This window comes from Cynocephalus volans, chromosome 1, assembly GCF_027409185.1.
Source record: "Cynocephalus volans isolate mCynVol1 chromosome 1, mCynVol1.pri, whole genome shotgun sequence".
Classification (NCBI taxonomy): Eukaryota; Metazoa; Chordata; class Mammalia; order Dermoptera; family Cynocephalidae; genus Cynocephalus; species Cynocephalus volans.
The window spans coordinates 29571831-29819154 of NC_084460.1; the positions used below are offsets into that span (position 1 = coordinate 29571831).

The 247324-nt window shown below is 42.5% G+C and overlaps 6 protein-coding genes across 11 annotated transcripts in view; 3 read left to right on the plus strand and 3 right to left on the minus strand.

Annotated features, from left to right (window-relative positions):
- The window catches only part of SNTA1 (syntrophin alpha 1), a 24652-nt gene extending 7573 nt beyond the window's left edge, over nucleotides 1-17079 (minus strand). Inside the window, exons 1-3 of the mRNA XM_063109343.1 lie at nucleotides 16660-17079; nucleotides 13224-13409; nucleotides 283-487 (exon numbers count right to left, since the gene is read on the minus strand). Coding sequence (XP_062965413.1) covers nucleotides 283-487; nucleotides 13224-13409; nucleotides 16660-16969 — 701 coding nt within the window. The 5' untranslated portion in view covers nucleotides 16970-17079. The remainder of the gene's footprint in view (nucleotides 1-282; nucleotides 488-13223; nucleotides 13410-16659) is intronic.
- A 45431-nt stretch (nucleotides 17080-62510) lies between these two features.
- On the plus strand, nucleotides 62511-200379 carry CBFA2T2 (CBFA2/RUNX1 partner transcriptional co-repressor 2). Of its 6 annotated transcripts, none has more exons than XM_063090545.1 (13): nucleotides 62511-62655; nucleotides 71939-72004; nucleotides 122659-122713; nucleotides 157044-157187; nucleotides 162513-162754; nucleotides 172825-172914; nucleotides 176349-176530; nucleotides 177775-178028; nucleotides 181023-181108; nucleotides 182332-182527; nucleotides 190971-191039; nucleotides 194149-194339; nucleotides 199142-200379. In XM_063090545.1, exons 4-13 carry the CDS (start codon nucleotides 157070-157072, stop codon nucleotides 199439-199441), a joined length of 1728 nt encoding a protein of 575 aa, XP_062946615.1. In that variant the 5' UTR covers nucleotides 62511-62655; nucleotides 71939-72004; nucleotides 122659-122713; nucleotides 157044-157069; the 3' UTR covers nucleotides 199442-200379. The 6 variants fall into 6 exon arrangements, with proteins under 6 accessions (XP_062946615.1, XP_062946623.1, XP_062946605.1 ...); XM_063090553.1 differs by lacking the exon at nucleotides 71939-72004 and adding an exon at nucleotides 136105-136200; XM_063090535.1 differs by lacking the exon at nucleotides 122659-122713.
- Nucleotides 200380-210025: 9646 nt separating this feature from the next.
- On the minus strand, nucleotides 210026-226196 carry NECAB3 (N-terminal EF-hand calcium binding protein 3). Its single transcript, XM_063090572.1, has 13 exons — nucleotides 226080-226196; nucleotides 224090-224114; nucleotides 222431-222539; nucleotides 221424-221449; nucleotides 221136-221233; nucleotides 212983-213119; nucleotides 212644-212762; nucleotides 212406-212485; nucleotides 212248-212301; nucleotides 211645-211757; nucleotides 211431-211508; nucleotides 210881-210972; nucleotides 210026-210786 (listed from the first exon to the last, which is right to left on the minus strand). The coding sequence occupies exons 1-13, from the start codon at nucleotides 226194-226196 to the stop codon at nucleotides 210758-210760; spliced, it is 1077 nt and encodes a 358-aa protein (XP_062946642.1). The 3' UTR covers nucleotides 210026-210757.
- Nucleotides 214782-216025, plus strand: C1H20orf144 (chromosome 1 C20orf144 homolog). The gene is made up of 3 exons (XM_063106282.1): nucleotides 214782-214889; nucleotides 215549-215584; nucleotides 215651-216025. The coding sequence occupies exons 1-3, from the start codon at nucleotides 214782-214784 to the stop codon at nucleotides 216023-216025; spliced, it is 519 nt and encodes a 172-aa protein (XP_062962352.1).
- On the plus strand, nucleotides 216183-219892 carry ACTL10 (actin like 10). The gene is made up of 3 exons (XM_063106456.1): nucleotides 216183-216473; nucleotides 216861-217084; nucleotides 218710-219892. Exons 1-3 carry the CDS (start codon nucleotides 216183-216185, stop codon nucleotides 219890-219892), a joined length of 1698 nt encoding a protein of 565 aa, XP_062962526.1.
- Nucleotides 226197-228696: 2500 nt separating the features above from the next.
- Nucleotides 228697-237873, minus strand: E2F1 (E2F transcription factor 1). The gene is made up of 7 exons (XM_063076793.1): nucleotides 237604-237873; nucleotides 232791-232881; nucleotides 232187-232406; nucleotides 230354-230506; nucleotides 229389-229503; nucleotides 229075-229294; nucleotides 228697-228944 (listed from the first exon to the last, which is right to left on the minus strand). The coding sequence occupies exons 1-7, from the start codon at nucleotides 237856-237858 to the stop codon at nucleotides 228697-228699; spliced, it is 1302 nt and encodes a 433-aa protein (XP_062932863.1). The 5' UTR covers nucleotides 237859-237873.
- Nucleotides 237874-247324: the final 9451 nt, after the last annotated feature.

The window sequence follows — 247324 nt, forward strand, 5'->3', positions numbered from 1 at the left end:
AATGAGGAAAAGCAAATAGTTCAAGGAGAACCAGGACTGGAACCCAGGGCTCCTCCCCAGAGCAAGTCCTTCCTCAGATGTAAACCTCCCAGAGGAAAAAGTGAGAAGCAGAGGACACCACGTCCCCATAATGGTACTCATGCATCCACCCCACCTATTTCTTAAGCACCTACTATGTTCTGGCACTGTGCTTGTCACTTGTACATACAAATACAGTAGTATATTTGGTCCCACAACACCAGGGCATCCGTCTGTCTGAGTTGCCCCCCACCCCAGCCTTACCTGGGCTCTGGGTCAGTTGGGGTGCACCTCCTCGAGACATATGCCATCTTCAAGGACACATGTTTGGCCTCACTGAAGTTCCGGGGTGGAGGGCCAGGGGAGGAAGGCTGCCGCTGAAGGGGTGAGGCAGGAGGCGAGTCCCAGCCGACTGAGGTCCCACCAGCAGAGTTCTTGAAATACGGTGAGACCTCCTTCATGTACTTGACTGGTCAGGAGCGAAGTCAGCAGTTACTACTGTGACAGGCGCACCCACCCAGCATGCATCACAATTATCACTAATTCATTAAGAGTTTAATTTATGTCCAGTAGTGCTATCTTCTTCTAAGCTAAAGCCTCTGATAGGGCAGTGAAGTAAGAAATACTGGATGCCCGCCAATATCTCTTCTCTCACCTTCTCCTGGCTAATAGACACATTGCCACCTGGAAGAAAGACATTTCCCAGCCTCCTTTGTAGTGAGGTGAGGCCACATGACCAAGTTCTAATCAAGTAAGTGGAAGGATTTGGACCTTCGGGATGGCTGCTGAAAGGAACAGACAACAGCTGCAGCAAGGCAGTGAAAGAGCACTGAGAAGGGATTCAGGACATGTCACTGCTCTGCCACTGTCCCATGTTTGCCTCTATCTCTTCATTCTTCTCATCTGCAAAAAGGAGGAACTGATGAGTTCGTCCTGTGGCACAGACTAATTGTCCTCCAACATAGTGATAGCTTCTCAGCTAAAGACTTCATTTTCCAGGCTCCCTTCCAACAATAATTGCCCATGTGACCATGTCTGACCACTAGGATGAGAGCAGAAAGGATGTGTGCAGCTTCCAGGTTCTGCCTATCACAGAAAAGGAATTCCCCTCCCTCTCTTTTCCCCTTTTGCTGCCTAGAAACCAGACTGGGGGAGTGGGGGAGGGTACCATCCTAACCAAGATGACATGAGCCACACTCTAAGGAAGGCCAACAAACAAAACAGAAATAAACAGATGCTGACACTTTGGAGATGCCATGTCAGACTTGGACTGTTACCAAAGAAAGCATAAAACATCTATTATATTTAAGCCATAGTAGTTTAAATGTTTCTTTATTACAGCAGCATAGTTTGTCCCCTAATCAATATAGGTGCCCAGGGGACCTCTGAGCTCTGACCAGTTTTCACTGATTGAGTGTAGTGGACACCTTCTAGAATGGCATTGTCCAACAAAACCTGCTGAGATGATGGAAATCTTCTATATATGCACCATTCAATATAGCCACCGCTAGCCACATATAGCCATTGAGCACTTGAAATGGGGCTGGTACAAATGAACTGAATTTTTATTTTTATTTTTTAAAAATTTTTCTTGGCAGCTGGGCAGTACAGGGATCCAAAACCATGACCTTGGTGTCACAGGGCTGCGCTCTAATCAATTGAGCTAACTGGCCAGCCATTGAATTTTTATTTTTTTTATTTTAATTAACTTAAAATTAAATTCAAATAGTCACATGGAGCCAATGGCAACCAAATTGAACACTGCAGTCTAGAATAGCAGCCCAGACCTGCTTCTCTGCCCAACTGGCCCATAAAGTCATGTTCTTCCATTTGATCCTGCCCTCCTGGCCATGGGAGCTGGACCAGGGTGAACACCTGAGCCACATTAGGTTACCCAAATTGAAACTGGGAGAGATCTTAGACTGGTGGCTTGAATGCTATAGGGGCAACTACCTTCTGCTGTGTGGACAGAGAAGAGGAGAAAGCTGGTGTAGAGAGAGATTTGTGGAAATTCATGATGAGAGACAGAGGAAAGATCTGCCAGGAACCTAATAATGTTCCAGTTTCTGATATTCGTCCTTCAGAAAGTCAGCAATCCCAACTGGGGATCTGACATTTGCAACCAAAAGAGTCTTGACTGGGGACCCAGTGATGGGGGCCAGGATCCCACACCTTTCCAGAAAAGGAAGATCTCATTAGCAATGGCAGCTAGAAGCAAAAAGTAACATGATGACAGGGCTGATCTGAGAAGAGCCTGGTGGGTAGAGAGAGATTAAGGGACAAGTCAGCTTCTTGAGCACCTACTATGTGCCAGGTATTGGGCTGGCCCTAGGACTGGGATGGCAAGCACATACCATTTGTCCCACCATTTCTTCATCCCTTTCACATGGAAGACATCACTGATCAATCATTGTATTCTGTGGCAGCCATTATCAATCAGTTAAGGCTGATTGGTAATAACAAATTTTGGTCATTCTTGATATATCAATTCCGTGGGTTTAGCTGCAAATAATAAAATACATAATAACAGTGCTTTAAACAAGGTATTTATGATTTCACTTAAGAAGTCTGGAGGAAGGCAATTCAGGATAGGATCAGAGGCTCAATGACAGTGGCTTCTGGATAGGCCCCTTTGCCTTTCCCTTGCCCTTCCCCTCGTGACCACAAGGTGGCTGCCACAGCTCAACCCAATCATTCCTTACATGACAAAACCAAAGCAGGAAGGGAGGAGACAGGCAGAAAAAGGGCTGTCTCCTCACACCTCCCTCTTATCAAAGAGGTAAAGATTTCCATGAAGCCCCAGTAGATGTCTCCTTATATCTCACTGGCCAGAACATCAATGATGATTCAGCCTCTGGAGCTAAGTGTACTTCCACCCAATAAAATCAGGCTTCTGTTAGCAAAGAAGGGGAAATGGTTTCTAGGCAGGCAACCAACAGTGTCTGCCACACATGCCCTGGCATCTGGGCTGTTCCCAGTTCTGATGAGCAGCAGTCTCTTCATCTCAAAAGAGCTACTAGGGGAGAGTGTGTACATCAAGGTGGTTAAAAGACTTGCCCAAGCACTGGTCTCTCTTCCTCCAGCCAGGCTGTACCCTCTGCTGCTCTACTGGGGGGGTGCCTGATGCCTGCTAGCTCTTCCCTTCCTCTCCTCTCAACCACACCTGCTCCCATGGCCATCTGGCCTGCTAGCTATCTGACCTGTGCACTCAAGGCCCAGCCAGCATGCCCTGCGTGTGAGTGGACAGCCCAGGAAGGTGTTAGGAATCAGTTCTTGGCCCAGCTCCCTGGAAGAACCAGATAAGAAGCTATTTCTGTCGCATGAGATACCCCTGAGACTCAAATAGGATTCAGGCAAATGGGTGAAAGAGAGAGGGAATAGGGCCAGCCCGTGGCTCACTTGGGAGAGCGTGGTGCTGACAACACCAAGTCAAGGGTTAAGATCCCCTTACAGGTCATATTAAAAAAAAAAAGAAGAAGAAGAAAGAAAGAGAGAGGGAATTACAAACCCTGTTAGGGTTGGAAGAGAAGTTGAAAGCAAGAGCAGTTTTTTTGGAGGGAACTAAGCCTAAATCTGAAGTTTGGGGACTAGAACTAAAAGTTACTCATCCTCATCACTGCAGCAATAACTTACCTAGGACTGACTGTTGGATTATGTTTCAAGGGGTAACAGAGATGGGACATCACAGCCTACCTGACAGCCAAAAACCATCCCTCCTTCTTCTTGCTAACAAAACCCTGAGCACTAGAGCCTCAGCGCCCAACCTTGGGAGAGAATCTTGATTGGTCAGAGCTAATCATAACCACTCCATCCCTCTGGCATGTGATCGGTTCAGAAAGGGTCAGATGATACAATTATGGCCAATGGGATGTGAGGAAAGTAAATTCCTTTCCTTTCCCATCCTCTAGCCTTTCCAAGTTGCTGGGAGGGAACTTGGTCCTAGATCAATGATAGCCACTTTCAGACCACAGGGTTGGGGTCCATAATCGAGGGTGGTGAAGCCAAAAGATGAGATGGACAGACCTGAGCCTTCAATCATACCATGAGCCCCTAAACTGATCTACCCTGGACCCATGATGCCTCAAGATATTCTGGAAGATAACACATTTTCTTCAATGTTTAAAACTCTTTGAATTGGGTTCCTGTTGCTTGCAATTAAAAGCATCCTGCCTAATACAGCACCCAGCACTGCAACTGCTACATCTCCCTGCTATGACTGGCAACAACCCTCCCCTGCTCAGAGCCCTGCTCTGGCTCCCCTGTACTCTTTGACCAACTTCAAGACCCTGCAGGATCTGGGCTCTGCCTGCCTCACTGACTTTACTTTCTACCATATCCCTAATCTCACCCTCTAGTCCAATCACACCAACTACTCACAGCTCTGAGAAGCTATATGAGCTTCCAAACATCTGTACCTTTGAAAATGCAGTTCTCTCTGCACAGAATGTCCTTAGTATATGGTTTGGAGTCAGGTGCTCTTGGATATTCTAGAACTGTCTAGCTATGTGACCACAGACAAAGTAATTCACCTCTCTAGGCCTCAATCTGCTAGTCAATAAAAGAGAAATAACAATGTCTACCCCAGAGAGACATTAGGATTAAATGAGATGATATAAAACATGTAGCACATATTAGGGACTCAAGAAATAGGTTTTTCTTACCTATCAGCCTCCCTTGCCCACACTTCCTAGAGCTCTGTTGTGATTTTGTGTGTTGCAGCTATCTCCCCCACCAAACTGGGAGCTACTAGAGGATAGAACTTTGGCTTGATTCAAACCCAGAGTCAGCATTCTGTGAATGGAGAAATAAATGCGGCAGAAGAGTCTCATTCAGCAGGAGGAAGAAGGCACCACAGCCCAAAAAGTCAGGCTCAGCTCAGATGTCACCTCCTCTAGGAAGCCTTCCCTGATACCCCATCCAGATCTATCACACCCATCATCTCTGCAGACCCCAAGACCCCACTCCCCTGTGATTATCTGTGTGGGGTCTGTGTCCTCACCAGGCTGGAAACACTATGAAGGCAGGGACCTCATCTGATTTATCTCTGTGTCTCTAGAATCCAGCAGGGATATCATGTGCTACATGCTCAGAAAATGAACACTGATCAAATTTGAAGCCAGAGAAACTGCTAGAGGCCCTGCTTACCCAGCCATCCCAGAACTGGATCCTCCTTCCCCTTTCCCACAAGAACATGCTATAAATGGACAGCACACCAGCTGGAGCCAGAAACAGAGCTTGGATTTCACAAACCAAGTGCCCTGTCCCAGAGTGGGGGTGGGGTCTTTGGGGCCCCAGACTGTGGCCATAAATAGCCCAGTTCTGAGGCCTCCTCCCCCCTCTGATTTCTGCCTGAGTCACCCGACCAGGCAAGGCGGGGCTGCCCAAAGGCTGAAGGCACAACCATGGCCCTGTGGCCAGCATTCTTCAGACCCCAAGGATAGGCCCAGCAAGTGTCCACACGCTCCCCAGTCAAGCCTCAAGCCCAGGAGCCTGGTAAAACAGTGACATGTGGGGCCGAGCCCGTGGCGCACTCAGTAGAGTGCTGCGCTGGGAGCGTGGCGACGCTCCCGCCGCGGGTTCGGATCCTATATAGGGATGACCGGTGCACTCACTGGCTGAGTCCCGGTCACGAAAAAACGACAAAAAAAAAAAAAAAAAAAACAGTGACATGTGGGCCCTTCCTCCTGAGGGAAGCTGAGGCAGATACAAAGACCTCAATTCCCAGGGACCTCTAGCTCTGCCAAGGAGAACAGCCAGGACCTGACCTCAAGGATCCAGGAATAGATTCCACTAGAAACACAAGGAACAGAGACAGAGCAAGACCATTCACTCTGCTCAGTATAACCGGGGGGTGGGGGAGAATGGTACAGGGGTCACATATGTGTTGCTGACAGAAGGGGACACATCTGTTTTGGCTCAACACAGTATCCCCAGTACTTAGCCCAATGCTCAATAAATGTTTGTGACTGAATGTCCTGGCTTCGAGTCTTAGATGAAGGGAAGATATCCTCTAAGCTCAAGCTGTTCCTTGTCTGTTTAGTGAGTGGTCACTTACTTACCCCTATTTGAAATTACATGAGCGATCCATTTGTTTATTCATCTATGGCCTCTCTCTTCTAGCCAAATGTCAGTTCTGTGAGAGCAGGGACCTGTTTTCTTGTTCACTAGGGTAACTTCAGCCTCTAGAACAGTACCTGACATATACCAGGTAACTCAGTAAATAAGAAATTTGTGAAATGAATTAATATTGAAAGGCCTGGGCTTCTCAGCCTGGAGCAAGAACGCTGAATGTGGACTCTGGTGCGAGGCAGGCTTGGGTTTAACTTCCTTGCTCTGTGTCTTTGGACAAGTGATTTGACCTCTGTGAGTCTCTATTTCCTCATTTTAAAAATTGGAGTAAAATGCATCTACCTCACTGGGTGTTGAAAGATCTAATACCTGTAAAGCACTTTTTCCTGCCTGGCAGAGTATGGGTCTTCAACAGATAGTAGTGTGGTTATTATTTCTGCTGCTGTTCTTAGTGTGACAAAATAAATGATGGGCACAGGATGTGGTGACAGACAAGGATTTGAATCCAGGCCCTGTCACTTGCTATCTGGCTTTGTTGAGTCTCAAGGTCTCTCTGAGCCTCAGTTTCTTTGCCTGATATGCCATCTCTCTAAGAAGGGCATTGTGAGGATTCAAGTTCAAGCTACCCAACTGCCCCGCCCAGGATGGTATGGAGAGAACTCGGGATTCCAACAGGCTCTGGAAGGGATGACCTTTAAGGTCTTGCTGGTCCAGCAAGGCTGAACTATAAATAGTTCCTAGACCCTGGCAGACTCTGCAGCAGCCCTGGCTGACCAGCAGAGCCCAGCCTGCCACATTTTGAAGGATAAAATCTCACCATACCACACCCTTGAGCAGTGCAGGGGATACCACCTACCAAGATCCTAAAGGCACATGAACCTTTTTACCTAACAATACCTCTTCCGGGAACCACACTTGGATAAATGCTCACAAGTGCACAGAACAGTCAGAGCACCACTGTCAGTGGTCCAAGAGGCTAGGGACAACTTGAGTGCCAATTAGTAGGGGCTGCTAAAAACAAGGTGTGAGCTCCCTGACTGGCAGAGACCACTCAGTCTTGTTCATGGCTATATCCCTAGTGCCTACATCCAGTCCTGGCACAGAGAAGAAGCTTTGTAAATATATGTTAAATGAATGAATGAATCCCAAAAATGGGATATTATGCAACCATTAAAATGAATGAGAAAGAGTTACATGTTCTCGACTTGTTAAGGCATAAAAACAAATATGGTTAACTTCCTGGAAGGAAGTGTGCAAAAATATTAACAGTTGTTATCTCTATGAGATGATCACTTTATACTCTCCTGTTGTTAGTTTTTTTATGAATGAGCATATATTACTTTTTAAAAAACTATTCTGTGGGCTGGCCTGTTAGCTCACTTGGCTAGAGCATGGTGCTGATAACATCAAGGTTAAGGATTCGGATCCCCTTACCATGCAGCCACCGAAAAAATTTTAAAAATTGGGCCAGCCAGTTAGCTCAGTTGGTTAGAGCATGGTGTTATAACATTAAAGTCAAGCGTTCAGATCCCAGTACCAGCCAGCTGTCAAAAAAAATCTATTTTATTTTTCAAAAATATATCACCACATTCCAAACCATCCAAGACAGAATTCAGAAATAAGGCTCTATCAACTCAGGAAGCCTAGATTCAGGGTTCTAGGATCTTAGTAATGGGAGAAAGAAGCACTTACTTAGTGTCTACAATATACCAAGCACCAAGCTCAACTCTCTCAATCATACCTTCACCTAATTTCACCAATTCAATGACATGGATTGATATCCTTGTTTTCCAGATGAATAAACTGAGTCTTGGAGGGGTGATACACTTGCAGTGCAGTATAAATATTTAAGAACATGGGTTTTGGCTTCTGACAGATCTGAGCTCAAATTCCATCTCTGTCACTATGTGACCTTGGGAAAGTAACTATCTCTCTGAGTTTCAGTGTTCTCATCTGTACAATGGGATGAATAATATACCTAATTCATAGGAGTGGCATTGAGGATTCAATGAAATAACGTATGGAAGGCACTTAGCATAGTGTCTAGCAAACTATAGGTACTCAATAACCAGCAGACACTACCATAACAATTATTATTATTATTTCCTCCACGACCAGCAGCAGCCAGGGCTATACAGCTAATCAGAGCCAGACCGCCTCCAGAGGCCCTCAAGCATTTTAATCAAGGTCCGGGGAAAAGGCCAGGGCTGGATTAAGCCAAGTTTTGTCTGTGGGGAGTCACATGGTCCAAAGCTATGTGTGAGTGTAGCCAAATAAATGTTTCCTTGAGGACAATGATTAGAACAACAGGTCTTTGCAGCCACAGAACTGGACGGGGGCTCCGTTCACGCATCTGTTCCTGGGACAGGAGTCCTTCCGGTGCCTCAGGGGCATGGCATCTTTCAGCTAAGTTGAACAAATTAGCTGCATCCATTAATGACATCCCACTTTTGACAGTAGTGATGCATGGAGCCAAATTGTGGGCAGACACCTGGCGGCGTCCATCTCCCAGAGGAGGAGTCAGCAGGGGGCTGGGCTTGGAATTCTGTGGACTCATAACAGAAAAACTCAGGAGTCAGTCAAGCCCAGCATGAGACTTGAGCCCCATCTTAAATATTTTCAAAAGTAAACTGCAATTGAAAATGTTAAAGGTAAGGTAGAAAGTCAACTGCAATTGAAAAGGTAAGGTAGAAAGGGACAGAGGTATACTCTACTGATCAGGCCCCAAACACTCACCAAGATCTAATGTGTACTGGTCTTAGTGCCAGGCATAGGGGTTCAGAGACAAACTACACATGGTTCCTGCCCTCAAAGAGCTTCCAGTTTGCTAGAGAAAACAAAAATGATGATGACAATGATGATGGCGATATGGTGATAAAGGCTGACACTTATTGAATGCTTACCATGTAGAAGGCATTGTACTATGCACTTCAAATGCATTGTCTCATCCTAATAAATAGCAAATAAAATAAATGAGTACCTACTATGGGCACTGGCCTTGGCACTTTGGATGCATTATACTTTAATCTTGTAAACAACCATGCGAGGCAGGTATTATCCAAGGCTGAGGCAATAGTGGTCTCTGCAACCAAACAGAGCTCAGTTTGAATTCTGGGCCTGCCAATTTATTAGCTGTATGACTTGCTATTCTATGCCTGCATCTTCTTTAAATTTATTTTTTTATTTTTTATTTTTTTTGGTGGCTGGCTGGTACAGGGATACAAACCCTTAATGTTGGTGTGGCTGTAACTTTTAAAAGCCTGATCTCTCTGTGGGATGTACCTTTCCTACTTTGTACAAAGCACTAAAATTCACTTAATTAATTTTTACTGCCCTTTAGTATTATTTTTTAACACACAACAGACTTACTGTTGTCACTGTCTTGCCAGCCACACTGGAGATAGGAGAAGGGAAGGGCATTTTCCTTGTGGTTGTCCCTCTTTCTTCCCCAGGCCTGGTCTCCAAGGGCCCAGGCTGGCCCTGGCTTGAGGTCTGCACATACAATGGGCCTCTCTAAGTAGCAGACAGAGGCATGTTGGCTGCCATCTTGGGTCCAGACTCTGGTCACAAACACATCCCTGTGGCTGAGAACAGGCTCCAGCCATTTGTACAAACCCCTGACCTAGCAGAGAAAACAGGAGGTAGGCTGGGGTTACTGAGGCCCAGCTGAGCTTCCAACTTAGGCCAGGGAAGCAGTCTCTGATGGCACCTGGGGTTTTCTGGTGACACCTGTTCTTTCAGGACATTCTCAGGAGATTCTGTACCCACCAAGCCCCAGGCCCAAGGAAAGATGCCCAGCTGCCTTGCCAAGTTCACATCCAAAGGACAGGACATCCTTCTACAGCCCCTTGGAGGTGGACTCAGGAGTAAGATGGGGGTGGGGAAATTCAGAACAATGTGGCCAGTGATTGGCTCTGGGGGAAACCTAGGCCCACGGAGGCTCCCAGGAACCCTGGCTGCAGACTGGGGCAACTTCCAAGCCCTAACCTTCTCCACAAACCCCCGGGTCTCAAGGGCTAGCCACAACCCAGCATCTTCCTGTTCTCCAGGCTTCTCTGTTCACTCCTGCAATTCAGAGATTCTTGACTCTTGTGCCTCGCCACCACAGCCACCCCACCCCACCCCCACCCTTTGTGCTGCCTTGGGTGGAATCACCTCCTTCCCTAAGATAGTTGGGCCAGGAGAACAGATCAAAAGAGACTCCAACTAAGAAAAAGCTGGGAGGGCAGGCTGCTTAGCTGAGTTGGTTAGAGTGTGGTGCTGACAACACCAAAGTCCAGGATTCAATTCCTGTACTGGCCAACTGCCAAAAAAAAAAAAAGGAAAGAAAGAAAGAAAGAAAAAGCTGGGAAAAAAATAACAAGAAAGAAAGCCACAACTTCCTTCCTTTATCCAGGCATGGGGCAGGGTTTACCAAGGAATGATCTTGCCTTATAAAATGTCTCAGAAAATATAAGAGCTGGTGATCCTCGACCCTGGAATGTTACACACGTTACTTCTCTTTCCTACTGTGCCTGTGGTAGACATTGCTAATCAATTCCAGCTCCTTTCTGCTGAGCCTCACAATCCTTCCAGATATAGAACTCCCAGTAGCTACCAGTGGAGCTGACACTCTAAATAAAAGCTATTAGTTATCTCTGATCTAGTCTAATCCCAATCAGTAGGGAAACTGAGGCCCCGAGAAGGCCAGGGTCTTACTCAAGGCTAAACAGAGATTCCTCACAGAGCAGACAGGACTTTTTTTTTTTTTTAAAGATGACCGGTAAGAGGATCTTAACCCTCGGCTTGGTGTTGTCAGCACTACAGTTAGCCAGTGAGCGAACCGGCCATCCCTATATAGGATCCAAACCTGTGGCCTTGGTGTTATCAGCACCGCACTCTCCCGAGTGAGCCACAGGCCGGCCCCAGACAGGATTTTAGGAACTGGTTTTTAAATAGTTTGTATGGCTAGCCAGTTTGCTCAGTAGGTTAGAGTGTGGCACTGATAACACAAAGATCCAGAGTTTGATTCCTTTACTGGCCAGCAGACAAAATAAGTAAAAAATAAATAGTTTGTATGTAGGAGACAGTGTTTGTTTATGTTTTATCTCTCCATCAGATGGTAAGCTCCTTGAGGGGAGGGATTGGGTATGGTTTAGTTTCTGCCCCCTGTGTTTTTCTATGCACCAGGCACATAATAGGTGTCTATGAATGTTACTTGGCTTAGTGCGGAAGGAATGGAGTGCATGAGTTAGAGGCACAGCTTGGGTATTAGCTTCTAAAGTCAGGAGATGCTCCAACCATCAAAACTCAGAGATGCGCCCTTCTCGGAATGATGTACATGCTGAGAACCCAGACAGAGGAAGATGAGGGAACCTCAGTGTGGATTAGAAATGTGTCTAGAAGGGCCAGCCCGTGGCTCACTTAGGGTAGCGTGGTGCTGATAACACCAAGGCCATGGGTTTGGATCCCTATAGGGATGGCCGGTTAGCTCACTTGGAGAGCGTTGTACTGACAACTCCAAGGGTTAAGATCCCCTTACCGGTCATCTTTAAAAAAAAAAAGAAAAGAAATGTGACTATAGTAGAAATTTTACTGTCTATAAACTAAACTTTCAAACAGCAGAAACTAAAAGAACTTTCACGTCAACTAAAATGTGACATTTAAATGAATCTCAATTGTTTCAAACCACATTGCTGGATATAAAATATCAAAGCAATGAGGCATCTAGGGGAAAAAGACATATTTTTTTTTTTTGTGGTGGTGCCTGACCGGTGTAGGGATCCGAACCCTTTACTTTGGCATTATAATATTGTGCTCTACTCAACTGAGCTAACCAGCCAGCCCGAAAAGAGACTCATATCCATATTATTTATGTGTGATCCTGTTATTTAACTTTGCTCTTAAAATGTGACTGATATACTTAAACTTTCAGAGACCAACACTCTAGACTCAGTCTTTTATCTTTTTTTTTTTTTTTTTTTTTTTTTGGCAGCTGGCTTATATGAAGACCTGAACCCTTGACCTTGGTGTTACAAGGCTGTGCTCTAATCAACTGAGCCAACTGGCCAGCCCTCGGGCTTTCTTAAGTATTAAAAAAAAAATGCATCAGTAGCATTTAAATTGATACACTAAAATGTAAAATTAAATTGATACCTAAAATGTAAAAATAAAATAAAACAGAACTGAGTGGGAATTGAGATCTGGAGCCACAAGAATTGCCAAAGATCACCTAGGGACTCAGAACCTGTTCACTTCCTTGGTCTCTTAAAGATCCCTTTGGGGACACCAAAGCAACCTAGCGGGATCTGAGCCCAGGCCTCAGCTCAGCAGCTTCTCTGGCCATGGCATTTCCATCATCCCCCGCCACCTCCCTGTGCCTGTTCTGGGCCATGAGCCAAAGACACATTCTTCAGGCCCCCACGGGCTTCCGGAACTGACAGAGTGGAGTTTGAGGAAAAGGCTGAGCAAAGCAGAAACCTACTGAGGGAGAAGGCAAAAGGCAGATATTGGACAACCACAGCAGGAGGCCTATAACAACTGATGTGGAAACTGAGGCCTAAGAAGGCAAGGGTCTCACCCAAGACCACACTGTGAGGGAATAGGGGAGAAAGCCATTCAACCAAGTTTCCCCCAAAAACTCATGTCTGATCCTGCTACATAGTGGTCAAATCCTCTTCCCAAAGAGGATGGATCCCTGGTACTAGAAGAACCTGGAGTTGAGAGCCCCCCCCAGGTCCCCCAGAAGAGAATCTTAGCTGCCCCTTCCCCAGTTCCCACTCCTCTCTTTCCCTGAGTCACTCACTGGGTGGCACATCCTGCCATGAACCTTTTGTCCTGTTCACAACAACCCAGAAAGACAGGAATTGTATCCCCATTTTACAGATGAGGAAACCAAGGCTCAGGAAAATGAAGTGACTTGTCAAAGACCACACCACTAGCAAGTGGCATACAGAAAATGAAAACCAGGTCTCCTTTGCTCTGTGCCAACTCTCCCTCTACCAACCCTGTCTCCAGGCAGGTCCCCAAGTTCAGCTTCAACACTGTCCACCTCCCAGCCTCCAGTGCCAGGCTGGGGCCACTTGAGGCCTGGGGGAGTAGGGAAGAAGTTAAACACCCCCACCCAGCCCTCTGAGCCCTGGGCCCCCAGTGCTTACCCTCCAGCACCACCTCCTTGCCTGTCTTCTTGAGGGCCTGCACTGCCTCATCATGGGTGGCAGAGGACAAGTCTTCCCCATTCACAGACAAGATGGCATCTCCCACGAAGAGGGCCTCCGTCTGGTCAGCTGCTAGTCCCTTGAAGATCTTGGAAATGAGAATAGGCATCTTGTTCTCCCGGCCCCCTGCACAGGCACAGAAACAGGAAGAAACTGAGGCAGATCCAACACTTGGGAGTCATGTCAAGGCAAAATTATTTCTGAAGGCCTCCCTCAGTGCCCAGCCCAGTGCTGGGAAAGGGAGAATGGGAGAGCAAAGAGAATCTCAGAAAAGAATCTTAGAAGTTTGGGACATTAATAATACTAAGTCACTTTCTAAATCCATAATGCTATAGTTTGGTCTCTGAATCATTTGGTTAAATGTTTTTTTGGCAGCTGGCTGGTATGGGAATCCAAACCCATGACCTATGGTGTTATAAGGCTGGGCTCTAACCAACTGGCTACGCAATCAGCCCATTTTTGGTTAAATGTTTTGAGTGTTCACCAGTATTTGAGTAACTTACAAAGTGCTTCAACAGGTTTTTCTTAGATATTTTGGGTTTTAAGCAATTTTCCCACAATGTGGGAACCCATTTATAACCCCCAATCAGGAATTAAGATAGAAGTCAGCTATTACTATGGCTCTGAGAGGACCTCTTTAGCATTCATAAAGTTTTACAATCCAGGATCCAGGCTGGAAACCAAGGCCTTAAAGTCTAGAGATTTCAAAAGTCTATCTGAATTGCAACTCTGATACAAAAGAGGCTAATAATACATTTTACTGAATTGTTTTATTGCTAAACTCTTAAATGCTCTTTTAAAATAAGAAATAGGCTGACCGGTTAGCTCAGTTGGTTAGAGAGCGGTGTGGATAGCACCAAGGTACAGGGTTCAATCCCTGTACCAGCCAGCACCAAAAACAAAAAAAGCCTGGCCAGTTAGCTCAGTTGGTTAGAGTACAGCCTTATAACACCAAGGTCAAGGATTTGGATCCCTATACCAGCCAGCCACCAAGAAAAACAAAAAAATAAATAAATAAAATATAATAAGAAATAGTAATAGTTTATTAGTTCCAAGTATGCTGAGCACTGTGCTAAATGCTTTCAATGTTTTCTCACTGCATCTTCACAGCACCCCTTCATACCAGCATGCTCAATTTCCTATTAGGGAAACTAAAGTGTGGAGAGAAGCCCCTTGCCCAAGGGCACTTAGCTAGCAAGTAGCAAAGCCAGTATTTGAACCTAGGTCTCCTGGCTACAAAACCAACACTCTTAACCCTTGGTAGATTGCTAGTCAGGCCTTCAAATATCACACTCCTGGCCCATACCCAAAGTACTGAAGATGAGAAACTAGTGGCCCAGAGTGGGAGGTCACTGTTCCAAGGTCAAACAACAAGTTGGGACTGGAGCACCTCTCCTGACCCCCACACGGGCCCAACAGTTTGCTCATTACACTGCATAGAGTTTGAGTTCTAGGAGAGGAAAGGGTTTCTATTTACAGCTGCCCTCCCCCAAACTAGGGACTTCAGTTCAGTTTGGAGCTATGATCATTCATGGCTGTCTTAGACTAAGCAAAACTCTAGAGAGGAGGTTACCATGGCAACAAGAGCCCAGTCTCCATTGGATGGGATTGGTACTTCCTCTGAAGCCTCCTAAAACTACCCTCATCCCCGCCTGGAAGTATGGAGCTGGGGAATAACTTTGTGTGACCTTGGAAAGTCCCTGCTCCTTTCAGAGTCTCCATTTGTCCATCTGTGAAATGGAACTCTATATGAACTTCAAGTTTTTTCCTGCTCTGACACACTAAGTGTACAATTTTTGGGTCGGTCTGTTGCCCTATCCCATGCTGGAGTTTGGGGGTAAGATTGGTATCAACTCCTTGGTTTCTGCATTGGCTGCCTGGGGATTTGCCTTTCTGTGGGAAAGAACCAACTCCCCTAGGTACTCCTAGGAGGACTGTGGCCTGATAATTAAGGCTCAAATCCCAGCTCTGTCACTCTGTCACTCACGAACTGTGTGATCATGAGAAAATCATTTTACTTTTTTTTTTTTTTTTTTTTTTGCTGCTGGCACAAGGATCAAACCCAGGACCTTGGTGTTGTCAACTGAGCTAATCGGCCAGCCCCTGTTTTACCGTTGAGAGTTTCAGTTTCCTCACCTGCAAAATGGGTATTATACTCTATACTCCCTATCTTTCACCACACGTTGCTGGGATGAAATTGATCATGAGCCTAGTGTACTGGGCACAGCACCTGCCACACAGCGGTGGCATTTGCCACCATCCCTTCTCCCTCACCCAGGCCAAAGTATCTGGAGGCACCAGTGAATAGAGCCAGCACCAGGAAGAACCGGGAAGGGACAGTGCACATGCAAGATGATATAAGGGCTGACACCCTTTCCCAAAGTGCTCTACTGGGAGCTGGGACCCTGAGAGGCAGATGGGCAGAAACAGTGAACCCATCAGCTGGGGATGTGCAGGGATATCACGCTCTATGGTTAGTTGCTTTGGGACTCTCTCCTAGCCTCCCTTTTTCCTCTCATCTAACAGCAGTAATTAACCAGGCCCCTACTATGTGCTGGCAGGGTGAACCCCGCTCTCACAGAAACATCACAACTCTATCATCACCCTCACTATACAGTTGAAGAAACTGAGGCTCAGAGAAGGGAAGTGACTTGTCCAAATTCACACAGCTGATCCTGACTCAAATACAGTCTGGTTGCACCCTAAAGAAGGCTGTCAGTATCAGGGGCTGAGAGCTCTCAGAGAAGAGTGGTAACTCTGTCCAGCCTCCCCAGCCTGTGCAAGGTAGAAATGATCAGATCAGGAGATTCAAACCCAGCTGTCAGGGCTCCCTGCCCAGGTACACAGCCTTCCTGGGTCCTCAGATTTGTAGGTCCTTGCTGGACTCCTGTCTGTGTTCCCAGCCTGTGCCTCTACCATGTCTCCTATCCACCCCTGTGATTCCCAGACTCCGGGACTTCCTCTCACCTCTTTAGTTCTCAGGGACTTCCCCCTCTCTGCCCTAGTAGTGTCCCAGGCTTCACCCCTTTCTCCACCCTCTGCTTTCCTGAGGCCCCTCTTGTACTTGATGCCCATGTTAGTTGCCCCTCTCAAGCCCCTATGCACACAGAACTTCCACCCACGTGTCTTTGGTGCGCTTCCAACCCCCTCCACACCTGTGCCTTCCGTGAACCCTCAAGACCTCCAACTCCAGAAAACCCCTCCGACACTGGTGTCCCCCGTGCCCTCGGTTCCCTATCTTTTCAGACCCCTCCTTAACCCCAGACAGAGGGTCTCCAACTCCATGTTCTCGGTGCGCTGCCAGCCCCCGCGACCCCTGCGCCCTCGGCGGCCCCACAGACACCACGACCCTATGCCCTCGGTGTCCTGCGCCCACCTTTGATGCTGATGCCCAGGCCACCGGCATCGGCCTTGCGCACCGTCACGCGGCGCCGCTGGAGCAGCAGCGCCTCGGGCAGCTGCGGGGGCGCCGCGCCCGGCTCGGCAGCGCCGTTGAGCGGCGCGGACTCCGGCTCCCGGGGAGCACCAGGCTCAGGGCCGGGCTCGCCGTCGGCTGGGCTCACGGTCAGCGCGTCTTCTGCCACACTGAGCAGCACCCGCTGCCACCGCTCGCCATCGGCTCCCGAGCCCGCCCCAACGCGCAGTTCCAGCAGCCCGGTACGCGGGGCGCGCCTGCCTGACGCCATGTTCGCCTCCGAACCCCCGGGCCGCCGCGCTCGCCCTGTCCCGCCGCGCTCAGCCCGCTCCGACCAAGCGCCCAGGGCAGAGGGCAGCCGGGGCCGGCTGGGCCAGCCACCACCCTACCCCGGCCACTGGGGGTGGAGCTTCGAGGGGCGGGACTATCCCGGGGGTGTGGCCAATACTAGGGGTGGGGCCACAGCCGGAGCGGGAGGCTGGGGCGGGGCCCAGAACCAAAGGATGTGGTGTGGGACTACTTGGGGGGTGGGCCATAAGGGCGTCGAGGTGGGACCACCAAGTCATGATTGAAGCCGGTGAGAGAGTGCTGGGCGGGGTCATAAAGGGGGAGGGGCTTCATGTCGGGGGCGGAACCCCAGGATCTTGTGGAAGAGGCTCTTCTCTGGGATCTTAGCTCGCGAATCGTGGAGCACAAGAAAAAGAGACAGAAACATGGGTTCTGGTGCGAGGCTTTGGGAGTTGGGACGGGGCTACGTATGGCAGAGCGCTGGACTCCAGTGCTTGTAAACACCGAGCCGTGAGGGACTTTGCAGGCAGGGTTGCTAGTGGAGGAGCTCGTAAAGAAGCTGGTTTCCCACTTGTAGGTTGGAGCTTTGGTCTGTGGGCGTGGTTGAGTGTGGGGCGTGGCTTGTAAATAAGGCCGACCCCGCCCACTGGGAGGAGAGATCTGCAAGCTCCGCTTAGGGCTGGAGATGTGGTGGAAACGTTCCCCTAGTCAAAATGGGAGGGAGTTTTTTGTTTGTTTGTTTTTTGTTTCTTAATGACCGGTAAGGGTATCTTAACCCTTAACTTGGTGTTGTCAGCACCACGCTCTCCCAAGTGAGCTAACCGGCCATCCCTATATGGGGATCCGAACCCTTGGCCTTATCAGCACCACACTCTCCCAAGTGAGCCACGGGCCGGCCCAGGAGGGGACAGGCCGGTTAGTTCGGTTAGAACGTGGTGTTGGTAACACCAAGGTCAACACTCCGGATCCCGGCACCGCCCAGCCGCCAAAAAAAGAGAAAGAAAAAAAAGCCTTAAGTCTTACACTTTGAGGCATGGCCGGAGAACCCAGAACTCCTGTTGTGTGGGAAGAGAGCTGCAGGGTAAAACTCTGGATCTGGGCGTCTAGAGACCTGGTTTTCTGATCCCTGCTCAGGCACATTAGCTCCAAGTCGACCTTGCTCCCGTCACTTTACTTCTCTAGGCCTCAATTTCTTCATTTGTTAACACATTGTAAACTGTGAATCCCTGTGCTATTAATATAACTTTCATTTATTGAATGCTTACTATTAGCCAGCCCTAGCACTGAGCATTTTCCATGTGTCATCTCATCTTTCTTTTTTTCTTGGCAGCTGTCCGGTACTGGGATCCAAACCCATGACTTTGGTGTTATAAGGCTGTGCTCCAACCAATTGAGCTAACAGGCCAGCTCATCTGTTATCTCATCTTTAAAGTAGTTTGGTGGGGTAGCTACTGTTAAGAACGCTCCCATTATATAGAAGGGAAAACCTGGATTTAGGTATAATTGGCCTAGGACACACATTTATGAGTGAGACAGAACTGGGACTCAAACTCAGGCCTGTTTGACCTCAATGCCTGGGCACTGAACCACTCTGCTAGAAAGCTAGCAAATACAGAAGGAAGGACTGATTGTATCAGAGAAATCCCACCATATCACACACCTCAACTGGCCCTCATAACTGTCCCCTGTCTCCATCCTCCATTCTTAGCTGGGATGTGTTGGGCAATAAACAGGGCCACACCAGTGTGCAGAATTCTTTCACCTTCAGGCACCTTCCACATAAGATACCATCAAGGGAAAAAAAAGCTTAGAGGAAAACAGATACATACACAAGTTGTCCACAGCAAACTTACATTCAGAAATAACCAGAGACAAACCCAAGTATCCAACAGTAATGGAATGGCTCTATGAAAATCCACTAAGGCCACATACAAAATACATATGTATTATACGCACAGGTATACATAATACATAGATGTCATTTGTTCAGTGTTTGCTATATGTTGGCACATGAGCTGGCTAATTGATATACATTGTCATTTAAACCTCACATAAATCCCTCACAGCCTGCATATTATCCCTATATTATAGATGAAAAAATTGAGGCACATCACTAGTAAGAACAGATCTCTATTCTAACCTGGGTCTATCTGGCTTCCAAGCTCATTTGCCTCCTCCTTCTCCTTTCTGCAGCACACATAGTAGCAGGGGATGATCTTATAATGCATTCATTTATTCAACAAATATTTATTGAACATCCACTATGTGCCAGACATAGTGCTAAGTGTAGGGATTCAGTTGTAAACAAGACTGACAGGTTCTCACCTCACAGAGCATATAGTCCATTGGCAGGTATGATCCCATGGTGGTTAACAGCATGGGCTTTGGATTCTGATTTCCTGCATTCAAATTCTCACTGTGCCACTTTCTATCTGTATGGTCCTGGATGATTTTACTCAACCCCTAAGCTTTCATTTCATAATCTATAGAATGGGGATACTGACATTACTATTTCTGGGATTATTATAAGGAATAAATAAAATAATGCTGGTAAACTACTTAGCACAATTCCTATACGTAGTAAGCATTCAAAAAATATGAATTGTGCTGGAGATGATTTAACATATAAGGAAGGATATGCATGGGTTATATATATGCAAATACTACATCATTTTATATAAGGGACTTCAGGATCCCTGGATTTTGGTATCCGAGGGGGGTCCTGGAACTACCTCCACACGGATAGCGAAGGACAACTGTACTTCACAGCATTCAGAAACAATTGCCTTTTATTTCTAGGAGGCAGATTAAAGGATGTGGAAAAGACTTTCCCTGGGGCCTGATGAATGTTAGTCACAAGGGTGAATGTTTCAGGACAGCAGTGTCTATAATATTTTCGTCATTTTTTAAATGTGTTATGTATGAGAGTCCTTCATAAAGTCCATGGAAAGATTTAAAATAGCCTGTGTGGCAGGCTGACTGGTGAGCTCAGTTGGTTAGAGCATGATGCTGACAACACCAAGGTCCAGGGTTTGATCCCTGTACTGGCCAGCTGCAAAAAAAAAAGAAGAATATATATATATATATATGAATTGTAATTATCTTGGAACACAGTCATCAATCAAAGAACTTTAATTTAGAGTAAGTGTTAAAACAGGTGAGACACGGGTTAGAAGAACCCAAGTCTGGAAGATATATAACATAAATATGACACTCAGTAAATATATGGAAGAAAGAAAGGGATGGGAGGCAAGGAAAGGAGGAAGGAGAAAGGGAGTAAGGGTGGAAATACAGCATTGTATATATGACAGTCTGAGAAATTTGGGGGTAAGCACGTGTAATAAATGAGAACTACATCCTACTTGGCTTTTGGAAGCTTTACTTGGATATTAGAAAAGGGAGGGGAGGAGAGATCAGGCAGTAGGCAAGGGGTGGGGGTGGGGGAGTAAGGCTTCTTTCCCAGGACCAAAGCCTGGAACCAGATCCTTAAAAGTCCCCCCACGTACTGCCCTGCTTAAAGAACACTTAATGAGGCTCAGACAAACTTGATGAGAAAGAGCCCTGATAGACAGTTCCTCCCATGAGGGGCTGTTTTCTGTGGATATAGTGGGAGAAGAGGAAGGAGAGGGGTTGTATTAGTCTGTTTCTGCTGCTTATAACAGAAAAACCTAAAACTGGGTAATTTATAAAGAAACAATATTTATTTCTCGCAATTTCAGAGGCTGGGAAGCCCAAAGTCCAGAGAACACATCTGGTGAGATCCTTGTTGGTGGATAGTGACTCTTCACAGCAAAGCAGGGTCTCACTTGGTGGATGGAAGCAGAGAGAGAGAGCTCCTTAAGCATTCTGCTTTTAAGGCCCTCAGAACCATGCCTATGACCACCATTAAACCATGCATAGATTAATCCATTTACTTGGAAGTGGTCCTTACAATCTAATCACTTCTTCAAGGCCCCACCTTTCAATGATCATAATAGGATTTTCCAACCTCTTAACACTGTCACAGTGGGGATTAAGTTTCTAATACATGGACTTTGGGGGACATAATTCAATCCACAGCAGGGGCAATGTGTGCAAAGAGGCTAGCAGAGAAAGAAAAAAGATGTAGAGCCAGAGGAAACAGTGATGTGTGTGTGTGTATGTGTTTGTGTGCATGTATGCGTATATGTGAGTATGTGTGTGTGTGTGTTATGTATGTGAGTGTGTGTGTAAGTGTGTCTGTGATCACATAGTATGGGCAGTGCCAATCATCTGTGCCCTGCCAGCTACCCCCAGGAACTCTGTGTCTGGAGGAATGCTCACTGTGGTCAGCTGATGCCTCTTTGCTATGGCTCAGAAACTGGCCTCATACACACACACATAGGCCTGGCTCCCCACCAAACCAGCAGAGCTCCCACAGGAAACCAGTTCACTCCCAAGGGATGGGGGGGAGGAAAAAGAAGGAGACAGGGGAGGGCCAGCCCGTGGCTCACTTGGGAGAGTGTGGTGCTGATAACACCAAGGCCACGGGTTCGGATCCAGCATAGGGATGGCCGGTTGCTCACTGGGTGAGCGTGGTGCTGACAACACCAAGTCAAGGGTTAAGATCCCCTTACCGGTCATCTTTTTAAAAAAAAAAAAGAAGGAGACAGGGGAGCTGCCCAGGCCACTGAGGGCCACTGAGGGCCCTGCAAGCTCAAGCCCTTGAACCAAGGGTCTGGGGCCCTGGTCAGACAGGGAGGCCTCTCTGCATGGGATCCAGGGCAGGGATCAGAGATTCCTATACTCCTGGCCTTCCAGAACCAGTAATGGCAGTAATAATGAGAGTTAACACAACCGAGTGTTCAACATAATCAGTGCTTTCTGTGGATCATCTTGTTTAATCCTCAAGGAAGTAGGTCCTATTATTAACCCCATTAGACAGATGAGGAAACTGAGGCTCAGAGACATGAATAAGCCCAGGCAGTCTGGCACCACAGCTCACTGTGACTCTGTACTGTCCTCTGGGGGAGGTTTGGATCTTAGTCGAGGACGGGGAACTTCCAAAGTCTAAGACTCTGAGGTGCCCTGTGGGATGGAAACCAAACCAGGTCTTTCTCTTATATGTTGCCTTTTAACATTCATTGCAGCCTTGTGCGGCAGGCATTATCCTCTCCATTTTGCAGAGGAGGAAACCAAGGCTCAAAAGGGGAAAGTGATTTTTACCAGGTCACACAGTTAATAAATGACAGAGCCCAGACTTAAACCAGGTTATTTCTGATTCCAAAGCCTTGACCCCTTCTACTGGGCTCCTTAGGATACTAGTTTGAATTGGACTCAGAATGTTAGAAAATTCAAATCATAGACTTGTAGAATTTAGAGTTAAGGAGTGTTAGCATCCTAAAATCTTGGCATTTAGGAGGGGGACCTGTCAAATGTCATCAGGTCCAATTGCCCCACCCCACACCAAACAAGCCTGAGCTTGGTTGTCTCCAGGAACAGGGACCTCACCTTTCCACATGGCAGCCCATTCTGCCCAAGAGGCAACTCCCCACCAACAAAGCCAGTGCAGAGAGGAGGGAACCCACACTCATATGTTTCAATATTGCTGTTTCGGTGCTTAGAATTCGAGACTGCCTCTTCAAAATGCCTGTTCAAATTAAAGCTGAAAGTCTAATAATTCTCCCCCAATCATCCTATTATTTTCCTTCACAGCACTCATCCCAATTTGTACTTCATGCTTCCTGTGTTTGTCTACTTGATTATCTACTGTCTCCCCACTAGACTGGGCACTCCCTGAAGGCAAGAACTTTGTCTATCTCATTTATTACTGAAACCCCAGCAGCTAGCATTGTGCCTGGCACAAGGTAGATGCTCAATAAATATCTGTAGAACAAATGAATAATGCTTCCTGAGAGAGGGTAGTTGGAGCTTAGGCTCTTGAAGGCCCAAAGGGCAGAGGCTGGGAGGGGGGCAGGGCTCAATGAGTCCCTCTGTGAGGGCAGGCACTGTGTTGCCCACCATTAAAGCCCCAGCACAGGACCTGGTTAACAGTAAAAGCCCAGTCATGTTTGATGAGTGAATAATGAATAATAGAAAAAGGTTCTGGGTTCCACTTAAAAGGATATCATCCATAGCTAGAATTCTTTTCCTCTTACTTTCAATTATTCAACAAATTTTATTTAATTGGGATGGGGTGGGTATGGGAAATCACATCCTTTCTGATCAAACAAACCCTTCCTGGGCCTCCTCTCTCCCTCTACCTGACACCTTTTTATTTACTTATTCATTCATTCATTCATTCAAAAATGAATCCATTCTCTGAGGCAGGCCCAGTGCTAGGTGCTGGAGAAACACCATGAAAAGATTATACAGTCCCTGCCCTAATGGAATCTACAATCCAATAGGGGATTCTGTATTAAACAAGAAAAGAAGGGCTGGCCCGTGGCTCCCTCGGGAGAGTGAGGTGCTGATAATACCAAGGCCACGGGTTCGGATCCTATATAGGGATGGCTGGTTACCTCACTTGCTGAGCATGGTGCTGACAACACCAAGTCAAGGGTTAAGATCCCCTTACCGGTCATCTTTTAAAAAAAAAAAAGAGAGAAGTCTGCTGTTGTTCAGTCCTTCCTTTTTTTGTACATAATCTTTTTTTCTCTTTCTTTCTTTTTTTTTTTTTTTGGTGACTGGCAGGTTATGGGGACCTGAACCCTTGGCCTTGGTGTGTTATCAGCGCCATGCTCTAACCAAGTGAGCAACTGGCCAGCCGTCTTTGGCTTCTTTTAAGGTCTCTTTGCTTTCAGTGTTTTGAGGAGTCACTATAATGTAAGAGTATTCAGTGTAGATTTATTTGTATTTAGCTGCTTGGAATGTGTCAAGATTCCTGATCCTGAAGATGTATGTCTTTCTTCTGTTCTGTTGAAATGAAGGCGGCAGGGAAGGCTTTCTGCCAAGAGAGGCAAAATGTTGCCTCTTGCCCAATCTCTCAATTATCTTTTTTTTGGAGAGGGGGGAGGGGTGAGGGCGGGGCCGGCCAGCATGGGGATCTGAACCCTTGACTTTGGTGTTATAATGCGGCGCTCTAACCAACCAAGTCAATTATCTCTTACATTAGATCACCTCACTCAAATCGCCATGTCTCTTAACGTTCTTTCATATCTTCTGTATCTTTGCCTTTTTTCCTACGTACTGCATTCTGAGTAATTTCTTCAAAGATACCTTTCAGTTTATGAATTCTTTCTTCAGTGGGAACTAATCTGCTGTTTACTCTATCTTTCTGAATTTAAAATAGCAATTTTTTTTTCCCTAGAAATCCTATTTGGTTCTTGTCAAAATCTCTCTGGTTATTTGTAGAGTCTCTGTTCTTTACCCATGCTTTAGACACTCTCATTTATTTATTTCAACATATTAAGCATACTTATTTTATATTATTTGCTAAGTTTTAACAGTATTAATGTAACATTAATATTTATTAATATGATATTGGAAGTCTTGGTGGATCCTTTCTCTTCAGTGTGTTGTGTGTAACCTTGTATTCTATGAAACTTACCTGTGTGCATTCTTTCAGGCTTGCTATGAAGTGGATTCCTCCAAAGTGGATTTGCAGGTAGTCAGGCGCCCAGTGGCACAACCAACCTAGAAGTGTGTTAAAGTAAATTTTCAGCTTGAAATTTTGGGTTCACACAAGTAGTATAAATATAGGTTATAATTCCATGTGAGTTTACAAATTCTCAGAGATCATTTCTCCCTACAGACACCATCATGTTCAAGAGGGATAAATTTCCTTACAGGCACACTCTACAGGATTTTTCCAGTTCACTCTTTGAATGAGGGTGTAGGTCTTTGAGGTCCAGACTTTATGTGGGTGTCTCCTGTCAGCTTTTTCATCTGGGGTGGGCCCTGGGCTTGTCTCTTGCCTCATATATTTCAAGCACTCATCAAAATTTAAGCTTCTGGGCTGGCCTGTTAGCTCACTTGGGAGAGCATAGTGCTGATAATACCAAGGTCCAGAGTTTGATCCCCGTACCAGCCAGCCACCAAAACAAAGAAAACAAAAACAAAAAAACTGAAGCTTCTGGCATGATCATCCGTAGAATCTAAAAAGTTGATCTCATGGAAGTAGAGTAGAATGGTGGTTTCAGAGGCTGGGGAGGAGTAGAGGGAGGGAGGGATGGGGAGAGGTTGGTCAATGGGTATATAGTTACAGTTGAATAGGAAGAATAAGTTCTGGTGTTCTATTGCACAGTAGGGTGACTATAGTTAACAATCATGATTATATATTTTTAAATAGCTAGAAGAGAGGAAGGATTTTGAATGTTCTCACCACAAGGAAATGATAAATGTCTCAGGTGATTGATTTGCTAATCACCCTGATTTGATTATTATACAATGTATATACATATCAAAACATCGCATTGTTCCCCATAAATATGTACAATTATTATGCATCAATTAAAAATAAAATAAAACCTCAGGGCCAGCCTGTGGCTCACTTGGGAGAGCGTGGTGCTGACAACACCAAGTCAAGGGTTAAGATCCCCTTATCCGTCATCTTTAAAATAAAACAAAATAAAACTTTTTTAAAAAACTGAAGCTTCTGGTTGTCAGGTTTTGGTAGATGCTGTCAGAATGGCTGATTATTGCCTTTTTTTTTTTTTTTTTTTGCTTTTCAGCCTTTGGGTATTTGCCTTTTTTTTTTTTTTTTTTGTCTAATTAATTTGCAAATTGAGAAATATAAGGCCACTCAAAATAAGGCAATTCGTGGAATTTGACTAAATTCTGTGTATCAGATAAAATAATTTTATCAGTGTTAATGTCCTCATTTTGAAAATTATACTATATTGTAACACCAAGGTCAGGGGTTTGGATCCTGGTACCAGTTAGCTGCAAAAAAAAAAAAAAAAAAGAAAATTATACTACAGATATATAAAAGAATGTTCTTGTTCTTAGGACACACATACTGAAGTATTTCGAGACTAAAGAGGCATCATGTCTACAACTTACATTCAATTAAGGAAAAAAAAGGTGAGAGAGAGAGAGATAAAATATGTGATAAAATATTAACATTTAGGAAATCTAGGTGAAGGGTATACAGGATTCTTTAATTACTATTGGGCTGGCTGGTTAGCTGAGTTGGTTGCAGCTCAGCCAAGGTCATGGGTTTAGATCCCCAAACCAGCGAGCTGCCAAAAAAATAAAATTTAATTACTATTATTTCCTGTAAACCTCTAATTATGCAAAATAAAAAAGTTAAAACAATAACCATAATTAATATTTCTCTGACATTTTAAATAAATTTACCCAAAAATGTGATCATGCTAACTGGTAAAAAAACTTTTTTTTTAATTAAAAATAATTTTTAGTTTTGTTTAAAAATTATTTTATGTGAGGGAGAATAGACAAATATCCTCTACAAACAGATTTCAAAATAACTTGTGTAGACACTCCACCACAAATACATCTCAAGGAGGTGGAACCTAACTCTCCACTCCTTAAATGTGGGCTGCACATAGTGATTTCCTTTTGAAAAGTACAGTATGGAAAGGGGGGAAGAAGAGTAACTTTAGAGCAGAAAAACCTGCAGCACTGCCTCAGCCAGGTGACCAAAGCCAACATCCACAGTGATCAGTCATGTTTATAGAAATTCATAACACACAAATTGTTATTAGAAATACAAATATTATTTGAGAGTCAAAAAATCAGGCTGGCAGGGCTGGCCAGCTAGCTCAGTTGGTTAGAGTGTGGTGTTGTAACACCAATGTCAAGGTCTCAGATCCCTTTACTGACCAGCTGCCAAAAAAAAAAAAAAGGAAAAAACATCAGGCTGGCAGCACCGCACATATTTTACTCAGTCTGAGCAGGCATATACCCAAGAGAAATAAAACCATTGTCTTCTCAAAAACTTGTACATAAATGTTCCTAGTAGCATTACTATTATAGCAATACCCAAAAGGTGGGAACAACCCAAACAGGCAATAAAAAGGAATGAAGTACTGATGCACGATACAATATGAATGAACCTCAAGAACATTATGGCTTTGACTGAGGCCTGGAAGATCCACTTTCAGGATGCCTCACTCACGTGGCTGGCAGGTTTGTTGGACTCTTATCTGGGGCTAAGGGCTGGGAACTTATGTTTCTCTCTGTGAGCTACTTGGGCTTCCCCACAGCATGGTGGCAGGGTTGCAAGAGTAAGAGTCCTAAGAGAGCAAGGTAGAAAGACATGAGCTTTCAATGATCTGGCCTTATAAGTCACATAACCTCATTTCTGTTCTACGGGCCAAGGCAGTCACAAAGTTCTTCCCAGATTCAAGAAGAGGGGAATTCAAGTCCACCTGTTGATGGGAGAATCACAAGATTCTAGAAGAGCATATGGGATGGAAGATATTGTTGCAGCAGTCTTTGGAAAATACAATCTGCATAGAGGCTGTTGAAGTTGTCCAGATGGCAGATGGTACTGACTTGGACTAGGGAGATGGCTGCAGTGGAGATGAAGAGGGCTAAATATGATTAAGAGGTACTGAGGAGACAAGATTGCTAAGACTTACTGATGGCTTAAGTGAAGGAGATTAGGGAGAGTTGGTAGCATACAGAAGATGTTTAAAGTGTGTGACAGTCTATGATAATCTAGGAAGAGAGCATGAAGAAAGAAAAAAACTGGGCTGAGGGCTGAGCCCTGGAGCAGATATCAATCAGAAGAAGAGAGAGCAAGTGTAGACAACCAGATCAGGAAGCAGGACATTCACTGTTGGATGGGAGTGTGAAGGAGGCTGATTAAGAGAGGGTTTTTATCTTAAGCCAGATACTAATATTGGGCCTCTAATTCTAACCCCAGGGCAAGAAAATAAACCTTGTGGGGTGATAACGATGATGCTTGGGTAGGGAAGAGCAAGATGCTTTCAGAGAATAGAAGCAGAGGGGACATGAGCCAAGGCAAAGGGTTTTTGCTGGAGATAATGAGGAGCCAGGAAGGTGTTAACCTTTTTTTTTTTTTTTTTTTTTTGCAGTTGGCTGGTACAGGAAACCAAACCCTTGACCCTTGACCTTGTTACGAGGCTATACTCTAACCAACTGAGTTAACCAGACTGCCCTAAAAGTAAGGTGTTAACCTTGGTAAAGAGAGATTCAGTCATGGTCTGGGAGCTTTTAGCCCCAATCCGGCATTTCACGAAGGAGGAACCAGAGGCCCAAGAGGGGGCTTCACCAGCCCTGTCTAGTATTGGTTACTTCGCCAACCTTGTCCAGTATTGGTCACTAGCAAAAAAACACTGTTGATGGGCTGGCCGGTTAGTTCAATTGATTAGTGTGGTACTGATAGCAGGGTTCAGTCCCTGTGGATGGGCTAGAGACAGACTGATGCTGGAGGCCATTGACTCTGCATCCAGGCGCCACAACAGACAGGTACCAGTAGGGGGCAGCAGAGAGCCAGGGCTGCAGGGTCCTAGCAGGCAGGCCATCCCAGCCTGGGCAGAAGAAAGACATGGGAGTCAGAAATGGCATGGGAAACTGGCTCCTTGAGATTGTCACTTTTGAAACACTTTCTTCCCTTCTCCATAGGAGGATTACACACTCATATCACAGATGGTGATAATAATAATTATTACCATCATTATACCAGCCACCACTTACTGAGCCCATCCCATCTCTGTACCCACACCCCAGGGTCACAGACTGAGCCAATGGAAAGAGAATGAGGCTGGGGGGCAGGCAAACTTGGGCTCAAATCCTGCTCTTCCACTAACTCATCATGTGACCTCAAACAGGTCATTTCCCCTGAGTCTCACTTTCCTCATCTATAAAATGAGGATAATAAAACAAAAGGCCATAGGGCTCTGGGAGAATTATTATTATTATTTTTAAAGATGACCAGTAAGGGGATCTTAACCCTTGGCTTGGTGTTGTCAGCATCACACTCAGCCAGTGAGCGAACCGACCATCCCTATATAGGATCCAAACCCATGGCCTTGGTGTTATCAGCACCACACTCTACGGAGTGAGCCACGGGCCAGCCCTTTTTGGGGGGGGGGAGAGAATTAAATTGAGCCTGTGTAAAGTGCCTGGCACACAAGGGAGCCTCTACAAGCTTTTTTTTTTTTTTTGTCTTTTTCGTGACCGGTACTCAGCCAGTGAGTGCATCGGTCATTCCTATATAGGATCCAAACCTGTGGCGGGAGCGTCGCCGCGCTCCCAGCGCAGCACTCTACCGAGTGCGCCACGGGCTCAGCCCTATAAGCTTTTTTTTAAAGGAATTTTTAATTCCTTCCCTTGGCTTCTGAAGACTGTTTTTTTTTTTTTTTTTTTGTCGTTTTTTCGTGACCGGCACTCAGCCAGTGAGTGCATCGGTCAGTCCTATATAGGATCCGAACCCGCGGTGGGAGCGTCGCCGCGCTCCCAGCGCAGCACTCTACCGAGTGCGCCACAGGCTCGGCCCTGAAGACTGTTTTATTTAGACTCTGAACCCTTGACCTTGGTGTTATAGCACCACGCTCTAACCAACTGTTAACAGGCCAGCCCAAGGCAAATGTTATTAAATTAATGTCATTTAAAAGATATTCACTGTGGGCATACTCTGTGCTTGGTCCTATCATAGGTACTGGGCACACAGAATATCTTGGGTCAGCAGGAACCAGGAAAGCACCTGTGCGTGAGGGTGTGTCCCCACCAAGTCTACCTGGATGAAGAGCCAGGATTCCAAACTCCTACTGTCTTGCTTTAAATTTTTGTTGTCGGCTGGCCAGTTAGCTCAGTTGGTTAGAGTATAGTGTTGATAACATCAAGGCGCAGAGTTCGATAATTAATAACTTTTTTTTTTGGCAGTTGGCCGGTTTGGGGATCCAAACCCTGGCCTTGGTGTTATAACAACTTGCTCTAACCCATGGAGCTAACCGGCCAGACCATAAATAAATTTTTGTTGTGCCACTCACTATGTGATCTCTCTAAGCCTCAATGACATCATCCGTAAAATGGGGTAGTTACCATTATTATAACAGCCTAGACAATCAATGTGACATTTAAATGTGACAACGTAATGGCAAATGCTTTGCATCATGCTTAGCACATAGCAAGTGCTCAGTAAATTCAAAAACAAAACAGAGTTAGCTTCCCTTGAAGTTGCTTCTCCCCTGCTCAGTCCTTACTCCTCATTCAGGCCACCAACCACCACCCTCTTCAGATTACCAAAGCAGCCTGGTATCAGAAAGGAAGCAAAAACCCAGCATATGAAGACTGAAATTGCATCCTGGCTCCACACACCTACAGCTGTGTGGCTTTGGGCACTCAGCCTCTGTGTTCTTCAGTTTCTTATGTGAAAAATTGGGATCATGACAGTATCTATCTGTTAGTGTTGCTGTTACGATTAAGTAAGGTAATGCCTAGACGTCATTATTACTGTTATTATTATTGCTATAACTACTACTACCAAACTATCTTCCGCACCCACCCTGCACTAATTCCTATGGATTCAATCTCCTAAAAGCCTCTCAAGTCAGTCTCCATTCTCTCTTTCCCAGGCCTGGCCCTGTCTATCACTTCACACCTTTATTAAGGGCTTGTTAAAACAGGTTGCCAGTCCCCACCCTAGAATTTCTGATTCGGTGGGTGGGTCTGCAGCAGCCTAAGAATTTGCATTTTTACCAAGTTCCCAGGTAATGACCCTGCTGCCTGTCCACAATCACACTTTGACAAGCTCTGCTTCTGAGCTCTTCCCAGCCTCTCTGATACAGGGGTCTTTCATCTAACCCTTCTCCAGGCTGGTGGCCTCAGGGCTGGGGTGACTCTGTGAGTGAAGTCAAGGACAGTCACAGGCTGCAGGCTGGGGTTTGAAAGGCGGCTTGACTCTGGCTCCAAGGTGTGTCCTCGGCCCTGAAATACGCTACTTTGCACCAGCCAAAGTCAGGGTGTCCCTAGGGCCTGAAAATCCTTCTGGTTACATACACACACACACGCACACGCACACGCACACGCACACACACGCACGCACTCACACGCACACACACACACACACGCTCACGCAAGTGCGCGTGATGCTCTCCCCCTCCGATAGTCACTCCAAAAGTCCCATGCACATGCGCAGTTCTGTGGCGGTCCCCTTTCCTCCTCCACCCTGCGGCATGCCCAAAGTTCACCCACTCTCATCCATAACAACCCTGCATTCTTTCCTCACAGATGTTTCACTCACCCTCCTTTCTGCTCTGAAATTCCCCAAAAGCATTTGCTAGTAATTTTTCCGAATCACAGTAATTACCTCATTACTTTGGTATTAATAGACGTTGCTTGGCACCAAGGAGCCAGCTGAAAGGTGCTGGCACCCTGTGCGGGAAGGGATTCCTGGAGGCAGCCCGGCTGCAGCCCTGCGGCCCACCCCCGCTTGCCCTCCCCCCCCCCCCCCCCCCCCCCCCCCCCCCCCCCCCCCGCTACCCCCACGTTCCGTCCACATGCTCTGGCCCAGGCCAGAGAGAATCCTCTAACCAAACCACAGGATCCTGAGTCATTGTGGCCAAGCCACTGGCTCTCCAGAGGCCTAGAGTCACACAGCAAAACAGAGGAGGCAGCACCCAGAAGGGAACTCAGGGCTCCTGGCCGCCTGGGCAGCCCCAGACAGCCTTTCCCCCTTCCATCCCTAGGCTGTGCCCCAAGGCACCTCTGACGTGGAGACCCTCCAAAGCCCAGCCTGGAGGAGGAGAGTCAGAAATCATGGCAGTCAGCCACCTACCAGCCCCTCCCCAATGACTCACCCAGTCCAGAACCACCCCCAGGCAACTCCCCTTACCTCCCAATGACAGCTAATACTTATTAAGTATGGCCCATAAACTTTCCGGGTGATAACTTCCTTAATCCTCACAGCAACCCTGTGAGGTAACTGCTATCATTTAACCCATTTTACAGAGGAGGAAACTGAGTCAGAGCAACAAGAAGATTACACAGTTGTAACTGGGGGAGTCGTTGGGGTGAACTCCAGGCCTGAACCAGTCCTCTACTGAAGCCCCGGGATCCTCCTGTCCCAACCCTGAGGCTTCTTTGTCTTTAACTCCTACAACTTTTTTCTAGATTTTAGAATAATAACAAGATTTAGCTCTCACGTATTGAGTGCTTACTATGTACCAGATGCCTTCCTTGCATTATCTTTCCTCGGCCTCAGAACTATTCTCAGTGATAAGGATTTAATTAGCACCATTTCAGATGGGGAAACTGAGAGCTTAGGTGATCTACCCAAAGACCTCTCAGTAGCAGATCTGGATTAACTCAGGTAGGCCTAACTCCCAAACCTATTCTCCTTACCATGAGACTCTTCTGCAAACATCCTCCTTTCTAGGCCTCAGTTTCCCCATCCATTGCAATCTCAGGGACCTTTGATAAGGGTTCACTGAGTGCTAGGCACCAGTTTGCAGCAATCCCTTCCTGGCCTATTGCATTTGAGCCTATTACTAAATTTGAATCTCTGGCCAGTTATAACCATGGGCTACACTACTGTGGTCATACCTGCCCACACTCAGGTTGATGATAAGTGGGGTTTCCAAGTCCAAGGCTCTCCAGGAACATTGCCTGGGAAACTTCCTCCAAAATAGGAAAGAGGAAAGGACAATCTCAGCAGAATGGCTGCCCAGGGCAGGACAGGACAGGGCTGAGAGTGATTGGGCAGCTGGAGACTAGACTAGCCAAGCTGGTCAGGGTCAGAGTGGCCAGTGGGGGGTTGCAGTATAGAGGATCCTTTGTCAGGCCAGAAGCTGTAAGGCTGCCCCATCCCCACCATCTGGCTCCAGCTCCAACCCAGTGATGCATGATGCGGGGAATGGGGGGAGTGCTGGGGGCTGCCCACCTGCTCTGCCTCCTGGGATAAGCCAACCCAAGACCTCCCAGGCCCATCTGGCTAACACATCCCCAGGCCCTGACCACCCCTGGGACTCCTTTCGACAGGCTGAAATTGGCCGGGAGTGTGGCCAGACTGTCAGGGTCACAGGTTACTGTTAATCTGCCAGAACAAGGGACGGTGGGCGGGTGGGCAGGCAGCCGGTGTGGGCAAAGCCCTGGCAGTTCCTGCCGTCTGCTCTGGTGGCCGTGGAAGGAGATTTTCCTCTTCTGGGAGGTAGCGAGGTGGATTACAAAGAATACAGGACCCTAGGAAAATTGCAGATGCTCACATCTTACTGCCTAGCAATTCCACTTCTAGGTGGAGACCCCAAAGAAACTCTCACCCATATATATGCTCAAAGTGTCATTGCATCACTACATGTGATAGCAAAATACCAGAAAAAAATTTAAGTGCCCCAAAATAGGCGACTGGAAAAATATAAGAACTGAGACTCTTGTACCCAACTATTTGGTGTGAGAACTGAGGCCCCCTATGTCCACATGACTTAACTGTTCCAGGAAATTTTTGCCCGGAAAGATTGAGACTGTAAACCAATAAATAAGCTTACTGTTTGCCTCAGGAAATTCTTGCAAACTAATTTGTTTGGGCAAACAGTTTGCTCACCTTGGCAAATACCTCTCTTTTCAGACAACAGTTTACTAATCAATGTTTCAAGAGCTTCTTCTCAGATGTCTACCATGCTAAACTAGATGACAAACTTTACCCAATCCCAATCAGGTTTCTGCCTTAAAAGACTCACGTGAAACCACTTGAGCCCAGACCCCTGCCCCAACCCTATAGTCTTCCCTGTCCACACCCTTTTCTGGTACCACTAAGATTCCCTCAAGATACTGTTCTCCCTTGCTGAAGCTAATTTAATAAACTCAGCTTTGATTACTCAATGGTTTTGCTTGGTGGTCTTTTTAAAGGAGGTAACAGTAGACAAATAAAATGTGGTCTATTTATACCATGGAAAGCTCTACAGCAGGCAAAGGGAATGAACTAAAAATGAACAGATCTTGAAGATACAAAGTTGAGTGAAAAAAAAAATAGCAAGTTGCGGTCCGAGCCCGTGGCGCACTCGGTAGAGTGCTGCGCTGGGAGCGCGGCGACACTCCCGCCACGGGTTCGGATCCTATATAGGAATGACCGGTGCACTCACTGGCTGAGTGCTGGTCACGAAAAAACGACGAAAATAAAAATAACTTTAAAAAAAAAAAAATAGCAAGTTGCAAAACGATATGAAAAAATGTGACAACTATGTAAATTTTTAAAATACACAAGTAATACTGAGTCTAATTTTAGGACAGACTCATATGTAGTGCAAACATTAAAAACATGCATGGGATTTGTGGAAACCCAAACTCCCCTATGGGAAGGTGAGAAGGGCAGGGGATAGAGGAGGAATAGACAGGGCTGCAGTTGAAGCTATAATGTTTTACCACTTTTGTTGAAAAGGAATGTAAAAAGATTTGAAGTGTAGGGCCGACCCATGGCTCACTCGGGAGAGTGTGGTGCTGATAACACCAAGGCCACGGGTTCGGATCCCTATATAGGGATGGCCGGTTAGCTCACTTGGAGAGTGTGGTGCTGACAACACCAAGTCAAGGGTTAAGATCCCCTTACCAATCATCTTTTCAAAAAAAAAACATTTGAAGTGATATGATTAAAGTGGTAGTATTTGATTATTTGGGGGGAAATAGGTATCCATGTAATTTCTTATCAAACTTCAGGACTATACCAGTTGTCGGGGTAGGGCTCAGACCCTTGAAACCCATTGTACAGACTGGGTCACCAGACCCCTCACGTGCCAGGCTGGGTCACAAGACCCCTCACACGCAGGTCCACGCTAGGCAATTGGGAAAGATCCCGGGAGCCATTGGCTGATGACATAAGCTCAGTCCTCAGCAGCGGCAGCAGCAGCTTACAGATCCAACAGCTTATAGGTCCAGCAGTGGCAGCCTCACAGAGAATCCCAGGGACACTGTCAGCAATAGCTTGCAGCAACAGTCTTCAGCAGAAGTAGCGGCCTCCCCATGGCCTCCCCAGGGGCATCCCAGGAGTGGGGCGGCAGCATGGATCAGAGCCACTCATCTTGTCTATAACCCAGGACACCTGGGTGCACATACACAATTATATTAGAAAATAATCAAGGAACAGCTGGGTGCACGTGCATATTTACATCAAGTGCTCGGCAAGATTCTGAACATCCGAGGGGCCTTGACCAACATTTATTTTAATTTATTTAAATTGCATTATTTTATGCTTATTGGTCACAAGCTTTTTTTAATTATTATTTAATTTTTTAAAAAATTCCATATAAAGATTACCGGTAAAGGGATCCCAACCCTCGATTTGGTGTTGTCAGCACCACACTCACCCAATGAGCCAACCAGCCATCCCTATATGGGATCCGAACCCATGGCCTTGGCACCATCAGCACCACACTCTCCCAAGTGAGCCATGGGCCGGCCCTAATTATTATTTAATTTTGGTAACCTATACATAATATAAAATTTACTATTTATTTATTTTTTGGAGACTGGCTGGTTCAGGGATCCAAACCCTTGACCTTGGTGTTATAACCAGTGCTCTAACCAACTGAGCTAACCAGCCAACCACTATTTGTTTTTTTTAATTAAATTTTTTGTGGGTGGGGTGGTTGGCCAGTACAGGGATTGGACCTTGGTTTTATCAGCATCATGCTCTAACCAGCTAGTCAAAATTTACCATTTTCATCATATTTTAAGTGTACAGTTCTGTGACATTAAGTACACTCACATTGCTGTGCGTGTCATTACCATTATCTATTTCCAGAATTTTTTCATCTTCCCAAATGGATACTCTTCCCATTAAACATTAACTTCCCATTCCCTTCTACCCCCAATCCCTAATAACCACCCTTCTATCTTCTATCAATGAATTTGACTACTCTAGGTACCTCATATAAGAGGAATCGTACTATATTGTGGAATATACTATAAAGCATATGTACCTCACATGGCCTGGTTTTCCAAAGTCTTTTAGTTTCAAATATTGACCTTGCGGAGGACTGGAAACTTTCCTCAGGCTATAAGTCTCTGGTGTAAGATAAAGATTTGTGGCACAGCAGTTTGCTGGCTCAAGGACAGACTAGGTACTGATTGTTATGTAAAGATACTGAGAAATTGCTGTAAGAAGGAATGTTTGCTAAGATCAAGCTTTTGTTGATAGCTTACTGATGTCATCTGGCTTGTTTTCACTGAAAGTTACCAGCCTATATTGTTAAACTATAACCCCACCTATGTTCTCTTCTTGTAACTTCCTGGTCTGGAAAGTAAACACAGGAAGAGAACCCCAATTTGGCATTAATTTCCCAAGGAAAGGTTGCCTCTCACTGGAGGGTCCCAGGGAAGTTAACCACTTCGGGGCTTCTCACTTGCTCAGAAGAGATGGGCTTTGAGTAATCCTTTTCATCTCTGTCACCCAGGGGAAGTGGGATGACAAATCCGTGGGGGGCAAAGCAACACAAAGCAACACTGTATTTGTCATTTTGTCACTTGGGGTTTTTTTGGCAGCTGGCTGGTATGGGGATCCAAACCCTTGACCTTGATGCACCATGCTCTAACCAACTGTGCTAACTGGCCAGCCCTGCCTTATTCCATTTAACATAATGTCTTCAAGATTCATCCATGTTATAGCATATGTCAGAATTTTTTTTTTTATGGCTGAAGAATATTCCATTGTATGTATATACCACATTTTCTTTATCCATTCATTCATCATGAACATTTGGGTTGCTTCCACCTTTTGACTATTGCAAATCTGCTATGAAGATGGGTGTGCAAATTTCTATTTGAGTTCCTGCTCTCACTTCTTTGTAATGAAATTGCTGAATCATATGGTAATTCTATGTTTAATTTTTTGAAGAATTGCCATACCATTTTCTACAGTGGCTGCACCAATTTATACTCCCACCTGCAGTACACAAGTGTTTCGATTAGTCTACATCCCCTCCATCACTTGTTACCTTCTGCTTTGTTTTGTTTTGTTTTAATAATAGCCATCCTAATGGGTGTATGAAGTGGGCTTTTTAAAATGCAAGTAATAAACAGCTATAATCTTTTATACTTTTCTGTATTAAAAAGGAAAGGAAGGAAGGAAGGAAGGAAGGAAACATTCCTCTGCTGGCCAGTTAGCTTAGCTGGTTAGAGCACGATGTTGTAATGCCAACATCAAGGGTTCGGATCCCCTCACTGGCCAGCTGAAAAAAAAAAAAAATTCCCAAAGCTACAGGAAGGAGGGTCGGCGAGACTCACATACATGATGCAGGAGTTAGGTTGGTGTGGCACTGAACAAATCGCTTCACCTTCCTGAGCCTCAATTTTACCACCCAGGAAAAGCGTGGAGTTGAAATCCAGAATTAAGGAAGTAACAATTGTGCAGATGTTTGTGTATAGAAAGGAACAGGCCAGAACATTAGCCTGCAAATGCCAGGGAGCGGAATTGGTGTGAAGGAAATGAAGGTCCACTAACCCTCTAGTGAGGAGGCACTTTGCAGACTTTAAATTTCTCTCCATTGTACAGAAAAGAAAGTAGAGGCTCAGAAGGTCCAGGGAGGTACCCACAGTCACACAAGGAAGAGGTGGGAATCTGACCCCAAAGCTGAAACTCTTATGCTGTACAAATTCACTGCCTTCCATGTAAGCTTAACCTGACCTCAGGAGTTCAGTAGACTTGTTGGAGTGAGCAGGACTGAAGCCATGTTGTGACCTAAAACCACATGGGCTACAGGTAAAGTTTAAAAGGACATGGTTTTTTCTTGGCATGCATTTCTCCCTCTTTTCCCATGATTATTTGATATTGTGAACCTTGGTTATGGAGCAAGATGACGTTATTTACATGAATGTAAAGTCGTTTTCCAGCCAGCCTAAAGCTGAAAACTTGCAGACCCTCAGAAACCAAGGAAGACATCAATGTAGCTATGCTGATTTCACCCCTCCAGCAGAACCATGAGATAAGAGCAAGGACAGGAGCAGGAGCCAGACGGACTCTTGACAAGACTTTGTTGTACCTGAGACCTCGCGTGAAGCCTGCGTGTCTTATGTTTCCCCTACCTTCTGCTTCTCATTTCCCACATTCCATTGCCTCAGCCACCTCTTTAAAAACCCCTAAGTAAATCTGAATCTTTGAGATGGCTTTAGTGTGGCCATTCTCCCTCATGTATACCAGAGAGATGGGTTAGCCTAATATCTCTCCTCAGGTCGCTGGTATTCCTGAATAAGAGCTGACTTCCATTTTCACCAACATTTGGCTTTTGAGAGGTTTGTTTGTTTGTTTGTTTTTAAAGATGACTGGTGAGGGGATCTTAACCCTTGACTTGGTGTTATCAACACCACTCTCCCAAGTGAGCCACAGGCCTGCCCGAGTGGTTTGTTTTTGAAAGGGGGCAGGCAGCCAGACCTTTGTGCCCAGTAACAGATTAGGGCCCTGCAGATCAGAAAATTTAAGGAACTCAATGACAATAATACTTAATATTTAATGAGTACTTGCTATGTTCCAGTCACCATGTAAGCTCTGAATCCTTACAACCCCAGTGTATATTTTCTGCTCACTGATGTGGAAACAAAGTCACAGAGAAGTCAAGGGATTTGCCCAAAATCACCCAGCTAATAATGGTATCAGTCTATGTGGCTGCAGAGCCATAACTGCCCCATATAAGTGTGGGAGATTCAGAATTGGAACCCAAAACATGCCAGGACTCTAAGCCAATGCACATTCCTTGGTACCCTCTGCTTCCAGGGAATGAAAGAGTTCCTAAGACCATCTTTCCTGGTGTGCCCTCTTCTGTCTCCTCCTCCCTCCCAGCACTGGGAAGACACCAAGGAGCGGCTTCTCATTTGATTTGGCAGCTGATAGGCCATGCTGGAAGGTCCTTGGATGCCTTGTGGGGCACCTGCAAAGCTATGACTTCCAGGCCATCTCTGAGCTTCATCAGTGGTTCCTTCCCAGGTTGCAGGTGCTATGTGATCTTCAACTTGGTTTCCTGGACCCCCAAAACCTCCTCTCAGGCCCAGCCAGCTCCAAGCCAGGTAGGCTCTTACTCAGGTGCCAGAAGTCTAGCTGGGTCCCAGAAAGAGCCAAGTCTGCCTTTCACTCTCCCATCCATACACTAGGAGGCGGCAAAGAGGGCAGCATGGTGCATCCCCACCCCCCAGACTCCTAGCATCTGCTCCTGTCCCCTGCCCCAGTTCATCACCTCCTCCTTCCTATAATCAGCTCAGACTCCATGTCCTGAGAGAGGGAAATAGGGGCCTGTTTGGGTATTAGAATCAGGCCTCAGGCCACAAACAGTTCTTTAAGGCAAGTGAAAGAGCCCTAAGGCTGGAATAATTATGAATAATAATTATTGTACAGCAGTTAAATAATCACAATAAGAGAAAAATAATAATAGCAAGCCTTGAGAGTTTATCAGTATGCTAAACACACATTGTCTCATTTAATTATTTAACTCTCTCAACAATGCTGTGAGGTAAGAATTATCTCTTTCCATTTTGAAGAACTGAAAACCAAGCTCTGAGAGGTTAGGGAACTTGCCCAAGTTCTTGCAGCTGATTGGTATGTGATGGAACCTGGAGAGTAGAGACCTGGGACCTAGACCTTACCCAGCCTGATGCTTCCTGGGGAACTTTGGGAAAGTAAAATTCTAGGGCTGGCCCGTGTCTCACTTGGGAGAGTGTGGTGCTGATAATAACACCAAGGCCATGGGTTCGGATATATATATAGGGATGGCTGGTTAGCTCACTTAGAGACTGTGGTGCTGACAACACCAAGGCAAGTGTTAAGATCCCCTTATCGGTCATCTTTATTAAAAAAAAAAAAAAATGGGGGGTGGGTAAAATTCTGTCAGAACCTCCGTTTGCTCACATGAATAAGAGAGGAAAAGGCAGGGCTGAGCCCGTGGCGCACTCGGTAGCGTGCTGCGCTAGCAGCGCGGCGACGCTCCCGCCGCCGCGGGTTCAGATCCTATATAAGGATGAGCGGTGCACTCCCTGGCTGAGCGCCGGTCACGGAAAAAAAAAATAAAAATAAAAATAAAAAAAAAAAAAAAAAAGAGAGGAAAAGGCAAAGGGTAAGAGCAGGAGCAAAGAAGCATGGAGGGCTGGCCAGTTAGCTCAGATGATCAGAGGGTGGTGCTGAAAATACCAAGGTCAAAGGTTTGGATCCCTGTACCGGCCAGCTGACAAATAAAAGAAGACACATGGAGCAGCATAGTTTGATGGGGACCTGTGATCAGAAAGGATGATGTTGGGGGAAGAAGCAATATCCCAAGAACTTTGTAAGTGGAATCTAACTAAGCCAATGAGGTAAGGACTCTTCTCAGTCCCATTTCAGAGAAGAGGACTTGGAGGCATAGAGAGGTAAGTAATCTGCACATTGCCACACAACTGGTGAACACATATTTGAATCCAGATCTATCAGACTCCAAAGCCCTCACTCTGTAACTGTTATGCCAGAGGTCAGTCAGCCAGTTCCTGATCCAAAAACAAAGGCCTTGAATGCTGTGTGAGGTTTGGACTTTTTCTCTCTAGATCTGCACTATCCAACAAAATAACCATTAGCCACATGTGATATTTATAATTAAATAAAATTGGGGGCCGGCCCGTGGCTCACTCGGGAGAGTGCGGTGCTAATAACACCAAGGCCCCAGGTTCGGATCCCATATACGGATGGCCGGTTCGCTCACTGGGTGAGCGTGGTGCTGACAACACCAAGTCAAGGGTTAAGATCCCCTTACCGGTCATCTTTAAAAAAAATATATATATATATATAATTAAATAAAATTAATTCAGTTTCTCTGTTGCATTAGCCACATTTCAAGTGCTCAGTAGCCAGGTGGTTGATGACTACCATAGTGGACAAGTGCAGACATAGAGCATTTCCATCATTTTTGATGATGAGACTTCTTTGGAGAGTGCTGATCTAGATGCTGGGGAGGCATTAAAAGGGTAGAAGCTGCAGAGTGTGAAAAGGGCAAGTCTTGGGCTGGCCAGTTAGCTCACTTGGGAGAGTGTGGTGCTGATAACATCAAGGTCAACAGTTGGGATCCCCATACTGGCCAGCCACAAAAAAAAGGGGGTGGGGGGTAAGTATTTGTTCTGGAACCCTGGAGTTAGAGAAGGAGAGAGGTGGATACCCAGCAAGGGAATTGTGAAAAGACTGGACCCAGATGCTGGGTGGGAGCAAAGAGCTGGACGGAGTAATGGAGCAAGAAGGTATTCACATGAGTTCAGCCTCTGGCTTCTTACAGACCTGGAATCCCCTCCCGGTCACTTGCTGTGGGGCTTTGGGCAAGGTGTGCACGTAACTTCCCTGAGTGTCAGTTTCTTCAGCTATAAAAGGGAGCTAATAAAAGGTACAAACTGCATGAGGGTTGTTATGAGTTTGGTTTTTGGCAGGTTGCTTGTATGGGGGTCTGAAAGTTGTGAGTTTTATTTATTTTTCTTTAAAAGATGACCGGTAAGGGGATCTTAACCCTTGGCTTGGTGTTGTTAGTACCGCACTTTCCCGAGTGAACCATGGGCCAGCCCTTGAAAGTTGTGAGTTTTAAAAGGATAATGTGAGTACAGCAGAGCTTCTCCCATTATCTGTGATAAGGGACCAGTTTATTGTTTCCAATCCACATCGACTGATACTTCTCTAAAATACAATTAAAGGAATTATCATCAGAGACTGGCCAGTTAATTCAGCTGGTTAACATGCAGCCTTATAACACCAAGGTCACTGGTTCAGATCCCCATACTGGCCAGCCAACAAAAAACACACAAAAAAACAATTAAATTAATTATCAGAAAAATAATCACGTGCTTAGATGTCATAGCTATATCAAATTACCATAAAAGTTTCCAAATACTCTAATTTCTTACTTATTTTCTGTTAACAGTCTTAGGACTAACACTATACATGGACCAAACTTTGAGTAGCAATGATTGTACTGTGTTTGCTTTTATGGCCAACACAGAGCAGAGTCAGTGGCAGCTACTTCTATTATTAATAATAATTTTGGATGGAGAAATGAATAATAAAAGTGGGGATGAGAAGGGTGAATGTAGGACAATACCATTTTTATAGCTAATACTCGTAAGGGGCAAAGTTAGAACCAAGGACCATACGCTGTCACTTCAGAGTCCTCTGACTCAATGCAATGAGGAGAGGGTTCCACAGGCTACAGGCCTGGCTGGAGGAAGACCTGAAACTGGAGGCCTGGCTCAGCCCAAGTGTGCATCTGTTATTTTTACAAGTTCCCCTCCTAACAAAACTCTGAAACTCTGGTGTTATCAAAGGTAGAGAAATAGGGGGCTGGCCTGTGCCTCACTTGGGAGAATGTGGTGCTAATAACACCAAGGCCATGATTCGGATCCCTACATAGGGATGGTTGGTTCGCTCACTTGGGAGAGCGAAGAGTTAAGATCCCCTTACCAGTCATCTTTTTTAAAAAAAAAAAAAAAAAAAAGGTAGATGGGCCGAGCCCGTGGCGCTGGGAGCGCAGCGACGCTCCCGCCGCGGGTTCAGATCCTATATAGGGATGGCTGGTGCACTCACTGGCTGAGTGCCGGTCACGAAAAAGACTGGAGGGAAAAAAAAAAAAAAAAAAGGTAGAGACAGGGCTGGCCTGTGGCTCACTTGGGAGAGTGTGGTGCTGATAGCACCAGGGCAAAGGGTTAAGATCCCCTTACCGGTTATCTTTTTTTAAAAAAAAAAGGTAGAAAAACAGACTATTTCAATAGGTGGTCTTTCCTACTGAATGGCTGGGTGAGGGTCAGGTTCCAGCTCCCAGCCTTTTCACCCTCCTGCCATAAGACCCTTGTACCTGCTATTTGTTCCCTCTGCCTCCCCCCGGACATTCTTCCTCCCTTGATTCACCTGGTTAACTCCTATTGATCACTGAGATTTTTGCTCCCTAGCCAATTTTCTTTGTAGGGAAGTTTCTTGATTGATTAGAATTTCAAGGCTTCTGAGTTCTATTAGAATTTTACAACCAGAGAATTCTATTGATTAGAATTTTATGGCACAGAGAAATATTGATTAGCATTCCATGGCCACAGAATTCTATCAGTATTTCATGACTTGAGAGTCCTATTGATTTGAATTTCATGGCATCTTAGTGTTCCAACAAGGCAGGCTTGCCCCAGACACCCACATAGATCACTAAGATCTCTGCTCAAACTGTCACTCTCCCAGGGAGGCCTTCCTTGAAATAGGGAGGTCCGTCTGCCACCTGCTTTATTTTTCTCCATGGTGTTTTTCACCGCTTAACAATATATCAAATACATCTAGTACTGCCTCCTGTACTAGAATATAGGAAGCTCTGCCAGGGCAGGGATATATATATATATATATAAATATATATATTTTTTATATATAAATTTATATATAAAATATATATTTTTTACATATTAAAACATATTTTATATATATATATATTTGGATCCCCATACCAGCCAGCTGCCATGTTTTATATATATATATATATATATATATGTTTTATATATAAACATATTTTATATATATACATAAAAATATTTTATATATATGTTTATATAAGTGGCCAGCCTGTGGCTCACTTGGGAGAGTGTGGTGCTGACAACACTAAATCAAGGGTTACGATCCTCTTACTGGTCATCTTTAAAAAAATTTTTTTTAATTAAAAATAAATAAATTTATATATAAAATATATATTTTTATATATTAAAATATATTATATATTTTTATATATATATATATATATATTTGGAACCCATACCAGCCAGCTGCCAAAAATATACATATATTATATTTATATATATTTATATTTTCTTATATATATAATTTATATATAAAATATATTTTTAATATATATTAATTTTTTATATATATTATTATATATTTTTTTTTTGGCAGCTGGCTGGTATGGGGATCCAAACCCTTGACCTTGGTGTTATCAGCATCATGCTCTTACCCAGTGAGCTAACCAGCCAGCCCAAGGGTAGGTTATCTGTCTTGTTCACTTCTGTATCCCCAGGACCTAGAACAGTGCCTGGCCATACAGTAGGTGTTCAATATTTATTGGAAGAGTGTTTATAAATGAATAAACTGTGGAAAGAACATGCTGTTATAATTTTTTTTTTTTTTTTTTTTGGCAGCTAGCTGGTTTAGGGATCAAACCCTGGACCTTGGTGTTATCAGCACCACACTCTAACCAACTAAGCTAACTGGTCAGACCCATTGTTTAAATAGTGACTGCTAATTTGTCCACTTGCCTTCTTCAGCATACTCTGTCCCCACTTGGTGCTTCAACTCAGTGATGGAGAGGAAATTCACAGTGCCTCTCTCCCTAAAATATGGGTCCCACCTGAAATGAGATCTGGACTCCTAGGAGAGGAAAATATATTGAAATGAGGGGTAGGATAAATGAGGCTGGAAGGGATGTCTCAGGACCTGAAACCTATTCATTTTCCAGATCTCAAATATTAGGGCTGGCCGGTTAGCTCAGTTGGTTAGAGCACAGTGTTGCAACATCAAGGTCAAGGGTTCAGATCCCCATGCAAGCCAGGTGCAAAAAAAGAAAAGAAAATTTTCAAATGTTACCATCACCTCCTCCAGGAAGTTCTCCCTGATAGCCACATTAACTTGGCTCCCCTGTCAAATGCTCTTCAAGCTCCTGGCAGGACTCCATGCTGTTTGTGTTAGAGAGGTGCTGGGTGACTGATTGATATCTGCAGACAAAGACCATGTCTACTTTGTACCTCATGTCTAGTGCATGCTCCTAATATGTTTGTGGAATAAATGTATGAATATGGTATCACGGTCCTGTCGTAGGACAGAAAAAAACCTGTTGGGGGTAAGTGCTGCCAAGGATCAGGGGATGCCAGAGGCAGGAGGACCCTCAGGGACTGAGAGTTTGGATTCCCAGTCCCCATCCTGAGCCAGCTCCTGGGTAAAGAGCCAAGTAGAGCAGGGTGTGTAAACTTTCTTTATAGAGGCCAAAATATAGGCTGTGCCAGCCCTGTGATCTGGGGTCCCTCTGCCTGCTGTCATAGCAATTAGCCATGCACAATATGAACAGACAATATATACATTATAAGTGTGGCTATGTTAAAGTTAGAATTTCACAGAACATTCACTGAGTGGGAGAAAAGCGTCCCAATCCAAGAGATAAAGCTTTATGTAGAAAGTAAGGGTGGGGGCCTCAGGTAGAGAATAGAAACTTTTTTTCTACTTCTGTAATGCGAGACAAGTCCCTTAACCGCTCTGAGCCTGGGGCTTCTCATTCGGAAAAGTCCTTGGATCCCAAGGTGGTCATGAGGATTAACAGAGATAAAGCCTTTAGCTCCAGCCAGGCGGGCTCAGCATGAGCCATTGGATTGCTATTGTTGGTCATAATGATTATTACTACTACCAGAGGGACTTTGGGAGGAGCAAACGGAAGGACATATGCAAGTCCTCCAGCGCAATGTCTGTCTGGTACCAAGGAGCCCTTCATAAAAGCTCCGAACCTGCAGTGTTCCCCAGCCCCATCCACCGTAGGTCATTCCAGACAGACCTCCCCGGCATTCTCCACTGCCGCCCCTCCCCCATGCTCTCCTGCTCCCCACAAGTCTCGGCTGAGACGGGACAAGGTGCCAGGGCAGCTGGCCGGGGTGCGGGGAGAGGGCTGGGCGCGGAGAGAGGAGGATTCCGACCAGGCTACCGCCCATTGTCTGAGCGGGTCCGCCCGCCAGCCAGCTGATGTCCTGGGTCGCCGACACCAGCTGGCCGGCCCCACCCCCACCCCAGCACCCCTCCTCTCGAGTCCCTCCCTGTCGCTCAGCTTCTACTCCCATCCGCCTGCAGTTCAGAAAGACTCGATGTGACCAGAGGGTCTGAGCTTTTGTCTCCCAAATCGGCCGCCGATTTGCATTCCTTTAGCAATTTGCACACTCCATTCATTTGCAGAAGGCTAGACTGCCGCGAAGTCTGCCGAGTCCTTTGCGTTTGAGTGTGGTTTTTAAAGGTGATTTTGGATGTTCCCTTTTCAGCCTTCTCACTTCCTTATTCTGGAACTTTGGCCATGTGATTTCACAATGTGGATCTTCGGTTTCCTCATCTGTAAAATGGAGACAACACTTTCCCTACAGAGTGGTTGTGAGGAGTAAAGGAGATATGCAATATACGTGGCATAAAGTGTGTGCTCAAAAAAAATGAAAGGAGGCTGGCCGGTTAGCCCAGTGGGTTAGAACAGGGTGCTGGTAATGCTAAGGTCCAGGGTTCCATCCCGTTACTGGCCAGCCACCAAAAAAAAAAAAAAAAAGAGAGAGGGAGGGAGGGAGGGAGGGAGGGAGGGAGGGAGGGAGGGAGGGAGGGAGGGAGGGAGGGAGGGAGGGAGGGAGGGAGGAAGGAAGGAAGGAAGGAAGGAAGGAAGGAAGGAAGGAAGGAAGGAAGCTGTTATTACTTCAGCATATTATGATTATCATCCAAACATCCTCCAGAGCCAACTGCTAAAACTTGTGCTGTCCGATAAGGTAGCCACAAGGCTATTAAAATTAAAATTAAATAAAATTGGAACTTCAGTTCCTCAGTTGCACCAGCTGTATTTTAAGTGCTCAAAAGCCACATAGTGGCTATCATATTGAACAGCACAGGTATAGATCATTGCAGAACATTCTATTGGATGGTGGGGATTTAACCCTCTGATTCCCCTGAATTTTTCACCCTTTCCAGAATAGGGCTCTCCCTTCTACAGCCTTTCCCCCCAACCCCCATCAAGATAGAGTAGACCCCCCTTATCTGTGGGGGATACGTTCTAAGACCCCCATAGATGCCCGAAACTGCAGATAGAACTGAACACTAAGTATACTGTAATGACCTTGGTGAGTGGGTGTCCTTTTGTTCTCTGTGGGCCTGCACCTGGGCAGGAGGGTGGAAAACAGGTGTGGAGCTATGCCCTGGAGCACAGAGGGGGTGGGCTCAATTGTCCCTGTTGTAAAGCAAACAACTGCACCCAACTCTGTCCCGGGCACCAGCAGGATCCTCCACCAGCCGGAGGTGGATGAGGGAGGGAAGGCACTGGGAATTGTGGGCCTTGTCCGCACCACCACCCAGAGGCAGTTTAAAGTCACACAAGTCTGGGCCTGGGACAAGCTGTTTCCAGTACAGCTGACACCTGGGGCAGGTGTGCCAGATGGGAGGCCCAGAGTAGGGGGAAAGGGGAAGTTGGCAACCTCTCAACGGCCAAGGCTCAGCTGCAACAGAGGCTGTGGAACATATGAGTAGGTCACATTCAGACTAGTTCAAACTATACACATCCCACATCCGCTGTGGCCCCACCTCACTTCTGGGGAGAGGCAGGAGTTTAACAACAACAATAATATCTACATCTCCATGTGACTATCTATTGGCATTCCAAAGTTATCCCCAAACCTGAAATCTTGCTTTTAAACCCCAGGATGTGTTTGTTATCCCACAGCTGTCCCCATCTCAGCAGATGGCTGCTCCATGCATTCAGTTGCTCAGGCTCAAAACTTTGGAGTCACCTTTCTCTTTCTAGTACCCCACAAACAAGCCATCAGCAAACCCTATTAGCTCTACCTTCAAGATATATCTTAAATCCACCCCCTTCTCACCATCTGCACTGCAATCACCCTGGTCCGATCCACTGTGGTCTCCCTCCAGGATTACCCCAGCAGCTTCCCAGCTCTGCCTCCTCCTGCAAGGATGAGATCATGTCACTCCTTTGCTCAAAACTGTTTAGTGGCTTCGAAATTCACTAAAAATAAGGTCAAATTCCTTATGAAGGCCTTCTAGGCCCCACATTATCTGGCCTCAGTCTTCTTGCTGTCTCCAGCCATATACTGATGTCCTTTCTGTGCCCTGCATGCTCCTGCCTCAGGGACTTTGCTCCTGCTGCCCTCTGCCAGGACGCACCTGTCCCCTCACTCAGCCACTGGCCCGGAGGCTCATTTACCCTCTTCAGGCTTCAGGAGTGTAAGTACCACATCCTTAGAGAAGACTTTCTTTGCTACCTTATATAAGATAGTACCCACGCTACCTCCTTGTCTTTCTCCTGCCTCGTTTTTCCTCCGAGTATCTTCAGAGTGTATATTTATTTCCTTGCTCACTGTTGGTTCATTGCCAGTGCCCCCTCACAAGAATGCCAGCTCCACAGGGCAGAGATTCTGTCTGTCCTGTTCACTGTTGTATCCCCAGTCCTCAGGACAGTGCCTGGCACATGGCGGATGCTCAGCAAAGGAAGGAAGGCAGGACAGTGCCTGGCACATGGCGGATGCTCAGCAAAGGAAGGAAGGAAACACAAGCCATGCGCTAGGCACCATGCTCAGCCCCCAATTTGGTTTCTTCATCTCTTCCACACAGCCCCACATGGGAAAATGAGGCTCAGAGACCGACTTGCCCCAAATTAGGAACAGACTTATCCAAAGTATGTCTCCTGTACCACTCCCCCACGGATAATCAGAATTGATAGCCAAGGAGCTGGAGGAGAGCAGATTCTGAGTGCTCCAGGGGGATTTGGTTGCATAGGAATGAGGTCTGAGACCCTCTTCTATAAGGGTGTGCAGCTCTGAATAGACGAGCCTTTTACATTCTCAGAGGAAGCTCCAAATCTCTGGATTTCTCTTCTTGTCTTCTCATCTTCTCTGTCTTGTGGTCATTTATTTAAAAGGGGGAAAAAATAAAAAGCTAACGAGAGTCCTCAAGGGTGTACTTGAAACCTTTTATATGCTTCCTTTGCCTGAGGCTTCAACATCTTTTCCCTGGTCTCCAAGTTCACCAGGCCCAGGTCTCTGTCTTTCCCTTAGGCCTGAACCAGCTGAACAGGGAGCAAGATGGAGAGAATAAAAAGTGCTGAGGTGGGGAAGGTGGAGAAGAGGCGACAGGGAATAGGGAGGCCTGAGAGACAGGCAGGGGACTTTGTAGATCATGGTGAGCAGTTCAGCTTTTATTTTAAGGACACTAAAGAGTCTTTGAGGTGTTTGTTTGTTTAACTTTTTTTTTCAGCAGCTGGCCAGTAAAGGGATCTGAACCCTTGATATTTTTATGTTTGTTTAACTTTTTATTGAGGAAAAACATAAAGAGTACAAATATAAGTGTGAATTTTCTCAAGCTGAGCACACCCATGTGACAAGCACCAAGATCAAGAGTCAGGACATCACCAGCCCCCAGAAGACCTCCTATTGTCCCAGCCCGATCACTGACCATCCCCTATCCCAAGAGTCTCCACAATCCTGACTTCCAACAGCATAGCTTGGTTCTATTTAATCTTAGAATTTTATATATAAATGAAATCACACAGTATATACTCTTCGTGTCTGGCTTTGTTTTTGGTTGCTGGCCAGTACTAGGATCCAAACCAACTCTAACCAACTGAGCTAACCAGCCAGCCATGTCTGGCTTCTTTCACTCAACATTATATGAGATTCAGGGCTGGCCAGTTTGTCCAATTGGTTAGAGCATGGTACTGATAACACCACGGTCCAGGGTTTGATCCCTGTGCCAGCCGGCCGCCAAAACAACACCAACAACAAAGAAACATGCAAGGTTCATCTCTATTGTCTCTATAGCAATAGTTTATTCGTTGTCATTGCTATGCAGTGCTCTGTTGTGTGAATATATCAGAATTTATTGATCCTTCTGTTGACAGACACTTGGTAAATTTCTGATTTGGGCTTTTTTTTTTTTTTTTTTTTTTTTTTAAAGATGACCGGTAATGGGATCTCAACCCTTGGCTTGGTGTTGTCAGCACCATGCTCAGCCAGTGAGCCAACCGGCCATCCTTATATAGGATCCAAACCTGTGGCGTTGGTGTTATCAGCACTGCACTCTCCCAAGCGAGCCACGGGCTGGCCCTGATTTGGGCTTTTATAAATAGCGGTCGTATAAACAACTGTGTAAGTGTCTTTTCATGCACCCATGTAAGTGTTTCTATCCAGTATGTGCCTAGGAGTAGAAATGCTGGACTGCAGATACTGTCTTCCTAGTGGTCATACCAGTTATACTTTCACCACCAGATTATGAGAGCTCATGAGGGTTTTAGTCAGCGAATGGCACAGTCCATGTCCTTGTCCACCATCTATGCTATCAAACGTTTGTAGAGCAACTGACTGGGTGAATACACAAGCACGTGCTGAAAAGGAGACAGTTCTGACTGAGGCTGGCTGAACCCTCCTGAGCAACACCCTCCCATCAGACACCATCATGAGTCCAAAGACCAGCCATAAACAAAAAAAAAGATCCCTGCCCCTAAGGAACACACAACCTATATAGAGGGCTTAAAACCGTGTTCCAACAGGGTTTATGGGGTTTGTGTTCAGTATATGGGAACTCGTATTGTCTGGAGGGACCACGATGCCTGGAGAAATGGAGGTGGAAGAACATAACAACATTTATCCAGTATTTTAAGGTTTATTCATTTTCTAGACTAAAGAAAGCCCAGAGACCAGTTTGCTCAAAGGCCTGGAGGACAGAGTGTTGTCTGGAAAAGACCAAATATGGTGACCTGGAGTAAAAACACAGGCTCTGGAACCAGCCACTTACCATCTGTGTATACTGGGACACTTAATCTCAACAAGTCTCAGTGAGCCTCAGTCTTCTGATCTGTTAAAAGGGATAATATGATAGCACTCAACCCAGCAAGGCTGTGAGCTACAATTTGAGCTTTGAATGTGATACTTAACACATAGGAAACAGTCAGTATAGCTCTCGTGAAGTATTTCTGTGTGGCTGGAAAGAAAGGCAGGGCAGACAAATGGTGGGGGTAAGTGAGATTAGAGTGTGTGCAGCCTTGAACACCTTAAGGAGTTTAAATAGTCTCTATCAGGCAATGGGAAGCCCATTAGGATTTTATTTTTGTTTTTATTTATTTAGTTTGTTATCTTGGACGGCAGCTGGCCAGTACGGGGTCAGTTAGGATTTTAAAAGGATGCTACAGAGTGGGCAAGGAAACTAAATCCAAGGTGAGCTGTGATCAGATCCTTCTGGCTGCAGAGTAGTTATTGAGGGGAGAGCCTAGAGGTAGGGAAGCCAATTAGGAGACTGTTGCAATAGTGCAATGTACCTTTCTGCAAATATGACATTTCATAATAAAGTGTTTAAAGGGAGACCAAAAAGATAAAGAAGTCATGAGAACCTTACCCTGGATGGTGGAAGTGAGTATGAGGAGGAGGATATGGATTTCAGTGGCATTTAACAGTGAAGTCAATAGGATGATGACTGGGTATGGGAGATGAGGGGAGCAAGCCTCTGTATCGTTGCCTGCAGGGGCAAGACGTATTGTGCTTTGGGGTGGCATCCTTTTCTCTTTTTGTGTATTTCTGAGTCTCATGAATCTACTAACCCACAGGGGAACAATAGTGGCCAGTAGAAATAGACCATATTTTCACCTATAAAATTGGAAATTTTTGAAACAATAATACCCATTGTTACGGTGTTGTAAGAGGAGCATGCTCAAACATTACTGGTAAAACTGAAAATGTTGCTATGATTTAACCCAGTAATACTGTTTTACAAAATCTATTCTAGGAATCAAAAAAAAAAAGGAAAGACTGATGCATAGTAATGTTCAATAGGGCATTTATAATAGTGAAAAAAGAAAAGAAAAAAAGAAAAGGAAGCAGCCCTGATAACCATTTATATTGAATTTTACCAAAAGTAGAATATAGGGACTGGCCGGTTAGTTCAGTTGGTTAGAACATGGTGTTGTAACACAAGGCCAAGGGTTCAGATCCCCATACCAACCAGTCGACCCCCAACAAAAAAGTAGACTATTATGTTATCATCCATTGAAGAGATGTTCATGAATAATTTTTAGTGACATGGAAAAATACTGATGTGCATAATAGTTTTTGCAGTTTTTTAAAAAAAATTTATTGGTGGCTGGCCAGTATAGGGATCCTAACCTTTGGATCTGAACCTTTGATCTTGGTGTTATAACACTGCACTCTAACCAACTGAGCTAACTGGCCAGTCCTAATAGTTTTTTTAATAGGCAGTCCTCATGTGGCCATTAAAAAAAAAAGGCAGGACACAGAAATGCATTAATAACAATTAATGCACATCTCTATTATGTAACTATGTTCATGCCTGAAAGTTTTTTAGTTTTTTTTCCTGGTGGCTGGCCAGTGCAGTAAATACGTTCATGAATAGAAAAAAATTGGGAAGAATATACAGTAAAATGGTGACAATGATTTATTTCTCAGTGTTAAGAATTGAATGTTTTGGGGCCAGCCCATGGCTTACTTGGGAGAGCATGGTGCTGACACCACCAAGTCAAGGGTTAAGATCCCCTTACCAGTCATCTTTAAAAAAAAAAAAAAAAAGAATTGAGTGTTTTTAATTTTCTTCATAATCTTCACGTGTTGTATACAAATTCTTCACCATGAGCATGCTCACATTTGTCTCACAATCATAAATAATAATGAATTTTAATAATATAACCAGTAGCCGAGAAACTCAACTTGTTCATCTCTCCCTCTGGGAGCTCTTGGGTCTTTAGCCCCCTTTGCAAAAAAAGTCTCACTTATTAGAAAAGTCCCAACCATGTCAAATATTTCTCCAGCGCAAAGATAGTCTTTCTAAAGTGCCATGGGTGTTTCAGGCTCCTGTTTATCCAACAAGGACAATACACCTTTAAGTTACTTTCCTTCACTGACTGTCATCTGGCCTAGCCTTGTGTTTATCCTTCATTAGCTCATTAGCGGAAGGGGCACGGCCAGGGCAGATGGCAAGCAGCATGCACTTTTCTGTGCCACCCATCTTTCTCCTTCTCATTATTAGCTAAAGAAAAACAATCACTTGGTTTGGATAAGAAATGGCCAGGGCCCAAAACAATTTCCTTAGGTCTATCTGAGCCTACCATTCTTTTTTTTTTTTTTTTTGTCTTTTTTTTTTTTCGTGACCGAGTGCCCCGGCCATTCCTATATAGGATCCAAACCTGCGGCGGGAGCGTCGCCGCGCTTCCAGCACCGCACTCTCCCAAGTGCGCCACAGGCTCGGCCCCCTTGCCATTCTTTTATTTATCTATTTATTTATTTATTTGTGGTTGGTCGGTAAGGGGATCCAAACCAAATGGGCTAACCAGCCAACCCCGACAATTCTTTTTTGGGGTGTCTGGCTGGCTCAAGGATCTGAACACATGACCTTGGTATTATAAGGCTGTGGTCTAACCAACTGAGCTAACCAACCATCCCCTGAGCCTCAGTTTCTTTGGCTGGAAAATGAAGCTGTTGCGAAGCTGAAGTCAGATTCAGTTTTTAAGGCACTCAGCCCTATCCTTGACTCTTACATGTTAGTGTCTCTGACCCTCTAGTCCCTAGATAACCAAAGAATACTGGCTGATGCTTTGTGGCTCTAATCTGTTCCCAGACAGCTCATCCTCCTACCCCCAAAAAACTCCACCATGAACTAAGCAAGAATGATACATAGAAAAAGTGGTGAGCTGGCTGGTTAGCTCAGTTGCTCAGAGCATGGTTCTGATAACACCAAGGTACAGGGTTTGATCCCTGTACTGGCCAACTGCCAAAAGCAAAAACAAACAAACTTAAAAAAAAAAATTAAATCTGCTAGAAAAGGTAGTAACTTGTGGAGACTAATTTATTATCTCTATATTTGAAGCCCAACAGAACTTGAGAAATCTATATCTTTGAAGCCAGGCCTGTTCAGGTCCTTGGCAACAAAGTTTTCTTTCAAAAATGGTAGAATGTGGTATGTCCATGGCACGAAATACTTCCCAGCAATAAAAAAGGAAGGTAGGGCCGAGCCTGTGGCGCACTTGGTAGAGTGCTGCATTGGTAGCGTGGCGACGCTCCCGCCCCGGGTTCGGATCCCATATAGGAATGGCCAGTGCGCTCACTGGCTGAGTGCTGGTCACGAAAAAGACAAAAAAAAAAAAAAAAAAAAAGGAAGGTAAACTACTGATATACACAACAACATAGATGAATCTCAAAATCATTTAAGTTGGATGAAAGAAGCCGGACACCAGAGTATGTTATGTGAGTCTATTTACGTGCAACTCTGGAAAGTGCAAACATGTATGGTGGGTGACAGAAAGCAAATCAGTGGTTCTTTGGATCAAGGTGCAGATGCAAGGATGGATTGCAAAGAGCAGGAAGAATCTTACGAGGATGATGGACATGTTCTGTATCTCTGCTTTTTTTTTTTTTTTTTTTGGAGCTGGCCAGACCTTGGTGTTATAAGGCTGTGCTCTAACCAAGTGAACTGAGTAGCCCAAATGTTCTGTATCTTGACAGTGCTGGTTATTTTACAGGTATACACAACTGTCAAAACTCAGCAAGTTGTACTCTTTAAATTGATGTCGTTCATTGTACATAAAGTATACCTCAATAAAGTTGTTTTTTAAAAAAGCAATCATAATAGCTGAGGGAGGGCAGGATGGGGGGTGATTGCTGAGTATGGGGTTTTTTTTGCGGGGGCATGATGAAATGTTCTAAAATTTTTCTTTTTCTTTTTTGTTTTTTTGGCGGCTGGCCAGTATGGAGATCCAAACCCTTGACCTTGATGTTACAAGGCCGTGCTCTAACCAATTGAGCTAACTGGAAATCTAACTGGAAATGTTCTAAAATTAGATCGTAGTGACGTTTGTACAACTCTGTGAGTATACTAAAGACCACTGAATTGTACCCATTTAAAGGTGAATATACAGAATATGAATTATATCTTAATAAAGCTGTTAAACTACAATCAATCACAGGACTGGTCAGTTAGTTCAGTTGGTTAGAGTGCAGCCTTATAACCCCAAGGTCATGGATTCAAATCCCCATAGCGGTCAGCCAACAAAAGAAAAAAGCAGTCACATAGCTGTGGCGATAGAAGTCAGAATAGTGGTGACCTATGGGTGGAGTGTTGACTGGAAAGGGATACACTTTGATATGAATGCTGGTTAAAAGGCGTTAAGCTTGAAATAATTCACTGAGCTGTATGTTTGAGATTTGTACACTTTTCCATATATGTATGGAATTTTTTCACTTTTAAATTCACTTTTGTTGTTTTTGCTGCTGGCTGGTAAGGAAATCCGAACTCTTGACCTTGGTGTTACTAGCCATGCTCTCCAAAGTGAGCTAACAGGAGAGCCCTAAATTCACTTTTTAAAAAAATTTCATAAAGCGATTGGTCCCAGTGCAGTGGTGTTTACAACTAATTGATCACAACCTCTTATAGATTTCTTCATTCCTTCTCTACTCCCACTGCTTTGCTTGATTAGCCTTAAAAAAAAAATTTTTTTTTTAAGATGACTGGTAAGGGGATCCTAACCCTTGACTTGGTGTTGTCAGCACCACACTCTCCGAAGTGAGCAAACCGGCCATCCCTATATGGGATCCAAACCCATGGCATTGGTGTTATTAGCACCACACTCTCCTGAGTGAGCCACAAGCTGACCCCTAAAAAAATTTTTTTTACATAAAGTAAATTTAACTTTTTTAAGTGTTCAATTCTATGAGTTTTGATAAATGCATACCATCATGTAACCATCATGCTAATAAAGATGTAGAACAGTTTCATCAGCTCCAGAATTTCCTTGTGCCCTTTTATAGTGGTATTTTGCCCCTACCATAAGCATCAGGCAACCAAGATCTGTTTTGCTATTCCTGTAATATTGACTTTTCAAAACTATCCTATATTGGGCTGGGTGGTTGGCTCTGTTGGTTACAGTGCAGTGTTGTAACAGCAAGGTCAAGTGTTTGGATCCCCATACAGGCCAGCTGCTAAAAAATACATAAATAAATAAATGTCCTATAAATGGAATCATGTAATATGTAGCCATTTGAGTCTGGCTTCTTTGAAATTCTTGAAATTCATCAGTGTCGTTGTGGGTATCACATGTTTGTTCCTTTTTATTGCTGAATAGGGCTTATATGATGAATGTGCCACAGTTTGTTTCTCCATTCACTAGCTGAACGACATTTAGATTGTTTCCAGTTTTTGATAATTTTGAATAAGACTGCTATAAATACGTGTGTATAAGTTTTTGTGTAAATGTAAATTTTTGAACCAGCCTTGCTTTCCCAGGATAATCTTAATTTTATTATTCTTTTTATATACTGTTGGATTCAATTTATCAATATTTTACTGAGGACTTTTCTTTTGTCTCTCTCTTCATGAGAAATACTGGTTTATAGTTTGCTTTTCTTGTAACATCTTTGGGTGGTTTTGGTATAATAATGCTGGCCTTATAAAATGAGTTGAAAATATTTTCTCCTCTATTTACGGGAAGAGGTTGTGTGGAATTCGTATTATTTATTCTTAAATATTTGGTATACTTAGCCGGGGAAGGCTTCTAGTTCTGAAGTCTTCTTTATTGGAAAACTTATAATCACAAATTTTTTTTGGCTGCTGGCAGGTGTGGGGATCCAAACCCTTGCTCTTGGTGTTACAAAGTGATGTGCTAACCAACTGAGCTAACTGGCCAGCACATACCTATGAATTTCATTGTGCTAGTAAGTATAGGACTATTCAGATTATCAACTTCTTGAGTGAGTTTTAGTAGTGTGTATCTTTCAAGATAATGATCAATTTCATCTAAATTGTCAAATTTACAGGGCTAAAATTGTTCATAATAGTTCTTTATTGTCGTTTCATTATCTGTAAGGATCTGTAGTGATGTTCCCTCCTCTTTCATTCATAATATTGATCATTGTGTCTTCTCTCTTTTTTCACAGTCAGTCTTGTGAGAGCCTTATCAATTTTATTTATCTATTTTTTTGGCGACTGGCCAATAATAGGGTTTGAGCCCTGGACCTTGGTGGTATGAACACCATGTTCTAACCAACTGAACTAACTGGCCAGCCTGATTTATCAATTTTATTAATCTTTTCAAAGAACCAGCTTATGGTTTCATTGATTTTCTCTATTCTTTTCTCACTTTGATTGATTTCTGCTTTTATCCTTATTATTTCTTTCCAACATTTGCCTTGGGTTTAATTTGCTTTTCTTTTTCTAGCTTCATTAAGTAGCAGGTCAGGTCATTGATTTGAGATCTTTCCTCTTTTGTACTATAGCATGTAATCCTGTTCATTTCCCTCTAAGCACTGATTTAGCTGTATCCCACAAGTTTTGATATACTATATTTTCTTTTTCTTTTTTTTTTTTGGTGGTTGGGCGGTTGGCCACTATGAGGATCCGAACCCTTGACCTTGGTGTTACAAGGCTGCACTCTAACCAACCGAGCAAACTGGCCGACCCCTTTTATTTTCATTTTTATCCAATTCAAAATACTTACTAATTTTCTTGTGACTTCATTTTGGCCCATGGGGATGTAGAAGTATGTTGTTTAATTTCCAAGTAATTGGGGATTTTCCAGATATCTTCTGTTATTGATTTCTACTTTGATTCCATTATATCAGAAAACATGTTTTGTGTGATTCCAATTTTTTAAATTTTGCTAATGTTTGGCTTTTGACACAATATAGTCTATCTTGGTGAATGTTCTTTGTGCATTTGAAAAAAATGTGTATTCTGTTATTGTGAGGAGTGGTCTACAAATGTTAATTAAGTCAAATTGGTTGATAGTTATACTGCTGTTGTGTTGCTGTTATAACAAATCATCATAAACCTAGCAGTTTAAACAACACATATTATCTTACAGTTTTCAAGGTGAGAAGTCCAAAATGAGTCTTATCGGATTAAAATCCAAGTGTTGACAGAGCTGTATTTCTTCTGGGGGCTCTAGGAGAGAATCCGTTTCCTTGCCTTTTCTAGAGGCCACCTGCATTCCTTGGCTGTGGCCCTTTCCAACATGTTCAAGCCAGAAGCATAACATCTTTAAATCTCTCTCTCTCTCAATCACCTCTGCTTCCATCCTCACATCTCCTTCTCTCGTTCTTTTAAAGATCCTTTTGGGCCTGGCTGGTTAGCTCAGTGGGATTGAGTGTGGTGCTGATAACATCAAGGTCCAGTGGTTTGATCCCTGTCCTCGCTAGCCGCCAAAAAAATTTTTTTTAAATAAATAAATAGAGACTCTTGTGATCATACTGGGCCTATGTGGATAATCCAGGTTAATTTGCCCATTTCAAGGTCCTTAACTAAGTCACATCTGCAAAGTCCCCTTTGCTATGTAAAGTAACATATTCATAAATTCCAAGAATTAAGATGTATGCATTATACTGCTTACAGATTATGGCATAGTGTTGTTTTGATCTTCTATATATTTACTGATATTCTGTCTACTTGTTTCACTAATTACTGAGAGAGGAGTGTTGAAATCTTCAAGTATAATTGTAGATTTGTCTATTTTTTCTTTGTCTTAGTTTTTCTTTATGTATTTTGAAGATCTATTGTCAGGTACATACAACTTTAGGTTTGTTATATCTTCTTGGTAAACTGATCCTTTTATTTTTATGTAATGTCCCTGTCTGTTCCCAGTAATATTCCTTGTTCTTACTTCAATCTTAAAAAATTTGAGATGACACCAAGGTCCAGAGTTCGATCCCTATACCAGCCAGCTGCAAAAAAAAAAAGTTTAAAAAAAGCATTTTGGTAACAAAATGGAAAAATGAGCAAAACCTATGAAGAAAATAATCTTGAAATAGCCAGTGTGTATACACTATGAGGTGATGTGCATTTTAAAGAGGTTGCTACTTCAAAAAAAAGGGAGCAGTGAGAGCACAGCCTTATAACACCAAGGTCATGGGTTCGGATCCCCTACCAGCCAGCTGCCAAAAAAAAAAAAAAAATGGTGGAGGTGGCAGGGAGGGAGGCAGTAGGAGAGGCTGGACCGGAAGGGACTTTTGAAGACATTATGATAATTGGCTGTTTCTTTTTTCTCATTTCTCATATCCAAACATCTGGCAAAATCTGCTGGCTCCACCTTCGAGATATACCCTGAATCTGACCTCCCACTCTTCCACTGGACATCTTGGTTCACCACCTCTCACCTATAATGTCCTCCTAACCTTTATAATCCATTCTCCCCACAGTGGGTCGAGGCAGATTTTGGTGAAAATGGAAGTCAGCTTTTATTTAGGAACACCAGTGACCTGGGGAGAGATGTTGGGCTAACTCATCTCTCTGGTAAACCTGAAGAATGGTCAGGCTAAAGCCACCTCAAAGACTCAGGTTTATGGAGGGGTTTTCAAAGAGGGGGATGAGGGAATGGAACATGGGAAAATTGAAAGCAGGAGGGAGGGACATGTGAGCAGGGAGGACTTTATGCAAGGTCTTAGGTGCAAGGTCTCACCAACTTTGTCTGGTTTCTGAATCAGTCCTTATCTCAGGGTCTGTGTAGTACATGCAAGTCTGCAGCTTCAGGCTGGCTGGAAAATAACTACATTCACGTAAATAATGTCATCTTGCCCCATAATCAAGGTTCAAAAATCAAATAACCATGGGAAAAGAGGGAACTCAGAGAAATGCATGCCAAGAAAAAAAACTGTGTCTTTTAAAAATCTGTTAGAGCCCGGCGGAGCCCATGGCTCACTAGGGAGAGTGTGGCGCTGGGAGCACCGCGACGCTCCCGCTGCGGGTTCGGATTCTATATAGGAATGGCCGGTGCACTCACTGGCTGAGTGCCAGTCACGAAAAAGACAAAAAAAAAAAAATCTGTTAGAGCCCATGTGGTTTTAGGTCCCAGCATTGCTTCAGTACTGCTCTCTCCAACACTACCATTTCTCCTCCCACCCACATAGTTTTAGTCACACTGCAGTCCTTGTGCCTTAAGTACTGAAAGTTTCTTTCTTCCTCAGTGCCTTCACTCTGCCTAGAACACAATTCCTCCAGATATACCCATGTCCTGGTCTCTCACTTCATTATGGTCTCAGCTCCCGTATCATTTCCTCAGAGAGGCTTTCCCTGACTACCCACGGTGAGATGACCATCACCACACCTCTTGTACCATCGTTCTCTCTCGCTTACCTTGTTTTGTTTCATTTTTACATTAAATTATCCTTTTGTGTAATATCAAGATTGAGGGATCAGATCCCCATACTGGACAGCTGCTGAAATAAATAAATAAATAATGCTTTTGCTTTTTGGTTTGTCATCTATTTCCATAGACTATGCTGCATGTGGGTAGAAATATTATGTTATTGACCAGTGTATCCTAGCACAAGGCTTGGCACTTGATACATATTTGTTCAATTAATTATTTAATTCTCTCTTTTCCTCAAGGTCCTTCTATGACTCCCAAGCAGTTGAGGGTCAAATGATGGGATGAGGTTTCAAAGGGGAGGTAGCTAGAAAACTCACTTGTATTCCCACAGCCCCCTGTTTATACCCCTTTACTTATTGATTTTTTTGGTGGCTGGCCAGTACAGGGATCTGAACCCGTGACTTTGGTGTTATAATACCATGCTGTAACCAACTGAGTAACCAGCCAGCCCCCAATCTTTCTGTCAGTTTCCCTTGTTAACAAATAAGTTGAGCAAAATCTTTGATAGGTGTTCAATATATTACACATAAGAATCGTGTTGTTTTTAGGTATTTTGAAAATTATTATTATTATCATTTTTTGGTGGCTGGCTGGTACAGGGATCTCAACCCTTTGACCCTGGTGCTGTAACACCGTGTTCTAACCAACTGAGCCACTGGCCAGCTGTCAAAAACTATTTTTTGATAGGAGCATTGTAGAGATTTTCATAAAGGAAGTGACATTTCAGCTGGGTTGTTTCCCGTATCTCAATTCCTCCTAGCCTTTCAGACTTAGCTCAGGGCACCTTCCTGGGACCCCCTGAGTAGTTCAAATCTCCATACAGGCCAGCCACCAAAACAAAATACAAAAAAACAAGAAACTTGTTTTCAGTTATACAATATACCAATACATTCTATATTTTTGGTATGATATATTTAAAATAGTACTGAGTCTACAGCTCTACCACCTGATCCTGTCTGATCTTGGAAACTAAGCAGGGTCAGGCCCAGTTAATACTTGGATGGGAGACCACCTGGAAACACTGGGTGCTTTTTAGGCTTAAAAAAACCCCCAAAAACTGAAAACAAATTTCTTCTTCCTTCTGTTTCAATACTTTTCTCCTCCCTGTACGTAACTACTATTATTTTCAAAACATTTTTCTGTGCATTTATATACACACATGTATAAATACATGTGCTTTTTGTTGTTGTTGGACGTAAATGGGATGATACTAAAGGAATGGAACTCCAAATTGCTTCCTCCGTTTGTGATATGTCTGGGCAATCTTTTCTTTTTCTTTTTTTTTTCTTTTTCGTGACCGGCACTCAGCCAGTGAGTGCACTGGCCATTCCTATATAGGATCCGAACCCGCGGCCGCTGGGAGCGTCGCCGCGCTCCCAGCGCCGCACCCTCCTGAGTGCGCCACAGGATTGGCCCTGGGCAATCTTTTCTTACCAGCACAAGTAGACCTACTTTTTAAATATTGCATATTATTGTCTATAGTTTATTTCACTGTTCTCCACAGAAAGACATTCAAACTGATTCCAATTTTTGCTCTTATAAATAATTCTGACATACACTCCCTGCCAATGCAGCTTTTTGTACACATGAGCAAGTATTTCTTTGGGATGGAGACCCATAAGTGTAATTTCCAATCTAATGTATGAAATATGGTCACTTATTTGATTGTTTCCCTGATGATCTGAGAGGTTGAGCATCTTTTTTCAGTGTTTATTAGTCATTCAGATTTTCTTTTCTATGCGTTGTCTATTCATTCTCTTTGCCCAGTTTTTTTTTTTTTTTTTTTTTTTTTTTTTTTTTTTTTAAAGATGACCGGTAAGGGGATCTCAACCCTTGGCTTGGTGTTGTCAGCACCACACTCAGCCAGTGAGCCAACCGTCTCTTTGCCCATTTTTAAATTAGCTTTTTTTCTTGTTGGTTTGTAGTTTTTTATTTATTCTGAATACCGATTCTTTGTTGAATATGTTGCAAATATTTTATCCCAGTCTTTTGCTTGGAAAATATAAGCAAAGTTAAAAGAACTTTGGGGTGTTTTTTATACATAAAAGAGTTTGGAATTTTTAATTTCCTGTTTTAATTTCAATCCGTTCCTGACTCTTTGGGAGACAGAATAGTTCAGAGTAGCTCAAAGTACTGGGTCTGAAGTCGGAAGTACTTCGGCTCCTGTTTTATCTCTGCTTTCTCTTTGTTAGCAGTAACGGGTTGGCAAGCTGGCGCACAAGCCCTTTCCTCATGTATAGAAAAGGGAAAATAATAATACCTCTGTTCCTCATAGTGAAGATTAACTGCATAGAGTCTATAAAAATAGCACCCTAACCTGATAAAGAGCTCAATAATAATGACAGCTAACACTTATTAATATTATGATGATTACATTTCAGACATTTAGAACACTGTAGAACAAAAGGGAAAGGAACTTGACTACAGGCATGCTCAAAGGAGATATGGCTTCTCCCTGGAGAATTCAGGTGAGACACTGTCCCCTCCCCCTAGGGCCCCGCCTCCTAGGACTCCACCCCGGGCCTGGTCCGCTGCCCTGACCACACCAGTAAGCTCAGTGTTAGATGGGCCATGCACGTGACGGGCGCGCATGATGCACGGGGGCGGATCTGAGAAACAGAATGCACCAGGATAGGGCGGTAGGTTCGTGCGGAAGGGGCGGGTCAGGTCAGGGGGCGGGGCCTAGTGTGGGCTGGTCTTGAGGCCGGGATTCCGCGTGCGTTTGTCTGGCGGGCGAGAGCGCGGCGGGGGCGTGGCCAGCGAGCGGGCCGTGGCCAGCCAGGGGGCGGGGCGGCGCGCGGCCTAACGGCGGCGGCGGCGGCATTGGCGGCCACGGCGCTGGTGTTGGCGATCTCTGCGGCTGCAGCTTCCGCGGCGGCGCCTGCTAGGGACCCGGGTTGCGGGCCAAGGCGGGCGGCACGCGGCGGGCAGCGCTGGGAGATGGTAGGCGTCCCTGGAGCGACCGCCTTCCAGCGTAAGCATGACGGGAAGGCGGGCGGCTGAGGGGGCGTGTGAGGGGCCTGCAGATCCACAGGCGCGAGGATGGGATGGGGAAACTGAGGCCCGAAGCAGGGCGGCAGACCCAAGGTCACGCGGCGGGCCGGGCCTTCCCGGGCTCTCGAGGCCACCCTGGCGCTTCCTGCGCCGCCCGAAGGGCTCGGGGCTCACGGTGTGAGTACAGCTGTGGGGACCGCGGCCTCAGAGCCCAGTCCGGCCGGCGTCCATCAGACTTGCCCGCGGACAAGTATTGTTTGTTCTTCTGGCGCTGAAGCCACAAAGTCCGGCTTCTGGAGAAATAGTATACACGCCCTATTTTAAGGGGTTTGTGGTCGATTTTGGAGGAGGCGAGGATGGCCCCTCCGAGGGGCCTTTTGAACGCAGGCTCAGGGGTCTGCTGCCTGGGTTCACATTCCTGGCTCCCCCATTTATGGGCTGTGATCTCGGCTCTCCCTGAGCCTCAGTTCCCCCATCTGAAAAATGGGGGTGTGCAGAACATTCCGTCTTTCCCCTAGGGTTCTTGGGTTTAGTGAGGCTTGGCACAGACCCTGGGACACACAAGCGTGGAAACTCATTATTGTAATCGCGGTTTATTAATTTCATCCAGTGTGACCCTCATTCTGAAAAGTCCGAAATTGGGCCCTGGTTGTGTAATGAAGATTTTATTTTGTCGTCGGTTAGTCCTATTCGGTGATCCGATTGTTTTTCTTACCTCCATTTTGCCATTCCAGCATTTATCTAGTGTTCACCTAGAATTGTGAGATCCTTGGGGGAGGGGTGGCATCTCTTAATAAGAACAATAAAATTTTATTGTTTCTCGTTGTAGTAGCAATAGTAGCCAATATTTTTTGAGCACCAGGCATTTCGCATTCATTTAATATTTATTAAATCATCTATCAAGTAAAAAGTACCATTCTAGGCCCTGGGAATATAGCAGCAGACAAAATAGACCAAACTCGGGCTTTGAGTTTAGTTGGGAGAGTGGAGAGATAAAATAAATGAGGAAATATAAATCTGTTTTGTGTGTTTTCTCTTGTTTAATAATAGTGACAACCTAAATAAGAGTCAGATATTTGACTATGCCCATTTTGCAGAGAATAAAACCGAGGAACAGAAGGAACTCTTAGTTCTAGCCTCAGAGAGGATGTTCTTCAATACATAAAAGAGAGGTTGGAACTTACAGCTAAAGGGAGGCATGCAGAGATGACCCTTTAGGTCTGACAAAGGTGCACCAGCTCAGTAAAGTGAAGGACCATAAATATTTTATGTCTAAATTTCTTTTATGTAGTTTTTAGTTTAAAGTATTCCCGGAAGTACAACGACTTTTGGTTCTGTTATATAACTAAGTTTTTCTTTCTTTTTTTTTTTTTTAAGTGTTCCTGAGGGAATTCTATATTACATTCCTAGTCAGTGTGCTTACTATACTTTTTCTTTTAATCTGGAAGTGTGTAGTAAGTTGTGTTAGAATGGAGTGGTATTGAGTTTTTCAGTGAGGTCCTCATCACACACATACTTTCAGCATTGACCATCTGCTAAGCACCAGGCCCTGTGCTGACATAGGGCTTTCAAAGATTAATAAGAACAGACACCTTCAGAAGCTTACGTATAGTCTTGATTGGCTAATGTTTTTAAGCAAAGTGCTGGGGAGAGAGAATGTAGGAGCTCCTAAGACCAGTGCTTCAGCCCCTGAACTGGAGTCCCTGGGGAAGTTGGGCTGCAAATGTTTTCATTGTTCATTCCATCAGTAAATAGGGTTGAGTGTGCATACATTATATGAATGTTTGTTTTAAATTACAATTATAGTATGACTGTATTCTGTACATTTTGTAACATGTGCAAAAATAGACATTTTACAGAAGGATGAGCTAAGATAAATAGAAGTTCCAGTATGGTCTCTCTCCACACCCCAGTATATGAATATAACTGTGGTTTAGATTGAGATTCTAAACTTTCGAAATTAATTTCTGGAGTTGTGCCTAGGTTGAAATCCTGGTGCCCAGTTCTTACAGGCTTTGAGACTTTGGGCATGTTACTAAACCTTTCTGTGCACTTCATTTTCCTTATCTGTAAAATTGAGATGATGAAAGTTCCTACTCATTTGCAGTTTTATTGTGATGATTAGTATATGTATATGTTAATAGGACATATATGTTAGTATATGTAAAGTACTTAGTGTGCTTAGTCTGTTTTGGGTGCTGTTAGTGGCTGAGGATACAAAGATGACTTAGGATCTCATAATCTGTTAGGGGCCCTCCATAGGTAAATGGGAAATGATAAAGTGCTTTAAAAAAAAAAAAAAAAAACTTTTTTTGCTGGTAAGGGGATCTCTGTGAGTTCTAGAGTTGTGAGTACTAGAGTTGTGCCTGACAGGGACTAAATGGTGAGGAAGCTGGTTCCAGAACTTTTCATAGCACTGTAAAGAATATAGGCTTCTTGCTAGACTATAAACCCCATGAGGGTTATGATCCTGTCCACATTTTTGTAATTTTTTTGTGTGTGTGCTGGTACAGGGATCCAAACCTGTGACCTTGATGTTATAAGGCCATTTTGTAATTTTATTTTGCCTTGCAAGGTAAGTGGGAAATCTGTAAGTTTGGGAAAAGATATATGATTCATTGGACTGTCTAGGAAGTCTAAATAGTAACAAGTAGAATGGTAAATGACTATATATATATATATATATATATATATTTTTTTTTTTTTTTTTTTGTCTTTTTCGTGACCGGCACTCAGCCAGTGAGTGCACCAGCCATTCTTATATAGGATCCGAACCCGCGGCGGGAGCGTCGCCGCGCTCCCAGCGCCGCACTCTCCCGAGTGCGCCACGGGCTCGGCCCAGTAAATGACTATATTTACCAGTGAAAAACTCAGTTACAAATATTTGATAGTAGATAGGCCCTGCGCATTATTTTTCAAAAGGGGTGAGAATTGTCATGTTCAGTAACCTTTCCTTATCTGGCATGTACCCATTAAGATTACAGAGGAGGCTGGCTGGTTAGTTCAGTTGGTTAGACCACCATCAAGGTCAAGGGTTCAGTACCAGCCAGTTTCCAAAAAAAGAAAAAGAAAAAGTGACCCAAGATTACAGAAGATATAGGAAAGTGCACCAGAAAGACTTCTCTGAGGTTAAGTACCTACCATTTACTCCTCTAGGTCCACTCTCCTTCTTTTCTCACCTTATTCTCTGCCCTGGGAAGCTGACTAATTTACATGGACTACATCAATGCGTTACTTTTCCTCTGGGGTTACAGAATTTATTTCCCTGCTCCCTTCCTATGGATGATGTCCCTTGATTGAAGGTCACTGGTCCTCTATATGAACTTCCCCCTTCTAGGTTTGGAAACCCCTTTGTTCCTTGGGCCTAGAGGTGCTCTCATTAGTTGCAGGGTATTACAACTCTCCTTTGTAATTATCTTTTACCGTGCTCATACCTTTCTCTATAGTTCTCTTATTAAACTCTCCTTGAATTATCCTTTCTGGAGTATGCTGTCTTTCCTGCTGGGACCATGACTATGATTGAAGCTTGTATACTTGTTAATAGGATAACTCCTCAGATTTTCACTCAAAACTTACTCATATTCCACAGATACTTCAAACAAAGATATTTGTATGAGTCCCCAGTTCATAACATATTTAAAAGCAACAAATCAGATGAAGAGGAGAGTAGTTACCCTGGGTAAGCATACTGACAGTGAGAGATAGAGTCTCATCCTCTCCTGTGGTCCTTACCTATTATGTCACATTGATGTATTTAATCATCCTCCCCCCCCTGCCCCATTATTGGATAAGAAAAAAATGGAGTAAAATTAAAAGCATAGTAATCTGGCATCAGTCATCCTTGAAACAGATGGGCTTACGTGCTTCCAGTTGCTCTAGAGTTCATCACTGGGAAGTCAGGATGGTCACAAAATCAGGACAAGTTAAATTGCAATAGTAGCCTAGTTTAGTTTAAAAAGACAGGTATATATAGTACATGAGGAAGGTTGCTTGACATAGTGGAAAAAGCAGAACTTGGAGGCAGTCTTTGGGTTTGAGGCCTAGTTTTATTGGGAAGTTGTTTAACCTCAGACTCAGTTTTTTGTTTGTTTAATCTGTAAATGGGGATATTTACCACCTAATAACAAAAATGACTAATATCGAATTTTTATTTTGGCCCAGATACCAGGCCAGCCATTATACTTACCTTTTGCCTTTTAATCCTCTATTCTTTTAGTAGACATTATATCCTCATTTTTACAAAGTAGAAAATAGGCTCAGGTCATACAGCTCATAAATGAACAATTCCAGATTTAAAAATCTAGATCTGACTGCAGAGCCTGAGCTCTTAATATTAAGGTAGCTATTATTTTATGTTTAAAATCTGTTGGCCATCAATGAGTAGGAAAAATGAACCCTTGTTTATTTATTTATTTATTTTTCGAGGCTGGCAGGTGTGGGGATCCAAACGCTTGAGCTTGCTTTTATAACACCATGCTCTAACCAAACTGAGTTAATTGGCCGGCCCCCCTTGTTTTTAAGCTCTGTGTCACTGTAAAGTTCCTACATTTTGAAAGATCATTCAAGTCATCAAAATAAAGCACCTATGAGGGGGAAGGAAACAGTGCTTGTAGATATCTGAAACATTATTGCACCATAGAACTTTTGCTGGCTGTCTTTTCCCTCTTTGGAGGAGGACGTTCAGAACATTGTTGCCTAATGTTTTATACCCCTACCCCAGCCTCTCCATCTCTACCCCTTAGCAGAACTGAGTGAAATGAACTGAAGGTTTTGAGTAATAGTGCTACAAAACCTTAATTACTTAATTACCTGCTATTTGCATGTTAATTTAGAATTGATATTTCAGTGAGTCCTTGTGTAGAATTGGGCATAAGATTTCCTATTAGAAGCGAAGCTATCTTTTGACTTTGGTTGTTTTGAGAGTTGGGACTTATTAAATTGAATCATTCTTGGGCCCTTGTAATGATTTTGTCTTCATCTTTGACTTTTGAATAAATTTATGCTGGTTTGGAACCAGTTGGCTTTCCTACATACAGATAGATTTTTTTTTAAAAGATGACCAGTAAGGGGATCTTAACCCTTGACTTGGTGTTGTCAGTACCACACTCTCCCAAGTGAGCTAACCAGCCATCCTTTATAGAGATCCGAACACGTGGCCTTGGTGTTATCAGCACCACACTCTCCCGAGTGAACCATGGCCCAGCCCTCATACAGATAGGTTTTTAAAATAAGCAGAGAGATTGACTTTAAGCTTGTTCTTGAGTATTAAGTCTGTTGTGTATGGTATGTGAATTCAGACTTCATGATCAGTTATTTCAATTTATTTATTTATTTATTTGAGCTCTTTGTAGTATTATTTTAATAAAAGCAGTTATTTGAAATTTTTTTTTTTTTTTTTTTTTTTGTCGTTTTTTCGTGACCGGCACTCAGCCAGTGAGTGCACCAGCAGTCATTCTTATATAGGATCCGAACCCGCGGCGGGAGCGTTGCCGCGCTCCCAGCGCAGCACTCTACCAAGTGCGCCACGGGCTCGGCCCTATTTGAATTTAATGAATGCTTTTAGGCAGGAAGGGTGGTTTAAAAGATAGTGTACGAGGATACTTCAAAATGTTCATGGAAAGATGTATATTATCTCTTAATTCTATTTTTCCATGAACTTTTTAAAGTACCGTCATGATAATGAATGAATGCAGCACTAGGATCAAAATGAGTTAATTCACTAAGTTTATACCTCTTTCAGGGTAAGGGTAATAGGAGAGAGATGGCAAAGTAAGGTTTCTCACTTGCCAATTTTATCTTCATTCCTTTGTTTTACGGTATTGTTTTGAACCTCATTACTGAAATTGATCACTGGATTGTAAAAATTTACATCAAATCCTTGAAAACTTGAAGGCTAATGAGGGAGAATCTCTTCCCTGGTGTTGTTTATGCTTTGGTAAGATTACCAAGAAAGGGGCCCCAATAGTGCTGTAATGATAGTCCACATGTGCAATATAAACTAGCGTATGTACATGTGACAGACCCTGTTTCTGGGTTTTATTAAGGCTGGTTAAGTAGTTCTTTGCCTCTGTCTCTGGTTTCTGTCTAAGGCCCCTTGAAGGCCTTGAGGCTATCTGAAATTATGGGGGCTGGAGTACCATAAATTGTACTTTCGAAATGATATGTCAACTGAATATGACTTTTAAGTCCAGTTGACTCCTTTAAAAAGTCTTTTCTAGGTTTTCTTCTTGGCACTTTTCACATACATCAATCATCTCATGTAATTCTTAGAACAAACTTGGGAGGGAGTTAGTATCTCTGTTTTACTGATGAAAAAATAAGCCTTAGAGAAGTTAAGTGAATTTTTTTTTTTACTTTTTATTTATTTTTCATTGTACATGTTTATGGGGTATAGTTTATTTTATCAGTATATGCATATATTGTATAATGATCTAATCAAAATAGTTAACATATCTGATACCTAAACATTTATCATTTCTTTGTGGTTATAACATTAAAGATTCTCTTTTTCTGGCTCTTTTTTTTTTTTTTTTTTTGGCAGCTGGCCCATGTGGGGATCTGAATCCATGATCTTGGTATTACAAGGCTGAGCTCTAACCAACTGAGCTAACTGGCCAGCCCTTTTCTGCCTCTCTTAAATATACAATAGAATGTTATTAGCTATTTTCACCCTAGAGCACCAAGATTTATTCTTCCAATCTATCTATAACTTTATAACTGTGTAACAGTCTACCAACCTTTCCCCTGCCCCCTCCCCTGAAGTTAAAAGTAAATTGCCCAAGCTCACAGTTAATAAGTAGTATAATCACTTTTCAAAACTAGTTCAATCTTTTTGGTAACTGGCCAGTATGGGTATCTGAACCCTTGACCTTAGTGAAACCTAGTTCAATCTTTTTTTTTTTTTTTTTTTTTTAAAGATGACCGGTAAGGGGATCTTAACCCTTGACTTGGTGTTGTGAGCACCACGCTCAGCCAGTGAGCAAACCGGCCATCGGTATATGGGATCCGAACCCGGGGCCTTGGTGTTATCAGCACCGTACTCTCCCGAGTGAGCCACGGGCCGGCCCCCTAGTTCAATCTTGATGTTAGAATTTATTCATTATACATTGAGGTCAGTATCCAAAACCCACTATTTTTTACCCTCTATTACATGGCTCCTTCTTTTTACTTAAACTAGAGGTTTTTAGACATGTGTTCTAGAGGAGCCCAGCTGATTTTCCATCATCTTTCTTCAACAACTTTCTTTCTCTAACAACTTCTTGTTTAAAAAATGCCCCAAAAATTGCTATATGATTTTTTTTTTTTTGTCTTTTTTTTTGTGTGATCGGCAGCACCGCGCTCAGCCAGTGAGCCCACCGGCCATCCCTATATAGGATCTGAACCCGCAGCGGGAGCGCTGCTGCGCTCCCAGCGCCGCACTCTCCCGAGTGCACCACAGGGTTGGCCCATTGCTATATGATTTAAAGATGGCTATACCATGGTCTGTTCAGGGGTATCCTAAATTGGCCTTAGAGATGAATTAAAAAAAAAAAAAAAAAAGAAAGAAAGAAAAGGCAACAAAATCTCAGCAGCCTTTACCAATTTATCCCATATGTTTCCTGTTCTTAGCAGTGAAGCTGATGGCAGTGAACATCAAAAGCCCAAGAAATGTCCATGCTAATTTTGCATGGCTCTGTGAGGAGGAGTTGTCAAATATGGATCATCAAATATAGTATATGGACTATACAATGAACCTTTACTCTTTAATGTGGCTGTTTAAGATTTGGTTCTACCCCTCTATTTTGTATGTCTGTAATTAAGTGCAGAAATCAAAGTACAGTTCAGAATAACCCAGAGCTAGGTATTCTTTTGTCCAAGCTTATAGCTTTGGAGTTGGCTAGACCTTTCAATTAAATTAGCTGATGGCGACAAATATGTAATCTGACCTCTCCAGCAGCTCAAGTGAAATGTTAATACAAGGCATAGCACAGCTCCCTTGACACACTATTTTGACCTTTTCCCCTCTTACAAATGTTTCCCTTATTTTTTTGTTAACTTAGCCGTCTCCATGCAGAGGTCCTGCCTGCTTTTAATTTTTCGAAGCCGCATGAGCACAGACATTCAAAACAGCACACATTTATTCATTTTGGCTTTGTATCCCTGGAGTTACACTAACCATACCCACAATTTCTTCTAATTCACTTATAGTTTTTAGCTAGTTTACTGTCTCTTTACCACTATACATCCTCCTCTTTCCCCACTTGATAAAAGCTAAAATGCCAGTGACATTTTTCTCCACCAAAATGTGGCAGGATTTTATTATACTTTATAGTGAGAAAATGATCATGTCTTTGTTTTTGTTTCTGTCTGGAGAAGTGGAGGAGGCAGGTTGAAAGCAAGTGGTTGGTCTTTATGGCTTAGAATACAGGTAGATGATAATGAGTCTATGTAAATATCTTGTTCGTCATCAAACTTTGACCCATTAATTTTAGCATTTATTGGTGATGTTTGCCTGAGTCAATTTTTTTTTTTTGGACGGCTGGCCAGTATGGGGATCCGAACCCTTGACCTTGGTATTATAACGATTGCTATGATAGTTGTGAAATGATATTCTTTTTTTGCTTCTTAGTTAACATTCTACTGCAGAGCATTTCCTTATCTTTATTTATTTATATTAATATGGGTTTATGGATTCTTATTTTATTCATCTCTAATTTACAAGCTATTTAATTTTGAACAATTCATACTTGGATTTTGAGTTTATTTTATCATTTGTGAAATGGGACAGCCATACTTCCTGTCTACCTGACAAGGTGAGAATCAGTTGAGAGACTGTTAAAGCATGTTTTGAACACTATTTGTTATTATATGAGTAATTTTGTAATACTCTCCATTTGTAGTGGTTTCCATAGTTGTTTATGGGGACAGGTTTGGAGGAAAAAATGGTGGTATAGAAATAGGGGAGAAGCAATTTAATATGGGAGCTGAATAGCAAAATGGCCATTATTGCTACAGTACACACAGAGACACAGGGCCCCCTTTTTTTCATATTTATTTTGTTTTTCACAAGTAATACACAAATGAATACAGATAAAAATCCCCTTGCTAGTCTCTCTGAGGGAAGCCTTTATTAACGACTATTGTGGAGGTATTAGATGTTAAAGGGACTGTGCTAAGTGCAATGGGGCTGCCAAGGTAGGCAAGATTCAGCCCCTGTCCTCAAAAGCCTTCCAGTTTGTTTGTTGATTGCTCTTGTAATGAAAGCTTTTTTTTTTATTTGGCAGCTGGCTGGTAAGGAGATCCGAACCCATGACCTTGGTGTTGTAACTCTGCACTCTTAACTAACTGAGGTAACTGGCCAGCCCAATTGCAATGAAAGCTTTTAAACTGGCATTTTAATTAAGTTTGGATAGTGATTATCCATCTCTTTCTCTCATAATTGATGCTGTTAGGGACAGTTGTGTTGGGAAATAGTAAGGATTCTGGTTCATTCAGTGGAGGCAGGGAATTTCTCAGGAAAGAGGTGGAATGCCATCTATACCTCAGCCTCTGAGCCCTTAGCTGTAGCTGTGGACAACAGTTGGCTTGCTGGGAGCTTTCTCTGTGTCTCTAAATAATCCATGCTAATTTTGTGGCTGTTGGACTCTGAGGAATGATGTGATAAATGAGGAGAGTGTCCATAAAAACCATAGCTATTAAGCAGTAATTTGAAATGCTAAAAAAAATTAATTTGTGATTACAAGAATGTCCCTTTTTTGTGTATTATTTTAGCTCACTTGCCATTTCAGTCTCTTGGTTCTTGTTACTCTGATAGAGTTCAATAAATCCCTTATTTGAGGGGCCTGATAATTTATATTCTATTGGAAAGACAAAGAACTAATTATACTAGAATGTGGAGTATAATGCATTATCTTTATGGTGACTAAAGGTCATTGATTTTCTAAAATATTCTTGATTTCAAATACTCATTTACTTTCACAAACATTTATTGAACTCCTAGTACCAGATGCTAGTACCAGGGTTTTAGTGCCCTGGAGGAGTTTTTGTGTAGTCCAGTAGGGGAGATAGACAGATTGATAGTTTCAGTACCTAATGGTAAACAGTGGTAATGGCATGTGTAGGTGATAAGGCCCACCAAGAATGAGCATCCAACCTAATGTGTATGCATGCTTGTATGGGAGTGTTTCAAAAAAGGCTTCTTAGGAAAAATGATGCTTGTCTGGATCCAGATCTGTTTTTTTTTTTCCAACAACTTTTTTTAGAAAAGTTAATTTTTGGACTGGCAATATATTTACGTATTTCAACATTTAAAAAATACAAAGAGTATTTAGTGTATTCTCTCTCACCTCTGTGCCCCAGCCACTCTTCCCCTCCCTGGAAGCAACTATCATTATCAGTTTTTTCTGTACCCTTTCAGATATATTCCTGTAGGCCATATAATATCACTACATAAAGAACTGCCTCATTTTGCGTTTTATTTCATTGTATGGATGCACTATACCTTTTTTTCCCCACAGCCCACTACTGATGGACATGTAGATTCCAATCTTTTGCTGTTACAAACAATGCTGTATAACCTTGTAGAAAATGTCATTCCATAGATCTGTAGAATATATTCCTAGAAGTAGAATTGCTGGGGTAAGGGGTATGCACATATATGTAATTTTTTGTGTGTGTGTATGTGTGTATGTGTAATTTTGATAGGTGTTGCCAAATTACACTTTGGAGATGGTCTGTCAATTCTTACACTCCTATAAGCAAAGCATGACCCAAGCGAAGAATGGGTAGGAGATGAGGGAAGTTGAGACTGGGCCAGGTTTAGTGGGGACTAAAAGTAGTTCTGTATTATTAAGGTATAAAAAGTGCTGGGTAAAGAGTGGCAGGATATGGGACTAGGAAGCAGGCAGGGGCCAGGTCTCCTTTGCCTTTGTTTTTTTTTCCTCCGGCTGGCTGGTGTGGGGATGCGAACCCTTGATCTTGGTGTTTCAACACTGTTTTTATGCTTAGATTTTATTATATAGCTGATGGGAGATAATGGAAAGGAGGAGTGTAAAGCTACGGCTAGGGCTCACAGACCCCTCTAGCTCGTTGTACAGACTGGGTCACAAACCCTCCACACGCAGGTCTATGAGCTAGGTAATAGGAAAATGTCCTGGGAGCTGTGGGTGAAAAATTAATAGGCTTTATTCAGAGCTAGGAGCAGCCACCCTAGGGGCTTCCTGGAGTGTCCTGAGAAGCACCATGTATCAGAGCCATTAGTCCTTTATACTTAAGTCCATAACCCAGAACACCTGGGTACCCACATGCATCTACATCACACAACAAACAAGGAACAGCTGGACACACGTGAATATCTACATCAGATGCTGGGCGAGATTCTGAACATCTGAGGGGCCCTGACCATTTTTCTATATTTTCCCAACAAGGAAGGAATGAATAGTTAAGGTTGTGTTCTAGATAGGGCACCCTGGTGGCCCTATGAAAATGGATTTGAAGGGGCAAGACAGGAAGCAGTAAAATAGATTAATGCAGCTTTCTTGTCAGATCATGCATCTTAGTTTTGGGTTTGGAAACTATCCCTTGTAACTCTTAAAGGGATACAGTGTGCTAAGGGAGATTAAAGGAGATAAATTTAAAAGAAGAGCATTTCTCATTGAAGGTATCAAGAAAGGCTTCCCTGAATAGTCAGGTGCATTTTGAATGGATGGGTAGAATTTGGATTGGTAGATTTGGAGAAAAGGGGTAGGGAAAAGCATTTTAGTTCCAGAGAATGGAATAAGCCAGGGGTAGGGAGACTTTTTCTGTGTAGGGCCTAATAGTAAATTAGGTTCTGTCACATATCCTTCTTTAACAACCCTTTAAAATGTAAAAACTGTATGCTTACAGCCCTTACTAAAATAGGCCATGGGCAGGATTTGGATGGAGGTGGGGTGGGGGATGACCTTAGTTTGCTGACTTTGGGAATAAGCAAAGGCATCCAGGCTGGAAAGTGCAGGACATACTTGGTGAGTAAATAGGAGTAAAGGTAGGTTGAGGCAAAGCTCTGGGACAGTTTGAATGTTAGGCTCAAGATTTTGTCCCTAGCTTAGAAAAATTGGGGAGCTGCCTATTGAATTGACACAGTTGGTGACATTTTGCCTGATATTGTAAACTTAGTGTATTATTAGTTATAAAAAGCCTTGCTGGGAGAATTACCTTGTGCACATGTTTGTTTTGCTGGTAGTACTGCTGCTGGGTTGCCATTAGCATGAACTAGGGAGGTCTAAACACTAAGTCTTTTGAGTGTTTTAGTGAGTGGTTTAACTCAAGGAATCAAGTTAAGGACACAGAAGAATATTACAACTCAAATTCTTAGGAATTCTATAGGCATTGCTAAACCTTTCTCACAATTTTTTTCCCCCAAGTTTTGGAGATTAGGAAGTAAAATGTACAGCAATTTAGCTGATAGTTTCATTAAACAACTCCCTTAACCCTACAGTCTTCGAGTAAGCTTTTGATTGTTTTAAGCCTCTGGTTCTAGACATCTGGAAAACTAGTTTTCCTGTGGGGTGGGAGCATGAGTGGGTGAATTGGTGGAGTGTGATGAGAATTACCTTGGGGAGTTGTTAGAATATCAATGTGAAACCCATGTTATGTTTATGTTCTGGAGGAGGACATCTGGTATGTTTTCTGAAACTGCCTCCCAGGTGAGTCTGATAGCATGCGTTCTTAAGAATCACTGTTTGAACCAATTTCTGTTCTTTCCCTCCTGCCTTTACCTTATGTCCAGTGCTGATGGGGTTACATTGCTTTATCTATCTTCTAGCCTGAAGGAAGTGTTGTGCTAGAACTTGGCTTACTTGGGAGAGTATGGTGCTAACAACAAGGCTATGGGTTCAGATCCCTGTATATAGGGATGGCCGGTTAGCTCATTTGCAAAAATGTGGTTCTTTTTTTTTTTTTTTTGTCTTTTATGTGACCGGTACTCAGCCAGTGAGGGCACCGGCCATCCCTATATAGGATCCGAACCCGCGGTAGGAGCGTCGCTGCGCTTCCAGTGCCGCACTCTCCCGAGTGCGCCACGGGCTCGGCCCAAAAGTGTGGTTCTGAGAACACCATTCAAGGGTTAAGATCCCCTTATTGGTCATCTTTTTTTAAAAAAGAACTTTGCTATCCCATGAAGACTGTTGATCTCTGGTATATCTTTTGGCAGTGAATATTACTAACTCATATTGTCAACTTATTGATCAGCCTTTCTTCATGAATTCTGATCTTATGTTATTTTTAGTTGTCATTGTTTATGTTTTTTCTCAATCTCTTGTCTTACTAGCTTTGTGCCCTGCTAATAAGTCAGCTTTCTTATTTTTTTTCTGCTTTTTTGTTTATTTTTGGCAGCTGGCCAGTATAGGGATTAAACCATGCTCTAACCAACTGAGCTAAGCGGTCAGCCTGTGAAAACTGCTTTTTTTTTTTTTTTTCTTCTGGTGGCTGGCTGGTATGGGGATCCAAACCCTTGACCTTGGTGAAAACGGCTTTTTTATCAACAAAAAACATAGTGATACTCTGCTCTTGCTGCCCCTACGTCCTTTAACTCATTCTGAGCACCTGTATTGTATGTGTATATAGTGGGTACGAAGATTTCTGTTGAGGCCAAGGAATGCTCTAAATATAGGAAAGCCAAAAAACAGTTGAACTAAAGGATCTCGGAAGTCCTTCCCATTCCAAAGTCTGGGTCCATAAATTAGAAGGCAATAAATCCTGAGGGATGCTGATAGAATCCTCAGACTAAATTTACACTATTTCTGGCATCTGACAACCTTTAACAATTGCTTGCTTGTTTGTTTTGGTGGCTGCAGGTAAATAGGATAACTGGTGCTGATTACTAGGACTCGCAAAGTTCGAAGATAACAACTGGGTTAAATTTATCTTATCAGTCATCTTTTCTAAGTCTGCATTTCAATTTTTAAATCTATTGAAGTTCCCTAGTTTTTAAAAGCACATATTGGTTGTGGCAGTAAAAGCTGTAATATGCGGTAATCAACGTTTTTTTGATTGTAGCATATTTACATAAATGCAGTTTTGGAACTAAGTGTGACAGGATTATCTGGGAAGGTTGGCAAGGATTTATAAATCAAGAGTGGTTTATTTAAACTTCTGCTATCAGGGATAGGAAATGTGGGCTACCATTAGGGCTTAATTGGTTCGATTCCAGCTTTTTAGCTTGGAGGCTGCTGAAGAGTTAATTTATTGCGTGAGAGTTTGGCCCTGTGTGGAGCACAAACTTGTTTTAAGGAAAGGTTCTCTTTGTACATTTATTTGTTTGCCAGATCAATCCTGTTTACTTGTGAACCCTCTTCGCAATTACAGGAAAAACAGGCAATCCACGCCAATTAAATATTAGAAGACGATTGTAGGGAAAGTGAAGGAAAATGGTCAAGGCCCCTCAGATGTTCAGAATCTTGCCAAGCATTTGATGTAAATAAGCACGTGCACCCAGGTGTTTCTTGGCTATTGTTTGATGTAGATGGGTACCCAGGTATCTTGGTTATCAGACTTAAGTATAAAGGATGAACAGCTCTGATCCATGGCGTCTCCTGTGCCCAGGATGCCCCCAAGGAGGATTACAGGGAGGCTGCTGCTGTTGCTGTTGCTGTTGTGAGCTGAAGATTGAGCTCGTGTCATCTGCCAACGGTTCCCGGGATCTTTCCCAATTACCTAGCTTGGGCCGAGCCTGTGGCGCACTTGGTAGAGTGCTGCGCTGGGAGCGCGGCGACGCTCCCGCCGCGGGTTCGGATCCCATATAGGAATGGCCAGTGCACTCACTGGCTGAGTGCTGGTCACGAAAAAGACAAAAAAAAAAAAAAAAAAAAAAAAAAACCAATTACCTAGCTTGTGGACCTGCTTGTGAGGGGTCTGGTGACCCAGTCTGTACAATGGGTTTGAAGGGTCTGAGCCCTAGCCAAATGAATTGTAGACAATACAAATGAAAACTTAGTATAACTAAAATAATGAAACTTTTTGGCTTTAGTTACGAATAGCCCAACTGGACAATTGGCGTAGTTGTGTAGTCACTTAGCAATACAATGATAGATTAAAGGAGAAAACAGGCTTCAGATTTTATTAAACTTACTCTGAATAGTGATACTTTAAAGAAACCTTTTGGGAAAGATCTGTCAGTAACAGATGTGTAAATTTCTTACTTAAAAAGGTGTCTGTATCTAGGTAGGTAGTATGGCTTGGTGAGAAAGAAGCTTTGGGGCCGGCCCTGTGGCGCACTCGGGAGAGTGCAGCGCTTAGGAGCGCAGTGGCGCTCCTGCCGCGGGTTCGGATCCTATATAGGAATGGCCGGTGCGCTCACTGGCTGAGCGCGGTGCGGGCGACACCACACCAAGGGTTGCGATCCCCTTACTGGTCACAAAACAGACAAAAAAAAAAAAAAAAAAAAAAAAGAAGCTTTCGGTTGGTTTTTTTCAATACTTGGAAGCCAGCTTATTTATTTTTTATTTTGTTAAGAGATAACTGGTAAGGGGATCTTAACCCTTAACTTGGTGTTGTCAGCGCCACGCTCTCCTAAGTGAGCTAACCTGCCATCCCTATATAGGGATCTGAACCCGTGGCCTTGGTGTTATTAGCACCATACTCTCCCAAGTGAGCCATGGGTTGGCCCTTGGAAGCCAGTTTATAGGTGACTGAAGTTGTGGCTTTAGTCAGTCAGTCTTGAATTATATTTTATTTTGTTTTTTGGTGGCTTGCTGTTTCGGGGATCCAAACCCTTGATCTTGGGGTTACAAGGTGGTGCTCTAACCATCTGAGCCAAATGGCAAGCTAGCCCCACATCTTGCTTTTAATATCTAAAACTTTTAGTGATCCACTCATCAAATTCCTAAGTTAATTCCTTTTTCCTTCTGAGAAAAATATTAAACTGCCATTGGGGGATAAATTCGACATTTACACAAGGCCTGCTCTGGGCCATCAGTGGACAAGGTAGATGATTAAGGAAGGAAAAATAACCACAGGATATATGCAATATACACTTTGGTGTGTATTCCCAAGCATCTGGGAAGCTTGTTAAATGCAGCTTTTGGGACTTCACCGCTCCCTCCCCCCCAAGATTTTACTTCTGGAGTAGGGCCCGGAAATCTGCATTTTCAGCAAGCTTCCTAAGTAATCGTCTTATAGGTTGCCTAAAGACTGCTTTGAGAAATACTGCCTTAGGGATCTCAACCCGACAGAGACCATCTAAGTCTAGGTGGAGGAAGAGTTATGAGGAGGAAAAACTATTGATATAGGACAATTTGTGGTAAAAATGACAAATGGAGATGTGTGAGAAAGCATTAGGGAGAGAGATTAGTTAATGCTGACTGAGGTAGGGAAAGGCTGATGTTTGATTTTATTTTAAACTTGAGGAATATCTTTCGTTTGATTGCCTTTTAATTTATATGCAAAAAATGCTATGTTGTCTTTTGGTAACCAAGCTCGCATCTTTGTTTACTACAGTTCTTGGAAATCCCTAATTTCCAACATGTCCCATCATTTTCTCTTTAAGCCATCAAAATCTAGAAAGTGTATAACTTTAACACAGATTATGCCATAAAATCATTTGTTACATCATGAGTGTTCTTGTTCTCAGGAAATAATCACTGTGTAAAGATACAGGACTATGCCACTTGTCGAGTAAGGCAAATCATAACTAAAGTCAAAATGTTTCATTATTTTAGTTATACTAAGGTTCCACTTATAGTGTCAGGGCTAGGGCTTAAACCCTTCAAGCCCATTGTACAGACTTAAGTCACCAGACCCCTCACACAGGTCCTCGCTAGGTAATTAGGAGAGATCCCGGAGCTGTCCGCAGACAACACATGCTCAGTCCTCAGCAAGGGCAGCAGCAGCTTACAGGTCCAGCGGTGGCAGTGGCCTCACGGAAGGTCCCGGGGGACCCTAGGCAGCAACAGCCTTGAGCAGCAGTAGTGGCCTCTCCAAGGCCCCCTTGGGACCGTGGGGGGGGGCATTATGTCTCAGAGCCACTCCTTTATACTTAAGTCCATAACCCAGGGCACCTGGTTGTACATGAGCAATTACATTAGCCAATAACCAAAGAACACCTGGGTGCACGTGCCTATTTACATCAAATGCTTGGCAAGATTCTGAACATCCGAGGGGCCCTGACCATTTTCCTATATTTTCTCAACACACTGTTTTTAGTTTACCAATATTGATGAATCTTCCTTAATGGAGAGAATTTCTCTGAGGATTTAAGTAGAGGTTAAGTTGATTTAAGGCCCCATGGGGAGAATAAAAAATTTCTCAATTATGAAGTTTCTTAAGTATAGAACTCGGAAGGAATTCTTATTTCTCACATGCTGTTTATCATTATTCGTTCATTCAGCACATTTGCTGGTATTGACACTACTATTCTTAATATGAAGCCCTGTCTGCTATGGTATAATCAGCCTGGTTTTTTTTTTTTTTTTTTTTTGCGACTAGCTGATATGGGAATCCAAACTCTTGACTTTGGTATGACACCTCACTGTAAGCAACTGAGCTAACTGGCCAGCCTGAGCCTGTTTTACTAGTGTTATCTTCCTATAAATGGTAAATTAAGTAGTTTGGGAAGTGGTTAATGATGAGCAAATTTGTAATCTAGGATTGTCATGCTTTATAACAACTCTATGACGTTATTATTGTAACTTCAAATTGTTGTATTTGTGTTTTGGGAATGAAAGGCATATTTTAGCATCCTGGAGTTAAAAGTGGCATGGGGTCTTAATCTGGGCAGTAAGATGAAAATGGTGACCTGGGCTTGCCTGATCTGCAACTACCATTGGTTTAACTGCATAGAGTGGATGTACAGAACCAGGTGTTTTTCTTTAACTGCAGCTGTACCATCTGTGGGAACAGGTGGACAGATTCTGTGTCATCAGGAAAACACAGCTGGTGAGACTTAGAAGAGTTAATTGATTGCTTTTCCAGCACTCTCCAGTCACGTATACCTAAGCACAGCTTTTACCTTGGTACAGGTGTTGACTATTGACTCGTCAGGACAATAACAGCAAAAGTGAACAAAAGTATAAATTTGGCTGCATGTGTGTTTGCGTTGGCATGGCACTAAGATAATTTAAGGTTTTATTTTTTATTTTATTTATTTATTTATTTTGGTGGCTGGCTAGTACAGGGATCGAATCCCGGACCTTGGTGTTATCACCATGCTCTAACCAGCCAGTCCCCGATTAAGTTTTGATTTTTTTTGTTTTTAGTTAGTTGAGGATATTTCCAGTCCCTTGTAAGGACAGGTATATATAGTAATATGTATATATAGTTTATATCAGGCTCTTTTCTCTAGTGAACAGGGAAATAAGTAAAAAGGGCCTTTAATTAGGCAGCATAGAGCAAAACAAATGTCATAGGTCCCATCTACTGAAGAATAGAATGTAAATATAGACTCCAGAGTCATAGACTCTTGGAAGGAAGACTAAAGTGCATTCATGACCCCTTTCCCTAACTACACAGATGAGAAAACTAAGAGCTAGAGAAAATAAGTTTTCTCAGTATTGGGCTGGTTCCATGGAGAATTGGGTTAAAATTCAAAATAACGTTAACTTCTGAAATTCTTTTAGAAACCAATAACAAAATGTAGTGGGTCAGATACAGTGATATTTTACAGAGAAATAGCAAAGTAGATAAGTGGGCCAATTTAATGCAGGGAGCAACCAGTCATGTACATGATCTGAGTTCATCTGGCACTACAAACTAAAAACGAACCTGTATTACAGTGTTATTTCAGAAACAATCATTATACCATTGGGATGCATTTAGGGAGCTAGGAGTTTGCCCTGTCATCCTTAAGGTCTGAATTCATGTTTATGCACCACAGTTTAAGAGATAATGTGGACAACAGGATTTGAGAGTGTCCAGAAGATCCCCAAATGTGATTAAAAAAAAACTTCAGTTGAAAGGTTCAAAGAACTGTGCCTGATGAAGAAAAAGCATAGAGGATTGATAAGACTTTGAAGATTGTTTTGCAGAAGTTGGCTAGTTGTATACTTCTCCCTTTAGAACAAGCAGGGTAGGCAGCATCAAGTTTACCTTTGCCATGAGGAAAGACACATGTATTCTGAGGACCAGCAGTATCAGTGTCACCTGGGAGCTTCTTAAAAATGGCCAGTCTCTGACCCAGATGTGCTGAATTTGCATTTTAATGAGATTCCTCAGGTGATTCATATGTACGTTAAACTTTGAGATATATTGTGCTAAAACGTAGATTTTATAATTAAATCAGATGATTCTTCCAAAAGCATTTTTTAAAATGGGGCTAATTCTTACTTGGATAAGAGAAATCTTAGTCCACAGGTTAAATTCTTACCTGGATGAAAAAAGTTTTACCCATAGTGCTCATAGTCTAGTGAGGAGACAGCCAATAATAAGCAAACAAATATATATTAAGTCCTAGATGGAGATAAATGCTTCGAAGAAAAATAGAACAAGTGAAAGGGTTGGAGAATTCTTTGGTTTAAGAGCTAATTTATTCCCCAGCTCTTTTTTTTTTTTTTTTAATATTTCTCACTTTTCTTAGGTAGGTTTTAGAGCAGACTTCAGGGTTTTTTGTATGTTTGGCAGCTCATGGGTAAGGGGATCTGAAACCTTGACCTTGATTTTATAACAATGCACTCTAACCAGTTGAGCAACTGGCCAGCCCCAGACTTAAGTTTTTCTGTTTGTTTGTTTTTTGGCAGCTGGCCTGCACTAAGGATTCGAATCCTTGACCTTGGTTGTTACAAGGTTGTGCTGTAACCAACTGAGCTAACTGGCCAGCCCCAGATTTCAGTTTTTAAGGACAAAAATATATACAGGTATTTTTATATTTTTATATTCAAAGAATTATGTGTAACTCAGTGCCTGGCACATAGTTGTCATTTTAAAAAATTGGAGTGCTTCCTAATAAATCTCAGGATCTTTTAAGAAAATCAAAACTGACTGTGACCTGCCCCGTCACATGGGCTAAGAATTCTGGTTAGGCAGGAAAGAAGGATATAGGACCTAGGTAGACTAGGTGACCTTTAGATGACTTTTTAAAAGTTTATTCTTTTGTTTCCTTTTTCATATTATTGTGACTTTTGGATTCTTTGTGGGTATTGTTGGAATCAGAATCTGAGGGTTTGAATAGAGAAGTAGTTTCCACACTGTTGTATAGCAGATGGGTATGGTTTTGGAGTAATGAAGGGGTTTTCGGACAGACTGTGGGTTATTGAGTGATTTGTTAACATTTCTTCTCCTCTGTTGTTCTGTGTGTGGGTTTTTCTTGGAACTTGCCTGGATGGGCATGCTACAAATTTGCAAATATTGTTCTCAATTTTAGATAAAGAATTTTGTTGCAAATTTATATTTAAGTTTTTTTCTTATCCAGATGTTCATTTACACACTTAAAAAGAAAACCCAGAATCAATCTTAACAAGAGAAGTGTGCACATAGAGAAGAGTTAACTTTATGCTTGCTATTCTAGAAATGAGCTGGTTAAGTTACACTCAAGTAATAGCAAATAAGGTACAATTTCTTTTGATATTTGAAAAGAAAATCATATATGTATGACTGCTGTACATAAGTCAGAAAATAATGTGGCAAATGGCTTTTTTTTTTGGCAAGTAGCTTTATTGAGATGTAATTCACATACCACACTGTTTGTTTTGGTGGCTGGCCCATGCAGGGATCGAACCCTGGACCTTGGTGTTCTCAGCACCATCCTCTAACCAACTGAGCTAACCGCCTAGCCCTCATACTCTTATAATGTATACGATTTGATGGTTTTTAGTATATTCACAAGGTTGTGTATCCATCACTGTATATATCAACATTTTTATCATCACTAAAAGAAACCCCATACTCTCTAACAGTTATTCCCCATATTTCCCTTCCCTAGCCTCTGATCTACTTTCTGTCTCCATAGATTTGCCTTTGTGCTTTTTATTGGTTGTTTTACTGTTTAAAATGGCCCCCAGGTATAATGCTGAAGTGTTGTTTAGTGTTCCTAAGTGTAAGAAGGCTATGGAGAAAATATGTTAAATAAGCTTTGTTTGGATTGTTTGTCATGTTAATGAATCAATGTATGTTAAAAAGTTGTCTCTAAACAGCTGCCAGGGGCCGGCCGGTGGCTCACTTGGTAGAGTGTGGTGCTGATAACACCAAGGCCCCGGGTTCGGATCCCATATACGGATGGCCGGTTCACTCACTGGCTGAGTGTGGTGCTGACAACACCAAGTCAAGGGTTAAGATCCCCTTACTGGTCATCTTTTTTTAAAAAAAAAAAAAAAAAAAAAAAAAAAAAACAGCTGCCAAAAAACTAAAACACACGTAAAGGAAGGTTGTGTACTAATAGATTGACAAGAAAGTTCTGACTAGGGGCTTGCAAGAACCTAACCCAGTATTTGCCCTAGGAGCAAAGGTTCAGTATCTGCTAATTCAATGTTTGTGGCAGTAATGAGAATGTACCACATTTTACTTATCCATTCATCAGTTGATGGATATTTGACTTGTTGCTACTTTTAGGCTATTATGAATAATGCTGCTACAAACATTTATGTACTAGTTATTGTAGACATGTATTTTCATTTCTCTTGGATATATATCCACGAGTGGAGTTGCTAGGTCAAATGGTAATTTTATGTTTAACCTTTTGAGGAACTTCCAGACTGTTTTCCAAAGTGGCTGCACCATTTTATATTCCCAACAGCAGTGTATAAAGGTTTCAGTTTCTCCATAGCCTCAGCTAATACTTATTATTATCTGTCTTTTTGATTATAGTCATCTAGTGGGGGTGAAGTGGTATCTCATGATTGATTTGCATTTCCGTAATGGCTAATGATGTTGTTTCATGTGCCTATTGGCCATTTCTGTATTTTTGGAGAAATGTCTATTCAAATTCATTGACCAGGATATTGCTTTTTAATGACACCAAAACATCTGTTTGAATAAATGTATTTTATGGAAAAACTAAAAGTTTTAAATTGTCAAAACCCAAATTCATTATTATAAATTAGCTTCGTATAGGATACTGATAGGTTATTGTGGGTTCTCCTACTTTTTTTTTTTTTTTTTTTTGGCAGCTGGCCCATATGGGGATTTGAACCTGTGACCTTGCTGTTATAAGGTTGCACTCTAACCAACTGAGCTAACCAGCCAACCCCCTACCTTTTTCACTAAGGCCAAATAAAAATTTCAGATTTTGTAATAAAGGAAGTATATTTTTTAAGCCATATTCCCATGTGAGGAGGACTATTCTCTGAAGACCACTCTGAGAGAAATTTAGCAGTTCTTTGTGGTTGGAAGGCCTAGATCTCCCAGTTCCACATCTTACTCATCTGGCTTGCATTGCAATATTTAGGATAGGAGTCGGGCCACAAACACATTTAAGTGAGTGCAGGTGTGCATTTGAATGATGGGCTAAAGCAGATCTCTACACCTGTCATTCATTATCTGACTTTGTGATCATTCCAGTATTTCCCAATTTTATAGGCTGAATTGGCAGTAAGTGGCTTTTGTTCAAGTCCTCAGCTGCATTACAACACAAGACTATGTTGAGCTAGTCATCTGTATGTATATTTTGGTAAAGTTTCCTAAACCCAGGAGCCTTTTAAAAAATTGTTGTTCTCCTTGATCTCTTAGATATAATTTTTTTATCATACACCATTTAATTTGTGTGTGTGTGTATATATTTTTTTTGGCAGATGGCTGGTGTGGGGATCCGAACCCTTGACCTTGGTGTTACAACTTCCATGCTCTAACCAACTGAGCTAACAGGCCAGCCCCCTAATTTGTATATGTTTTATAATAAGTGTTTGTTTTCTGATTATTCATTCAGAGATAATTCAGGAATAAATCATTCTTTATTTTTTATTTTTTTTTTTAAAATGACCAGTAAGGGGATCTTAACCCTTGACTTGTGTTGTCAGCACCATGCTCACCCAGTGAGCTAACTGGCCATCCCTGTATGGGATCCAAACCTGTGGCCTTGGAGTTATTAGCACCACACTCTCCTGAGTGAACCACGGGCTAATTATTCTTTATCATTCCTCTGAGATCTGGAGATTGTGATTTGTCCAAATTTCATAAACAAAATGAAATTTATACAGCATCTTTTTCATGAAAGGCAGAGAGCTAGGAACTCTACATAAGACAGATTTTCCAGATCTTAAGAAATTTGATATGTAGTGAGAGGTATGGACTGTGCACTCAAGTAACTAAGGATGGAGTAAAGGAAGTGATCCGTAAAGATCACACATGGAAAATGTCATCTTCACGAGGCCTTGAAGGATAGCTTTCAAAGTGATCTAGAGAAGAACAAATCATGACTGCAACACAGATTGTTTGAGTGGCTTGATAGTTTGGTGGGCTTCTTTATTTGAATTAGAGGATCCCAGATGAGACCTTTATTATCCACCTTTAACTCAAGTCTAGGTTATATGTCTCTTCCCAACTGTTGTGTGTAGAATCAGGGATATGACTTATAAGTGCCCTCTTAAACTGCTCTGTACCTTTTTGCCATAGTTGTAGTAGTATGTATAACTGTGTTCAACCCTCCTTAGAATGTCCACACTCTGGGTTGAGAATCAAGGCTGTTTGCCCAAGAAACAACTTAATCTGTTCCAGACAATACTGTTTTGCCTTTTTCTTTCTCCATTGGGAGTTTGTACTGCCCATGGCTTAGTTATTTCCACCCTATGACATTTTTCTCTCACATTCATGTTGTCTTTAATAACTTCCCATCATTCCTTTATCAACTGTAGTTTAGTTAAGGCAGGAGATCTTCCCTTTACTTTGTTCTTTGTGAGTTAAATAAATAAATAAATAAAACAAAAAACTAGGCATAAGATTACTTCCAGTTAGCTCAGTTGGTTAGATCGTATTGTTACAACACCAGGGTCAAGAGTTGTGATTCCCATACCAGCCAGCTGCCAAAAAAAAAAAAAAAAAAAAAAGCAGTAGTATTTAAAGTTTTTTTTGAAATGAAGTTAGAGAGTATTCCCAAATCTCCTACATAATCAACAAGTTTCTGTCTACTTTGTTATTTTTCCTAATTAGTTTTATTCTTTGTATCCAGCATTTAAGATCAATAAAAACCATAAAGTTTGTTAAATTCTGTTTAGTTACTACTATTGCAGTAGTAGTATTGCCCATTATGGTATTTTCTAAAAAAATACACCACTACCCTCTAACCAACTGAGCTAACTGGCCAGCCTTTGAGATAGTTTTCTTTACTGCATGTTTCCTTAGAGCCTTTAATAAGTTAATATCTATATCGTGAATTTTGAGAGGATGATACAGTATGAAGTGCTTCCTAAACTCGTTTGACTATTATGTAAACTGTTCCCCCTATCAATATCTCAAGGGATTAGTAATACATAGAGCATTTGGGGAAATGCTGGCCCACTGTTTTTCCATTCTAAAAGATCTTGGGTTTTTTTGTTCTTGTTCTGGTTCATGTCAGTTTAATAATCTAATAAAAGACAAAAGACAATGAAACAGCATCATATAGCACAGCAGTTTTATTTAGCTCCCTCTGGATAAAATCTTCAGTTTTCCCATAGTTTTCCTAGAAATCCAGTTGTAGAATCAAATTGTAAATCCATTTCAGCTAATAACATATTTTAATGTTTACTTTCATGGTCTATTTTATTAGCAGTTACGTTGCTTCTCAGACTTTGAGCAAGTCGCAGGTGCTATACCGACTATTAGCATAGCCATAGTTCCCATAGTTGCCACAAGATATTCCTTCACCAGGAGGGCCTGCAAGCCTCATCCTGGCAGAGGAGGGTGGGAAAAGGCAGGAGAGGGGAAGCAGTGGGATGGGTGAATAGGAAAGAACCAGGGGTCACCTGTACTGCCTCTTAGTACCAGGGCCCCATGGAACAGTTGAACTTGGGTTTATTGTAGGTTTGGAGGGCTACCTCCTTGGGATCTTTTAATACTACTTTTAATGGGGAAAAATGTTTTCTAAATTGAAAACACGTGACATTAAGTACATTTTTTAAAAATGTGAACAACAACAACAACAAAAAAATGTGAACAGTTTGTTTTGTAATTTGGGGCCTGCTTGGAAATACCCAGCTCCTACAAGGCAGCTTGCATACAGCCTTAAAGCCTGCTGCCTGTGTTCTCCTTTCTGGACGGGAGGACTCAGGCAGAACATGAAACCATATCTCAGGCTTCCATTTCTGGTGGATCATTTAATTCAAGTATAAGGCTTGGATTCGTTGCTGCAGATTTTACTTTTAATGAAGGTCAGCCATCTTGTAAATGTATGTAGTTGGTAGGGAAGAGAACTGGATTGATGTATGTTGAGTCAGCATGGAATTATCACTACTGTCAGAGAATTTTGTATGACTGATTTTTAGTGAGTAAGGGAGATGACTCGTGTGAAAATTAGTGTTTTGCATTTTCTTTTATTTAATGGATTCAGCATGTGTTTATGGCTAATGTCATATATTTGCATAATGCAAGTATTATATAGCTTATAAAATGCCTTACATGTATTATCTGATAGGAAGAGGGAGCAGAGAAAACCTTATGAGGACACCAAAATAAATGAGAGTCTATATATAGTCCAGTATTGAAGAGAAAAAAGATATCACAAATCATTTGGGATGGTTTGGTTTCAGATAACTGAATGTTTAACTCAAACAGCATAAATGACAAAGGAGGTATACTGGCTTGTGTACTGGAAAAGGCCTAGAGGTAGGGTGGAAGAGTTCAGGTTTGGTTGGTGCTATAGTTCCATGATGTCAGAGACCTGGTTTCTTTGTTTCTCTTCTCTATCTTACTCAGCGTCTGAATCCTCTTAAGATTGGCTTCACTTGTAGCAAAATGGCTAAAGCTACATACCTCATTGTCATGAAAGACTGAGAGAGGACATGCTCAACATTCCACATAAGAGTTCAGAATAATAGCCTGATTGGACCAGCTTTTAGGTCTCATGTCCATTCTTTCTTTCTTTTTTTTTTGTCTTTTTGTGACCGGCCACACCGCGTTCAGCCAGTGAGCGCACTGGCCATCCTTATATAGGATCCGAACCCGCAGTGGGAGCACTGCTGCGCTCCCAGTGCCGCACTCTCCCGAGTGCGCCACGGGGTCAGCCCATGTCCATTCTTGACCCACTTGTGAGATGCACCATAAAAGCTATGAACAAAGTACTGTGGGCCTTCTAAGAAAAAAGATGGCTTCTAGGTGGAGCAGCAGGGATGAACGGAGTGTAAGGGTTTAGGGACTAAGTGTCAGGGTGCAGCACAGTGTCCAGTAAGTGTTTGTTGACAGAAGAATATGATTTTACAGTCCAAGATGGAGGAATGAAGGAAAAAGTAAGTGGATTGATCTAGGCCACAGTTCTAGGTATAGGGGAGAATGCTAGCAAAGGCTCAGAGATGAGGAATCACAAAAGATGCTTACAAAATGGCAAGTGCTCTCATTTAGGCCAGAATGCATCTCACATCCTATTACTGTATATCCTCTTTATCTTGTGTTTGGGGATTATGAAATGCATTTTTGTTGGATTATTGCCCCACTAAGAAAAAAAATTCAAAAATTCCAATCTCTTGCAGTTCTATATTTGAAACTGCTTCATTTTGGATTTCTTATCCTTAGACCCTTCTAATAAATTCTGTGGTCACACTGGGCCTGATCCGTTCCGGTGCTAAACGAAAACATACAGTCACAAAACTGTGTAGGCATAAATGAGAGGCATATGGGAGTGGTGTAAAAGGAACTCTAGGAGTATTACATGCCTGGGTGGGCGAGCTAAACTAATAACTCCCAGCAGTTCTTTTGAATCAGACATCGTGGAGCCAAGAGTCTAGCGTTTGGAATTCCACTGCCTGTGCAAAGGGTCTGTCTTTTATCCTCCAAACCACCATTTGTTAAATGGCTAATGACCCAGTGGACCTGTTGACAACAAAGTGGGGAGGCTGGCAAAGATCAAGTTAAAAGGAAAAAGAGGAGTTCAAAGGTAGGAAAGTAAGAACAAGAAGGGTTTAATCATATCTTCACCTACCCTGTTTTTTTAAAACAATTTATTGTGTAGAATTTTGAACATATACAAAGTAGACAGAATAATGTAGTGAATCCCCATGAACCTATCCTCCCAGCCCTAATAAACTGCAGTTACCAGACTTATTGAACGAAATCCAGAACTCTGGTGAGCCTTGGGTTTGGTCTCCAGACTTCTCTAGGTCGTGTCACCTTTGGCTTTCTGCCAAAGGTGTTTAAACACCTCTTTTTTCCTGTTTTAGCACCTAGTGTGCACACAACACTGTGTTTAGGCTTTGTGATGAGTAGTACAGCACTTAACCTCTAATAGCTTAAGGAAATAAGTGTTATTGTTCTAGTTTTGAGAGCAGAAAAGTGTAATTAATTCTATCAAGGGAGCACAGTCAGGAGGGGACCTTGGAAGTCTTTATTGAGAAAATGGCATCTGAGTTTACAACAGAAGGGTGGGGCAAAGGGATAGGGAATGGATCTCTGAGATAAAAATTCAACTCTTAGCTCTTTTTCACTTGACTAGAATGTGGCATTTATGTTACATTTATAACAAGATATATTTTATTTTTTTATTATTATTATTTTTTTTGTCTTTTTCGTGGCCGGCACTCAGCCAGTGAGTGCACTGGCCAGTCCTATATAGGATTCGAACCTGCGGCGGGAGCGTCGCTGCGCTCCCAGCGCCGCACTCTCCCGAGTGCACCACGGGCTTGGCCCTAACAAGATGTATTTTAGATGTGGTTTTCCTTCTTTAAGCAACTTAGAAATATGTAAGTTTCAGATATTTTCTGCTAAACTCTGTGTCTCCTTGAATGCTTATTATCAAGATGAATTATACAAGGTGTGTTAAATCCTTTTGAAAAGTACCATTTCAAAGCAAGCTGAACCAAGTTTGACTGAACAGGACCTATGAGAAGATGTGGGTTTTGTCTGCATCGTGTGCTTCAGTTGTATTTATCAGTGAAATAAGCCAGGAGAGCCGTCTGACTTTTGCATTTTAAAAAGCTGACAGGCCTAGGGGAATGCACCATAAATATAAATAGCATGTTATAGATTAATGAGGTATTGAGCTACCTGGCACCTTCCTCTGCCTTGTGTTCTGTCTTCTATTTCTCAAGGAGTGATTCCTCTTTGTGTTTCAGACCCATGTTTCTCACTGCCTGCAGATGTCCATGTGGCTTGTTTCACTGTCTTCTCATATCCAGCTGTTTCAAACTGCATGGAATCCTCAGGGATCTACACTCCCTATCTTGAAAAAACAGTGCTTCCTCCTGATGCTTTCTTCTTAAAACTTTATCACTTTTTTCCCCTTATATACTTTATTTTATTCTTTCGCTTAAAAAAAAAAAGGTACAATTGACTCACAATAAACTACATATAGTTAAATTGTAGAATTTAAGTTTTGACATGTCTATACCTGTGAAACCATCATCACAATCAAGATAGTGAACATATCCATCACTCCATAAAGTGTACATTTTCTAGGATTTTATATGTTTTATATTTATTTATAGTTTATATAAATGAAATCATACAATATGCACTCCCTCCCTTACTTCCATCCTTTCTTCCTTTTTTGGTCTGGCTTCTTTCATCCAGCATAATTATTTTAAGATGTTGTTGTATATAGCAGTAGTTCATTCCATTTTATTGTTGAGTAGTATTCCATTGTATGGATATATCATTTATTTATCTGTCTATAGATGCTTGAGTTGTTTTCAATTTTTAGCTATTACAAATAAAGCTGCCTTGAACATTCATGTACAAATGTTTGTATGGACATATGCTTTCTTTTCTCTTTGTTAATACATACGAGCGGTGTGGCTGGATTATATATATTAACTGTCTAAGAAATTGCTAAACCATTTTTCCAAAATATTTTCAAGTGCTTATTTGTCATTTATCTCCTTTGGTGAAATGTCTGTTTAAATCTTTTACCCATGTAAAAAAAAATTGAGTTATTTTATTGTTGAGTTTTGAGAGTTCTTTGTATATTCTGGGTACAAGTCATTAATCAGATATATGCCTACAAGTATTTTCTTCTAGTGTGTAGCTTGTCTTTTTATTTTCTTAATGGTGTCTTTCAAAGAACAGAATGTAAAAAAATTTTTTTAAGTACAAGTGATCAATTTTTTTTTTTTCATTTATGGACTGGGCTGAGCTTTGTTGTTGTATCTAAGAAATCTTTGCCTGGCCCAAAGATTTCTTAGTTTTTTTAAATTTTATTTATTTATTTTATTTATTTATTTTTTTAAATTTTATTTTGTCAATATACATTGTAGCTGATTATTGCTCCCCATCACCAAAACCTCCCTCCCTTCTCCCTCCCCCCTCCCCCCCAAAGATTTCTTAGATATGCACATGGATTTCTTAGATATGACACAGATTTTCTTTTATGCTTTATTCTAGAATTTCTATAGTTTTGAGGTTTAAATTTAGATCTATTATTCATTTATAGCCCATTTTGTATATGGTATGAAATATGGATCAAAGTTCATTTTTTTTGTGTATGAATATCTGATTGTTCCAGCATCTGTGTTGAAAAGACTATCCTTTTCCTACAGGATTACCTTTGTACCTTTGTCAAAATTCATTTGTCCATATATATGTTGGTCTGTTTCTGGACTCTATTCCATTGATATGTTTTATGTTTATGCCTATAGAACGCTCTTTTGACGTACCATAACTTGAAATGAGGTAGCGTTAGTCCTTCAACTGTATTCTTTTTTTTCAAAGTTGTTCCGGATATTCTAGGTACTTTGAATTTCTAAATAAATTTTAGAATCAGCTTGTCAATTTCTATCCCCCCCAAAAAATCATGCTGAGATTTTGATTGGGACTACATTGAATTTATCCAGGGGGAGAACTGACATCAACAATATTGCATCTTCCAATATATGGACATAGTATATATGTCCATTTATTTTGGTCTTCATTAACTTTTCTCAAGTGGTGTTTTGACATTTTTCATGTACAGGTATTATATGTCTTTTATCAGATTTATCTCAGTATTTCATAATTTTTGATTCTTATAATTGTGTTCTAAATTGCTAGTATTAGAAATCCATTTGATTTTTGTATATCATCTTGCATTCTGTAACTTAGCTAAATTCACTTATTTTATTTTATTTTTATTTTTACTTTTTTTAATATTTAATTTTTTAAAATCTTCTTTTGGTGGCTGGCTGGTACAGAGATCCAAATAAATTCATTTATTTTAATAGCTTTTTTGTAGATTCCATTGGATTTTCTACACATCATTTGCAAATAAGGACAGCTTCACTTCTTTCACTTATTTTACTTATTTAGTTATTACCAGTATTTTCCTTGTTGTCACTGCTTCAGAGATTCTGTCTTTTTCCTTGTTATCTTCTTGGTCCTAGCCATTATCATATTATGTTTTTTTGGTTTTGTTTTTTAAATCATTTAATGGCCTTCTAAGCAAAGTCTCTCAAATACCAGCTGTTCTTCTCTTAGTCTGTCTTGCTTGTGGTTATAAAAACTTGTCTCCAAAAAACACTGGTTTCTGGGCCGGCCCCGTGGCGCACTCGGGAGAGCGCGGCTCTTGGGAACGCAGTGGCGCTACCACCGCGGGTTCGGGTCCTATATGGGAATGACCGGTGCGCTCACTGGCTGAGCACGGTGTGGACGACACCAAGCCAAGGGTTGCAATCCCCTTACCGGTCACAAAAAGACAAAAAAAAAAAACAAAAAAAACAAAAAAAAAACACTGGTTTCTTTCTGTGATACCATGGTTCCCAGGTACCAATTGCATGAAGTCCTCCTTACTTATCCCTCCACATTGGGACCTTTCCCTTCCTGCTGATAACCAACATCTGTGTTTACCAATCCAATTTATTCCTACCAGTTCAACTTATTCCAGCCCAGTTCCCACTTAAAATAATAGATGGGGGGGACATCAGAGTTGGGATTGTAAGATTTGCTTTGAATACCCACTTTCCTGTTTAGTATCTGTGTCATCTTGGACAAGTTCCTTAACCTTTGGGCCTGTTAGCTCTGTAGGAAGAGAATAACACAAGGAGATCTTTATAATGTGTTATGAGGATTAAAAGAGAGAACATAGTAATCCTGGTCATGCACTTGCAACACTGTGGGTAGTCAGTAAATATTTAGCTTGGCACTAATGTGAGCACCAAGTGAATGAATGAATGAATGAATATTTGCTTGTATATCCCGTTTCTGTACTGTTCTCTTATCTTAGGGTGCCCTCTTCTATTTTTAGGCCCTCTGAATCTTCCTCATGTTTTAAGGTCAGTGAAGCCCATTTCAATTACTAATCTCCCTTCATTCTTCAGATCCTTCTTTTTTCCGACCTTGGTGTTAACAGCACCCATGCTCTAACCAACTGAACTAACCAGCCAACCTTTATGTCCCTTTTGAGTTGATATCTTCCTAGGGACTGGATCTATATCTTTTGGACATCTTTGTATTTCTCATAATGCCTAGCATAGATGTATTATAGGTGCTGAAATAATTAGTTGATTATATAATTAATTTTGAAGCAGTTCAGCAGAATACTTTGTAGGGTGACAGCTAAATAAGGTTTGTTTGTTTATTGATGAGATTAAAGTTTCAGGGGGAAGTATGTTGAATTTTATAAGATACAGTGGAAATGGTAGAAATCTTTTTATCTGAGTAAAGGTAGCTTTAAAAGAATAGTAATTAACTTTTTTTCTTTTTTAATTCTGATTTTGGACATGAAATAGGTAGGGTCAGTTGGTTAGAGTGCAGCCTTATAACACCAAAGTCACGGGTTCAGATACCCATACCAACCAGCCACCAAAAAAAAAAAGTAGATAGGGTCGTTTATACAACGAAGTGGAAGTTTGGTAGTTAAATCATTTCTTCTCTCTGTACCACTTCATAAACATTTTAAAACATCACATTGTTTCTGCCGAAATAGGATATTCAATATTTAAGGGTTACATGTATATACAGGTTAAAAATGGTATTATGATTAGAACACAGACTTTATAACATACTTTTTGAAAACAGCTTAAGACTTTTCAGGTTCTATTAAGAAGTTGTGCAGTCAAACCATGCTGATCAGAGGAAGATTTATTGGGCTGGTTAACATTTTAAAATAAGGGGCTTCAAAAACAGAAGATGGCCATGTGAAAATTATATAGATTCACATTTTGTGTCGTCCATAAGTAAAGTGCTTCTAGAACACAGCAAAATAAAACAAAAAAACCAGAAGATGATGCAGGTTACTTTTATGTGCTGTGTTAAAAATCTACAGTATTCATTCTAAGCTGTTGAACCTTTCCTTAGTGCTTTGCATATAAAGTATGGTAGCAAATCTTGACCCAGTATAACTTGTTGAAAAACCTAACTGGAGGGCTGGCCCATGGCTCACTCGGGAGAGTGCGATGCTGATAACACCAAGGCCATGGGTTCAGATCCTATATAGGGATGGCCAGTTCACTCACTGGCTGAGCATGGTGCTGACACCACCAAGCTAAGGGTTAAGATCCCCTTACCAGTCATCTTTAAAAAAAAAAGAAAGAAAGAAAGAAAGAAAAACCTAACTGGCATATGGCCTGTAATTCCAGGGTCACCATTTTGGAGTTATGCTCTACGGGGTGCTATTCACATCCAATATAATGTGAAAGGTAATCATTCTAGAGTTGTATAGGTAGGAGGTCCTGGCTTAATGCCTTTGACTTTAATAAGTCAATAAAGCAGTTTCAACATTGCTTGAGAGCTAGAATTTAAGATGCACTAGGAGACACCGGAAAGTAATTTGTAGGCAGCTAGTAAATCTGGTTCTGGCACTTAGCCTTCCCCATGGTACCATGGAGAACTTAGGTGTTTCTTCCATTGCTAATATTTCAAATTTAGGTGATGGATCAAGGTCAGGAATGACAGTACTGAAATGTGGCTGACATGTAGTCCAGAGGTCAAAGGTCAAACAATTAGAAGCAGTTCAGAGGTCAGGTGACTAGATGCAGTTTAGGCCAAAGTTAGACATGATTTTGGTGTGGAATGTGAATGGAAATCCACACACCTGGCCTATCTCCATTGGCTGGTGATTGGCTGGTCATCGTTCCTAGATTATACTGTGGGTACACAGAGGAGACTTGAAATCGGTGATTCACAGTGATGAGCAAGGAGAGAAGCAGGGCTCTCTTCTTCCCTTACGTGTAGGCCTTCCTAGGGCTGAAGATGAATTCCTGCTTCTGCCGTTTTGCTTAAGCGGTGTCTTGATTGTGGTAGACAATTATGATGTATAGGCTGATGTCTCACCACTCTTGTTTCCTGCATGAAATTTTTTTTTTTTCTTGTTTTGGTTCTTTCCATTTCTCTCACTTATGGGTATATTTCCCCAACTTATCTGAACCTAAAACTGGCCTATCCTGGGAGGTTTTCCATTATTCCCAACTAGAAGACAGGCAATGTTATGGTAACCATGTTTCAAAGCATTGATAATTGCCAGCTTTAACTGTGGTAGTCTGTAAGTTCAGAACCAGGGCAGACTGGTTAGCTCACTTGGTAGAGTGTTGTGCTAATAGCACCAGGGTCAAGGGTTTGCCTCCCCATACTGGCCAGCTCCCCCCCCCCCAAAAAAGTTCAGAACCAAATTTGTCTTTGTAAAAGAATCATGAATTTGACAAAGTTGGACTTCTTTTAGTACATTTGGCTTGGTACATTTTCAACAGTGTGTTTTCAGAAGTATGTAATTAAAAGGGCCTGCCTGCCCATGGCTCACTTGGGAGAGTGTGGTGCTGATAACACCAAGGCTATGGGTTTGGAACCCTATATAGGGATGGCCAGTTAGCTCACTTCAGAGAGTGTGGTGCTGACAACACCAAAGTCAAGGGTTAAGATCCCCTTACCGGTCATCTTTTTTTAAAAAAAAGTATATAATTAAAGAAAATTTTCTTTCTTTTTCTCTCTCTCTCATCAAATATCTTTAAGTACTATTAATATGATGACAACTCCCAGATTCATATCTCCAGCCCAGATTTCTTCACTGAACTCCAGACTGGTTTGTTCAGTTGCCTACATGGCATCACCACTTGGATATCTAATAGATATTTCATATTGAGCATGTCCAAATCTGAACTTTTGATCTTCCTTCTCAAACCATCTTTTCCTTCAGTCTTCCCCAGTTTTAGTCTTTGACCAAAAACCTTGGAATTATTCTTAACTTTTTTTTTCCCTTACCCATATATAGTGAGTCAGGAAATCCTGTTTGCTCCATCTTGAGAAAATATACCTTCATTCCTCCCATTCTGGTCCAAACCACTAGCATCTGTAGCCTGGATTATTGGAGTTGCTTCCTACTTGTTTCCCCTGTTTCCATGCTTGGCCCACCATCTTTTTTGAACATAGCAGCCAGAGTGATCTAATTTAGTCAGGTCATGTCAATTCTCTGCTCAGAATCTTATTAATGACTCCACTTTACTCAAAGTAAAATCAGAATTTTTTTGGCGGCTTTCAATCTTTCTATGATCTGTCCCCCTCTGCGTGCCCCCACTTGACCTCTGAATTCATATCCTACTACTTTCCTAGCTCAGCCACATGGATCTTACAGTTCCTTGAATGCCCTAGGCCTAGTCTTGCCTCAGGACTTATCCTAGACAGTTCTTTCTTCACCTCTCCTATGGCTCATTTCTTTACCTCCCTTCTCAGTGAAGCCAACCAGGCTACACCTCTATTTAAAATTGCACCCTGTACTCCCCATTCCACTCTACCAGCTTATCACCTTCTAACTTACTATATGTTTTACCTATCAGTTTTGTTTGTCTCCCCTTGCTAGAATGTAAGCTCCAAAGGAGACAGAGATGTTTGTCTATTTTGTTTATTGACATATCTCCATAGCCTGGAACATGGTCAGGCATATGATAGATGCACAATAAATATTTGTTGCATAAATCAATGGATAGAACCAGTAAGTGAGGTAGACAGGTGGCCCCAGTTGGTAGTTTGCTTTCTCCAAATGAAGTTATCCATATTTTTCACAGTTTTTGGTATGTGCAATTCAAAATCTTTGTGAAATCGTAGGCATTTAAATTTTGGGAAGCAGAATGCTATCAAGGTGTGTTTTGAACCAAGTAAAAACTATAAAATGTTAAAATAGAAAAGCTATGTGCCAGAAAAGGTGATAACTTGAGCAATTTTTGAAAAATACCACTAGGTCATTTTATATCTTGATTCATTGCTGTGGAACACTTAATTACAAAATGTTCTATTTCCTTGAAATAAAGAGCAGATTCTCTGGCTTGTTAGTAAGATTCACAAATGAAATGATTTTAGCTCCCATTAAGGTTTTTTTATTTCTTTATTCTTTTACAGTCTACCATAAAAAATCTGAATTTCATTTAAGCTCAAAATTCTGTGGTGGAAAATCAAAAATGGAAGACTTTTGAGCAAATATCCAGTGTAGAAGCAAATGTAAATAGTAGATATCATATTGATGCCAACTGAGGAAATATGATTAGACTTAGTCAATAAATAAATCTGTTAACATAATCTGCCATGTGCCAATTTAAATAATGAAAGCATTACTGTAGGAGGATGTTTCATTAAATGTCATACAAGGCCTTTATCTTTTTGTGCAAGCTCACCATATGGTAGACACTTAATAATAGTTTGATTAATAATAATAATACTGAATTTTCTGCTTCTTAAATTGTTTATGAGAGAGGGGATACTTACTTACACGTAAACTGTTAATATATGTTATCCATTAGTAACTGACATTTTTCTTTTTCCTGAAGATTTGCAATGACTTTATAATAGGATAAACATTTTTGTGATGTTTTAAATTATTTATTTATTTATTTATTGGTGGCTGGGATTGAACCCTGGACCTTGGTGTTTTCAGTACCAAACTAACCGGCCAGTCCTTTGTGATGGTTTTTGTATAGGATAAATGACAAAGGTTATAGAAGAACCTATTCTTAGTGGCCATACTCTAAAACTAAAGGAAAGTAAATTTTTAGTTGTTGTGAATTTCGAATTTATATTATTTGCTCTGAAAAATTAATTTAGCTCACCATGGTCTATCTGGATATATTTTCTTTGCATTTAAAAGTTTACCGCTTGTGGTGTTATAACACCAAGGTCAAGGATTTGGATTCTTGTACTGGCCATCCACACCCTCCCCGCTCCAAAATTTACCACTTGTGAAAGCAAAGAAAAATAAGTTTACATTGCCTGTTTAGTTTCATTTCAGAGCCAGAATTTGTTAAAGGTGTGAAATATCAGGTCTTATTAAAGGAAGTTTCAGGGAATATGATGGTAAAAGTAAAATTTTCTAATAAAATGCAGAGGAATAATTAGAATTAATTGAAGAGTTTGTACAGTTTCCCAGCAGAATGTGAATTACATATTTATTGGTAGGTTATCAATACTTATTTTATAAAAGCAGAATACTATTATTAACCTTAATATTTATTTGTTTCCAAAAGAGATGTTGACAGTGTACTTGAAATATTGGATGGTTTAATTTTTCTTATGTCCCGTGTTTCATATTCTTTCAAAAGACAGGAAATAAAAAGTCTGCTCTGCAGAAAGTTAATTTAGGTGTATATGAAAATCTGTATAGGCACTCCCAGTTTTTTGAAAGAAGGCATGCCAACAAAACTAGTTGTAAAAACCTCTCCATGAACATTATTAATTTTTAATAAACTAGTTTTTATAATAAACTAACTTATTATAAAAGCAGGGACATTTTACTGAAGATTATGAAGAAATAATCCCAATACACAAAGTGGGAAATTTATAAAGAAGGCAGGATCTCTGGATTATTCTGGTTGTTTTGTAAGTGCTAGGCCTCTTATAAATTTTTGTCTTCACCAATAGGTTCACTTTTATCTTGAGTACTGGGAGTTTTGATCTCTTAATTAGTTGCGTATTCTTTGGATCTTAGTTTCCTCTGAGTAATAGACAGGCATCACCAATAAGTATAGTTATCTTAATAAAACTCATATTTTAGACTTTTCAGCCTTAAATTTTCTGCATTTATCAAAATAAATTCTACTTAAGAATTTAGGGTTTGGATTCATGTTGGGACCTTAGGCACATCAAATACACCAACCTTCTTTGTTTTTAAATTTATAAAATAGGGTTCGGTAAATACCTGTTTTATCTTACAAGAATTTGGACATCCAGTTTTGTTTTTCACATAAAGCCTTCTGAAATACAGTAAGAGCTATAGATCTTAATAAATTGATAAATGGGGCCTGCATACCCAGAGGAATGGAAATCATCAAGTCGAAGATATACCTGTTCCCCAGTGTTCATCGCAGCACTCTTTACAATAGCCAAGAGTTGGAACCAGCCCAAATGCCCATCATCAGATGAGTGGATACGGAAAATGTGGTACATCTACACAATGGAATACTACTCAGCTATAAAAACGAACGAAATACTGCCATTTGCAACAACATGGATGGACCTTGAGAGAATTATATTAAGTGAAACAAGTCAGGCACAGAAAGAGAAATACCACATGTTCTCACTTATTGGTGGGAGCTAAAAATTAATATATAAATTCACACACACGCACACACACACACACACACACAAAACCGGGGGCGGGGAAGAAAATATAACAACCACAATTACTTGAAGTTGATACAACAAGCAAACAGAAAGGACATTGTTGGGGGGGAGCGAGGAGAGGGAGGAGGGAGGGAGGTTTTGGTGATGGGGAGCAATAATCAGCCACAATGTATATCGACAAAATAAAATTAAAAAAAAATAAAAATAAAAATAAATGGGGCCTGCCGCCCCTCAAAAAACAAAAAAACTCCTAAAAATCAGTAGCCCTACCATTAAGAAATTTTTGAAGAAAACATAATTTGATTTGAATATATCACATTTTATAGAAATTTAATTCAGTTTTTTAGACCTTTTCTCCCCACCCCCTAATTTTAATTAAATGAAGAGATTGGAATAGATTCTTTCAAAAGCTCATATTCTGTGATTTGATCCTATTAATTTTTCAACAAATAGAATATTTTCATTTATTTATCCAACAAATAAGCATTGAGTTTGTCAATCAAGATATGTCCCCTGCCCTCAGAGAATAATAATGAGGACTTTGGTCATGAAATAACTGAAAGTCTTAAGTACTATTATGGTCTTATGTACTATCAAGCTACATGGGTGACCAGTTATCAACTTGGCTTTAAGAATCATCTCTCCCAAAGGGAAGACCCTTGAGATAAAAAGTATGAACAGTTTTCCCGGTGGGTTGAGTAGGGAGGGGTATAGAGAAGAGCTTATGTAACAGACGTGTTCACAGTGAAAGAATACAATCTGTCAGTGGTCTAATTTTAGTAGAATAACTGCATATCCCTCATGCCTTAGAATATAGGGTTATGTGTTGGTTTATTCCAGCAAATGAAAATTTCTTTCATTTATTTTCTGTGCTTTTTCCCCATCAGCTTTTAAAGATCTACTACCACATCTATTCACTTACGTTGAATTCTTGATTTTAAATGATGATCTACAGTAGCTGTAGCCTGACTGGTGTCCCATAAAGGCTGATGACTCAAACATCAGAATTGCTGTTCAGTTTTGAGTTTTCTAGATCACTTGTGAATTTGATTGCTTCTTTGCTTTTTGTTTGTTTTAAGTTGACAAAACTTTTTCCACGCTTTGTAATGTTTAGTGTATAAAGCAAATAATTAGCAAATTATGAAGTCCTTAATAACTAATAAAACAGGAATCTATACATTGTCACATAAATTGGAAAGTCAGGTAGAATATCTTGTTTTTGGAGAGCCCCAAACCTCTGTTTTATTTTCAGGTTATTTGACTTAACAATGGTGCTATTAATAATGATAAGGAGACTACATAGAGCATGGACTAACTGGATCTGGAGAAGTTTAAATTAGTGCTAGTTAGAAAGAAGCAAAGCTGCAGGGGACCTCAGATAATGCCTAGTCCTGTCCTGTGATTTGACAGATAAGAGGTTTAGCAATTTAGATAATTCACTTAGAAACTGAATCAGAACAGCTACTCCAGGATTTTCTATTGAATTGTAAGGGAAAACCAGTGTCTCCTGAAATGTTTGCTGTAATAACCTAAAAAAGGAAGACACTCCATTTTCTGGTCAGTGTATATTTCAAATTTTAAACATTTATTGAGCACTGTTACACACCGTGTCAAGTTCTTTGGATCTTAAAGTAAGACAGCCTTTGTCCTTTGAGGAGGTTGCAAGATTATTTAACATTTAGGAGCTGAGACAAATTGGCCTATGCTGCCTCTTCCATCGCAACAGAGCTATGTGTGATCTGTCCCCTTGCTTGTCACTCCACTTCATCTTCCTTCTGCAGATTTAATGCTGTCCAGTCATGCTGACCTCCTTTCAGTTCTTTACATCAACAATACCTCTTCCCATCTCAGGGTTTTTGTACATTCTGTTCCTTCTGCTTGAAAATACTTGAAATATTAATTTCCTTTTTAAAAAAAACTAATTCACTTCTCATCTTTTAAATTATACTTCACCAGAGAATACCTGTTTTTCAATACACCCCTTACTGCCTCCACTCCCTGCTGTGAAACCAATAGTTCTCTTAATCTTTTCCTTGTTTTTTTCTTGTATAGCACTTATTGTGTATTCTACATTTATTTGTATGATAATTAAATTATTTATCTCCTCGACAGACTGCAAGCTCCCTGGGGGCAGATATTAGTTCACTGTTATATCTCCAACACTTAGCATAACTACATCAGGTGTTGGAACTCTTCCTTTCTAAATCTATTCTATTGCTTTAAATCGGTGTTTAGTTTTTTGTAAAAGGCAAGATTATGAACATTTTTGGCTTTGTGGGCTTCATGGTGTCTGTCACAACTCTGCTGTTGTAGCAGGAAAGCAGCCACAGATAGACGCTATGTAAAGGAATGGGTATATTCCTGTTCCAATGAAACTTGATTTACTAAAACAGTAATCAGGCTGTAGTTTGCTGACCTCTGCTGTAAATCATCTCCTAATTTTGTTGGATTTAAAAACTGTCTCGTTATGCAATCTTGATAATCCTCCCTAAGGGTTTTTAAAAAATGATTCCATTTTTGTATGGTAGATGTTAGAGGTGATTTTTTTAAAAGACTGATGTTGAAATAACTTTTCACTTAAAATACAATCTTAACAGTGTTATAACACAAAGATGAAGTGTTTGGATCCTGGAACCTGCCAGCTGCCAGATAATAAAAAAGGAAAAAATAATGTAATCTTTACATTAATTATATATTTTTACTTTCTCCAATTTAACTAATAGGCACGTACTTTTATTTTTGGCGGCTGGCCTGGGTGGGGCATGTACTTTAGTTAACTACATTTCTGTTTAAGTATAACTGCTTCTTTATGTTAATTTAGAAATAAAAACACTGTTTTGGTTTTGGGATAGATTAAAATGTAGATTGAAATTTTATAATGTGTTAGGTTTTCAAAAAAGACAATCTATTTTTTTTTTTAAAAGATGACTAGTAAGGGGATCTTAACCCTTGACTTGGTGTTGTCAGCACCACGCTCACCCGGTGAGCAAACCGGCCATCCCTATATGGGATCCGAACCCGTGGCCTTGGTGTTATCAGCACCACACTCTCCTGAGTGAGCCACAGGCTGGCCCCAAGACAGTCTATTTTTATAACCTGAAGCTCGAAATGCTATATGATATTATTTTGTTTTTAAATGACAAATTAATATCCAAAGGTGCTGTATTACAATGAAAAGCAAACTGACTATAAGCACCAATGTTTATTTATTTATTTATTTATTAATATTGTGGTTTGAAGGTCTACAATCATCTTTTTGTGCTAGATGAGAGATTTGATCTGATGAATCAAACCGAAAGGTCTGGATCTCAAGCATGTTTGTGGAATCATTTTTATGTTTCTCAACTTACATTTAATATCTGAGTTTCCTATACTTTATCTTTAAGCAATAGTCCATTATAGGTATAAAATGAATGTTACATGAGAAAAAACTTAATGTTTGGAGTTGTTTAAAGAAAAACTTCAGACAAAATAAGTTTGATAGAGTTTATTTGAGCATTGAAGCTCAAAACTGGAAGAGTTTCAGAGAGCTCTGTATTAGCGGGAGACTTTTATAGGCTGAACACTGTAGCAAAGTAATTACTTGATAGGCCACAGTAAGGCATTTGCCTTATTTGGGTATGATTTGGTGGAAAGTCCCTAGTTAGAAGTTAGTTGACAGTTTCTGATTAGTTAAGCTTCAGTTTTCTTTTACTGCTTACGTTGAGCTTCAGATTGCATATGAGGGAACTCAAGGCACTGGAGCCATCTCAGCCTAATGGCCTCACAACTAAATTTTATAAAAAGAAAAACAACCATAATGACATATAAGGGCACCTCAAAAAGTTTGTGGAAAAATGGAATTAAAAGATAAAAATAGTGCTGATAACACCAAGGTCCGGGGTTTGATGCCTGTACTGGCATCAAACATGTCAATGCAATCTTTTTGACATTAATTGAAGAAAAATGGGTGTCCCTTTAACACTTTTTAAGATTGGGAAAAAGAAGACAGAAGAAGCCAAATCAGGGCTATAAGGGGGATGCCCTTGTTTGAGAGGAATGAGCAGGAACATTGTCATGGTGGAGAAGGACTCTCTGGTGAAGCTTTCCCTGGGAAATTGTCTGCTAAAGTTTGGACTAACTTTCTCAAAACAATGTCATAATAAGCAGATGTTATCATTCTTTGGTCCTCTGGAAAGTCAACAAGCAAAATGCCTTAAGCGGCCCAAAAAACTGTTGCCATGACCTTTTCTATTGACTGGTGTGCTTTTGCTTTGATTGGACCACATCCACCTCTTGGTAGCCATGGCTTTGATAGTGCTTTGTTTTCAGGATTATAGTGGGAAAGCCATGTTTCATCTGCTGTTACAATTCTTCAAAGAAATGTTTCAGGATATTGATCCCATTTGTTTAAAATTTCCATTGAAAGCTCTGCTCTTATCTGCAGCTGATCTAGGTGCAACAGTTTTGGCACCCATTTAGTGGAAGGTTTGCTTAACTTTAATTTTTTAGTCAGAATTGTGTAAGCTGAAACAATTGAAAAATCTATGGTGTTGACTGCTATTAATCGTCAGTCTTCAAATTTGGGCATTAACAAGATTAATTTTTCCTTACAAATTGATGTGGATGATCTGCCGCTGCAGGCTTCATCTTCAATATCGTCTTGTCCCTTCTTAAAATGAGTTATCCATTTGTAAACTGCTGATTTCTTTGGGGTGCTTTACCCATAAACTTCTCGTAAAGCATCAGTGGTTTCACCATTCTACTACCCAAGTTTCTCCATAAATTTGATGTTTGTTCTTGCTTCAGTTTCAGCAGAATTTGTGTTTCTCTGATAGGGGCTCTTTTCAACTATAAATGATGCCAATAATATCTTTTATAGCTCCTGTACCACAATCTGAGGCTCATTCACTGCATTTAATTGTCATGTCTCTCTATATTTTATATATTTATTTTTTCACAGATATTAGCTCCAGTAAAAATTATCATGTCTCTTTAATCTTTCTTATTCTGAAACAGTTCCTCAGTCTGCCTGCCTGTACTGCTCCACTCCTCCTCTTTTCCCTTGACTTTCACAGTTTTGAAGAGTGCAAACCAATTATTTTGTACCCAATTTGAGTTGGTTTGATGCTACTTTATGATTACATTCAGGTTATAGATTTTTGGCCAGAATACTACAGAAGCAGTGTTGTATTCTCCTTCATGCTACACAATTTCATTTTGTCCCAATATTAGTGACTGGCTAATCATTTTATAAAGGGTGAGTTTGACAGGTTACTCCACTGCAAAGTTACTACTTTTCTCTTTGTGATTAATAAGTAATTTGTAAGATTTTGAGATGATGTAGATATCCTAATATTTTCACCAGCTATTCACTAGTCTTAGCATCCAGTGGTGCTCTTCTAATTTCTTTCCTTTCTTCTTTATTGATTTTTTAAATTCCATATGGACTCATAGATTTTTATTTCACACATTGTACTCTAATCCATTGTAATCATTATTTATTTTGATGCTAAAATTGCCCCACAGTTCACCAGTGGTAGCCCCTTCTAGCTGGCTTCAGTGTGTTTAACATGTCCCTGTCATTGTTGAGTGGTCTTTTACTTTCTTGCACAAGATATTGCATGCTTATCTTTTACTTTTCCTGCCCTACCCCAATCAGCCATTTATTCAAAGAGCCCTAGTTTTAGAAGAAACTGTTTAGAAATCAAGATCTGGATGTTCATTGTTGCAAGGAGTCATTGCTTCTATATCCTCTTAGCAAACAGCTAGGAAGTGTATGTATGAATGTATGTTTGCATGTGTATTTCTATGTCTCTATGTTTTTAATATTAAATATATATGTATAATATAAAAATGAAAACAATGAGTTTATATTGATACCTCTAAATCAGAGCTAACACCCTGGGGTATATCCTAGTTTTCCTTAAGGAGGACATTTAAAAATCATTTATTTTAAAAATTGAAACACATCATTACTGCCTGTAACAGTATGTAACCCTTAGCAACTAGTTTACAAATTTGGCTATAAAGTAACCAATTTAGCAGCTATGTTGACTATTCCTGATTCTATTGCCATGTTGGTTTCTCATCCTTTATTTTTGAAAGTTGATGGTGTATCAACTTGTGATGTGGCCACCCAGTTAAATGAATATGTTGGTACCACAATAAACTTCATTGTAGACTTGAATTCGTTTTGTCTGAATTACTTTAAAAAAACAAACTCCCGGGCCGAGCCCGTGGCGCACTCGGGAGAGTGCGGCGCTGGGAGAGCGGCGACGCTTCCGCTGCGGGTTCGGATCCTATATAGGACTGGCCGGTGCACTCACTGGCTGAGTGCCGGTCACGAAAAAAAGACAATAAATAAATAAATAATGAATGAATGAATGAATGAAAATAAATAAATAAATAAATATAAATAAACAAACAAACAAACTCCCTCATCTGCCAGCTTCACCTATAATTTGGCTCACTGTTTAAAGAAATCATTGTCATTTTTTTTTTCTTTTTAACTTTGTATTATGGAAAGTATCAAACAGACCTAAAAGTGGACCTTCATGTACCTAAACATTCAGTTGCAGTAATTATCAGCTTGGCTCCTCTTGAGGGAAATCCCGACAACATATAAACTTATCCATAAACATTTCTGTATATATTGCTTAAAAGATAAGGACTCTTCTTAACATAATCACAATCTATTATTATACCTAAAAAAGTAAAAAATAATTCCTTAATAAAATTAAATATATAATGAGTCTTAAAAATTTCCCAGTTATTGCATAGTTTATTTTTTTACAGTTTTGTTCAAATCAGAATCCAAATAGGTCCACATATTGCATTTGTTTGTCTTTGATTTCTCTTTTAATGTATAGGTTCTCCTTCCCTTTTTCCCCTCCCTCTTTCTTTTTCTAAGTATCTGGGTTGTTTGGACTATAAAGTTTCCCATATTTTGGACTTTGCTAATTCCATTGCCATCTTGTCGTTAATATGTTTTTATGCCCCCTAATTGTCCTATAAACTGGTTGTTAGATCTAGAGGCTCAATCAGATTAAGATTTACTTTTTGGGGGGTCAAGAATGCTTAGTAAGTGGTGGTGTACTAAATTAGGAGGCATGTTAATTTTCATATATCTCTCATATTAGTGGCAATTGATGATTATTACTTAGATTCATTTTTTCATTAGGGATTTGTAAAATGATATTCCAAGTATATTATTTCTTCATTTATTAGTTGAATTACTTCAACAAGGGTCAGTTTTCTCCAACTATTTGTTTACCTAGAGGTACAGTTCATATAGGAAAGGCAGGTGAAATGCTTAATTCACCAGTTCTTAAAATAACGAGTTGACTCTCTGTGTTCTCCAAAAGGTGAGATCAATTGTTTTTTTATAAGAACCATTATGAACTTGTGGATTTAACATTTTGCTGTGTTTCAATCCATTGCAATTATTTCTTACTGATGCTCAAATGATCCCTTCTTTGTTAGTGGGATCCTCTTCATGTTGGCTTCCTAAGTCCCTGGAACACAACTCCAAAAGTCTTTGATAGCCTAATTTCTTTCTGATATGACAGGTTTTGTACATATTCTCCCCCTACCTGGAGTCAACTATTTTTCTAGAAAGCTGTGCTTCCTTTTATTGGGAAATGGTATTTAGGATCCATATTCTGGGTGCTAGAAGTGAAGGAGCCATCTTTTTTCCCTTTTTAAACAATAAATATTTATTATCTCATGCAGTTTCTATGAGTCATAATTCGGAGGAGGCTTAGCTGGATGGTATTGGCTTGGTGTCTGCTGTCAAGGTGGCTTACTTACATACTGAGCAAATTGATGCTGGCTGTTGGCCTGAGATCTCAATTCCTTACCAGGTGAACCTTTTCTTAGGGCTGCTTAAGTAGCTTCATGACACGGTAACTGGCTTTTTCCAGAGCGAGTGATCTAAGATAGCGCCTTTTAATTCATTTTTCTACTCAACAATACAGCGTAGTGCTCTGCTGTGGATCCAGACTTCCTGGTGCTGACACTTACTAGTTATGTGGTGTTAACTTTTTTATACCTTACTTTCCTTAGCTATAACATTGAGATAATAATATCTACCTAATAGGCCCTATAATGCAGGGATGAACTGAAGACCTGAAACCTAGTCATTAAATTGCTCTTGACAGAAATAATCTTCCTTTCTTTTTTTTTTTTTTTTTTAAAGATGACTGGTAAGGGGAATCTTACCCTTGACTTGGTGTTGTCAGCACCACGCTCTCCCAAGTGAGCTAACCGGCCATCTCTGTATAGGGTTCCAAACCCTTGGCCTTGGTGTTATCAGCACCACACTCTCCCAAGTGAGCCACGGGCCAGCCCTATAACTTTCCTTTCTATTTGCCAGAAATTGCCATGGCAGAAAAATTGTTTATAGATTCCAGATATCCCAAGTATGGTAGAAGATTGTGTTAGAGAATTATAACCACATCTGTTTGATTATATATTCAGAGGATCTTTCATTCCTAATCTGTGTTCATGTAAATTTCAGTATAGGATATGTGTCATGTAATGTGACCCAGTTGGAAGCCAAGCACCTTTTAATATTTTATTTTAAAATATAGATTCACAGGAATTTGGAAAAAAAAAAAAAAAAAGTACAGGGAGGTCCAATGGACGCTTTATCCCAATCTTGTATAATTGTAATACAGTATCAGTTTTAAACAATCAAATTTCATTTAGCAGAAATTGACTGAGCAGTTATATGCTAGCTCTTGGGGGAGGGGGATATAAAGGATTAGACTGTGACCTTGTGCAGTTCTATCTTCTCTCTGAATTCTCAATCGCAATTGTTTCTAAAAATGTTTTTTATTTTGGCTACTTACTGTTGAAACTTACATTAGCAGTTCTTTTAATGTTAAACATTATGTTATTCCTCACATTCATATTTACTTTGTTTTAAAACCATTTTTGCATTGTGTCTCCACCTTTCATTTATAATCTTTATAGCACCAGAACCATGTTGCTTTCATTGTCTTATTTTAATCACGTGCCAGTTTTGCAGTGCTACCAAGTCTGGATCTGAGAGGCAGCTTGTGTGAATCATTTACATATATTTCTGTTTATATTCCCCAAATTAATTTGATACTTTATATTTTTCACCCAATTACATGTTCAAAGCAGATTTTTAATAATTCATTTTAAGAAGGAATTTGTCATATGTAGGATTTAAAAACTGGCTCAAAGAGCAGAAGATATTAAAACAATAGCAGAAACCATACATTATGTAGGACTTCAAATGGTAATTGCTAAACATTTGAATATTCCCAAAAATGTGAGTCTGTGTCTCTATGTATGTCTCTACATGTTATTCCACTAGGGACTTGCACAGATAGGTTTTATACAATATCCTTGCTGTTATTGTCAGCCATAAACAAATTACACGTATTTAACAAGTTAATGTCAGATTGGCCAGGAGCCACTGGGAGGTGTGTACTTAGTGACATCAGCTGGCAAAGAGCCCTGGTAACAGGGAGGGCTGGAAGGGTAGTGGAGAGAGAGGAAGGAGGGAGGGAGAGAGAGAGACAGAGAGACTGACTGTATCTGGGGATTCTGGCAAGGTGAAGAGCTGGTCTGTTTGGCAGGACCTTCCCATCTGGGATCCATCTGTGTTTCCCTGGAATGGGACAGGCAGCTCTAGTCAGTGAGAAATCGCAGATGTGAGAGAGCTGACACATGTCCAGCTAATGAAAGGAGGAGGAAGGCTGGTCTCAGATTGGGCTTTGAAGATTAGGAGGATAAAAAGAGGAGCTTTTTAATATCTATTTCAAATAAATTTGGTGTATTAAGAATCTGGATTGTTATAATCTGGGCATTTGGGGTAAGTACCTTTTAATTTAGTTTTGGGGGCTAAAGTGCACAATTCTCTGCGTTTTGAAAGCTTTTTACTTATCACAAATTATAATGATGTCAGTGTTTCTTGATATTTGATACGAGTTCAGCCTTTGACTACTCAGTTTTGTTTTGATGCTTCATTTTGCTTATTTTTAATCTCATATTTCAGTTGTCACCTTTGTATTTGAATGTCATGCCTTTTGAATGGAAACTTCAGTAAATTATCAGATGTAATGTATGGATTATACAGCTAGGAAAGTAGCCCCACAAATATTTCTGTAAGGTATTCCATATTAGATCCTTCTGTGATGTTTTGAGGGAATTTTTTTCTTCTTCAGTATGTATAATACAAATATGCAGTGTTAAAAAGATGGCTAATAAAATACTTTCCTACTGTCAGGTTTTATTTTAATATATTTAGGCAAATTACAACTAAAAGAAATTGCAGTAAAACTAGTAGCCTTTCTTCATTTTAGATATGTTTAACTCTTTTTCATTACATTTTGCTTCTATACTGTCTTTTTCTCTTTACGTCCTACATACAAAATAAATAAGTAACGTCAACAAATCTTGAATTGTGAGTCTAGGGTAGTTTTGTGATGCAAGAAAAAGCTTTCAAAGGCAGAATTGTGCACATGCATATAACCTACTGTATTCTATAGTTCTTGTTAGTGATACCTTGCTTAGCTTTTTGCTATTTGTGTATATTCATGTTTTCGAATTCTCCAAATTCAGACACCTCTGAGAAGAACATGAGTTTGGGAGTTACACATATTGTATAGCCATTATTCACTAGTTCTCTAATCTCAAGCAAGCTACTATTCTTTTTGGATCTCTATTTTGTATAATTCCTGACTCATGTTCTTATGGGGGAAATTTGTCTGGCACATAGAAGGCATACAAGTTAGTTTCAAAAGGTCCTAGATGTTCATTTTTCTGCTGTGAGAGTTTCCTAAATCCTCTGTATTTAAACTTCATTTCTTGGGCAAGAATGGGTTTTGTCAATAGCTCTAGTTTGCAGGGCACCTTTCCTTTTATCCTACCCACCTCCCAGGTCATCTGCATCTGTTTTAAATGTTATATGTTAAATTTGTTATGCCTCACTATGATTACAAATAGTTGGAAAGCATTCTAAGTATTTATAATTCAAATTAACTTGTTACACTATACCAGAATAGAAGAACTTTGAAAAAGTCAACAAACAGGAGTGAGGTACTGAATTGTGTAGCTTTGTGATAACACTGTTTAAGCTGTATTTTTTTTTTCCTGGAAAATTCTATGAGTTTTCAAGTAGGAATTTTTTTTTTTTTTTTTTTTTTTTTTACCTTTTTTTTTTTTTTTTTTTTTTTTTTGTCTTTTTTGTGACCGGCACTCAGCCAGTGAGTGCACCGGTCATTCCTATGTAGGATCCGAACCCACGGCGGGAGCGTCGCAGCGCTCCCAGCGCAGCACTCTACCGAGTGCGCCACGGGCTCGGCCTCAAGTAGGAATTTTAAAACATACTTTCATTCCTTAAAGTTCTTCAACCTTTACCTATATCAGTTGGGCAATTATTTTAAGAGGATAGCATAATAGTACTATTTAATTTCTTCTTTCAATTTTATAGTCAGATTTCTTGAGGAGGAGGAGACTTTTTAAATGGTCTTTTTTACAAGTTTTTTTTTCTCTTTTTGCTGCCAAATTCATTAAATGATTTAGCAAATATATAGGGGCTTCTGTTTTTTAGTTTTTGCTTTTTATTTCGGGGGGGCTTCTGTTTTGGGGTGTGTGTGTGTGTGTGTGTGTGTGTGTGTGTGTGTGTGTGTGTGTCTGTGTGTGTCTGTGTGTGTCTGGTGGTACAGGGATCTGAACCTGTGACCTTGGTGTTACCAGCACGACGCTCTAGCTTCTGTTTTGATAGGTCCAGTGTTCAGCAACTTTGATAGATCCATAAACAGCATATTAGAGGATGTGGTGTTTATGTTGAATTCACATGAGCAAACCACTTTCCTTTGCACCCTAGGAGATATGCTCCTAGAGATAAGTGGGGATAAAAGGACTTAATACTGAAGTGTAGTGTAGGCTGGGGTCTCTTGTGGAGGGCCTGAAAAGGGATTTCATACCACTATATGTCCATGCTAGGAAAACATTTGATGCTAGAGTTTCAAGAAACATAAGAAATAATAAATACTTGTTTTAATATTGCACACAAGTATTGGTATTCAGCTCTGTACCCCACAGGTATGTATATTCAACTGTGTTTCAGTTTTAAAAAGTAATCATTTTAATATGTGAAGATCCACTGACTATAAATAAAGGTGGTTGATTAAAAGTCCTGCTAAGACCAGACAGTTCAGGAGAGTAGTTGCTTGTTACCAAGATTATAACCAAGATATCTTTGTGTTGAATACTGGAGAAAATCATAGTACTTTCTGAAGACTGTGAAAGCATCCTGAGAAGACTTTCTGCTATGAAAAGAGGAAACTCTCCCAAATTGCCTTCCAGAAATGACCCAAGGATTTTTTTCATAGCAAGGGTCCGTGTTGGACTGAAGGTATATAATGCAATAATGTATTTACTGGAGATGAAGATAATGACATTTAAATGGCCTCTTTGGAACATCAAAAAAGAATGAGTGCTTTTGAGTTTGAACGAACATATTTTGTTTCCAACTGGAAAAATTTAAGTGGATCTGAAAGATTTGTTGGGTCAGTTCATTGATGGTTATTTTTAAGGCCAATCAGTGTTAGAAGTGCTTATAAGGCCTCAGTAATGACCTGTGGACAATGTTAGAATTGGAAAGGATCTTAAGGATAATCTAGTCAAACACATTATTTTATAGATAAGGGAAGTTAAGGGAAGGATAATGGGGTGGTAGAAGGTCTGCCTGGCCCAGAGTTTAATACCCTAGTTGGTGGCTGAGCTTGGACTGGACTTGTATTCTGAGTTTTCAGGACACTGATTTTACAAACACTTTTTTATTGTCTGTTGTGTGTGATAATATGGTGAGGGTATGATAAAATATGATTAAAAAGGTGAAATCCCATAGAGATAAAGTACACATGAATGCACAAAAGTGGGAAGTCCTAGAAATTAGAAGAGAACCTTCATGGAAGAGGGTAGCATTTGATCAGAATTTAAAAGGACAGGAAGGATATGGACTCTTCACGTTTGGAAGGAGCATAGTGGATGAATGGAAAGGTTCACTTTTCATTGACCTCGCTAGGTGCCTTAAAGTAGACTTTGTTAAATGCATAGTTATACAGTGTTAATTTCTACTATATACAGTGTTAATTTCTACTATGTTTTAAAGTATGTCTGGCTGTTGCTGTCTTTCCAAATCCAAGAATGGCTGTTTGTTTCTGAGATACTTATCTATATATACATATATGTATTCTCCCACACCCCTTTTAAATTTGTGATTTATATACTAGGAAGCTGTAATTTAAAGGGTTTCTACTATGATGGACTGTGTGGGTTGTTTGATTTTCCCTCCAAGTACAAGTCAGTAAATAAAAGAATCAGTGGTGGCTGTTATCTTGCAGAAAAACAACTTGTTTATATTTTCACTGGCTGATGGGCTTTCCAAACACCATTTAACTTTTAAGAGCTATGTGGCGACACAGATTTATGCTGGTAAATTTAAAATGCATATGGACTTATTTTCTAAAACATGCCAAAACCTGCAAAAGCAACTCTTTGTGCTTTGTTTAAAGCAACAGCTAGTGGAAGTCCCGTTATCATTCAACCTGAGCAGCTTGTTAGAGATGCCTAGCTAGGTGGGGTGCAATTCTGTGTAGAATTTGTGTGTACATATTATTTGCAACTGCCTCTCATAGCTGGAGCTCTGAAGTAAGTAGTATATATATAGTAGATTACCCCTTATCCACGGTTTCAGTTACTCATGGTACAGTACAATGAGATATTTTGAGAGACCACATTCACATAACTTTTATTACAGTATATTGCTATAATTCTATTTTATTATCATTGTTGTTAATCTCTTATTGTGCCTAATCTGTAAATTAAACTTTATCTTAGGTTTGTATGTTTAGAAAAAAACCTAGCGTATACAAGGATTCAGTACTATCCGTGGTTTGAGGCATTTATTGGAGGTGTTGGAAAGTATCCCCTGCGGATAAGGGGAGAACTACTATATTTTCATTTGGTTGTGGTAGGTAGGACTGGTGGAGGAAAGGCAGTGAATAGATTGTGTGTAAGTTTTGGCATTAGGCTCTGTAACCATGAGCTTATTGATTGATTGATTCATTCATTCATTCATTCATTGTTTATAAAAGATGACCGTAAGGGGATCTTAACCCTTGACTTTGTGTTGTCAGCACCACATCCTCCCAAGTGAGCTAACTGGCCATCCCTATATAGGAATCTGAACCCTTGGCCTTGGCGTTATCAGCACCACACTCTCCCAAGTGAGCCATGGGCCGGCCCTACCATGAGCTAATTTAACCTTCACCTCCAAGCCTCAGTTTTCTCAACTGTAAAATGGGAGTAAAAATGAATTCTAAGGATTAAATTACAAAGTAACTAGTATGATACTTGCTGTTTGAATACTCAATAAGATTTATCTTTATGTATGATTTTCCTTAGTCTCCCCCAAAACATTGAAGTCACAATAATTAAGAGACTTGGTTAAAATGTGTTTCTTGCATATTTTTAATATGTCTCACTTCAGACTGACAGGGAACCAATCCTACTTCCTTAACTAATTCTTAGTCATGGGAGAAGGGTGCATGTAGAGAATGCAGCAGCCTTAAAAACTCAAAACCTGTTGCTGTGTGGCAAGCTGTTAATGTTTAGGGACCTTGCATTACTTACCCTGCTGGAAGAGCTGGGGGATGGGCCACTTTGAGGGTGACAGATGTGCCCTCTGCTGCAGGCGGGCGCATGCCGGCTCTGTCCCTCCGTTCCCAGCACCAGGTGCAGCCATTGTTCTGGCTGGTCTCTCTTCATCCGGCTTCGTCTGTTACTCTTCTCTTTCTAGCTCATTGTTTCTGTAGGAAATTAGCATTAAAAACCCATCTGAAACCCCCATGTCCCTCAACTGCAGGTGACTGTTATTGGCCCCAGCTGCCACCCTTGCGCTTGATTACTTCCATATGGGTCTGTGCAAAGTAGTAGTAGCCATTTATTGATTTCCACTACAACCCCCACCCCTATTACTCAAACTATAATACCCTGAAATCTATTAGACCCCCAATAGGCTGTATAGCTCAATTGGCACTACAACTGTGATGAACGTTTTACAAGCAAAACTAATTACACCCTCTTTCTCCCCCCTTCATCACCTCCTCCCTAAATATTAAATGTAGGAAAACCAGAGTGTTGTAAGTGGAATAGTAAATCTTTTAAATGTCTGGAGATGAATCTGAGTAGTAAAGCTTTTAGGCTTTGGATGGGCTTTTATCGAAAATTTTAGTCACTCCTTTAAATATTTCATACCATACCCATTGTATTCAAGGAAACCATGGCCCAGTAGGCCCCCTAGGGTGGTGGAGGGAGGATATACAAATTTTCATCACTTGCTTTTTAGCTTATAAAATTTAATCAGGGTGGGCAGTATGAAGGGGGCCTAGTTTAAAATGACAATATGTTTTGTGGGAAAAATTACATGTGATTGGTATTAGTGAAATCCTTTACTTTTGCATTTTGTTGTTTGTTCTCTGTGTTTGCACGAAGTTATTCTAGTTTACTTATTAGAATAAATACCACAGCAAAAATGTTAGTGTCTTAGACTTCTTTCTTTCTTCATCAGTAAACAAATTTAAGTGTTCCATTTTGGTTGTTCGAAATCAAGATTGTAATCTCAAACAGGTGATTCAAGTAGCTGGCTTAAAACCTTACATCGAATTTTAAGGATAGTCCGAAATTGTTACTGGCTCCTGACCAATTGTATTGTGACCTTGACAAAGTTACTACCCCTATCAGTGAAGAGTATTCTGTTAGCCTTTAGAAGTTAACAGCCCAGGAAATCAAAGGGGAGGTAATTGACTTTTGACTGCTGAGTGTTTAGCTGTGCAACCTAGTTTTAAAGTAAAATCTTGAGTTTACAGCATTTCAAACTAAATTATTTAATAATCCTTACATTTCAGAATAATCAGTACCAAATACAGTTTCAGTATTTTAAACTTAGATACGTGGAGCTTTTATTCATAAATAATTATGGAAAATGGAACTATTTCTGTTCGGGAAATTTTTTTGCCTTTCTTCCTTCTTTCCTTTCCTTTCTTTTACTTTCTTTCTGTTCTGTTTCTTTCAGAGTTTAAAAAGATCCTAGAATGTTGGGGCCAGCCTGTGTCTCACTTGGGAGAGTGTGGTGCTGGTAACACCAAGGCCACGGGTTCGGTTCCCAAATAGGGATGGCCGGTTTGCTCACTGGGTGAGCGTGGTGCTGACAACACCAAGTCAAGGGTTAGGATCCCCTTACCGGTCATCTTTTAAGGGGGAAAAAAAAAAAAAAAAGAGATTCTAGAATCTGAAAAGCCCCTAGCAACCAACATTTTACCTGACAGCTGTTATAAAGGCAAACCTCCAAGTAAACCAGTGTGATTACATTTAGGACAGGTTGGGATTTGTAGTATTTGAACAGTTTTTTGAGAGCTTTTAAATCTGCTCTCTCATTTTAAGCAATGGAGAAATGAAGTTTGGACTGATTATAAGCATAGTATTTCTATAGATATTGTTTTGAGGTGTCTGCATGTGTGTTTAGCCCTTCTTTTTGGTACTTAGCAGAATGAGGGTTTCCTTTAGTGACCTGCCTTCTTTCGTTCTATCAGTGTAGACACTGCAGAAACAAAGTCAGATAGAAAAAGGAGTTTGCAATCTAGTGTTAAGACTAATTTTTTATTCATTCCTTTTAATTTTAATCAGATAAGTTGCCGGATACTGGTGCTAATACCACGATGCAATTGACAGTAGCTTTTTTCCCCCTTGAATGAGAACTGTGTTTTCACAAGCAAACCATGCTTCTTTTTCCCCAAGTAGAGAAGCATGACAAATAGCCACATGTGCTTTGATTGCCCAGATAACATCTTTGGTGGAGGCTCATTAACAGGGCTGAGACTTGGGGAGGCAATTGCTGTACCTAGGGTGCAAAATTTAAGGCACTCACTCTTGGGTCAGCCTTACACTTAAATTTTGGTCCCTAGCTGCTTCACTTACCTCCTCCCCAGTTCTGGCCCTGTTCTTCAATAATGTCTAAATAAAGTAGAATGGCAGACTTGGTGTGACTGATCTTCTAGAAATTTTTTTTCAATCTTTATTTTGGAGAATGAATTAAGATGTTTCCCTGCTTTTCCAGCTAAGGAAACCATCTCTAACACCGGATCTTTTAAAGTGTGTCTTGTGGTGAGGGAGGAAGAACTGGTGATTTGTCTTGGGGATTTTGTTTTGGTTTTTTTGTAGTCAGCTTCAGATACTTTATTACAAAATTTTTAAGGTCCTTTGACTTTTTTGGTTTGTTTCTTGTTCATGTGCCACTTTATTCTATTCGCTCACATTTTAAATACACACATCAGTATATGCTCTTAACTGGACAAATGAGAATAGTGGGTGAGTTTAAAGATAGATGTTTTGTTTCCATTATTTTGATTATTTTAATGTGTATACTTGACGTAATAGGTGTGAATTCACATATCCATCTTTTATTTAAGTACAAAGATCTTAGAACACTTTAAATTCAGCAACTTTCCTTTTCAATATGTTACTACTCTCTAGGATTTTGTTTCCACTTTTTGTTTATGCTCACTCCCAGCCAAAATAATAATAATTATTTTTACAGCTGATATTAATTTAGGTTTACCAATATATTTATCAAATTATCTGTTCACATTGCATGTTTATTATCACAATTTTTTCCTTGCAGGTGAATTTTCCTTCCTGCCAAAGTACATGTATTAATAGTCCTTAGAAGGAGGCTGGCCTGTTAGCTCTGTTGGTTAAGGAATAGTGTTATAACACCAAGGTCAAGACTTTGGATCCGCATACTGGCCAGACACATACACACAAAAAAGGTTCTTAGAGTAACTGTGAGTGGTAAACTCTTTTTGTTTGTCTGAAAATATGTTTATCTTGCTTTTACCTAATGATGGTTAACTGAAGTTAGATGGTAAAGATTGACAGTTATTTTCCATCAGCACTTGGGAGTGGTGATTCCTATTGTTGGAGATGTGAGGTCTGTTTCCAGTAAAGTCATTTTTTGTTCTTTTTCAGTTGTGTTTTTTTCCCCTCTCTGGTTGGCATGTAAGATTTTCTTGTTTGGCTTTGGTGTTCTGTAGTTATACTATGACGAGGTGAGTTGTGGATTTATTTATGGTGCTTAGGACTTAGTGTACTCCTTTAATTTGAGGATTCAGGTCTTTATTCGTTATGGAAAATTCTTATTATGATCTTTTTGATAGTGTAGCCATTCCCCACTCTCATTTGCTCTTTTATTTCTTTCTAGAATTTGTGCTAGATATATGTTGGGCCTTCTCATGCTGTTTGCCATATTTCCTGTTCTTTTTTTTGTATTTTTAAATTTATGTCTTTATACTACAATTTGGGTGATTTCCTTAGATCTAACTTCCAATGCTCCTTCATTTTTCACCTATGATATGCTCTTGAAAATGTCCATCAGGCATTTCCTGTCTAGAAATTTTATTTATTTCTTTTACAAATATTTTAAAAAACAACAACAAAAAACTTGAGTCCTGTTCTCTCATTTTCTTTTCTTTTTTTTTTGCAGCTGGTTGGTACAGGAATCAAACCCTAGACCTTGGTGTTATCAATACTCCACTCTAACCAGCTGAGCTAACTGTCATTTATCTCCTTGATCATTGTTTTGAAGAAATTGGGGTTTATTTAGGTACACAGTAAAATTCACTCTTTTTAGGTGTGGATTTCTATGAGTTCTTAAAAACACGTACAATCGTATAGCCATCACCACAGTTAAGGCAGAGAACACTTCTGTCACCCCCGAAAGTTCCTTATGTCTCTTTATAGTCAATCCCCTCCCCCATCCCAGCCCCTGGTAAACATTTATTTGTTCTCTGTCCCTATAGTTTTGCCTTTTTCAGAATGTCAAATAAATGGAATCATACAATATGTAGCCTTTTGTGTCTGGCTCCTTTCTTTTTTTTTTTTTTTTTTTTTTTTGTCTTTTTCGTGACTGGCACTCAGCCAGTGAGTGCACCGGCCAGTCCTATATAGGATCCGAACCCGCAGCGGGAGTGTCGCCGCGCTCCCAGCGCCACACTCTCCCGAGTGCGCCACGGGCTCGGCCCGTGTCTGGCTCCTTTCACTTAGCATAATACATTTGTGTTGTTGCATTAATTAGTAGTTTGTTCCTTTTTATGGCTGAATAGTATTCCATTATGTAATAGGGTGACCATCTGTCCCAGTTTTCCCTGGCCCTAGGAAACCCTTCAGCTTTGCTTTTCCAGATAAATTTTAGAATAAGGTCTGTAGATTAGATGGTGATGTATTAATGTTAATTATTTTGATAATTGGGGCCGAGCCCGTGGCTCACTCGGGAGAGTGCGGCGCTGGGAGCGCGGCGACACTCCCGCCGCGGGTTCGGATCCTATATAGGAATGGCCAGTGCACTCACTGGCTGAGTGCCGGTCACGAAAAAGACACACACACAAAAAATTATTTTGATAATTGTACTGTGGTTATATAAGTAAATGTCCTAGCTCTTAGGAACTACACACTGAAATATTTAAGAGTATGGGGGTAAAATGTCTCTAGCTTACTCTCAAGAGATTTAGACAAAAAAAAAAACAGGTAAGTAGATGGATATGTAGATAGTAAAAAAAGGAAAGTGATAAAAAGAAAATGGGTCAATGAATTGGTGAATTTGGGTGAATGGTATCAAGAGAGTTCTTTGAACTATTTTTCAAGTTTGAGATTATTTCAAAATAAAAATGCTTTTAAGTTGGAATAAAAGAAATAGAGTACTGAACAATGGATGCCCACTAACAAAAAAAAGAGGGTATGATATTAAGTGGTTGATTTAGGGTTGTCTGAAGAAGTAAACTGAACTGTGTTCTGAACTCTTTTTTTTTTCTTCAGTGGCTGGCCAGTACAGGGATTAAACCCTGGACCTTGGTATAATTAGCACCACACTCTAACCAGCTGAGCTAACTGGCCAGCTTTGAGCTGTGTTCTGAGTGTCAGTAAAGAAATAGCTTAGTAGGTATCATAGGTAAGAATATAGCAAAATGGCCAGTGTGGTTATAATGTAGTAGATGAGGAGAAGAGGGTAGAGATGAAGCTAGACAGACAGGAGACAGCTCCTATAGAGGTTTGTAAGCCAGAGCGAGGAATATGAATCCTATTCTGAGTGATGGGTAGCCATTGAAGGGTTATCAGTGAGGCAGTAATGTGATCTGATTTACATTGTATAAAGATTACTTTTCCTGTGGTATGGAGAAAAAGTTGTATAGGGGCATGGCTGAAAGCAGCAAGACCAAAAGTGAAAAATGTTAAGTTTGGACTAGGTTCATGTCAGTGGAAGATAGAAGAGGACAGATGATTTAGTATATTCTGAAGGTTGGTTGACTTTGCCAAACTTTTTGATGGATTAAATGTCGAGAGAGGGGGAAGGGTGCTTTCAAATAATTTTCAAATCTGTCCTCTTTGTTGTTATTCATCAACTCATTTAAATATTTCAGTGTTCACTGTGTGCCAGGCACTGTTGTAGGTATTGGAGTTACATCAGTGAATAAAGCAAAGTCCCTGCCTTCATGGAGATTAAATTCCAGTGGGAGAGACAGTAAAGATGATTAATAAGATATATATACATATCAATATATATATATATGAGATGTTTATATATATATATATATATATATATATTTTTTTTTTTTTTTTTTTTTTTGTCTTTTTCGTGACCGGTACTCAGCCAGTGAGTGCACCGGCCATTCCTATATAGGATCCGAACCCACAGCGGGAGCATCGCTGCGCTCTCAGCGCCGCACTCCCCCAAGTGCACCACGGGCTTGGCCCAGATGTTTTATATTTGTAATGTTGAAAAATGAAAGGAAAAGAGTTTAAGAAGATCCAGGTTAAGCTGAGGGAGGGTAGTTAAGGAGGGTCCCCACTGAGAGATGATGATTTTGAGAATGCAAGGAGGTGATGGATATAAGGGTTCAGCACTTATGTGGCACATTAAGTCTCTCACCTTTTGAGTACATATTATGATGAAGTTTGAGGAGGATTCTTCCTGTGGGACATAATCCTGACTCTACCTATGATGTTGCATTCATCTTTTTGAGTATGGGCAGAAAATGACCAAATGAATGGCTAAAGAATTTGGATTAAGGTTTAAAGAAGTACTGGTCTTGGTAAGGCAATACGAAGGTACATGAGAAACATTTATGTATAGTAGGTGACTAATTTAATAACAGAAAAATATACTTTTCCCTGTAAACAATTTGCCAGGTCATTTTGCTTATACATTCATTTATATCCAAGGGTTTTGAGGTGCATACAATAAAAGATTAAGACAACCTTTAAAATGGGCAGAGGATAAAGAATCACAGATTTGAGAAGTAGAATGAAGCTGTTGCTGCTCAGCCTTGCACTATCCTAGTTTTATTTTAGCTATAACAAGGTTGTTCCCTCATTCCCATCATCTGGTTAGTGATCACATACCTAGGAGAGACTTTCATCCTAACATAGTGAATGAGGAAAGATGTCTCCTAAAAAGGTGATAACCAGGCCAGTTCTTGGTGTATGAATGAATGTTAGCCTGGAGAAGATGGAGAGAAGAGTTTCAGTAAAGTATGAGATCAAGAGCATAGCCTTCTGTAGGTAATAGGGTTAAAACTCAAGGAGTTTTGTTTTATTTTTTATTTTTTTTAATGTAACATAGTTGATTGTACTTATCTGTGGGGTACAGAGTTGAATATCAATACCTGTGTGCAATATGGGATGCTCAAATCAGGATAATTAGTATATTCAACATAATACAGTGTATTCGTTTTTCATGTCCCTTGTTTTGTTTTTAAGCAGAGAAGTATATTTTTAAACAGGTCTCCATTTTTGAGATGGAGGCTTCTGGGCAAAAGATGAATTTCATGGGGTCAGTCTTGAGTTAAGGAGACCATTTTGAGATGATTATGGTAGGTCTAGGCAAGAGATGGTGAAGGTCTAAGCTTTGTGGAGTGGAGAGGGGCAGAGGATATGAAGTTGGGGAGTGTGTGATGAAAAGAATGATTGGGCTTAAAGTACAAATTTATTTATTAGTTTCTTTATTTATTTTGGCAGCTGGCCAGTATGGGGAGCCGAACCCTTGACCTTGGTGTTCTAAGGCCATGCTCTGACCAACTGAGCTAACTGGCCAGCCCCTAAAATACAAATTTAAAATGAAAAGATTAAATTGATCTTTTTTTTTTAATGTGTCTGATAAAGTGATTCTGTACTCTCAAAGGGAGTTTGGATGAATAAGCTTGGGTACTTGTATGTATTTTATTAGACATTTGGAGGTGGCAAAATAATTTCTAAAATATTTCTGTCAACGTCATTTTCATTTTTACCCGCAGGATGAAGAAGTAAATTCTGGGTTTTTTGATTAAATTAGCAGACCATATGGTGTTTACAAAGACTGACTGCTATGCGAAGTGGATGTGTTATTTTTCTCTTTCAGGATATGCTGCTTTACCTGATGCCAGTGTTCTGAAACATTTATTTTCTGGTCAACAGTATGTAAAGCAATTATTCTACTTCTCTTTTTTTCTTGATGCCTCAATTGATAAGCCATTTGTGTAGTGCTTAACTCTGCTTTTCTGTTTATTATTTATTATTTAAAACATTAAAGTTTATTATTTAAAACATTAAACCTTTACATTTATATAGGGCTTCCTAACTTCTTTTCATATCATAGCACACGTAGAAAATGAGAAGTTCTGATTGACTGTCCTAGGCCAAGGAAATAAATATCTCAGTAAACTTATAATCATTCACTTATCTCCGTGTTCCTTGGCACACAGTTTGGGAAGTTCTGCCTTTATAGAAACCTTTCTATACAGTATCATAGTTAGTTAGCTGGAATTAGGAAAGAGTTGCAGAGTCTATACTGTGTACCAGATATTATACTAGGAGCTATAAAAGTGAAGAGCTCCAGGAACTCACAGAGAGATGGGCACAGAAACAAATCATCTGTGGTACAGTATGACAAATGACATCGTAGAGGTGTTTATAAAGGGAAGTAAGAGTGCAAATGTGGGAGGATTTAATTCTGTCAAGGTGCAGTTGGAGGAATTATCAGGGAGGATTAACGAAGAGGGGATATCTGAGTTGGACCTTAAAGTAGGAGTTTCTAAAGTGCGTGAGACAGGGAAGCAGGACATTTTAGGCAGAGAGCACAACTTGTTTTATGTTTTATGCCTATTTAATGTCTATCAGAAGTCTCCTCTTAATGTAAAAGTAGATATTGGAATTTAGGAGTATGCTCTGATGGCAGACATGGTTGTTTGTCCTGCCAAACTGCCCATTTACCTTCCATTTACGTTGTTTGGATTCATTCCCCACTATAATATAGACTTAGATTTGCACTGTGCTTTTAATTTTCAAAGCTTTTTATCCTCTTAACAGCACCCCCAGGGATAGGAAATAAATGCCAGGTGTTAGTATTTTTATTTTTATAGAGGAGAAAACTGAGACATCATATCAGCTTATATCAGTTCCTAGAAAAGAAGGTCTTTTTCTATTGCTTGATTGCAAAGGGTGCTATCCAACAGAAGAACCTCTCAATTCTCTGGGCACAACCCAGAGTGTTGACTAAGGCAGTGACCAGGAGGGTGCTGGCAAGGCAGAGAGCATGGTTGCTGATCACAGAGCTAACAAACAGCCCAATATCTGCAAGCTTTAGCTGTAGCTTTTTGCTACAGTAGATCCATATTTCTGCTCACACTTTTGAAGAAGCACAGGGTTTGGAAGAATACAGGTTAAACCATTCCAAACTTACAAGTGTGTTCTATCTCTGGTAGTTTTATTCTATATTGGGTGGAGTTGTCCATGAGGTTCTATAGTTGGTACTTTTCTCAGTTCATTTATTGCCATTGTCAGTCCATCTTCGCTACCCAATGTTAATTTAATGCCAAAGTAAGATTGAGCTATCATAATAGATGAATTGAGTGGGTGCTAATTGTGTCACTGAAATGTTTGCCAAAGAGTTTTTTTCCCTAGATGATTTTGTTCTGTCTCTGTGTCTGGTTATGTTTTAAGATGTCATTGTTAAAATAGTCATTTTGATAAGCAGTGATGGCCCTTTATACTGGTTCTTAAAGTACCTGGATTTTTGGAAATAGTGAAAGAATGAACTTTCTGTATTGTTACTCTTAAGGAGCTATATTGGGAAGAGAAGGGCACTCTTGGTGTGGAGCCAATATTTTCAAAATCATGGTTTATTTGTTTTTACTCCCTAAGGTTGCCACTTCTCAGGCCATTCATTTGTCAGAATGCGCCTGCTTTGTCAAAAGCCCCTCTGATTGTCATTTGAGGACATAAATAGGTTCCTACATAATAGCTTCTACTTTTCCATCTTCTACCTTCTCTGGGGTCCGCTTCAGCCGATTCTCTACATTTACCTTCATATATTTGTGAAGAAAGACAGGAACTATAGAAGAATGTGAAGTCTCTGAGGTATCATCAATGTTCATTTCTTTTTTCTCATTAAATTCTTCGTCATGATGTACAAACTTCAGAGAGTCCGATAATAATTTACTCTTTCAACATCACTCAATTTAGATTTCTTTTGTTATGGGGTCTGGAGCACAGCAGAGCTGTCACTCCTTCTTAGCTTTATGATCTTGGGGCATAATTTAACTTCCCTGAGCCTTAGTTTCTGGTTGAGTAAAGTGGTAAAGATGATGGTACCTCCCATTGTCTTAGTGTTGTGTAACTAAGAAAATATTTTATATATAGTGCTTAGCACCGTTCTTTGCACATGATAAATGTTTTGTTATTATTTACAAATGAATAAATGGAAATGGAGAATAGTAGTAGCTATAACTATTGTAGTTGCTTCCTATTATAGTTACTTCCTGGCTGTACCTAATTAAAATTTTTCCACATCTCTAAAATTTTGTAATGCTTTTGTAGGACAATTTCTATGTGATTGAATTAACTTACATTAAGTATTTATTTCCTTGGGAATATCCCATAATAGCAAGGAGTTGAGAAGTCAAGGCTATGAACAAATAGAGAATTTGGGCCTAAAGTTTAATATGGAAATGAGGAAAACAATTTCCATTTATTTGCAGAAAGAACCATAATCAAGGGAATTTTCTTAAATGAACTTCTGCTTGCACCCATTTGCTACTTCTCTCCCCTAGAGCTTTTAGCAGTTTCTCCATATTGCAAGGTTGTGGAGTTGCTATACTCTTTGTTGTCTCATGAGGCTGGCACAGCAACCCTCTGCTTGCAGTGCCTACAGCTACCATCCAAAGGGGCTAAACCCACATGGCATTGCAGTGTATTTCCAGATGTCATTCTCTCTGTTTGGATGACTTGGAACTTAAGAGAGGTATTTGCTCTTGAATAGGAGAAAATAGTTACTTTGGCATAAAGCCCACCCTGGCACCATTCCCACATCTGTTATTGATTTGAAGTGAATGCTGGTCAGTCAGGATGCAAGAGTGCTGGTCCAATTTTCAAGCACAGCCTTCAGGATGAAATAGTGAAGGAAATCTGAAGGATGGCATAACTGGCTATTCAGAGAACCTGAAAGAAGACCCTTTCATAGCTATTGTACAGAGATAGCCCAAGTGATTTCCACATGTTGAGAATATATTATAATATCTGTATCCAGAAACTGCCCTTAGAGGAGAGCAGTGGAATGGATGGTGGAATCCTTTTGCAATGACTTAAAAATATATAATTAAAATAAAATGCACAGATATTAAGCTTTCAGTCCAATGAGTTTCTTATAGTTCTTTCTACACTTGTGTAACCATCCTCTAAAACAAAATTTAGAACACTTAACATTTACCGGAAAGTTCCTACCTACCTCCTGCATCCACTATCTCATTTCTTCCCCTGTATTTGCATTTCATGTAAATGGAATCATACAGTGTGTACCCTTTCCTGTCTGGCCTCTTTGTTTTTGAGTTTCATACCTGTAATTGCATGAACCAATAGTGTTTCTTTTTAATGATGTAGTATTCTATTTTATGGATGTAACATAGTTTATACATTCACTTATTGATGAACATTTGGGTTTCCAGCTTTTGGCTACTTTGAGTAAGGCTGCTATAAATATTCCTGTAGAAGTCTTTGTGAACATGTGCTTTAATTTCTCTTGGGGTGGAATTATTCATTCATTGGGTAGATGTATATTTAACATTATAGGAAACTGCTAAGTAGTTCTCCAAAGTGGTTATACCATTTTATACCCCTCCCAGCAATGTATGAGAGTTCCAGGTGCTCCACATCTTCAACATTTAGTCAAATTTTAAAATTTAGCTGTTTTACTGAGTGTGTGCTGGTGACTCATTGTGCTGTGAATGTGCTTTTCCTTGATGATGATTGATGTTGACCACCTATATGTATTGGATATTGATATGTCTTTCTTTAAATATACCATTCTGTTTAATCTGAACAATCTTTGTATCTCCTCATTTTAAAAAATTGGGTTATTTGTGTTTTTATTGTTCATTTGTTGGAGTTCTCTATACATTCTAGATATGAGTCCTTTGTTAGCGATATGAGCTGTGAATAATTTTTCTCATCTGTGACTTAGCTGTTCATTTTCTTAATGGTGTTTTTTGATGAGCAGAAAACTTTGATTTTCATAAAATCCACTTTATCAATTTTTAAAACTTTACAGTTTGTGCTTTTTGTACTCTGTCCAAGAATTCTTTGCTTACCATGAGGTCATGAAGATAGTCTTTTCTTTTTCTAAAAATTTTGTGATTCTGGGTGTTAGTCTACAGAACATCATGGATCAGTTTTTGTGTATGTAGTGAGACTGGATTTTCCATGTGGATATCCAGTTTCATCAACATTTGTTTAAAAGGCTTTTCTTTTCCCCTTTGAGTTGAGTTGGCACCTTTATTGAAAATCACCTAACGTTGAGTCTGGACATTGGGTAGTTTATGCTCCAACCTTGTTCTTTTTTGAGATTTCTTTGGCTGTTCTGTATCCTTAATATTATTGTACAAACATTTTGGTGTCTATCTCTCATGTTTTTGTGTGTGTGCATGTGTGTGTTTTTAGTGCAGAGATATTCTTGAATTTTAAAAACTTGTACAAGTTTGGGAATATATATTTTAGGTAGTTTCAATAAAAAGTTGCAGAATAGAGTCATAGCATAGCATAATTTCTTGTTTGTGCTTAAAATAAAGTGTATATATGTGAAGGCATGGAACAAGTTACTTTAGTAGAGTGCTTCAGGTTATTCCTTATTAGAAGTAAGGCTAATACCTATCTTGTTTTTATTTGGATTTAAGTTAAAGTTGAAGTTCCAGTTCTAATTTTAAATCCTGATTGTTTTTTTTAACCTGGTAGTCCTATTATTAGAAAAACATAATGGACGTTCTGCATAACCCACTAAGAAATATCTAAGAATTGACTTTATTAAACAATAAGCAAGCGTGTACTATGTTTTGGCCACTGGGATTGGCACTGGGAATACAGCAGTGATCAAGATAGACATGGCCCCAACTCTCACGGGATTTAGTACCTGAAAGGCAGAGGCTGGCCTTTTCTGAAATAAAAATGAACAAATGATGTATTTGGGGGCTGTGATGCAAACAGAAGTTTTTTGATATTCTTCATTAAGCAGCAGTTGATAGAAGCATCAAAATTTGGTAGGACTCCACGTGGGTAGGATTTATCTGCAGTGTAGAGATAACATTGGTATTTTTTGTTTTTGTTATTTAATGAAAATATGATCTGAAGCTATGGTATACAGCATGAATATTGGAATGAGCGGCTATATATGTCTGTGATTTTCTTTGTTGGCTTACTAATTTCTAAGGATTACTTATCTTTTAAAAATTTCTTTGCACTGACTTGTTTTATACCTGTGATTAGTATTGTAATTCAAGTTTTTTGTTTTGTTTTGTTTTAATCCCCAGGACCAGAGGCGTTAGCCTATGTTTTAAAACTCACGTTTGGTAGTGGTACAAACAGCTGTCACACTGAATAATTGTCACATCATTATAAGGGTTTCTGTTGCTCACTAATCTGTAGGTATAAATCTGGGTTTTAGTCACATGTGATTGGTAAAAATTAGTTCTTGTGAGAGTTTATGCTGTGCCGGCCATCTGTTCCCTATTCTCAAACCCAGAATGAAAAGTTAGCCTTAAAATTTGCAAGCCAGTGAATTAAGATGTATGTTAGGAAGGTGAATTTAGTGAAGTCTCAAGAGGTAACTTGGGATCTGTACGTAGGTACTCCTGGGTTTGGTTGCAGAAGCCTAAGTATGTATGGATATACTCTTTGTTTGGTGGAAAGGAATCTTCATTTTCAGCTGATTCTCAATGGTGGCCATGACCCAGAACAGGATCTGAGATGATATAATGTTTTAGTTTTATTTTATTTTTGGTGGCTGGCTGGTATGGGGATCTGAACCCTTGACCTTGGTGTTAACACTGCACTCTAACCGAGCTAACTGGCCAGTGCTGAGATGAAATAATAATCATCTGTGATTTGGCTGTACATAAAAAGAATAAGCTAAATCTTCCCTTTTTTGTGTGTTCCCTCTCCCAGTCTACATGAGGTGTCCTCCTTTAACTCTTACCACAAAGCTACATCATGAACTCCTTGCGGGTTAGCTGCATATTTGTATCTCCTAAGCACTTAGTACAGTGCTTGGGTCATGTTAGCCTTTCCATGATGTTTGATAAAATGAATCATCATGGTAACTTCTTGCATTAGGAATGACAATGCTACCTTTATTAAAGCCAACTTCTTATTTTTCCCACATAACCTTCTAGTTTTTGCTTATATACATGCATATTTTTTTCATGTTATTTTCATGAACATACTACATTATGTCCTGCTTTTTCCCTTTACATTATATCAAGGCCTTTTGTGTGTTGCCATATGTCTGTCATTTCAATGGAGAAGTAGACCCAGAATATGCATTGTTTTCATCAACATCACATACCATTATTTTCATTAGATTGTGTGCTATCCTTTATATAGCAACACTATCGTACTAATTTGAGAAATCAGCTGTTTCAGTTGAGTCATTACTACAAAGTTGTAGCCACATGGTAATTGACCTTTTTCCCAGGGCCACAGCCTAAATCCAAAGCCATAGCATTGTCTGGTTTGTTTGTTGTTGTTTTTTTTTTTTTTTTTGGTCTGAATGGACTGACTATATGGCTTTCTAGTTTAAAGTTCTTCAGCTAAAATTGTCAACCTTATTTGGGGAGATGAAATTATTTTTATGAGCCAATAATTTGAATATAATATATGATGAAGCATAGGGTTTTTTTCCTCTTTAAAGTAAATCATGTTTAGTGAATTATTTTTCAAATCACTGTGTTTTTAAAAGAGGATAATTACGTACAATTGAACATGAGTTATTTGTTGAATTTAAATCGTAGAGGAAAGTTGGTTAGATATATTTAAGTCCTGAGTCAACATGTTTGAATTTAGATGGTGACCCAAGTCTCTACCAGCAATGCATTTAGAAACCATTTTATTAAATGTATTCTTTTTGCAGGGAGTTCTGCTGTATTACGCATTCGTTCTCAGTACTTTCACTGTCTTCTGGGAGAGTGGGGCAACTGTCTCAAAATCCTGGAAGCACTTTCCTGTACCCTACCCCATACCAACCATACCGTGCATTTAATTGTGGACTTGCTCTATATTCTTCCTTCTTGATTACATTTTCTCATTTTTTTCATTTGGTTTAAGTGATATTTTTAAAATTAGAAGATTTTTCCCTCAGCCCATCAGGTAAACACTGGCCAACTTGTTTAGCTGGCTTCTTAGTAGGAGTACTAGAGGTAGTAACAACATAATAGTGGATGATGATGATGATAATATATTTTATAAAATGGTTTGTAGTTTAGAACAGGATTATTAACCTCACTTCCTGATGACAAAACAGGTTGGAGAGAGAAGCAGATTTAATTGTCTATTTTACAGAGACAGTGAGCCACCATTTTTGGTATGTTTGTTTGTTTAAGCATTCAGTATATACCAAAAAAATTATATCTTTAAACTCACAATGAGGTTTTTCAGGTTAACTCAGATGCCTTTGATCATATAACAAAGTTACTGGGATTGTAGTCTTGGCCTGTTGGTCTCATGTGAGAGCATGTTTTTACCCATCTATGCTGCTCAAGTGGAGAGGGACTGGCATCTATGGCTTCTAACTTCAAACCTTAGATTCTCTGTCATGCTTGCTATTTCAAATATTCTGTCCCATTGTTCCCTCAACACTAACCACTTGTCAAGATTTTCTAGTTACATCACTGTAACTAGATCATGCTGCCTGTGTTTGAAGAAAGACTAACATGTTAGGAATGCTTGGCAGCTCAGTAGGTATCTAATATTTCTTCTGTAGAAAAGCAAATTTAGTGAAAAAGCAAATGAAAATATTTTATAAGCAATGTTCCAAAAGGATTCAAGGAAATTGGCATTTACCTGTTATCCCACCATGTCATCAATTTTATTTTCATGTTCTTTTCCTTACTGTGACCATATGTGTCCATTTTTTATAAATAATTATAATTATACTGCATATATAACTTTTGTACGAGGCTTTCCCCCCACAAAGCTTTGTATTGTATGCATTACCCCAAGTGTTGAATGATCTTCATAATTATAATTTTTAATGCCTTTCACAGTTCGCATTGACATTCTGTTCTACCATTTAATTAACCATTCCTCTGTGGTATAAATTGCTGTTTCCCTTTAGTTATTTTCTTAAGGACAAGTTCCCAGGAGTGAGGTCACACAAACTATGAACTTCTTCTTTTTGGCAGAGAAATGGTTTTTTAACCCCACTAATTGAATGTTGGTACTTCAAAATACATTTATTTCTGTGCTTTTTCTTCTTCATATATTCATAATCGGATACTGGAACTAATAGAAAGGAATAAGCATAGGGGCTGGCCTGTGGCTCACTCGGGAGAGTGTGGTGCTGATAACACCAAGGCCACGGGTTCGGATACCGTATACGGATGGCTGGTTAGCTCACTAGGTGAGCATGGTGCTGACAACACCAAGTCAAGGGTTAAGATTACTGGTCATCTTTAAAAGAAAAAAAAAAAAGAAATGAATAAGCATATGGATAATCTAGAAAGCCTTAACAGTCTGAACTGGAAATACATGATTATTTTCTCCTAAAATTCACCATCTTGTTTTGGTATGCTTTTGCAGAGCAATGAAGGATTGGCTGAGGAAATGTGGGGAAACTGATATCAAAACCTTGGCTATGGTAAAATGAAAGTTAACTTTAGAAGGAAAGATAACTGTGGAAGAAAATTATGATTATTCTTCATGGTTGGGTTATTCAATTATAGGTTTAATCCTTTCATCCTTCTTTGCATATATCTTCCTCTAAAAAGGTACCTAATTAATAGGTATGGTAATCTACTCTGTGCAAAAGGACTGCCAGTATATGCTTATGTAATCCTACCAACATCGTAATTAATTATCATTGTTATTATAGGGATGAGAAAGCTGAGGTTCCTATTGATATTGAGTCTTTCCCCAAAAGAGTGGAACCTACTTTTAATCTCATCCTATTTTTCCCTGAAATTTTAAGCTGGATCCCTGTCAGCAATTTATATTCTATAACAGATTTTTGCATTGGCTGTGAGTTCAAAATAGATGAAATCTTAAGATCTGTTCTAAGTCAAGAGTTTCTAAATAATCAAAAGTACTTTGTGGTCAGAGTATGAAGGGCTGAGGGGACTTGTAATAGGGAAGTATAGATAGAAAAGCGGCTCTGAATCAGGAAAAGGTCCTGTGATTTCACAGAGGTATTTATTTTGACCTTTAATTTTTCTTTTCCTTAGAAGGTTCATAATTAGAGCACAGATATTTGGGATTGTCATAGTTTGGAAGATATGAACTTGATTGATACTTTTCTAAAAGTATATAGGAGAGTCTCATGGAATTGTCTCTACCTAAATGTAAACCTCACTATTTAAATGTAATACTCTCTGCCTTTGTTGATTGAGATTAGTTTTAATTACATTTCCTTAAGTAGACCTGTATGGAAAACATCTTGGATGTTTCTAAGACAAAAGTTGAATCATTTGGGCTGGACCATGGCTCACTTGGGAGAGTGTGGTGCTGATAACACCAAGGCCAAGGGTTCAGATCCCTATACAGAGATGGCCAGTTAGCTCACTTTGGAGAGTGTGGTGCTGACAACACCAACATCAAGTCAAGGGTTAAGATCCCCTTACCGGTCATCTTTAAAAAAAAAAAAAAAAAAAGTTGAATCATTTTACATGTATTTCATTTTAACTTGTTATGTCTGGGCTGTTTTGGCATTTAAAGCGATTAATTTTAAGTCACCATTTCTGTCCTGAGGCAAATGAGAGTGAGATGCTCACATCTGGACCATTTGTCTCAAGTATTGTTTCATTCAAATAGTTTAAATTACACTAGAAACTTTTGATAGTCGTGAAGTCAGGAATTTAGAGTGAATCATTCAATCTTTCCATTATAGGGGAAGATTGAAATCTCGGACTCAATGTAGAAATATAGACTGAAATAACTATTATTTTTTGTTGATTTTTTTTTTTTTAAAACAACTTTATCAAAGTATGATTGACATGTAAAAAACTGTACCTATTTAAAGTATTCAACTTTATGAGTTTGGGGATAAGTATGCACCCATGGAACCATCACCACCATCAAGGCCATAAACAAATCTGTCACCTCCCAAATTTCCTCTTGCCCCTTTTATTATTATTATAATTATTTTATGTGTGTAATATGTTGATATTTTAATTTAAAATATGCAGTTTCTGTTTTAGCTTTGTCCAAGTGTTAATTAAACTGATGAACTTCCAGAAATGACCATTTTGAAATATTTTATGTAATTATGACAGAAACTTAGCTACAAATGTACACACATGTACATATCACACTTTAAAGCAAAAAAGTACCATTACTGTTCAGCTCATAATATTTCTTTCTTTCGCCTTCATTTCTGTCTTGTTTGAAAGACTTGTATTGCATTGTCTTTTCTTTTATTCCTTCGCTTATCGCAAAGAACAGCATTATGTTTGAGTAATATATCCTAACCAAGTAAAGTTAATCACACAATGCAAGGATGGTTCAACATTAAGGAACTGAAAGAAGGAAAAAAAATAAGTTTTCGTAAATAGATCCCTTCCCCTCATTAAAAAAACTTTTGATTAAGCTGAAGACCTATTTCTAATAAAAGAAATAAAAAGCAAGTTTGTGCTAGGTAGAAACTTCAAGTTTGTAGATGGAAAACGTGTGGCTTAAACTAGAGCTGAAACTTACAGGTGGTAAAAAAACAGCAGAGGACAGTTGGGGCTGTGGTAAATGCACAAATGAATACAGCTGGCATAGAGCCTCTTGGTGGGAAATTCAAACAGTAGAAGCCCAGCCACAGAGCAGCCAGTTGCTGAGAAGGCACTTGCCCATTTCTTTATCTGTTTTGGAGATATTTATCTGATACTCTTTCCCCAATTCATTGTAATAAAGTGCCTCATTTGCATATGCATCTTACGTTCTTCAAAGATGTAGGCCCAAAAAAGGACAGTTGAATTCTCTTTATTTTGAACTTGCTTTCTGAAAAGGAAGAATAAATCAAAACTATCCTACACGTATTTGCAGCCTGAGCAGTGCAAGGTCATAATTGTCCAGATTTCCCTGGAAACAAAAAATAAAGATGAATTTATTTCTATAGCAGGGGTCTGTACTAGGTTGTTCAATGTTTATATTGTTTGATTGTCAGCAACATCCCCTGCAGCTGGACAGTATTGAATGTGTCTTATAAACAAGGAAACTGAGACTTTGAGGAGGAGCTATGCTTATTCCCAATATCAGAGGGCTAGAGAAGTAGCACAGCCTTAATTTGAATCCTGATCTGTCTGAATCCAGAGCCCATGTTTTTTCTACCATTGCTTCATACTCCACATCAGAGCTGCCCAATTGAACTATAATGCAAACAACAAATAGGGACCATGTATGCCATTTAAAATATTCCAGTAGCTTTATTTAAAAAAAGAAACACTTTCCTGATAAGGGCATGAGGGGAAAAAAAAGAAAAAAGAAAAAAAAAAAAAAACAGGTGAAATTACTTTTGATAATGTGTTTAATTTAATATATCTAAGATATTTCAACATATAACTATAAAATTGCTAATGACCTACTTCACATTCTTTTTCTTAGGACTAACTCTTTGAAACCTGGTATTATTTTATTTATAGCACATCTCAATCTAGACTAGCTGCATTTCAAGTGCTCGATAGATGCACGTATCTAATGGCCATCATATGGGATGTAGCCCTACATTATGAAAATCTACACTTAGAAAACGTGAATTTTTGGTAAGTTGTATAATGTTATAGAAAGAATCATTCATTGCCTTACACATGGATTCACCAGAAGCTTTCTCTAAGTAACCAAAATTCATTGCATATTTGTTGATATGATTCAGGATCTACTCATAAACTTAAAAATGTTTGTAATCCTCTTGTCCTGCCCACAAAGAGCTTCCAGAAAGTAGTTAAAAGAAGCCATCAAATGCTTAGCTAGTTTGTTTTTAAGTGCTTGTTTTCCCAGACAGAGGGTTTAATAATAAGTAAACTCTTAGAAATCAGATTGAGTCAAACACATGGATAGGGCTTCATTTTTTTTCTTGGCTCCCCTAAAACTACGTACGTAACAAGAGTTATGAGGTTTCGTGGGTTTACACAACCACACATCTTTTGCTTGGGCATGAAAAGATTATTTTCTTCAAATATTTGATTGTGGTAGGACCTCAGAAGGCAGGACTATTACCAGTTGGTGACCATTGCTAAGAACCACTTCCTAGTTACCTGGCAATGGCATGTGCTGTCTTCTGTCTTTGTAGTAAAGCAAAGTCCTGTATACCACAAGTTCCCTACCAGAAGCTGGGTGTCAGCCAACCAGAGATGTTGTCCAGGAACTTCCTATTATGAAAGAGAGCTGGATTTTGTGGTCCCTGCTACTTCTGAGTCTGGAGGTTTTTTTGTGGTTCTACACCCCGAAGAAGAAGCTGATGGTCTGACTGGCTATTCTTCAGGCTAGGGGAACATATGAACTCAGTTTTTCAAATACTAAGGGACATAGAACAAAGTGGAGCCATAGCATTGGCAAGCTCTTTTAAAGTCTGATGAATAAATTTGCACAGAAAAGAAAAATATTTGTCGCATGCAGGTTTACTGAGTATGGTTATATGATTTTTAAAAAATTTTTTTAAGTCACAACATGGGGATTACCTTACTAATTGAAAGATGGGACTGGCCACATATGCCTTTGCATTGAACAAATTTAATTTTACTTAAAGAATATAATTAAAATAGCAAAAGTTAACAGTCTTTTAAATTTTAATATTTTTCAGTCTGAAACAGTAACAGCTGTCTGTGTATAGGGAAGGATGGATCTACATAAATATAGCATCTTTGGAAAGGAGAGTTATATGACCAAAAGATATGATGTCTGCATTAGTCTGCAATATTCCCTAACAATTTAAAAACATAGATATTCAGCTCTCTAGTTAGCATAATTAATGGAGTCATGATTTATATAACATTATACTGCCTTTCTTATATGCACAATGTTGTATTAATAGTCCGTGTATTTCTGAGATGTGATTTTTTAACTGATGGATTCATATGGCTTTGTCTTTATTTTATTTTTTTATTTTTTTAATAATTTATTTTATTTATTGAATCAAAATCAATTATACATATTTTTGGGGTTGAACATTGAGATATGTTGATTAAATCAGTATTACTAGCATACATATTGTTACAAATCATAATTATTCTTTATGCCCCTTGTCCAACCTCTCCCCTTCCCCCATTCCCTCCCCCTCCACCCTCTAATTGCCTAGATTTCTTCTCTCCTTCTGAAAGAATAATGGTTACTCTGTTAACTTGTTACCTAGATGATCTGTCCAATGCTGAGAGATGTGATCAGGTCCCCCAATGGCTTTGTCTTTATACTTCGTCTCCCTAGTGTCAGTCCGCAGCCTTGAATTAGAGTAAGTATTAACTTCCTACACCTGTGCTGTAATAATATCATGCTTCGACAGAACTGAATAGCATAATTACCTTTTTATTTTTTACTTTTTGTTCCTTCGTAGACTGCTTTAGGAACATCATATAAGTGGAATCATAATATATGTCTTTTGTGACTGGCTTGTTTCACTTAGCATAATATCCTCAAGGTTTATCCATGTTGCAACATGTCAGAATTTCCTTCCTTTTTAAGGCTGAATAGTATTCCATTGTATGTATATACCACATTTTACTTATAAAATGTGTCTGTCCATTGATAGACACTTGGATTGCTTCCACATTTTAGCTATTGTGAATAATGCTGCCATGGGAGTACAAATATCTTTTCAAGACCCTGCTTTCAATTCTTTTGAGAATATACCCAGAAGTGGAATTGCTAGATCATATGGTAATTATATTTAGTTTTTTGAGGAACTCCTATACTGTTTTTTACAGCAGCTGTACCAGTTTATAGTCCCACCAACAGTGCACAAGAGTTCTAATTTCTTCCCATCTTTGTTAACACTTGTTATTTTCTGTTTTTTGATAGTAGCAATTCTAGTGGGTGTGAGATGGTATGTCATTGTAGTTTTGATTTCCATTTCCCTAATGAATCTTTCCATTATGCTTATTGGCTATTTGTATATCTTCTTTAGAAGGGAAATGTCTTTGCGAGTCTTTTGTTCATTTTATAATTGGGTTGTTAGTTTTGTTGTTTGAGTTTTAGGAGTTCTATATATTCTGTATATTAATCCCTTATCAGACAAATGAGTTGGAAATATTTTCTCCCTTCTGTGGGTTGCCTTTTTATTCTGTTAATAGTGTCTTTTGATGCACAAAATTTAAAATTTTCATGGCATCCAATTTGACTATTTTTGCTCCCTTGTGCCTTTGGTGTCAATATTCAAGAAATCATTGCCAAATCCAGTGTTGTAAGCTTTTGCCCTATATTTTTCTTCTAAGAGTTTTATAGTTTTAGTTCTTATAGTTACTTAGGTCATGGATCCATTTCAAGTTAATATTTTCATATCGTCTTGGGTAAGGGTTTGTATTAGTCAGGGTTCTCCAGTGAGAGAACCAATAGTATATGTACATAAATATATGAAAGGGGACTTATTAGGATTAGAGGAATTGGCTCCCGCCAATTATGATTATGAAGGCTGAGAAGTCCCATGATAGGCCATCTGCAAACTGGATGCGCGTAGCATGGCTCAGTCCAAGTCCAGAAGCCTCAGAACCAAGAAAGCTGATGGTGTGATTCTCAGTCCAAGGACAAAGGCCCGAGAGCTAGGGTTGCTGCTGGTGTTAAGTCCTGGAAACCAAAGCTGAAGAATGTCAAATTCTGATGTCCATGGACTGGAGGGAAGAGTTTATCCCAGCTCCAGTGGATAGAGCAAGAGATTTGCCTTTCTCTCTCTTTTTGTTCTCTCTGGGCCCCCAGTGGATAGGATGATGCCCACCCATATTAAGGGCAGATCTTTCCCGTCCAGTCCACTCAGGCTCGCATGTTAATCTCTTCTGGAAGCACCCACACAGACACACCCCAAAAGAATGCTATACCAGGTTTATAGGTATCCCTTGATCTAGTCAAGTTGACACCTAAAATTAACCATCACAGGGTCTAACTTGATTCTTTAGAATGTGGATATCAAGTTTTCTCAGCACTGTTGGGGATTTTTTTGCTTTTTTTTTTTTTTTTTTAAATTTTTTCCCCCAGTGCTATAATTGTTGAAAAGAACATAATTATCTTTTATGTCATTTTTTTTTCCTGTTCATCAGCCAACAATTGTTATCAGTCCACTACTCTTGCATGCAGTATCCTAGGCATGGTGACAGATGATGAAAACAGGACCAACATATTGGAACAAAAGTGTTGGGAAAGATTTGTTTACCTAGAGGTTTTTAGGAGTTTTAGAAAATAGAGACAGTATGAACACAAAATGACCATGACTTACAGGAGACCCTCCTAATAAGGATATATAACTGTTCATGAGAATGGATGTGGGAGAGTGTGAGAGGACCATGAAGACCAGTCTGAGGAGCAAAAGAGAACCGAGTGGTGATTCTTGATGAGATGGATGCTTGGCAGCAGAGTGCAGAATAGATTGAATCCCAGAGAGTGTCCAGTTAGGAGAGAAAAGAGACACTAATTTAAACAGTGGCCCTGGGAATGGAGAGGGGATTGAGGATGCATATGAAGAGGTAGAAGGGACAAGGTTTTCTGTCTTATTGGTTATGTAAGGTGAGAGAAGATAATTGAAGTCCAGCCAAGCTTTGGAGATGTGCCACTTTTTTGATCACTGTGATTTGGTGTTGCTGCCCTAGGTGCCAGGGTATGTTAGGGAAATAGACAAAGCCTTTGTTATCCCAAAGATGGGCACCACTGAAGCAAATAAATAGTTCCAAGTAATAAGTGCAATGAAGAAAATGTCATTGGATAGTCTGATAGGGAACGTGGAGAACAGCTTTAGTTAGGGAAGGATCCCTCTGAGGGAGTGACATTTGAGCTGACATCTCAGTGGTTAGGGGTCAGCCATGAACAATTTGAAGAAAGCCAATTCTAGGCAGAAGAAATAGCCTGAGGTAAAGCACTAAAATAGGAGGTTTTTTTTGGCATACTTGAGAAGTAGATAGAAGGTCAGCATGGCTAATACATAGTGAGGGCAGGACAGATAGGATATGAAGTGGGAGAGAGAGGCTTGGGATAAGTCAGCAGTTCTCAAACACTTGGTTTTAGGATCCCAGTGCTCTCTTAAAAATTATTTTAAGGATCCCAAAGAACATTTCTTATGGAATATACATGTATATTTTCCCCCATTTGAAATTAAAACAAATTTTAAAAATATTAATTCCTGGGCTGGCCAGTTAGCTCAGTTAGTTAGAGCTTGGTATTACAACACCATGGTCAAGGGTTCAAATTCCCGAACCAACCAGCTACCAAAATAATAATAAAAATAATAATAATAATAATATAATTTCTTTAAAATAACCATAACAAACCCATTATATGTAGCATAATGACTGGCTTAATAGAAGATAGCTGGATTCTCATATCTGCTTCTGTGTTCAGTCTCTCGTGATATCATTCAACATGTAGTCTCTAGAAAAAGCCACTGTATTCTTGTGAAAAAGAGTGATGAAGCCAAATAAACTCTTATTATTACGATTATGAAAATTGTTTTGACCTCCCCCTTCCCCCTATCCACCGCTCCGCACACACATCCCAACAGGTCTCCAGAACCCCTTAATGATCCCCAGGCCGTATTTTGAGGCCATGCTTTGAGATCATGGCATTTAAGCCAAGGTAAAGAGTTTGTGTTTTATTGTAAGAGCAATACAAAGACATTAGAGAAGTTTAATAGGTCTGTGACAAGATGTTTTAGGTTTTTGAATCAGTACTTTGGATGCTACGTGAAGAATGGTTTGGAGGGGTCAAAGGCAGAAGCAGAAAGATTAGTTAGGAGGCAGTTACAGTAGCCCAGGTGAGAGATGACAATAGCTAAAGCATAGCAGTAGAGATGGGAGAAATGATATCTTGTGATATGTTTTACAGCTGGACTGTTATGATTTACTGATGTATTTGTTCTAGAAGGTTCTGTGTTCCAGAGACATTGTAGCACAGATCCATCAATGGCTGGCACCAGAGAGACTTGGGTTTGAATTTTAGGAAAGCCATTAACTAGCTGTGTGAGAAATGGATAGCATTTCTCCCTGTCTTCAGAAAAAAATGTGTGGATTATATTTGACCAAGCAGACTAGAGTTAGCTCATTTCCTGAGAGCCTCAGATTCTCTGGGTTCTCTGCTTTGGCTACATGTGTTTGGCCAGGAAGGTAATGCTACACAATGTTAAGAGGCTGAGATTAAATACATTTAGGTTGTGGTACGAGTAACCTACATTATATGGCAAGATCCTAATCAAATGTAATTTAAATTATTTCTGTTCTTATGAGAAATATTAACTTGGTGGAGACTTGAAACAGACGGTGTGCAGTTGGAGTGAATAACTATATTATTCTAAATAAACATTTGCTGGAGCTGGGAAGCAGCAATCCATATTTCATTTATCCCTATTTACATTATCAGGTCAGCTGTGTTGCTGCTGCTTTTAACTTGCATTAGGGTTATCAAGAGGTTTTGATGTTGGCAGGGAATTACAACATATCTTTAAATATTAAAATCACTAGCATTGGAAGAGATCCTTTAGTTACTCTCAATATAGTATTAATGCATTCGTGGTGAATAGCTGTCTAATAATACCTTACACTTGAGTAGTCTAATAGAGCTCTTTCTTATCTTACTTTATTTGCCTTTCAACACCTCCATACCCTCCATTCTACAGAGGAAGAAACAAAGGCTCTGAAGTACTTGTCCAGTTTTCCATAGTAGCTGATAAATTGACAGAAGAATCAGGATTCGAAATCACATCTTCCAGTCTCATGCCTAGTCTTCTTTCTTCCACAATAGCCTGCCTTTGACTATTCAAGAACATAAATCTCCAGCTGGTCTAGAATTTGGTTCATTTGCCAAACTGCCCTTTTCATTTTATCTTTTCCTGCAAACAAGCTTTTCATATTCACTGTATATTCTTTTTTTTTTTTTTTTTTTTCATTTTAAAACTTTTTTTTTTTTTTAATTTTATTTTGTCGATATACATTGTAGCTGATTATTGCTTCCCATCACCAAAACCTCCCTCCCTTCTCCCTCCCCCCCTCCCCCCGACAATGTCCTTTCTGTTTGCTTGTTGTATCAACTTCAAATAATTGTGGTTGTTATATCTTCTTCCCCCCCCCCCCCCGGTTTGTGTGTGTGTGTGTGTGTGTGTGTGTGTGTGTGTGTGTGTGTATGTGTGTGTGTGAATTTATATATTAATTTTTAGCTCCCTCCAATAAGTGAGAACATGTGGTATTTCTCTTTCTGTGCCTGACTTGTTTCACTTAATATAATTCTCTCAAGGTCCATCCATGTTGTTGCAAATGGCAGTATTTCATTCGTTTTTATAGCTGAGTAGTATTCCATTGTGTAGATGTACCACATTTTCCGTATCCACTCATCTGATGATGGGCATTTGGGCTGGTTCCAACTCTTGGCTATTGTAAAGAGTGCTGCGATGAACATTGGGGAACAGGTATACCTTCGACTTGATGATTTCCATTCCTCTGGGTATATTCCCAACAGTGGGATGGCTGGGTCGTATGGTAGATCTATTTGCAATTGTTTAAGGAACCTCCATACCATTTTCCATAGAGGCTGCACCATTTTGCAGTCCCACCAACAATGTATGAGAGTTCCTTTTTCTCCGCAGCCTCGCCAGCATTTATCGTTCAGAGTCTTTTGGATTTTAGCCATCCTAACTGGGGTTAGATGGTATCTCAATGTGGTTTTGATTTGCATTTCCCGGATGCTGAGTGATGTTGAGCATTTTTTCATATGTCTGTTGGCCATTTGGATATCTTCCTTAGAGAAATGCCTACTTAGCTCTTTTGCCCATTTTTTAATTGGGTTGCTTGTTTTCTTCTTGTAAAGTTGTTTGAGTTCCTTATATATTCTGGATATTAATCCTTTGTCAGATGTATATTTTGCAAATATTTTCTCCCACTCTGTTGGTTGTCTTTTAACTCTTTTAATTGTTTCTTTTGCTGTGCAGAAGCTTTTTAGTTTGATATAATCCCATTTGTTTATTTTTCCTTTGGTTGCCCGTGCTTTTGGGGTCGTATTCATGAAGTCTGTGCCCAGTCCTATTTCCTGAAGTGTTTCCCCTATGTTTTCTTTAAGAAGTTTTATTGTCTCAGGGTGTATATTTAAATCCTTAATCCATTTTGAGTTGATTTTAGTATACGGTGAGAGGTATGGATCTAGTTTCATTCTCCTGCATATCGATATCCAGTTATCCCAGCACCACTTGCTGAAGAGGCAGTCCCTTCGCCACTGAATAGGCTTGGTGCCTTTGTCAAAGATCAGATGGCAGTAAGTGTGTGGGTTGATTTCTGGATTCTCTATTCTATTCCATTGGTCAGTGTGTCTGTTTTTATGCCAGTACCATACTGTACCATACAGTACCATACTTTTCATATTCACTGTATATTCTATCTTATCTATGAGATGGTCTTAAATTGAGGGAGGAAGGAAAATTTTTATATTAACTCTTTTATCTGACCTAAGGTACTGTGTCCATTGTACTTGTCCCAGTTAAATTCTGAAATGAGATTTGTGTGGTGTCTTTTAAGTGTTTTTGTATCCCTTGTTACAAATAATACATTTGCTCTTACCTTCTTTGCAACTATATTCTTGCTGATGCTTCAGCAAAAGCAAGTTTTAAAATAAGTGGGTTTAAAAAGGCATTTTTAAAATCATGGATCTAATCGTTATAGTAACCTAAACAGCTAACATATATATTTCATCTTGAAATTCTTAGTGTGTACACCCCTACAGATTACACTCACTATTTGGCTTTTGTTTTTTTCCTCCATTTCCCTGGCTGCTCTTTTTCAATCTCCTTTTTTAGTTTCTTGTCTTCTGTGATCTCTAAAAGTTGCAATACCTGGAGATCAATCCTTGCACCTCTATCCTATACTCACTCCCTCCAAGGTCTCTGGTCTCTAGCTTTAAGTAGGATCTATATTCCATTAATTGACAATATTTAATCATAGACTTGGACTTTCCCACTCCATGCTTCAGCCTCAGACTTATATCCAACTGCCTATGCAACCTCTCTATTTGAATGTCTAGGAGGCATTTCAAAGTTACTCCTGATCTCTAACTGCCCTTTCCCCCATCTTCCTTTCCCGTTTCCCCCATTTCAGTAGATGGCAACTCCATTATTCTAGTTGCTCAGTCTAAAAACTTCAAAATTGTTCCTTCTGTCTTTCATTTACTGCTCTATCCTCAGTAGTAGGAGACCTAGTAGTTAAATATTTTTGAATGAATGAATGAGAAAAATACTAAGATTTGATTCAGGAAAAAGTTGTTAGGCCTCCTTATCTAACTACTTTTTTTCTTTCCCCACCCCTACCACCGTGATGGGCTGAGTCATGTCCCACCCCCTCAAATTCGTATGTTGAAGTCCTAACCCCTAGTACCTCAGAATGTGACCCTACTTGGGCCGAGCCCGTGGCGCACTTGGTAGAGTGCTGCGCTGGGAGCGCGGCGACGCTCCCGCCACGGGTTCGGATCCCATATAGGAATGGCCAGTGCGCTCACTGGCTGAGTGCTGGTCACGAAAAAGACAAAAAAAAAAAAAAGAATGTGACCCTACTTGGAGATAGGGTCTTTAAAGAGGTAATTACATTAAAATAAGATCATTAGGGTGTGTCCTAATCCATTATGACTGATGTCCTTATAAGAAGAGGAAATTTGGACATATTTCAGTCTAGGAAAGTATCATCTTTCTCACCATGTTTCTTTTCTTGTCCTCCTTTCCTGTCTTATTTATATCTTCCTTGTGAATGGGATTGTCCTAAGAAGGCATTGATTTAGATTGCAGATGGCCTTAGGTAGTTGATCCTAGCTTCCAGAATTAGGAGCTGGAAACATCAGCAAAGACTTGTAAAGCAGAATTTTCTGTGGAACAGTATGGACAAATGGCAGAACTTGGAAAATCATGAGAGTTAGGGGCTTGTAAACCTGTTGTAATCTTTGGCTTTATGACTAATCTGAAGAAAAGGGTTACTAGCTTGAAGAAGATGATCTGAATAAATTATTAAAGTTCATGAAAGACTGTTTACTGTTTAACAGTTACTAGCTGTTCTTCAATACTGAATATGAAGTAAAAGTCAGTACAATAAAAATTGACAGAATTTAATTTAGCTGTATTTTGAAGTATCATATTTCCACTCAACCTCTCATAGCTCGACTTTCTTCATTTTTATACTAGTAATTTCCAGTTCCAGATCAGACTATTCTTTTCCACTCCAAACTTCTGAATTTAAATGTCAACTGGGAACCTCCACACAAGGTTCTTAGAGGCCCCCAAAAAGCATTGTGTCCTATTCTGAACTCATTACCTCTCCCCTCCAACATCTAGTGTCATCTAGTTTGTTAATAATTCCAGGTGTTACCCAGACTCATTCTTTTCCCATATTCCACATCTAATCAATTGACAAATCCTCCGCATTCTAATTCTGAATATCTTTAAAATCCACTCTCCTTTTTCCATTCCTATTGCCACTCTGTCTCAGGTGACCATTATCTCTAACTGTAACAACCTCCTCAGTAGGCTGAGTTATATTCTTACCACTTTTCCTATTGCAGCCAGTGATCTTTCTTTTCTTATGAGATATTTTAAACTTACAAAACAAGACAGAAGCACAGTATAACAAAGCCTCATACCCCCTCTTCAATTTGTCAAATCTTAATGTTTTGTTGTGGTTTTTGTTTCAGGTCTTTTTAAGTGAAAGTATCTGTGCCTGGTTCCATCCCTTTCCTTCTCTTTGCAGAAGTAGTCATTATCCTGAATTTGAAGTTTATTATTCTCTTGAATGTTTTTATATTTTGCTACATATACATGTCTCCCTTAACATATATAATTGTTCTTTATGTTTTCAGACTTTATAAAAATATTCCATGATCCATATTTTTTCAGCAACCTGTTCTTTTTACCCAATATCACTACACTGTTTTGGAATATTTCTTTTTGATACATGTATGTCTACTTCACTTGTTTTATCAGTATTGTCTATTTCATTTATGAATATACCACAATTAAGTTGTCCCTTCTCTTGTTGCTGGACATTTAACATGTTACTCTTCTACATAAATTTTATTTTCTTCTCAGGTTATACTAGAAATCTTGTGCATGTAATAAGAGTTGCATTTAATTTTTATATTAAAATGAAGAGAGGTAAAATATTTGTGATAGAGAATCTTTCCATTCAGGAACACAATAGATCTTTCCATTTATTTTGGTCTCCTTTTATGTCTTTAATCTACTTATTTTGTTCTTCATACATTCATGTTCTTCATAAATGTCTTATATATCTTGTGTTAGATGTATTCCTTGATGGTGTATAATTTTTGTTGTATATTTGAATGTTTTTGTCTTTTGTTTGTTTTTGGCACCTGACCGGAATGTGGAATCAAACCCTTGACCTTGGTGTTATAAGGTGGTACTCTAACTAACAGAGCTAACCGGCCAGGCCAGTGTTTTTGAAATTTCTATATTTGTTTTCTGTTATATAGGAATGAAATTAATTTTTAAGACATTGGGCTTCTTTCTAGCAACCTTGCTGAAGCTGCATATTAATCCTTATAACTAGGTAGTAGATTCTCTTTAGTTTTCTATGTAGAAAGTCATCTAGTCTACACAAAATGACAGTTTTATTTTTTCCTTTCTAATCCTTATTTCTTCTTACTGTCCTGCTACCATGGCTTGACTCTTGAGTGAATGTTGAATAGAAACATTGGTACTAGATATATTTATCTTCTTTCTGAGTTGAAAGGAATGCTTGTAATATTTCCCCAATAGTGTGACATGTTATGTATTGGTTTTTGGAAGAGACCCTTTATGAGGTTAAGGAATTGATTGATCTATTTATAGTTTTGTTTATAGTCATGAGTGGGAATGGGTTTTATCAAATGCTTTTTCTGTAATTATTGAGATGATCCTAAGATTTTCTATTTTTAATCTGTTAAAATGGTGAATTATAGTGGATTTTCTAATATTAAATTATCCTTGAATTCTTGGATATACTCAACTTGATCGTGATTTTCTAAAGAATACATTGGTGGATTTGATTTACTCATTTTTTTTTCAGCTTCATTGTGGTATAATTTATATTCAATAAAATTGACCCATTTTATATATATAATTTGAGTTTTTGCTATTGTATACAGTTGTGTATTACCATTACAATCAAGATATAGAACATCTCCATGACCATAAAAAGATTTATCATGCCCTCCAATGTGCTCCTTTATATTCATTTTCTTCTGTCAGTCTCAGGCAACCACTGATCTGCTTTCTGTAACTAGTTTTATCTTGTCTAAAGTTTTATATAAAGGAGTAATACGGTATATAGTTTTTTGGTGTCTGGCATCTTTCACTTACCCAAATGCTTTTGACATTTAACCATGTTGTTGGGTATATGTGTCAATAGTCTGTTCCTTTGTTGATGTGTTATATAATCTGTGATACTTTGACTAGTATATTGAGCATTTTTTATTTGCTTACCAGCTGTTTGTATATCTTCTTTTGAGAATTGTCTCTGTAAATCTTTTTTTGCTCATTCTGAAAATCAGGTTGTTATTAATGAGTTGTAAGAGATATTTATATATTTTGGATATCTTTATGTCTGGGGTCACGTGGTGCCGGTAGAAGACAGAGAAAAGACAGGTGACTAGGCAGGAAATTAGTATATTCATGAGCCAAGTGATCCTTCACAAGTATGCTAGAAATCTTTGAGATTCTTCCAAAAATCAGACAAGATCTAAGAGGTGTACCACAGGCTTTGGAGGCTCCCAGGAGTTTTGTGCTTGTATAGTTAAGATCACCAGTTATGATGTTCAGATTATATTTATGTGTGTGTGTGTGTGTGTGTGTGTATATTTTTAAAAGTTGAGTCAAAAGGAATGCTTTTTTTCTCCAGATACTTAATTTTCTGCCCTTTTTATGAAGATAGAATATAATCTCTCCTTATATTCTTGCTTCTGTTCTTATATTTATTTTTTTGCTATAATCAGCATCTCCCTGATTTGGTTTAGTATTCTTCCTGACTTTTGCAAGTGTTACATGCTTTCCTCACCAAAAGTGAAGACAATTTTTGGTTATTATTAAAAAAAAGAAAAAAAAACTTGACCAATATACAGGTTTTTAAATTAAAAACTGAATAAGCCTACAACTCTCTCTCTGCACTCTAGATAAGTACTGCTACCAATTTGTCATTTATCTTTTCTGTGTGTATTTATTGTTACTCTGCATTTCTGGAGTTCTTTTACATAATTGGGATCCTACTTTAGTTTGCTAAACTGGGATGGATAAAAATAGGACTAACCAAGAATTGATTGGGACTCTGTTGTAGAGGTGAAGGACATAATGGAAGTCATAGATGTCACCTTTTCTATGTGGATTTAAGTACAGGTTTTTTCAGAGTGCATTCTACCTCCTTACCTGAGGCTGCTCAAGTCGAATGAGCCCCTGTTCTTCCATCCAGAGATGGATATCTGTGAATCTTAACAAATCAGGCCAAAGGAGATGCTCAGATAAAAGAATTTCATTGGAAACACCCAGTGTTGTTGGTGTCATAGCTGTGGTTCAGGTAGAGTTTTTTTGTCTTAGCCCTTTCAATAACTATCAGTAATCTTAAGCTGATGACTCAGCTCTTCATACCTTATCTTTGCAGTGCCTTAGCTCTGACTTCATATTGTTAGTAGTCTGTCTTTAAATACTTTTTTGTATGTTATTTTCCTTGGAGGTCAATAGATAAAGATCTCTTTATATTCACTATTAAGAAAGTAAAAATGTTAACACAGATCAACCACCTCAGTAGGTGCTGTAAAATGGATTTTATAGGCATAGAAAGAAACTAAGAAATAGACATTTGAATTTTTCCAGCTTTTTAATTAGCCATAGCAGGAGTCAGTATACTATGGCCCACTATCTGTTTTTGTAAATAAAGTTTTATTGGAACACAGCCAAGCCCATTTTTTTGTATAATGTCTACAGTGTGCTACAACAGCAGAGTTGAATAATTGTGACAGAAACCATATGGCCTACAATGCCAAAAATGTTTACTATCTTGTCCTTTGCAGGAAAATTTTGCTTATCCCTAAGCTATAGGAATGTATTAGATAAATTAATTTTCAGTGTATTTATAAATATGGAATGAAAGAAATTTTTTTCAACCACTAGTGTTAGTATATGTTAAAGCATTAATTTTATTTGAGCTCTGTCTTCAAGGTCTCTTATAAGTATTTTCTGGTAATTTCTTTACTTGAGTCTCTTTGTCTCCATTTTTGCTGAATAATAAATTTTGTCATTGTAAACAGTTATTCTTGGCTGTCTCTGCATATGAAGCCTGCAAATTTTTAGAAAGTTGGATGTGTTTTCAGGTTTGTGGCAGAGCTACAAAGATGGTAAATGCTCATCCTTAAGTATGTGTTATGCCCATAATCAGTTTAGCCAATTTTATAAGGCTGAAAGTACAACAGTAATTTTGAAGTTCTTTCCTATGTCTTTAACAGATTAGAATTGTCAATTTTGGAAATGCTTGTTATCTGAAATTGCACATTTAGAACATTTACCTGTCCTTGGTAGTGGTTACAGAGAGACTGTGGTCTAGGAAACCTTTTTCCTGATTTTTCCCTTGGCTCTGATCCCAACATGGGGGGGCAGTATTCAAACTATATCCTTATGTGCTGCCTGGAAAGCCCATGTAGCCTTCCCAGCAAACTACTTAACAGTCTGTTACGACTTCCCTGGCCTTCATACGTGGTAATGTTTCTACTTCTTTATCTTCCCAGTACTTTGTACACATTTGAATATATGTCTTTCCCATAAGTGAGATCCCTGTCTTCTTTATCTCTGAACTTTCCCAAGACCTGGCAACTACAGGGCAGTCAGTAGAATTGGATCTGGAGAACCTCAAAATTCAGGTCTGAATGATTGGAAAGAATCCAGTTATTCATCAATACAGAATTGCTTAAATAAACTATGGTACATCTTCAAAATGGAGTATCATGCAACTGTTTTAAAAATTGAGGAATTAATTTTGTTCTGGCCAGCCACCAAAAAAAAAAAAAAAAAATTGAGGAATTAAGAATTCCAGGACATATTATGAAACTATAAAACACAACAAAAAAACCAAGGAGGAGTATAGTTTGTATGTGGTATAGATCAGTTGTCTATCTCTGCATAACAAATCATGCCAAAATTCAGTGGCCTAAAATGGTAATCCCCGCTTCACCCCCTTTTTATATTAGTCTATGAGTTAAGACAGTTCTGCTCTTGGTTGTGCTCATTCACTCATATGTCTGCAGTCAGGTAGCTGCAGATCAGATAAGTGGCTCTTGAGTTAGGATGGGCTCTCACATGTTTGGGAATCAACTGGACTACGATGGCCTCAGCTCATACAACTCATCTCTCCTCCGTGTGGTCTCGTTCTCCAGCAGACTAGTCTGGATTTATTTTCATAGCAGAGTCACGGTTCCAAGAGAGGCTTAGAACTGGCTCATTGTTACTTCCATCACATCACATTGGCCAAAGCAAGTCAGAGGGCCTGGTCAGGTTCAGTGGGTGGAGAAATAGACCCCACTTCCTGATGCATTGCAGAAGGCATGGCTACAGACAGGCCATTATTTGGGGCACTCAGTTTAATATAATTATGCCACCCTTTTGTAATCATGGGTGGGATAATAATGTACATTTGTGTTTACTCATTTGTACATAGAGAAAGAATGGAAGGATAGACAAGAAACTAGTTTACCTATGTGGTAGGAAATGTAGGGACAGGAGCAAGAAGTTTATCTTTTTATATTGTATTGATTTTTGAACCATGTAAATGTGTCCTTATACATGTAAAAGAAAAAATTCTCTACCTTTTCCCTCTGCTCCTGAAGATAATTCTCTTTAAACCCTCCTATTTGTTTCTTAGGAGTCTGATTCGTTTAGAAGCCATTTGAGGCACTTTTTCTTTTCTTTTCTTTTTTTCTTGGTAGCTGGTGGGTTTAGGAATCCGAACCCATGACCTTGGTGTTGTAAGGCGGTGTTCTAACCAACTGAGCTGATTAGGGCAGCCCTGATTTGTTTAGAGAAACAGATTTAATGGCTTTCTTGGCCAACCTGATTGGAATGATCAGTAGTATTCCTGTCATTTTACATCTGAAAGATGTAAATTCCCATTTTTTTAAGTGATGACAAATGGGATCACTTAAGCATATCTATTTCTACACAAAACTCAATGCAGATAAATATCTCCAAGGCTGAGTAAAATAATTACTTCTAATAGATTTTAAATCTGATTCAGGTAAACATGTAAGAGTGTGTCTGTCTGCTGTGTATCAGCCATCATTATATCCATTATGGTAACCCTTCACAGTAACCCTGTGTTGGAAGTATTATCTCTAGGGACAGATGGGGAAAACCATTGCCACACAACTAGCAAGTGATAGAACGTCCTTTACATCAAGCTCACCTTCTTTTGCCTAAACATGCTTCCTCCCTGAGACCTGGGAGTTTCTCTTCTTTCTAGTTGTTTGGGAGTAGTCTTTCCCTGAGGTAATTGCATTATTTTATCTCATATTTACACTTATGCTCTGTACTATTCTTTGCCAGCTTCAAAACAATAATAAAATACAAAAAAACAACTTCAAAGAAAAAGCCGTTTATGATAAATTGTAATGATTTCTTCTAATGGTTTGTAAGTGCCCTCGTTTGTGGGCAGTTTATCATAAAGGATTCTTCTCAAGTAGCACTTTTCTTAGATGTTTATCAATAATCCAGTAGTCCCCTCTTATTCTCAAGGGGATATGTTCTAAAACCCTCAGTGTATGCCTGAAACTGAGGGTCATAACAAACCCAATATACAGGCCTTTTCCATCCTAAACACTTACCACGTGCCACGGCCGTAACTGCTGTTTGAGGTGAGACAGCAAAACTAACATGAATTTTTTTTTTCCTTCTTCACAATTTCATGGATAGATTTGTCCATACTGTAGATCATGGCAACTATAGCATATGATTTTTTTTTTCTTATTGTTGAGAATTTTCATGTTTTCACTTTTTATGGTAAGCATTTTACAGCTTCTCTTTGGCATATCCAAATTGCTAGTGTCACTGACTGACAGGGAGATTGGACAGTATAGATACACTGTTCAAAGGGATGATAGAAGTCCTGCAGGAGATGGAGCTGGATGATGTGATTTTTATCACATTACTCAGAATGGCAAGTTTAAATTTAAATTTAAGAATTTAAAACTTATGAATTGTTTATTTCTGGAATTTTCCATCAATATTTTTGGACTGCAGTAGACCAAGGGCAACTGAAACTGCAAAAAGTGAAATTGTTGATAAGAGGGGGCTAATTTATGTTTAATATTCTCTTAGAGCTACAGAATATTTCTACTTTTTAGTTTCGTGTTTGAATTTTCAAATTCCTGTGTGGTGAAAAATATCACTGCTATCACAGGACTGTTTATTCTTTATTCTCTTTTTCATCTGTTTTCTATTTTCATGATATCTTTAGCATATTGCACAATGAAGTAAAATTATTATTCAGACATACTTTTCCACATTGACTTATCAACTTGTTTGGTTTAATGTAGTTAGGTGTTGAAGCATTAATGACTTTGGAAATGCATGTGGCCATATCTGGGAGAGATATATATATGTTTATTAATCACACATATATTAAAAATAAAAAAACCAAAGAACTCAAAGGATAACTAAATTGTGAGTGACTTTGAATCTTAGAATGTGAGTTTAAAATTGAGTTTATGACAAAACTAGAGGTTATTTTGATTTTCGGGGACCAAATACTTTATGGCTGCTTGATAGCCCAAACAATGGTGTTTATGGGTTCAAGTCACACTTGAGAGAAAGGAATTTCTTCTCCTGAACTTTGTCTAAGATTCTCTGTGATTGAAAAGAGCTCAAGGTATGGTTGGTTCTTTCAAGGAATCCAGCTGAAATACATCAAAAACACAAAACACAAAAACATCAGTTTCATAAAAATTCAGAGAAAGTCACCATAACAGCGATAACATAACAGCATGTCATAGCCATCTTTCTACAGGGAATTACTCTAATCCAACTCTGACCCCAAGCAGAGGGTTAAAATGCCAGCTTTGGAACATGCCACATACCCATCAGCTGAGCAGCTGCTGAATTTGTCATGCTATAAACCACCTGGGTAGATCTCTCACACCATGAGGTGCATTTATGCCACACAGCCTCCAACAAAAATACCACCTTACACTGTACTTGGTGCTTTTACAAATGTTAATTCGTGGAATTGTTGATAGTATACCCATTTAACATAGGAAGCAGACCTTAATAATAACTTGGGCTTAGTCACTTGCCTAGTTCAGTGGTAAACCCAGAACTTGACTCTAGAATTCCTGTATTCTAATCATCATTAGTTTATTAAGTACCTTCTTTATGCCTAGCACTAGTCTAGGCATAATCGCTAATCCTTACATCTTTCTTGCCAGGTATGTCTAATTATCACTTACTTTACATATATTGAAAATGAGGTGCAGAAAGGTGAGATGATTCATGTAGGTCGTAATAGAGTAAGGATTCACACCAAATCCCTTGGTCTCCATACCTGTGCTTTTTCTGCTATATTGCTTGAAACATGAAGAATAATACTAGTGTTGCAGGTTTGGGGTAGTTAAATGAACAAGAGATAGGTAGTATTAATCTGTAAACAGTACTCTAGCAGCTGGGTTTTACTCACTATCTAAGCTTTCAGTTGGTAAGAGCATACAGTTCAGTGTTCTGCAGTTGGGCTGCTCCTATTTTTTTATTCTGCCAAGTGCTGAATGTTAAAACACATCTCACTGCTAAGCCTTCCTCAGGCCTTTGGCACCCTTGCTATAAAGGCAGGTGGTCTGAAGAAAGGCTCCCTCTAGGATGTTGCACACTGTACACAACACATTGCAGTGCGAGACAACCGTCAGTTCCTTCCTTCCCTTCTCCCCCATCCCTTCTAGAAAGCTGGGCCCCAGATGGAAGAGCTGGAAACGTGTCAACTGTTCTCTGAAGGGCACTGAGAAAATACTGTCAGGGAGAAAAAGGCAAGCGCACCAGCTCATTAGTTCACTAATCAGACAGGACGAACATCAACTTCACAAAGAAAATGTCCTGAACAGAGAGAAGGGAAGGGCTGAAAGGGTGTCGTTGCCCACATGCTTCCCAGAGAGCTGCACATTTTTGTTAGAAGATTTGTAACTTGGGGGCATTGTTTCCTTAATTGACTTAATCTTTATTCATTATATCCCTTTCCAAAATATGACCACAGGAAACTGAAGCATAGAAATAATATTTGAGGATATTTTTCTCATTAGAATGTGCAAAGATGTGCCTTGTTGCCAGTACCATGAACCAGTCTTATGTGTACTATTCTTCATAGCCATGATCTCACAGAAAGGAAACTTTGACTCAACATTCTCACTTGAACTTTTGCTGCCCATTTCTTGCACTTTAAATTGAATTCAGCAGTTATTGGAGAATGGCTGCATGGTACTTAAGTGAAAAGCTTGGAGTTACTTAGAGGAACATAGCTCAATTTGAAGGTGATTTTGGTAGCCCTGGCCCTGTTATTAACATAGTATGTGACAAGTTCCCTTTGATGGGGAAAAATAACTTCTTAAAGATATTAGAATATTACTTCTCAGTATCAAATCTTATTTAAGTTAGCTCAGACCTAATTCTAATTAAATTTATCTAATTTCTCTTTCTGAAATTTTGTTGCCCTTTAGTGTTATCAAACAGCTGCTTATTATGAATTGTTCCCATGGGTGAAGTAGCCTGTGCTTGGTTTAGAATCAGCTCTATTTTTCATCTTTTTAAACAGTATACAACATAAATAACATTTCTGTGCTGATGTCAGAGATACTGACTCCACCTCTCTTTTCCTAGTGTAGTTGATATATATATACACACACATACATATAAATTAAAAAAAATTTTTTTTTCCAACTTGAAGATTTAATTAAGGGATTGGGGACTGATTGATTCTTTTTCTAAAAAAAAAATATGAACAATTTATTCGTTTTAGTGTAATATAAAACTACTTAATGGTAATATAAACAATTTACTCATTTAATAAAAATATGAAAATGTACTTAATGATATATTATGAATAATTTTCTGGAAAGATATAACAATTCTGAACCTGTATACACATCTAATGGCAATGCATATAAATGAAACCTGACAAACATACAAGGAGAAACTGAGATGATATTAACTCATTATTCAGAAACTGACAGGATCAAACAGACTAAAAATTAATAGGATAAAGAGATTTGAACCATACAATTGATAAACTTAATCCAATGGGCATACATTAAATCCTGCATGCAAAAGATATACATTCTCTGGGCAAAAAGAATATTTGGATAAATCTGAACAAATGCCAAGTAATTGACATAACAATGATTTCTTCCTCTCGTGACTCAAATAAAATTAGAAATCAATAAAAAGATTAAAATCTGATTTTCTGTAGTCTAAGAGAAATATTTAACTATGCTCAGTATTATGATTTCACAGATGACTTTATGACTTTCTCTCAAGGATTTTGTAATTTATTTCCCCATCACCAACCAAATTCTTTTTTTTTTTTTTTTTTTTAATTTTTATTGAATCCAAATTGATTGTACATATTTTGGGAGTTCAACATTGAGATATGTTGATCAAATCAATATTACTAGCATATATATTGTTACAAATCATAATTATTCTTTATGCCCCTTGTCCAATCTCTCCTCTTCCCCCATTCCCTCCCCCACCCCCCTCTAATTACCCTAGATTTCTTCTCTCCTTCTGAAAGAATAATGGTTACTCTGTTGATTTGTTGCCTAGATGATCTGTCCAATGCTGAAAAGTGTGATCAGGTCCCCCAATGTTATCGTAGAACAGATGCTTCTTCTGTCACTCTGGAATGGGCTTTGTGGAGAGAGACATCCTCTTCTTTTCTTTATCTCTGCTGGTGACTCTCCTTGTATCAATGCAGTCCAGTGGATGGTGGACCATCTGCATGGTGGTTGTGGCATCTAGCTGCCTTCGCAACAGCCATGGTTATAGTGGTGGCTGTGGTGGGTTATCCACAAGGAGGTGATGTTTTTGGCATGCTCCTTGGCGTTGGCGGTGTGCCTGGTTGTGGGGTCCCCACTCCATGCCTGGGGTCACCGGGTGGGCCCCATGGCGCTGGCATGGTGTGCCTGGTTGTGGGAGGGGAGTCCAATCCCCTTCTCTATGTATGCCTTGGGTCTCCAGGTGGGCCCCAAGGCACTGGCACAGTGTGCCAGGTTGTGAGAGGGGGGTTCGGTCCCTGGCTCCATGCCTCACGTCCTCTGGTGGCCCCCGAGGCACTGGCAGTGTGTCTGAGCCGGAACTAATTTTTTGTCCTTTGCTTACTTCTAAAGTGGGGGAATTTCCTGTTGGGACCAGAAGTTGAGCTCTGTGGTTTAGCTAAATTGCTGCTTTGCTGCTGCTTCCCTAGGGAAGGCTTTTTGTGCAACACAGGTTATAATGGTTGACTTCAAAGGTACTTCCAGCTCTCCAGAGACTCAGTGCACCTGGGTTGTGTAGTAACTCTGATCTGGGCCTGAGTCTTTTCATCAAACTGCACCCTGTGCAATTCCATATTCCTAACCAGTCTCCTCTGAGTGGTCCTACACTGAGTGGGATGCAGATCAGCTGTCCTTGCTGTGCCCCAGCGTTCCCCTGGTGGGCCCATCTCCCCTACCACCCATGCTGCAAACGCTTCCCATGGGATTGGCTGTTCTCCAGTCCCTTGCAGTGACTCACTGGCCTCTTAGTGGCTCCATTTTTTCAGTTGTTGTGGCTCCTCGCTCCTATGTGGGTCCATGGGAACCCTTTTAGTGGTCTTGCTGGCCTGAGGGCCACCAAGGCCCTCTTCTCCCCTGCCGCCTCCAAGCAACTCCATCTAAAGGGCACAGTTGCAGTTTCTACCAGCTCTTGCTCCGTGGGCTCAGCAGCTCCAGCCTTAAAGCAGCTGCAGCACAAAATGGTCAGAGCAGATTTTTCTTTCTCTCATTGTGGCTTCTCCCGCCTTCATGCACTCCATAGGTCTCTCCTCATCTTCCCCTGAGCTCTAGCCACCCCAGCTTGGCTGTTGTTGCTTTTTTATATAGTTGTAAATTGGTTGATTTGTGGGAGAGAGTGACTCTGGAGACCGTCTATTCTGCCATCTTGACCGGAAGCCCTATATATTATATATATATATATATATATATATATATATATTTTGTATGTATCTATTTTCTTTCTATATATATTTTATATGTATATATATATCTTATTTATATATATATATATATATATACATAAAATATGTAGATAGTTCCCATATTAGCTTTCTCCCCCTACTACTTTGATTCATTTATAGGGAGAACTCAAGAAAGAATGTATTTGATGTAACCTAAATTTGTAACCTGGTTTCTTCCTTTCTCAACCATTGCTGAGACTATTGACTTTAAGTTCATGTCAGCCCTTTCCATTATTCCCTTGTTTTAGTTTCTAGAGTTGACATAACAAAGTACCACAAACTGGTGGCTTCAGATGATAGAAACATCATTTGTCACAGTTTAGGAGGCCAGAAATCCAAAATCAAACTGCAGGGTTGATTCCTTTTTGGGTTCTTGAGGAAGAATCTGTTCCATGACTCTCTTCTAGCTTTGGGTGGTTGACAACAATCCTTAGCATTCCTGGGTTGTAGATGCACCACTATAGTCTGTGCCTCTGTCATCACGGGGTGGTGTTTTCTCTCTGTGATTGTTTTCACATCAGCTTTCTTCTGTGTCTCTTCTCTGTAAAGATTCCACTCAGATTGGATTTCAATAGCCCACTCAGATAATCCAGGATGATCTCCTCCTCTCAAGATTCTTAACGTCTGTGCCAGCTAGTTGCCCCCCCCCAAAATCCTAATTTAATTACATCTTCAAAGACTTTTCCCAAATATAACATTCACAGTTCCAGATGTTAGGAAACAGACATATCTTTTGGGGGGGCCACCATTCAGCCCATTATACTAAGCATCTTCTTAACTTCTCAGTTCTCTAGGAAAATATGCTGGTATTTCAAATTGTTGTTGCTATTTTTATTACCTTATTGAAAACTCTGACCTTCATTTCTTTTATTCTCTGCAGTTGGTCCTGAGAAAAGGGTGCCAGCAATGCCTGGATCGCCTGTGGAAGTGAAGATACAGTCAAGATCCTCACCTCCCACCATGCCACCCCTCCCACCAATAAATCCTGGAGGACCGAGGCCAGTGTCCTTTACTCCTACAGCATGTGAGATCTCTTAATTACTTGGGTTTGTGGTTCAGAGTGACGTTTGGATCTAAGTGACTGACTTCCACATATACTATTCAACATTTTCAAAATGCTATTGAGAGAGAGAGCTGGTTGATTCATACTTTTTTAAAATCGCTTATTCCCTCTAAGAATAGTACCTAGCATAGGTATTTAGAGATTTAGTGGTCTAAATACTTTGTTTTTCTCTTTGGTAAATAAATATTTTTATTTCTTTGACTCTAACAATAATGAACTTAAATTATTATATTGATTTATAGGATTCAAAGTAGTTTTTTAAAACTTATAGAACTGGTTCTAAAAATATTCCAGGACTGTCATGGTAAGGCTCTTTACAAAAGAGAATATTACCAAATTGGTTCGTTAGTGCTGCCATAACAAAATACCATAGACTGGGTGGTTTGCTCACATTTCTGGAGGCTAGAAGTAAAAGATCATGGTGTTAGCAGGTTTGGTTTCTCCTGAATCCTTCCACAATGGACTGTGGATGGCTGCCTTCTTGCTATGTCTTCACATGGCCTTTCCTCTGTGTGCGCACATCCCTAGTGTCTCTTCCTCCACTTATAAGGACACTAATCATATTGAATTAGGGACCATTCATGTGACATCTTTTAATCTTAATTACCTCATTAAAGTCCCTGTTTCCAAATACAGTCACATTCTAAGGTCTAAGAGGTTAGGACTTCAACATATGAATTTTGGGGAGGACACAATTCAGTCCATAACAGTGATATTAGCCAATAAATATATAACAAGATGTTCAGCTCTACTAGCCATCAAAGAAATGTGAACTAAAGTCCAATGCAATGTTGTTATGCACCCACCAGAATATTCAAAATGAGAAAGAATACTAAGTTTTGGTGAGGATGTATAGAACAGCATGAGCACTCACAACCACTTGGTTTAGTAGTATGTACTAAAGCTGAATTTTCACAAGCCCCAGAACTCATTCCTACATATGTACTCCAAAAAAATCCTAATTTTAAAAAAAAAATACACACACACACACACAAATATACGTACATATGTGTCTTGATTGTAATTTGAGGTCTGTCTTCTCATGCACATACTGCCACCCCCAGTTCACATTGACTTTCTTGCAGATATTTTGTCTCATAAACCAGAACACACTTGCTGCTTGTGCAGTGCCCAAAAAGTGTGACAGCACTGTATTAGATGTTGTATGTATTGTTTTATTTTAATGCAGTTCATGGGCTGGCCAGCTCACTTGGTTAGAGCATGGTTCTGATAACACCAAGATCAAGCATTCAGATCCCTCTACTGGCCAGCAACAAAAAAAAAAGGGGTGGGGGTGCTGTCCAGTTAGCTGAGTTGGTTAGAGTGTAGTGTTGATAACACTGAGGTCACGGGTTTGGATCCCCAGATTGGCCAGCCACCAAAAAAAAAAAAAGTAAGAAAATGAAGTTTATAAGCTTGCATGCTGTCCTTGCGCAAAAAATTTGTTTTGTGTCTTTAATCATTTTATTTTATTTTGGGGGACCCTGGCCAGTATGGGGATCCAAATCCTTGGCCTTGGTGTTATCAGCACCATACTCTAACCAAGTGAGCTAATAAGCCAGCCCGTTTACCATTTTAAAAGGCAAGAGAAGATTGTATAAAAGTATGGCTTTAGTAGAAGGTTTAATTATTATTTTCCTAAAACATTTGAAATTTGAGTAACTGACAGCTGCAGCCTTCAGTCTGAGCCATAGTGAATGAAATGAAGTTTGACATCCTTCTTAAATTATATATATATTTTTTCTTTTTCTTTCTTTTCTTTTCTTTTTTTTTTTTTGGTGAGTGGCTGGTGGTAGGGATCCAAACCTTGACCTTGGTGTTATCAGCATTATTAAATTCTATTTTCTGTGTCAAAGTTAAACAGCCTCAGACATAGGTACTATCTTAAAATGAAACAGATTTAATTAAACCCAGTTATCATTCAGATTTCAAGATACAGCCAATAGGTATATGTATATTTAAATTCAGCCCTTTTTAACTCAATATTTGCCTACTTTAGGGGTGGATATGTCTTATTTCAGAAGATATGATCATATGTTTTTACTAAAGATGCTATGAACAATCCTGTCTGAGTGTCAGGGTGGCTAAAAGCACAGTGATATATTATTTTTATGAGTTGCTTCAAAAGAAGGCAGCTCTCCAATGGCAATTGACCTTTCTGTGAAAACAAAGAAATGGCGGGCCATTGCAACTAACTTTTTCGATTGCTGAGGTTGAGTGTTGAGCTTTTCTTTCCAGGAGCTTTAGTAATCTCTTTTAATGGTAGACACAGAAGAGAATTCACCCTCTTTTGCTCAGCTTATTAGTCTGTAACATTCAGCATTTTCCTGAATACTTATCCTTTACTTAGCAGATGAGCAAAGCAAAGGTATATCCAGTATACACAGTTTACGAAACTTACAGAATACACAGATGTGTAATGTAGTGTTCTTCAAGAAGTGCACAGTCTCTTTAGACAGTGCAAATAGAGAAAGATGTAAGTATAATTTGAGAAGTAAAATAGTAGAAGCATGTGCTATGCATAGGCAGCACAGAAAAGATTTATTCAAGCTACTGGGGTTTACCATAAAGTGGAGCAATGGGTGTCAAACAGTGCTTCTTAATACAGGTAATGCCTGAGCTGTATAGAATGAAGAGTTTGCTAGGCTAAATTTGAATAAAGGTCAGTCTAAGAAGAGGCAACATAAATGGTCAGCTGACTGTGACTGGCTTAGAGGAAGTAGAAGGGAAGTGGAAAATTTTTCATGATTAACGAATTTGTTAGGCAAAATATAGGTAATGTCAGTTTTCTAAGCCAGATAAAGATGAAATGATTGGGTCCTTTAAACATGGCTCAAGTCTTGACTTAAATTGTTTCTTAGGATTTTAGATACACTTTTACCTTATTAGATTTTCAAGCCTTGATATGACCAAGTGAAAACCAACTAACACCTAGGTGCTAGGTAATTTTATTTCACTGTTCAGTAACAAAGGAGGTTTTTACTTAATACCACCAATAATGTAGTTCTAGGGTTGTTTTCTAAATTGAAACTACCAAGAAAAGACTATTAAGAATAACAGGAAAATAGGAAAACAGTAATTAATCACATGTATTATAATTTGAGCACAAATGTGGAATGGGAAAATCCTGTATGGAATCTAGGAGATGCTTTATTGAATGTCCCAGGTTATTTATTTATTTATTTTCTTTTAGGCACTTTTTATTTTCCAAAAACAATTGTCATTAATATATAAACATCTCATTCTTTCAAAAAATTCTACAACTATAAAGCTGTTTGCTCCATTATTTGCATAAGAAATGACCACAATACAAAAATAAGAGGTGAAAAGAAGCAAAACAGCAACTGATTTATGCTTTTTATGTAGGTATGTTTCTATATATGAACATTTTGAAGCCTCTTACAAAATTATTTACACCATTTGTCATCTATTTACACATTTTAAGAGCAACTTTTCTAACAAAACTATAATTTATCAAGTTATGAAAATTGTTTTCTAAAAAGCTATATTACCACAAAATAAAGATTAAAAAATATCTTAAAAACAAAATTAAATTTGCATTTCAATTAAGCCCCCTTCTGGTATTTTGCTTATTTATTTTGCCCTTTGATTAACAGCATCAGCATCACATTACTATTTTATATTGCATATATGTAGCACTTGCTTCTTTTAAGTTTTCAACATATCATTTATATTTAAAGGCAGACACTGAGTCATTATTAACAATAGATTAACTAAACTGCACTGTAATTTAGATAGAATTACTGTCTTACTATATATTACATGCAAAATCCACATAAATTGTCATTAACCAACAGTACTGCACAAGCAGACATCTCAATATATGAAAACTGCATCATAAATTCAACATTGCCATGTGAAAACAACATAAGTCCATTTTAAAAATGATACGTGTTTAGCTTATTGTAAGAGGTTTAACTTTTGTATATTGTAACTATTTTTAAGCTTTTCAGTTTACAATTCATATAAAATGTCTTTTGTATTTAAAATAAAAAATTCTATTTTAATCAGTGAATGAAATTTGCTTTTAAAGTTCAGTTGTATGATTATTCCTCCCCCCCTAAATAAATGAATTTGGTTAACATTGAGAGGTATCTTACCACAAATTCTAACTGTAAATGTATTCATGGTTATTTTCAAAAGAATTATGATTTTTCCCAAAAGAATCCTAAAAAGCTTGTAATAAAAGTATAAAGCTGATTTGCATATTTACAAAATTTTGAATAGCAAATATAGGCAACTCATATAAAAAAAAAAAAAAGCCATGCATTTGTTCAATGACTCTTTGTGAATTGCCAGGTACACTGTGTACCTCCAAGGAATTATCTAATATTAAAAGAAAAATCTTGATATACAATCCACCCTTCTTCCAATGCCTGCCAACTGATTTGTTTACTAAACACTGTCACATTAAATGATGGTGCCTGGGTAAAAACACCTCACACGCACCCGTCCACCTCCACCCCTGACCCATGCTGAGATGTGGCTGCCTGCCTGCCTGTCATGAGATGAAATCTGCTTGAGTAAAGCTGTATGAATGTCCCAGATTTTGACAGTATTAATCTAGAATTGTCAAGGCAGAGATTCTGACTGACTCTACCATTAGTATTCTGCATGGTCAAAGAGATATGTACCTTATTGTAGGAGTAGGTCATAAAGTCTGTTGCCTCAAAAAAAATCCCTCACATTAGCATAACTTTTCTGGTTGTCTTGTTCACATGCTACCTTCTGATTGATTGCTTAGCTTCTTTGGGATGCTGAGACTGGGAAGGAATTGTGATGTAAAAGATAGGCATAAGTGTCCAGTCACTGGAAAGATATATAGTCTCAGACTCATCTCAAGTACTGCCTGTTACAGAAAGCCTTTCTTAAAACTACACACTCCTGCCCATGGCACCTGTAACATTAGATATCCCTTCTTTGTGCCTTCTGTGTTATTGTGGGGTTTCTTTTCCTTTTTGGGTGGCTGGCTGGTATGGGGATCCGAACCCTTGACCTTGGTGTTATAATCCCGTGCTCTAAACAGCTGAGCTAACTGGCCAGCCCCCTGTGTTATTAATTTTTACCTGACAGTCTCTTTCACTATATAGCAGTCTCATTGAGGATAGATGCAAGAGTTTTGCATAGACACAAGAGTTTTGCATACTCTTCTAACATGTACTTTACAAAATTCAAATAAAAAACAAGTGGAATGCAAATAAGAAATTAATAAAGATCCTTGTGTTTTACTCTTAAACTGAATCTTTCATTTTGGCTTTCTTTTAGTAAGCAATGGAATCAACCATTCTCCTCCAACCCTGAATGGTGCCCCATCACCACCACAGAGATTCAGCAATGGTCCTGCCTCTTCCACATCATCTGCACTAACAAATCAGCAGTTGCCAGCCACTTGTGGTGCTCGGCAGCTTAGCAAGTTGAAACGTTTTCTCACCACTCTGCAACAGTTTGGCAATGACATCTCACCTGAGATTGGGGAGAAGGTGCGGACTCTTGTTCTAGCACTGGTGGTAAGTACAGCATCATTGTTGTCAACAACTGCCCGAGTATGTGGCTCAGATCCAAAGCCAGCAGAGACATTATATATATTTTGTTACAGATATTTCTGCTCATTCCAAAACCCATAGTAATGTGGCAAATTCTACAGACTAGATTAAAGTATAACTTACTTAAAACTATTGAATTGTAGATTTCATGATAACAATGTTTATCAAAGAAACAAAATATATAACGTTTACCTTATTGTTTAAAATGTTGATTTAATTCCAACAAGCAACTTTAGATTTGTCTTAGAACTGGTTTCAGTAGGCCTGCTGGAATCCAACCAAGTTAATGTAAGGTTTTATAATTTAATATATTCAGTGCCTGGTGCATTGTTTCCAAACTAAAGAAAATAGAGATGTGGCAAGTTTAATTTTCAAAATAATAATTTGTAAAGTTATAAGTTTCGTGGTCTGTATAAATAGTATCAAAGGAATTACATTGTTTTGCTCCTCATGCATGTACAGTTTCTTTACAATTTTCAAGGTATGCAGTATTTTTCTTTCTATACTGAGCATGGTGAACCTATGGTATAAAGGAGTGGTTTTCTTTTTCTTTTTTTTGGTGGCTGGCCAGTACGGGAAAAAGGAGTGATTTTCTGACATTGAAAGCCAGATGGGGATTGACTCTTAGTGTTTATAAGGGAAGTACTTCTAGTTTCCAGTGTTTGTAAATCTAATTCTTCAAGATTTACCTCCAGTAAAAGCATCCTGTGCTCCTTCCTGCATGTTAGCCTCTGTATGTGATAAAAAAGATGAATCACAGTACTAATCCTTAAACTCCAATTCTCAAAATATAATCCAAGGACCACCCTGGGATTCTTCAAAGATCCTTTCTGGGGGTCCATAAGGTCAAAACTATTTTCATAGTAATACTAAGATGTTATTTGCCTTTTTACTCTTACTTTCTCATGAGTGTATTGTGGAATTTTTTAGAGGCTGCATGATGTGGGTATTGCAACAGATTAAATGCAGAAGTAGATAGTAGAATCCAGCTGTCTTCTATTATGCTAGATAGTAAAGAGATTTGCAAAACAAACAGTACTACTCTTATTACATTTCTTTTGGAAAAATGTAGTTTTTTATTTTTTAAAATGCTATTTATTGGGCCGACCCATGGTTCACTTGGGAGAGTGTGGTGCTGATAACACCGAGGCCAAGGGTTTGGATCCCTATATAGGGATGGCTGGTTTGCTCACTTGGGAGAGCGTGGGGCTGACAAAACCAAGTCAAGGGTTAAGATCCCCTTGCCAGTCGTCTTTTTAAAAAAATAAAAAATAAAAATAAAATAAAAATAATATGCTATTTATTTTGCATGTATGGGTTATTTTGAAATGGATTAATAATATACTTTTTAATTCTCAGTTTTAATTTCTGATATGGGGAATATCAGTAGATGTAACACAAATAAAGTAGAGGGATTCTGAAACCAAAAGGTTTAAGAACTGCTGCCTTAAAAGATTTCTCAGTCTAATATGGAGGAAACAACTTTCATAAAAGGCAAAATGCGATAAATGATTTTTTCATCATTTATGAGATTCAGTCCCTATTGTATGTAGATACAGGTTTTTCATTTTCATTGCTATATGATGTTTTATTGTAGGCGTATAGCACAGTTTCTATTTTTCGGCTCTTGATGGACATTTGAGTAGTTTTCAATTTGGGACAATGTGGGTCCCTGACATCACCCCCATGTTTGGAGATTTGCTAGGATTCACAGGACTTGGCGTATCGTAGTTGTGCTCAGAGCTAGGATTTATTACAGAGACCTATTAAGGATGTATAGCCATATCATAAAGGAGATAGACACAGGTGGAGACTGCAGGAATCCAAGTGCAGGCTTCCTTATGCTTTTTCCATCTCATTAACAGTCACACAAAGCGTACTCTTCCCCAGCAGTGAAAGTACAGCAACATGTATGCAATGTTTCTGCCAAGGGAAGCCTGTTAGAGAATCATTGCCCAAGGCTTTTATTAGGGCCTGGTCACATAGGCACTCTTGCCTAATACTTGCCAAAATTCTGCACTACCAGAAGGAAAACAGTGTTTAGCACAAACCATATTATAGGCACAGTGAGCCACTCTTCTCAGTTGGAGCAAGTTTGGGCATTCTTTGGAGGAAACCCCCCCCCCCCAAAATACCCAACCTTTTTATTGGTCCAATTTTAGAATATGGTGGAAAAGTTTTACTGGATCTAGACAAATGTAATTGGTCTTAATGTCAAAATGAATTTGAACATAATTGGAAACTAAGCAGACATCAGAGTGTTATACCAATTCCAGCAGGAAATTACTTTATGTAGAAATTATGCTTAAAGAGTAAACAAAAAATAGAAGTTCATTTGCAAAAAACAGTGAATCTTTTTCTAGTCATGAAAAGTATATGTAGATGTGTCCATTCATCTTTCTTTTAAATGGCCACAGCTGGGTTAACATCCCCCCCCCCCCCAGTAAAATACACATAACAAAAGTTACCATCTTAATGTTTTTTTAGGTATACTTCAAGTGTGTGTACTTTAAAAGAAAGTTCGTGGAAAAATAGAATTGAAAGATAATACAAATCTTTTCATGAACTTTTTGAAGTATCCTCATACAGTTCAGTGGTATTAAGTAAGTTCATACTGTCTGTCCTCTTCAACATTGTATCCTTGGTGCCTAAAAGCATCACAGGGTTAAAGAATTTATAGGATTGCCTTTTTAAATTTGCAATAAAATATATGTAACATGAAATTTACCATTTTAAACATTTTTAGGTTTACAGTTCAGTGGAATTAGGTACATAACATTCACATTATTGTGCAACCATCACCACCATTTGTCTCCAGAACTCTGTGTCTTGCAAAACTGAAACTCTGTTACCATTAAACAGTAACATCCCATTTCTGTCTGCCCACAGCCCCTGACAACTGCCATTCAACTTTCTGTCTCTGTGCATTTGACTACCGTAGGTAGCTCTAGGTACCTACATAAGTAGAATCATGCAGGATTTTTCTTTTCATGAATGGCTTATTTCACTTAGCATAATGTCCTCAAGATTTATCCATGTTGTAGCATATGTCAGTTTCCTTCCTTTTTAAGGCTGAATAATATTCCATTGTATGTATAAATCACATTTTGTTTATCCATTTATCTATCAGTGGACAGACACTTGGGTTACTTCCACCTTTTCATTCAGTTAGGGAAAGTTTTATATTGGTATAAGAAATTATTTACCATCCAAGTTCCTAGACACAATCTAAGTTCTTAGATGTCAGCTGGTGGCCCAACCTGGCAAGCAATTCTTTCTAAGAACAGCAGTTTTAGGCCTGCTGTGTTAACTCTTTTTTGTACAGGAGCCATGACAAATAATGCTCAGCTGAACATTCTTGTACCTATGTGCAAGCATTGCATGCAACAATGGAATATAATGTCATGCTGTTTTCCCAGGTGTTATACCACTTTATACTCTAATCTGCTGAGATTTTTATTAAGATTAGCATTGATCCTCAGACCAAATTTAGTTTAAAGCAAAAAAAAAAAAAAAAAAAAAGATTAGTATTGAAACTATGAATAGATTTGGGAAAGAGGAAAAAAAGTATTTGTTAAATTTAATATCCATTCATTATTTGAAAGAAAAAAATTAGCAAACTAGTTATAGCAGGAACTTCAAGTCTCATGCTTAATAGTGAAATTTTGGAAGCTTTCCTTATGAGATTAGAAATCAGACAAGGATGTTCACTATTCTCTCTCCTATTCAGTGTAATGCTGAAAGTTCTAGCCTAGAAAATGAGATCTAAAGATTGGCAAGAGACTGCCATTTGGAGGAGAATTAACACATTTATACCATTAAATTTTACTATTCAAGAAAGCATCTCCATCTTTTCTAGTCTTTTATTATGAAATGTATGGTTAAGATTTTGGTGGGCATATTTGAGTGGAACAGTCTTACCAGGTGGTAGAAACTTCACTAGGCAAGTCAAAAAAGGCCACATAATTAAGTAGCTGCATTCTGTGTCCCTGTTGTACAAGAGGTAAGGTGCTGGTATCCCTAACTATAGCAGGGAGCAAGCATGGTGAATTTCCACTTCAAGGTAAAGGTAAATGTTTTGTGCTCCACTTATTTGGAGAATGCACATTCTGGAGGGTAGTTTGGCAGTGTTTCTGGTACCTTAAACTAGGTAGTTCCTTTGAGTCACGGGTTTCACTTCTTGAAATGCATCCTAAGAAAGTAATGAACAGTGTGTACCAAAATAATCAGTTCAATGTTATTTATAATGCTTCCCCCAAAATTGAAGCCAGCTAAATATTCTATAAGAGCCTGAAATTACAGTACATTTGTTTAATGGGATATGATGTAGTCATTAAAAGTTACGTCTAGTTCATCTTAGGAGGCGAGATAGAGAGAGGCACACTTCTCCCTAGTCCTCCTGATAAATACAGCAAAAAACTCTGGACATTATATATAAAACAAAAATAAGATTCTTCAAGGTGGAGAGAAGAGGGCAGATTTGCCGCTGGGACACAAAGAACTACATAGCAGTGAGTTCCCTAGTGTATGTGTTTCCTGATATATTCTGGACTGGGGTGTGCAGAATTTAGTAACCTGGAAACATCAATGAGCACAGGCCCAAAAAAAAAAGTCTCTGTAGCCAAAGGACCAGTAAAAGAGCAACCAAGCAAAGTAGGAAACTTTTAGACAATAATCACCCCACTCCAGCCAAACACCTCAGAAAAAACTGCAGTAATGAGGTGCATCAGAGCCCTAGTGGGGAACCTGAACTCCCAACCTCACCCATCTGTAACGACCCCTTCTGCCACCACGCCCTCCCTCCTAGTCAACAGAAGTTGAATGGGTAACTGGGATTATTCCCCATCTGACAGCATCAATGTCCCCCCACTGTGGTAGTTCATTTTAGTTTCAACTTGATTGGACTAAGGAATACCTAGAAAATTGGTAAAACATTACTTTACCAGTAAAGTAATCTGTGTGTCTGTGAGGGTGTTTCCAGAAGAGATTGGTGTGTAAGTCAGTGGCCTGAGTGGGGAAGATCTGCCCTCAATGTGAGTGGTACTATCCAGTTGACTAGGGGCCCAGATAAAACAAAAAGGTCCGAGAAAAGGCAATTTTCTGTCTCTCTCTTGGAGCTGGGGTACACTGTTCTCCTGCCTTGGACATCAGAACTCCAGGCTGTCTGGCCTATGGACTCCCAGAATTACACTAGCAGCCCCCTGGGTTCTCAGGCCTTTGGCATTGGACTGAGAATTACACCATCAACTTCTCTGGTTCTGAGGCTTTTGGACTTGGACCGAGCCATGCTATTGGCATCCCAGGGTTTCTAGCGTGCAGGTGGCCTGTGATAGGACTTCTCAGTGTCCATAATAGCATGAGCCAATTCCCCTAATAAATCCCCTATCATATATCTGTATATACGAGAGTACTTCATAAAGTTTGTAGAAAGATTCATGTTATCTTTTAATTTTATTTTTCCGTGAACTTTTTGAAGTACCCTCATTTATCCTGCTGGTTGTCTCTGGAGAACCTTGACTAATACACCAAGGTGGTGCAGAGTCAGAAGAGACTTCCTAAAACAAAAACATAGATAATAAGATCTGGAGTCTTATGATATAGAACCCAACATGTCCAGGATAGAATAGAAAATCACTTCTCAGTCAGGGTACCAGAACATCTTAACTGGAATGGGAAAAGAAAACTGACACCAACTAAGCTGATTTAGATGTTAGAATTATCTGACAAGGGTTTTAAAGAACCCATCATAAAAATGCTCCATTGAGCAATTGTGAACAAATGAAAAAACACAAAGGTTCATCAAAGGAATAGCAGATTTTAAAAAGAACCAGTTGGGGCTGGCTGGTTAGCTCAGTTTTAGAGCATGGTGCTGATAACACCAAGGTCCAGGGTTCAATCCCTGTACCGGCCAGCTGCCAAAAAAAAAAAAAAAGAACCCAATGGAAAACTTAGAACTGAAAAATAAGGAAATTAAAATCTCGGTGATAGAGTCAACAGATAATGAAGAGGACAGAGGAAAGAACCAGTTACCTTGAAATTAAAACAATAGAAAAAATTACCCAATCTGAACATCAGAGAGAAAATAGACTGGGGAAAAAAAAAAAAAAAAAAAAGAACAGAACCTCAGTGTTTATAATCAAAGATCTGAGTCACAGTAGGAGAGAAGAAAGATTATGGAGCTAAAGGAATATTTGAAGAAATGATGGCTGAAATTTTCCTAAATTTGACCAAAGACCCTAAGGTTTCAAAAGAGCTGAGCAAAGTTTCAACAGGGTGCTACCCCCACCCCTTATCCACACTAAGATACATGATATTCAAACTTCTGAAAACTGAAGACAAATCTTGAAAGCAGCAAGAAACATCTTACCTATAAAGGAAAAATTCCAGTGACAGTGGATTTCTCATTAGTAGCCATGGAGGGCCAGAAGGAAGTGGCACATTTTTCAAGTGCTGAATAAAAATAACTGAGGCTCAGTTGAGTAGAGCACAGCCTTATAACACCAAGGTCACGTGTTCAGATCCCTGTACCAGCCAGCTGCCAAAAAAAAAAAAAAAAAAAAATCATTACCTAATAACTGACCTTCAACTGAGCACTTACTATGTGATCTAATCTCCTCTGGGTTCAAATTCCCATAACAGCCAGCTGTAAAAGAAAAAAAAAAAAAAAACCTGTCAACCCAGAATCCTGTATCTATTGAAAGTATCCTTCTGGAATGAAGGGTAGGGCAATCAAGATATTTTCAGATAAAGTAAAACGAAGAGAATTTGTCTCCAGCAGACCTACCCTAAGAGAATGGCTACAGGAATTTCTTGAAACAGAAAGCAAATGATAAAGAAGGAATCTTGAAACATCAGGACAGGCTGGCCAGTTAGCTCAGTTGGTTAGAACACAGCCTTGAAACAACAAGGTCAAGGATTTGTATCCTTGTACCAGCTAGCCTCCAAAAAAAAAGATGAAAAAAAAAAAATGCAAAGAGTAAAAATGTAAGTAGATACAATAGACTTTTCTTCTCTTAAATTTTCTAAATTATGTCTGGTGGTTGAAGCAAAAATCATAACATTGTCTGATATGGTTGTCAGTGTATGTAGAGGAAATTATTAAGACAATTTTATTATAAACCGGGTAGTATAAAGGTAGATAATGCTTCTACACATCTATATTTTGATCAGTGGTGGTTACATGAATGTACATGAGATAAAATATCATAGCTATGCATACATTGTATGAATGTTAGTTTCCTAGTTTTGAGATTGCACTATAGTTATATAAGATGTAACCATCAGGGGAAACTGGATGAATGCTGCATCAGGACCCCTCTGTACTATTTTTGTAACTTCCTCTGACTCTATAATTATCTCAAACTTTTTTTTTTTTAAAGATGACCGGTAAGGGGATCTTAACCCTTAACTGGGTGTTGTCAGCATCACACTCTCCCAAGTGAGCTAACCGGCCATCCCTATATAGGGATCCCAACCCCTGGCCTTGGTGTTATCAGCACCACACACTCCCAAGTGAGCCACAGGCCAGCCCCTTATCTCAAACTTTTAAAAGATTAAAAAAAAATTTAGTCTGATGGACTATCTTTACTGCCCCTTGTCTTTAAGACCAGTATATGTGTTGCTCTTGAGATCTAGAGACCAGCTCTCCTCACGTCTTGCCTTTTCACATTCTTCTCTCTTTGTCAGAAACATCTTTCCCAAGGCTGCACTTTTAACTTCCTCAGGTGACAATTCTGTAAAGCCTTTCTTGTCCCACGTCTGACTCAAATATTTCTTCTCTGTGAGTCAGTAGCATCCTGTACATGTGTACCTCAGTAATACTGTTTGTCTCTTTACTTAGTTGTCTCTTTCCCACTAGCCTGTGAATTCTTTGGGCTAAAAAAAAAATCAAACACTTATGTTCTTATTTATTAAATAATTGAATGTCGGGGGAGACTGACCTAACAGTAAGTGTTCATTCCTCTCAGAAACAAGATTGCCATGTATCTACAGCATATGTAGTCTGGTATCCGTTTCTCTGTCCTAAGTCACTGTTTCTCCTTATGCTACACAATTTGTCCTTTCCCTTCGTTCATCACAAGAAAACTTAAAATTATTCATACAGTCCTTCTATACATTTAATCTACTTTTGTTTGATTTTTGAGACCTGATTGCATTCATTGCAGTAGGGATAAGAGAGTATCATTCTCTTACACTTAGTTTTTGTTCCTGATTACGAGTTATATACATTATTTTGGTGGTTGGGCAAATATCATGTACTTAAAACAAATACTCAGTTAAAGTTTTAAAAATTTTTGGAGGTATGACATGAGGGAAAGTTTTCGAACATTTTCATTTAACATGGTTGAATTGGATATACCTTTTTCCCTAAAGGAAAATATCTTAATTTTTACTGAATAATAAATATGATATATTTGGAAAATCTGACATAATTTCATACCCAGAAATAACTGCTGTTATGATTGTCCTTCCAGACGTTTAAAAATGTGTGTGTATATATGTGTGCATGTGCTATTTTCATAAGTGGATTCTTGGAAAACATACTGTTCTGTTTCTGGTTTTTCACTTCACAGTATATTGTAGACACCTTTCCTCATTAATGCATATAAATCTGTTCTCTTCCCTCCCCTTTAAGTGTTCTGATATATGTCTATACTGTAATTTTTAATGCAGTTTCCTGTTGGTGGACCTGTTTTCCTTTTTTTGTTTAAGAAACTATATTGTGCTGATGAATAACTTGTATGTCTTTGAACACTTGATGATTTTCTAAAAATAAATTCTTAGAAGTGGTAATTTCTCTTTCAGAGGAGCAAGAATTCAGATTAATACCCAAGTTTTGTTTTGTTTGTTTGAATTTGTTATACTGTGTTTTAGAGAATGGGAGTAAAAATATTTTGTGAACTTTGAAGTACATATTTTTATTTGTTCATTCCCCTTAGCAGAGGAGCCAAGATTGATTCCTCATTTATTTGCTTATTTATTTATGTATTTATTGACTGCTGGTCAGTATGGGTATCCAAACCCTTGAACTTGATGTTATAACACCTCACACTAACCAACTGAACTAACTGGCCAAGCTATTCCTAATTTAAAGCCTAGATTTTGAGAAAATATAGGGAAAATGCTAATAACTTTCCTGAGAATAATTACTTTCTAAGTAGGAGTTTGCCTAGTTGTTCTGATATGTACACAGGCCACTTGAAGGTAGAAGGCACCTATTGTTCTTTTTTTTTTTTTTTTCCTCCCTTTTTTTTAACTCTCCATTTAGAAGATTTGGGAAAGGTATTCCAGGATGTGGCAGGAACCTGTAAAAGAAATGAACTCTTTTGGTTTTGCTTTTGGTTTTTTTGGTGGCTGGCCAGTATAGGATCTGCTCTAACCAACTGAACTAATCAGCCAACCCCCCAACTTATGAAGAAGTGTGGCAATGGGTGGTTGAGTTCAGAAAATGTCTATAAATTGACATCCTGGATCAAGTCATAATCTGTTCAAGGGCCGGCCCGTGGCTCACTCGGGAGAGTGCGGTGCTGATAACACCAAGGCCCCGGGTTCGGATCCCATATACAGATGGCCGGTTCGCTCACTGGCTGAGTGTGGTGCTGACAACACCAAGTCAAGGGTTAAGATCCCCTTACCGGTCATCTTTAAAAAAAAATAAATAAATAAAAATAATAATAATCTGTTCAATAGGTAACATTGTAAGCTTGATTCCCTATCCCTAAGTGACTTGTGATGAACCCTTCAATATGAGGGACCTGAGTACCTCTCTTCACAGGAAATGAAGGAGGCAGTGCCCTATTCTGCAACACAAGCTGCTGGGCAAAGGGGAGAATTTAGACTTGGGGTGGTGAAGAAGAGAATCAAGGAAACCGAATTTCTGTCTTAAAGGAAACAGAATTTGGTTAACCTTTGAGAGAGGTCTGAGTTCATAATAGTGCTTTTGGAATTATCCTTTTGTTCATTATTTAAAAGGGTTCAGCACTGTGAGACATTGTCCGATTTTAGAAGTTGAACAAGATTATTTATTTTTTCAGAACTCAACTGTGACAATTGAAGAATTCCATTGTAAGCTCCAGGAGGCCACAAACTTTCCTCTTCGTCCTTTTGTGATTCCATTTCTCAAGGTAATTCTATAACTACTGAATGTAATTTATCTTTAAGACTTCCTCAAGATCTACTGATCCCTGTTCTGTGATCTAAATCCAGGTGGCTTGCCGTGTTCTCATATCTTTGGGTGTTTGGGGGATGGTGAAGAAGCATGAGTGCACTGTGCAGATATGCCTCATGTTTGATAAGATGAGAGTTGCAGAAGCCTTGAGTTGTGGTCTGTGTGCACACACAGAAGGAGCAAGTAGAGGAGGCAGTAGGAGGGGTTGGGGAGGCATGGAGGCCAGCTTCCTAGCAGAGGAAATAACTGGACACTAATCTTTTGGGTATAGCAGGAGGGTGCGGAGTATGTGTTGTCTGAAAGGAGGCTGTCAAACAAAGGAAAGATCTTTGCAGTTTGGACTTACCCTAAGGTCAGGAGATGATGTGGGGAGGCAGTGTTTGTGTCTCCCAACCCCTAGTTACTCAAGTCTCTAATAATGTCCTCTGTAATTGTTGCCTGGGACCTAACTTTTGGGGACATTGTTCTAAATTACTGTGTTTACCTAATAAGTGAGGCAGTGTTACATTTATACAGAATATACCTCTTTTAAAAAACTGTGTAAAGTTTGAAATAATAATAAGGCAGTAATAAGCTGCAGAATGTCACAATAAAATCCCTGTATACCCTTTACCCAGATTCTCCAAAATAATATTTTACCATATTTGTATTTTCATTCTCTATTTATTTTTTCCTCAAATGTTTGAAAGTAAACTGCAGATTTGATGCACCTAAATACTTGAATACAATTATCAAATCAGGAAATTAACATTCATACACTGTTATCTATAGACCTTATTTGTGTTTCACCAAGTCACATTAATATCTTTTATATCAAAAGAAAAACTTGGGGGGGTGGGCATGGTCATGGGTCTAATTCCAAATCACATATTATATTTAGTTGTCATGTCTCTTAAGTCTACTTTAATCTGGAACTGTTTCTCAGCTTTTCATGATCTTGACATTTTTGAAGAGTACAGGATAGTCATTTCATAGAATGTACCTTGATTTGTTTTTTCCTAATGCTTCCTTGTGATTAGAATCAGGTAATATATTTTAGGCAGGAATAGCAGGGAAGTGATATCACCGTTATCAGGGGACATGGACGTTAATTTGTCCCATCATTGATAATGTTGACTTTGATCATTTGGTAAAGGTGGTATCTGCCAGGCTTTCCCACCATACAGTTACTATTTTCTCCTATTAAACAATAATTTTCAAAAACAGGTAACATGACTCATATAGATAAAAAATGAACATGTGTCAAAGATTTTATTTAACTCAGAATTAATGAGGAAATCAGTAAGATGTTACAAGTTGTTCAAAGGAGAATCCAAAGAACAGATGCATTTATAGATCAGAATTATTGATATCACTGTGCAAACACAATTAAAACTGGCTGCTTCCATAGTGAGCAAGGGAAGTCAATTGAACCAGTACTGGACATAATTTGTGGGTCCATAGACAACGGTTATTTTATATTGCTATCAGTTATCTATAAGTTACAGAGATGTAAAATAGCTCTAAGTCAGTAAAGAATTAGCGTCAGATCCAGATTGTTGTAGACTAGGTTGGGCAAACTATGACCCAAAGCCAGACCATCACAAGGTTTTGTGCAGTTAATGGTTTTTGCAGTTGATTTGGTGATGGGGAATACTAACTCAATCCCCAGTTAAGCTAAATGTTGTCCCCTTTCCCCCCCTGTAAAAAGAATTCCATTCTTTTCATTAGTAGTAGATTGATACTACAAAATACTCAATTTTTATTGTATTTTGAATTTTGTCAATACAGTATTTGTGGAAATTTTTCTCTTTTTTATTAGTATTTTTTAAATGAGTACTAGCTTTAATTTTGCCTCTTGACCCATAAAGCCTAAAATATTTACTATCTGTCCAAATAAATATACCCTTCTTACTTTCTTTGCCTTACTTTCATTTCCTAAGAAAATGTAATAGCATCAAAAAATGGGTCATCTTACTAAAGTACTGATACCAGCTTTTAAAGACTTTTTAAATTGGAGCATAGCAGACACATGGGGAAATGCATAGGCATCAGGTACACAGCCTGTACTGTGGCTCTTCTCTAACAGCATTGACGCCTCAGCGGCTCGGAGCAGTCTGTAGCGCCTTTCTCAGCCCTGAAACAGCTGTGCTAGTTCTAGCCTTTCTGTATGTCAGAGCCGGCAAACAGTTATTTCCCCAGCTCCCTAGAATCAAGAAAGATTTGTAAAGTTTATGTTAATAGGAAATAATTAGAACATTTTTTATTCATCAAAGGATACGTCACAAATGTAAAGATCTGACATGGTATTTTTTTCAATTAAGTTTTTACAATTTGTGAGGTTATAGAACAAACTTAAAGTGTTTTATATTGTCAAATTCTCTATTCTTAACTCTGTTATTTTGGAAAACAGCATGAGGTAGATTGTTATGGCAGCTTTTTGGCTAGCATTTGGCATTTTGTTAATTTATTTTTGTTTTAAAACTAATTATGGTGCCTGCTAAATTAACCCTCAGTGAAGGGATGACTACTTGCATGTATTAAAACTCTCCTTTTGGCTGGCCAGTTACCTCAGTTGGTTAGAACGCAGTCTTGTAACACCAAGGTCAAGGGTTTGGTTACCCATACTGGCTAACTGCCAAAAAAAATAAATTTGGGGAGAAAAATATAATTCTTACATTACACTTTTAAATTTTCATTTATTTATTTATTGCAGCTGGACGATGTGCTTTTTAATAAATATGGGAAAAGTAACTTCTACATATGAAAAAATTAGAATTCTGCAGTTAAAAGTTGTATAGGGTTCTTTATATGATTTGTCCCCGTTAAAGATTTTCTAAGTATGAGAGAAGGAAAAATAATCAGTACATAATTGATTATCCTTTTATAGATTACATCACTCCCAATACTCCCTTTCATAACCCATGTTCCAGAATAATCAGTTTCCAGAATTCCATGGTAGCTCTCGCAGAGAACATGTAGGGAAGGTTTAGTTGTGCTGTCAGAAACAGGTTAAGATTAGAAGAGAGAAACCAGGGCTCGTAGTGATAGAGGAAAGAGTGAATTCCTTCTGCTCCCATGTAGGCAGTAATAATTCTCTAACCGAATGGAGTCTTCAAAAATATGTTTTTAAATTATCATGTTTGACCTTTGACTCTATAGTGGACCACAAAGATAAATAAGGCACAGTCCCTTCCTTAAGGGGATTTACATCTTGTTGGGGCAAAAGACAACCAGTGATTCAAGTACAGTATAAAAGGTGTCACTTTACTCACAGAAGAGGCATATGAAAATCAGACTGACTGGAGAGGAGAGCTTTTGTCTGTGTCATCTGCTTTGTGAAAGCCCTTTGAGGTGCTAAGCCCTGTTGTGTAGGGCCCAACACTGGGAAAACCACCTCTTCTTTTCAAGGCCAACCTGCCCCTGCTGCAGCGAGAACTACTGCACTGCGCTAGGGCTGCCAAGCAGACCCCATCCCAGTACCTGGCTCAGCACGAACACCTTCTGCTCAACACCAGCATCGCATCACCTGCTGATTCTTCCGAACTGCTCATGGAGGTGCATGGAAATGGGAAGAGGCCCAGTCCCGAGAGGTGAGCAGAGAAGAGCTTTGTTGTCCTTACTGTTCTGGAACTATTGTGACCTTCCCCTTTGCTTGTGTAAGAAAGAGAATTTGATTGCTACAGTTGCAGATAGGTAATGTCTCAGACTTCTTAAGGTTAGCTTTGCTTTGTCCCATTGTCAAACAGTGGAATAAGTAAGTCTAAAATTTATAAGAGTAGCTCCCAGACATGAATATTTTTCAAAAACTCTTCAGGTTACTCCACATGCCCCAGGCGAGAAACTGCTCTAGAGCATTCTATTCGTTCACTGCTCCAGAAACGTAAGAAATACAGTAGTCTCCCTTTATCCACAGTTTCACTTTCTGAGGTTTCATTTACCTGTCATATAGTACAATAAAGTATTTTGAAAGAGACCACAATTCGTATGTCTTATTACAATATTTTGTTATAATTGTTCAGTTTTATTATTAGTTATTGTTGTTAATCTCTTACTGTACCAAATTTATAAATTAAACTTGATCATTGGTATTTATATATAGGAAAAAACAGTGTATATTGAATTTGATACTATCCACAGTTTCAGGCATACACTGGAGGTCTTGGAACATATCTCCTATCCCCCTCAGATAAGAGGGGACTACTATATAATCTACCAAAGGCATTCTGATTTGTGAAGTCTTGCAGGAATATAACAGTTAATTATTGATATGTGTCAATGAATCAATCACCTTTACTGAAATTAAAATTGTGTGAATTTGTTTTGTAAAATTCAGTGTGAGTGGCTGCCATAATATTCTATGGATTATCAAGGAAGCAACATTTTAACAACAGTGGAATATTTGTTAAAGTTGAAGCTGAATGACTGAAAACCCTATCAAGTCAAGTGGATTAGTTATGTGAGCCTTTTTTCTCCCATGCAGAGAATTTTCTTTCCAATAATTCACCTCCAAAGTAACAAAATTTAAAAAAAAATTTTTTTTGGCTGGTGTAGGGAACGAACCCATGATTTTGGTTTTATAAAGCTGCGCTCCAACCAACTGAGCCCACAGTAACAAATTTGAACCTAAAACATTCATAAATATAGTTGAACCCATAATGCTCCATATTCCTATCACATAGGAGAATGCTGTTATCTTCTTAATCTCTCCTTTGCTCTGTGAGGATTAGATGTTTCTGCTTGCTTAACACAACACATAACACAAAATAGGTGCTCAGGAAATGTTTGCATGAACACTTGTTGATGGGCTCCTGTATGCACTCTGGTTCTTCTACAGGAGGGAAGAGAGTAGTTTTGAAAGAGACACAATTCCTCCTGAGCCTCCTGCCAAGCGAGTGTGTACCATCAGCCCTGCTCCCCGGCACAGTCCTGCCCTTACTGTGCCCCTCATGAATCCTGGGGGCCAGTTCCATCCTACTCCTCCGCCTCTTCAGCACTACACCTTAGAAGATATTGCAACTTCACATCTGTATCGGGAACCCAGCAAGTTGCTAGAACATCGAGAATTTCGCGATAGGCAGCATAATCTTAGTAAGTGACATAAGTAGCATGGTAATGATTTAAATTCAGACTGAACCCTTGGATATCTTTCTTACTCAGTGATAAAGTCAAATAATGTAATCATTGCTTTTATTCACTGATAAAAGTATTATACATTTTAAAAAATTAGAGTTATAGTTGATTTCATTTGTACTGATCTCACTTTATTCTTTGTTGCTATCATCATTATATGATAGAAGTAGGACTGTTATCAAGAGGGAAATCTGAATAAAGTAAAATCAACTTAAGAAAAATAGCAAAATGAATGTAATAAGAAGTAGAGTTTAAAACTGAGCAAATTCTAGGAAATACACTGGAATAAAGGATAAAGGGATATCACTTATTCTCAAGTGGTTAGAAAAATAGAGAATGAAAAAGCAAATGAGATAAAATACTAACATTTGGGAAATCTGCATGAAAGGTATATGAGAATTCTTTGTACTACTCCTGCAACTCTTCTGTAAGTCTGAATTTATTTCAGAATAAAAAGTTTTCTTTTTCTTTTTTTTTTTTAAAAGATGACCGGTAAGGGGATCTTAACCCTTGACTTGGTGTTGTCAGCACCACACTCTCCCAAGTGAGCTAACAGGCCATCCCTGTATAGGGATCTGAACCCGTAGCCTTGGTGTTATCAGCACCACACTCTCCCGAGTGAGCCACGGGCCAGCCCTAGAATAAAAAGTTTTCTAAATTAAGCAAGAAAGATGGTCTTGGATGTGAAACTGCATGGATATTTAGGTCAGAAGATAAGGTATATCTAAGTTGAAATCTTGGCTCTGCATCCTAACTAGCTGTGTGACCTCATGCAAGTTACTTAGGCTCTCTGAGCCTTAGAATAGTACTTTCTAAAATAGAGATAATACCACCACCTATGCTTAGTTGTTGTTACATTTGGAATGCCTGGCACATGGGCCCTCAGTAATTATTAAATTTAGAAAGAAACTAAAAAAATTCCTTAACAAGCCTCATCCAAGATCAATTTTATTTATTTATTTGTTTTTAAAGATGACCGGTAAGGGGATCTCAACCCTTGACTTGGTGCTGTCAGCACCACACTCTCTCAAGAGAGCCATGGGCCAGTCCCAATATCAATTTTAGAGAAAGCTTTTTGTCATATCCTCATACAAGTTTACTGCAGAAAGTTCTTTGGAGTTTAACTGCTGAGCATCTGTCAGGGTAGAGAACCAAAGGGCTACTAGCTTCCAGGATTTCCCCTACGTTTCCATTTGTGGGGTGCCCTGTGCGTAACAGATTGCAGCACATTTGTGCTCTCTTCCTGCGACTTAGGCTCGCTAGCATCTTTCAGAGGCTTGGACCAAGTAGGGCCCCTGACTTCATGCAGTGGTAGCTGAAGGCGAAGGCCATGGCAGCAATGGTGTTCTCAGCCATCAACTTTTACTGAGTCTTAGCTACCACATAGATTGTGTTGTACTTACATTACCTCATTTAATCCTCACAGAAGTCCCAGGCAGTTGCACCACCTTTTTAAAGATGAGAGTCAAGGAACTATGGCCAAAATCACATAGCTAGTAAGTGGCAGAGACAAGATTCAGACCCCTGCTGTCTGCTGCCCGAAGCTTGGGTACATTGGCAGTATGCTATGATGCCTCCCTTAGTAGTATCCAATCCCTGTTCCCCCATGCCCCTCTTTTTACCTGTTAAAACCTAGGTTTTGCTATTGATTTCTTCTTTATTTATACACTTTTCTTGCCTGTTTTCTTTGAGAGATAAGTGTGCTAAAAACTAGCTCTATTCACAATTTTGTAATATTTTACTTGTATTTCTAACAATTTAATGGGGTTTTTGTTTTTGTTGTTTTGGCAGTTGGCAGGTAAGGGGATCCAAACCCTTGACCTTGGTGTTATCAGCACCATGCTTTAACCAATTGAGCTAACCAAGCAGCCCTCTAACAATTTTAGAAAAAAATTTTCATCTTGAAGTGTACTTTGAAGAACTGATGATCATCTATCTTGATGGTTTCTTTTATGTTCAACTATTTGGCTGTCAGGCTTGTTAGAGATTCCTTAATTTTCACCAGTCCTGTTTAAAAGCATATGCGCTAGTACAATAGTTCTCAACTCTTACCAAAACATTCATCATATCCCGCCTCCTTTTAAACAAATATATCAGCCTCTTTATTCTCGTAAAATGAAATTTATAAGTACTGTCACATTAGACCCCATAATTTTAGGATCAATATGTATCCTAACTGTAATATAAAAGCAAGTATCTTATAATAAAATGTATTAGTGTTTAGGCATGACTACATGGGAAGATATAATGAAATAAGCACATTCTTGCACTGTTATAGAATCACTATGAGTACAGCACCTATAAATTCAGACTGATAACAGGGATATTGTGTTGATTCAAAGACTATGAGCAGTATTGCCATATGTGACATGAGTTTTTCAAAATAGTGGACAACTCTTGATTCAGTATATCTACTGCATTCCTAGAAATTTCTGTATCTATCAAAACCATGCAAAAAAATAATATTGGTAAGCTGTTTCCAACTAGTTGTATCACTAGTATCAGTACACAGTCTAGCCTTGGTGGTTAAGCATTTTGCATTGCACAACATCCTTGCCAATACTTAGTAATATCTGACATTTTAATTGTTTCTAATATGTTAGATTTGAAGTGCTATCTCAGTAAAGTTTTTCTTTGCATTGCCTGACTACTTATAACTTTGAGTTGAATATCTTTTCATGTATTTATGAACTATGTGTACTTTTTGCCTGTGAAATACTTGTTTATTTCTTTTGCCCGTTTTTCTTTTGGGTTATTTGTCTTTCAGAATTGATTTGTTGAAATTCTTTATATAACCCAAATAGTGATCCTTTGTTGATTGTATGTCATGTTGTGAGTCCTGCACCCCATTGTAAATTAGTGCCTTAGTAGCATGTTCTAAGTTGTTATGAATGTGTGTACATTTATTTGTACTGTATTCTACCTTCAAATTTAATCTCTAATTTCTAATAGGTCTAAATGGAGGCTATCAAGATGAGTTGGTAGATCACCGTTTGACAGAAAGGGAATGGGCTGATGAATGGAAACATCTTGATCATGTAAGGACCTTACAGTGTGTTATTTCCCTAACTCTTTTTTTTTTTAAAGATGACCGGTAAGGGGATCTTAACCCTTGACTTGGTGGTGTCAGCACCACACTCACCCAAGTGAGCCATTGGCTGGCCCCTCTCCCTAACTCTTTATTACTTTTTTTTGGTGACTGGCCCATATGGGGATCCAAACTGGTCACATTGCTGTTGTAACACCACATTCTAACCAGCTGAGCTACCCAGCCAGCCCTCTCTTTATTACTTTTAATTCTTAATATTACCAATAGTAAATGGAGCATGTATGTTTGAAGTGTACATAAACAGAAGCATGGCATCCTTTGCTTTTAATAGGAGCTGGTTTATTGACAATACCCTCAGCTAGAGAGCTACAGAACCATTCCCACATCTTTGTGGTGGGATGAGCACTTCAATTCATAAACTAAGTAAAGTCATGTAGTGTTATGGTTAAAAACAAAGGTTTGTGAGTTCAGGTCCCAGTGTTGTCACTTTCTCTCTTTGTGAGCTCAGCAGGTTGCATCACCTCTTTTAGTTTAAATTTTTATATCTTAAAAATAAAAATGCTGTGTTATTTGAATTCACAGGAGGATTGCAATAATATATACGGTGCTTATCACAGACTGGTGCTTATCACAAGGCTAGGCACATAGGAAGTGTTAAATAAATGGAGCTCTTTCAAATACAAGTGAGAATTAGTACACTGGTACAGAATGTAAACCAAAGTCCTCTTTCCCATTGGAAGAGAGAGTTTCCCCCTCACTAAAAAGGAAAGAAAATATGTAGTGCTTGCTTGAAATTTACATACAGTAGCTTTTCCTCCTTGAGTAATAATTTTCCCAGGTCTTTATTTCTCTGATTGTCTTATTCTCTTATTAAAAATTCTCTTATTAAAAATATCCAACTTTATCAGATGATTTGGTATATTTAGGCAGAAATTTACTGTGGTTTTAACCATAGTCTTTAAAAGACCATGTTATAATGAGACTACATGGCTGTTTCAACCTTAAAGATTCCAAATCCAATTAAATTATGTATGTATATATATGTGTATATTTTACAAGAAACTGTAAGCAAGGCTTTCAAATAGAATCTCGATATTAAACCTATAAAATACTTGAACCTTCATTCTTTATATTGTGTTTACATGTCCTAGATTTTCAATGTTTGTTTGAATTCACTCATTTCATCTCTGCCTGACTTCCTTTCTGGCTCAGGCCCTGAATTGCATTATGGAAATGGTGGAAAAAACACGGCGCTCCATGGCAGTTCTACGGCGCTGTCAGGAATCTGATCGGGAAGAACTCAACTACTGGAAAAGACGATATAATGAAAACACAGACATGAGGAAAACAGGGACCGAGTTGGTCTCCAGGCAACACAGCCCAGGGAGCACAGATTCTCTCAGCAATGGTAAGGAGAGAGTCTGAAGGGAACCCAGAATAAACATCAGCCTTTGGACTTCACCTAATATGGGAAGGAAAGCTTTTTTCTATTCTATTTTAAAGGAAGATGGTGCTAGATTGTGCAGTTAGGGAGACTTGTGATTATGAAGAGTAAATGAGAAAATATGTGATGCATTCACTGCCTTGCATGTTCAAGAAATGTTTCATCCTTGTGGAGAATAAAAATATTTGTGATTTTGTTCTGTCTTTAACTCTCTCTCTCTATATATATGTGTTGAGTGATGATCAAAGGGTGGTGGTTAAATTCAGCCTGGCTCAATGTCCTAGGTACTCTCTTGTCTTCACCCTTATTTCTCACAGTAGCCCTGAAAGCATTCACCTCACCTTCCCTACTCTTTCCCTGAGTTCCTCATCCATGTAATACCACTTATCAACCACTGCCTGGTGGCCTTCTACAAAAGGCTATACTATTGTCTCATCTGGATTATCTCGTCTTGCCTTTTCCCAGCCTGAAGCAACAGAACATGAGCAGCTCTTCTCTCAATCCAGGGTACATGAGGAAGCCACAGTTATTCCCCCAAAAATGTTCCATCACATTCACGTAGTAACTAAAAAGTTGCCCAATCCAAAGGCACAGCTGAGTGGCAGGCCATCTGTGATCAGACTTTGCCCGCCCACCCACTTTCAGTTCCCAAATGTTCACCAGGGAGAATGAATCTCTTCTTATGACAATCCTAGCATGTTCCGTAGAAGATGGCTGTTAGTCTCAAAAAAGACTGCAAGAAAAATTGAGGCAAAGCCACTATTAACATAGCGTGTCCTGACATTGGTCTCTAAAGGATCCCACTCCCCCAACCCCCCTATAGCAGTCAGCAGTAGCTCTTGAGCCAATAATAGACTAGCACCATTATACGAAATCTAGTACAGCAAGACATCAAAGAATACTTAGTTGCAGTATGATTCCTTTCATAAAAACTTCAAAAACAGACAAAGCTAACCTTAGGTCTCCCTCACCATATGAACCCTTGCAAATATTCCGTGTTAAAAGTTGCAAAAACTTCCCTAAATTTCACCAGCCAAACCACACACCTTCCAGCGATGAGTCTGCATGTGAGCAGGTGAGATGGTACAGAGTGCAGAGGGAGCTGTGGTCCTATGCCAGCTGTTTTCCAGCCAGGATGGCAGGTCTTGTTGGTATCATTTAAACATTGCTATGGGCTGGCCATTTAGCTCAGTTGTTTAGAGCGTGATGTTGAAACACAAAGGTCAAGAGTTTGGATCCCCATACCAGCCAGCCACAAAAATAAAATAAAATAAAAAATAAACATTGCTATGCATTACCACTGCCAACCATTCCCACCTTTTGCTTGAGAGGTTAGCAAGGGTGACCATATTTTCTGACTTGCCTGAGACAGTCCCCCCAGTTTGTGCCATCATAATTATTACTAGCATCTCTCTCAGTCTCAAGAATGAGTACAGTTTGCGTAATAAATTGTATTGTCACTCTAGGTTTAGCTCTTCATGGATTCCAGTGTTTCCTTCTGTCAGGTTTCTGAGGGGAAACTATCAGCTGTCTGATATAAGCAGTATCTTTTAGTATCATTACTCATTCATGTTTATTTCTCATATAGTATATGTTCATTTTCATGTAGAAGGAAAGCATAATTCATATCCTAAACCAGTGTGCTATTCAAAATGTGGACCCAAACTACTTTAAAAACCGTTACTGGGCCGGCCCTGTGGCTCACTCAGGAGAGTATGGTGCTGAGAGCGCCGAGGCGGCAGATTCAGATCCTATATAGGGATGGCCGGTGCGCTCACTGGCTGAGCGTGGTGCAGACCACACCGTGCTAAAGGTTGCGATCCCCTTACCAGTCAAAAAAAACCAAAACAAAACAAAAAAAACCCGTTACTGATCTGTGATGATATGAGAAGCTCAAGCCAGGATGTATTGGGCACCGTTTGCATCATCAAGAAAGTCTTACTATGGAAAGAGTCAGTTAAACTGAGCAGTGTTCTTAGAGACATAGTTGTTTTACATTCAGGCATACATTTCTTTTCAAGGACCAATAGCAGCACTTTGAGTAGCACTGTCTTACATTGGGCAGTATTCTTGGGCATAGCAAACACATTCACCAATGACTTTTAAGTAATTAAGTAGTTGGTGTTTTAAAAGTCTTGGGTTATACCGAAACTCCTGCTGGATTGTTATTTTAAGTATTTAGTATTTAAGTGTTTTGGTGACTTGGAGAGAAATTGACTAGAGGCTTTGTATGGTATTATTACTTTTCCCACTTAAAATAATGCAATGTAGGTTTCCCCTGTCTGAAAAGTTTTGTTTCACTATGCTGTATTTTCAGAAACAGATTTTGTTCAGATAACAAGGAATGTATTTTCATATTTTATTTAATGATGCATAAATAAGTGCAAAAACCATAAAGAAAAATAAGAAAATGTGCATCACAAAAGTCAGGGTCATTAGCAGTGTTCTCTTTCTTCATCTGGGGTTTATGGGTGTTTATAATTTTTTATTAAACTGTACATTAATGTTTTTATGAACTTGTTAGCCATCTAATATTTTTTTTTAAAAAAGGAAAGAAACTGACTCAGCCATCAGTTTTTCCTCAGAATGAGAGTCTGAGGAATGGAATATTTTTTAGTAAATAAACATTCGGGGCTCTTCCCTGGAGGTTATGATTTAAGGACCCAAGAATCTGAATATGTATGTTTAGTACATGTTTAATGAGTCCAATAAGCAGGCAAGTTTGGGAAAACTGCCTGCAGTTAAGCCCACAGTAGCCCCATCCACTGTCGCAGGGCTTCAATACCACTTTTTAATGGCATGTGTTAACATTTAAAAGTGACCAAACTCTAGAGGTAAACCTCTAACATTAAAGATGGAGGCTGCAATAAAAAAATCAAAATGGGGGGCTGGTTTATAGAATATGAACTACATGACTCAGCTGTGATTAGCATTTACATAGAGTACTATTAATGTTGACTACTGATGTAGCAGAATTAGGGTATATCTCTGGGGGATGGAGGGAAGGACTTGTAAATGTGTGTGGTGGGAGGTGGGGGGGTACGTGATGACAAGTCAGTAGATGATGCCTGCAACTGAAAAATCAAGATTTAGCACTAGAGGGCTGGCCAGTTGGCTCAGCTGGTTGGATTGCAGCCTTCTAACACCAAAGTCAAGGATTCGGTTCCCCATACCAGCCAGCCACCAAAAAAAAAAATGTAGCGGTAGAAGAATCAGTTTGAAAAGTTGAAAATGATCACCTCTGGGGTGAGGAAATGGGTGGGGCACCACCATTTTTCCTAACAAGCCTTGTAGAACTCTTGGACTCTTTAACTGTCTGCTCACATGACCTTGGTTAATATAAAAACAAATTTTTTTTTTTTTAAAGATGACTGGTAAGGGGATCTTAACCCTTGACTTGGTGTTGTCAGCACTACACTCTCCCAAGTGAGCCATGGGCTGGCCCTAAAATCAAAATTTAAAAAATTTTTTTAATATTCTTTATTTTTGTTTAAAATTTTTAAAAAATTTTCTCTTTCATGAATCAATGATGCTAAAGCAGGAGGCACCAACAGTGATGCAAACCTGAAGGCAAAATTTCTGTTTGTGAAAACAGCTTGTAAAAATCGTTCATTCTATTAAACATTGCCGCATTCTCACTGACCCAATGAAAGTGCATTAAAGACTGGCATTATTCCTATCATTGAACTTCTAGTAGTAATTTAATAAAAATTTAATAAAATGTGTTAAATACTTTTTACTACTTTTTAATTTCTGCTTTAAAAAATCCCATTTTTTAAAAGAGAAAATATACACTTTGCCATTGTTACAATATGATCTGCAGAGATGATGCTCCTACTGTGGTTTGCAAGACCTCAACCGTGAAACGGAAATGGTGGGTTCTCAGCTAGGCACTTTTCTTCAGTGCTTAACCCTGGATGCCCATGAGAACCTACCTGAGAACCTTGGGAAAACTCCTGAAGCCCTGGCCCCACTTCCACAGATCCTGATTTGATTGGTCTGAGGGTGGGACCTGGCTTGACAACCATTACTTTATGTGCATTATCATTTAATTCTCAGAGCCACCTCATGACGGTTAGATATGTTCTTTAAAGTCGATGAAACTGCATGGCTCATTGTGAGAAATACAGAAACATAAAGAATTTAATAGTTCATCATCCTACACTGAAGAATTTTGAAATGTAGCTGAGAATGCTGTTACAATTACAATACTGTATTACAATATGGTTTCTTTAAAAATATAATTTCAGATACCGAGCATGTTCTCACATTAAAGATTTCATAAACATAATTTTAATGACTACATAATATTCTGTCATATAAATATACTGTAATTTCCTTAAGCTGTTTCTGTTGTTGATCATTTAAGGTTTTTGGTTGTTTTTTTACTTTTTATTTTTATTTTGTTTTGTTTTATTTGACAGCTGGCTAGTACAGGGATCCAAACCCTTGACCTTACTTTGTTTTTTAATGAGTGATACAGTATTTAAAATTTTTTTATGTGAGGCTTTTCAAACATCTTGCATTTTTCCTTTAGGATATATTCTTAGCTATAAAATTAGTGGGTCGTGGGATATAGGCATTTTTGTTAATTCTTGGTTTGTTTTGATGGATAGGATAGCTAATATTTGTAGGGTCAAATCTGTCATTTTCTTTCATGTTTTATTCCTGGACCTTGCTCCCCACCCAAGGTACAATAAATTTCATCTATATTTTACTCAAGTTTGTGTGTTTGGCTATTAGCTATCTAACTTAAAATTTTCCAAATAGTTTAAATTGTCTTACCATCATTCTTTATCTGTTGAAATGACATAATTATCATATACTACATTTTGTTAAATACTTCAGTCTGGGGCTCAGTTGGCTCAATTAGCTCAGTTGGTTAGAGCATGGTGCTGACAACAACAGGTCAGTGGTGCAGATCCCCCTACTGGCCAGCCACCAAATGAATGAATGACTGAATGAATGCTTCAGTCTGTTTCCATCTCTGACCTTTCTGATAATAATAGTTATCACACTTCATAAAAATAGCTATGTGGGCATTTACTGTGTTTCAGCCAGTGCTAAGCCTTTTGCATATAAAAGTACCTGTTGAGATACGAGGACTACTATTATATTGTTTTACAGATGGCAAAATCGAGGCTTAAATAAATTAAAAACTCGAAACTTGGCCAAAGTTGGTCATATAGCTAGTATGTCAGGATTGGAAGTATGGTATTTGGATTGCAGAACCAGCACACTCTTAGCAATTATGTCATACTGCTTCCCAATATAATATCAAACTTTAAATTATTATTGCTTTAAAATGGTAATAGATCCACTTCATTTTCGTGGGTATTTTAATTTGTTCTGAAATGGAAAATTTTTTTTTTTTTTGGCAGCTGGTGGGTCCGGGGATCTGAACCCTTGAACTATGTGTTATCATTACCACACTCTAACCAACTCTCAAATTTTAAAAAATTAATTGCATTGTAAAAAGGTCAAGGCTGTCTGGTTAGCTCAGTTGGTTAGAGCATGGTGCTGTACTACCATACCAGCCAGCCACACACACACACACAAAAAGTCAAGCAATACAGTAACGTGTAAAAGTAAATTGTGAAAATACTGCCTCCCCACACACACACACTTTTTCCTATAGGCTTACTTATTAAATTGGTATATACTTATAGAATTTTCTATGTACATATTTAAAGATAATTTTTGCCAATTTTTAATTTTAAGATTTTCAAATATATAGAAATGTTGAAAGAGCACAGTGAACACTCATGTGCACTTTACCTGGATTCACCAGTTTTTCACTTTTTGCCACATTTGCTTTAATTATAGATGGATAGAAAAGTAAGTACAATCTCCTCCCTGTCTTAGTTCTTTTTCTGTTGCTAATAGAAGAATACCTGAAACTGGGTAATTTATAAAGAAGCAAAATTTGTTTCTTACAGTTCTGGAGGCTGGAAGTCCAAGGTCAAGGTGCTGCATTTGGGAAGGGTCTTCTTGCTGGTGGGGACTGTCTGCAGAGTCCCGAGGTGGTACAGAGCATCACATGGCAAGGGGGCTGAGTGTGCTAGCTCTGGTCTCTCTTCCTCTTTTCATAAAGCCACCAGTTCTACTCCCATGATAACTCGTTAATCCATTAACCCATTAATCGGTCAATGGATTAATCCATTCTTGAGGGCAGAACCCTCATGACCCAATCACTTCTTAAAGGCCCCACCTTCTCAATACTGCCACATTTGGGAATTAAGTTTCAACACGAGTTTTGGTAGGTAGAGGCCATATTTGAGCTATAGCACCCCAAAACCATCATGACACTCATTCTTAAATGCTTCATCCCACTTCTCCTAAGAAGTAATAAGCATTCTCCTATATAATCACAATACCATTAGCGCCCCCATTTCTGATCCATTTGTTTGCATATCTGTCTGGCCTTTGATTACAATAGCCTCTGAGACCCTAGTTTTCTTAGTGAACCAGTTGAAAATCTTAACTTATGTCTCCTTTGAGTTTAGAGACGTAAAAACAGTTATTCTGGCTTCTAGAAATACCATGAAAATGTCCCTAGCTTCCAGGCTGACATGAGTAAGCTGAGGCATTCCTGTACATCTCACCTTTTACTCTGTCAGAAAAATAAAATATTGAGGACTGGGCAGATGCAAAAGATATGGCCAAGGGGATGCTGATGACTGAAGCAAGGTGGCTTTTCCTCGGTTGGTCAAAGCTTCCTTACATCCCCAGAAGTAAACAAGTGTTTCTTCTGTCCTTTAACAGTAGGCGATGGCTTATGTATGTACTGACACCCTTTTTCCCACTGGTTTTTCTTATTTAAGACTCAGTTGAAATTGATTCACTACCTGTTCCTTAGCTTGTGTTCGTTCCTTTGGCTATTCCAGTCCTAGATTTTTTCTCTGTGTTTATTTTATGGATCATATACTTAAGTTTCTAGGTGTTTCACAGATGGCCCCATGAGTCAGCAACCTCATCTATGTTAAAGAGAGCCCTTCAGTTTTCTTTTTATTATCAATGGTGATGGCACTTCCTAGAGAACCCAGTCTTACAAAAAGTAATAATACTGTCAAAATTTTAAATTTATTAACCTGTACAGTGCTCCCTTTTGGGGTGATAAAAATGTTCTTAAACTACTAGATAGTGGTTATGGTTGCACAACATTGTGATTGTACTAAATGTCATTGAACTACACTCTTTAAAATAGTAAATTTTGGGCCGAGCCCGTGGCGCAGTTGGTAGAGTGCTGCGCTGGCAGCGCGGCGATGCTCCCGCCGCGGGTTCGGATCCTATATAGGACTGACCGGTGCACTCACTGGCTGAGTGCCGGTCACGAAAAAACGACAAAAAAAAAAAAAAAAAAAAAAAAAATAGTAAATTTTATGTGTATTTTACACAATTTTTTTTAAAGCTCAGAGAAAGTATTATCTGGTGCTGACATTAAATTACCTCAATTGGGGTCTGGCCAGTTAGCAATTGGTTAGAGCATGGTGTTTTAACACCAGGGTCAAAGATTTGGATCCCCGTACACGCCAGCTGCCATAAATGAATGAATGAATGAATGAATGAATAAATAATAAAACAAACAAACAAACTTAATTAGGTTTTGTACTTTTTTAGCAGTGGAACTATTTCCTATAAAATATTTATGTATAATTTTTTTTTTTTGGCTGCTAGTCAGTACAGGGATCTGAACCCTTGAGCCTGGTGTTATACCACACACTCTAACCAACTGAGCTCTCTGGCCAGCCCTATATTTTCCAATATAATCACAGTAAATATATATGAGAAGTCACTCTCAACCTCTGGGTCCTTGCCAGCAAACCCCTGAAGTGCCTCTTTGAGATACATTTTGAAGTACACTATTTCAGATCAGAGTATTTTCTTGACTACTTACTGTTCATTTTTAGTTGAGTTTATAAGCATTTTAAGTAACTTCAAAGGAAACCACCTTAAATCACATACAGGGGTTCAGAGTTGCCAAGAAACAAAAGCTGTACTTCCCGATGTATCTGCAGAGCAGGGCCAGAGACCTGTGCATGGTGGAGACAGTTAAATTAGACATGGACACAAACACACACATGTACACATAAGTATCTGTGTGTGCTTATATTTGTATTTTAGGGAGTTAAAAACTCATTGTACATGTTTATGGGGGGGCAACTAGGATATATAAATAAGTAAAAAGAAGAAACTGAAGATAACTTTTAATGTTTTAAAACCAGAAAATAAGTGTACTGTTTTATAATCTGATTTGAACCATTATCAGAATATTTTTTGCACTAAGTGAACATACACGTTTGAGTCTTTCTAAGCAGTGAGTGAGAAGTCTGATAAAAACTTTTATAAAAATAGCACTGCTTATGATACAGCCTCTGACTCTATGCTCTTTATCTCTCTTCTTCAGATTCTCAGCGGGAATTCAACAGTAGGCCAGGCACAGGATACGTACCTGTGGAGTTCTGGAAGAAAACGGGTATGTCTGTCTGTTCATAGGTTGCATGTACTCACTAGTTTGTGCGAGCAGGGAACACATATTGGGAGAAAGGTTGGGAACTGGGTCCCTTGATTATCTAGTAACTTCCCCCTCATAGAGCTCTAGGCTCCTGCCTCTCCCCCTCAGCTTGTCCTGCGTATCTCCTGGACTGCCCATCATGTTTCCTTTGTAGGTCAGGAGTTTGGAATGGCTCCTTCCAGCCCCTTTCACACCCTTCTGGGTCAGGTCACACTGAGGCATTAAGTAACCGGCTCTTCCCCCCCTATTGATAGGCCCTGTTTCTGGGCCTGTATCTGGATTCATTTCTACCTGATCTCTTCACTAGCATCTACACACACTGTGTCCACACTGTTACCACATTTTCACCTATACCGTCCTTTGCTTAGTCAAGACTGTTCTTGATAGGCCTCATTTTCTACAAGAATAAAGGAGGGTGGGGACTGACTGTTCTGGTGAGATAGAGGATGAAAGTAACCTCACATCACTAATGTCACCCTTATCCAAATACTAGCCTTCCTTTCCTTCTTGCCTCCCCTTCCCAGTGACATTTTTAAAAATCCAATACAATTGTTGGTTTTATTCCTTTTTTTTTTTTTTTTTTTTTGGCAGCTGGCTGGTACAGGAATCTGAAGGTTTTCTTCCTAAGATAAAACTTATTTCTACAAAAAATTTCAGTACCTATATTCAAGAGTGTTGAGCAATAATAAATGGACGAAAGACATGAACAGACAAATATTATGCTATGAGAAATACAAATACACATATTACAAAATGTTTTTCCTCACTAGTAATCAGGAAAGTGTAGGCTAAAGCAACCCGGATAAATTAGCCCCCCAAAGTCTTTAACACCCAATTATTGACACAATTTTAGAGGATCTTGTTGATGACACTAAATAATTCATCAGAGGTTTATGTAAGGAAATGTTACCAACAGTGAGTACATACAGATTCTTAGAATCATTCCTTACTTTTATGTTTTTGAATGCTTCTTTTCAAAAGCAAATGATTCAGACTTAAACACAAGTTGTTAAAGAAGTAACAGGAGAGGCAATCTGGAAAATGCCCAAATTATCCACAAATAGTTATGTTGATTTATGGCTTGATACCACAACAAATTATTTTACCATTAAAAACTATTTTGAAAACTACATGTAATTTGGAAAAAATCTTTGCAGTTGTTAAATGGGAAAATGAATATTAACAAGAAGTGGAATGGAGTTGTGGGAAATGAAGATAATCATAAGGTAGAAAGAAAGATTACCATGTATAAGATCCCCTTAAAACTAGTGACTCTACTTACCTTTTGTTAACTTTGGTTTAGAGCCCAGCTTTGGTGTTGGATCACCTAGATTTGAGTCCTTGCTTTGCTACAGTACCATCTCTGACCTTAGATGACCTCCAGTAAGATAGTTATCCAAAGTGATTCTTACTGATTCATTCTTACTTATTGATTCATCCTTAAACTGAGAGGATAAAATGTACCTGAGAGCATCGTTATGTTGGCTCAATAAGAGGCATCTAATAAGAGGCATATGAAGGGTAGCTGTGGCCACAATGGACTTATGCGGACACCAGAGTAAAAGGAGCATGGAGTCCTTGGCCTTTGGAGTGAAGACTTTTTCTTAAGGCTAGAGCAATTAGATGGAAAATACTAGCATAGCAGCCTAGAACCCTCTATTTAAGCTTCCTTTGAAGGGCCAGCCTGTGGCCCTCTTGGGAGAGTGTGGTGCTGATAACACCAAGGCCATGGGTTCGGATCCCTACATAGGGATGGCTGGTTAGCTCACTTGGGAGAACGTGGTGCTGACAACACCAAGTCAAGGGTTAAGATCCCCTTATCAGTCATCTTTTTAAAAAATAAAAAATAAAAATTTCCTTTGAGCATGGGACATTTGCAAGAGCCAAGCTGTAAGGTAGTTTCCTTAGGCTAATGGTTTGTCTAGTCTTGTGGATTCACGTGAGAAGTCATTTACATTGGGGCTTCACATTCTCATTCTCCTTGGACTGAGGCTCAGATGCAGTGAATGCGTTATTTGGAGTGTCTACCCTATCAAAACCAAGCAGGGCAGTGGGGATGGGAAGGCGTGATCAGGAACCACGTAGGGTGATGGTGACTGGACAGGGTTTAGAAGCCCAGGGCTCCTTACAATCTGCCCAAATCTCTGTCTTCAGCCCATGTTTCTCTACTAAGCTCAGTCTTACATGCCTTTTTTATTTTCTTTGGCAGCTGGTTGGTACGAGGAACCAAACCGTTGACCTTGGTCTTACAAGGCTGAGCTCTAACCAGCTGAGCTAATCAGCCAGCCTGTCTTGTATGTCTAAAACTTCCTCTTTGTCACTTACACCCGGATGCCCCAGGGGTGCCTCAACCTTCTCACTTGCCTCCACACCAGCTTTTTGCAAATTACCCATTTCATTGTGTAGCACTACCATGCTTCTCCTTTACCTCCACATCCAGACACTTCAGTGCTACCAACCTCCTTCTGGTTCATTCCCTCCATGGTGCCACTTGCTCCTGCCTAAATTCAGAGTCCCTTCTATCATCTGGGTCATTGCCCCTGCCTCCCAATTGCTATCTCTGTCTTCAGTCTTTTCTCCTCGCATAGAACCCTTTAGGGGTTTCAAACTTCCTTTAGAAAAAAAAGCCAAATTTTTTAGCTTGACATGCAAGACTTTCCAAAAACTCATTACCACGCACTACCTCAACCAAAACACATTTATTTGATCCTCCCCTGCCCCTTGTAGTGCTGACCACTTTTTTCCTTGGAGTTCTTATCTCTTATATTGGCATATGATGGCACCTAAACTACCTTTCTACTTGGTCACAAACAGTAAAGGGAGTATGGACTATGTCTAGACACCTGTCTGTCCCAGCCCTAGCATAGTGCCCTTGTCTGTCTGCACACCCAACAAACAATTGCAGGGATGGACAGTTAACTGTAAGGACAAAAGCGAATGTATGTATCATATGTTTAGCCCCGTGTATTTTTAGAAGAGTCATCTTGTTTCAGCTCTGTCCCTTAGAAATTCTGTGGGGTGGAGGGAAACGATTTCTCGGCCAGTTGATTTTACTGTCACTTTCTTCTAGAAGAAGCTGTGAATAAGGTGAAAATTCAGGCCATGTCAGAAGTACAGAAGGCTGTCGCTGAGGCAGAGCAGAAAGCTTTTGAAGTGATTGCAACAGAGAGAGCTCGAATGGAGCAAACCATAGCAGATGTCAAACGGCAGGCTGCAGAGGATGCCTTCCTCGTCATCAATGAGCAAGAGGAGTCAACGGAGGTCAGAACTCTGTTAGTCCTGGGGGCCGGGATGAGGCAGCAGGAGTGACCAGGCCCACTGCTTTTCTCTCATGTGCTGGGCAGTATGGCTTGAACAGTCTAATCTTGAACTAGATGGTTACAGTTTTTATCCAGTACCTGAAGAGTTTTGTTTCTTACTCTGAGTCTCACTTGGGACACACCAAGACAGTAAATTATTATTATTTTTGTGTGTGTGTGTGTGTGTGTCTGTGTGTGTGTCTGTGTGTGTCTGTGTGTGTCTGTGTAAGTGTGTCTGTGTGTGTGTGTGTTTTGGCGGCTGGCTGGTATGGGGATCCGAACCCATGACCTTGGTGTTAGAAGGCTGCACTCTCACCAACTGAACTAACTGGCCAGCTCCAAGATAGTAAATTTTTATATTATAGTCTGATATATATTGGCTTGTTATATTGGTTTAAATTTTGAAAACTCATCCTAAAGAAAGTTTATGTAATTGCATGATAATGATGATCAACTAACTGAGTGGGCTTACTGTGTGCCAGACCCCCCAGCTAAGCATGTGTATTTTGTTGGTCCTCACAATGCTCCTACAAGGTAGGTACTGTTGGATCTCTAATTTACAGATGAGGAAACTGGCTCAAGGAATTTAACTGACATAATCCCACAGTGCCCAAGCCAAGGCACAGGAGCAAGGAAGTGTGGGCTCCTGAAGCACCTAGTCTCATTACGAGTAAGATCGCTTTTTTGTGGATTGAAGTGACAGATCGGGTAGACCTCCCCAGCTGCTGGGGAACTGGGGCCCAGGACTTGGTGGTGCTTCTATACAAGGAATTTGTGTACTATGATGAGGAAAAAAATGAAAAAAATGAAAAGAAAGTGTATGACAAAAAAAACATTGTAACAGTCCTGATAGTCCTTGTGAACTTAATGACATTTTTCTGTGACTTTCTGGCTTTCATTTTAGTCATTTTTCAGCTTTAAAACAAGAAACAAGCCTGTTTCTTTCCTTTTTTTTTTTTTTTTTAAAGATGACCGGTAAGGGGATCTTCATCCTTGACTTGGTGTTGTCAGCACCACACTCTCCCAGTGAGCTAACCAGCCATCCCTATACAGGATCCAAATCCGTGGCCTTGGTGTTATCAGCACCACACTCTCTTGAGTGAGCCACAGGCCGGCCCAAAACAAGCCTGTTTCTCTATGTAGGCAGATCACATCTACTGGTTGGGAGATTATCTGTCTTTGGGACATTTCCTGAAGTTAAAAAAACTTTTTTTTTTTTTTTTTAAGCAAACTACATAAATTTTCTTTTCTCATCATATTTAAGTGATCCATTTCAATTTAGCAGTGCCAAGCATGACGATGTGAAGATGAAAATGCCTAAACATCATGTGGCCACCACAGAGCACATGGCAAAACTCCTTATTGTAGCATTACAATGAATGAACTGTGAGAAAAAATAACTTTATCCACCCCCTTTTCCTTCTCCCCTCCTACTTTTTCTTTAGAATTGTTTTTGAGCACTGATATATCTATTTCTGTTCTCTGTGTTTAACTCTGTATCTCTAGCCATCCATGTCAATATATATATTTACCTATATTTATCTTTTATATCCTTGTTTCTCTTTAACTGTCTATCCACAGAGGAATATAGCTTTTGACTAAGAGCATGAGTTGTGGATCTGGACTGCTTAGGTTTAAATCCCACATTTGTATCCATTTATAGGGTTGTGCTTTTAAGGAATTGTAATTTTAAACAATGTACAAAGTGGCCTGTAAGATAGGTGCATCTATCCCAGCAAACCTGCTTTCCGAAATAGGGAAGGGGTGGAGGGCCTAAGCTTTGGGGATATTTGAAATGGGCCAGAAGGGCTGATTCCCCTCTGTTTCGTCCAGAAAATTCTCCTTGAAGTTTAGCAGATATCCCTGGAGTTTCCTGTTCATCTTACAAAGGCAGTTTGGTATGAGGCAAGGAACCCAGGACTGGAGGTTAGGAACTCTGGGTTCCAGTCCCAATTCCCCCTTAGACTGGCAGTGTACCTTTAAAGGAGTCAGTTTCCTTCTCTGTACATTGGGTGTAGCAGCCCGTGTCCTGTTTGATAGTTTTTAGAATGAGAGAAAATTAGATCATGGTTGTGGAAGTGCTTTTAAACTGCAATGCACTGTGCAGATGGGAAGGATTTTGTTATGTTGTTAATTAGTGTGTAAGCTGTGGCAGCTCCTACTCGTGCAGAACATGTTGTTGCTTCCTTTGAAGCCAGACCCAAGCATCTCCCCTATAATACCTAGGGGTGGAGGGGTGAGGTGAGAAGTCCCCTTATCTCTGCCTCAGGGCATGTTCTGTACCCAGCCTGGATTTCCTGGCAAAGATAGTAGGCTAGCAATTGATGTTAAAAAGGGCAGTCATTTCTCCTTTGGGCCAGATTTGCAATAATGTCAGGGAGGTCTTGGATGAATCCCAGGGATTTTGACAAGACCCAGGTAGTTCTGATACTGGTGGGCCCTGGGCCACACTTGGAATAAAACTAGCATAAACTGATGGCCCTTCCTTGACAAAGGAAATTCTGGAATCATATTTCTAAATTACCTGGCCAGTCATTAGAAGGTTTCTAACCATTCCCCATTAACTACAGAGGACTATTTGGCTAAGTCTGTTGCTCCACCTTTGAGGAATGCTGACTTGAAGGGTGACTACAAAAACAATTTATCTTATGTTGGGAAAAAAGAAAAAGAAAAAGCTACCCCCTAGTTAAGTCAGGGAAAAGCCAAAGAGAAAGAGAATATAAAACTCTTGGGCTGGCCAGTTAGCTCAGTTGGTTGGAGAGTAGCCTTGTAACAACAGCGTCATGGGTTTGGATCCCCATACCAGCCAGTCACAAAAAATAAAGGCCACTAAAAAAACTTCTCCTTTTCACCCCTGGCTGCTATGACACTAACCACATTGTTCTTGTGTTTCTATGATCCTGCCTTAGTGAGAGGCTGTTTATCTTGTTTTACTGTGTTTCATAAGTAATTTTTTTTAAATGACAGCCAAGATGAAAGTACCAGTGGTTTCATACTCTGCTCCAGTTCTGAGATGTCCTTGCAGACTTTGACAGAGGGATAGAGGCACTCCTGTTCTTTTGGAGGCACAACCCTTGGCTTGTGTTTCCACAGCAGCCCCATGTAGGCAGCAACTGAGTTCTTGCCAGCAAGAACATCTGCCAGAGCATTGTTTGGAGTCAGCCTATCAGACTCCAAAGTATGAATCTCTGGAATGCAGTTTGCTTGAGGATCTGTAAATGTACCCTAAGAATTACTTCTGTTCCCTATTTTGGTCCTCTGCTGTTGGTGTTGGCAAGTTTTGACAATCCCTAGAGTGTATTTCCTGAAGAGCCTGTTGTGTTAGAAGGGAATGTGCAGTCTTTTCTGATGCTCTTTGAAACTAAACTTATACATTAAGTACCATGGAGTCAGGAGGTTCGCGTTCCAGGCTCTGCAAAGCCACTCAATCATTTCATAACCCTAGGCAAGTTTGCCCCAGTGGCCCTCAGTTTTCCCATCTATACAGTGAAAAGGTAGACTAGACGGCCCCAAGGTCCTTTTCACTACTTGTCTGCTATTTTATACCTTAGGAGCAAGTGTCCTCATTTCATTGGGGTGGTGCCTTTCTCCTCTGAGTGGTGCCACAGGCAGGCCTTGTGCCTGGCTTCTGCCACCCTCAAGTACTTGTGGGTGGGGAAGATGAGGGGGCAGCAGGCTGGCTGCCAGACCCTTCAGTGGGTCCGGAAGACCTCAGGTGCAGAACACTCAAGTGTCATTCAGGGAGTCGTCATGGGGCGTACAGTAGGAAGGTGCTACGGGGCAAGTGCTGAGAGCTGCATGTTCTTTATGATCCTGCTCTTCCTTCTTAGCCGCTTGGAAGAAATGGAAAGTTGTCTGTTCAGAGACTGTTTCTCCTGCTTCGTTCATGGCTGCTACTTCAGCTCTCACCAAGCCTCACTTGGTTCATATCCTCTGTAATAGAATTAGTACCTTCTCAACAGGTGAACTTTCCCTCGGGGGTTCCTGCTAACCCCACCCGTACCTCCCCACTACCACCTCAAGAAAGTGCAAGAAGTAGTAAGAGAACTCCCTCACCTAGACTAGGGGACTCTGAGTTCTGAGGTATTGTAGGTGGCTCCTGAGACCAAGCCAGAGTATGTCCATGATAAGATAAGACCCACAGTGGAACAAAAACAGGCACAGGGGACAGAGGGAAGTGGCACAACTGCCTGTCCTCCTGCTCTCCCATCCTGCTTCCCTGGCAGTGACTTTCTTAAAAAGATCAGTTATTGCCTGTACTCCTTTAAAAGTCTTCGTTAAAGGATTAGGTATTGTCAGTAAAAATGATGAAGATTGTTCCTCCATTGGAAGAAGTGAGAGAAAATTGTTATCAAAGCACACATGTGCGTGTGTGGTCTTATGATAGAGAGCTGTGGTGGGGGACCCTGGGACAGAGTTTGGTTTGGTCTCTGATGATTAATATATGACTCAGAATGATGAGTCCGTGCCTTAAGCAGGAGATGGGGACTGCCACCTGCCCTGTGCTGGTGCTGTGCAAAGTATTTTCACATGCATTCCTCATGTCTGTCCCCGTCAGCCTGTGAACAAGGAGTTTCACTATTTTACAGATGAAAGAAACTCAGAAAGAGGGAGTATACCACAGGTAAACAGGTAGCAGTAGACGCAGGACTGAGCCACAGGAATGTGTAGCTCCAAAGCCTCGTGCCCTACCATATGGGTGACAAGTGACAAGCCTGTCCCCTGAGATCCCAGCAACCACTAACTGATGCCTCTGTCTTGCAGAACTGCTGGAACTGTGGGCGCAAAGCCAGTGAGACCTGCAGTGGCTGCAATATTGCACGGTACTGTGGCTCTTTCTGCCAACATAAGGACTGGGAGCGACACCACCGCCTCTGCGGCCAGAACCTGCACGGTCAGAGTCCCCACAGCCAGAGCCGATCACTGCTTCCTGGAGGGAGGGGCTCCTCGGCCAGGTCTGCTGACTGCAGTGTGCCCAGCCCAGCCCTGGACAAGACCTCGGCCACCACCTCACGTTCCTCAACACCTGCCTCTGTGACAGCCATTGACACCAACGGACTCTGAGCCCCAGACTCCACTTGTCCTGGTGACCAGTCGACACAACAGAACACTTGCACCAGGGGATTGAGTGTTGGAACTGGTGCAAGTAGCTGTTGGCTCATCAGCAAGAAATGAAATGGAGGCGGAAGAGTCAAGCCTGATAAATAGCACCCCACAGCCTCTCTAGGCACTTGCCGTCTGTGTCCCTGGTGGAACTTGTGTGCCATTATCTCTGCACACAAGCAGCTGGCCTGAGCTGCCTCCTCCACAGCTTTCCTGGTTTGTTTCTCTCCCAACCGAAGCTGGCTTAGCCAGTCCCTTTTCAGTGTAGACCACCAGCTACCCTCCCTGAGTCAGCAGACTGTTGAATGTACCCAGCCAGGCTGGAGGCAGCTCAGCTTGCCCATGCACTGTCTCCCAGTCCGTCCACAGTCTTCACGTGGCACAAGCATGGAGGCTGGAAGCAGGCTGTGGAGGAGGCCCCCCTTGGGCTGGGAGTGTTCCCCTGAACAGCTCCTTGAGCCCCATTTCCACCTGTAGCAGGTGACACTGATAGGCCTCATGGGAACTTGGGTAGGCAAAAAGTGGCACACAGGACTCCCTCCTCAACCCTGCTATTCAGACTTAAGATGCTCAGAAACAACAGGAAACAAATCACCATTTCAATAAAAGCACCCATAATAAGAAAAAATAAATAAAACTGCCACCAAGCATCACAGATCATTTTGGACAAGACTTTCCAACCTGACTCACTAGTTTGGGACCCATTTTTTCTCTCTCATTTGATTTTTCTTGTGCAGAAAATAGTTTTCAGTGCATGGATTGGTCTGAGAGACAGTGAGACTCCATTGTGGATAGTCTGTTCTCTCTGAGCATGTGGGCCAAACTAGTATGGTCAAATTAATGAATGGATCATCTCTTGGAAATGCAGAACCTTCTGCCACCACTTGGCTGTTTGCACAGTCATCTTGTCCTGTGTCCTTTTATCTCTCAGACCACACTTGTCTGGATCACGGTGGGCATCTTCTGCCTGTAGGCTCTATTGGCACTTGTTAAGCTGTAGTTGTCCTACTGGATGTGCTAAGTTGTGTTGGTAGGACTTGCCCCGCCTGTCAAGGCCTGGTCTCCTCTAACAGCCCTCCTGGACCTGAAAGAATTCTTCCAACTTCATAGTTTTAGGTCATTATACCCACTATCAGGTATACAATCTCAGTTTCCTTTCTCTTGTGTTTTCCATTTGATACCTTCCCTCTCTGAGTGCTGAAAGGTTTTGTGAAATGGGAGAGCCATTTTGGGAGAGCCTGACCAATTTTTCTGCCCATCTAAAGGGAGTTTTCCAGGTGCTTACATGGCTCTCCAAACATGGCAACACCTGAACCCCTTTCAACATATTAGGAAATGCCTCGTGCATTCTTCTCTGCCATTTGGGTTTTGTTGGGAGCCCAAGGACCCTCACCCTCCCACCCTCCACCTCTGAGCCTCCAGCATCTTCTCACCCTCTGGAATCAATTGGGGTGAGTTAGTTGGTCCTACTCCAGCTGGCTTTGAAAGCCCAGGTTTATATTGTCACCTTCTGTGCACTGACCAGAGTGTGAAATAAAAGCTCTTGGTCCCATAAAGGTACAGGGATTGACACGGGGTGTTGTCCTTGCATATAGGTATTATCTTACTTTAAGAACTTTAAGTCCCTTATTTACCTTAACAAAGGAATCAATCTTACAAAGAAACTCTGTACAAGTCACCTTTAAAATACCTAGATTTCCATTGCATGAAGTATGGCATAACCATCGAAAGAATAACAGAGAATATATGCTTTACTGTGGAACACGTAAGACCCACTGTTTTTGATGAACCGAATATATTGGGTGTCTCCCCACCCCTATCTGCCTTCTAAAACCTCAGCAGTTGGTGGGGCAGCCTGACTTTAACAGGGATGGAGTCAGTACCCCAGACAGTTCACCTGTACTTGCATAAGACATGGGATGCCTCATGAGGAGGTCATGGAGCCTCTAAATTAGTTATAGCAAGAGGGTGTCTTGTGATGTGCACTGAGTCTGTCCTCTGCTTAGTATTTTTTCATCAGTAAGTTGGATGAACATATAAGCAGGTTTTAAAAATCTTCAGTGGCCACAAGACTAGCCAGGATAGCTCAGGTTTTTACCGGTTGGAATAAAGAGCCAAAGCCAACAAAATAATATTTATCAGGGCTCTGTCAATTTCCACAGCTAAAGTCTAAGTTTAGTGTGCAGGGGCTGGCCTACTTTTGTGGGCTGTGGTTCCAATGATGGTTTTGTTTTCAGAGTCTTTGTAATGTTCTAGAGTGCTTTGCTCGTGTGCTACCCAGAGGCCAGTCTGCAAACCTGGGCAGTGTTACACACTGAAGTGCAGTTCTCAGACCTTTTGCTGTGTTCATTCTGGTCAGTTTCACACATAGCTTGCTAGGGCATCTGCCCAGGACTTCCTCTTCAGGTTGAAACAATCCCTTTCTCCAGCTCCTTTCTGGAATTCTTCAGCTCTGGTCGGGAGGAAGAGCACCACCTGGGGCGTGGTGGTCAGCTAGAGGGGTAGGAGCGAGTCCAGGCTCCCCACTTGGCTTCCCTCTATAGTAGGACATCAAAAATATCTTAATATAATCAGGCTGCTTAGAGGACTGGCCTTTACAGTTAATATTTGGGAGGACAAAAAAGGCAAAGAGTGGCTGAGGTAGCGATACAGATGGTATCAGGTCAAGCACAGCTCTAGGTTGTTACCTTAGAAACCAGAAGCACATGCAACGCTGAGTGCCCACCAGTCAGTATGTCCAGCACATGAAGCCGTACCCAGCATCAGCACTGACAGATGCTGGCGAACACTGGGACATCCTCTGTCAAGCAAGGGATGATTGCAGGAACCAGAGGAGAAGAAAGGTGGCCAAAATGGGAGCTGTCTCTGAATGTCCCAAGGAATACTGGAGGGCAGGGTATTCATGTCTTCAGTTGTCCTTGGGGTCCCCACTTGCCTGCACCATGCCTGACTCCATCCAGTGGTGAAGAAGACTCTAGGAAGTTGTTTAAGCCCACTCGCTTGAGAATAGGCAGCCCACCTTTTAGGGTGTGAGCACTGCACCTTGGAGGGTCCCTGTGGCTCCAGGGCTGGGGCTCTAGCAGATCTGCTTAGGCATGGTCAGGTGACCCCAAGGTCACAGAATGGGTGGATTTTTTCTAGGGTAGTGCTGAGTCATAAAGGTCTGTCAGTGGATCTAAGACTGGAAGTGGAGTACGACTACCCACAGTGAGTTCACACCTGGCACTGGCTGCCACCCTCTGCAGTGTGGACTTCCTTTGCCCACCTGGGCCAATTGGTCACCAGGAGCTCATCACTTCTTGGTGTCAACTTGAACATCTTCAGCTTCCAGACGGAAAATCTATACTTTGTACAGCTCTGTCCCAAAGTTGAAGTGTTCCTCAGCCCTGTCATTTGCTTGCAAAGGGTGTAGACATTGTTTTGGATAGTCCTAGAAGATATCTCAGCAAGTGTGTTTGAAGGTTCAGCAACACAATTAGAATTGTATGGTAGAGAGTTCTTCAGAATGAAAGCATAAGTAATGACCAGATGGCCATTTGTCCTGCAAGCTGTAGAAGGGATTACCGATTGAATAAATCATTGAAAATAGGACACATCTTGGAGGCTTTCTTCAGAGCTGGATTGGAACCAAGGTTTGCAAGCTCCCAGGTCAGTAGACCAAGCCAGCTTTCTTAAGTGTTTTTTTTTTTTTTTTTTTTTTTTTTTTTAACTATTTGCAGAGAACTGGGTGGTGGCATGTTTGAACCAAATGTTAAAAAAAAAAAGCCAGAAGGACCTGGACTGTTCCAGCAGGGCCAGATGGTCAGCTATAAGAGGAGTCCTGCCTGGGCTGAGGTGGGGTACTGGGTGAACTGCTCAGTAGGGCCCTGCAAACTCTAGAGTGTCTATAGTTCATGTAAAACCAAAATGCTGACTAATTGCCTCTGCCCACATGCATTGATGTGCTCATTTCCAAAGATGATGGTGCAGGTGACCTTTTCCATCCTGAGCCAGGAGAAGGTTAGGAGGCCTGGGGGGGTGGGCCTTGCCCCCCCCTCCCGCCTTCCCCCTCCGCAGCTCCGGAGATGGGCTTCTCTTGCGGACCGCATCTGATTGGGCCTACAGCTGCCCAGTACGCACTCTCGATGCTTATACCAAATACGGCATGTGTGGCTGGTGTCTGTCAGGGACAGCCCCATCCCTGCCTAAGAGTCAGCAGAGAAACAGCAGTAAGCATTGGATGAGTGGCTGAAAGGGCTGTTTGGCTAAGGGGACTTCAGGCCAGTCCAGTGGCTTTCCAAGTTCCTGAGGAGGCTGCAAAGGCTCCGTCCATAAAAGAAAGCTGATAATGTAAATACATAGAAAACTAAGCCTCCAAGTGTGGTTTTTAAAGGGGGGTGATGAATATGAAACCACCCACAGGATGCGTTAGAGTCCGATTTTTCTGTGCTTTGTTATTTTACTCCAATAGGAAATTTTGTTACTTAACTCTGTGCATAACTTATTTAATGTACTATAAAAATGAACCAAAACTGTTAAATATGTATTTAGTTTGTTCTACTTAAAGTAGTCAATAAAGAGGCTATATTCCTTTTCTGACTCCAGCTGGAATGCACTGGGAGGGAAGATGGTACATACACTATGAGAGGTCCTGTTGGCAGCCTTCTGTGTCCCCTCCCCCTACTTCCCAAAAGTTTGAGGAAGGGAGAGAGAGGCCCCACCTTGTTCTTGTTATGGCCTAAAGAGCATCCAGGGGAATGAAAGCGGGACGTGCTGCGTAGGAGATGGTTCCAGGTGCTGGGCCCCACAGGGCCCGGAACTGGGCCTGCATCTGGGAGGGAAGCCAGCTGCGGCTGCCTTATCTGTGCCCCGTGGGGCCCAGGCCCGACCAGGCTGGCTGCTGGAGCTCACCCTGTGGGCCTGCAGTCAAACACCAACAATGGCTTCCAGACACTCCCAGTTCCTTGTTCTCTCTTTTCCTCACCATTCTGTGATAATAAGGAAAATTCAACCACAGAACGTTTGAAAAATAGGTAGTGAACTTGTGGGTATTTTTTTCTAATAACTCTTTATGTATTTCCTTATAAAATTTTAACACAAATGTTAACATACCTGGACTTGTGCATATTCATTTATGTTCTTTTTACACTGTTGTTAAATCTTAAGTAATTTCACTGTTGCTTTCACATTGTTTGCTTAATTGCATAATTGAATTGAAGCCATAATTTTCTTAACTCTTCACCTCCTGTTGCGCTTTGGGATTGCTTTCAAGTTTTCCCTGTATGACATGCTGAAGTGAACATCTTCCTTCACAAGATTTATTTCCTTGGGGTAACTTTCCAAGGTGGGATTTCTAGTATTGAACATTTCTTGCACGCTTGAAATGTGTTCAGATTGCTTTCCCTGAAAGCCCACCAGCTTGCAGTGCCTCCAGCAGCCCCTGGGCAGTACCTTCCATGGCCCTGAGATTGGTGCAGACCTCAGTCTGCTGGTCCAATTTACTAGCCAGTGAGCTGAGGCCTCACTTCTGTCATCTGAATTCTCATCTCTGGCCTCTGTGGGAGACCCACTTTTCTGAGCAGCCTTGCCCTAGAGCTTGTGGACATCACCAGCTCCACAAGCCCTCAGAATGCAAAGAGAGGGATAGGATACTAAATCTGGGGGGAAGGAGAAGGGCTGGGCTGTGGCCCGACCCCAGAAGGCAAGGCAGGGGCTTGGCTGAATGATCTTTGATGCAGGTGGTACCAGCTGCATGCCCTTCTCAGCTGTGCTACAATCCACCACCTAAAACAATGACAGGATCTCAGCCAAGGGACTGTCAGCCTAGCACCAGAGCACAATGTTGATGTAAAGGGAATTTGCCATTGATATGGCAGACTGAAAATTTTTTCATGACCACAAAACACCCAGATTCCAGATCAATTATAATAACTATACTTGTAACTGAATGCTGAGGTCACACATGAGAAAGCATAGGAAATCCCCAAGGACCAGAAAAAAATTGAGTAAGCTGAAACCACAGAGGTAGTTGAATGCAAAAGAGGAAACCTGCACTGCTTGGGGAAAAAGAAATTTCAAGAACTCCGAGTTGGAGGGATTAACTGCCTCTGGGGGGAATTTGAGAGTAGGCTCTGAGCCTATACAAAGTGGAGAAGAAAAGGGGGCCCTCCCACCATGAAGCCAGGTCACTCAACAGCTTTGGCCTCTGTGGAAAGGCAGTATGGAAAATCTACCTGTCTGCAATGTAGCTGAACTGGAAGCGTCTCTCTGTTCCTACCTGAGAGAAAGAAAAAAAGAATCTCACCAGAGACTCTGTAATCTTAGGTCTGCTCTCTCCTGGGGCTGGGGTTCAGATTTACACTATTCCAGAGGTCAGAAAATCCTGGGGTGAGAAATTAAGACGATTCTAGGCTTGCAGTATCTCCTGGTGTCTGGCAAAGCAAAAATGCAAATCCTCTGGAGGAAAATATCTAAGGACCTTCAAGATTCCAGTGTAACATATCAGCCAATTATTAGCCATCCAGAAAAATTACTGAACATCCAGGGAGATGAGCTACCATGAGCAAGAGGCAGCAGGAACAATGACAATTGATAAACCCTGGGTATTCGGGTATTGGAATTACCAGATGCGGAATATAAAAACCCAGAATATGAAACCTCTAAAGGTGGTGCTGAACAAAATGAGCAAAAGTAAGAGATGACTAGGCAGATTTGAAAATACATAAAACTCTGGAAATGATAATCATAGAAATAACTGCATTATTAAACAGCAGATTAGATGAATCTGAAGAGAAAATTAGTGACGCATTACCATATGACTCCTTGTCATAGAGACACAAAGAGCTGGAAAATATGGAAGAGTTGTTTTCTGGAAGGTAGGTTGGGAAGGGAGGACCCTTTCGAATTTTATCAAGGGTGGAGTCAAGGAGCCTACCGACTTGTGTTTCTCAGTATAAAGGGAAATAATTGGCCTGAGATGATACAATCTCAGGATGAGCGAACATGCATCGATCTAAACTCATCTTGCCCATCGCTGCTTGTTTCTGACTGCTGGTATTTCAGGGTTGTGAATTAAGTCTATCCCCTTAGCCTTCCTCGCTCACAGGAGAGTTGGGGGAACCCACAAGCCACCCTCTTGCCTCAGGACGGCATCATTGCCTGGTGCCAGGCGCCCTCTTGTGGACAGAGCTGGTCCTGCTGCACTCCTTTTCTGGGGCTGCCCTTTTTGCAGCAGTAGAGTACAGGGATTGAACCTTTGACCTTAGTGTTATCAGTACCACGCTCTAACCAACTGAGCTAACTGGCCAGCTGAGGCTTCCTTTCTGCCCACAAGTTCAGCTAATGTTCTCTGAGTGCCACCTAGGGAGTCGCAGAAATAATCAGGACTCAGCCACCCACCCCCACCTTCCAACAGCTGGTCCACCCGCCACTTCATCTGGGCTCTTCCTTCCTGCCCATCTGCCATCCAGCAGGCCCCAGGACCTGGCATTGCTCCTTTTGTTCTAGCTGCCACTTCCTCCAGCCTGGGCTGGTTTTTGCTACCAGAAGATGACCTCTCTCTCCACACTGTGCACGCCTGATGGCAAGTAGCTATTGGTGCCAGGGAGTACAGCCCTGCCGTGCGACCCAGAGCAAGGCACTCATTCTCTGAGCTTCTGTTTCTTCTGTAAATTGTGGGTGCTAATGAAGCCTACAGCACTGTTGTGAGGGCGCAATGTGATCACATGGGTAGCACCCAGGAAACCCCTATATACTGTGGTTGCCACTGTAACTTGTTTCTCTCCCTGCCAATCTGTGATTTCTTTGAGGATTCACCTTTGTCCCCAGCACCCTGCAGGGAGCCTGGTGTCACACAGTATTTAGTTCAAGGATAACTTCTTGAATGCCTAGTCCCGTCATTTCAACCCTCAGAGGCTGTGTTAAGGGGACATGGCATTCGTGTTTCTCTGACAGCTGCAAGGCAATGGCCATCATCTAGACTGCTGCTGTCTCCAGTATCTGGCCTGGCACTGAGCCAGTCCCTAGGACAGGTTCAGATGTGTGCAGGTGAGTCACAGGCGCAGGTGTGAGGAAGGTGAGAGGCAGGTGCAGGGAGTAGGTAAAAGGGTAAGAGTGGTAGCTGGCCAAGGAGCCTGGAGCTCTCCCAGCTTCAGGACTCTGCCTGCCCTGGATGTGCGTGCTGTCACCATCCCAGAGCATTTCATCCTCTCCAGCACCTGCCACAAAGCAGGTGCCCAGTGGTGTCGAAAGGAGCTGAAGAGCCAAGAGCAGGGCAAGGATTAGGAAAGGCAACCCAGACCTGATGCCTGGGGAGGCGTTTCTGTAGGGACAGGTGGCTTGGGACAAAGGCCAAAGAGGGGGTGACCAAGGTTGCACATAGCCCAGCTCAGCCAGAGTGCAATTTATGGAGAGGAGGCTGCACAGATTGGGGGGGGGGGGGGTGCTCATTGCTGAGGGCCTTGAAGGCCAGACAAGAAATCAAACTTGATCTTCATACTGAAGGCAGTGGGTGCCCTTGAAGGGTCTTGGCCAGAGGGGTGTGGTTTTCAAAATGGCAATATTTTGAAAACCCCTCTGGCTTCAGCTTTACAGGGAATAGGTGGGGGGAGCACAGTGAAGAAACTGCTACAGTTTTCCAGGCCAGAGAGGACAGTGGCCCTGACTTGGGGGCCAGGGTGAGAGGATACAGCGGGGATGGCAAGATGGAGATGGTGGGCTTGTGAGAGCTAACAGATGCAGTGTAAAGGCTTGAGGACCTCCTCTGTGTCCCCACAGCCCAGGCCCCAGCTCAGAAGTTTGTTCTCGTGTGGCTGCAACTCCAGCCTCCTGTCTATGTCCAGCCCTCACACCAACCCACATGGCTCCCATCTGGCACCCTCTGGCTCCCCATCACCTGCAAGACAACATCCAGCTCCCACGGGCCTGGCCTCACCCCGATCCCTACACTCCCAAGTTCCCTTCTGCTCCTCTTGTCTGAGACTCTCTTCCTGCCCCTCCTCTTCATGCCTATTTGGAGGTCCCTGCTCAACTGTCACAGCTCAAACCAAACATTGCCATCTCCAAGATGTGACCCTGCAGGACTGACCACCCCTTCCTGAAGCTTCCTCCCCAGCAGCGCCAAGCCTTCAGGGAGGGAGGGAGGGAGGACACAGAACTCCACTGTGGGTGCGCAAGGTGCCTAGGGCGCCAAACTGAGGCACCCCCTTCAGAAGTGTCAGCCTTAGGCTTCAGCGACTTTGTTTAATGATGCCAGTGGGGGGCTGGCTGGTTAGCTCAGTTGGTTAGAGAGCAGTATTATAATACCAAGGACAAGGGTTTGGATCCCTGTACCAGCCAGCCACCAAAAAACCAAGAGATGATGACAGTGGGAGATGTTCTAGTTTTGAGGGTGTATCGTTGCTACTATTGTGGAAAACAGAAGGAATTCCCACACAGGACAGAAAGCAGGATTATCTCCTCCTGGACAAGTTTTTTCTCTAACAAGGAGACCTACTCAGACCGGAGCATGGGAGCAAACCTCCTCAAGCCAACCCAAAGTCCCATGGCTCAGATGCTGGCAGCACTTTCTAGAAGTTGCCAGGAGTCTGGAGATTGGTATGGCAGGAGTGCAGCCTGGTACTGGCACTGGTCCAGGAGCCACCGGGGACCCATATGCTGGTTCTCTGGCCTGGGCAGCCAGGCTGGCAGGAGAGCCTGTTTCCGGCAGGGGCCATTGGACCCTACCTGGACATCCAGACTAGGACACCCACCTGAGCTGGTACCATCTGAGCTATCTTTCTAGCCATGCCCCAGCACCCAGCAAGGCCTGGCACTGCCTTTGGTGAAATGTCACTCAGCCCACTAGTCCCCCAGCTTGAAACCTTCCTCAGGCTGAAGCGCCTTTGAGGCCCTGCCGTCCCCGCTTTGCCCCAGCCCGCTCTCCCCTCCCCTTGGCCTCGATTCTTCCCCTCGGCCTGTGGGTGTTGTGTCTACCTGAAATTTCCTGCCCCAGCACCCCAGACCAGGTCAAATGCCACCCTGTGGTCTTACAGTGCCATGTGCTTCCCCTTTACAGCACCTGTTCAGGTGTCCCTGTTGGTCCCTTCCCCCAGAAGCGTCCTCCAGTGGCTGTAGGACTGACTTGGTCATTATTCTCCTGGAGCCATTTTATTGTCAGGTGGCGGGGGATGTTCTGTCTGGGGACAGGTTTTCCCATAGGAGTCCAGCCAAGCTCTCTGGGGCCCTGAGGAGACTCTGTGTGGGGTGAAGCTGGAACCCTCAGCAGATGTTGGGGGGTTGAGAGCAGAGACCATGCCACTCCCCTTTCCCACGCAGTACCCCAGAACCAGGGTTTGTGGGGGTGAGGGGCCCTGAACTGAGGAAACCTGCATCAGCTGTGATGAAGTTCCCACTCTGCAAGGGTGGGAGCTCGAGATGGGAATCAGCTGACTTCTAAAGAAACATTTCCTGCCCTGAGTTTCTAGTCTGTGAGGCACATGGACCCCACAGCCTGGCCTCGCAGAGGGAGAGAGAGGAGGCGACGCCAGAGGTGACCACTGCCTTTATTGCCTCTGTGTTGGGGTTCAGAGGTCTCTGGGGGCAGCAGGCAACTCAACTCTGGGCCCAAATTATTGCTACTTGGCAAGGTCACCTTGGGGCTTCTGATAGTGCCCTGAGAATGGATGGGGTGAGAGCATGCAAATGATATACAGATGATGTGCAAACCAACCCAAGGATCCCCCATTGGTCTCTGGTGCAGCCATGGGTGCTGAAAGGCTCTGGAGCCTGCCAGCCCAGGAGCATGATGGGGACACCCAGGTCCTTACCCCACACTTCAGACTGATCTGGCCCAGCTTCGGGGGTCGAGGTTCGAGGGGTTAGGGGGTCCCTGAGCATCAGCCCTGGTTCTGCCGCTGGCTGGGGAAGAACAGAAGCCCGGCCCAAGACCACGGGAAGAAAGCACGATGCCTGCTAGACAGCCAGATGGCCTGAGGCCCACCCAGAAAGGGAAGGGACCTGCCCTGGGACACATAGCAAGGCAGGGGCAGAGGGGATGAGATCCAGGCTTCCTGAGCCAGGCAGAAGCCAAAGTGCCTTGAAGGCTGAAGCTACAAATGATAAAAGACACTGATAAATAAATAAATAGAAAGCAAGCAGCCTAGACCATGGTCCCTGGGTTGAGAGACCCTCCACCAGCTGGTCAGGCCCCAGGTATAGGAGGACACAGGGTCCTTGGTCTTGGTGCTGAGTTGACCAGTCCAGAAGGCTCCAGAAGGGGGCAGGCAGGGACCCAGGGTCCTTGGCTTATGCAGGTCAGGCTCAGTTATTATTCATAATCCACCAGGAGGCTGCGGGTCAGAGGTTGGGGGGTCAGGAGCCATCAGGGGCCCACTGCCCCTCTGGGGTCTCAGGGCTGTGGAGGGAGTGGGGCCTGCAGCACACCTGGGAAGAACACAGTGGTGAGGGTGTCCGGAGCCCGCAAGTGGTCAATGAGGACACGCTGGAAGGCCTTACTGCAGGATGACTGCTGGTGCCTGCAGAGGGCGCAGAGGGGATCGAAGCTGCAGCCAGCCTTGACCATGATCAGGGCCACTCCCACCCCAGGCCTTCCTCATACTGGCTCTGAGCCTCAGTTTTCTCCTCTGTGAAATGGGGACAAAGTGTCTGCATCACTGGGTGAGAATGAATAAAGTACTGCACAAGGTGCGTGGCACAGGGTGCAGAACATAGCGACACTAGTGGATGTCTGCTGAGTGCCTACTGTGCACCTGGCACCGTATTCAGTTCTTTACACATCATCTCATTTTGTTCGTATTAAGTTGGGACTGTTATCATCCCCATTTTGGAAAGGAGGACACTAGGGCTCAGAAGGGTTAAGTAAGTCACCTGAGGTCACACAACCAGTGAGTGGGAGAGCAGGATTTGAACCCAGGCCAGGCTCCCTCCAAGGCCCAGACTCAATAACTATTAGCTGTTAGAACATCACTCATACCTTCTCCAGGAGGCCTCATCCTGCCAGAACTCATACAGGGTGAAGGAGGCACTGTCCAGCATCTTCTGCGCAGACACACTGCGGGGCCAAAGAGATGGCCAGGCCACCACCACTGCCCACCCAGCCAGGGATCTCAAGGAGGCCCTGACCCAGGACACCCAGCCCCACTACCCACTCCCCCCTCAGCCATCCCACCAGCTGGCTGGGTACTCACTGCAGACAATGGCTCTGGGCCCCTGTGAAGTCCACGTAGCAGCGCAGGGCTCGGTGGAAGTCCTGCAGGGCTTCCTCTGCCACCTGGACCTGCCTCTGGGCCACAAGGATGTGCTGACGAGACAGGCAGCCAGTGAGCTGAGGCAGGGCAGGATGCAGGGCGAGGGACTGGCTATGGCCTCCAGGAAGACCCCTCCTTTCTTGATTTGTGCTACCCTGCGTTTGGGATCCTTCCACCAACTGGCCGCCCAACATCCCTGACTCCATCTTCCTCTTCTCACCTCCAAGGTCGCTGCCTTGATCCAGCCATTGTCCCTCTCTCCAGCAGTAAGCCACCACTTCCTAGTGCCCCCTCTAGCTTCCATCCACACTACCCCAGACCCGGCTTTCAGAAATGCCAGTGGGGAAACTGAGGCCCAGAGAGCAGCAGTGATTTCTGCAGGATCACAGAGCAAGGACCAGAACCTAGCACCTATCTGCCAGGCCTGGGAAGGGGGCATGGACGCACTGCAGAGGATTGGTGGGCAGCTGGCCCTGTGAGCCCTCATTTCATGAGCACCCCTGGCCCCTGACATCCAGCCACCAGCCCCTCTCCCAGGCTCACCGAGTCGGGCTCCTTGGTAAGGTCCTCTTCCTGCAGGGGTTCCAGCTGGGGGGCCTGTGAGGAACACAGAGCATGGGCCAGGCCTCCAGCATGTGCCTGGCTTGGGTGGATGCCAGGAAGGTCCTCTCCTGCTGGCCACTGGCCACAGGGCTGCTCACCTTGCACTCGAGCTGGTCAATGAGCTCCTGGAGACGGTTGACCTGGAGCCGCCACTGCATCTCGGCCTCTGAGCTCCGCCCTGGGAGCCGGGGGCCCACGGGGGTCAGGCATGGGCCCTCAGGCTAGGAGGCCTTTCAGGATGAACTGCAGGGTGGTGGAAGGGCAGGCACAGGGGGAACGGGGGATGCTGTGCCCACCCTGGGCCCTCAGCCACCCTCCCAGCCGCCACAGGTGCACCTGTGTCTGAGGAGCCAGGAGACCAGGTAGGAGACCGGCTGATGCTCCTCAGGGCCCTGCGCCCTGCCCGCCGGCTGCCACGGGGCCTGCTCTGCACTTCCACATGCTCTTCATCTGACCTGGGAAAGTGGAGGGTCAGCCCATGGTCACCAGACCTGCTTCCTGCTGCCCAGCCCCAAAGCCAGCCATAGACCCCTTCTCACCCCTCCTGGCCTCCCTGCCCAAGAATGTGGGCTCCAGGATGCTGGAACTACAGAATACAATGAAGCCAAGGGACTTGTAATGTGGGGACAATGAGCACTCACAAACTGGCCACAGGTTGGTGGGGCCATCACATACCATGGGCCCCGGGCCTGGGCCTCCAGGGTGTCTGACGCCCCCTCCAGTGAGTTTTGCAGGGCTTGGAGCTGGCTCGCCGTCTCCCGCAGCAGGAAGCGGGTCACAAACTGGTCCACCTTGGAGGCCTGCTCATACTCCTGGGGGCAGAGGGGAAAGGTCGGCCTCTCCCGACCCTGAGAATTTACTTCTAGTGGGGAGCCGCCTCCCTGGCCCTCTACCTCTTTTCCATCAGAGCCTCAGTGCAGTGTGAAGAGCAAGGGCATGCAGAGCTGGCACAAGCAGTAGGGCACTGAGATGCAAGGCACACCTGGCCTCCCTCCCTAGGAGGTGTGAGGCCACTCACAGGGAGGCATCCATCAGCTGGCACGCCTGGCTTCTCTGAGCCTCAAGCCTCCTTCCCTGTTGGGACCACCACCTTCAGCACTGCTCTGGTCAGTGAGGACCCTAGGCACAGCCAGGTGGGGGCAGGGAGGGTTCAGAGGGCATTCAAAGTCCAATTTTGACACAAGGCAAAAATAATGTGGTGTGATGTGGCCCCATACCTGCCAGCTGGCCCCAAACTCACAATCTACACATGTGTTCATTCATTCATTCACCCCTGCAACAAACATTTTCTGAGCACTTTTTACCAGGAGCTCAGATACAAGACAGCCAGGTCGCTATCCACATACGCACCAGCATTAACCCCAACCTACATCACCAGCCTCCCCCCATCCCCTCCCAAGGTGGGCAGAGAGACAGGGAGGCTGACCATGTGCCAGGCCTGTGCTGCCCACCCAAGGATTCTCAGAGACTCCCCAAGTACCTTCAGCTCCTCGTGTCTCAGTTTCCTCCTGTATGAAACAGGAGTGATAACACCTATCACGCTGACCTTCCAAGAGTTAATTCCTACACAGGACTCAACTCAAGGCCTGGCACATAAGTCCTCAGTACCAGGAGAACTGCCATTGCTTTTATTGTCAAAGATAATACTAATAAAAAATCTGCCCACTATACACCCAACAGTCACAGATGTCCTGAGAATCACCTCACTCCCCACCTCACACACAACCCAGGATGGGAGTCGCAGGAGCCGTGGTCCTGGTGCCTGCACCCCCTCTACAAGGGGGCTCGAGAGGCTCCATCCATCAGGAGCTTTATGTCCTGCCCATGACCTGCCTCAGCTCAGCCCTCAGATGGGACTTCCTGGGTCAGGCTTACAAGCTGGGAGACAGTGACACAGAGGGGGCTGGGTCCTCTCACTCTGAGACAGGCTGCAAAATCCTTCTAATAAATTACCTTTCTGGTGCTTAAAATGTTTGATCGGTTTCTGTTGTTTGCAAACAAAGAACCCAGCCGATATAAGCACCCACTCTGTGCCAGGCACTATTCCAAGAATTTCATTTGACCCTCGTAACAATTTATAGGAACTATAATTGACCCCATTATGGTCAATTGAGAAGACTGAAGCCTAGAGAGATTGATTACCTTGGCCAAGGGCACACAGCTAGTTAGTAGCAGAGCCAGAATTCAAGCCCACGCCGCAGAAACTCAGCTCTACTCAACACTAAGCACGTTATAAGCATTGCCTTCTTTAAGATCATTAGCCCAGTTTCACAGCTGAGAAAAATCACAAAGCGAATGGAGCCCAGATTCGCCTGTGGGTTCTGGGAGGAGCTCGGAGGGAGCCTGGAGCCGGTGAGTTCGACCCATGAGGTCACAATGTGGCCTTCCCGGGACAGGGCCAGGACAGGACCCCAGGCCAGAGGGCAGGGCAGAGACAGCATGGGCTGTGGCTGCTAGTGGTGACCAGTCCTGCCATGGGAAACAACGGTTCCCACAAGAGGACCAAAGCACCCAGGCAGGCCCACAAGGAGAAGTCCTGGCAGAAACAGTTCTTCAGCCACCTCAAGCAGAAGAAGCCAAGTGTGAGTGCTGGGGGACCAGGGATTGGGGGACAGGGGGACCTGGACAGGTGGACAGGAAGGGAGGATGCTAGGAGTGTAGGCCTTGTACACAGAAGTCCTAGGGGCATGTGAGGAGTTAGACAATCCCTCCCAAGGATGAGGGTCCCAGGAGTCCACATGGTATGGATGGGGGTCCTAAAAGCCCGGAAGGGAGGGCAGGAGGGGATTCTCCCAACTCTGGACAAAATATTGTAGATCCTGGCACAGGGAATCAGCCCTAGTTGGTACCACTGGGGCTATGGGCACGGGGGATTCCCTTATGCCCTCTCTTTAGCCCCCAGGCTCAAAACATGCTACTTTTCCTACTCTCCAAATGGGCAGAGGCCCTGGACTAGGCCGGGGTGGGTGAGGGCCCCTGGCATCAAGGCTGGGAGGATCAGCAGGCATCCCATGAATGTGGACAGAGCTGGCTCTCAGGAGGTCAGCCTGGTGTGGGTGAGGGATTCCAGATGGGAGGTGGGGGTCCTAGGCAGGCAGAATGGGTGAGGGTCCCCGGCGTCAAGCACGGAATGGTGCGCTTCCCTGGGGCCTAAATGGAACAGTGGGGTCTCCCCAACTCCCGTGCATAGGAGGATGACAGGAGTCCCGGAAACATAGAGGGGTAGAGTCCTAGGAGGTAGCACCCGGTGGGTGAGCGTCCCCAGGAGGCGGGCAGGGCGGTCCTGGGTCGTGGGCTCCGCCCCGAGCGCGCTCTTTCCCTTCACGCCCCTGCCCCACCCCAGACCGAGATCTCGTTGCTTTCCCGCCTGGACAAGCGGCAGCAGCTGGACGAGGCGGCGGCGGGCCCCGGCGCGCGGTCCGGGCGGCCGGGTGAGGACGCTTCGGGCAACAGGGTGGGCTCCCCGGCGGCGGCGCCCATGCTGCGAGGAGCGGGCGACGGCGGCGAGCGGCGCGCGCGAGAGATGAAGATGCTGGTCCTGCTGCTGCTGCTGGACGCGCGGCTGCAGGAGGAGGGCTGCCACGCGGCGGCCGGGGCCGGGACCGAGGTCGCGCAGGGCCGGCAGCGGCTGGACGCGCGCCTGCTGACCGGAGGCGAGGGCGGCCCCGCGGAGCCGCAGCCGCGCAGGCGGCGCCCCCGCCCCCGCCCGCGGCCCTGAGCGCCGGGCCCGTCCCCCGCCCCGGAGCCGGCCCAGTAAAGAACACCGTGAGCATCCCTGGCGCCTGCTGGCTCTGTCGGAAGCGTCGGGTGCGGAGCCGGGGTGGGGGCAAGGCGACACAGGGAGGAACAGGGCGTCCCGAGGGGAGAGCCACGACATGCTCTGCAGCCAGGGCTATCTTTGCTTTCTCCTTCTTTGTGAACTAAGGGTCAGAACCTTCCCCCGAGTTGGGCGGGAGGCTCCTCCCGCTAGGACTCCAGACGAGTCAGACCCCGCCGGGTCTGCAGGCCCAAGGGAGGTGGGCTTAGGCAAGCCCGGCTTAGGCCACACTAGGAGGAGGGACCTGCTTCCAGCAAGGACCTACATCTCCAAGAGCCCCCAGCATTCGGAAATCCCTCTTAGGCAGAGGGAGGGTCCCGGGCAAACGGGCGACATCGGGGAAAGAACAGTGAGGATCCCACGGTCAACTGGGTGACACATGAGACTCAGATCCACCTCTGGGAACACCCTGGAGAAGAGGCTGAGTCCCGGGCTCTGGCCCCTCACTCACTCCCCAGGCACTCGGACCCCAGACTTCCTCCAAGTCACCTCTGTCAAAGTCAGCGCTTCTCTCCCAACCTAGCCTGCCCCATCCCCCTCCCCGCATCACAGCCAAAGGCTTCTTCCAAACAACTCATCTGTCTAGTGCAGTTCACTCCTGCTTATAACTTCACACTGGTCCTCCACCGCCCACAAGAGAAAAGCTCAAACCTGTTACAGGGATATGCAGGCCCAGTGCGCCAGCCTCAGTCTTCCTCTCTTGGCTGCCACCTTCACCCCCGCTCTCTGGCCATAGAGCCACTATGGTCTCCAGTATGAGGCTTACTCCCTAAATCACTCACAAGAGGCCCAGCGCACTTACTGTGGGCAGGACCCAGCTGCTTCTCCTCACTGTCCTGGGTCCCACCCAGCTCCAGATCCTAGTGCCACCGCAACCCTGCTGAACTTGCAGACTTCCTTCCTGCTACACTCTTGTGACCAACCTCAGAATGCCCCTTTTGGGGAGCGGATGCTGCATGGGTGAAGATCCCAGCCCTTTAGAGCCTCAGGCCCAGCTCTGCTGAAGATGCACTTTTGTCATCGTCCACACAGTCGACATCCCCTCCACATCGCCTGCATCAGGCTGGAGGTTGCACGATCCATCCCATCGCCCCTGCTCATTATGTGAACTGACTTTTCCCTACCATCCACATGGTTACAATCAGGGTAACTATGATCTTCCATGGGTCACGCCTCTGGTCATATGTGATTGGCCCGTGCTGGTCCAATCACCCCTTCTCTGGGACTGTAATTCAGGAGCTGTAAGAGACCATGTTTTCTACCTGAACACGCACAGGCTAAAGCCAGTCTTTAGAAGAATAAAAACACGATGCAAAAACAGTGTTCCCCACAGCCCTGCAGTCAGACCCTGTTCCTAAACCCTGATTTCACCCTTGCTCTTAACATACTTAAGATGTACAAAATCCTTGTAATAAAATCCCTATTATGGCTTAAGTTCACCTGAGTGAGTCTTCTACTCGCAACCAAAATGGTCCTAAAGAGAATAATGAGGCTCTGCAGGGACAAGAACTGGCCTCCTTCCTGTGTGTGAGGATTATTACCTTTTGGAGGAAGAAACTGAACGCAGAGGAAGATTAGGACTTGCTCAGGGTGGCACAGTGAGTCAGCTTCAGAACTGAGTCACAAACTCAGGCCCATGTGAGTCCACTCATGGAAGCCCCTGAAGGTGGGGCCCCTCTGTGGGCTGCCTGGGCCTCTCATGGCGGAGCACACAGAGGTCCTCAGAGGAGCTGTAGATCTGTGATTACTACCTTTCTCTTTAGCATCCAGAGGGGAAGGGCTGCACATCTGGCCAGAGTATGTCAGGTAATCCAAAGTGGTTTGGGGAAGGAATCAGACCAGTTGTGCTGGACAGCTGAGGCCAGACCCCCTGGATGCAAAAATCGCTGCCCTTGGCCCTGTCCAGGAGAGAGATGAGTCCAGGGAATTTTCCTGTGGGGAGGGGACTGTGGAAGCGCAGTGGCTGTTGAGGACTGAGGTCACAATGAGTCCAATCCAAATTCTTTTCTTTCTTCTCTGACCACCCCCTCCCACCTCCACAACCACTAACTGCTTTTGTCAAGCCCAGGTGAGAGGTGCCAGAAGACTGCCTGGGGATCAAGGGCTGGGCTGGACTCCTGGGTCCCCAGGAGGTAATATATGCCCATATGGCCACGCCCCGAGGCCCCTTCATTCTTGAGCTCTGTTCCTCCCGGAGACTTCTCAATAACTAAAAGGACTTGACCTGGCCCTCTCCTCATACACCTCAGCAAAGGGCCGGGGGCGAGGAGCTGCGCAGACGAGCGAGTCCTGAGGGTGGAGCCTGGAGCCAGAAGAGGGCGAAGAGGGCCAGAAGCATCTGGAGCCCAGCGAGAGCAGAGGCTGACACTGGAATCAGAGGCGGGACCTCCGGCCAAGGGGCGCAGCCACAAGCTAAAAAGGAGACAGTCGCTCTGGCCGGCCCCGTGCGGAAGCAAGAACTGAGAGGGATTGTTATCTAGCCCAGAAAAGGAGGAACTGAGGCGCGGGAGGCAGAGCCAAGAGCTGGAGGGTGCGGCCACGGGCTAAGCTAGAAGCCGGGTCTCCCTCCGGCACACAAGGCTCAGAGGCGCGAAGGGGCGGAGCCGAGCCCGGAAGGTGGCGTCGGTGTCCGGGAGCCGCCGGGTGCGCGGGCCGCCCTTACTGGGCCGCGTCGCGGTGGTGGTGGACCAGGGTTCGGGCTTCACCAAGGCGGGCTTTGCGGGCGAGAAGCAGCCGCGCATCGTGCTGAAGAGCTCCAGTCTGGTGCCCAGCTGGGACCGGCCCGTGCTGCCCGGCGCGCCGGGCTGTGAGCTGGCAGGCGGCGTGGCGCGGGCGCACCCCATCAAGCACGGTGTGGTGGTGGACTGGGAGGCGCTGGAGGGGCTGTGGGAGCGCCTGCTGGTGGGCGGCCTGAGGGTGTGCCCCGAGCAGTGGCCCGTGCTGGTGAGCGACTCGCCGTCGGCGCCGCCCGCCGACCGCGAGAGGGTGGCCGAGCTGCTGTTCGAGGCCCTGGCAGTGCCCGCGTGCCACATGGCCAGCACCGCGATGCTTGCGCTCTGCTCCGCCGGCGCGCTCAGCGGGTTGGCCGTGGAGGCGGGCGCCGGCGTGTGCCATGCCACGCCTATCTACGCGGGCCACTCGTGGCACAAGGCCACCTTCCGGCAGGACGTGGCAGGCACCACCCTGTCGCGCTACCTGCGGGACCTGCTGGTGGCAGCGTGCCCCGACCTCGGGCAGCGGGCCCTGCCCCGCAAGGACATCACACAGCTCAAGAAGCGGTGCTGCTATGTGTCGCTGGACTTTGAGGGCGATCTCTGTGACCCTGCCCGCCACCATCCGGCCAGTTTTTGCATGGGCAATGGGTGCTCCGTCTGCCTCAGCAGCGAGCGCTTCCGCTGCCCCGAACCTATCTTCCAGCCGGGTCTGCTAGGCCAGGCTGAACCAGGCCTGCCCACACTGGCCTTCCGGGCACTGCAGAAGATGCCTACGACACTGCGGACACGGCTGGCCAACGCCGTGGTGCTGGCAGGTGGCTCCACGCTTTTCCCTGGCTTCGTTGAGCGGCTGGACATGGAGCTCGAGGCGCAGTGCCGGCGGCACGGCTACATGGCCCTACGGCCCCGCCTGGTGGCCAAGCCTGGGCGCGGCTGCGCTGTGTGGACAGGCGGCTCCATGGTGGCTTCCTTGCGCTCCTTCCAATGTCACTGGATGACCCGGGCCATGTACCAGGAATGTGGCTCCAGGCTAGTGCACGACGTGTTCAACTGAGTCATGTTGGACAGGAGGGGGTAGTGCCAGAGGGAGCACTGCAGAGGCAGAGGCTCTGGGCTGAGCTGCAGCTCTCTCAGAGGCATGGAGCACCATTAAAGAGTCTCAAGTGTTTGCAGCTGGCAGGGTGATTGTGTGGCAATGGGCCACCCCCTACCCTTTTCTGGGCCATGAGGAGGTGGCTGTGGCCCACGAGACCCTCATTTTGACCTGCAGTTTGAATTCCCCCAACCACTGCCAGTTCAAAGAATGCCAGTCCAGCTGCCCACCCCAGGGTCCCGTTTCCATGGCAGTAAGGAAGGATGTGCCTCCACTTGTGTCCAGGCCACAGAAATAGAAGTCCCCACAACACGCCAATCCCTCATCATGTAACATTTGGACACCCACCCTATGCCAGGCCAGGCCTTTGAAACGCTACTAAATCTCATGTGAAAGCAATCAGAAGGAGGAACCCTGTCCCTAGCTGTGTGCTCAGGTGATGGTTAACACTGAGGGCCTCAGTTTCCCCTCTGTAAAAAGTGGGGTCAGGCACAATCCCAGGCCTGCTCACTGCATCCTCCCCACCCCACCTCCCCCTTGTAAGAGCTATGGGGCAAAGGAAGACATTTCTTAAAAGGAACACACAAAGGGAAGGGCAGCTTATTTTTTCAAAGTCACCACCCAAGGGCCTGGCTGTCATCCCTGTTTATGCTTGTGCGCACATGTGTTCACATGTGCACACAAACGTGGGTGCACACAGACCTGCCTACTCACATATGGCCTGGGGCCAGGCCCCGCCCCATAGGCTCCATGCACCAGCACAGGCCTGCAGACGTGTGAGCCCGGCCCACCATGCCCAAGCCCATCCCTGCTGGCTCCTGGGCTTGACAGCCCTAACACTTAGGTCTGGCCAATAATAAAAACAGTAGCAGCAGCTCCAGGTATGAAGCACCTACTGTGTGCCAGGCCTTGTTCTGGGTGCTGGGAACAGATCAGAGAACAAAACAGACAAAAATCCCTGCCTTCATTCACATTTGTCACAATGAGTGTATGGAGGTAGGCTCTATTATTATCTCTGGTTTACAGAGGAGGAAACCGAGGCTCAGAGAGGGAAAGGCACACAGCCACAAGGTGGGAGGGCCAGGATCTGATCCCAGGCCTCTAGCTCCACAGCCCTGAGCTAGAGGACAGTGGAGGTTCCCACAGCCCAGCAGACACCCTGTACCTCATTTTGCACCCCCCCACCATCAGCCCTTCCACTCACCAGCTTGGTGGTGTCCATGGCAGTGAGCACCGCACGGTTCAGTGCCTCCAGCGCAGCTAGCACAGGCTGGTAGACACCCAGGTGTTCTGAGAAGTAGTCTGTGGACAGAGGAGGTGCTCAAGGGTTCCAGGGCCCCCCACCCATCCACCCAACCTGGAACTCCTCAGCACCAAGCAGGCTTCGTATCCTGAGGCCAGTCCATCTTGTCCCATCAGGAGAGCGCCGGCAGCCTCCCACCCCACCTGCCCCGGGGTCCCGAGAGACAAGAGCTCCTGCGGGCCTACTCACCACACAGTTTCTCCGTTTCTAAATTGCTGCAGGGAAAAGAGAATGTGCCCTTCAGATTCTTAGACTTGGGCCTGTGAACTGGGACTTGGAAGTCCCACTCCCCTCCCAACTCAGCCTGACAAGGAGGCGACTTCTGCTCCACCCCAGGTTAAGCTGCTCAGTGGGCAGAGTCCTTGGGGAAGAGGAGAAAGAGTACTACTATCCCCATCAAATACTCTAAGGGCAAAGACTCAGATCCCTCTCGGCCTCCAAGGGGATCTCAGGCCAGGGGGAGACAGATGTGGATACAGGCCTTGGAGAAGTGGTCAGAGCTGGGAAGGGGAAGCCAGGTCCAGGGAAGACCAAGGAAGGCATGGGGTACTGACTGGGTAGGTCAGGGAGGGCTTCCTGGAGGAGGGGCTACCTAAGCTAGGCCTTGAAGGGCAAGGAATTTGACTGGGGTGTCCTGTGGTGGAGGAGGGGGAGCACTGCAGACAAAGGATCCAGCCCAAGTCTCGGGAGCCTGGAATGCCGCCCCAGAGTCTGGGATTCATGCTAAGGAGATGAGAGAAGGGAAAAGAGGAGGAGAAGCTAGGTGGTGGATGCGTGTGCCCCCACGTGAGGAAGCCTGGGAAGGAGCACACACTCGTGCCAAGGTGTGTAAATGTGGGGGCACACGTGGGGAGGTGTGTGCCTGTCCCTGCACCTGCACCCTTGGGTGGAAGCAGGGGGGCCCCAGCTGTCCCCAGGCATCCCCTAGTCCCTGCAGGAAGCAGGAATGGGGCACTGAGCCACAGGTGGTGACTCAGGCCTGGCTATTTTGGGGTCCCAGCTGGAAGCAGGGTTGTGGGCAAGGCTGAAGCTGGGGATGGGGGGGGTAAATTTGGCACCAAGTCCTGGCACCTTTCTCCTTGCCCCCTCCCCTCCTGTCCTACACAAAGAACTGAGGCAGCAAGGAACACAGTGGGGTTGGGACAACCTGGCCTCACACACACTCATGGCTCAGCCATCCCCTCTCTCGTACTCACTCAGTGGGATGCGTGTCAATGCCGCTGAACAGTTCCCACAGCTCCCCTGGACTGAGAACACCATCGGCAAAGTAATTCTGGAATTCCTCAAATGAGAGCTTACCATCATCTGGGGGTGGGGAACAGGGAGCAGAGTCAGTATCCCCGACCTTTGACTTCATCCCTGCTAACAGGTCTGGGCCCCCAAAAGCCTCACAGCCACCTGGCCAGGTGGGATGAGATTCTGAGCTCATGGGTGGGGGGGCCTGACTGTTGGGGACAAAAGGATTGGGGACCCCATAGGTGTCCACTGAAGGCAATAGGGTCCATTTTGCCAGCACCCAATGGACAGGGCAGTATATGTATGACATTGGGTAGGGACTCAATAATATGTTTGCCAAATGAAGAAACAAACAACAGGCTGGGGACATGGCCAGAGCATGGCAGGGCCTAGACATCACTTGGGAGGACTGGGGAGCCAGAGCCAGCCTCACTCCAGGGTGCAGAGAAGCCACAGGGAGGCAAATGGAATCTTCCTAATAGTTGGAGCTGCTGTAAGAAGCAGCAGGCTGGCTCAGGAGGGAATGAGCTCTCCATCCATCACAGGGGCCATGTGAGCAGAGGCTGTGAATACTTGAGTGGGATGGTCCAAGACACTGGGGATTTGGTTTGAATGATGTGCAAGGTCTATAAGCAGATGGGTGGGGGCAGCCGAGTGTGTGTGTTGGGGGGGGGGGGGCAGTTTGAGCATCCCCAGACAGAATGCCCTGAATCCAAGTGAAAACTTGTGTCCTGATCAATGGGTTGGGACAGTCTTCATGAATTTGAAGAGACACAAGGAGAAGGGGCAAGGAGTGCAGACATGACCTTGTCTCAAGAGGGTTTGAAGACCCCAGATGAAAGGAGCTCACGGCTGACTGGCTGCCTCAGTCGAGACCCTCCATTGGCCAATCAGGGCCCATTGGGCTGCTCCCAATCATCTAGGGGCATTGATGTTGTTTGCCAGGTCCCCTAAGGGCTTTAGTTTCCAAGGTTTTCCCAGACCAGGGTCTGAGATGGCCCAGGACCCAGAGAGGAGCTGACTCCCTGGACACTGGACCCAGCTTTATCCTTGCCCAAGGGGTAGGCTTAATTGTGTCCTCCAAGCCTTCCCAGGGCCCTGGGTCATATGGAAAGTTACTGGGCCCTCTAAAAATCTGAATAAAATCTCCCACAGAGCCTCGTCTCCACTGACCCCTCCTCCAAGCCACTCACACAGAGAGCCTGGGACCAAGTGTCACCACAGACCTAGGTTTGAGGCTCGCCAATTAAAGGCTGTGTGACCTCAGGCAACCTGCTTCACCTGTCTGGGCCTCTGCTCCTTTGTCTGTGAAATGGGGTGAAGAATTCCCACACACTGGCAGTTGTCAGGACAGTATGAGGCCATGCATGGGAAACACCAGGGCGCTGCACGAAAGTAAGCCCCCACCTCCACCTCTAGCCACTGCCGCTCTCTGTCCTGCCAAACTTGGAACATCACTGCCTCTGGGAAGGATGCCTTGATTGATTCTCCTGTTTTGGGCACCCCCAAGATTTGTCTCCACTCTCAACTGTGCCCCCCCAAACCCACAACTTTCCCTTGGACCTCCCTGATGGCCCCACCCTACCCCCAACTGTGGGACCCACGGAGGGCACACTCACCGTTTTTGTCCGCTCTGCGGAAAACCTAGAGGACAAAGGGGCACAGGTGGGAGCTGTGAGTGGGGCTGGGAGGCAAGAGGTCTCCACCCAACCCGACAGGGCACCAGCTGGCCTGCTGGTCCCCCTCCTTGCCTTTCCTCATGCCCAGCTCAGCCCTGCAGGAGCTTTTCCAGCAAGGGTGGCACAGGAAGAGCACACAGCGGGTCCCACCACCTGCCCACTTCCCCTGCAGGGCCTGGTCTCGTAGGGGGTGCTCTAGGCCAGCTCCCTCCACCCCCACCTCCCACACCCAGAGTTCAGCCCAAGTTCTGTCTGATATGTCAGCCCTTGGCAGGGTCCCAGCTTGAGAAAGGTTGGGGAGATGGGCCAAGATGTGACCCAAAAGCCCTGGGCAGCCATCCAGACCTGAACCCCCAACTCTGCTATGTCGCTATGGCCTATTCCCTCTCTCAGCTGTTTCTTTAGGAGCTGGTTGAAGACTCTGACACGCAGGCAGTAGCTAGTCCTTTCTTTCCCACTAGCACATGGGGGGAGCAGCCTGGGGTTAACCCTTTCAGGACTGGGGCTTCCTATGAGGCTGACTCAGTGTGAGGGCCTTGGGCAGGCAAACATGTACACATGTGTGTGTGGGTGCGCATGTGTGTGCATGTGTGTGCATGTGCAATGGGGAGTGAGGGTGGCAGAAGGCAAGGGTTGACAGATTTTATTTATGGAGAAGTGGAGATGAAGGGCAACAGAGGCAGACAGGAGGGGAGTCAAGAGAGGTCCCTGCTTCTCCCAGGGACCAGAGTCCCCAGGTCACCCAAAGTAGACCAGCAAAGGGGAGTCCAGAGGGTCTGGCAAGGTATGGCAGGCCAAAGCCTGGACAGAGAGCCCCCATGAGCTCCAGGTCCTGAATGCCAACCCCCTCCGGCTCTTTTCTCAGGGTCAGTGAGGCTCTTGAATGAATCTAACCCCTATACTGACTCAGAGAAGGTCTGCACTGGCTTGGTGTCACACAGCAGCCCAGTGTGACCTGGGTGGGATAAACATACTGGAGGGGTAGGGGTGCTAAGCTAGGAATGAGGACACCTGGGGCCACACCCTGTGCCCCTGCCTACATGTGTGACTAAACATATCCTCTCAGCCCTTGGTTTTCCAATGTGGGAAACAGGAGGGTCAGGTCTCTTCCAGCCAGCAGAACTGTGGTCAAGGTGCTGAGTCAGTAGCAGCAGTGGGGAGGGGGCAGGAGTACAGCCTTTCACACTGCAAGGGACCTCTGGAATGGGGGCATGAGAGGGCCAGGACCGGGCTGAGCACAGGGGGGACGCGTGGGGAAAGGGGGAAAGGCGGTGACTGAGGCCTGGCCAGGCTGCTCCACGCTGGTGTCCATGGGGGTTGCAGGGACACCTGCCACCCCACGGAAGGGATACCCAGACCACAGAGGATGACTGAGGGCAGCCCTTACCCAAGTGGAGGACTTCTCTGCTCTTGGGTTGGGCCTGAGGGGCTCTGGGGACTGCACTGGGGTCAGGGGTGAGGGGCTCCTTATGCTTCCGGGCTCCCCTGTCACGGTCAGACCAGCCTGGGGCTGCCATAGAGCAGGTGGGTGCCGTGACTGCTGCTGTCATTAAGAGTTGACAGCCCCCACCCCCACCAGACACACAGATGGGGTGGGTTTGAGGGTGGGGGCAGAAGGGGCAGTGACACTGGAGCAGGGACAAGAAGAGACAAGGAGAAAGACAGAGAACAGGGCACAGAAAGGCAATGAGATTAAGATAAGGGAGACATACGGAAGCTGAGACAGCAGGGTCAGGGAGAGAGGGGGGGACAGAGACCAGACAGAGACAGAGGCAGGGCCCAAACACACCTGGAGGGAGACACTGATACAGAGACAGAGACGGGGAAAAACAGAGAGACGCAGAGACGAAGGCGAGGAGACACAGCACAGAGACGTGCAGAGACACGGCCCGAGAGACCGCGCCCGCGCCCCCCGCCCGCGCCCACTCACGTCCTGGAAGAGCGCGTGTCCGGCGGGCCCGGCGTCGGGCGCGGGCGCGGGGGGCCGCGGGGGCCGGGGCGCGCGCGGCCGGAGCAGGCACACGGTGAGCAGCCCCGCGCACGCCATGGCGCCGCCGCCCGCTCGGCTCGGCTGGGCTCGGCTGGCTGCGGCTCCCGGCGGCCGGGGCGCGCAGACCCGGCGGGGCTGGGGGCGGCCGCCCATTGGCGCCGGCGTGAGCAAGGCCCCGCCCCCTGGCCGGGCTGCCGCCAGGGCCCCTCCCCGCGGGGCGGAGCCCGGGAGAGGGGTCGCCAGCCCGGAGACCTCGGGACCCTGTCTGGAACCCAAGTTCCGTGTCCAGGATGCACAGCGTCAAATCCCAACACTGTTGACCCCAACAGTTCCGCCACCGGAGTCCCCTGCAGGGGCGGCCACTGCGTAGTAAGGAACCCCCCAAGGGTCCATTTCCTCGGCGGGGTGGTACTGGACGACCGGGAGCAGAACGGAAGGGGCTGCGTGTGCCCACGCAGAAGGCAGATCCCGGACCACTGTAGGGTAAACAAAGCAAGCTGCAGAAGCGTAATAGCACTGTGCCTCTCTGACCGTCTGTGTCCTCCTCTGCACTATTACCTCTGGATAATCGACGCCTCATAGGATTGTTGTGGAGATTCATTGAATGTAAAGGGCATGAAACAGGGGCTGGCTCAAAGAAAGCCCACCTCGGGGTTTGTTACACAGGCATAAGTGGGCACTTTCTCTTCCCCTGGCCTCGGGCCTCCCGAACCCCCTCCCTCCTGCACTTTCAAACTCAATTCAGCCTTCTTCCTTTTCTCCTCTGCCATTCTGGCCCTCCCGTCAACCCATTCTCCACATAGCAGCCAGAGGGAGCTTTAAAATATGAAACGGGACCCATCATTCCTGTCTCAGACTGACAAGTCCTCCTTGTCCCCTTAATAGAGCCCAAGACAACTTCCCTCTCTAGCATCACTCTACCCCTTGCTTGCGACCCCAGCCACACTGGTTTTTCTTAGGTCCTCTGTGTGCCTGGCTCCCTCCCGCCCCTGGGCATCTGCCCATCCTGAGATGCTTGCTATGCTCGTTTTCTTCCTCAAGGTAACTCCTACTTATCCCACAACTCTCAGCTCCAGCACCTTCCTGCTTTTCTCATTTGTGCACATCCTTATCAGACCCTGAGAGCTCCAGAAGGTAGGGAACACACCTGTCCCCAGAACTGGAAGCACCTGACACAGAACCAGTCTGTTGTATTTGCTGCATGTTTACTAATACCCAGAAACGTCTAGAAGGGACACAGCAAACTGATCAGTGTAGCCTCTGGAGCTGCGAAAAGAGGGGAGTCCACTTACAACTTTATGTACTTCCATAGGATTTGTGACTTTCTACAACAAAAATATTCTCTTGTATGTTTTTAAGTTAGGATCAAAATGGGATGAACCCCTTTCTTGGGGTTATGAGACTCAAATCAAAGTAGGCAGGGACAGGGAGAACTGGGGAATGGGCATTTTCCCAGCACCCTTGGCCTCTCCCACCCCCAGACGTGCTCCCAGTACAAAGTCCCAAAACCCAGCCCAAACATCACCAAAATATTTATTAAAACCAAAGCAGGAGGGAACAGAGCTGTCAGGAAGCAAATCAAAGTGCAGACTGGAGGGTGGGGCAGAGCAGTAGGTGGGAGGGGGTGGCACTCAAACACCCCAGGAGGAGCCCCTGGAGTCTGGGTTGGGGGAGACCCTTCACCCACCCATCATGCCCACCCTGTCAGTGAAGGTCCTCCACTCACCTCTCATCTCATATCCATCCCGGGGGGCAGCTGGGGCCCTGAAGTGATCCCTTGGAGAGGGACCACCCTTCCATCCACCCATGGCTGTCAGTCTGTCTCCCTCCCTCACTTTCCCAATAAATAACTCAGGCCTCAGCTCCTTCAGGGTTGAGTGAAAGAACAGCTCAGGGACCCCTGCCCTTGCTCAGGTGGATAGGGAATGGGGTGTCAGCCCCACACCCCTCCTACCCATAGCTGGGTTCCTAGGCTTGCCAAAGAGGCCTGGATAAATAAATAACGCTCCATTAAAGCTTCGATCAGAAAAACCTTTAAGACAGAAGTGCTCTTGCTGTCCTGCAAACCCAGCCAGCCAAGGCCTCCCCACCTGGCCTGGTCAGTGCACAGGATTCTGGGGGAAGGAGGCCGTGCTGGGCTTCGCGGGGCCCCCAGAGCAAGGAGACCGAAAGTGCAGTTACAGCCCCGCACGCACACACATGGACTCATGCACACACACGTGGACACATGGGCGTGTCTGCAGTGCACGCGCAGATGTGTTCACCTTCATTCCCCGGTACATGCACACACACATGCTCACGCACCACACTCACCCCAGTACATACGTGTGGGGTGCCGGGTGCATGCACATACACACCACAAACAGAATCCTTCCCTTCCTGGCTTGCTCAGCCTCCCGGCGGTAGCCAGACCCCAGAGCTAGAAGCTACTGGAGATAGGAGAGAGTAGTATAAATTAAACATTTCCAGTCAGGCTGGAAGGATGGTCAAGGGCAGGGGGCTCCAGGGCTGCAGAGACAGGGTGGGCATCTCGAGACCCTGGCCCCCCTCAGCCCTGTCAGAAATCCAGGGGGGTGAGGTCCCCAAAGTCACAGTCGAAGAGGTCTCTGATGCCCTCGCCCTCCTCCAGGCCAAAGTGGTAGTCGAGGGCCTCATTAGGGGGGGAAAGGTTGATGAACTCCTCAGGGAGGAGGCCAGAGAAGTCCTCCCTTGCATGCTCCAGGAGTGAGTCTGCCGCTACCAGTGGGGACAGGCGGTCCTCATCCACAGGGGCCCGAAGGCCACCCATTCGGGACAGCAGCGGTTCTGGGGAGATGGGGGAGCATCACAGGCCAGGGACGCCCAAGCAGGGAGGATAAAGGGGGCTGTCATGCCTGCCTGCCCCACCAGGGGAGGGGCCCTGCCCCACACCACCTACCCACCCACCCTTACCCACCTTGCTCCAAGCTGAGCAGGGAATGGCCCAGATCCGTGGCAGGGGTTGAGGGAAGAGATGGTGGTGGCACTGTGGGGGCAGGGTCAGCTGCCCCGTCCTCCTCCCCTGAAGCTGTCCCCTGTGGCGGGGTCTTCCCGGGGCTGATCCCGCCCGCATTCTCCTCAGGGCACAGGAAAACATCAATGGGGCCTTGTTTGCTCTTAAGGGAGATCTGAAAGGTCTGGGTGGAGGCAGTAGACAGGGTAAACAGAGGCCTGGGGGACGACCAGCCCAGCCCAGCCTGTCCTGGTTGGGCCCGGAGTCCCAAGTCTCACCTCTGAAGAGTCCACCGCTTGGAGTTGGGTCTCGGGAGGGGCCTTGATCACCATGACCATCTGCTCTGCAGGGTCTGCAATGCTACGAAGGTCCTGGCAGGTCACATAGGCCAGGGTTGGTGGAGTCAAGGACCATGTGACCTTTAACCTCTGTGGGGCCACTCACCCAGACAGCTCACAAAGGAGGACCCACACCTGCTTAGTCACTCCTGTCCTCTTGACCCCCCACTCCAGGGCCTGGCACATAGCTGGGGCTCAAAAACCTCCTTCCCCTGTGCTTCCATTTCCACTTCTGTACAATGGGACCATTCCACCCATCCAATCCCAAGGTAGGATGATGTTTGCCTGCAATACTGTGCAAAATGCTTAACACCACTCCAGGCCTAGTTTTGGGAATTTATTTTGAGCCATGATCTTAATGTCAGTTGATGGTTGTGCCCCAAATTTACAAACACAATTTGCATGTCCACTAAAAAGAAAACGTATTTTAACAAAATTTCTATTTTTGTGAAAGTAAAACAAATAAGAGCTGGTCGGTTAGCTCAGTTGGTCAGAGCACAGTGTTACAACACCAAGGTCAAAGGTTTGGATTCCCATAATGGCCAGCTGCCAAAAAAAATTTTTTTTAATGAAAAAAAAGACCCAAACAAACTTGAAAGCCACAATCATGTAGGGAATCACACTATACTAAATAAATGCTTGTTGTTGCTGATACTAGTTTTTGTTTTTTAATCTGCACAATTTCAGAATTGGATATTATTATCCCCCTTTTATAGAGGAAGCTGAAGCCCAGAGAGGTTAAGTTACTCATCCAGTGTCACAGGGTGAGTAAATGCTGAGCCAGGACATCCAAATGTGGCATCCAAAGCCACAGCCCTCCTGAGTTCAGGGCCCAGCGTAGCATCTCTAGGTCCACTTGGGTAGGGCCCCTGTCTGCCATGCCTGCCCTCCACGTCCAAGGATATCGCTGGCTGTCAGAGTCTTCAGAGAGCAGCCGCAGCTGAGTTGTGCAGAGGTGCATCAGGTGGTCCAGATGCTGCTCGCTCTCTTGCAGCTGCCGGAGGTCCTGGGTCAGCCCTTGAAGCCGCCCGCTGATCCCCACCGTGGCGTGGCTGCCTCTGTGGGAAGGTATCAGGGAGGGCTAACAGCTCCTGGCCCCTCTGCCCAGGAGCCCTGGCCCTCAGGATGGAGTCTGCTGCTGCCTCTGTTCTGTGAGACCCAGGCAAGCCCTTGCCCCTCTCTGGGTCTGGCTCCTCAGCTGGGCTCCAAATCAGACTGGCATGGGTTTAAAACCTGGCCTGAATGTCTGCAAACACCTACATGTCCCTCACAGAGGGCTGGATAAATAAATGATGGCACACCAAGGTCAAGGGTTCAGATCTCCATATTGGCCAACTACCAGGGGAAACAAAAAAAAGCACAGACATGCCATGGAATACTACACAGCTGTATAAAAGGATGAGAATGCAGTAGATATCAGGTGCACACATGAAAGCATTTTCAAGACATGTTGTAATGTGAAAAGAAAAGAAAATGATGCAGAATGGAATGATCTACCAAAAACTGAAAAAGCAGATATGTCAAAAACAGTAGGGGCCGGCCCCGTGGCTCACTCAGGAGAGTGCGGCGCTGGGAGCGCCGAGGCCGCGGGTTCGGATCCTATATAGGGATGGCCAGTGCGCTCACTGGCTGAGCGTGGTGCAGACCACACCGTGCCGATGGTTGCGATCCCCTTACTGATTAGAAAAAAAAAAGAAAAAAAAAACAGGGTAGAAGGGGCCAGCCTGTGGCTCACTTGAGTATGGTGCTGATAACACCAATGCCACAAGTTCAGATCCCATTTAGGGATGGCCAGTTAGCTCACTGGGTGAGCGTGGTGCTGACAACACCAAGTCAAGGGTTGAGATCCCCTTACCGGTCATCTTTTAAAAAAGAAACAGGGTAGAAGGATGACTGGGGAGAGGAATGAGAAGGGAAAAATAAACCAAGAATTAACAAGAACAAAACACTGGTGTTAGACAACTCTCATCAATGGCAACAGAAGCCAGAACGGTGATCACCTGGTGGTATGAGGGGTGGGAAATGACTGGGAAAGTGCATGAAAGAACTTTCTGGGATGTTGAAAATGTGCTTTATCTTGATCTATATGGTGCTAACCCAGGTGAACAAATACAAGAGTACTTCAAAAAGTTTCTGGAAAAATAGAATTACAGAATTAAGGGGTCGGCCCGTGGCTCACTTGGGAGAGTGTGATGCTGATAACACCAAGGCCATGGGTTCAGATCCCCTTACCAGTCAGTCATCTTTAAAAAAAAAAAAAAAAAAAAAGAATTACAGAATTAAAAGATAATATGACGTGGTGCTGTAACACCAAGGTCAAGGGTTCAGACCCCTGTCTGTACTGGCCAGCTGCAAAAAAAAAAAAAAGATAACACGAATCTTTCCATGAACTTTCTGAAGCTTCCTTGTATGTAAAGCTGCATTGAGCTGGATATGTAAGATTTGTACTTAGCATCTATCACCTCAGGGAAGCCACCTCTCCTCTCTGAGCCTCAGCTTCCCCAGCTATAAGACAGGGAAGCAGGGCTGACTGATTAGCTCAGTTGGTTAGAGTGTAGTGTTATAACACCAAGATCAAGGGTTTTGCCAGCTGCAAAAAAAAAAAAAAAAAAAAAAAATACAGGGACTCAGGAAGCCACAGTGGGTACTGCTACCCGCTGCTCCAGGCTGGCATGGCCAGTGTATCTGTCTGCCCAGCCCCGAACCTCTGCCTGCTCTCCTGTTTGGTTGGTACCTACAGCCACTGGATGTGGTTCTTGGACTTCTTGGCAATTAGCTGGATGCCCTCAAGGACGTTGGTGATGTCGTAGATGCGCCGCTTCTGCACCTTCAGCACCTCAGCTGCCCAGTTCAGGTCAACAACACCATCAGCTGAGCGGCTCAGCAGTTCCAGGAAGCGTTTGGTGGTCAGATTTAGTGATGTCTCATAGCGTGACTTCTCCCCCGGGGATTTCACACCTAGGAGGGCCAATCGGGCAAGGCAGGTCCCTCAGCACCCACCCCCACCCCCAGCTAGGTCCACCTCCCTGGGAACACAAAGCAGCAGGATGATGTGGGGGCGTGCAGATGGCTCCTTTCCCTTGGCAAGGCCAAGCAGGGAAGCCCTTGGCTGCTGCCTGCCAACCACAGCATTCCCCTTTCTGCTGGGGAACTCCCTACTCTCCAGGGCCTACAGAAGCCCCACTAGGGCTAGGCGGCCATTCCAGCTGCCCTCTGGACCCCAGAGGCCTGGCTCAGGCCCAGGCCTGATAAGCCAGACTTTAGTCTGCAAGCATGTTTATCTGTCCACACCTGTAACCTGGGCCTGGTTAGAGGCCTGCCCAGCCCAAGCTCCACGGGTACCTTTTCCTGGGTGGCGGCCTCTGCCTCGAACTGGTCCACTGCTCTCAGCCAGGTATTGATGGTCAGTTTCCAGGTCCAGCCTCCGCTTCACCTGTGGCAAAAACAACAGGAGGATGCCCAGTAACCAGGAGAGTGAGGCCACAACAGACTTGAGAGCTAGGTGTCCCTGCGTTGCTCCCTGCCTCAATTTCTCTACCAGGATGCCTAAGTGGTAAGTGAGGGAAATTCTAGGAGGGACAGCCTGGGAGTCACAGTCCTACCACACAGGACACTCAACTGGAAGCAGGCCTGAGTTCAAGTCCCAGCTCTACTATGATCTTCCCGGGGTCTGGTGGTGGTTTTAAAATAAGTCTGCAAATTTATTGATTCTTCTTTCAGAAGATGAAGCCAGATGTGGTAACTTGCTTCTGATGAATAGAATGTGGCAGAAGTGACGGTGTGTCCCTTCTGTGACTGGGTCCTAGAGGCATTGGAGCTTCCTCCTTGCTCTGTATATTGGATCTCTCAGTCTGGTGGCAGCCAGCTACCATGTCACACAGACACTCACGTACTCCTAATGATGGGCCCAATGGCAAGGAACTGAGGCCCTCTCCAAATAGTGACATGGGTGAGCTTGGAATCAAATCCTCCAACTTTAGCCACAACTTCTGATGACTGCGGCATCAGAAGAGACCCTGAGCCAGAAGCATCTAGCTTTGTCTCCCCTGAATTCCTGACCCACAGCAACTGTATAATAAATGTTTGTTGTTTTAAGCCACTGAGTACACAGGTCCCTTGCGCAAGTCATTACTTCTCTCTTGTTTTTGAATCATCTATAATCATGGCAGCAGCTGGTGCTCACCAAGTGCTTTGCATACAGCACTTCATGCCATCCTATGAACTGGCAATACAATAATGGCCCCATTTTACAGATACAGCAACTGAAGCCCAGGAAAGCCCAAGGTCATACAGCCAGCAAGTAGCATAGCCAGGATTCCTACCCAAGACTGTCAGACAACACTCAAGGACCGAGACTGTCCTGGAAGTCCGGCAGGCAGCTCAAATGCACCCTGACCAAAACCAGACTGACCCTCGCCTCCACCATCCACAGGGTTTCCTGAACTAGAACCTCATTTAGCCCCACCAGCCACCCTCATCACATTCCTTTTTCAAGAACTCATCACCATGGCCATTATCATCTCCCTCTTGTACAGCTCAGCAGTCTCCACACTGGTCTCCCTGCCCCCAGCTGTTCCCCTCAGCTGTGACTGTCATCATGTTACCACCCCCACTTAAGACCTTCCTCTGCCTCCCCTTGCCGGGGTACCCTCATCTGCCATTGCATCTCCAGATGAACTTCTGCTGAAACGTTTTTTCCACACATCTTCCTCCAAGCCTTAGCCCGCACTGGTCCCTCTCCCTACATTGCCCCTCTCCTTCCCTCCTACTTCTGTGTCACCTCAGAGACATGTGCTGAGTTTGAACAATCTCCACATCTGTGGTGTCTACCCCGGGGCCTGGGCACCAGCAAAAGTTTGCTGAATGAACCTCCCCACATGCTGAGGAACCCCTACCCTCTCTCCACCAGGTATGTCCACTGATGCCTGCCGAGTGCTTCAGGTGCACTGAACACTGTGTGCAGAACTGCTTCACCTGCTCTTCAAACCCTCCCACCACATCCCAGCAGGTGCCATGATGGCCTCCACCTCACGGGTCACACAGCCAGTGAGAGGTAGAGCGAGGATTTGCGCTCCAACAGGCTGGTGCAGAGTTTGGGCCTGTAACCACCATGTGTCCCACCTCCCCAGAGCCCAGTCCAGAAGCCAGGCCCCCACCCACCAACAAGAATGGACCTCTCTCTAGCCTCGCCCCTGGGGCCTGAACCCTAGCATGCTCCTACCAACTACACCCCTTGCCTTCTCCCTGACAACTCCCCCCCACCGCTCAACCCGAAGGCAGGTCAGTGCCACACCCTAAAACGAAGGCTCAAACAGATGCCCATTTCTGCCACCACTCTCTAGATAAACCCTGGCACAGGGACCCTGAAAGCCAGGAGTGAGAACACTCACTGATGAAAAAATCTGAGTGACTCAAACACCCATCCACAGAGGAAGCCTCCTAAACGGGTTTATTTAGCCCCTGGAATGCCACACGGCTGTCAAGAAGCACCCAGGTAGGTTGACACAGAATCCTCTCAAAGAGGGCTGAGCCTGTGGCGCACTCGGTAGCGTGCTGCGCTAGCAGCGTGGCGACGCTCCCACCGCGGGTTCGGATCCTATATAGGAATGACCGGTGCACTCCCTGGCTGAGCGCTGGTCACGAGAAAAAAAAAAAAAAAAAAAAAGAATCCTCTCAAAGATATATTGAAAAGTAAATATATTTACTTGATCCCTTCTTAGAATAAAAAGCTCATGAAAAACTGTCTAGTTCAGTTTCTATTATTATAGAACACATTTCAGGGGTGACCTCTGTATGGGAGGACCATGGGAGATTGTTGCTTTATCCGTGCAGTGTGAACAACACATTTTGAACACGGAAATAAAAGGAAAAACTACAGTTTTTAAAACTTGAAAAACTAAAAGCTGTCACAACCACTTAAAAACAAAAACAGCCTTTGGGGAAGAAAATAGAAGGCTAAATGGATGGGGCTGGAATCCCACCCCCTTCAACTTTCTAGGTTCTCTTAAGTTTTCTATAGTAAACATGTATTATATTTATAATGGAAAAGCTTAGTGTTTAACTGCCATGACTACAGAATAGAAGTGGTTAGGCAGGACCAGGTGGAATGGCTGAATTGCAGAGCCTTGTATACAGGAGGTGCTCAATGAATGTTCACTAGTGCAGAAGCCAAGCATGTGGCTTATTTCAAGGACAGCCCCAAATAAATGCCAGTGCAGAGAGCCCATGGAGGCCCAAAGCTGGGCCCACGTTTCTGGACTTCAGCTCCAGGATGGTGCCAGCCTCCACCCCTGTCCACCTACAGAAAATGCCTACTGTGACAGCAAGGGCTCCTTACTTGCCTCTGTGCCTAGCATCTCAAGGACAGTCACTAATCCAACAACTGCTGAATGAATGGAATGCTAAGGCCAGAGGCTGCCCCTGACACCACTGGGGGTGTAGTAGAGGGCATTTTTCTTCGCCCCTGTTCCTCCCTCTGAGCCTGGAGCCCACAACCTTCGGTCTGGAGCTTAGCTCCCTGAGGACAGGACCCACGGGTTCTATTAGGTCTCTGCAGCCCTGGGCCTGCTAAATGCTTATCACACAGCTGAATGGAAGGATATTCACCCAGGCCCCAAGCTGTTACCCGCAGGCACAAGCCCTTGGAGTATAAGAGACAAGACAAGGCAGCTGACCCACCTCTGAATGGCCCCTAAGACCTTCCTGGGTTTTCTTCAACCTCTATTAGCATCTCCAGGAGAAATGGCATCAACTACTCAGGAAATGTGGACTGGGTCTATCACTCACTAGCTGAAAGACTAGGGAAAGTCCTAAAATCTATGCCTTAGCTTCCCTATCTGTAAAAAGGGAAGGCTGCTGACAGGGTTAAACGAGTTAATAGGACAAAGTGCTTGGCACAGAGCCTGGCACACAAAACATCCTCAAAACAACAGTAGCTGCTATTGTTATTGTTATTAGCATCTTGGTGATTCCGGAAGGAAGGCAGCACTCGGCATGGGGCCAAGGGGGTTGGGGAGGCCGTCCCAGGATGCTTCAGGGAGCAGCTGCCACTCACACCCCCATCAGCAGTTGAAGTTTCTACCTCCTTGTCCTGGGCCCTGCCTCACCCCTCCCACTTGCTCCATGCCCCCTACTGAGACCCTATACTGCCTGGCCAGCCCCTGCCTGCCTGCCTGCCTGCCCACTGGCGCCCCACCTTCACCCACAGGCTGTGCCAGTCAAACTGGTCTTCACACCTTGTCCCGCGGCCCACAGGTCCAAGCTCCAGGCCTCCACTCCCTTCTCCCACTGCAATTCAGCTGCCTCTTCTGGGCCCCCCGACCTGAACTGGTCTTGAGCCTCTTGCTGCTCAGGGATCAGAGTTTTATCCAGGGATCATCTGGGATGTTTTCTCTATCCTAGCATTGGGGGCTCCTCTCCAGCTCCCAGAGGCCCAGCCCACCCAGTGTTTCCTCAGAGGCTCAGGGGTCTGCCTGCCTGATTAATGAGGTTCCATGGCAACCAGGCCCTGGGAGGGTGGAGGGTGGCAGATGGAAGGACAGGCAGAGGGAGGGGATCAGCAGCTGGCCCAGTCGCCCCGCCCCTGCAGAGAAGTCCTCCCAGCCAGGAGGCCTCTCCCCAGAGGCCTGGAGGGCCAGGCCTGCACCTGGCAGTCCAGCATCGAGGCAGGAAGGTCTCCTCAATGGTGCTCCAATGGTCAGGTTGCAGGACCTTCCCTTCACCTCCCCACTACCCAGCTGCAAATTCCGGTCTGAAGTCAGCAGGCCTCAGTTCAAATCCCAGCCCCACCACCTGCAGCCCTGTGACCCGTGTCAAGTCACTTTCCTCTTCCGTCAGATGGGCACAGTGACAACATCGAGCGACCTGGCATGCAGTAAGCGCCAGCTGAATACACGTGGGCCATTTTTATCACTGAGTCCGACGCTCGAGCGGCTCGGCTGAGGAGGCTGAGGAAGCTGAGGCCCAGAGCACAGAGGAGCAAACAGGGATCGGCGAGGTTACCCCGCATCCCGGGGCGGGGCCTGGAGGCCCAACCCAGGCTCTGCACCGCCCAGCCCGGGAGCCTTGGTCCACTCCTCCCCCGCCCCCCGCTGCCGCCGGGTCTGCGCGGGGGGTACAGGCAGCGCACTCCGCCCGGCGTCCCTGGGGTCCGTACCGGCGGGCGGCCGAGCGCGGGACGCGGCGCGCTGGGAGTGGGCCGGGGCGCCTGCGGCGTGGCGAAGAGCAATAGGTCGGGGTCGCGGGGGCCGGCGGCGGGCGCGGCGGGGCCAGCGGGGGCCGGCGGGGCGCTGGCGTCCTGCGCCGCGGAGATGATGACGATCTGCGAGGAGTCGAGCAGCCGCAGCGCGCCGGCCCCGAGCAGGGCCTCCAGCGCCGGCGCGCATGGGCCACCCGCGGGGGCCACGGCCATGGCGCTCACGGCCCGCGCGGCCCGGGAGGCAGGCGGCGGCGGCGGCGCGGGCCCATAGCGGCAGGCCCCGGCGAGGGCTCGATCCCGCTCCGCCCCCGGCCGCCGCTGTCTGCAAAGTCCCGGCCACTTTTACGCGCCAAATCCTTTTTGCCGCGAAAGAGCCACGAGCTGCCGAGCGCCGTCACCATTGGCTGTTCGGGCGGTGACGGAGACGGCGGCGGCAGCGTCCATTGGCTGCAGCGCGCCGGACCGGCGGCGGAGGGCGGAAGGAGGCGGCGGCGCGGCCAATCTCGGGGCGGGGCGCGCGCAGGCTTTGTCCGGGCGGTGCCAGGCGCGTTCACACTCTCCGCCCGGACAGCCTTTGCAGGAGGCGTGGAGACCCGGATTCCGCCCCGCCCCGCCCCGCCCCACCCTGTTAGGATAGATCTTCGGTCTGCACATCACATCGTCAGCAGGCTCCACGTGACCCCCCAGGGCCTCCACCTGTAGCCCCACACCTTCAGCTCAGATCTCTAGAAACGGCCGTCATCTCTTTCCTGTATCTTCAGGCCCACCTCCAAAGCCCCAGCCACATCTCCCATCCTCAACTTGCCCCACCTATGCCTTTCCTCTCAAATCCCGCGCCCTGCCCTGTCCCTCTCACCTAGAGCCCAAGCCCAAGGGGGCTGCCAGGAAATGGGGAGGAATCTGGAGCTTTCCTACAAGCCCCGTTTCAGCTGAAATCCCTTCAATAGCCAACCAACAGCTTCTGCTTGAACTCAATTCATTCACCCATTCATTCAGCAGAAGTTTTAAGAGCCTGTTCTGTGCCCCATGCTTAATTCAGACTTTGACTAGTGGCTCTAAGGAGCTCACCAGTCTAGTGAAAAGGGGAGGAGGAGAACAGAGAGGTAACAGACGTTTACAGTAAGATGAAGAGTTTTCACCATTAAAATATTGCCATGTTAGGCCTCACAAAGGGAGGAGGTGCGGGTGCTGAGCATGAAAATGCATTTAATCCTGAAGCCCCTGGGACATCTCCATCAGCATTTCTCATTGCTCAGGTCAGCCGATTTGACCTCTCTGTGCCAGGCCTTGTGCCAGCACTGAGGACAGCGTCAAAGACCTAATAACGTCTATGAACTTGCATACTTCTGGTGGGAGTGACCTACAAGAAAAAAGTAGCTAGGACACAAACAAGAATCAAATCCCTAGGCCCAGTCTAAACATTACTTCCTCCAGCGAGCCTTCTGGAGTCACTCGCTACCCCCACTGCCTGCTACTGCCTCTGTTCCAACACTGACCGCACACTCAGTTTCCATCTGCCTTCCCTACCAGTCTGGGAGCTCCAGTAGTACCTCCTCCTGGCCTGGCCCAGGGCAGGCATTGAGAAAGGTTATAAAAAAAACAAGCTGATGCCAGCGGCTACCTAGAATGCAACAAGGAGGCCATGTTCTCCAAGAGTGGTCCTTAGGCACCTGGCTTCAGAATCACCTAGGAACTTGCTAACTTTGGCCCTAACCTAGCCCTACCAATTTAGAATCTCTAGATGCCCAAGAATCTGTATTTTAACGAGCAACCTCCCGACCCCCATTCCAGGTGATTATTATGGGTGGTCACATTTGAGAACAAATTGGTATACCTATATATCTAAAAATGTGTGATGCAACCTCAAATTACAGCTCCTGAGGATGCTTCTCATCCTCAGTTTCCTCATCTGTAAAATGGGCACACAGACCTTGCCCTGGCCCTTCCAGGGCTGACATGAGGATGAAAAGTATCAGGGATGTGAAAGTGTTTTATAAATTACAAGATGGTTTAGGAAAGCAGCAGGAGTTTCTTTTCGACTCTAATGAGCAGTTTGTGAAATTACTTACTACAAATCCTAGAATGTGTAAGAGCTAGAAGGGACCACAGAGATCACATAAGCCTCTTCCTGTACAGATGGAAAAACTGAGGACCCATGAAGCCAGCCAGTGATAAAATCTGGTCTACTCTAGTCTGCCTGTCCCTCTTCTCTGTCCCCTGACCCCCACCCCAGAAGCTGAGGGGTAGGTCTCATTCTAAATAACCAAGCCAGGCACTGACAGAGCATAAGAGAAGCCAGCACACTCCCATTCCAGATGGAGAGAGTTTCCTTTCCCCACATCTTCCCAAAGGGTCCCAATAACAGTAACTTTTATAAAGCCCTCTCATACCCAATAGTCATTCAATAAACATTTACTGAGCACCAGTCATATACCAAACACCATGCTGGTTGCTGGAGAGGGGAGACATATACGATGGTACTTCAAAAGTTTGTGGAAATATAGAATTAAAAGATAATGTGAATCTTTCCATGAACTTTTTTTTTTGGTGGGGGGGGGCAGTTGGCTGGTACAGGGATTGACCACCAGACCTTGGTGTTATCAGCACCACACTCCAATCAACTGAGCTGACCTGCCAGCCCCTCCATGAGCTTTTTTGAAGATGCCTTGTATATTATTATTGCCCCATTTTATGATGAGGAAATCGAGGCACAAAGGGCATGAGTTTACCTTGTAAATGAAAAGGTTATTCAGGCTTGGTGAGGCCAAAGCCAGGGGTTTTCCAAAGCTCTGCCCTTCCCAAAGTATTCAAGTGCACATCCCAGGTAGAAGTACATGCCTTCCTTCCCACAATCACTTGTGTCCTGCTGCAGCAGAAAGGTGCAAAGACCAGAATTCCCAGCATGAAACCAAGGAAAAGATAAGGGCCTACTCTATCTATTAATACCTACTTAAAGCAGAAAAGGCCTGATAGATGGGACCCCTTGGCCCAGCGTCTGGCACAGCCTGATAAGGCTGTTTTCAGTGTCAACAGTTCAGGCTGATAGCCCTCCCAAAAATCCACAATCACTGGGCAACCACTTCCACTGATGATCTCCTTTCAACCCAGTAATCTCCTGCGTGAAGCTTGTTTATACACATGGGGCAGGAAGGAGGAGGCTCAGAGAAGGGCACTCACAGCTCAAGGTCATGCCACAGAATTAAGATGGGAACTTAGCCTGTTCCATTGCAAAACTCAGAATCTGCCCTTCATACCTGCCACACTCTGTAAATACTCCAAGAGCCAGGATCAGGACAATCATGACTATAATGTGTGGTTTTCAAAAGGTATTATGGTGGATAGTGGCTTAATTAGTAGAATCCTCTGGAAGAGCCCAATGGTTGGAAGCCCCTGGGCCCATAATCCTCTGGACCGAAGATCCCATCTTTCCCTTGGTTCTTTCCAAGAGGCAGGATGGTACAAAGATAATAGCATGGGTTTCTAAATCAGATGGATGTAAATGGAAATCTTGGTCTGTGTGAGCTTGGACAAGTCAACTAACTTCCTCCAATCCTCATTCATTCAATCCACAGTTAATTACTGAGCACCTACTATCTGTCAGACATTGTGCCAGGTGCTGGAGAGACAGCTATAAGCAAAACAGATCCATCTCTGACACCTGGAGCTCACAGTCCAGTGGGAGTTAAGAATTATTTCTATATGCCTGCACAATATGGTTGTTAAAAAGTCTGATAAGTGAGACATAATTTAAAGCTATTTATTCCACATATACTATCTCCCCAAACATACATTCTTAGCTTAAAAAAAGCCAAAAAACATTCCAAACATGAATATTCCTTCATTACACGGGATGCATAATTGGAAGAAATGATTCTGTGGTGACTTAATTTTATTACGGGGCACAGAGACATCCATTGTTGAGTTCTGGCAGAGGGAGGTGGGGAGTTTTGAATATGCAACTCCTCATTCCTCTTGAGTGATTCCTCCACGCTATACTGACTGACAGTTTACTGTCCCTGGAGATGTTCTGTCACCATGCCAGTTCTGGCTGTGTCTGAACAGGCCTCTTACCCATCTGAGAGGCGGTCTAACACGGGAGCAAGCTGTGGAGTGAGGCAGACCCCAACTCTGTGGCTTTTTTGCTATATGACCTTGGGGAAGTGATTCACCCTCTTAAAGAGCTTTGCTTGCCTCATCTGTAGAACAAGGGGTAACAGCTCTTTTACAGGATGGGTGTCAGGGTGACATACAAAAACAAGACAAGCAGAGTTTGCAAACTGGCCCCCAGATATGATTGAATCTGTCCAAAGAGTGTCTTTCTTTTTTCCTCTTTTTTTTCAGCTGGCCAGTACTGGGATTGAATCCCGGACCTTGGTGTTATCAGCACCATGCTCTAATTAACTGAGCTAACCGGTCAGCCAGTATCTTTTCTTAATTATGAATTAGTTTTAAGATTTGGGGAGGTTGGGAAATGCCACATAAAAATTCAGATATCTTGCTTTCTTTTAAAACAGTAATATCTGGCAATACTGGTGAGGCCATCACAGTGCTAAGCAGTTCCCATTTAGCCAGAACCTTGACCCTCTAGGTCACCACAGTCCCTCCCTGGCTTGCCTCACTCAGTGACTGTACTTGTCCTGCCATTCCAGATATAGGAGACTGCAACCCCTCAAGTACAGTGCCCAGCATGAGTGAGCACCCAATAAACATTATCTACCATTCGTCATATCATCGCTGATGTTATTACTGCCGAGGAACCAACCGGCACCAGCACAGCTTCTCTGCTTTGCAGGTAACTAAAGATAAGACATGGACTTAGAAGAGTAGGGAAGGTGGACATTAATGGTGAAACTAGAGACACTGGGCTTTGTAACAGCCAACAGCCTGGCTGGGTGGCCTTGGCTAAATCCTTGGCCATCAGTCAGCCCAAATGCTCAACAGGGTTTGGACCAAACGGTCTCAGGTCCAATGTGGATAGGTCTCAGGTTGATAAGTGAGTCTCCCTTCCTGCAACCCCAGTCACTCCCTGATTTCATGCTCTAGGGACCTCTTTTCTCTCCAAGGCTCACCCAGTGCAACTTCCTTTCTCTGAATCACCCAAACCTCTGAGAAGGGATCATGCTTTTCCAAGGAGAGGAAACAAACCAAACATAGCGGCTATGCCTATACCCTGACCAGGGCCACAGTGAAGGGTATAGGGGACCCTTAGAGCCAAGGGGCTCTGTTTTGACTTCTGTAAAATGGAGATGACAATAATGATAATAATAATAGCGGTTCACCTGTTAGGGTTGTTGGAACAGAGTTATTAGTACTTAGAACTGTGCCCGGCACATAGAGTGCTCGATGAATATCAGCTGTTATTAAGAATGAAGGATGAGAACGCAGCCTTATAACAGCAAGGTCACAGGTTCGGGTCCCCATATGGGCCAGCCGCCAAAAAAAAAAAAAAAAGAAAAAGAAAATAAGAATGAAGGATGAATCCCTGAAGCAGCTTGCCTACATTCGCATCTCGATTTTTCCACAGGAGAAAGAAGAACTGTTCTTGTTAGGCTGCAGACCAGAACTTTCATGAAGCAATCCCTGCACTGCCTCCCAAATTCTTTTAGGCACAGGTAGGCACAGAGACAAGGAAAAATAAATATGTCTGGAAGGCAATGCAATGAGACAATCCCATATTCCACTGATTCTAAGACTTCTTTTATCATATTTTAACTTCACTGAAATTGAGACACATCACACAATCAACGGAATGTCCATTTTTAGTCAGTAGCTCTTTTCTCTCTTGGGGGCTCAAAATGATGGCCTATCTCATCCTCAGTGGTGTCTTAGAAGTGACGAGCTAAGATGTACAAAGTGCTGGGTGCAATGCCTGCCCTGTCATAAGCCCTCAGACTGTTCTCATGGTCTTCAGCATCACCAGCACATTCAAGGCTGGCCATGATGGGGCAATCAGCTTTTCTTTTTTTTTCTCATTTTGTCACTGACACCTGCTGACCTGCATTTGGTCCCTGGGTTGACAGGCACATGGCAAATGCAGTGGGGAGGGCCCAGATAGGAAGAGAAAGACTTTTTATAATATATTAAGATATTCAGAGAGGAGGAGCCAGAGACCCCTTCTTTTTTTTTAGCAACAAAAAAACCCTGCTGGAAGCCAGAGTTATATATATGCCAAACAGGCCAGGAAACGCAGCAGGCCTCCTGGAGCTGGCAATGAACCGAAACAGGGGCATTGTGTCCAGGCCACTGGCTGGCTGAGGGGGCATTGTTGGGGCCTGGCCCTGTCTGGGGAGAGGGGGGTGGAGGGGGCAGGGGGAGTGTGTTCCCATGACTCCCTGGGGAGTGACAACAATCGGCGCCAGCTGGGAAGCCTGGCATGCCAGGGGCCCGGTGGGCAGGCGGCTGGCCCCAGAGGGGCCAAGGAAGGCGGTGGGGGGCTGAGGAGGCAGGAAGGGGACAAGGTCAGGGACTGTCTCTTAGCTGGGGGGCAAAGCCTAGGAGGGAAAACATGGGGGCCACTCACTACACCCGTCTGCCTCACCCCCACCTCCAAAGCCCTGGACCATTGTGTCTCTCTCCAAATTACTCCCCAGATCTGCCCACTTTTCTCTCTGTTCTCTTCCTCTACCCCCCACCCCCACAGGCTGCCAGGGTCTCTCACCTGGACCACCATGTGGCTTCCTCATTGGGATTCATGCTGCTAGCCTGGCCCCTACACTGTTCTCCACATGCAGCCAGGAGGATCTTCCCAAAACGGAACTCATATCCCATCACTCCCCTGCTTAAACCTGACAAAAACTGACCATCTAGTGTGATTAAGAAAACCCAAACCCCTTCCCCTGGCCCACGAAGCCTGCCTGATGGGCCCAGCGGCCTCTTGGCTCCTCACCAGGAATCCCCAGTCCTGCACCCTGTCTCAGTCGGGTGGGCCCTGTTCCGTGCCCTAGGATGCTTTCAGCTGTCCCTCCTCGGGGCCTCTGTACTTCCAGGATCCTCTGCCTGAAACACCCTTCCTCCACAGCTTTGCAGAGCTCTCTCCTCATTCTCCAGGGCTGAGAGCAAGCAACACCTCCTCAGGGAGCCTTCCCTGGAAAACAGAACCTTCCGTTCTCCCCTCCCAAGTCACTCTATTACACTGCCCTGAGTATACTTCACAGCACTTCCACACTCCGAAATGATCTTATTTGCGTATTTGCTGGTCAGTCTTCCCTCCCTTCTTATACTGTAAACCCCAGGTGAACAGGAACTGGCTTCTTTCATTGCTGAATCCCAGCCTCCAATATCACCTGGCACTTAGTAAGGACTCAACCAACGTCAGTTATTACTTTTATTACTCCCATGCTCAGGGCTTGGTAAGCAATGACAGCCGCTGTGTGGTCAGGCAGGGAAGGCCCCTCTGGAGCAGGGGCTCTGAATCTAGATCCATGAATCCCAAGTTCCATGAACTTAAGCTGGAAAAGAATTACATCTTTATTTTCACTAGCCTCTAACTGAAATTGAACATTTCCTTCAATTAGGATGTAGGCAGTGAACCAGAGGACTATGAGCAACACCTGGGACTTTGCCACCAATAGAAATCACAGCTATTTCCATACTGTGTTACAGTCATTGCAGGTGTCCTGAGATACTGTTTATGCTTATCACACCTTTGAAATCATGGCAGTTTCGGACATGCTGCTAGATCTTGTTATTTAATGTGTCAAAAAAGAACATACATTACTAAACTGCAAATTTAAAAAGTATTTTGTTAACTATTTCAGTATTCAATATAATCAGTCTCTTTGTGATCCTATGTATTTTATTTGTTGGGTTTTGGAAACAGTGTTGTGAGAAGAGTCAATGCCAAAGGGGTTCCTGACACACATAACCAAGGACACTCTAAAAAGGAGTGTCTTAAAAGCTGATGTGGTCTGGCCTTGATCCTCCTCTCAGCCGACGTCCAGCCCATAAGGAGAGGCTGGAGGGAAAAGCCCAGAAGAACAATCACATCATTCCCCTGCTTAAACCTGCCAAAGGCTGCCATTACGCTGAGAAAACCCAAACCCCTTCCCTGGCCCACGAAGCCTGCCTGACGTGCCCAGCAACCTCTCGGCTCCTCGCCAGGGAACCCCAGCCGTGCACCTTGTCTCAGCCGTCTCAGCCAGGGGGGGCTCCTTTCTGGGCCCTAGGATGCTTTCAGCTGTTCTGACATTTGCGACACAGACCCTGGGACCTGCTTTTCAATTCTGCCTGGTTTCTGTCTTGTTTATTAAATCATGACATCTAAAGCAGTTTTTTGGGTTTTTTTGGTGGTGTAAACAACAGACATTTATTCTTACAGTATTGGAGGCTAGGAAGTCCAAGATTAAGGTGCTGGCAGATTAGGCGTCTGGTAAGGGTCCTCTTCCTGATTTGTCGATGGCCACCTTCTTGCGGTATCCTCATAATGCATTTTTTTTTTTTTTTAAAAGATGACAGGTAAGGGGATCTTAACCCTTGACTTGGTGTTGTCAGCACCACGCTCTCTCAAGTGGGCTAACCGGCCATCCCTGCATAGGGATCCAAACCCTTGGCCTTGGTGTTATCAGCACCACACTCGTCCCAAGTGAGCCACAGGCCGGCCCCTATAAAGCAGCTTTGAGCAGAGTCCTGGTACGGAAAACAGGGAGCCCTGCGTTTGGAAGCCCTTTCTTAAAACAATACTCAGAAGAGGGTGCTGCTTTCCCTTTGTCCTCTGCCTGGGCTAGTGCAGCCTCCAGCTCACAAGAGCAAGTCCTGTAGGCGACCCTCTGCTTAAAACCAAAACCCTCTCACCCAAAATGCTCTTCAAGGCTGAAGTAAGGCACACTCTCTCCTTATGAATCTCGAACAAGACCAGGAAATTTTTTTTCCCCTTTTTATAAATACCCTCCAATTCATGAAAAAAAGTGATCCATCTGAAGTCACAGACCAAGGTGACTGACGTGAGGTTCGTTCCAGGAGGTGGAGCATAGCACAGTATTCTGGTTTAGGAGGAGTTCAAAGCTTGATTCTTATAAACCTGAAATGCCCTCACGGAGAGGCAAGTGAGCAATGTGGAAAGAAACGCTGTCACCAGGACTCTTTCTGGAGCCCGGATGTGCAAGGCTGGAGCAGCAAGCCTCCCACGAGGTGGTTTCTTGGCGCCCCAGCCTGTGAATCATCGCTGTCACATGGGTTCACTTAATGAGCTCTAATTTGGGAGTGGAGCAGAAGGGCCCCATGTGAACTTGGGTTTTGTCCTTTCCCTTACACTTGGAGTTCCGTGGGCCTGAACATTGGGCATCATCTACTATATGCATCAGGACATCTCAGGTGGTTCATCTTCATGCTGATTACAGTAAGAACTGCCCAAGATATCTGGGGGGTATGGGAGGGAACTGACTTTTCCCTCTAATACGAGGGTACTTCAAAAAGTTCATGGAAAAATAGAATTAAAAGATGGTATGAGTCTTTCCATGAACTTTTTGAAGTACCCTCGTACACCTTTTATACTGTTTGAATTTTGTACCATGTGTATGTATTATTGATTTAAAAAATTATTTTTTTGTAACATCAAAGTCAAGGGTTCAGATCCCCATACTGGCCAGCCACCAAAAAATATATAAAAATAAAAATTATTTTTACAGTCTTGCATGTCAAAAGACTTAATAGGAATATAGCAATTTACAGGAATACACGTTAA

What these genes read in the sequence shown, in the direction of transcription:
- CBFA2T2 (XM_063090518.1), top strand. Translation starts at nt 62,622, where the DNA reads ATGGTAGGCGTCCCTGGAGCGACCGCCTTCCAGC. An exon ending in TGGAGCGACCGCCTTCCAGC is followed by an intron (nt 62,656 to 157,043) that starts GTAAGCATGACG and finishes TATTCTCTGCAG; the next exon opens with TTGGTCCTGAGAAAAGGGTG. An exon ending in GTCCTTTACTCCTACAGCAT is followed by an intron (nt 157,188 to 162,512) that starts GTGAGATCTCTT and finishes GCTTTCTTTTAG; the next exon opens with TAAGCAATGGAATCAACCAT.
- E2F1 (XM_063076793.1), bottom strand. Translation starts at nt 237,858, where the DNA reads ATGGCCGTGGCCCCCGCGGGTGGCCCATGCGCGCCGGCGCTGGAGGCC. An exon ending in CCGCGCTCGGCCGCCCGCCG is followed by an intron (nt 232,882 to 237,603) that starts GTACGGACCCCA and finishes TTTTTGCCACAG; the next exon opens with GTGAAGCGGAGGCTGGACCT. An exon ending in GAAGACTCTGACAGCCAGCG is followed by an intron (nt 229,504 to 230,353) that starts ATATCCTTGGAC and finishes GACTCCACCAAC; the next exon opens with CCTGGCCTATGTGACCTGCC.
- ACTL10 (XM_063106456.1), top strand. Translation starts at nt 216,183, where the DNA reads ATGCTCTGCAGCCAGGGCTATCTTTGCTTTCTCCTTCTTTGTGAACTA. An exon ending in GCGACATCGGGGAAAGAACA is followed by an intron (nt 216,474 to 216,860) that starts GTGAGGATCCCA and finishes CTCTGGCCATAG; the next exon opens with AGCCACTATGGTCTCCAGTA. An exon ending in GGGGAGCGGATGCTGCATGG is followed by an intron (nt 217,085 to 218,709) that starts GTGAAGATCCCA and finishes CACAAGGCTCAG; the next exon opens with AGGCGCGAAGGGGCGGAGCC.
- C1H20orf144 (XM_063106282.1), top strand. Translation starts at nt 214,782, where the DNA reads ATGGGAAACAACGGTTCCCACAAGAGGACCAAAGCACCCAGGCAGGCC. An exon ending in TCAAGCAGAAGAAGCCAAGT is followed by an intron (nt 214,890 to 215,548) that starts GTGAGTGCTGGG and finishes CCTAGGAGGTAG; the next exon opens with CACCCGGTGGGTGAGCGTCC. An exon ending in GTCCCCAGGAGGCGGGCAGG is followed by an intron (nt 215,585 to 215,650) that starts GCGGTCCTGGGT and finishes GCCCCACCCCAG; the next exon opens with ACCGAGATCTCGTTGCTTTC.
- NECAB3 (XM_063090572.1), bottom strand. Translation starts at nt 226,196, where the DNA reads ATGGCGTGCGCGGGGCTGCTCACCGTGTGCCTGCTCCGGCCGCGCGCG. An exon ending in CCGCAGAGCGGACAAAAACG is followed by an intron (nt 222,540 to 224,089) that starts GTGAGTGTGCCC and finishes CCCCACCCCCAG; the next exon opens with ATGATGGTAAGCTCTCATTT. An exon ending in GCCCAGAGCCATTGTCTGCA is followed by an intron (nt 211,509 to 211,644) that starts GTGAGTACCCAG and finishes TTGGCCCCGCAG; the next exon opens with TGTGTCTGCGCAGAAGATGC.